General features: G+C 37.7%; 2 protein-coding genes across 2 annotated transcripts; one reads left to right on the forward strand and one right to left on the reverse strand.

Annotated features, from left to right (window-relative positions):
- Nucleotides 1–18,437: 18,437 nt before the first annotated feature.
- Nucleotides 18,438–30,733, reverse strand: dthd1 (death domain containing 1). The gene is made up of 9 exons (XM_087790253.1): nucleotides 30,666–30,733; nucleotides 29,960–30,293; nucleotides 28,112–28,402; nucleotides 27,642–27,898; nucleotides 26,211–26,354; nucleotides 20,954–21,243; nucleotides 19,793–20,043; nucleotides 19,654–19,699; nucleotides 18,438–18,730 (listed from the first exon to the last, which is right to left on the reverse strand). The coding sequence occupies exons 1-9, from the start codon at nucleotides 30,731–30,733 to the stop codon at nucleotides 18,438–18,440; spliced, it is 1,974 nt and encodes a 657-aa protein (XP_087646379.1).
- A 7,978-nt stretch (nucleotides 30,734–38,711) lies between these two features.
- Nucleotides 38,712–190,220, forward strand: arap2 (ArfGAP with RhoGAP domain, ankyrin repeat and PH domain 2). The gene is made up of 33 exons (XM_087788548.1): nucleotides 38,712–38,929; nucleotides 44,731–45,563; nucleotides 46,578–46,660; nucleotides 52,862–52,929; nucleotides 53,233–53,297; nucleotides 54,919–55,212; nucleotides 58,391–58,460; nucleotides 73,461–73,581; nucleotides 85,661–85,854; nucleotides 97,800–97,906; nucleotides 103,061–103,260; nucleotides 110,767–110,852; nucleotides 112,391–112,573; nucleotides 118,071–118,245; nucleotides 128,533–128,658; nucleotides 141,313–141,457; nucleotides 151,885–151,987; nucleotides 152,661–152,859; nucleotides 158,155–158,218; nucleotides 159,897–160,060; nucleotides 162,184–162,396; nucleotides 162,504–162,609; nucleotides 164,583–164,730; nucleotides 168,602–168,679; nucleotides 171,818–171,892; nucleotides 174,607–174,724; nucleotides 177,296–177,424; nucleotides 178,881–178,993; nucleotides 179,687–179,769; nucleotides 183,785–183,820; nucleotides 187,620–187,683; nucleotides 188,784–188,876; nucleotides 189,610–190,220. Exons 2-33 carry the CDS (start codon nucleotides 44,800–44,802, stop codon nucleotides 189,886–189,888), a joined length of 4,746 nt encoding a protein of 1,581 aa, XP_087644674.1. The 5' UTR covers nucleotides 38,712–38,929; nucleotides 44,731–44,799; the 3' UTR covers nucleotides 189,889–190,220.
- Nucleotides 190,221–288,358: the final 98,138 nt, after the last annotated feature.

The raw sequence follows: 288,358 nt of genomic DNA on the forward strand, positions 1-288,358 counted from the left end.
CACCCAAGGTCAATTTTTGTGGAGAGAAAGGCCAAAGGCTGGGGAGTCTATGATCCAGATTTGATTTATATTGTGTAGTCTGATGTTTTATTAATTGGTGTTTCGTTTCACTGTGGATTTTGTCCAATGCTATTTCAGCTTAGTAATCAGACTTAACGATTCTACTCACTTAATCAAAGAATAGAAATCAGATCTGGTTCAAACTCACACATTTTACTTGTAGACCAGTGAGATGGCAGAGGAACACTGAGTTTCCATGTCTTTCTGAAAGTCTTTCTGAAGCACAGAGCTGTTAGTCCGCTGTTATATCTTCATCGCAGTTTCACGAGCCATTATCTTACTCCAAAGGGTTTTCCACGGAACACAAACTTTCAGGAGTTATTATCCTCAAGGTCAGGGTTGGTGTTTACTCCTTTAAAGATCTGGCACAAAGTATGACCACATTCTCACACAAGCAGTGATAAGAAATACAATCAGTGAGATAATATAGGAACAAGTAAATTTGATAAACATACTTTAGCTCAGGACTTTCCCATCATCGTATCTGTCAATATACTTTACAAATCTGTTCAAACTATAAAATCAAAGCCTTAAAAATGACTACATTGGATGTGATGATCTTTATTCATTATCCATCTGACATTGAACAAAGATGGGGAACGGTTTACATGGTTCAGGTAACATTAAATAACCATAACAATATAATAATATTAAATATGAGTCTTAAAGTCATTTTCCAAATCAAATAATCAGGATTTAAAAAAAAAGGATAAATAAGAACATCCCAAAAAAACTAATTTGAGCCGCCGACACACAAAGGCTTTTCCGGGATTGAATTGGATCGGAGATTTGGGATATCCTTAATGAGAACGTGGGTGGAAGACTTCTGAGATCATTTAATCATCGGGCCTCATGCACCCACTTATCCTGCCACAGCAAAATTGTCCGTAATGGCCTGGCTGTGCAAGGAAGGATATTAGTTCATGCATAGGGGGGGATTAAATAGATGCACGCTGGGTAAAAATAATTGGGATTTTCTAAGCTTATAATAATAATGTCTAAAGCGAATAGCTAAGTTCTCCTCTTGGTGAGAGGATGGAAATGTTTGTGATTTCAACTGTTTCTGAATATAATTTTAATCGACCATAACAAGCTATTCAAACACAATTGCTGTTGTTAAACCAGTGAAAGGGTTGAGATTAAGGTCACTTATTTTCCAGTTATATTCTTACACAATCTGTAGATACAAGATTCTTATGAATGAATGTTCTGATTTCAAGTAGTACTGTTTATTATATAAGTTTAATTATGGTTATATTTACTGTTTATTATATACACAGTGGTGAGGGAAATTATCTTTGAATAGTCACAAATATGAATTAGCCCTTAAAAGGGGAAAGTTAAGTGTCAAGCTTAATTTTCCTTTGAGTGTTCAATACACTAACCGCCAAGTGTCTATTTTTTAAAATTCACTAGAGCGTTCTTCAAGAGATTTTTCTTCTTCTTGTGTATTGTTTTAGTGTTCAGACATATATGTTAGGAGACCCACGAGCAGAAGACGATGCACACAAAAAATGGTTAATGATAACAAAATACAATTCCTTGAAAATGTAAAGGGACAAAATCCATTCAAAAATAGAAAAGAGAAAGCCGTTGAACAAAACAAAAGCTAAAAAACTGAATAACCAAAAACAATGACAAAAAGTTTCAAAGAAAATCAAGAAGAATTGTAGACATTCAGAAGTGTAAGACGAACAGACGCTGGTCAATGGAAATTCCTGTGTAAATGTAAAGATATTGGACTACAATTGTTCACCCAATCTTTAATTAAACTTTCTAAATCTTCTACTTCACAAGAAAGATATTTTATCACAGTGGTGTTCAACTATATATCACAACGGACCAAAATCTTTCATCGCTTTTAGTCCCAAGCTTAAAAAAACATGTCTATTTAACGAACGGTCTGTGAAAGGAAGTGTGAGTATGTTTTTGAAATTGTCATTCTTGGAGATCTATCAAATGTGTGTTTGTTCTCCGATCAAATGTATTTATAAAGGTCAATTGTACAGACTTTGAATTTGAATTAAACTTAGATTAGATCAGATTCATAAAGTCCATCAAATATAATTTAATCTAAATTTCCAAAATATATTTACAATTAATAGAACATATCTGTTCCTTATCTTACCTTAAAAATCTGAATATTTCAGGTTAAAATGAACAGTTATTTCATTTCATTTTGGTAAACACTCCGGCAAAACAATGAGTGCCATAAACAGATTTTGTCTTCCAACTTCAACAACAATTTGGTGGGTTGAGGTCTTCAAATCTTCTGGTCTGTTCTAGATTTTGTGAAAGGTTTTTTTTTCTGATACAATAACTCCCCCTATAAAACTTTTTATAGTGTCAATCTTCAATTAAAGGTTAAAGTTTAGGCTTTAATCTGGTCAATATAAAACCAAATGGCTTTTTATATTGTAAATTTTGCAGAAGCCTGACCTAGTTTGCATCTCTGAAGGTACTATTAAAGTGTTAGAGAAGAGAAGGTGTTGGTTCTTTAAAAAAGGAAGTCATAAACTCATATCCTGGGACAACGCAGGTACTCATACGATGCTTTTTTATGTTTTAAAAACAATTCACATCTGTTTAAGTAGAATTCTATAATTCAGTGAAATATTACAAATGATGCTAGATGCCTCATATCATCGTGTAAGAGGAGATACTTCGTTAAATGGCTCATAGTCAGTTTCATGGTATGAGGAAAATGTTGAAGCTGTTGGTCAAGCTTTTTTATTATTGTTCCTCCTCTTGCTTTTAAGTACATTAAAAAGATCACGGAAACATGTTCCATGAATTCAAAACTTTGGATCACGAGTCAGCTTTCCTCAGTCATTAATGCAATAAATTAGGAAACAATTTACAAGTGTATACATAAACACACAACTGCAACTATACACACACATACACATTGTGTGTAGCTTTGTGTGAAAAATATTTTACCGGCAACAGCAGAAGAGGTCATTAATCTGCTTTCTCTCAAAAATAGATGCACTCAATCAATACTCTCTCTCATTGTGTTGCAGGAGCAAAATCTTGATGCGACCCGATAACTGGAGTCATGCTCTTCATATTTAGCTACATGAAAGATGACCTGTGTGAATAAGGACGTAAGACTCAAGTTAAGACTGAAGTTCTGGCCACATGGCTCTGTTAGGGCAGCTGGCGTCACCTTGGCGGTCCAGGTTGGTCCTCAGGGAACCAGTCTGCAAAGAAACAAAAGAAGCGGCGCAGGACTTCACCTCTGTCTGTCCTACTGTTCATTTTTAGCTGTGGTTTGATCGCTGGATGAAAAGAAAAAGGGATACATGAGCTGTAAGTACCCAAAGGCAGACATTTTTTAACGACTGCATCTTATGTTTGATAAAACATTCATTTATATAGACTGCTAAATAGCTATTAGTAATGTTACGTCTCATATTTTACCTTGTTGGATACAAACCTCATTAAGACTCATTAAGACATTAAGACATCGTGACTGAAATTACCTGACGATACGATACAATACACTGAAATTACCTGACAATACAATGCGATACACTGAAATTACCTGACGATATGATACAATACACTGAAATTAACTGACGATACGATACGCTGAAATTACCTGACAATACCATACGATACACTGAAATTACCTGACGATACGATATGATACACTGAAATTACCTGATGATACGATACGCTGAAATTACCTGACGATATGATACAATACACTGAAATTAACTGACACTACGATACAATACACTGAAATTAACTTATGATGTCATACACTGAAATAAACTGACGATACGATACACTACACTGAAATTACCTGATGATACGATACACTGAAATTACCTGACAATACGATACGATACACTGAAATTACCTGACAATACGATACAATAAACTGAAATTACTTGACGGTACGATACACTGAAATTACCTGACGATACGATATGATACACTGAAATTACCTGACGATACGATATGATACACTGAAATTAACTGACGATACGATACCATATACTGAAATTAACTGACGATACGATATGATACACTGAAATAAACTGACGATACGATACATTGAAATTACCTGACGATAAGATACACTGAAATTACCTGACAATACGATGCGATACAGTGAAATTACCTGATGATACGATGCGATACAGTGAAATTACCTGATGATACGATGCGATACAGTGAAATTACCTAACCATACGATACACTGAAACTACCTGATGATAAGATGTACTGAAATAAACTGACGATACGATACATTGAAATTACCTGACGATAAGATACACTGAAATTACCTGACGATACGATACACTGAAATTGACTGATGATACGTTACGATATACTGAAATTACCTGATGATAAGATACACTGAAATTACTTGAGGTTACGATACACTGAAATTACCTGACAATACGATACAATACACTGAAATTAACTGACGATGCGATACAGTGAAATTAACTGATGATACGATAAGATAAACTGAAATTACCTGACGATACGATGCAATACACTGAAATTACCTGACGATACGTAAACTGAAATTACCTGACGGTACTATACACTGAAATTACCTGACGATACGATATGATACACTGAAGTTACCTGACGATACGATATGATACACTGAAGTTACCTGACGATACGATACGATACACTGAAATTACCTGACAATACGATACACTGAAATCCCAGGACGATATGATGCAATACACTGCATTTACCTGTCGATACGATACACAGAAATTACCTGACGATACGATTCACTGAAATCCCCGGACAAAACAATGCGATAAGTTTCACGAAGCAGTTTAATATTATATGCGGTCAACGAGTTTAAGAATGGCACTGACACCCTTTCAGCAAATTCCGACTGGTTGTTGTTCATACATTATTGCAAAGTGACACAACAGAGACAATTTAGAAGAGACAACGTGACAGCTTCAGAAGACGCATTAATAATGTCTAGTTTTACTCCTACACGCACGCCCTCACCATCCACTTCTCTTCCTTATCAGCAATCTCTTTCCTACTCTCTGCCTAGTCAGGGATTTCTTTCCTTCGCCGTGACGGCTTTGGCAGATACAGCACTTAGTCCATATTGAGGAGGTAATTCATCCGTAATTCTTCCAAACCCCCGTTGAAAGCCTGCCCCGCAGTCTCTCTCCACAATAAGTTCACACTGATAAGAAATACATTAGCAATTGTGTGTCCAAGTGTGGTACAAAGACACGCAGATAAAAATGTGTTATATTGATTTTCACACAAAGTAACACCACTTTATACGCTTCATTATCGCCGCTCACGGGAACACACGCTAGGCTAGCTCGATGCAGATGGAACGTTCAGGTGTTGAAAAACATTTAAATACACGAACAATATGTAAAGTAACAGTTGCTGTCGTGATGTGTCACGGCATCGCCATTTTTGAAGAAAAAAAAAATACACAAGAAAAGACAAAAAGTAATTTTATGTGGCCCGTCGGCTGGTTGGCTCAAAATCATATAGAGATGTCGTGTCTTTTTAAGATAAGATAAAGGACAGAGATTATAATTGTCAACAATATACAATGGAATTTGTTTGGTAAAGGCGAAGAAACCCAGAGAAAGTTAAGATAATCTGAGCCTCAAATAATGAAAATACAATATCAAAATAAGACTTCCTGTTTGGTAAATAAACTTTTTGTTTGGCAAACAAGTCTTGTTGTAAGTATTGATCCGATGATAATGAATGTGAGTCATCTTACTTTAAGGTATTAAAAGAGAAAAAATCCGGAATGGCTTTTTAAGAGTAAAGTTAAATAATGTAGAAACATGGCGTGCTTCATTTTTATTGTGGTTTTATTTTGTATAGTACTTCCTGTTTCCTGCCACATCAACCTTCCTAAAAATACACGGCTGGAGCTGATCGACAATCACATGCAGCATATCAACCCTTGAGCACTGTCTCAAATCGCATACTTGCGTAATTAAACTTTGTACTTTTAGTGCATAGTGCTTAGTATGTGAAATGTAGTGCTCCATACACACTAAATTGTCACTAAATTGCCCACTCAATTGATGCACTCAAAAAGCCAGAAAATTGAGTGTGGATCGATGGACACTTTCCAAACTCAACAGCCTCCATCTTAGTGACGTAGATGAAGCTAAACTGAAGCTACGTCACTGACGACGCGTCTTCAGAGCAGATACCGACGTAAATGTCTTGAGAAAACACTAACTTTACCACAAAACAACACAACAACAATAATAACACAATGAAAAAGAATTGATTAACTTGTTTAAATTGTTAAAAAGTTATGTAAAGTGTCGGTTATAGTGTTTCAACGACTGGTTACTATCAATGTTAAAAAGAAGTAAAAGAAGAAACTGTCGAGTCATTTCCTGTAAGTGTGTAGCAGCAGAGTTTCATTTGAGACAGTACTATTGAAATGTGTGCACTGTGCACTGTAAAGCAGTGTCCTTAGGGAAGTGCGCCATTTAAGACACAGCACGTTACAAAACATACTGGTTTCTTGTTTTAAGAGTCTAATTAATAAAAAATATAAAAAACGTGTGAACGCTCAAACGTGTTTGAAAAAATAAAGTTAAAGAATAGGGTAAATAAAAAATTAAAAAATGAAGTAAACAATTGCTAAATTGCTAAAAGAACGGTGAAGACATTTGTACAATGCAGTCAGTAATCTTTGCTCCCGTTGTGATTGTGTTGTTGTTTGTGTCATTCCCGAACAATGCAGGACCTCATGCTGGTTGACAAGATCACAAACTCAGCCAGACGGACACCCGTGGCTACAACACAACTTGACAATACTCACAATATCAAAGGCCACAAACGAGGGGTTCCCCAGACACACACGTGAAGACACAATCCACTGACCTATAAACACACACAAGCTACACACTGAGATGACCGAAGCTGACGTTGACTTGAGCAATTGAAGTTTTAGTTTAGTTGGTTGGTTAGTTTAAACGTTATAATCGAATTCATGTGGTTTCAATTTTTTCCAAATTAGATGTAATCTAATTTTTATTGGGTCGTCCTCCCGCTTGTGCCCCTTTTCCTTGACAATTGTTTGATTATAGCTTAAAATCCTTGGTTAAAGGATGAAAATTGTTTTTATTATGGTTAAAGATTGTTTGATTATGGTTGAAAACTGTTGGATAAAAGATTTAAATTGTTTTAGTTATGGTTGAAAAATGTTGGATAAAAGATGAAAATTGTTTGATTTATTGTGAAAATTGTTGGTTAAAAAAAAGGAAACATTTTTGATAACCTGTTGGACTACATATGAACATGGTTGTATATATGATGTGAAGGATATAAAAAAGTTTGAATAAAGATTAAAATTGATAGATAAAAGTTGAAAATAGTTTTTTATACCGTTGAAGATTACATTTGATTACATATAACATTTTTACAATAAATGGTTAAAATTGTTTCATTTATTGTGAAATTGATTTACTATTTAAATTGTTGGATAAAATATGAAAATTGTTTGATTTATAATAAAAAAATGTTGGATAAAAAAGGAAAATAGTTTGATTTATTGTGAAAATTGTGGGATAAAAGTTGAAAATAGTTTGACTACAGTTGTAGATTGTTTGTTTCAATTTACATGTTTCTTAAAATGTGAATATTGTTTAAAAAACAAAAATCCATTTGATTTCTGTCTTTTATTAAAGCTATAAATTCTTTGATTTCAGTCATCCTCTAATGTGGTTATCACAATTAAAAGAAAATATAAGAGTTTCATTAAAGATTTCTGATGTTGGGAATGTCTGTGTTCTCTGTGTGTCTCTCGATATGTGTGTTTCCTTCTACATTTTTGTGTTGCTGTCCTCATTAAAGTCATTTGTATCAACATTGTTGACTGTGGTCCTGAAGTCTGTTAATATCTCTGTGGTATTTATTTTTATATCCGAGCTATTAGTAGCACCAGAGCCGAAGAGCTCTGTCAGCTCCAAGATTGCTCGAAAAAAAAAAAAGAAAAGAGATCCATTTCCTGATGTAAATAAATCTGTTCCTTCCTTGACAGCACAATTCATTAGCTCTCACAGCAATCTGCTGGTTCACGCAGAGTGCTTTGACGGTGTGTGTGTGTGTGTGTGTGTGTGTGTGTGTGTGTGTGAGCGGGAGAAGGGTGTGTTAAGAAAATGTGTCAGCTTCCTCATTGGAGACTCGGGTAGGAACGTTAAGACACAACTGTTTACTGAACTGAAAAATGTCCAACTGTTGTTGTGTTCGTTTGGTGTGTTTCGGGGTCGACGTCTTGGTTGTTGTCGTGCTGTTTAACAGATAATAGAACACTAGGGCATTTTAAGTATTTTGAAAACACTTCTGAGATTATACTGTAATGAATGTGTAGGAATTCTGACAGCAACAAAAACTGGAGTCTTTCCCAGATTCTTCGGGCGATACCTTTGTATCGATGTGTTCTAACTGAGTCATAAAATGTCATCATCCTAAATAAATGCATATGGAAGTTATGATCAATAAAATGTAGTGATGGTCTGATGAGGTCTCATGAAACAGTTTGGAGGTGAAGCCACTGTGTCATGAAACAGTGTCATATTTTAAAAGGCCACTAGATGTCACTCTCTGCTTTAAAATCTTTGGCTCTGATCTACTAAGTCAATGAAACTTGGCATCATTTTCAAAGTTGACTGACATCTAATGGCCTTTTGAAGGTAAGACACTGTTTCATGACACAGTGGCTTCACTATGAAACTGTTTCATGACACAGTGGCTTCACTATGAAACTGTTTCATGACACAGTGACTTCACTATGAAACTGTTTCATGACACAGTGGCTTCACTTTAAAACTGTTTCATGACACAGTGACTTCACTATGAAACTGTTTCATGTCTCAGTGGCTTCACTATGAAACTGTTTCATGACACAGTGACTTCACTATGAAACTGTTTCATGTCTCAGTGGCTTCACTATGAAACTGTTTCATGACACAGTGGCTTCACTATGAAACTGTTTCATGACACAGTGACTTCACTATGAAACTGTTTCATGACACAGTGGCTTCACTATAAAACTGTTTCATGACACAGTGGCTTCACTATGAAACTGTTTCATGACACAGTGCCTTTACTATGAAACTGTTTCATGACATATTGGCTTCACTATGAAACTGTTTCATGACACAGTGGCTTCACTATGAAACTGTTTCATGACACAGTGACTTCACTATGAAACTGTTTCATGACACAGTGGCTTCACTATAAAACTGTTTCATGACACAGTGGCTTCACTATGAAACTGTTTCATGACACAGTGCCTTCACTATGAAACTGGTTCACACGGTGACCTCACTTTGAAACTGTTTCATGAGGCCTCATTGACACATCTCTAATAAAATGCTTTCATGAAACATCTTTCGTAACTTAGATCTATCAGGTTTTGCTATTTGAGGTCGTACATTTTTTTTATTTGGAGTTTTACGTTTGCTTCTTCTACGCAAACTCTTTTTTTGTCTATGTATATCCAGACTTCCATCTAGCAAATCATAAAAAAACCCCACAAAAGCATGTCTTCTAAGTTATTTTATTTGACTCTGCAAACTTAGTAAATCACCCACATCCATGGTCCAGCCACCACATTATTGTTTGTAACATAACACCTATTGTTACCATTTGATTCTAATCTATTTAATTCTAATTCTGCTAAATCAAATGTTGGATTCATCTCATTTCTTTTCTCTCCTGTTTCCTTGGACTTCAGAGAGAGGGACGATCACTTCGCACGAGAACAAGCTTTCACGCAGAACCTCGGCCCGGTTCATAATTAAAGCTCCGCAGTCTTTTAGTGTCTGATCGTGAAATCTTTTCGCTGAAGCTCACGTCTGCGGACACGATTACTTACCGAACTTAAAAGGGTTTCCCTGCTGTTCTCCAGGCTTGCGTGCGCTCCTCAACTCAACCAGGTTATTACGATCCAGGTTGTTGGGTTTCTTTAACTACACATGCAGGTAGAAACCAAGCTTTGTATTTTATTGTGAAATCAGGCACGGTACGGCTGTGAAGCTGGCGGGTTGGATTTCAGGGGTGAGAGTATGAGTGTCAGAAGGTTTCTTCAGGGACACAAACTCTAAAAACTTTAATGCATTCATCAATGAAAGCATCATTCGAGACGTATTCATTCGATTGGATTAGATTAGATAGACTTTATTAAGATCTGCTTCGGGAAATTCGGGGAATAGCAGACGATAGTTCCACAAAATCAAGAACAAAGTGCAAATAAAAGAACATCAATCAAAGGCAAACAATACAATTATTAACCTAGAATAGATAGATATATAGAACTTTATTGATCCCTCTGGAGGTCTCCTTCGGGAAATTGTTTTTCCAATTAGCACACAGAAATACAAACGATAGATATTAATAAAAATAAAAATAAGAACAAGAATGACACAATCTAAAGATAAAGAACATAGATCAAAGACAAATAACAAAGACAAGGGATACATTACTTTATTGTATTGTAATATTTAATTTTGAGTCGAAAATTAAAAGCAGATGATAAAAAGGGATATTACAAAGTTAAATCTTTTTTTTAATTTAAAATTCATGAAATTAGATCTTTATCCTATTTAATCAGTGGTTAATTCATTTCACATTTTTAGTTCAATCGTTAAATTAATTTAAATGTTTAATTCAATGTTTAAACTCTTTTAAAATGCATAAAACATGTTGAATAAAATGGTTAATTGAAATTGTAACTTTTATTTTTGTGTTTAAAGGTTTTTACTGATCGGACCTAAAGGAAACTAAAAGTAATTAAGTCAGAAATCTGAGTTCGTCCTTTGGATGTTGAACAAGATCAAAACTTGACGAGGCTTCTAATCATATCATCAACGTGAGAACCAAAAATAGATTTTTACCTCAAATACAATGGTCTCTGATGCGAAGGTAAATTAAATACTACACAAAGGATTTAAAAAACAACCCACAAAGAGGCCACTTACAAAGAGGTACAACAGCCACACAATTCAAAAAACACATGTCGCAGTCGTGGGCCTGTATTTATAACTAGTCAATTTCCCGCCGGGGAAATCGCCGGGAAGGGCTGTGAGCTTTACCCCGTGACGAAAAAAACATGAAATCTACAAAAGAGTCAAATCCCATGTTGATCATTTAGAATTGTACCTACATTTTAAAGTTTGAATGCTTTTTCTATGTGAAAGAACGGCAGAGAAGGAGATGTTTGAAAAACTTCGCATATTCAGGACTTTTTTGACCTCGTCCCATTCATTCCTTATGGGAAATTAATCGCAGTTTTTCGTGACTTGCATTGCGAAAAATTGTTTATCCTGACGAGATATAAGTCGCACGTTTTGATTTATCTTTTGTTTCTATGGGCTCATTGGTGCTGGGCGTGAAAAGTGCCAAAAAAGGAAAGAGGATGAATTATAAGAAGGGAAGCGAGCAGTAACAATAGTGTTGGAACCCATTAATAACGTGTATCATATTTGCCTAATTTAACAACAGTTACCTTCTTGTAGGATCCCTCCTCTTTTTTCCCGGCTAAGTTGCAGCCACCACACAGAAAAGGTAAGGTAAGGTAAGGTAAAACTTTATTGATCCTGTTGAAATTGTTTTTTTCCAATAGCCAGCAATTTTTCATAAACAATACAAAATAATAAATAAAAATAAAATAAGAAGAAGGACATAAAGAGAAAGAACAAAATGACACAATCTAAGTCTAAAGATAAAGACAAAGAACATAGATCAAAGAAAAACAACAAAGACAAAGGACACAAAGACTAACATGGAACAGAACATCCAGATACTTTCACTCCACTCCTGCCCCCGAACTCAGAATTGTACAATTTAATAGCCCGAGGAATGAATGAGTCCCTGAGTCTATTTGTTTTGCACCTGGGTAGGAGCATTCGTTACTCATTCTGCTTCTCTGCTCACTGATGACAGTGTTCAGAGGATGATGACATCATCCATGATGGACAGTAGTTTGTTCAATGATCTCCTCTCAGCAACTGTCACCAGTGAGTCCAGCTTCATTCCAACCACAGAGCCAGCCCTCCTGATCAATCTGTCCAACCTGTTGACCTGTTGACACTCCTCTTGGACACATTTCCACCCCAACACACCACAGCATAGAACACTGGCCACCACAGACTGGTAGAACATGCAGAGGAGCTTCTTGCAGACGCCTCTGATGGACACTGGACGTGGCTTTGCGAAAAGGCCTCCATTGTAACCTTAAAAAAATAAAAATATTTTATTTCGGGGATAGAACCCGCGTGATTGGAAGTGATGGGTATAGAATCTTTGTGAGGGACAACAGAAATATGGATTGGTGAGTTTACCGTAAATGATTTGTGACTCTCGGCGCTCCAGACCCCCCCAAAAATATGCCACCCCGGATGGCAACCCCCGGTCACGCGGCCTAGAACCGCCAACATACCTACAGGACTGACTCTTGGCTTTAAGTCGAGCGGATAACAAGGGGTGACGCCAGGCTGTGAATCTGAGTCAACACGGGAACAGAAACCATCCACGGGTGCTAAAATATTCCGACACCTAAATCTGCCAAAGTCGTGAAACGGAAAAGGCTCAAACTGAACAGATGTATAATTATCGCCCGTCAAGCCAAATCTTTCTCTCCCTTTTTTTTTCCGGTGTTGTGGGAAAGATGATATGAATATGGAAAAGTCACGTGCGGATATTTGTCTGTTTTGTCCTGATACATTTTTATTGAATTCGCTGGAAAAGCTGAATGATCCAAACTGAATAAAGCACTTGAGATCGTGTAACGCTCTTGATTTTGAGCATCAGTGATGATTAATGAGGCTTCAACCTCTGATGTCGTGTCTTCATTTAATAAAGTTACCATCAGTTTGAAAATAACTTCAGGCGGAGAGAAATCTTTTCAGGCTGTTACTCCTAAGCTTTGGAACGATCTTTGCGCTTGATGGATCTACTGACTCCTTTAAGAAACATCTTAAGACGTTTCTATTTGTTCAGGCTTTTCCTTGAATTTCTCGAACTCCTGTGTTGTTCTCAGTATTATCTTGATCTTTAAAGTATGTACTTTTTTGAGTATTGTTTTGATTGTTTAAGCGCTTTGTGACCCTGGTCTCGAAAAGCGCTATATAAATAAATATTACTTACTTACTTACTTTTTTTTTTTGTGTTATTTCCTTTGATCTGTGTTCTTTATGTTTGCACTTTGTTCTTGTTATTATGAAACTATCGTCTGCTGTGAACTGGTAACCCAATTTCCCCAAAGAGATCTTCAGAGGGATTTAAAGTCTGTCTAGGTTTCATTCAATTTGAATCAGAATCATTTTTATTGCTTGAATTGTTTTTGGTGTCTACATAAAATAACATTCAAATAATTAATAAAAAATATATTTAAATAATGCATACAAATAAAATAAAACAAAATTCATTCAATTGAATGAAATTATATTTATGATCTGGACAGCAGACGGGTACAAAGAGTTCTTGAACCGTGATGTTCCATGGTCCATATCGATCTCAGTTCTGCTCCATAGCTGTTGCAGCAGACTACCATAGGGTGATGAAGGAGCTTACGATGTACTCCACGATGGCAGTGTTAAATGGTGGTTGACCCAGGGACAAAACAAGGGATACCACAAACACATTTGTTTTCAGGTCTCTGGGTTAACTTTAAAAGGGTTAAATTGTAACAGTTTTTTAATTAGTAAATACGCATTTGTTTGGCCCTCAAAATGTAGTACTTAGATACACCTCTGATTGAGAATACTGATTGTTTTAATTCAAATTCGAATGGAATTCACAGTTCTTTGATTTTAAAACATGCTTTTTTTTTAGTTATTCTTCAGGATGCTGGTGTAGATTTGTTCATTTCTGGTTTGTGAAGATGCGAGTCTCCTGGATTCCTAACCTTAAAAGAGTAGTCCTGTTCCTTCCGTCAGTTTCTTTTGACCGATTGACTTCAGAAAGAGTGAAAAAAAAGAGAAGGAATGTTTTTTTTATTTGTGTTCCAGGATCAGATTGGTTTTCCGCTCCAGATGTGTGAAGATTCACACGGCTGCCCTTCTAACCTCTGAGCGTGTTGTGTTGTTATGCATGATGGATGGAGTTCACTCGGTTGCCATGACGCCCCCCGTCTTAACACCCCAGCTCAGTCCGAACACACCTTCTCCATGTCAGACGGCGAGGACGCACCACCGATGCTCCCATCATGTCTCACCTCCTTGGTCGGTTCTCATCCTTCCACTGCTGTTTATCCAGAGCTTTATTCGCCTCATCACATCCCATCACATCCCGTCGTGACCCCGGCGACATCTCCAAGTCTCGGCTTGTTCCCATAGTGAACCCCGCCAAGAAAATACATCTCAAAATAGTTTTTAAAAATAGCTTCAGTCTGTTTCTGTACAATTGCACTGAGTCGTTCATCCTTATCGATGCTCTGAGGCTTCTCTGTGTCGTCGTCATGAGTAGCTCTCAATTAGGTTTTGTATACAGGCAACTCATTCAACAGGCATAAATTCCCCCCAGGAAGATCTTTCATGTACGATTTAAAATTCAGTTTGTCTGTGAAGCTGCCCTCACTGGAGCCAGGCTGTCGGAACAAAGGCTGAGAATGTACATTTGGGCTCGTCAGTGCAGCCATATTTTATATGAGCTAGCTTTGTTCTGCTTCTGTGGATCCTTTGAGTTAGAACCTTTTTTAAATGAAGCACACGCTGAAGAATCTAGATATACGGCATCACTGCAAATAACAGCATGTTCTAGTTTAAAGTGATAGTTGAACCAAATTAAATCTTCACTAATTTTTTACTCACCCTCATGTCGAATAATGTTGGGATTATTTTCAGAATGATCTGTTCTTTTTAAAGTTACAGACAAAAAATGTTTGTTCATTTTAATGTAGCGACTGGAGCTCAGTTGTCTTCATCTTCGTTCAAAAAGACACTTAAAAACATCCAAATACCTCCAAACACTGCTCGTCTGTAACGTCCATCTTGTATTGAAGCCTCGACATGAGTAAGTAAGTAAGTAAGTAAGTAATATTTATTTATACAGCGCTTTTCGAGACCAGGGTCACAAAGCGCTTAAACAATCAAAACAATACTCAAAAAAGTACAAACTTTAAAGATCAAGATAATACTGAGAACAACACAGGAGTTCGAGAAATTCAAGGAAAAGCCTGAACAAATGGAAACGTCTTAAGATGTTTCTTAAAGGAGTCAGTAGATCCATCAAGCGCAAAGAGAGAGAAGATCGTTCCAAAGCTTAGGAGCAACAGCCTGAAAAGATTTCTCTCCTCTGGTCCTGAGCCGTGTGCGTGGAACCATCAGTAGATTCTGATCCGCAGACCTCAGAGCCCGAGCTGGGGTGTAAGGCTGGATCAGATCAGTGATGTAAGGAGGAGCCTGACCATGAATAGCTCTGAAAGTAAGAAATTGAGGAACTATTCAGAAAAAATACTTTTATTTGCTACATTTAAAGCTTGTTTTTAGTGGGAAATCTGAGTCTCTCAGTTCCTGAAGTCTTTCCTCAATAAAACACATGCACTCACAATTTATACGGATTTTCTAGGGTCTCTCTTTACTTGCCTCCTACTGACCTATAAAAATATAACACTGTTTCATGAAGCTTCATCAGTCCCTCGCTAATTTACAATCAAACATTTTATTCATTTGTTGCCAAATTTGAATGTTACGGGGTGAAGAAAATCAACATGCATGTTCCCTCTTTCCCTCTTCTACAACGAGGAAGGAATACCGAGAAGATCGGGGCAGCAGAGCTTCACCTGTGTCAAAGTGCTTTGACAAAAAAAAAACGCTGGAAGCATGATGAAAATAACGAACACGTCAGATGTGAGGTTTTAATCAGAATGTCTCTCCCCGGGCATGAACTTTCTTCTTCAGCCCACAAGGCTACCAACCACAGCGCCGCGCCTCATGGCCTTTTCAATAATGTAAAGCAGCAGAGGAGGGTTTTAAAAAGGGGAGACGCTACCATTTCCTGGCATGGTGGGAGTTCCTGCCGTGACATTTACCTCTGTTGAGACCCTCAGTGTGAGGCGGCTCAGACCCGCTAATGATGCCCCCTTTTGGGGGTTCAAAGACCTGGTGAGGCACCAGTTAAAGAACCACGCTGGTAGATTATAAAGCCAAGGTATTTCCAGATCGACAGGATTTGTTAAAAGAGGTTAATGAATAAATGTGATGAAGCATGATGGGTTTAACTCCACCTGCTACTATTTCATACATCATTAACTACCTCCACCATGATCTCCACGGGAGGCTTCCCACCCCCCACCGGCTCGACTCCACTTCCTACCTCTCAGGACCAGCTGAATGTCGCACACCAAGCAGTGGAAATCTTCTGAATGTCAAGACCACGATTTGTACTCACACTTGGTTTATGACTTGAAGAAAGACTTCAGTGACAGACTGATTAAATGCATTGTCTAGCGGGACAACAATATAACAATATATCGATATAGAATTTTGGTCTTGTCGACGTTTAATGTCTCAACGACCAGGTGATACTGCACAGACCTTTTCACTTTAACCCTCACAGATACCACTTTAAAAAATCACCTACCAGGAGTATTGTGATAGAAGGACAACATTTGGTTTTAGCCGCAGTTCACAAAGTGTCCACTTGAGGCTGGCTGCAGAAAAACAAGAAGTAACCTACACACCCAGCCACAAAACACACATTTTACAAGTAACTATAAATCATATTAACAACCTTTTTCCCAAAATCTTTTTTCGGTGTTAAACAATTATTACACTGTAAAGAGGGTTTTTTCTCCAACATTTCCCTTTTGATTTTATTCACATTCACCAGTTTCAGTGAATGTAATAGTGGTGTCGTTGACTAAGAAGTGAGCTTTAATTTGACGCTTTATTTGTCGCTGTGGTCACGAGTTCATCGCCCAATAACAATATAAAAGCTGCTTATATCTATATTACTTCTATATAAAAATTAATTTGTCACCATTTTTTCTGCCTGTTTTGTCTGTGTTGGTAATGTATCATAATCAATGCAGTTAATACAAAAATCTGCAGCAAGAATTCCGACCCGCTCCAATAGGAGAACTCACATTTCTAACTGGACTGTTTAAAGGTGTTTCAAAAGGTCAAATGAGCGCATTTTCTGATTGTGTCTTCTCGATCCACGACCTCTTAAGCAAGTTATGAGCTAACGAAGTTTTACGAAACAGTGTCCTTTTTAAGGGGTCAGTAGGTGGCGCCCTCAGTTTAGGATTGAGGAGGTTTCAATAGAATAGTTGTTGAAAGCAGTATATTTTTAGAGCAGAGAGTGACATCTAGTGGACTCTGGATCTGTGTTAATATCCACAAAGATCATAGACCGATTATCTTACCTGCAAAAATGGATATTGACTGGATTATAAAGCTAGTTTAGTCACACTTAAAATAACTTTCTCGCTTATGCAAATATTTAAAAAAGGCATTTTCATGGAACATCTTAATCAGGCATGAATTCAGGTATGATCTCTACGATGAAGCTTCATGAAACATTGCTATATTTTAGAGGTCAGTAGGCGGCGCAATCAGTTTTAAACTAACGTGTGGTTATTGATGTTTTAAATCAGAGAATGATCTAGTAGTTGACTCTGAAAATTAGGCATCAGGAAGTTTCATTGATGGATCATAAGCTCTTCTCCCCAACAACCTGGAGCAATGGATGAGGCAGCTTGTGTGTGTTACGTCATCTCTGTTCCTGTTTAGTTTGAGAAAGAAAACACAACCTGAATGCATGACTGTCAACAACCATCTGGTAAATATGCAATTATATCGTCCACATACACTGACAACACTAGTCAAAGGGAACAAAGGTGAGAAAAACAAGAGACAAACTAGGTTACAACAAAACTAAATTGTATGTTTATTCTCCATAAAGAAACATCTTGTCATCTTCAAGTTTTTCACTCAGCGTTGAAGAGAAAACAAATCCAAGCTCCAATCAGCTTCCATCAGCATGATTGAGTCTCGATTATAACACTGCGTAGTCACGACTGAACGTCTGAAGTTGTTTACAGGAGGAGAAGAGATGGCTGACTGATCTCGTAAATCACCTGTCTCGTCTCTGGACGTGAGGGACAGGATGTCGTGAGGGCAGCCAGAGATTAATCTCTGTCAGGAGAAGGGCTTCAAAAATAAGAGGCGGAAATTGAGCGGTAACTACCTCTCGTAAACAAGGCTGATCATCTGAAAATCTTCATGATTACCACTTCCCCTTTTTGCAATTTAGTGTTTAAAAATATCCAACTTGAAGTTCAAATGAACGTATCATATTGTCTTATTGTGCAATGCTGACCTCTAGTGGCAGTAATCTCACATTACACCAATAAAAATCCGCTAAAAGGATCATCACTTTGCAGCTGAACCCTGCTGTTGTAACAGTTCTCTGGCCAGATCCGGCCTCCCGCTCTTGCTCAGGCAGTTGGCAAGTGTTGAGATCTTCGGCTGCTGGGGGGCGGCGGGCTGCTCTTTCCTCCACTTGGCCAGGAGGTGGAAGGCCTGCGAAGATGTTCCTCCTCCTGTCTGCAGCTTCACCAGCTGAGCGGCGCTTCGGCGAAGACGCAGCGAGCGCACGAGTTTAGAAAGTTCTTCTTGGGAGAGCTCTGACGACAGCCAGAGAAGTAAGGCGTCAGACAAGGAATCTAGAATGAAATAAATACGGTTGTTATATATGTATATGAAGTGATCCCTCGTTTATTCCAGTGTTCACGTTCTAAGAAAGACCACCACAATAAAAGTAAAACCACAAAATAAGGATCACTTTCCACTATTCAAATATATGTTATCCCCTTTAATCCCACCTTGAATTCTTTAAACACCTTTCCCAAACTGTCATTAACATTTTCCACATTCTCGTTCAGTTTATACACACAAACCGAAATCATTTTTGACAACATGAAATCCTTAAAGGGAAACGTCTTCCTCTCCAAGATGCAGTAAGTCCGTCATCATGACCATGTTTTGAACTTATTACTTTTTAAAGTCGCACTGAAATCTGGGCGAACGAGAGGTTACGAGAGCAGAGTCGATTATGACGTAAAAATGGCTTCACTCCTCCTCTAGCCAGCTATACTCACGCCTTTATTTATACAACGAGTCCCCTTGGATTTCTGGGATTGATGATGTGCGGTGACAAACCTCCATGTTTGACCAATGACAGCAGAGTGGGCGTGGTTATGGTAAACTGTGGTTCTGGCGTTCAAAATGAAGACACCTTATTGTGTCGTGTTGGGTCTCATGAAACAGTTTGAAGGTGAAGCCACTGTGTCATGAAACAGTGTCTTCATTATAAAAGGCCACTAGATGTCACTCTCTGCTTTAAAGTCTTTGGCTCTGATCTACTAAGACAATGAAACTTGGCATCATTTTTCAAAGTAAGACCGCCATCTAATGGCAAGACACTGTTTCATGACACAGTGACTTCACTATGAGACTGTTTCATGAGACCTCATGGACACATCACTACTGTATCATGATACGTCATCAGCTGTTTCATGAAGCCTCGTCAACCCATCACTAGTACAAATCCAACCAATTGAAGTTGTTCACCTACCTGTCTCCTCACATATCTTTAGTCTTGCTGTGGTTGGTCGTTTAATTGCTCTTACTTTCTGAAAAAGACAAAAAACAGCAGGTATTTTCAAAATAAAACAATCGCACAATTGAGAAAGTGAAGGCACGCGATGCTTGGAAAGTGTCTGCACCTTGGGCAAAGTCAGAGGGAGCTTGCAGACAGGATCTCCCAGGTGATTCAATTCCACCGGCACGAGTTTGTCCTCCTGCCACTTCACCTGCTCCCTGTCCATCCTGTAAAGGACGGCGGTGCCCTTGTAGTGGGGCGAGCTGTGGTTGCCAAATGGGTTCAACTCAATCAAGCGTATCCTCAGGTGATTCTTTTGCTGACTGTGAAAGGTGAGTCGCTTTTCGAGGAAGCCGTTTCCGTCAGTTCTGGGGCCTGTAGCGGAAAATTGTATCTGAGATGTTTTGAGATGTTATAACAATTAAAAACGACCATCAACGACTTACTATTTTATTTGGGGCTCAAAGGCTAGTGATGGACTGATGAAGCTTCGTGAAGCTTCAGTATTTAGTAACCGTCAGTTAAAAAAATGATGCAACGTTTCAATGTTGTTAAAGTTGTTAAAATAATTTGTTTATTGAGCAGTTAATGACATCAAGTGAACATTAAAAGTAATGACACTGTTTCAAGAAGCTTCAATAACCAAAATTCTTAAATTGCATTTTTTTAATGACCACTAAATCAATTTTACATTATTAATTTAACGTTTAACTAAACTGTAATATACAATTATATTTTAGGACAAGTTTAACTATAAATACAAAAATACACTAATAATTGGACATTTATTAATATAGTATATATATACTATATATACTTAAATACATACTTATTCATCAAGATGCTCATGTGGACTTTTACATTTCATCCATTCATTCACTGCTACTCAAAAGTAGTGATGTGTTGATGAAGCTTCATGAAACAGTGCCATTATTTTCAGAGCCCACTAGATAGCATCTTTACACTATTTTGCTTTGTTTTAAACAATTGTTCTAATGAATGAAATTAATCACTATATTTTGAAACTGATGGCGCCACCTACTGACCTCTAATAACATGACAATGCTTCATGAAGCTTCATTAACACATCACAACCTTTTTTCAGTGGTGATGTGGCTCCCGTAGTTAAAAAATGGCGAGAGGTTTCTATAAAAAGCTGTTCAAAGAAATGATAGAGCAGATAGTGACATCTCTGAAAACGAGGCTTCATGAAGCTTCATCAACACAACACAACTCTCAAGCTCACACGGAGATACATTTGAAACTTCCATCCAATGTCATTTACCTGTAGAGGTGATATTCCCGCCCAGTTGGAGCAGCAGCTGATCTCCCTCTCTCATGCAGATCTCCGGCGAGGTCTCCAGATGGCGACTGTAACCCTGTGCCTCCAGCTTGGTGAGTTCCCAGTCGAGGTCTCTGGCCGGCAGCGCCGCCACGAGGACACAGTGCGGCTCGTTGTGTCGCCCGAGGAGAGCAACGTTGACGTTGTGGCGACAGATGCTATCCTGCAGCTCCTCGGCCAACGAGGTGAGATGACACGGCTGCACACTTGACATGAGGCGAACCACCAGGAGTCTGCGGACGGACAGTCAGAGGTGAAAAGGAGTAGAGACGTGTCAATGAGGCTTCATGAAACAGTTTCATAGAGAAGCCGCTGTGTCAATGAGGCTTCATGAAACAGTTTCATAGTGAAGCCACTGTGTCATGAAACAGTTTCATAGTGAAGTCATTGTGTCAAGAGACACTGCTTACCTTTACAAGGCCACTAGATGTCAGTCTAACTTTGTAAATGATGCCTAGTTTCATTGACTTAGTAGATCAGAGCCACAGATTAAAAAGCTGAGAGTGACATCTAGTGGCCTTTTAAAATGAAGACACTGTTTCATGACACAGTGACTTTACCTCCAAACTGTTTCATGAGCCCTCATCAGCCAATCACTTAAAAGTAGTATAAAGTTACACAAGCCTAATACTAGTTATGGGTTGATGAGGCTTCATGAAACAGTTGATGAGGTATCACGATACAAATTTTTAAGGTTACTAGATGACACTTCGATCTTTCTCTCCCTCTGTGTTTGATGATCTACTGACTGTTCAAGAAACATCCCAAGACATTTTTATTCGTCCAGGCTTTTGCCTGATTTTCTGAGACTCCTGTGTTTGTCTCTGTGTTTTCTTGATATTTTCTGTATATATTTTATATATATCGTTGAAGCGCTTTGTGACAGTGTCAGGTTTTTTTTTAAACTCCGCCCTCAATTTAAAAAAAAATGATGTGAAGTTTTAATAGAATAGCTGTTCAATGCAATAAAGTGACACCTAGTGGACTCTGGATCAAACTATCAATATCGTCTAAACCAGGGGCGTGTAAACAAAACTATACATTCTTATAAGTAAGTAAGTAAAAGACTCCTGTGCTGGTTATGACACGGGAATGTTAAACCCTGGAATTCACGTCATGAGCTCCGCATGTTGACTCTAAAACTCTTATGCAAAGACAAATCTGAGGGAGATCACTTCGACTTCAGGTCTGGGAAGGATTTTTTCCGAACAAAGTAACGGTGAGTTAACTTATTTAATACCTTTGAATCTTAGTGATACAGTTAATAATCACATTGAACAATCCCATCTCATCCTGTTTTTACCATCATTGCTGAAAGTCTTTTTTCTCTTCTAGATTATCTTTGACTTATGATTCCTCCAATGTTCACGTTGTCTCAAGAGTTTGCTGCTGATAAGTAAGTTGGATTTGGTTGTTTCAGTTCAAGAAAAAATTGATTATCTATTCACCATTTTGTTGTCATGTCCATCCTCGTATCTCCTGTCTTTAGAAAAGTTATCGACGAGTGTGAATCTTTCTTTCAACCATTCTTCTGTCGATTCCTTTTACATATTTGGTCCAGTACAAGCTTTCAGCTGTCTTCATGCAACAGAATCCTGATTTGTAGAGCCCACTGGATGCCACTATTTACATTATAATCTATCTACAGAATTATGTTTTAACATGTTTTAATAACATTATGATGTAATCCGCATCTCTCTTATTAGAATTGGAGATTGTCACGGTAGAATTCTTATTTGTACTAGGACAGATTGGAATTCAGATCTCAACACAGTAGTAAGATTCCAATCTCTCCTAGTAGAGATTGTCCTTTTAAATAAACTTAAACTGAATACACTAGTGGAATCTGGAATCCTCCTAGTACAGATTGGAATTCCAATCTCTTCTAGGATCTAGGGACAGGAAATACAATCTACAATCTGTACTCTGACATATATATATATATATATATATATACACTGTACATTTTGTGAGGATTCGTTTAATTCTGAACCATCATAATTCATGCAGTAGTACTTTACTAAGCAACTTCAACAAATAAAACAAACATAAAAACTGCTTCTCAAAGCCTCATTTTCAGAGTCTACTAGGTTTCACACTATGCCATAAAATGCATTGCTTTCATCAAAAATATGACACTGTTCCATGAAGCTTCATTTGTGTATCAACATAATGTCAACCAAATAATATATATATATTAAACTTGCTGTGTCATCTGATTTGTACTGAAAATGAAACACTGCTTCATGAAGCTCCATTACCTCATCACTAATTTTAGTGTTTGACGTCCCAAGAACTTGGAATCATTTGGATTCTGCAGACATTTCAAAAAGACTTGGATTTCCAAACACAAATCCACTGAGGGAAGAATGCTGCAAACAAAAATACCTACTGATTTATGGATGAAACTTCATGAAGCATTGTTTTCTCTTTTAAGGGGCCATATTTGGGGCCCTAAATTAAATGAATGGAGGTTTCAATAAAACAGCTGTTTAAAGAAATACACTATAGAGCAGACAAAAAAAATACTGCTTAATGAAGCTTCACAACACATGTCCTTTAACTTCTAATTGACCGATGAAGCTTCATGAACATCCCCAGAACTTGGAATTGTAAAGATTCAGAGACAATTTCAAGAAGACTAGTGCTGTGTCTCAAATCGCATACTTCTCTTAGTGCAACTTCATCTTTAATAACTTATTTATTTCCTGTGAATAACTACAAATTAAGGTGTTACTCGTTACTATTATGCTATTAAGGTGTTATTGTCTCCCATCTATGTTTTCTTCCAAGAGGGAATGTTTGCTATCTTCTCTATGTGTTGGGACGTCTGCTGATGACCGTGACTGCTGGGAGTCAGTGTCTGGACGTGGTCATCAATGTCCAGGAACCTTCTAACCTTTCAAACACCGTCATTAAGGTAAAAAGTTAAGGTAAAACTTTATTGATCCCTCATTAGACTCCTTAGGAACCCGGTGGAGGTGAGAACGCTTTATATATTCAATATTCAATAAAGTTTTACCTTTACCTTACCTTACCTTATATGTCACAGTACAGATTGGAATCCAGTAGGATCTGGAATCCTACTAGTACAGATTGGAATACCATGATTCAGTCTATTTTTTACAAAACATTTTGATGTAATCTGAATTTCTCCTATTAGAATTGGAGATTGTTCTGGTAGAATTCCAATCTGTACTAGTAGAGATTGGAATTCACTAGTAGAATCTGGAATCCTCCTAGTACAGATTGGAATTACCATATTCAGATCCCGGTTTTCAAAGCGTACTAGTACAGATTGGAATTCCAAACTCTACTTTAAAACTAAACGCTACAAAACAAAGTAAAAAGTAGAACATTTGTTTTTTTGGGGGGTTACGATAAAGATCCTTTTTTCAACTTCAGATGAAGTCGCGGACCAAGAGGAAACTCAAACGACTCTACATCACAGACAGGTCTTTACAATAAATGACATGTGTTGACTTGACAACGTTTCTTTAATGTTTGTATATTTCAGGTTCTCCTTTACAGAAGCATCATGTTGTGTTTTCACCTCATTTTTGTTTTGTAAATCCTTCAAAATGGACACCGTCGTGAGGTCACCTTTTATGAGCTGCATATCGTTGAGAAGGTTTGTAGGAAATAACTGACATTTAAAAAAAAAAATAAGGCTGAATCAAAGGTTTTTTCTCCGTCAGATCAAACGTTTATTACATCTTCTTCAGCGCTCAACACTGTCCATCTCTTCTAACGCTCTGTGGGAAAGGAGTCAAGATAAAGATCTACAGAGCTTCTGTTGATCTGCAGTGTCTGCTCAGCTTCAACACAAGAGCCCAGGCTCGAGGAGATACAGTCAGACTAACATGTTTCTGATCTACATCTTATCGAATAATCTCATCCTGATTCTTCATTTCAGATTCTGCTGTTCACGAGCGCAACAACCGGCCATTCCATGAAGACTTTGGACGTTAATGATGCAGTGAACGATGCAGGAAATGGATTTTTAAATCATGAACTTAATGATGCGACAAACGACGTCACACCTGAGCAACCGTTGACATGTCTGACGCTGGGATTTGTTGGTTTATTAGTTGTCCTGCTTTGGATGTTTCTCCCTCATATTGTAGTTTGTGTCGGGATTTGTTTGAGCCTTAAAGTTCTGAAATCATAATGAACCTGCTTGGTAATAAAAAATATTACTTAATAATCTCTTAAATTTGACCTTTAATGCCCTCATTTATAATGTTCAGACAGACCCCGGGATCACCTGGCGATGAGTTGATGAAGCTTCATGAAACTGTGTCGTTTTTTTCTGCACTGAGCTCAGAAAAATTTCGACACCGTATCATGAAACCTCATTAGCTGTTTCATGAAACCTCATCAGCTGTTTCATGAACCCTCACCAGCTGTTTCATGAAACATCATCAGCTGTTTCATAAACATCATCAGCTGTTTCATAAACATCATCAGCTGCTTCATGAAACCTCATCAGCTGCTTCATGAAACCTCATCAGGTGCTTCATGAAACCTCATCAGCTGCTTCATGAAACCTCATCAGGTGCTTCATGAAACCTCATTAGTTGCTTCATGAAACCTCACCAGTTGTTTCATGAAATCTCATCAGCTGTTTCATGAAACCTGACCAGCACATCACTACAGCCTTCAATCATTGCATTTATTACTGGTGAAGCTTCAGGAAACAGTGTCCAAATATTTAGAGCATAATAGTAAAAGTAAAGATTATTGCGACTGATTGGTTTATTAAGATTCGCTAAACAGTGTCATTATATTTCAATGACCACCAGGTGGCACAATGTAGTGTAGTCTATCGTTCTTAATAGTTATTCTAGTTAAACCTCACATCATTTTTATACTTAGGGCGCCACCTGCTGACCTCTACAAATATGACACTGATTCATTAGACTCTATTTGTACGTTAAATTAATGTTATATTGAAATTTTAAATGTCAGAATGATTTATAAAGGTGAAATAATATCAGGTAAATATTTTGGACCACATGCCTCCACTAAATCGAATTAAAACATATACATAAACAAACTTGTTTCATTCATTATTATTGACAAAATAATTATATTTTTGGTAGCCTATTTTTTTATTTTTGCCATAAAATTTACTGTGTACTATGCAAACTTTGGTTGTACATGCATTAAACATTGATGTTCTATTGCTGTTTCAAACCTCTCAACGCTCTCGCTCAGCTCCAAAGACACCAGTCCGTTCTGCTGGTTCCTGACAGAAACATTTTCCAGAACGCTCCACTGACCGTCTGTGGAGCCGACAACCATCAGCTGTTCCGAGTTCTCCTTGGAAGGAACCGGAATTCTGGTGGAGGCAGAAAAAACTGATGACACACAAAGATCTAAAAGGTTTACAAATAAATGTTATTCACAAAACTGTAGTTCAACATCTAAATTCATGTGTTGATGAAGCTTTGTGAAGCCTCATGTTTGGAACCAACTAGATGTCACTCTTTGCTCTATCTATTGCTCTGGACATCTATTCTATTTAAACCTCACATTATTTTTAAATTGAAGGCGCCCCCTAAAGACCCTCAAAAATATGACACTGCTTCATGAAGCTTCGTTAGCTCATCGCTAGTTACATTTATTCATTTAGTTTTAATTTAATCTTCCATCCGTTTCAGTAAAATTCTGAAAAAGCTGATGGTATCACGATACAGTGTCTTTATTTTTAATAGACCACTAGATGGCACTCTCTATTTGAAAACTAGACCATTGCTGTGTCTCAAATCGCATACTAATCTTAGTATGCTAGAAGTTAGTATGCATCAGTTTAGTATGCATACTAACTAGTACGCAAATTCTCCACAGATAGTATGTCTCAAATCAAACCCTGAAGCTACACACTAACCGGAAATCACATGACAGCTTCTTCTTCTACTTCTATTTAACGATGTTTCAAGCAGCTGTTTGAACGCTATCGCCGACACCTGCTGGCAGCACGTTTTGCAACTTTGGAAAAAGAAATAAAGAAAAAATATGAGAATCTAAATAATCGCGAGATATTTAAGCTGGTATCAGCAGCGAAGATGTGTTTATCCTCCTACTGCTGCTGAAAATACACATTTAAGTATATGCATATATATGCATTTATATATGACGTAACTTACGTTTAAAACGTCACTAAAATGGCGGCTGTTTAGTGTGGTTAGTGTCCATCGAACCATGCTACTTTTGTGGGCGTGTTAGTACGCCAATTTAGTATGCATGGCGCACTAAATTTCGCATACTAAGAATTGAGACACACTAACGTACTAAAAATACTAACTTTTAGTACGCTAGTATGCGATTTGAGACACAGCACAGGTTTCATTGAACTAGTAGATCAGAGGCAAACGTTATAAATCAGAGAGTGACATCTAGTGGTCTTTAAAAACAAACTCACTGTATCATGATACCTCATCAGCTGTTTCATGAAGCCTCATCAACACATTGCTAGTTTACGTCATACAATCGTACAATTTTAAGCTTAAATGAGACATTTATATGCACATCAACAATAAATAGTTTCACACGTACACATGAATATAAGGTAAACTCGATCATTGGAATGTGTGAAGTATGTTGTTCAAGTATCAAATACTCTCACCTGACTCGCGGGGACAAGGGATCGTCCCAGACCAGAGATGCGCTCGCAGCTCGGTAACGGTTACTTGCTAACGGCTCCATCTTGACCCTCTTCCTGTTGGGGTTGGGCGGACACGGCAGGGCGAGGGTCAGGGGTCGCCGCAGTGGCTGCGAGGACGGCAGCGCGAGGCGGAGGAAGGGGCTGGTGGAGGCCACCCAGTGATACGCCTCACGCCCGGACTTGACGGCGGCCAGCAGCACGGCGTCCACGGGCTGGACCTGCGGCAGACGGAGAAGCAGCTGCGACGTTAAGCCCGGGCGACACAAAGATAACGTTCTCTATTGTTGAGGCTTCAAAAGAAGAAGCTGCTGCATTTGATCGTCACATCAAGAAACAGCCTGTCCGGGTCACACAACAGTTCCAGATGTTCACGTCTCTCCACCGCCGTGAACATCTGTCAAATCCTACCCACGGAGGATCCAAACACCTACAGGTTCGCTCTTCGTCCCAGAAGACTCGCTGGAACAATCGCACTTGGTTGGACGTGGATCCTCGGTGGCTTTGATTTGATAAAAGAGTGAGAAGAGAAAAGGAACGCTCGCCTCCGCCTGCGCCAGCACAGCAGCCGTGAAAGTCTCCGGGAGGTAGTTGAGGCCGACGCGAGGATCCACGGCCAGTTTGTACGACAGTCCTCTTTGGGGAACTGTGTAGTTTTCCCTCTTCAGGCAGGAAACCACCGCGAACAGTCCGAGGGAGTAAACCTTCACTTCGGCGAATGGGCCCTGAAGAAAACACACCGATTCAATCTTGAACTCCTCGCCTGCTATCTTTGAGTCTTAAATATTATTTAGTTTGACTTTTTACGTGATTCATAATGACACATTTAAAGCAGCACCATGTAACATTCTGATATGACACATTATATTTTAGGTTTTATGTTTGATTTCATTTTTTAACATCATATTGAAATGATCTTTAGCTATTAATGCTTATCCTGAGATGTGTTGATGAGGCTTCATGAAACAACAGTATCAGGATATAGTGTCTTCATTTTAAAAATGATGCCCAGTTTCAAAGAATAAGTAGATCAGAGCCAAAGATTATTAAGCAGAGAGTGACATCTAGAGGTTAAAATGAAGACACTGTTTCATGATACCTCATCAGGTTGTTTTTTTTGAATCTCGTCTTAAAACACACTTTTATTCCCTGGCTTTTAACACAGCATGATACTCTGAGCTGTTTTTAGTGCTTTTTAATTGTTTTATTTGATATTGTTTTTACCTTTGTGTGTTTTAACTGTGCTTTCTTTAATGTCACTGTACAGCACTTTGTAACGACTGCGGTTGTTTTTAAAGCGCTTTATAAATAAAGTTGAGTTGAGTTGAGTTGAGCTGTTTCATGAAGCCTCATCACTACTCTTGACTGCACCTATTACCTATATGACCAGCCTAGGGTGTGAATTTTCAGCATGTCAGTTACAGTGTTTCAACACTAGGGGGAGCCAGAAACATTATTTAAAATCTTACTGATGGGGCTTTAATAGCCAATTTATTCAGGGCAATTAAAAAAACAGTTCTTGACCAGTATTATTGTCAAACTCAAACCAGAATTGGCCAAATTTCTGAATATTCCAAGTTATGGTTCAAAATTTGATCAAAGTGTCACAGGAAGTATGAGTCTGTTTGCGATATTGTCAATCTTGATCAATCTTAATGAACTAAGCTTTTGTTCTCCCAATTGTATTTCCTTTGTTGTCAGTTTTACTTTTCCCTTTTTTAGGTATGATACAATTAATTTCACAAATGTTTTTAATTACCTCAGCTAATTCAAAAAGAAAATCAACTATATATTATGTATAAATGCATTTTCAAATTAGAAAATCGTAATTTCTATCCGTTTAGTTACATATTAAGTAATCATTTCATTAAATAATTTAGATTTTTTTTGGCAGCCCATGCTTTTAAATGCATGTTTTTTTGAGTAGATTCACTAAAATGTATCTAAAATGTCAACATAGCTGCTAATCTTTTCTGTTTCAAACCTCAATACAAATTCCATTTCTTTGTCATTCAGTCATGAATGGAAGTCTCTGTATAATTGTTGACATAGAAAATCTTTGTTTCTTATCTTATCGTAAACGCTGACATCGTTATTGATCGACATTAATCCACTTTAATTTAAGCCGACCATCCCATAGGGCCACACAAAACGACTTCTGGAGCCCGACCCTGCATTTGACATATACGGACATAACAGACAATAATGAAAACCTTAATTATTTCCAGCTATCAAGTCGACTAAAACGAATTATAAATATGGAAATATCAGGAAAACTTTACCCTCTGACCGTTGAAGGGCCCGTCTGTGGTCACAACACTGACGTAGCTGGTTCTTCTCTCGCCGTCCACCATCTTGACCACCGCGTGCCTGTAGCCGCCGCTGTACGACGCCGAGTACGGCACGACCACCGTCAGGGGGAGGCGGAGCTTGTTGACCTGGTCTTTGACCTTGACCCGGATGACTCTGCTGACCAGCTCCTCAGAACCCGTCACCATTAGGAAGCTCAACTCGTCGGCCACCTCGCACACCAGGGTGTCGGCGACACCTGGTGGTGCTTTGATGAAGCAGACGTCCGGAAGGCTGGAGCCGCCGTCTTCCAGCTGGCCCGCCAACCTGACGACGAATCAGAAATTATATGAATTCACTTGACAAAGCTAGAATAATCAATGACAGCTGAGGTATCATGATACAGTGTCTTGATTTTAAAAGGCCACTAGATGGCACTCTTTTGAAAATATACTAGGTTTTATTGAATTGTAGATTAGAGCCAAAGATCTGTAAAAAGAGTGTAATCCAGTGTCCTTTTAAAATTAAGACAATGTATCATGATACCTCATCAGCTGTTTCATGAAGCTTCATCGATCCATGACTATTATATAGAACATAGCCCAAGATATGACATGGAAAAAAAAAAATTGTGGCCACGAAATACAATTTAGTTTCCACTAAATTATTAAAATTCTTTGATTTATGAATCTAGATTACTTGATGTAATCTAGGTAGCTCAGATCCTGTAGCACCTGACCCCAGATCAGAAACTCCAGGGGCCTCATGTACAAAGAAGGTTGTGTATTTTCTACTAAAAACAGACTCGTACTCAAATCCAGAAAATGTTGCACGTATAAAAATATTCAGATGTATGAATCTGCGTGTGCACACAAGTATAAGTACTTTTCCTTTGTGTATCCCAATCAACGTAGAGTTAATCACAGTTTTGTTCGAGAATATATTTTATTTTATTTACAAGTTTGTGAATAATTTAATATCCACTTGTGTAACTACACTTGTGTGTGTGTTGATTTTCAAACTTGTTGGGAAATCCAAATCTTTTTAACGCACTTTTCATCATTGATACATATGAACTTTGACGTGGAAAAGTAAGTACTCATGTTTTTTTTACAATACGACCTCTGAGGTTTCATTCCCGACTTTACATTTTAATTTTACGTGGTTATTTCCTAAATCTTTTTGAGATGCAGCTGCAGTTACAGACTTGTGTTCCCTTGGCTTCTTTCTTGTTGTTCATCAACACTGAAAAACAGGCCAACTCTCGTGAATTTATTCATTTTGTTTATCCATATTTTATATTCTCACATAAATGACACCAGGGAGTTTATTGTGAAGGATGTACTTCCTCAGTGTTTCTATGATTTGTTAAACTAGAAGAGACATTACATTGTATTTTGTTGAAACTCAGAATATTCGTGACGGACCATAGTTTCATTGAGGCCTGGTTAAGTGTCTTTTTAGAAATTCAGAGTGTACATTTAACTGTGTTTAAAGTGCGTAGTAAACATTGGAAATTGTGCCACAACTCGACTCTAAACATGAAACAAATATATCTGCAAAAATTAAATCTCAACAACAATTTGGTCTGTATTAGCTGCGTATTCTGTAAATGTTCAGATTTTTAACACAATACAAACTTTTCATCTTTTTATTCTTTCCATCTTACTATCTTCTAGTCAAAAAAAAGGTAGAAATACTAAAGTAGGTTTATCAGAATAAACCGTTATTATTTTTATTATTATTATAATTATTATTATTATAATTATTTGAGAATAAACTTAATGAACAAAAGACAAAAAAGACAGTTGGCCTATTATTCATATTTCAGTTATTCCTCGAAATAATATGTTTTATTGTGACCAAAATAAATCTAAAAACCTCAACACTAATAAAAAAGACAAGTCTGTCACTGGAGCTGCATCACAGGATTAAAAAAAGAACCAAGTAAAAGTGATAATGCCAAATTTCAGGTAATAATATCAAAAATATTATCATATCATGTAGATTTCTTTAGTATCTTCACAGATATGTGAGTCGTATCATCTTAAAGGTCACGTACCCAAAGGTTTCAAACGTGCTGTTGGTCTTCACCTGCCGAGCGTCTTCCGACACACTGGAGACGTCAAGAGACACGAGTCCATCCTCATCATCTTGACCTTTGCCCTCAGCTGCTCCAGACGTCTCTGCTGCAGTGTTGCCGAGAGAAGCTCTGTCGTTCACCACAGATGTTTCCTCAGACTCCGAGGTCGCCCTCGTGTGGATCTTCTCGTACGTATCGATCCCAGTGTCTGACTCGTGACACTTGGAATCATCACAGCTTTGTATTTCTTCCTTCGCCGGTGATTCAACGTCTCCATTTATCTTCAACTCTGAACCGGAATCGCAGTTTTCTTTCGTATTTAAGCGGAGAATTTCTGAATCCATCTGGGAAATGGCTGTTTGGAATTTGTCCCTCAGGTTCTCCAGAGCCTCCATCAGATCATGAACGGTCGTGTGGAGTGAGACGTTAGACTCCAGTTTACCTGAAACAAAACACACGTAAAATACTTTTTAATACCACACACAAAGAATGGATACTATTAAAAAATGGCTGATCAACTAAACCAGGGCCAGTAAATGTCATCAGTCAAGGTCGCAGCCCAAACAAAATGTACGTTCACCAAATGTTCTTCAACAATAAGTCATTTTATTATTGTCTTAATGATCTCAGTGTTTGTTTTCTTTCACAAAACATCCCCACGAAACAAAAAAAACAAACATCCCAAAAGCATAAATTTGGCTCTAATTAGGAGTTTCAAGCACCATTGCAGTGCATTGTGGGTACTATACAGCTCTGACTTAGTATAATTATTTGTTCCTTGTACTTTATAGGTCACATAGTTTGACACACATGGACAAAATAAGCCTCATTGTTATTGACTAATGTTTTTGCTTCAACAATTATGAAATTAAATTATAATTACACTGCTACCAATAGATACATAAGTGGTTAACAGTTAATTTTCGTGGCTTTATTAACAATTTAATTTTTTTAAATAGAATCTTACGTTGCATTATTTGCCAGCAGATGATACAAGCTTCACCTAGTTTTACCGGAGACAAAGGCTCAGTTTCAATACTACTGCTTCAAAATTCGAATTATTATTTTTTTTATTTTGAAGAGAATTAATTCAGAAGAGGGATTGTGGATCTGTACTAATTATGCAAACTAGACTTCCTGATGTTGCTGTAAAATGTACATGCAATGTTAGAATAAAAGCTAGAATAATTAAACATTACTATTCTGATCCGTTCTAGTAGAAGAACTCACATTTCTCCGATCCTTCAAACTCTTCACTGGCTGCCAGTTTCTTTAAGGATCATTTTAAAATTCTGGTTCTTACTTTCAGGTCTATTCATGGTCAGACCTTCCATCACTGATCTGATCCAGACTTACACCCCAGCTCGGGCTCTGAGGTCTGTGGATCAGAATCTACTGATGGTTCCTGAACACGGTCTAGGACCAGAGGAGAGAAATCCTTACAGACTGTTGCTCCTAAGCTTTGGAACCATCTCTGTGTTTGATGATCTACTGACTCCTTCAAGAAACATCTGTGTTTGATGATCTACTGACTCCTTCAAGAAACATCTGTGTTTGATGATCTACTGACTCCTTCAAGAAACATCTGTGTGTGATGATCTACTGACTCCTTCAAGAAACATCTGTGTTTGATGATCTACTGACTCCTTCAAGAAACATCTGTGTTTGATGATCTACTGACTCCTTCAAGAAACATCTGTGTTTGATGATCTACTGACTCCTTCAAGAAACATCTGTGTTTGATGATCTACTGACTCCTTCAAGAAACATCTGTGTTTGATGATCTACTGACTCCTTCAAGAAACATCTGTGTTTGATGATCTACTGACTCCTTCAAGAAACATCTGTGTGTGATGATCTACTGACTCCTTCAAGAAACATCTGTGTTTGATGATCTACTGACTCCTTCAAGAAACATCTGTGTTTGATGATCTACTGACTCCTTCAAGAAACATCTGTGTTTGATGATCTACTGACTCCTTCAAGAAACATCTGTGTTTGATGATCTACTGACTCCTTCAAGAAACATCTGTGTTTGATGATCTACTGACTCCTTCAAGAAACATCTGTGTTTGATGATCTACTGACTCCTTCAAGAAACATCTGTGTTTGATGATCTACTGACTCCTTCAAGAAACATCTCTGTGTTTGATGATCTACTGACTCCTTCAAGAAACATCTGTGTTTGATGATCTACTGACTCCTTCAAGAAACATCTGTGTTTGATGATCTACTGACTCCTTCAAGAAACATCTCTGTGTTTGATGATCTACTGACTCCTTCAAGAAACATCTCTGTGTTTGATGATCTACTGACTCCTTCAAGAAACATCTTAAGACACTTTCATTTGTGCTTTTCCCTGATTTTCTGGAACTCCTGTGTTTGTCTTATCTTGATCTTTTAAAGTATATATTTTATTGTGTATTGTTTGTGATTTTTAAAGCGCTTTGTGACCCTGGTCTGGAAAGGCGCTCTAGAAATAACCATGACTTACTTACTTACTATAAATTATGTACAATAACGTCTCTTTCTGTAGTGACGGGTTGTGACCGGTAGAGGTCATCAAACTATACAATCTTTCCACACGTTCGTTTGTCTTCTTGTCAATGGTTATATATATATCTTATGGAATTAAAGGCCTAAATAAAAAATAAAAAAACTCTCTGTGCAAGTTTATTAGCTTCTGTAGCAGGTCACAATGATAGATGAGGGTTCTTGGGATTATTATGACTCTTTATAAAAGCAAACGAAGAATAAACTTCAAACTGGGAAAATAATGCTTTTTAAATTTTTACATTTTAAATTCAAAACAAATAAAATCTTACAAGAACCTAAACCACTTTTAGTGAAATTCGCGAGGTGTAGAGTAATAATAATATTCTTAATAAGAATATAGAAAAGTCTATTTCTGACACTTTTATCTTGTGTTTATTATTGTGTTAACTTTAACTTTCTTAACTTCTTTGTTTGTCCTTTATTTGTGAATATGAATTGCCTCTCAAAAAATATTGAGTGAATATCGAGATTATATTCAGAAGTAAAAAGTATACGCTTTAAAAGAAAAAAAAAAAAGTTTATAAAAATGTGCGACAGACTGGCGTCCTGTCCAGGGTGTCCCCTGCATCTTGCCCTATGATACTGGGATAGGCTCCAGTCTCCCCGCGACCCCAACCCCGGGATAAAGCGGTAGCCAATGAATGAATGAATAAATATGTTATTGGCACATTTAGGTTTTCTCTACTTGTGTTGTTTTTCAGTGTTTCGCTTGTTGGCCTCTCACATATTTATTCACAGTAAATAAAGAGGCCCGTGAGAAAATTTGATTGGTTGATTCCATCCAGGAGAAATGTTCATTAATTCTGGAACTCCTGTGTTGTTCTCAGCTTCATCTTGACCTTTAAAGTATATATTTTAGTGAGTATTGTTTTGATTGTTTAAGCGCTTTGTGACCCTGGTCTAGAAAAGCGCTATATAAATACAAATTACTTACTATTACTTACTAATTAAATATTATAAATAAATACAATAAATAATTAATAATAAAATAAAATAAATTAAAGTTTTGCATCGTGGGTCAGAGAGGACCACAATTTTATATATGCTGTATGTCTTAAAACATGCATATTTGACAATAAAGGAACTTGAACTTGAACTACTCTGTCAGAAACTGGTGTTCCTCAAACTCACCTGATCCTCTGGCTCCCTCTGGTGGACACCCTTCAACCCTGCAGGCACAGTCCTCCAGTCCTTCCCTCCACGCGCTCAACGTGTTGAAATAACAAACCGTTATTTTCCTCAAAACTTCCACAACTTCCCGAGAGCACTTTTCTTTTTCTCCACATCCACGTCCATCCAGTGCGTCTGTCTCCGAGGCCGCTCTTCCATCCATTGCTGCGTCGAAACAACTTCTCGCGACAACTTCCGTGGTTTCAGCAGCTTCTGTCAACGCTTGGAGAAGATCCTTCATCTTCTGGAGGAACCCTGGACTTCCATCTTCTTCTCACAGACTTGCGTCAACACAATAATAAATAAAACACTTACTTTGAGGAACTCTTGTTGTTACTTCTTCCCTAAACTTATTTGATTTTAAATTTAAACTATCATTATTTATCCCAACATTTTCTTTTTTAAGTCTGAGCTCTTTGCAGGTTCTTGTCTTGAGTCTTTGCAGGTTCTTGCCTGTGAGTCTTTGCAGGTTCTTGTCTTGAGTCTTTGCAGGTTCTTGTCTGTGAGTCTTTGCAGGTTCTGGTCTGTGAGTCTTTGCAGGTTCTTGTCTGTGAGTCTTTGCAGGTTCTGGTCTGTGAGTCTTTGAAGGTTCTGGTCTGTGAGTCTTTGAAGGTTCTGGTCTGTGAGTCTTTGCAGGTTCTTGTCTGTGAGTCTTTGCAGGTTCTGGTCTGTGAGTCTTTGCAGGTTCTTGTTCTTTCCTGCTTCACAGGCGTCAATGCTGTATTTATAAGAGTGCCAGCAGTAAAGCATGTTGCCATGGCGACCCCTGGAGGCGTGGTGGGAAGGGACAAAAGAAGAGAAGAAGCAGGAGAGACAGAATACCAACCTTCCATCATCTGTTCTTTTTTTTACTACTAATACTTATAATATTAATTGTACTTGTACTTTTGCTAATAATTTTACTAGTAATTCTCCTTATACTTTTACTACTAATTTACTACTTATGTTTATAATTCTACTACTACTTTTAATACTAATACTTATAATATTAATTGTACTTGTACTTTTGCTACTCATTTTACTAGTAATTCTCCTTATACTTTTACTACTAATTTACTACTTATATTTATAATTCTACTACTACTTTTAATACTAATACTTATAATATTAATTGTACTTGTACTTTTGCTACTAATTTTACTAGTCATTCTCCTTATACTAATTCTACTACTACTTGAACTACATATACTTATAATACTAATTCTACGTCTACTACTTTGTATATTAAGTCTTCTCCTACTACTTCTATTCAACTTTTACCTTTTCTCTCCTTTTTTACAAAAAAAAAGAAAATTACAAGTAGAATTAGCACAAGAAGCAGTAGTACAATTAGAAGTAAAAGTATAAGGAGAATTACTACTAGAATTAGAAGTAAAAGTATAAGGAGAATTACTCGTAGAATTAGAAGTAAAAGTATAAGGAGAATTACTCGTAGAATTAGAAGTAAAAGTACAAGGAGAATTACTCGTAGAATTAGAAGTAAAAGTATAAGGAGAATTACTAGTAGAATTAGAAGTAAAAGTATAAGGAGAATTACTAGTAGAATTAGAAGTAAAAGTATAAGGAGAATTACTAGTAGAATTAGAAGTAAAAGTATAAGGAGAATTACTCGTAGAATTAGAAGTAAAAGTATAAGGAGAATTACTAGTAGAATTAGAAGTAAAAGTATAAGGAGAATTACTCGTAGAATAAGAAGTAAAAGTATAAGGAGAATTACTCATAGAATTAGAAGTAAAAGTATAAGGAGAATTACTAGTAGAATTAGAAGTAAAAGTATAAGGAGAATTACTCGTAGAATTAGAAGTAAAAGTATAAGGAGAATTACTCGTAGAATAAGAAGTAAAAGTATAAGGAGAATTACTCATAGAATTAGAAGTAAAAGTATAAGGAGAATTACTAGTAGAATTAGAAGTAAAAGTATAAGGAGAATTACTCGTAGAATTAGAAGTAAAAGTATAAGGAGAATTACTAGTAGAATTAGAAGTAAAAGTATAAGGAGAATTACTCGTAGAATTAGAAGTAAAAGTATAAGGAGAATTACTAGTAGAATTAGAAGTAAAAGTATAAGGAGAATTACTAGTAGAATTAGAAGTAAAAGTATAAGGAGAATTACTCGTAGAATTAGAAGTAAAAGTATAAGGAGAATTACTCGTAGAATTAGAAGTAAAAGTATAAGGAGAATTACTAGTAGAATTAGAAGTAAAAGTATAAGGAGAATTACTAGTAGAATTAGAAGTAAAAGTATAAGGAGAATTACTCGTAGAATTAGAAGTAAAAGTATAAGGAGAATTACTAGTAGAATTAGTAGGAAAAGTATAAGGAGAATTACTAGTAGAGTTAGTAGGATAAGTACAAGGATGAAAAGCTTATTAAAGGTATTAGTAGTGAAATAAAAACTTCTAAAACTCTAAAACACAATTTATTTCTACTCACCGATTTAAAAACTCTAATGTGTCCCCACCAAGTGGCCAGTTTTGGAAACTGCTCTTAGTTGAGTAAAACGAGTCAATCGAAAGTATAAAATAAATAGACATAGAATCTCATATTAGATTAATATAACGTGATAAATAAAGATTATTAGTATGCGTTACAAGAGCCACTATAACAATAATAATAAAAGAAGGCATCGTAAACATAATGTTAAAGACAATAAATAAAGATAAAAGCCATCCTTCTTCAAATAGCGAACTACATTCCTGGCAGAGCTGAACGTGTCCCGGGGCCTCCTGCTCAGGTCCTGACACGCATCTCTGGCCCTCAAAAGGACACATTCTGTCTCTCAGTGCTTGTTGCCGCCGGGCTTTTATTGTGAAAGAACTTCTTCTCGCTTCGCCAAACACTTGCAACTCAAACGAGTCCCAGTGTTTCTGTCCTTTTATACAAAAATAAAAAAACGAAATTCAGTTCAGATGTAACTTCAAAGTGTGTGTGTGTGTGTGTGAAGTTTCGTCGCGCGCACAAGTGGGCGTGGCGTGACGTCACCGGAGTGACGACGGAAACGCCGTGAAGCGCGCACTGACAGGACGGATTTGTAATGGGAAGCAGAAACTTTCAAACTCTTTGACACAAAAACAAACAAACATGACAGAAGCTGAGCCGAGAGGACTCCGGGTCGAGGCTGTGCAGGCGGCGTCCAGGTGTCGCTGACGTACAGGTGAGTTCACACACACACACACACACACACACACACACACACACACACACACACACACACACACACACACACACACACACACACACACACACACACACACACACACACACACACACACACACACACACACACACACACACACACACACACACACACACACCTGCGCGTGTCTGTCGATACAAACACACACTCTGGTCACTTTTCTAAGTAACGCCAGTCGTTCTGTCAGTAACAACATCAAATAAAAAAACGTAGAGTCCAAGTGGGTATGTCAGAGATATGGCTTTTTTTTCTTTTTCTGAAGGACTTTGTCTTCTTAGAAACGCAGTGACTCACACCTGTGGGTGGAACACTGACACACACTCTCAACACAGACACACACACCGGGAAACAACACAACACAGATGGGGGGGGGGTGGGAGTTCCACACGTGTGTCCTTCTGTGTTCCAGTGTGTTTCATTGATCCGTGCAGTCCTGCCTGTGGACGCAGTACTTGTTACTAAAGCTCGACTTCAGCGACACAGTTGCACAAGAGGCTTCGAAATCTAAAAGGGAAGGATCTGAGTTGATGTTTGTCTGCACAAGCTGCTGCATGTTGATGGCTTCAGAACATGCTGGTTCCCTCCTGAGTCTCAGATGTGTATATAGAGAGTATTCATGTTCTTGTAATCTCATCAAAGTGTCACTTCATGACTATAATTGTAAGTATTTAAAATATACTATATTCAGTAGTCATTCAGGTCTAGGAACCTTGTGATTAAAACTTTATAATGTGTGGTATGTTAGTAAGTCATTTTTAATGGTATAGCGCTTTTCACAAAGTGCTTAAACGATCAAAACAATATTCAATAAAGCATATATTTTAAAGGTCAAGATAAAACTGATAACACAACAAGAGTTAGTAGATCATCAAACACAGATGTTTCTTGAAGGAGTCAGTAGATCATCAAACACAGATGTTTCTTGAAGGAATCAGTAGATCATCAAACACAGAGATGTTTCTTGAAGGAGTCAGTAGATCATCAAACACAGATGTTTCTTGAAGGAGTCAGTAGATCATCAAACACAGATGTTTCTTGAAGGAGTCAGTAGATCATCAAACACAGATGTTTCTTGAAGGAGTCAGTAGATCATCAAACACAGATGTTTCTTGAAGGAGTCAGTAGATCATCAAACACAGATGTTTCTTGAAGGAGTCAGTAGATCATCAAACACAGATGTTTCTTGAAGGAGTCAGTAGATCATCAAACACAGATGTTTCTTGAAGGAGTCAGTAGATCATCAAACACAGATGTTTCTTGAAGGAGTCAGTAGATCATCAAACACAGATGTTTCTTGAAGGAGTCAGTAGATCATCAAACACAGAGATGTTTCTTGAAGGAGTCAGTAGATCATCAAACACAGAGATGGTTCCAAAGCTTAGGAGCAACAGTCTGGAAGGATTTCTCTCCTCTGGTCCTGAAGTTCAGGAACCATCAGTAGATTCTGATCCACAGACCTCAGAGCCCGAGCTGGGGTGTAAGTCTGGATCAGATCACTGATGTGATTTGTCTTCTTTTCCACTGGAAATAATTTTTATTGATTTATTTTTTTTACATGAGAAAACGGCTTGAAGTTAAAAATGTACCGAAGCTGAAAAAGTGTAACTCAAGATTTGCACCATATGTCGTTAATATTTTTGGTAGAATTGATCTTCTATAAAGTTGGTTGGAACAGGTATCGATGCATGTTTTTTAACTCTCTGACTGGCTCATTCAAGTTTTCTGTTCAAGCACATTTAATGTATTTTCACAGTGTTGTGTCTGTTTAAAAAAACACTTTGCAAAGAGAGAGAGGAGAGTAGAACCCATCATACTGTTGTGTTAACGCAGGGATTGTTGACTCAGTTTCTCAAAGACGTCACCTTTGATTTGATCCAAACCGTTGTGAGGGGACGTCAAGCTGATGGAAAGACTTGACTACGAAAAAAAGAGCCTAAGAATAATTTGGGAAAAAAAGGGCAGAAAAATAGTTTTGTTGATGGAAATTAGAAGTTTAAAAAGAGTTTATTTTGCTATCGCATGTTATTGACATAAATGAGTTTTAAATAGGAAATGTTAGAGGGACATAACATTCTAACAAAGGACAAAAAAAAGTTGGTTGGGGCTGAATGATAATAAATAATATACACATACCATATTGAGTAGATAGAACTTTATTGATTGAAATTGTTTGTTTGAGTATTGCCAAGATTTGAGTTTAGAGCTACAGGTGTCAAGTTAAATCATTGCATCATATCATTTTGTGAAACTTGAAACAATCTCTTGTTTATATCACAAACTAAGAAAACAAACAAAGAAGAACGTACTCCACTCTGTTCGCCCGTCATGGATTATTGCAAATGTTCAAACAAATGTCAGTCAAGTGCTGATGTTCGAAGGTTTCTTAACTTTTGGGATCGAAGTGTGTCACAACAAACTCAAGATCTAATCTAATCTAATCTCTCACGTTGAGATGGCAGTGACTTCAAAATTCTATGCAAGTTCTACCGGGACCTACATTTTTAAAGCTTCTTAGTCGTGAATAAAATACTAAAATTAAAAAAACAACAACTTTGTGTTACAGAGCCGTCTTTTAGAAAAAGATGTATAACGGCTGTGACTGTGGTGTGTGTATCTGCATGCAAATCAATTAGCGAATCCACACACACACACGAGCAGGAAGTGTTCATGAAAAAAAAAGCAGAAGAGTCGCTTCAACGCCCACTCACCGACACAAAGAGGGAAGTGGATTCGACAAGATGTTGTATCTTCCTGTGGGTTTGAGGTGAAGGTGTGACATAGAGTTACAGAAAACATTTGATTGTATATATATATCGTGGTTTAAATGTTGACAGGAGGTTAACAAAGGGGATTTTATAAATTAATTAAGACTTTTTTACTGCCATTGTGCTCTATAGTGTTTACATCTACATATGTTAATATCTTCTCATGAACGTTGAGGTTTTACTGTGGTATATTTTAAAAGTATGCTAAGGTTTTTGGTGTTTTTTTTTATAAGTAAATGTTATTAGATTTTCACTATGCATTTCTAACATCTGATTTTTTTTTAACGTAGAATTAAATTCAATAAAGAAAAAAAGATTAATTAATGCAATAAAGACTTGAACATTGACCAAAATTGGCAAAACAAGTTGCATTCTTTTTACATTGAATGCTTTTCACAGTATTTAAAAACTTTTTTCAAGTTGAATTTTAGTCTGAATTCATTTCTACAATGGGAAAAAAAAACTTTGACAGCAGAAATATAACGGTGGTTGAAATGTGAATGGATTTAAAAATTAAAAGTCTGATTTTGATGCTGTAAAAATTCAGTGTCTGATGGAAACCATGTTCTTCCATAGGTATTCTTGAGCACCTCGAATCCAAGTCCAAACGTTACGAGTATAATTTGTTATATACTATAACTTTGGGGACAAAAAGAAAACAAAGAAAATACTTTAAAAGTGTAAAAACAAAGACAAAAATGTAAATTTTTCAAAGTTTATTTTTTTCAGCTCTGAACTTTTGACATTAAATCTAACATTGAGTTTAATCCAACTCTTGATAACACATTTTACTTGTGGCTATCTCTGTAAAAACCAACAACAAAGAAAACTTGTGTATTACAGTATCATATTTCATGGCAGGGTGGTGGTGGTGGGTAGGAACCCGTTCATCAATTTGGACTGTGCTAATGCTAATGTGAGGTAGTGCAAGACAAGCAGAAGTTTGTGATGCCAATAAAGTCGAGCTCAAGGGCAGAAGAAATGTGGCCAAAAGATGATTTCATCTGGCAGGTGGCCTCGGCGGAGAGGGACGGTTACGACGGCTCAGATGTGCCTCCTGAACTATATGTGACGCTGGACTTATGAGGACATTCAAACTCTTGACCAAATCCAAAAGCTATACAAATAAATGCCTTGATTCTAGGAAAGTATACCCAGGAAGACGTACCAGCTTTGGACACTGTGATGACAACACATTTACAAATAATGCCACTTATTTACATGAAAAACTAGAACGTATTTACATAATAAATAGATGTTTCATTTCGTCAGATGCACATTTTCAAAGCATCATATTTACGTTCTTTTTCACACATCATTGACGGGCTGCTGTGAATTCAGAGTTTCGTTTATAGGACGTCTCTCTGCTTCAGTCGGTATCTTTGATAGAAACAAACATGTTAGCAAGCTAGCTAGCTAACTCTACTATCCATGGCTAATGGCTAACTGAACACAACCAAAATGTATTGAGCGGCAAGCTAAAGCCAGCTAGCGCTAAGCCAGATTAACATCAGTTTAAAAGTGGAAGGTAAAAGATGAATCTGGATATAGTGTTTGAGTTTTAGTACTTTTTTCTTTGTGAGGAATTCCTACAAAATGTGTCGTTTCTGTTTCTGACAAATTTCGTAGGAATTCCTCACAAAGAAAAATTCTACAGGATTTTTTTCGTGTATAAATCTTGTATATATCGACACAGCCGAAAAGTACTAAAACTCAAACACCATCTCCAGATCCATTTTTTACCTTCCAGTATTAAACTGACGTTAATCTGACTAAGCACTTTCAGTTAGCCATTAGCCATGGCTCTTAGAGTTAGCTAGCTAACCTTTAAATTCAAGGACAGAGATTTGGCTCCACTTATCGTCAACTATATCTACTGGTCAATTGAGCATGTGCAGATGAACAAGTCTGTGATCACGTGTTCAGCCCATGTTAAATATTAGCTGATGTTCAAAGCCACCTTACAGGCCGGACGGAAATAGCAGGAACATGCATGACATCAGACCATACTTATGCAGGAATTCACCGACCATTCTTGAGGCTCTGGCACCTGTAAAACACAACGACGTTCCATTGTTGTGAGTCAACAGACCGACGGAGGTTTACGAGTCCTGTTGAGTAGTTACCGAACCACTGGTTTCACCAAGATACTCTTTCCCGAACTTAACTTTAGCTTTAACTCCTGTATAGTTAGAACTGAAATGTAACCAGTTGTTAGAAAGTTGTACAAATGGATATTCCTTGTAAAGTAAACAAGGTTTTTAACCAAAAAGGAAATTTTGTCTTTAATAATAAATAGGGGTGTAAGCAAATATTGTATTCATCGATATATTACAATATTATCTTTTGCGATACTGTGTCGATATTCAACAGCACTGTATCCACTTACTTTTTATTTGGCTTTCAAATCATATTTTATCATATTATTTTATATTGTGATTAAAATACAATTTTTCAATTCTTATTTGCAATTAAAATTAAGATACTCACAGCGTTTTGTTAAATTTTGTGCTTTTAAACTTCCTTCAGCAGTCATTACGTCCTCCGCAGCTTAGGGAACAATGGAATCCCAGCGATGACTGAGGACGAGAGGATACAGTGACTCCAGCAGCTTTTAAAGCTGATGTTTGAACATATTTTGGTTTGAAAACAAATGAAAGCAGTTAAGACTTCGTCAATATTCATGTGGTCTCTAAATACTATATATAAATACAAGTACTCGGACAATACTTCATATACGTGTTCCTACGGTATTACAATATGGTATATCTAATCGTCAGATTCTTGAAAACTATATGAAGCCATATTAGGAGACAACTAGATGTCGCTCTATGCTCTATAATATAGAACTTTGACCAACTCTTCTTGATTTTTAAACTGATGGTGCGACTGTTTCATGAAGCTTCATCAGCTCATGACTCCTCTATAGACCCACGGATCTTTTCGATTCACCCTTTAGAACATTGTTTCACACACCTGTGTCTTTGTTCACAGTTTGCTTCGAGAGTCCATGCCCCCCAAAGTTCTCCGCCTTCATCTCCAGCCATGAGGATTTAAAGCATCATGTCAGGACTTCCTGGGCCCTGCGAGGAGATCGAGGACTGGCTGGACACGCTCCACCTGTCTCAGTACCTGCCATGTTTCCAGCAGGGAGGGTTCCGGGCTCTGGCGGACTGCGAAGACCTCACCGAGGAGCTACTCCTGGAACTCAAGGTCCTCCCCACAGGCCACAGAAGACGCATCCTCCGCAGTCTGGAAGCTATGGGGGTCACCGGGGCTGGAGATGAGAAACCTGCGCTGCACCCCAGACATATATTTTTAAATGATAAAAAACGAGGGAACTCGTACACCCATTGGCAGTCAAGAGAGCAGAAAGAGAGCGACCGTGAAGGGAGTCACACTTTACCTTCTGGAAGTTCTCTTGGTTCCGAGTTCCAGGCTAATGGTGAAGGGAAAGGTCCACCGATCCCTCAACCTGCACCAAGGAATCCTGACAACATTGGGATCTGCCCACTGGGGGGTTTAGTCATCCCTCCGTCCATGTCCTCCTGCAGCAGCAGCAGCAGCCGGGAGTCCTTCACCTTCTCTGAAACCCCCTCGGACTGGGAGGTTCCCACTCGGTCCGGCGGCGACCCGGCTCAGTGTCCCGGAGACGCTTCGGTCCCAGACGACACGGGAGGCTTTCACGGAGAGATGGTGGACAACGACATATACGGGTTGCAAACGAGTTTTAAGCTTTCCAAAGATGCGCTGCATCGTACCCGTTCGTATCGACTCAGGCATCGGCCTGTTCCCCAGATCCCGAGTAAAGACCCACCGGATGACAGGTACAACGGAAATAACGTCTTTTGCTTTTTTTTCTGTTCTTAAAGTGTATGTAGAATACTTGTTTAGTTCTGTATTTAGGCAAATGATCATCGTGAACCATAGTGATGGGTCGGTGTGGGCTCGTGAAACGGCTGCTGAGGCTTCATGATACAGTTTCTCTATTTTGATATTAGTTCGTAAAAAATGCCAGGTCTCATTGAGTTGCTAGATCAGAGTTAAAGAGCGCAAGATAATCTATATAGGGGTGTGATAAATTATCAATTCACCAATTAAACCATATATTTTTATGATACTGTATCGATATTCAACAGAACTGTATCAACTGAATTTTTAATTTAAAAACCTTACATTTTTTTTTTGGTTTGAAATCATTTCATTCTTTTAAGTTTTGGTTATTTAATAAGATGACTTCAAAATGAGTTAAAAAAAAAAACAACAACCTGCAAATATGCCGACAATGACTGAGGACGAGAGGATACAGTGAGTCCATCGGCTTTTAAAGCTGATGTTTGGACATATTTTGGCTTGAAAACAAATGAAAGCAGTTACGACACCGGAGTCAAGTACTCGGCAATACTACGAATATATACTTTTTACTACAGTATATATTACATAGTTGGCCCTGAATCATGAAGCATATCGTTTCGCGTTACAATATTCTTGTCAATAAACACCACAAGTATCATGATACTTCATCAGCTGTTTCATGAGGCTTCATCACGTGCAGTCAATTATAATTACTTGTATATATCTACAGTATATCTGATCATTTGTTTTCCAAAAATGATATTAAACTGTCTTGATCTTAATTGAAATGTTTGCATATTTATTGAGAAGTGATTGAAAATTAAAGGATCTTTTGCTTTAGTTTGACTTTTCTCTCTCTGCGATCACGTGATCCTCTGCTCCATTTTCTTCCTATTTTCCACCTGTGAAAACAAACTTGGAGTGTTTTTTTCTACAGATATAGTCCCAGTTTTTTTGTTCTAATCCCTCATCTCTTGATTTCTCAGGAGCACAGCGCTCGTGCAAACAGCCAACCCTGAGCTCCTAACTGCCTCTGAAGGCTCCGCCAGTGCCAGCGGCTCACAGAAAGGTACAGTCGAGTCTTTCAAACCTGGATTCCTATAAGCTATGAATATTTCATTCGGCAGTAAAGTCACTTATAACATTGTTTGCTGAGAGGAGTGGAGATGAGTTGCGCACCAGGAGGAGTGTTCGGTAGGTGTGTCGGGGGGGAAAACGACGTGGAGAAATCTGAGGATAAAGTTTCTTATATCTAATCCCCGACTACAACCCTGGTGTGAGTTTTTGAGTGTAAAATGCAAATTTACTTTGTCGAACAGCTACTAAACTTATGGTGGATCGGGTACCTGGTGTGAACTTAAATGTTGGTTTAACAGCACCTTCACTGGGTCACTCTTTCAATCTGAGACACAAATGTCCAGCGACATATTGTTTTCCTTCATCTCAAGCGTAACTCTCTACTAATATTATCATTCATTGTGACCCATTTTTACAGAGCAGATTCAATAAACATTTGGTTCCCATTTTATTATCAGGCTTTTTATCAGGTTTTAGTCAAAATACATGAATTTTAATCTTTCAATTTTAACCTCTTTAAATCAGATTTTTAGTAATGATCCTAAAACTTGACCATTTTTACTGAAACAAAGTGTTGACCTGTATAAACTTTTAAAATTGATTTACTTATTTTTAATTAATTTCCTTATTTGAAAATAAATGACACATTTTGAAACTTTACAAACTACAGCAAATATACGTCTCCAGTTCCCTGAACGTGACTGAAAAAAATCGGTTTTGTATTTACAGTAACATTGAAACATCTATGTTCACACTTAACGTATAGTTTCATCCTTTAAACACACTTTCCTCTCTTTATCCTATATAAAAAGAAGTATTTTTTGTGTTAAATTGATGTTTAATAACTGTAGAGGACGCGTGTCAAACTCATTCACACAACGGCCAAACATCTTATCGCACTCTTGGTCATGGAAGAATATTGTATTTACTTATTTTGTATTGATTATCTTATCTTAAACACTGACGTATTTATGGATCAGCAACATAAACATTAACCTTCTACCTCACTTGACCTATTATTAAACACTTTTAATTAAGCAATTTAGGATAAATTCAAATGCATTAATCACCTGTTTTTGAATATATATTTACAATATAACGCAAGTACATGCAACTTACTTTATTTAAAATATGGTATTATTTAATGACAGTGTGTTCTGACCTCACATCACTTCACAAATGCTTAAAGTTCAAAAGAAAACCAAATGTATATTGTCTATAATTTCATAAACTGCAATGCCATGGATAAAAGGCCGAAACGTATTGTTTGGAATCTAAAATGTATCACAGATCACAAAAAAAACCTTTTCCCCGCACGTCCACGTGTACTCGCATGTGGTCGGAGTAATCGGGTCGACTAGGATCTCATTTCTCATTTAAGTGTGAGACACTGTTGTCGTGTTGCGAACTGTAACGTAGCTTCATGGGTCTTTTGACATTTTTCGACTGTCGTTTCTCGTCCTTATCTGTGATGAGTCAACAGTTCTCGGTCCAGTTAACATTTACTCTGCACTCACAGGTTCCTTGTCTCACTTCACATATATGCACCTCACTTCCTCCTGGTAGACTTCTCTCTTCGATGTTTGCAAACGGGAAGTTAAATTCAGATGAAGGAAGAGAAGATGGTGGAAAACTGGAATACATGGAGATGAAGATGCGGAGCTTTATTGATCGGATCGCAAGAAAAAAACATTTTCAAAGATAAATCTAGCATAGCTTGTAGAAAATGGCAGTACAAAGATACATCACAGTATTTTTAATTCATGATACTGTAACGATATTCAACAGCATTGTATAGTTATTTTCTTTGGCTTCGATTTACAATTTTTTGCCATGTTTCTTCAATGGTTAACAGTTGAATAAAGTGAAACAAAGTATGAAGTAAAAAGTGTCTTTAAAAATAAAACAATTCCATTTTTTGTATCAACCCTTGTGTTGTATCAGGCCTGTAAACAAATGTGTTCGTGTTATCCCTTGTGTTGCCTCTGGGTCAAGGTTAAAGACCACCACAACTGTATATGTATTCCTGGATGCCATGGGGGTTAGAGGCAACACAAGGGATAAAACAATCACTTTTGTTTTTTTGGCCTTCGGGTCACCCTGACCCCCGAGATAACACAAGGGTTAACAATTAACATGCAACTACTCGCAACGCTTTTCATTTTCCATTTCAAATAAACTTCCGACCGCTAGATAGCATCAGTCATTATGTTCTCCGTCCTCCCGGTGTAGACTGAGGACGAGAGGATACAGTTACCTCCAACAGCTTTTAAAGCTGTTGTTTGGACATATTTTGGTTTCCTACAGTATCACAATATATCACAATATATAGTTTCATTGAACCTCTATCTTATCACCAGATTCTTGCCACTACACACTTAATGATTAATGTTTAGTTAAATAATCTAATTTCTCTGGTTGTCTCTCTTCTAGTATCTTCTGTAATTCTTTTTTTTCTCAAACTTCACCTTCACTGATGGGTAGTGAGCAATTAAAAAGTATTTTCATGATCGCCATACTCGGCTCAGACAGCTCATGTGGAGGGGTTCCCTGACCCGAGGCAGATCAGCATGCACAGTCCAAGTCCTGGTGAGATCCATAGCCACAGACTTTGAAGAGGTCAACCAGACGTCTGCCATGTCTCGCTCAAACTAATGAATTGAGCGTTTAATTCTTTGTAGATAATAAACCTGTTATCTCATTCAACTAGAATATGTTTCTTGAAGTTCAGGTTCAAGCAGTTTCATACAAGGAAGTATCGTAGTCTTTGAAATAACGTACAGAGAGAGTCTGCGTCTTTTGGGTTGGTCCTAAAACAAAAAACTCAAAAAATGTATACACTTAAAAATGACCTTCTAGCAAATATGTGTCAAACTCAAGGCCCAGAGTTAAAATCTGGTTATTTTATGTGGCCCGCCTAATGGTTTGCTCAAAATCAATGACTTACTTACAATAACAGTTAAACACATCTTAAAGTAAAGACATTTGTTTGGGAAAATATGACAAAGATCATTTAGATAAATTGCAAAAAAACAAAAAAATACCATAGTCATATTTCTTGTTACAATTTGGTTAATAAACGCTTTGTTCGCCACTCAATTGACATTGTCTAAATATTTTTGATAGTATTTGAAATTCCGGTTCTAGAACCAGAACTGACTTCATCTCATGTCCAGAGTTGTCCCCATTTTGCTCAACTAATCAAATTATTTACTTGTTACTATTTTGCTTAAAACCACTTAACACCAAGCATCTAAATGAAACCAAAATAAAACATAGTTGATGCCAATATTTGGCTTTTTTTCTAACCTTACCCTTATGTTATTAAATACTTTTAAATATGATATTAATTTGTTTTTCTATTGTTGTATCTGATGTGAGAAAACAACTCTCCTGACTCACTCATGTTTCAAATATTAAAGACTTCCTCTCCAAGACACAGTAAGTTCCTCATCATGACCATGTTTTGAACTCATTACTTTATAAAGTTGCTCTGAAATCTGGGCGAACAAGAGATTACGAGAGTCCATTGTGATGTAAGAACGGCTTCACTCCTCCTCCAGCTGTAAACATGTCCCGCTTTTGTTATTAAAAGAGTTCCCTGGAGGTGGAGACTTCCGGGATTGATGACGCGCAGTGACAAACCTCCATGTTTGACTAATCACAGCAGAGTGGGTGTGGTTATGGTCAACAAGATTTAATCTCCAGAAATAAACAGTGTTTTCAGTGGGCGGAGCTTAAGATCATTTTCTAATGTCAATATTCCAATGAAAAGAGAGTTTTGTAAAAACACACACACAAACACACACACACACGCTGATGATACAATGGAGTCACACATCTACAACAACAATACGCTACTATAGTCATTTAGTTTTAACATTTAGACAGTTTCGTCGACGATGATTCATCAAGAGTACGATGACCACTAACCGAGGTAAAAACAATAACGGGTCACCTTCTGTATGACTTGTGGGAGTCCAGCGAGCCCAGGATGAAGAAACGAGACTCTCCGACAAGAACACAGAGGCAGGCTATAGAGGGGAAACTCGGATTCAAAAAGGGATTGAAAACGATATGATATGACAAAATTGTGAGCGACCTTAAGGTCAGCGGGAAGACGATGATTAATGGTTGCTCAGCAGTCATCAAAAAGGGCCGACTGGACTCTATTCTATCATCAAGTTAACCGTCCTGATGATGAATCTCGCTCTCTTGTCTGCAATGGGAAATCATTTGCAGCGCCGTCGTAGCGCCGGTGACTTTTCTGTGCATTACTTTTTGATCCCAGCGTTTGTCTCCCGACACCGTTATGTGTCTGTTAGAGGGTGATTCAATCTAGTACAGTCTCTCTTCTCAGTGTCGGGGTGTGTGTGTGTTTGTCTCGCCTGCAGCTACATCTTCTGGCCTTCACAATCCTCAAGAGAAGTTGTTGTCATTTTTCAATGTGACAGTGGTGGCCCACGCAGGCTGGCCCCGGGTCTCCAGACTAATAGTGTCTGGACAGAGTCTCCTGTTCCTCTTATACCGCCGAGACTCGGTGGCACCCGGAGGAAGAAATGATTAAACAAACTGGTGTCGCTTCTTAACTCCTATTTAAGTCAGGACCGTGCCATTAATCCAGTGGTCACCATGTTATCTCAGATGACCTTTGCTAATGATGTATTATTTCCAGGATAAACTGTGTGCTTCATTTGTTGCTTTTACATTAAAAAAAACAAACAAGCTAGGGCTGAATGATATGGACCAGACTTCATTTATCTACAACTATCTCCATATTTCTACCAGATAGCTCGATACACATACGATATAAATGTAGTTTTACCAAATGTTTTTCAGTAAAACAAATGCCTGAGGATGTAAAAAGCAGTGCTTTATTTCTTAGAACTAATTTCAGTAATAAACATGAACATATACTCTTAAATAATTGGAGTACACAGTCGGTATATATACATCATACTTATTAAGCTTTATCTTATTTAATACTTTCAATAAGGGCTGCACGATATATCAAAATAATATTGATATTGCGATAATTGCACGTGCGATATACATATTGAAAACATGTGTGATAATTTATAATTTTTCATTGTACAAATTAAGCATTTCTTTGACCAATCAGGCGCCACCTTAAATGCGCACTCCGACCAATCAGTGTCACGTTCTGTCTCGGTCTGTCTGTGTGGGGGAGCTTGTTGGCTCGGTTACTATGGCGACGATTCTTGCCGGCGCTAACTAAGCTCGGCTCAGTATATACACGGAAGTAAAACTAACTTATGATCTAGTCAAACACTAGTGATCCAGTCACTCGTCTCTTTCAACCTCCTTTGTTAAAGCAACATATTGTAAGAACTTTTCATCTCGTCTCAGTTGTTTTCTTATAAGATCGTGAACTTCCAAACAAACCTGTCCGTCTTCACCATATGCTAACGAGCTAAGTTGTTAGCGTCATTTATAAAGTGTTTTGTGTGCGTCTTCACCGTATGCTAACGAGCTAAGTTGTTAGCGTCATTTATAAAGTGTTTCGTGTGCGTCTTCACCGTATGCTAACGAGCTAAGTTGTTAGCGTCATTTATAAAGTGTTTTGTGTGCGTGTACAAGGAGGTGGATTTATTATTGATTTGGTGACATCGCTTTGCGCCGGCGGCTCCTCTCTGATGTCGCTCAGTTCTGCGCGAAACTGATGCAAGTCCCGTCGGCACCGAAGCGCAGAAATAATTGAAAGGGAAATTGCATAATTTTTTTTCTCTAAACCCCCGGACCTCCCCTACATTACTCGCTCCGGCACGTGGCTACATTTTTAGGTAAAAGAAAACAATATCGCATTAATATCGCAATTCAAGACACCTATATCGCACTTTTTTCCAATATCGTGCAGCCCTACTTTCAATGCACAACTATACCGAATAAAAATAAAACAATGATTCTGATAGGGCTGGGTATCACTCAAATATGTTTGATACCAGTACCAGTACCAATCCCAGTACCTTCACTTCTATACTGGTTCCTGAATGATTCCCCAGATCCGATCCCTGGTGTTAGGTGGAGCCTGACCATGGATAGCTCTGAATAAGGTGGAAAAATGGGAGAAAATATCAAATGCATCCATTAGAACAATAACTACAATCGATTTTCCAACAGCTTTAAACTGTTCATTTTCTGCTGCTTTCACTGTCCTTTCTTTTGGTTCCAGCTTTTCTCCAGAGATCCCTGACACCGATCGGTGAAATGTTCCTACACAAGAACTGTCACAGTCCTACGGTAAGACACTGACCACTTCCACTTCAGATCTCAGAATGAACTAAGAATTCTCTGATCTTCTAATTCTGTCACTAGTTTTGTGGAGACAGAACTTTCCTCTGTGCGATAATGCCGTTACCATGGATACGTCCCACAGTCACTGCTTCTGTTTTCCCCCTGAGGTTAATAGAAATGTCAGCAGGGCCACTAAAATAAAATGGCCTAGTGCACCAACACGATAACAGCGTCTGACAGAAAGATGGACACTTTCTTCTTCTTTTTTTTTTTTTTTCATTTGATGCTAATCTGGACTTCTCTCTATAGGGCCAGGAGGGTAAGGAAGTGCTGCAGCAGACCTTGAAGGGCAAAATAAAGCAGAAGAAACAACGGTACAAAACCCATAACAATCCTCTATTTTCATGTCAACCAATCATGCATTTTTGTTGTACTTGCTATCTCCAAAAGTCAGTGTCTTTAATAAGTTAAAATTCAAAGGGGTAGGCAACAAAAAGATAAAACAGGAAGTAATCTCACCAAAATAAAACGCACTGTACAGGTTTCATGACGGTATAATCTCTGAAACAAAATTAAAACTTCCTGAAACAATGTGATCATTTCCTGAAAGAAAATGTACAAACTCTGAAACAAAATGACACACAATCTGTTTTCCACCATACAGTGTTGGCAGCAGTATAACAACAGACGAATGATAATAAACTATTAACTCAGAAAGTAAATGATAAACAATTATAGTAACTAAATAACGTGCCTACGGAGAAGCTCCGCTGTAATTGTAGAAAATAACATTTTCCTTTAGTCTGGTCTTTCTCTGAATACTCCGTAGCCTCAATCCACAAGGAAATGGGCGATAATTCCGTCAAAATATATTAAAAACAAAAAGAAAATAGTAAGGGTGTATTACAACTAATTTATGCTAATAAAGGTAATTTAAATGTTTTGTTTTGAAAAGTACTCCGCTAATTTCTCTGGGTCTATTCTGTACGGACCTCTTCCTTATTCTTCCAATTATAAACAACCAATAATGTAATACTAGTGATGTGTTGATGAAGCTTCATGAAACAACTAATGAGCTATCATGATACAAAAGGCCACTAGATGTCACTCTCTGCTTTATAATATTTGACTCTGGTCTACTATTTCAATGAAACCTGGCATACTCTATAGTCTTACAGTGCCCTCTAGTGGTCTTTCCAAACGAAGACACTGTATCATGATACCTCATCTGGTGTTTCATGAAGCCTCATCGACCCATCACTAGTACTACAGTATTGGGTGTTTATGTTTCTTCCTTATTCTTCCAATCATAAACAACCAATAATGTAGTACTAGTGATGGGTCGATGAGGCTTCATGAAACTGCTAATGAGGTATCATGATACAGTGTCTTTGTTTTAAAAGGCCACTAGATGTCACTCTCTGCTTTAAAAAACTTGACTCTGGTCTACTATTTCAAAGAAACCTGGCATACTTTATAGTCTTTAATGCCATCTAGTGGTCTTACCAAACGAAGACACTGTATCATGATACCTCATCAGCTGTTTCATGAAGCCTCATCGACCCATCACTAGTACTACAGTATTGGGTGTTTATGTTTCTTCCTTATTCTTCCAATCATAAACAATCAATAATGTAGTACTAGTGATGGGTCGATGAGGCTTCATGAAACGGCTAATGAGGTATCATGATACAGTGTCTTTGTTTTAAAAGGCCACTAGATGTCACTCTCTGCTTTAAAAAACTTGACTCTGGTCTACTATTTCAATAAAACCTGGCATACTTTATAGTCTTACAGTGCCCCCTAGTGGTCTTTCCAAATGAAGACACTGTATCATGATACCTCATCAGCTGTTTCATGAAGCCTCATCGACCTATCACTAGTATTAACCACTCAAAACTCAGTGTTACTGAAGAGTTAGAGCTCTTTGTGTGTGTATTACAGCGAATCGATAACAGCTTTTTGTGTTGTTATTATAAATGTGGGTCCAAACAGAAAGAAGAAAAAGTCTGGGAACGAAGATGTCCCTCCTGCTCCGGCTGGAGACACTGAAGAGTACTCCACGGTAGACGAGTGTGTCAGCATGGTGTCAAGACAGCCGGACGCCGACGCCGCTGGCCCCGCCGCCTCCGCCTCGGTCCCTCAGGACGACTCCGTGGTCATGGTGGATTGTGACATATACGCGGCCAAGACCGCGGAGCCCGATATATCGCCTTACGCCTGCTTCTACGGAGCTCCCAATCACCAGGTCCTGAGAGTGGGCTGGCTGGACAAGCTGTCACCCCAAGGGCAAGTACCTTTCTCCCGCCAATTACTGGTATTAAATCCTGGACATTTGAATCACTTCTGTGCTGCTCTGACTCATTACCCCACGTGAAAACCTGCAATTACACCGCGGCTCAGTCTGTTATTAATTTTTTACCCTAATGGGGTCACTCCAGGTTTTTTACCTCAACAAGCCCAAATATGCCACCGCTTGGCATGTGACGTTAAACTTCCTGTTTCTCTGCGAACCACTCCGACTCTTGCTGTGTAACCCCCCAAGGGTCCGCTCTCCTTTGATGATTATTTAAAACTGATAAATGCTGTTACGAACAGAAGCCTGGAGCAGATTTATTCATAATGCATGATGAAGGCGAAAGGAAAGGAAAGGCAAATGGGTGGTGATGGTGGTGGTGGTGGAGGGGGGGGGGGGTGACTGAGCTCCAGATTAAATTGCCTTTCAATTATTTTACTCCCAAACTGTTTTGATCAATTATTTAACAGCCTCATACTTTCTCCTGATAACACCTGATTTTGTGAGCGATTTAGCAGCCGCCAGCAGTTCCAAGGATCCATCATGAGCACTTACGGTTTACTCCAAATACAGGAACGATTACTCGGCCAGTTTAGACACATCTCTTAGAAAATATCGGTCGACCCCGATAAATTCATGGAGGTTTTCAGTTGAGCTGACGTCAAACACTAAAACTTCAGATCAAACAACAAGATGTGTTTGTTTCAAGCACCAGCCTTTTGAGGCATTTGAAAACAGCTGACCCACTGCTGTAAATCACTTTGACAGTCACATGACACTGACACCACTGCATTTGTATTTCTGGAAACCATGGAGGTCGTTCACCTTGACCCAGAGACAACACAAGGGATAAAACAATTACATTTGTTTTTGGGCCTTTGGGTCACATTGACCCAGAGATAATGCAAAGATTAAAGAATGTCCAGTGTCAGTTGTCAAAATTGTGTATAGATGGTGCTTCTTACCAAAGTGTACACGTCTGGGATTTATGAACTCTTTCTATCAGAGCTGTGTATTGGCAAGTATCACGATACATGTGTGATGATCCGATTTATTGCAATGTATTACGAAATATTGCGATATATTGCAATACTGTAGGTACAACGATATATTTTTATACACTTTTTCTTGCTTTCACAACAAAGAAATGAGCAAATACTTTCTCTAATCAAGTGTAAAAGTGTTTGTAGGAAAGTGCTTCTTAAAATATGAACAACAAACTTATATTAATAATGAAGTGCATTAACACAAACAACCTGGAGCAACATGTAATATCCAGTATCTGTCAGTGTTTAGTTTTAATATACTTTAAACTTTGTTTTAAAGACAAAATGAGTCCAAACATTAGCTTTAAAAGCTGATGTTAAATAGATATCCAACCTTAAAATAAAATGTTTTTTTAAAATCATTTTTTTAATCTGAGATTAACACGATTAAAAGTAAGTTATAAGGGTTTAACCGTGTTACGACTAAACTAAACTTGTTAAATGTATTTTTGTGTCATCATTGATCCTGAAGTTTGTGGAATTTAAATTTAGCGCTGACGTCACACAAACGAAACTCTGCTCAGTCAGCGTTTATCCAACTATAATTTAACACAAACTCTATTTACCAGATCGAGGCAGATTCCAATGATGAAGTAAACATTAACACTAACAAGAACGTTTGTTATTGTTGACTTTCATGCGCCGACTGGAAGTTTCTCTCGTCTTTGCAGAGCTAACTGCGCAAATATATATATATTTTTAAATAGATACTGTGCTATTTAACATTAATACAGTATCGTGAATAAAAATAAAGCATAAATCATTATATCGATATTTTTTAAAACGCTATTTTCTCTCACACTTGTGGCTTTTAACAATGTGCAGATGTTGACACCCCTTGTTATACTACATTATCTATGTGAGTCAGCTTGGTTCTCTAACTGCGCTTCAGAGATCTCAAAATGGTCTCCAAGAACTGCTCTGTGTCTGGACCAAGATGATTCTTAGTTGTAGTAACAGTACTGTGCTAATGACTCCCATATTAACAGTTATTTTTTAAAACTCAAGAGCTCTGTAGCTTAAATATTAAGCATGTTATAGCCTTAAGTACTCAAACATGTTTCACCTTCTATCGCCACATATGGCTTTAGCACCCTTTACGATCATGCAAACTCGTTAAAATACGTTACAATGAATATTTTTCATGGTTCTGTAACTTATTAAAATCCCCATGAAGCGAGGGTAGCTAGTCATGATAATTTGATGATGGTGTTCGGCCACATTAGACGTGCATCGATCCATTAAGTTATCTGAATGAATACAATGGGATAAGGAATGAGACCCCGGTCTTTTAAAACAAATATTATACACAATAACTTAACCTGCTTCTGACCATGCACACGCCCCTAGTTTGATGGACTTTTTTCCCCCCTTTTCTATTCTTTGAGGAGCTCTCGGGTCATTCATTAGTTTGGCCCTTTTCACAGGTTTAGATTATTGATAGATAGATAGATAGATGGATAGATCAACTTTATTGATCCCTCAATAGGTCTCCTTGGGGAAATTGTTTTTCCAGCACACAGTAACAGGATAGATTCCTAAAACAAGAACAAAGTGCAATAAAAAGAAAGTGCAAGATGACAGAATCAAAATGTAAAGATAAAGAACATGGATCAAATAAAAATAACAAAGACAAAGGATACAAAGATTAACATGGAATAGAATCATCTTTTCACTCCTGCACCCAAACTTAGAATTAAATAATCTAATAGCACGAGGAATGAATGAGTCCCTGAGTCTATACGTGTTGCATCGTGGGAGGAGCATTCGTGCTCCATCTGTTTACTGATGACATGATATTCGTTTACCATATTTAGTGTCTTGATGTTGATCTGTTTGTCTGCTTGTTGAGTCACAAAGCGCTTAAACAATGAAAACCTTATTCAATAATATGTATATATATATATATATATATATATATATATATATACTTAAAAGGCTAAGACAACACCGAGACAAACACAGGAGTCTCAGAGAATCAAGGAAAAGCACAAATAAAAGTGTCTTAAGCTGTGTGTTAGAAATAATACTAATTATTCCTACCACAAAAAACATATTGGTCACATCTTTATTTGAGAGGAACAAGAATGAGGGGTTAATTTGTGCCTCTCGCTTTGCTTTGCAGAAAATGTGTTTTCCAAAAGAGGTGGGTGAGATACGACGGCGAGAGCTTGGCATACTACAACAACGACAAGGTAGGTGTGACTGGAGAACTTGTATGCTAATATCTGCCAAATCCCCCCAAACCTTTTTTTTTTTTTTCCCCGCTGACACACCCACGGGCCGCGACGTACGTGTTCGCCCGGCGCGGTCGAAGCCATTTCTCCGGGTTACAGAAGCCTTTTCGCGACTGGGCCAAGTTTTCCCCTTTATTGTCATCATCATCATCATTAGCTTGGCAGGGTAAAGAACGAGGGCAAGGACGGAATGACATTACGCCATGCGTGACGAGCCAGCACTCTGTGCGCCCGCCTGGCCGCACTGTAAAGTACATTGATGTTGGCACCTGTCCAGTTCCCCGGGAAGTAAAAAAAAAAATAAAAAGAGGAGGGGTGAGAAATGAGAGGGGGGGGTGGAGAGGAAGAATCAAGTTTTGCCTCCATCAGCATTCCTCCGTCTCTTTACCTCCCTTTTACCTTCCTTCATCCTCCGTCTCTGTGACAGGTTGAGTTTTTGCTTAGCGTGGCCTTCCTCATCAGAGCGTGGGAGGAAGGAAAGGAGTGGGATAAGGAATGGCTGAAATTGGGTGCAGTAAGAAGCAAAAAACTGACGAGGCGGCAGATAAAATGCACTTTCTTCTAATACCTACAAAGGTTTATTCCAGATGTAGTACCCCAGTCTAGTTCGCTTGAGATTTATATCAATTTCTTATCAAATTGACACACTTACATAACCTTCAGAATCTCTCAATGCTGCACTTATGTATCGGGGTGGGCTGCACGACTCCCGCTGCCAACATCGTAGACATTTTATGCTGAGCAGAAACATTTGGTGAAACGCCCAGCCTCCATGAAATCCTACTGCCGGTGTGCTCAAGCTGAGGGAGGAACTCATGAGGAGAAAGTAGCTGTTTACACCAAAAATGTATTTTTAAGTGTATTTGTATTTATATATGTGTAGATGCAGGTAAGTAAGTAGGTAGGTAGGTAGGTAGCAGGTGGGGCGGCAGGCAGGCGGGTGGGTTAGCAGGCAGGCAGGTAGGCAGGTAGGCAGGCGGGTAAGCAGGTAGGTAGGTAGGTAGGTAGGCAAGTAGGCAGGTAGGCAAGTAGGCAGGTAGGCAGGTAGGCAGGTAGGCAGGCGGGTAAGCAGGCGGGTAAGCAGGCAGTTATGCAGGTAGGTAGGCAGGTAGGTAGGACGCGGGGCAGGCAGGTACGCAGGCAGTTAGGTAGGTAGGTAGGCAGGCAGGTATGCAGGTATGCAGGTAGGCAGGTAGGCAGGTAGGCAAGTAGGCAGGCAGGCAGGCAGGCAGGTAGGCAGGTAGGTAGGCAGGCAGGTAGGTAGGTAGGTAGGCAGGCAGGTATGCAGGTAGGCAGGTAGGCAGGCAGGCAGGCAGGCAGGTAGGCAGGTAGGCAGGTAGGTAGGCAGGCAGGTAGGTAGGTAGGCAGGCAGGTAGGTAGGCAGGCAGGTAGACAGGTAGGTAGGTAGGCAGTCAGGTAGGTAGGTAGTTTTTTGTTGTTGTTGAGAGTGCAGACCTTTGCTAGAATTAGTTTTGTTTCTTCCCCAAAAACAACCCTTTTGCCTTTTCTTTTAACCATGAACAACAATTTATTTTGCTTGGGCCAATGTCAGCTATATCGGCTGAGTGGTGGAGACCTGAGCAACTTTTGCTTTTTTATTTCGATTATACTTATAATAACAGATGCATCTTCATCATAAACTATAATTACCAAAATACCAGGCATTGTCCAGGTATAAATATTTACATCGTCCTTTATATAATGTGCGTGAACATGCTATGAATTACATTAACATTTAGACATATCTGGTTTTACATATTCATTTTCACACTGAGACGCTCATTAATACACAAACGTACAGACAATGTAGAGTACACAATAAACCAAAGAGTGGTTGGATGGTTAACACCTACTAGATTCAAGGTCAACAAAAGTGTGATTTTGAGTGTTTCTTAAATGGATGTGTGACTCTCTTGTATCATCAGTGTGTGTTTGTACTAAACTCTCTTTTCATTGAAATATTGACATTAGAAAATTATCTTTTTCCCCGCCCACTGAAAAACACCAAAACCACACCCACTCTGCTGTGAATGGTCAAACATCAAGATTTGTCACACAGTGTCATCAATCCAAGAAGTCTCTACCTCCAAGGGACTCGTTGTATAACAAAGCGGGGCGTGATTACAGCTGGCTGGAGGAGGAGTGAAGCCATTATTACGTCATAATGCTCTCGTAACCTCTCGTTCGCCCAGATTTCAGGGCAACTTTATAAAGTAATAAGTGTAAAACATGGTCATGATGAGGAACTTACTGCATCTCGGAGAGGAAGAACATCTACTAAATGTCAGGAGAGTTGGATTTTCACAAGTTGACCTTTAAGGTTCATGTTGTAGCCACTAGATGGCACTCTTAGTTTGAAAATGATGGGGGTTTAATTGAATTAGTAGATCAGAGCCAAAGGTTATAAAGTAGAGAGTGCCATCTAGTGGTCTTTCAGAAATAAGGACACTGTATCATGACACCTCACCAGCTGTTTCATGAGTCCTCATCAACCCGTCAATATTAACCAATATTCAATAGCAGTTCAACCAACTCGTGGGTAACTTTTTCGGATGAGTGGATTTGTCTCCCTGGTCCCACACGTGTGCTGAAGAATCATTATCTCTTTGTGTTAATAAAGATTTATTGAGGTCAAGACCAGAAAAAGTGGAAGGTTGCGAATGAATAATTTCTCATTTCAAGTATCTTTAACAACATAAAGGCTTTAATTACCTTCTGCTGGTCCACTTGATATAAAAAAATATTTTAAAAAAAAGAAAAAAGTCAAGGCACAGTTCTTTTCTATGGTGTGAATAGACTCTCGGCTGCATACTCAAAATTCCCCATCAGCATTGAGAAGAGAAAAGGCTTCATCACGGCGGAGTACTATACAAACATGCATAATTCATGAGTGCAGAATGGGAAGCACGCTTGGGAAAACCTTTCAAAGAATATTTTACCTCATGTATTCACTCCCCCACCTCTAACCTTGTCTGACATCCAGCGCTTTACCTTCATGTTCTCGCTAATGACCCTTGTTAAAACTTGGACTGCGAACAAACACGTTTGCGCGTCGGTGCGAGTGTGTGGGAGCGGTGACCCCGATGCCCCCCCTCGCTGGGCCGGCTCATTCTGGCTGCAGCGGCGCCGCACACCAGCGATCAATGGTGTGCGACCCGTCTGATGCCGCCTCGTTAATCACTTACTAATTATAGCTCAGCCGGGCCCGCCCGAGCCCGCCCTTCTTTTCGCCTTTTGTTTTTCTCTTTTCTATTGCATTTGTTGCTTTATTTATCAGCGCACGCTCCGTTGGAGGCGGATTGGGAATCGGCGGGGAGGCCGGAAAGTCAGCACTTTATTGTCTGTGTCGCTGTCAGTGATGTTGCTTTTTTTTTGAGGAGATGAAAGTTTGTCTTTGTTTGTGTGTGTGTGTGCGTGTGTGTGTGTGTGTGTGGGTGTGTGTGTGTGGCTCCAAAGAGACAGATTTTTTTTTTTTTTTGGTTGTTGTTTGGACTTTTTAAAAGTCACTGCCAATGTGACTCCCCCCCTCTGAGAGAGCAGAGGGCCTTATCATGTTTTGGCTGAGCAGAGAGGGCAAACGGTCATTGGGTTCTGCATTTTTTTTGCCTGGCTCGGACTCTATACCCCCCCCAGCGCTGCCACCGACGCCCTGTCTTAAGACTCTGGGACAGTCAGATGTCTCTCAATAATTATATGTGTCGGGAGCGGAAATATAAATCGCTTCGGATGTTGAATTTGTTCTCTTCTTAAGTACTCGTTGACCTTTATGGATTCCAAAACAATGCCTTTGATATCATGAGGGTTGGAATGAAAACCGAAATTGCCGTCTCCCACCACCACCAGTACCACCCATGCCTGACTCCACTTGACTATCCTGGGCTCTACACTGCTCTGTTGTGTTGCGTTTCCCCCGGCCATGCTTCCCACCTGCAGTGGGCGTGGCCATCATAACGTAGCGTGCAGAACTTGGAGACAATGGTGTCTCTGACGCACAAAAGTTCTGGACCTTGTCCAAGAACAGTTTAAATGCCAAAATACCGTAGTGCCTCTGGCAATGGTTTAATGGTTTGTTTCTCATGTTGGGAGTCATGCTTCTGCGAGGTCACTCTCTGACCGACCAGTGGCCGACAATTGGTCGAAGTAACTTACTGGCTATGAGTGGAGCAGGTACCACGAATTGTATCCGCCCGGATGTACCGTGCTGATGGGAATACAATCCACGACCTTGTGGACCGTCGGTTTTTACAGGGGTTTTGAGAAGGTATCTTGCATTTGGAAGAAACATTTAAAATGCCTTCATTGAAAAACGATAGAAAGATTTACCAAGAGAAGGCAAAGGGATTGTTTCACAGCAAGGACAACTAGACATGATGCATATCTATCAGAGAACTGCAAGAAAAGTGGCTGTTGTAACTTAAAGATTTTAGACTTAAAGGTTCATTTTAAAGGTCACAAGGTCACGTTTGGGTTGAAGCAAATGTCCCAAAAACCTCATCCGGAGGTCCTGGGAACAGTTTAAATTGAGAGCTGGCAGAGCCAATGACCGTGACTGTGACTCGATGGGTGGAACCTCATGGCAAAACAAAGAAGTATATTTGTTCATTTTCCAACTGGTAAAGTTTGACTTGTCAAAACTCGACCTTGACAAACATTAGTTTCTGTTGTTTTGTGCCACTTAAGTTATTTTCACTGAATAAAAAAAACAAAGTCAAATGGACAAAAATGCCAAGTGTATTTATTGAATCTCCCACGGCTCTCTAGACTGAAAAAAGTGTTATTTGTCTCGGAATATGAGCTGTGGATTGGTTTAATCTTGACCAAATAACTTGTTGTATACAAATCATTTGAAGACCAAATAATTCATTATAGGTTAATGTCTGTAATCCCTAGTGTCTAGTAGTGATAGGCTTTGTTCATACCTCAGCCGGTGGCATTCGTGCTGCTCGTACTGTGTCATGACACCGTCGCTTACTGTGGATCTAAATAAACCTTACAGTCTCACATTTGTTGTTAACAACAAAAGACAGACGAAATGATTATCTGAGGAAAATATGTGTGTAAAGAAAGTGCTAACTAGATAATTACTCAAAAACAAACGGTTGAGAATTCAGTGAAGCGAAACAATAAACACATTTTCCTAATGACTCTTCTCCTCGCACACAAATGTAGAACCTATGAGAGCGTCAACATCACTTATAATAGTCGTGTGTGAGGCTGTGAAAAGACATTGTCAACTTACCTGATGAAATATTATTTATAGTCAACAAAGACGGCTACGCCTCGCCAACCTCGCTGGCGAAGCCGTGTTCCGCGCATACATCCATAAAAGAGTGTACGTCTGAACGACTCAAAGCGTTTAGATGACGTCAGTGAACATGAATCAAGAGACGCATCGATACATTAAAGACTTTTGCTCCTGCAAGTGTTGGCACATGGTGAGCGCCGGGACTTAGCGTCGGATATTTGATTCTTGGCAAGCAAATCTTTGCAGAACCAGATGCACCGGAGGACTGATCCTCAATCCTTAGGGCTCATCTACCCTTTGGCCTTTTATCTAGCAATCCCCCCCCCACCAACCACCCATTCTCTAACCCCTCGCGGTCACCCCACTCACTACCTCTCCTCGATAGCCTCAAGTAAAGCCATTCTTTTTCCCCCAACGCACCACATCCTCTAGAGATACTTTTGATGCAATCATGCGAAACAGTGGATGAAGAGAGGGTCCGGCTTCATCGCCGAAGAGAAGTGAGACCCGCGATCCGGTTACTCTCCCACGCCACGTACCCCCCCGCCCGATGACGACATCACACGGGGACGGAGACCTTCCTGCTGGGACAGCGATTAAGTGCGATTAGTTGCGAGGCTGGCGGACTCGGGTGGATTTCAAACTACAAGTGAGTCCTCTGAGTGTTGAAAGTTAGAGAACTTGGAGCGGAGAGAGCTTTATCCAACGTCACTCGAATCTACGTGACGAATCAAAAGTCTATAATTATAACCTTTATTATAATGAATGTGCCTGTTTACCTTTCTTGATTTTCTTGATAATCGAGAGAGAGGGAGTTGTTACCAGAACTTTATTAACAGAGCCATGAAGGAACGAGAGAGCAAATACTAGAGCACTGTATTGGTGTTTGGAACAAATTTCACGATTACTAAAGTATCTTTAACAAGAAGCATCAGTTTACCATCACATTTCTTTCCTTCATCATTAGTTTGACTGCTAGTCAGGGACGTAATTAAGTAAGTAAGTAATATTTATTTATATAGCACTTTTCCAGACCAAAGTCACAAAGCGCTTAAACAATCAAAACAATACTCAAAAAAGTATATACTTTAAAGATCAAGATAATACTGAGAACAACACAGGAGTTCCAGAAAATCAAGGAAAAGCCTGAACAAATAGAAACGTCTTAAGATGTTTCTTAAAGGAGTCAGTAGATCCATCAAGCGCAAAGAGAGAGGAAGATCGTTCCAAAGCTTAGGAGCAACAGCCTGAAAAGATTTCTGTCCTCTGGTCCTGAACCGTGTGCGTGGAACCATAAGTAGATTCTGATCCACAGACCTCAGAGCCCGAGCTGGGGTGTAAGGCTGGATCAGATCAGTGATCTGAACGTGCGGTCAGAGTAGGCAGGTGAGGCAGTGCCTCACCTCTCATTCCATCAAAAACTGCGTCGATACATGCAATGGACGGGCGCCTGTTGCTGTATCTCTGGATGTCGTTAATATAACGCTCACAGATACGTTTATTTGCCTTGATTTTCCACGGTCTGGCTGAGGTCTGGTGTGGTGACCATTAAAGTGTAATGTTTGTAAGGGACTTATTTATTTTCGTTGATCGGAAATAAAACCACAGGGAAAAGGCGAAGTTGGAGGAACAAATTAATGAGCCTCATCAAACTACGTCACATCTCCATTGAGGCAAAGAGACTTTCAAGGAAATAAGGTTTTACAACAAAGTAACAGAGGTTTGTGTGAAGGAAAGACACATGAACTTTGTCTACGGATAAAATTAAGACCAGAAACGGTTTTCATTTCAATCGTATAAAAAAGAGATAAGACTTATAAAAATACAATTGAATATTAAATTTTATTTGTTTTTGTCACGCTTATGTTGACCCATTTAATACCTAATATTTATCTTTTCACCATGATGAACATTTTTCCCGGTTTGCGTAAATCTATCCAATCACGGAAGGCCTGACGCAATATTAACCAATCAGAAGCAACAAAAGGCGGCTCCATCTGTCATTACAGCATCACTTGTCTAACGCCTTCGCTCGGGATTCTTCACTCTTGAACTTATATCTCGCTAAACTTTACGGTAAATTCCCCAATGAATTATTAATCAAATCACATATTTTTTAAACTTCATGTATGTGAAGAAATGCTGTTGAGATATGAAATAACCAGTCGCCAATTCAATAAATCACTCTTTTGGGTTTATAAACTTGTCAGTCTGACACTTGTGTATTCAGTGCCTTGCCGACCATGAACCTCACGCCACCTACTGAGCTCTAACCAATATGACACTGTTTCATGAAGCTTCATAAAGCCTTATTTTCAGAGTCCACTAGATGTCACTCTATCATCTAAAGTCTATACATTTAAAAGGCTATTCTTTTGAAACATCGCTTTTTTTACATGATGTGAGGGCGCCACCTACTGAGCTCTAACCAATATGAAACTGTTTCATGAAGCTTCATGAAGCCTTATTTTCAGAGTCTACTAGAGGTCACGCTCTGCTCTATAATATATTGATTTTAACGTCCATTTTATTAAGACATGGCATAATTTTAAACAGAGGACAAACTACTGAGCCTGTTTAAAAATAAGAGAATGCTTCATGAAGCTTCATGAAACCTTATTTTCTAGACTTCTCGAGTCTATTAGATTTTTCTCTATGCTCTATAGTCTATAACCTTTAATTACATTTATATTTATATCAGCTATTCTTTTGAAACCTAACTTTTTCAAATGATGTGATGTCCAGATTTTCATACTATGTTTTAATATAAGTTAAGATAGGCGTGCGCAACAATATCATCATTTTCACTTTAACCTAAAAGTTTATATAACGTCCAAACTTTCTAACCGCGACAGTTTTAACCCCGACTTATAAATTCCAAATAACGTGTCAAATCATCGTCACATGGATCGAGCCGGACGGGCGGGAGGTCCACATTATCATACTTTAATATTTAAATGTCTTCTTGAAAACATAATTAGATCCTTGGCACCTATAAAGAATATATAAATCTTTTTTCTTTTTTTTTCCGTCAACAGCTTTGCTGTTTTAAAGGTCAGCATTCCGAGACTTGCTTTAACAAGACTTGACACTTGACTTCTGTTGCTCCCCGAAGACTTATGAGTGCCGTCTGTGAAATCCTAATGTGCGGCGCTTGTTAAAGTCATGTTGTGTCGGGATTCTTTGTAGCTGGCGAGAGGGATGCAGTTCCCTCTACCGCCTGTTGGTGTCCTCGTTCCTCCACAGACGGGCGTCACGAGAGGTTGTTAAATCGTCTGTCGGTGCTAAAACTGGTCGCTACTCTCCTCGCCCTCGTCGCTGCTCTCTCCACATGGTGCCGGGGTTATTGTCGGCTTCAGCTCCGTTGCACTGCCTTAATTGTTTCCCGAAGTTTACGGGGGCTGCGTTTTTTTTGTTTTTTGTTAAAGAATAGTTTTCGCCTCGGAGTGTCGCCGCCCTGTCACGGGTTGGAAATGACGAAGAGGGTAAAATTGCCAGTGGAAGTGGGAGCGAGGGAGAGGAGAGTGGGTGGGATGTGAGGCGAGGAGGTCAGAGCGACGGCAGAATGAGTTCACACCAGCTCTTTGTGCAAAGGAAGGCGACTCAGGTGTTGTCGGGGGGGGGGAAATGGTTTAGGCCTCATTTCGTCCACTTTCCACAATAGTCTGTAAATAGAGTTTGTTCATAAAACTTCCAGTTGTCGTTTGAGGGTAAAAAAAAACCCCGACATGCTGAAATTGCGGGCCTTTTGACTTCTCGTTTTCCACACTCGAGTACTTACGATTTAAAAGATGAATCAGTAACGTTAAGACGCTTCAGTGTCGGTAAAGCGGTGCCATGACTTCTGAGAACACAACAAAATTTAACACCGAAAATACTTTTTGTTATCTTCTTTAAACCGTTTTCTGATCAAATATCTATAAAAAAAAAAAGCGACCGCGATGCTGAATCTTTATCGCAGTCTGTCTCACAAGTGTGTGTGTCGCTGTCACCCCTGAACCACACACACACACACTCGCACACACACACACACGCACACGCCATGAACATCAGGTCTTGTTCAAAATAATAATTACACAGTCGCCTTTTTTCATTCATTCCCTTTTTTTTTCCTTTGAACATTGTTCGATCGCCCATCGAGTCTGTGAATGGACTTGATTGACAATGACGGGATTAATTATTGTATTTATCTAAAAAGTGCAAAACAGAATAAAAAAAAACCTTCATTAGTCACTTGAACTTCTAAAGTCTGAACGACTTCTATGATGTGAAAAAAAGCTGTTGTTACACATGACTTGGGTGAAGGAACTTTTCAACACTACAATATTATGTATTTGAAATATTAGATTTATGCTTTGTAAAAAAAAATTTTTGAAAAACTCAGAAACCTCAAGAGAGTTGGGATGGAGTAAAAAAATACATTTCGATAGCTTTATACGCCTTTCAATTTCCAAAATCTCCCTAACTAAATACATAATACATATGGTTTGAATTTCATAATAAATTACTTACTTACTTACTTATCTTTTATGCAAGATATATGCTTGAAATGTGATCAAAATTGACTATATTTGAATTTGAAAGAGGAGCTGAAATTCTGAAACTGCTTCTATTATGCAAAAAAACTTGTTTTAAATCGAATTCAAATTGACTATATTTGAGTTTTTGTAGGTGTTTTCTGGCACCGTATACGCCCACTAACAATTAACTAAAGGAACTGAAATTGTTGAAACTTTACTTACCTTTTTTGCAAGATATATGCTTTAAATTTAATCAAAATTGACGATATTTGAATTCTCATGGGATCTTTTTCCTGTCATTTATTTCCATTGTTCCTTAAAATAATTGAAAAATATATACATTTTCTTTCTCTTTACTATCAACCATCCTTTTAGAAATACCTGGCGTGGGCTGAGTGAAAGTATTTAAATCAATATTCATCAAATATATATTAATATATTTTATTGAAAATGTGCTCTATATGAAATGAAGGGGGGTCTTCAGCTCACCTTGATGCCCCCTTACACTTGAAAAAAAATAGCTGAAATTGTGGAATTTTACTTCCTTGTTTATATTTAATCAAAATTGGAAATATCTGAAATTTCATCTGGGTCTTCTATCTTCCTTAAGCCCCCTTTTTCTTGAACTAATCCAGCTGCCTCCCCCTACAATGAAATTGAATCAAAGTTTGTATTTTCATGGGGGTCTCTTTCTTTCTTTTACGCCCCCTTACAATTAACAAGAGGTGCTGAAGTTCTAGAAATGTTTCTTATTTCTGTTATTAAATAAGTATTTTAAATGTTGTATAAATGAACCGTACTTGAATTTTCAGGGTAGTTTTCGCCCCCTTTACGCCCCCCTTTAAATTCTTGAAATGTTTCTTATTCATCACGCAAGATGTATGTTTTAAATTTAATCAAATAAAAACCTTCTGTGTGAGTTCAGTATTTCAATATGTCATAGTGTCATTTTTTTCGCATTACAGTCGCTCAAGGAGGTTCAAAGTTGGTTCTTACACAGAGTCCTCTCATTGGAAAACAAGAATCCTGTCTTGTGATTCGTGGCATCTTCGGCTTGAATCATCCAATCGGAAGCTGATCTTACATCATGACGGGGAGAAGAGGCTCCTTCATTCATGCTAGGACGAGTTTTTTTTTTTAAGTTGTTGTTAATTGATGTGTAATTAACGTTTCTGGCGTCGGTATTTACAGATGCACCACTCACAATTAAACAACTCTCCCCTCGCTGACCTCAAAGCTAGAATTAAAACAATTAATTACATTCTAAAGAGTAATTATCAGCAGACAAACTAATCCAATTCCAAACACACACACACACACACTCACACACGCATGCTCTTCTCCTCACCTTCCTCTACATAATGTCTAAATTTAGAGTGAAAAGAATCAGGAGATATTGGTGTGAAACTCCTGGGGAGAGAAGCTCACAGGCGGTCTGTCAGTAATTAGGTTGAGCCACTTCTTGCCATTGTTAACATCCTACTTTAATATGAGGAGAGCCCCTCCCTGACCCTCTTACACTTCTTCATTTCTACATGATGTCTCTTTTTCCCACGTGCCTCCTTTTTTCTATCCTCCTCGCTCTCCGCCTTCATCGCATCCCTTTCCTGATCCATCGTTTCTCTTTCTATTTCCTCTCTCCTTGGCCTTTCACTCGAACCTAATTTTTCTGTTTTCAATCTCACTTTCCATTTGTTCCCTTGTCCCCTGCTTCTCCCAGCTGATGGATATTTTAAGGCTCGTTGCTCTAAAAATATGCAGGGATTGAAGTCGGGGTCATCAGCTTAATTAAGATTGGCGCAAACATGTCCGAAGTTCATCCCTCTATCCTTTCCCGACCCCCTTTTTTTTGTGGCTTTCAGAAGCGTATGTTGAAAAGATAATGTTGTTATCTCCGTGAAATAATGTCTTCTTTAGTTTTACATCCCATTGGTTTCATCTTCTTCAGACGTTCAATGTTCTGTCCCTCCGTTCAAGTGATACTTCACCCCAAACATAAGAATTTCTCTCATTTTCACTCGCGCTTATCTTAAGTTTGGGGTTCTTTTTTAAAAGGGTCATCTATTGGTTTTTGGAGTTGTAGGCAGAACTTAAAGTCCATTTTACCGTCGTGAATGGAACTCACTTTTCTTCGTCCACAAAGACTCTGTTCTTCTTAGAGTTACAGACAAACGTTTGTTAATTTTAATGTAGCGACTGGAGCTCAGTTCGTCTTCATCTTCGTCCAAAAAGACACTTAAAAACATCCAAATACTCCATATACTGCTCGTCTGTAACGTCCCTCTTGGACTGAAGCCTCCACATGAAGAATTGTTCCTGAAAAACAAGTCATTATATTTTAAGATGCTTTGTAGCAGAAGCTAAAAGGCTAACATGCTACACAGACAGGAAACACTATATAATGAGCCTTTTAGCTTCTGTTTGATACAAGAGGGACGTCACGGACGAGCAGTATGGAGGTATTTGGATGTTTTTAAGTCCCTTTTTGAACCCAGATAAAGACAACTGAGCCCCAGTCGCTACATTAAAATGAACAAACATGTTTGTCTATAACTCTAAAAAGAAACAGATTACTCTGAACATAATCTTTAGCCTGACTTTCGGGGGATCTATCACCAACTATGGAGGACGTCCCGACTCTCCCTTCCTGTCCGGCTCCGGTGAGGGCACGACTCTCTTCACGCCCTTGCTTCCCCATATCAGGATTTGATTTGCTCACGATGCCCTCGCCGTGTCTCTCTCCGTGCCTCTCATTGACAATGACCCAGAAGTTTAATTGCCATTGTCGAGGGAAACTCTGAAAGAGGGTCACGCAGCCTCCAGTGCAACATCCTACTTATTTTGATGCTCCAACAGCTGAGGGAGGGGAAAACACCAGAGAGGTAATGAAATGACACCCCAATCCTGCTGAACAACAACCTCCTTGTGCCTAATGTACATCCCTGATGGCATTTTTTTTAAAGTCCAAAAGTAGTTTTTGTTGTACTTTTGTATTGCTAGTAAATATTTTTAGATGTTGCTCAAATAAAACTACACATTGTTTAATAGTCGTTGATCAGGACGTTCATACGATGGTGAAGTAAATCTAAATTTTAAAGACGTGACGGGGAAAATGGTTTGAATCGTCGGTTTTTTAAATCATATTTTTTTCGCTTGTAACATCTAAGACTGAGATATTCTTAGAGAAAATGATGACGCAATGATTGAGTTGAAATAATACACACTTTCATGTCATTCTTTTAACCATTTGTTCTCTGAGAACATAATTAGCCATAATTGCTCAATTATTTATTTATTTTCTCCATATAATTTGCACGTTGTCGCCCCTACTAAGACCTTAGTACTAAGTACTTAGACTTTGTACTTAGTACTTAGTACTAAGATCTTAGAACTGTTCTGTTCTATGTTAGTCTATGTTAGTCTTTGTATCCTTTGTCTGTTGTTTGTCTTTGATCTATGTTCTTTGTCATTATCTTTAGACTTAGATTTTATCATCTTGTTCTTTCTCTTTATGTTCTTCTTCTTATTTTATTTTTTAATTTATTATTTTTTATTGTTTATGAAAAATTGCTGGCTATTGGAAAAAAACAATTTCCCGAAGGAGACCTCCTGAGGGATCAATAAAGTTTTACCTTACCTTACCTTCCATAATTATTTCAGCTTTTATTTAATCATCTTTACCACTCATTGCCTCAATGGGGTCAAAAACAAAAGGCGCGAGCATGTCACCAATTTTTAATGTTTAATCTTTTCATTTATTTCCATTTTTCCACTAAAATAAATCCCCAAATCTATATTTGGCACCTTTATACTATAAACTATCCTTACAGAAAATGCATATACTGTATTATCATTGTTACATTTTATTGAAATTGGGCCCCTATTTAAGATTTTATGGGGGTCTTCTGCCCCCCTAATGCCCCCATAAAATTAAGAAAAGGAGCTTACAATTGTGGTAATTTAGTTTATAGTTTAGATCTCATCAAAGTTGGACATGTTTTATAATGTATGGGGGTCTTTTGCGACCCTTTTTTTGACCTTATCTCGTTGCCGTTCGCTAACAGTTCAACTAACTTGTCGAGTGGTTTGTTCTTTAAGACATCAAGGTATTGTGGACACACACACACACACACACACACACACACACACACACACACACACACACACACACACACACACACACACACACACTTGCTGTGCGTGGGTTTCCTCCGGGTACTCTGGTTTCCTCCCACCGTCCCAAAACATGTAGAGTTTCATTGAGTTCTTTGAATTGTCAGTAGTTGTGTGTGTGTGTGCATAAATATACTTGTATGACTTTTTGTGTCCTTTGAAAGACATATTCTTGGTTGCCTCTCACCCGAAGTAGCTGGGACGGACTCCAGATCGTGGTCCTCATAAAGTCTTCCCACAGAAGAGTCATTTTGTTTGTTTTCATCCTCCTAATGTTGCGACTCGTGAACTCAACGATGCCCAAAAAATTGCTAATAAAACAAAAGTATTGTGTTGCGTGATTTTACGGGGGGGGGGGGGGGAAGCATTGTGCCGACACACACTCGTGCGCGACGCTACTTGAAACTTTGTTTTATCTTGATTTTCTTTATCTGATCCAGTTACACACAAGAACAATCTTCTGGTGCGACTATAAATATCCCAGCGTTTCAAGTTTGTGATTTGACTTATAGCCATCTGTTTTTGTTTTTTTTGTTTGTGTTCCTCCTGCAGGGTTTGATTCAAACGCCTTTCATTCAAGGCTTCTTAGCCGTTTATCAAAGTTATTGCTTGAAAGGGAAACCGGGAAGCTATTTCTGCAAATGAATCTGATGCTTCGATGATGGATCGTGGCAGAATCTTGATGAGGATGTCATTCAGAGCAGTTTTTTTTTTCCTGGTGTAAATGAATGTTATCACCTGAGATGAAAGTGCAGGACAAAATTACACTTGAAACAAACGATACAAACACAGAGCGCTAACGCCGGCTCTCCACGTAATGAAAATGAAAAAAAAAAAAATCAAGATTACAATGACTTGACGGATTCAGTCGTCCTTGCTCCGGAAACGCTACATCGGCTTTGCCGTCGAAGATCATAAATCTTCAGGAGGCTTCCGATGATACGACCGCAATCGTGCTCGGTTCAGAGTCTGTGGAGTCGCCGCACTTTCTTCCATCTCATCCCTTTTGTTTCGGTGCAGGAAATGTACTCCAAGGGGATGGTCCTGGGGAGCGCCATCAGGCGGGTGCGGAGTCTGGGGGACAGCAAATTCGAGGTGGTCACCTCCCTGCGGACCTTCATATTCCGCGCTGATGGAGAAGGTAAAACAAAGACGTTATTCTCACATCTCTGCGGCCTGACGTTGTTGCCGCTCTCTTCACCCGAGTCAGAACTTTGTTTTCACCACTGAAGCCTCTGATAAATCTCAAAACAAACCTATTTACATGAGTTTCTTGTAAATACTTTTAATGTTTGCCATGTTTACTAATAATTTGGTTGATGAGGTATCATGATACAGCGTCTTTATTTTGAAAGGCCACTAGATGGCGCTCTAAGTTTAAAATGATGTCAGGTTTCATTTCATTAGTAAATCAGAGCCACAGATTATGTTGCAGAAAGTGACATCTACTGTTTTAGGCTCTTTACCAATGAAACCTACTTACTTACTTTCTAAATGAAGACACTGTATCATGATACATCATCAGCTGTTTCATGACGCCTCATCAGTCTATCACTAGTTACACAGATTTGAGTGCAGGGCAGTGGTCTATACTGAAGGGAACTAGTGAACTATGGGGGACGAATGTTCTAATAATTAGAAGGCTGTGTTCGCCAAAGAAATACGATACATTTTACCATGGAATGATTGGGACGAGGTCAAAAAAGTTGCAAATCTGTAACATCTGCTGCTCTGGCATACTTTCACGTAGAAACATCATTCAAACTTTAAAATGGAGATAAAAGTCCAAATTATCGACGTGTGATTTGACCTCTTTGTAGCTTCCATAGTTTCTTCTTCACGGAGAGCACAGCCCACTCGTGGGCCGGTGGGGAATTGTCTAGTAAAAAAGAACCTTTTATTTATTCATCACATTAAGTCGTTTTTTTTCCTAGATCCCAGAAACCTTTATTTCCAATGTTGTAAACAAAATATGTTTTTTTTTGTGGTCTTAGTACAGAATAAAGTAATAACATAAGATGACACACTAAAAAAGCAACATAAAAACAGAACCAATCACCAAGTCAGCCATTCTGCACTTCATGAAACCTCATCAGCTGTTTCATGAGGCCTCAGTGATCCATGGCTACTAAATTCAACCTCTTAAAGCAACAATATGTAACATTTTGCCTTGCTTCATAATTTCTTAGTTCAGTTCAATATTGTGTTGATGTGAGTGTGTGTTGTTGTGATCTTGGGACTCTATTGTATCATCAGTGTGTGTCTGTTTGAAAATTTGAAATTAGAAAATTGTCTTAAGCCCCACCCAATGAAAACACCTTGTTCTTCTGGAGATTAAATCTTGTTGACCATATCCACACATACTCTGCTGTGATTGGTCAAGAAAGGAGGTTTGTCATGCAGCATAATCATTCCCGGAAGTCATTATTACGTGATAATGGACTCTCGTAACCCCTCGTTCGCCCAGATTTCAGAGCAACTTTATAAAGTAATAAATTCAAAACACGGTCATGACGAGGGACTAACTGCGTCTATTGTTTTAACTTTGATCTTTAGTATGTAACGTTTTAGTCTGTGAGTGTCACATGACCACAACAGCAGAGGCATTTGATTTCATAAGAAGTGTTGAAAGGCTTAATGAAGTTAAAATACAAATAAAAATAAAACGGGACACCTCCATTCCGACACTAGGGGGAGCCAGAAACATATTTTAAAAACCTAAAAATATGGCCTTCAATATGGAAAAACTGAGTTTTGTCTGTGCATTCCATAATCACAATTGATGCACTTTAAAGTAACTTTTAGCACAGTGGAACCGAACGTGTAGATAAGTGTACACGTGTGTGTCGTCCACATACAACATGACAAGTTGAACTTGAATCGACAACCAATAGTTCAATGTTAATCATTGAAGCAGTGAAGGTCTGATATTTCTGTTTCTGGATGAGATCAATGAGGGGATGAACTTCATCTACATCAATTAAAATGTCGCCTGGTTGTCGACCCATTTGTTCGTACTTATATAAGGCTGTTTTTATTATCGCGATGCCCTCCCTCGACCCCTGGTCATCCAAGTGGCTTCTTCAAGAAGAGAGAAAAAAAAATCTTTCGAGCACAAGATGTTCTTCCTTTTCTGTTGATTCACCGCATCATTACAACGATGACTGTCTGCCCTTTTTTTTCCCCTTATGCTCCCCTGCTTTATGAGTCGCCTCCCCTCAGCGGAATCATTCATCACGCTGTCTGCGAGCCGGGCGTCGTACGTCAGCGTCAGCCGTCCTGACACGAGCCACAGGAAGTGCGTGTTTGATTTGGTGGTGGTCTCTGATTGCCAACGATGGGGTGGGAAGTCTCTTGGCTTGGAGAGATGGATGGAGGAAAAAGGAAGGAGAAACTTGGCCTCATCACCTCATGCATCTTTAAACAGGCCGACTCGCCTTGTAGCGGAGAGTCATCAATCTTTGGGGGACATACACATGGTGGAAAAAAAAAAAGAAAGAAAAAAGAGAGAGACGTGGGGAGACGCGAGCGAAAGTGGAGCTAAAGCGGGTGAAGACGCTCGGACACGAGCGTGGATAAAAGAGTAAGTCATAGATAAGGTGAGAACGTCGGCGAGAGAAAACAACGACGTTTGGTGTAACGACGGCAGGATAAGATGATGAAAAAGGGCAGAGCGAGGATGGAGAAACGGAGGAGGGAGAAGCAAGTGAATTATTGAAGGCCACCGGAGAGAGTGTGCACACAGCTGTCAGCTGATTCTCCACTTGGTCTGCAGGTGGCCTCTTCCCTCAGGTACTGTCAGCTCCGGAGAGGAGACGTGGAGCGAGGACGGAAGGAAGCCAGACTGGCTCAGGGAGGGAGAGGAGAAGAAGAAGAAGAGGAGGAAGAAGAAGAAGAAGTCGTGAATCATGAGTGATTATCGCAGAGAAAGTGTCGGCAGCCACTTGTTTACAGGCTCACGCTTGCTCTGTTGAAAGAGAAAAGCTCGGAAACACGTGAAGGAGTCGTCGTGGAATTCATTTGTCAGAGATATTTCTGGTTATTTATTTATATTTTTCATCATTTCACTTTAAAAAAAAAGAAAAAAAAAAAAAGAAATTATTGATGCACTCATTAAACCGATACAAGTGGCCACTTGGGGGCAGTGCAGCATTTCATATTTAATTCGCTGAATTTATTAGGTTTTAAAATGATGAGACTCAACATCTTTGTAGTTTACTTAATGTACGTATGAATGTAATGTTGTTTGTCACGTATTGTTAAAGTTATATTATTAAACATTAACCAACTTTACACAAAAAAAAAAAATGTATGACACAAAAATAGTCAAAGGAGTCAAACTCATTTATTTGTTCATATATGTGTCACACTGGCTTTTTAAATGTTACTTTGATTCATGTCCCAGTTCATCCTCAGTTCAGGGATCGCTTCGTCACTGTGGATGAGCTTCCGTCACACTCCCATTAATTCCGGGTTCAACCAGTTCCCTTGTTCAGCCCAAAAAAAAGTCTCTTGTCTAAAAAATGCCATTAAAACGATCCATTTTGTTTTACAAAAAAAAAAAGGTAAATAAAAAATAAAACGCTGGAAAATTAAACATTAAACATCTTAATTTCCGAATATATTACATATATATATAATACGATAATAATAACGAATGTGGAAAGATAATTATTAAAGTCTCATCTGTCTATTTATGCAAAATATATATAAAAAAAAAAAAGTAGTTTCACATTTACACATTTTCCAATCATGAAATAAACATCAACAGATGATTAGTGATGTTTTTTGAATCCACGGTGGACTCGTCTTTTCTCATGCAAATGTCTCTGCCTGGCTTTAGTTTTAATTAGTCTCATTTAGTTTCATGAAATCCTTCGGTCTGTGGGCGAGCGGAGGTTGACCAGGAATGGTAAACGCAAATATTTGCTCCTGCTCGGCACATATGTCGATATGTGGCCCTGGTTTTGCCGCCCCTCCTTTTGTTTTGCTTCATCTGGGTTGTTCTGTGATGATGGAGACTGTGTGGGTGGCCTGTGCGGAACAGACCCCGCTCTCATCTCATCCACTCTCCGCCAGGATTATCTGTCGTTCTCCTCGTCATCTCTCTCTCGGTGGGAAAGTGGATTCCGCTATCCAACACAAATCCAACGCGGCTCAGTGTTCGCTGCTCGCGTTCCTGTGCTTTATGAACAGCAGGAATTACTGGCGGTTAAAATGTTTCGCTCACCATCCAGCGGTTGAGAATTTGTGTGGCCCCTTGTGATGTCTGAGTAACACTGTGAAAGTATGAATATATACGTCGAAAATAATACAATCACTTAATTTAAAACAGTATTTATACTAAAAGTGCAACATAATTCATACAAAGAAATCCGATAAATTCAATGAATAATTCAGGATGAGTATCCTTACTAATATTTTTTAAATTGTCATTTGTTTTTATTATTTTAACTTTATTTTTATCCCTACTTCCTCTCAACACATGGCTCTTAAGCAGCGTTGGGAAACTTAACTTACAGTTGCTGTTGTGAGGGGCCGTAAAGCAAAGATAAAAAGCCTAAAGTATAAAGTTAAGTAATAACATCAAGTATTATGTATTTTCTATAACTCTTATTTAGGAAAAATCTGATACGAACCAGGGCCGGGTCTAGACAGGCATGTATGATGGGGCAGCCACAAATCTTGAGGGGGCATTGTGCTGTTACTTACTTACTTACATGTAAGTTTGAGGGGGCACAACATTTATTTGAGGGGGCCAGGCCCCCTCTTGCCCCTGCCTAGACCCGGCCCTGATACGAATGCTTAAACTTTATCCTTTTCAAGGGTCAATGAATACTCACTAAAGCACGACAGGCCAAAAAAGAAAATCACTTTAGACTTGTATAGTCATTAATAATATACTGTACATAAATACAAAATACAATTGTCAGTTTCTAAATAATAATAATACATTCTCAGATCCTTTTATTCTTTATTGGCCTCCAGGGTCAGAGGTCACCAACCTTTTAAAAACCATTGACAGGAAGAAGTTATATAAAACAGTTGAAGGAAGGCTTTTCGATCCGTGTCAACCTACTGTAGAAGATTCTTCTGTTGGAAAAGAAAATCTCAGGATCTTTTAAAATTTGAAAGTAAAAGAAACAGACAAATGGTGTTTTAAAATGCCAAGTCATGGTAAACAATTAGATATCTTGGATTTGTTTCTCTGCTCCACCTGCAGTATCTTCCAGATCGCTCAGATCCTCACTCTTCCTTCTAAAAGAAACACTTTTTTTTCCAGTTTGCTCGTTCCTGTGAAGGAAAAACACATTTTCTCTTTCTTTTTGATTGAATTTCTGTAGCACAGCTCCGGTTTAAAATCTATTTACTGGTTGTTCTTTACTATACATTTAATATTGTAAGTGTAAGTACTAGTTATTTGTAAAGTGCCTTTCTAGACCAGGGTCACAAACTGCTTGAACAACGAAAATCAAATTAAATATTGCACGGTTTAATAAACATGTTTAACTCACGAGTTCCTCTCTAAGTTGACAGAAGAATGAGTAAAATGCAGCGACACAAGGAGGCTAAATGGGAACGTATGAGGATGTAGAAGTCACTGATGGCCCTTTATTTAAACTCCCTCCTGCACTCCTGCGGTTCTTCCTCCACCTGTACGGGGAACGTCTTCCTCGGAAAGTCCTGGGAATGAAAAGTCTTTGAGAAACATGCAAAAAAGAAAAAAAGCAGCTATTCCATATCCTCCCAATGATTCTCCACGTTGAGATCGGTAGATCCGGCAGGAAAACCAAACCGTCCTGAATAAATGACGAGGCAAATAAGTGAGCGCAGGACAGGTAATGGAGGTCAGGAAGCAAAGGGTGGGAACGGAACAGTCAAACCAAGCCATGTAAAGACAAGTCAATAATTAAAGAAGCTATTCATAATTCATTCCCGCTCTTTGTGAATTCCCAACGAGATTGAAGGTAGTAGCTCGACCGGCAGGTTCCGAAGCCGGGACCAGGCGGCGGTTACGCTTCATTTTAAAGTGAGGAGACAGAACTTTAGAGTGGAGATGTTAGTGGACGAGCACATGTACGGTCAAAGGGAGGCTGCCGAGGGATTCTCAGGGTCAGGGACTTCAAGTCAATTTGGAAAAAAAACCATCTGAAGCTTCTGCAGGTGTTTGGAGTTTTACTCCTGGACAGAAAAGAAGATGAGAAAATATATATTCAGACGATACTTCAGAATATATAGCGGTAGATTTTAGTGAAGGTTCAGATTATATCCATCCATAAGACTCACGACGAAATGGCTGGTTTAGCAATAAATAAAACCATCACTGTGGTAAATGTTTAACATCTTATAGACTCTTAAACTGTTTGAAGAAACGTCTTGAATGTTCAAAAGTAATCTTCTACAGTGAAGGTTTTAAGGCCGAGATGACAACTCGATCAGGTCAACGGAAAGTGAGAACATTGAAGTCAACGGTTGATTTAATTAAAACCATATATTTGACATTATACGTAAGAAATATTCCCAGAATTTCAGCTAACATTGTCGTTGATTTTAAGGGGTGGAATGATGTATAGAAGACCTGCACTTTAAATCAAAAGAAGTGCAAATTTAATACAGATTTGTTGATATTAAATGTGTATCATTTGTTGATATCATTTTTTTCTTCCCACATATTGGAAATTTGAGTTGTCCCAGCAGATGCCTGACAGAAAAAAATATTAAACATACAGTACACACACTTATTTAAACACAACAACAAAAACATTGATAAATATGAATAAATATAAGCAATAAACAGTAGAAGAATACAAGTGCAACACAGTCCAGAAGTGGAGGTTAAAAACAAAAGATAAAACTATAAAATTGATTCCAAAAAATGAATAGAACTTTGATTGAACATTTGCAGGAAAAAAACATGTTTGTTTTGTTAAATATCCTTCAAACTGCGACCCAGTCTTGACAAGAATTTAAATCTGGTGGGTTAGGTTTGAGACACCTGAGTCAGAAAGAATACTGCTGTGTTGATGAAGCTTCATGAAACAGCTGATGATGTATCATGATACAGTGTCTTCCTTTTGAAAGTTAACATGTGGCTCTGATCCATTAATTCAACCAAACCTGTAATTGTTTTCAAACTCAGAGTGACATTTGATGGCCATTCGAAATGAAGGCACTGTATCGTGAAACATCATCAGCTGTTTCATGAAGCTTCATCAACACATCACTAAGCAGTACATTTGCTGCTGGCTAATCAATATTGAAGGCTGGTAAAATTAGAAAATGATTGAATTTGACTTAATAAAACAAATATTCAGTAAGAGATTCAGTGCTTTTAAGTAAGTAATTAAGTAAGTAATTTTTATTTGTATAGCGCTTTTCCAGACCAGGGTCACAAAGCGCTTAAACAATCAAAACAATACTCAATGAAGTATATATTTTAAAGATCAAGATAAAACTGATAACACAACAGGAGTTCCAGAAAATCAAGGAAAAGCCGGAACAAACAAAAACATATTAAGATGTTTCTTAAAGGAGTCAAGTCAAAGGTTCATTTTCTTTGAAGGGAAAATAAAATAATTTTGACAAGAGGTTGAAGCTTGAAATAACGTCTTCTTGACCGTCTGGTATTTTCCATAATAGGAAAGCGAAGAAAGAAGTGAGATAAGAGCCTCAGACTCCCTTCACTTATATTGTTTTGATGAATACGACCAGCCAGAGGACACATTTCTCATGTTTCTAATGACTTTGCTTTTTTTTTTTATTCTCTTGACTTTTCATCAGCTGTAATTGCACAGTGAAGATTCATCTCTGAGAGCAAAGTGGTTGAGAACCAAGGCTCCCTTTTCAGCCAGAAAATAAAAACTATCATAGTAGGGCTGCACGATATATGGAAAAAATATTGAAAGCGCGATATTGGCACGTGTGAGATAGATATCGAAAACATGTGCGATAATTTATATATTTTTTATTGTATAAATCAAGTATTTCTTAAATGCGCACTTTGACCAATCAGTGTCACGTTCTGTGAAGTTGTCAATTTGTACTTCTATGTCTCGTTGTCGTTTACGTCTCCGTCCGACTGTGAACTGTGCGGCGCAGCTTCTAGACTCGGTTGCTATGGTGACACGTCTTGCCGGCACGCTGACTTAGCTCAGTATATACACAGAAGTATTACTAACTTTTGATCTAGTCAAACACTAGTGACTCGTCTCTTTCAACCTCCTTTGGTAAAGCAACATATTGTAAGAACTTTTCATCTCGTCTCAGTTGTTTTCTTATAAGATTGTGAACTTCCAAACAAACCTGTCCGTCTTCACCGTATGCTAACGAGCTAAGTTGTTAGCGTCAGATCATCTATAAAGTGTTACGTGTGCGTGTACAAGGAGGTTGGTTTTAAGGTGGGATGCAAGTCCCGCGAAACTGAGCGTTATAAGTGATATTTTTCTTCGATCATGCACCGAAGGTAAATATCGCATAGTTTTCCTTCTCTAAACCCCCCCGACCTCCCCTACAGTACTTGCGCGTGCACGCGCCTACATTTTTAGATGAAAGGAAAAAATATCTATTGCAATTCAAGACACCAATATCGAATATCGCACTTTTTTTTTTTTTCCAATATCGTGCAACCCTAGATCATAGTCTTGATGACGACCCTATGGCAGAACTAGGGCGTAAGATTCCTCAGTTAGAGCTGAACTGGCCGACAGAACCTTTGATAATCAGATGTAACTTAAAGCCCATCGATAACTTGCAAACAATCAGAGACGGTCGTCTTCTCAAGATGCTCGACGGTATATTTATTTAAAAAAAAACAATGAGACAGTCCAATGACGAAGCCATTATAGTTTCTTCTCTAGCAGGCTGAAATCTGGGGGGAAAAATAGGATGTTCATTTCAAAAATAAGATAATTGTGACAAACTGGCACCAACATCTGACTCCAACTTCAGCTCAGTCAATTTAAGCATTCCGCGGAAAATCCATCTGCATGTTAGAAGCTGCTATAGCAGAAACAAGATGCGCGCCCAGGCGTACAAAACAAACCGCTTTGCCAAATAATTCCATTTCGGCCAATTTTCTTTTCAAGAAATGTTTTAAAGGAAAGCGTCCCACCAGCTGTGAGAACTCACTCTCCAAAGACATTCTCCAACTTATTTTCTGACGACTACAACGTTAACCAGTGGATACAAGCTGGAGAAATGAAAAACGACATTAGAAAAGTGGTTTTTGAGTGCTGTGTCGTAATAACTGGACATGAAACTAATATCTTGATAAAGCTGCCAGGGATGTTTGACTGTAGCCACTACAAGTTAAATCATTTAATTAAATTAGTTAATAATAATTAAATCATGTTTTTTGCTGTAATAGCCTGTAATTACTGATAAAATTAAAATCAACAGTGATTTCGTATTTTTTCTTTGCAGTTACTTTGTGTGTATTTGTGATGAGTGTGTAGACAGTATCTATATTGTTCTGGTGCAGACGACAGGTTGTTAATATCCAACAGGTTGGACAGATTGATCAGAAAGGCTTGGCTCTGTGGTTGGCATGAAGCTGGACTCACTGGTGACAGTTGCTGAGAGGAGATCATTGAACAAACTACTGTCCATCATGGATGATGACAGTCATCCTCTGAACACTGTCATCAGTGAGCAGAGAAACAGAATGAGTGCACGAATGTTCCTTCCCAGGTGCAAAACAAATAGACTCAGGGACTCATTCATTCCTCGGGCTATTAAATTGTACAATTCTGAGTTCGGGGGCAGGAGTGGAGTAAAAGTATCTGGATGTTCTGTTCTATGTTAGTCTTTGTATCCTTTGTCTTTGTTATTTTTCTTTGATCTATGTTCTTTATCTTTATCTTTACACTTAGATTGTATCATCTTGTTCTCTTTATTCATCTTTGTTCTTGTTCTTATTTTATTTTTTGTGAAAAATTGCTGTATTTGCTGTGGCTATTGGAAAAAAACTATTTCCTGAAGGAGACCTCCTGAGGGATCAATAAAGTTCTACCTTACCTTACCTTACCTTATCTCCTTTAGTTTGTTAATAATTTAGTTTATTGCATGAATGTATGTTATAGTATAATTAATCATTTGTATCTAAACAAGGAGCTCGAAAAGCGCTATATAAATAAATATTACTTACTTACTTACTTACAATTAACAATATTATCCCACATTACGTGTCAAAGTGTTGATTTCTAAATGTAATTAATATTGTCTAAGTTAAGACAATTTTCGACTGATTCCATAAATGTTATAGGCAGGGAAATGTGCTTCAAAAGAGCCACACCTAGAATAGTTTTTTTCACCAGCCACCACTGTTGTTAATGTGTAGTGCTGAAGTATTCCGTTTTTTTGGGACCATTTACCAACTGTGAGAAGAGAGTGACATCTAGTGGACTCTGAGAACAAGGCTTCATGAAACAATCACTACTTAAAGGGGCTGCCCAGATAAATAATAAAGAATAAATAATAAATAAAGAATCTTGTTTTGTTCAGTATATATATTTGTGCACATGTTCCTCGACTCTTCACCCCTTTCGTATCTTACTTGCTCAAACTTTGTAAAAAAAAAAAGAATATCCTGCTGTGTGTCATGTTGGTACAACAGAAGTATTCTAGGAAGATATCCAAGTGGCCTTTTGGTACATTGTTTGAATTTAAAGCAGAATAGTGTTTGATGCATTGCCCTGTATTTCAGACCATTTTCAACCTTTGCTTCTGCAATCCAGGGTGATTTACAATAAGACTGGAAGCTACAAGGACAAATGTGTTTTCTGTGCCAGATGGACTTTTTGTGACTGATTTTACGTCGTCACTTTAACCTTCATGTATATTTTGATTTAATTTCATTATATGCAAGTATGCATTAAACATGAAAGTATTACTTCTTGAAGTATTGAACCCTGTTATCAAGATTGAATATACAATTGGGACAAATGTTTTCAAAAGTGTTAATTTTACTGGAGGCATCTGCTAAAATCATTCTTATCAAATATGTATTTTATATGCTTTGCAACTCACTGGAGTTGGACCTATTAAAATTTTAAGGGGGTCTTCTGACTCCAGTTGTGCCCCCTTACAATTGATGATTTTCAATCTATTTATCTAAAGCGTTAAGACATTCATTTTAAACATGGATGACCATAAGGTAATTCTTCCCAGATCACAACTCATACACATTTTTCAAGTCATAACTGTTGTTTGTTTGAGAAATTACCTCCTTAAAGTGATAGTCAACCAAAATTCAAAGTCACTCATGTAGAATCCCAACCCTTAGTTGACACGAGGGTGTCATGTCGACCAAGGTTTGGGATTATTTTCAGAGTAATCTGTTCTTTTTAGAGTTATAGAAAAAAATGTTTGTTCATTTTAATGTGGATCTCAGTTATCTTCGTCTTCATCTTCGTCCAAAAAGACACTTAAAAACATTCAACTGCTCGTCTGTAACGTCCCTCTTGTATTGAAGCCCCGACGTGAAGAATTGTTGTGGAAAATATTGTAATAAATCCATATTTTAAGCTTGTTTGTGGCAAATGTTTAAAGAATAACCAGTGATTATGAACCGGAAACACTGCAGGTAAATATGGCGAGCGCTTCCAGGAGAATGACGCTATATTACCAGAGTAATTCTGGTCTATATAAGCTTGTTATTCTTTATACGTCTGGCACTAAGGAGCTTAAAACAAAGACTCTTGTTACATTAAAATGAACGAACATTTTTGTCTACAACTCAACTAAAAGGAACTAATTTCTCTGAAAATAATCTTAGTCAACATGAGTACAAAATGAGTGAAGTTTGAGTGAACAACCCTTTAACTATAGTTTGTGTTATTCTTTGCAAATGTGTAATTTATGTGTCCTTGTAGCTTCTCACTGATCTAGGTGCTGGTTATCCAGAAGGTTTAAGAGGAATTCAACTGGACTCTGTAGAATTTCAGGAATACCACGAAATCTCTTGAATCAGAATGGAAATGTCTTCCCAATATTCAACACAGTCCAGGTGTAGGTTGAGCTTTGGAACCTTCTGGATACTGTACATGTGGACACAGCAGCTGCCAGAAATCCAATAAAGTCACATAGAGTCAATACCGATGAGTCAACACCGTGTGCGATTCAAAGGCTTAACCACCTTCTGATCCTTTCTTTGTAGCCGTCCTGTTTGACTTTTGTCGCTTCTCTGCGCTACTTTTACACACTCTGGCTCTGGTCCACAGGGGAGCGTCAGGAGTGGATGGCAACTCTTCAGATGGCGATGCGCCCCCCCGCCTGCAGTTCCCAGAAGCGCTCCGACAGCCTCCTCAGCCGTGCCTCCACAAACAAGTGTGGCTTGTTGGAGCTCCGTGGTTACAAAGGCAGAGTGCTGGTGTCCCTGGCGGGAAGTAAAGTCAGGCTCTGCAAATCAGAACAGGTACCGTCGTTGCCGTCGAGACTTCGCCGCTACAGCGCGACTGCTCCCCGTTACAAAAGCGAGAGAGATAAACGTGGCTTACCCGAGGCAGATGAGACGAAGATAAAGATCATTGTGGAAGTGACAAAGGCCTTTGTGAATATTTAGCAGAAAGCCTTCAGAATCTACCTTGAGAAAAAAAACGTATTTTAATGATAATAATAATACATTTATGATGCAGTCTCTGCTTTTTGTCTGTTAAAGTAGAACAAACTGATGAAGATTTTTTAATGTAGCGACTGGAGCTCAGCACCAAAAAACACATTAATTGAATCTGAGACCCTTTCTTGTAGTTGTGATTGAAAAACTGACATCCGGGATTTCAACTTTAGCTAGAAGGTGCAGCAGATCTCTTCTTTTTACTTCTTAGAGTCACGTCTTCTTACCAACTCAACTTTTTTAAATTGTACTTACCAAGTTTACCAAGGTGGATTTACAGGTCAAATGCTACCAGGATGAGAATCAGTTCCTCTAATTCAGATACTATGATCTTAAGTCTGTAAATGGTGGAAGATTAAGTATCTTCTGGTCTTTTTCCCAGAGAAAGGGAAATAATTCCGGCAAAAGGCTTCCCGATTGTCCGGTGATTCTAGAGTCTTCCTGTTTTACTTCAAACAATGGTTATCAAGTAGTATTTCATGATTATGAAACATGTAACTATAGAAAATAAAACATGCAAAAAAGATTGTTTCAGTGGGTATAAGCTACTGATGTGAGAATTAAAAGAGACACTTCACCCCAAAATCATTTCTACTCACCCTTATAGCAACTAAGCGTTGAGTTTTCAATACTACACGGACGTTACAGCAGTAGTATGGAGGTATTTGGAGGTTTTTAAGTTTCTTTTTGGACAAAGTTGAAGAACAGATTACTCTGAAAATTATCCCAAACCTTAGTTAACATGAGGGTGAGTAGAAAATGAGTGACGTTTAAATATCTTCAAGTGATTTTGGCCATTTTAAAGCAAATCATTAAACATGTCTGGAAATCAACGTTAAGACTTTCGGTAATGACCGAAATTACAGGATTGAGGAAACGAGTAACACATTTTCTCCACAGGGTTTTCTGGGGCTCGGTAATTTTGAGAGAGTTTGTAAAGCTGCTGCACGTCCATGTTAGAAGAAACGAATTGATTTAGGTTGATAACCTCATTAGCATCACTAGGTATGGCGTAAGAGGTGAGTCCAACTGGGAGGAAACCACGGGGCCGACCCAGGGCACGTTGGACAGTATGTGTTTCTGCTTGGCCTGGGGACAGTTCTGGGTTTTCCTGGAAGAGGGAGGTCTGGGCCACTTTGCTACTGTGAGACTCGACCTTGGATAAGACTGATGATGGAGTTTTGTCATTATATGACATGTCAGTTTCTAGCCGAGCTCTCAAAGACTACAATTCGTGTTTTGATTTCAGTTTTACAACTGTGTTTTGAGGGATAAATCTATCTCATTAGATGTCACTGTCTTCTTTATAATCCATTGCTATGAGCGACTATTATATTAAAATCTCACATGAGTTTTTAACTGAGGGCGCCACCTACTGAGCTTTAAAAAAAACAGGACTACGCTTCATCAACCCACCACTACTGTACATGTTGAGAATTAATCCGATTGTTTACTTAAACTTGAGGGGCTCAAAAGAGATATATTTAACTGCTAAAATATTTGACTTAAGGGAAGCAACTTGTGACCTTGTTTCATGGAGTTTGTATGTTCTCTTTGTGTTGTGTGGGTTTACTCCGGGCACTCCGGTTTCCTCCCACAGTCCAAAAACATACGCAGGTTGATAGAAAACTTGGGGAAATCGGCCGTAGGTATGAATGTGTGTGTGAATGGTTGTGTCTTTGTGTGCCCTGCTACCAACTGGCATACTGTCCAGGGTGTCCCCCGCCTCTCGCCTAATGAAACCGGGATAGACTCCAGCCCCTCCCACCACACTAATATGGGATTAAGCGCCAAAGAAAATGAATAAATGAATATTTAATATCAATATTTCATATTGAATATGACTGAAATACCTCCTTTTTTCCTGTTACCAACTGTGAGCAGAGAGTGACAACAGTTGAGATTAAAATAACAATCAAGAATCCCTGTGTCAAATGTGGATTCTATACTACGGTGTACATTTTAGGACATCGTCAGGGATAATACTAACGTCCTCAGACAAACCTCCGTCAGACTTAACGGCCTCCGGCTTTAAAACAAAACAACATAAGATCAATATTTTTATTTATCTCCATGGAGAAATATACAATTTAAGCAGCACAATTTACAAAAAAAACACGTAAAAAAAAAAAGAATTTAAAAGCAAGAATACAAACTAATTCTGGGAATTTCATTGTCAGGTCTCAGACTGAACGGTCTCAGACTAACCTCCGTCAGATCGAACTTTCTCAGGCTTCAAAATAAAAGTCAGAAAAATCAGATAGCATCTGGAAAAAATAAATGAACCATTTAAGAATTGAAGAAAACCAGAAATACATGTGACGTCACCAGACTCAACAACGGTGGCGCGATTTGACAGGTTTAACATTAATAATAAATGTTATTTAAAAGCGCCTTTCAAGAAACCAAAGGTCGCTTCACAATAAAATAGCATAATACATTTAAAACACAAACTACAATCAACTTACCTTACTTATATCCAAAGCAAATGTATATATTTTTTTAAATCAAATCTCGCCACGGTAGTTTAAATTTAGTGATGTAACGTGTATTTCCGGATTCCGGTTTAAATAGTTAAGTTTTTTCCGGATGCTATCTGATTTTGTTTAGTCTATTTTCTTTTCGCATGAATCTCTGGTTTCATTCGAAGTGAAATTTTATGTTTATTTTTCTTTCTAGATGCTATCAGATGTGGTTTTATCTTTTAACTTTTATTTTGAAGCCTGAGAAACTTCGATGTGACGGAGTTTTGTCTGAGGCCGTTTAGTCTGACGGATGTTTTTCTGAAGCCGTTTCAGACCTGACCATGTCCTAAAATGTACACCGTCCTATAGATATCCTTTCATCCATTGATGTAATTTCCCAGAGGTTGTACCAAAAAAAAAAAAAAGCATCTTGATGCCCAAATCATTATGATAAACTATGGAGAACTTTTTCAGCGTCGCAGACAATGGAACAGACCCTGGGTATTCTTAAGAGACATCGGTTCCCACCGGTGTTTCATATTCAACCACGAGACACAAACCAGGTCCTTTCGTACCTGAATCGCAGCTCAGAGTGCTTTGGAATACAAGGGATTGCACCAGAGAATGGCTCGTCCCCGCAGACACGGAGCATCACAGCGGGAGCCGGGATGGTTGATGTGGCTGACAGCGGGGAGGAGGAGCAGCCTCGGGCAGAGCGGCAAAGCGAAGCCTTTAAGTGCTCCCCATTCAAGTCCTGCATTCATCTGCGTTCAACAAATATTATTATTGTTCTAGAATTTGTACAATTGTAGTAAAACAAGTGCAGCATAAGCTATGATTGCATTTGTATTCACATCGAGTCCTAAGGGCCACCATTTGGTAAACAAGACCTAACCAGGTTTAATCTGGAGCCGTAATACACATTTTCTCTCATTATTTTCATCATTTTTCTCAGTTTTCACTTGTACCAAGCGAGAGAGATTTCGGGAAGTTCAATCTCCTTTGACAAATGATAAGAGGGCGCAAAGGGAGGAAGAAGCCCCCTCGAAAAATTCATACTGGTTCTACTCAAATGAATACCAATTTCGAAACATGTTCCATTAGAATGATTCTTGGAGTTTCAGCTCCTTTTGAGCCTTGAAAGGATCTTAATACACCTGCATTTAGGTAGCTATGAGGAGCTGCTCACCTGCAGTTAATGCAAAACTCTGCAGCGAGAATTCTGAGCCGCTCTAATAGGAGAACTCACATTTCCCCCGATCCTTAAAACTGCATTGGCTGCATTGTTGTTGTTTCCTAAAACCTGGATGAGGCCGTCTATTTAAGCAGATAGATCGACCGGTGTACAGACAGCTTTGCCGCAGATGTTGCCCCAATTTGCCAGTCGATCTCACGCTTGATTCTTCCCTCACTTGTGAACAATTCCCCACTCGGGGCTGGATCTCATTCAACAACAACGTCGGCGACTATATTTGTTGCTCATTGATAGTCGTCGACATTTGGTCGTTCAGTGAATGAAGTTTATTTTCGTTGTTGCGGATATTCCTACGTATGTCCTAAACCGAGTATACATGCATGTGGAAGCACTTGGAGAGGTGTGCGACGGCGTCTGGCGAAGAGGAAATCTTCACTAACCGAAGGGTGTTGAAATAAAGAAGAGCTTATGTAATTGCTTATCTCAGACGAGAGCTTCTCCGTCACACACGACTCTCTTGATTCTTATTTGATGTCGCTACCATTAAGCTGTGATAGTCCTATTTCAGGGACTCAGCACTCCGCCTACTCTTGTCCTACCAGTGCGATATCCTATCTCTGATGGAGACGATACCTCGCTGAAGTGATGCCATTTCTTTAAGTGGCTCACATATTTGAGAATGCTACAGGCACTTCCCTCCTTTTCATCCCTATTCGGCTCTCATTTAGTTCCCCTCACGCTTGTAGTTTTCTTGTTTGCCTTTCATTATTTTCTTCATTAGCGTGAACAAACATCTTTGCTAGAACTCTCTTTCGGGTATCGCTTCATGTCAGCACATTTCCACTTCCTTGATGTGAGACGAAGGGATGGAACTTGAGGGGGAGTGAGGGAATCAGATGGAGGGAGCAAATTAATTGTGTAATTTCGGCTCACGAGCTAAATCCCAGGCGTGAATGCAGGAGCAGGGGCAGCACGCTCCGAGTCGGGATGACAACATGGCGATAATAAGAGAATGGAAGGAGATTCGGAGGAGATGCGCGAGTGAGGAACATGACTGGTACTGTTGAAGAGAGGGAGAGGTTGATGAAGAGCACCAGGGAACTAGAGCGTCGCCATGTTCAAGATCACTGAAGTGGACTATTTAATCTAACATGATGAACGAGCTGTTGGAAACATCACCCTCAACGCTCGTCCTTTTTTACCTCACAGGCCATAAGCTCCGCGATGAGGCTGGTTTTCAGGTCATTAAAACACAGAGGTGAGCCAGAAGTGGTGACCAGTTCTGACCCATGCTGGTGTGTTTAGGTTATCGTTCATTATGTCGACCTTTGCTAAGATTTCTGTGATAGTATGACATGATAAATTTTGTAGATATGGTTGTCTGAAGCACTGCATTATGGGATACCAATGGTGTCAAACTAAATCACATTATGCCCCCCAACATATTGTAGTAGGTTGATTTGCAGGCGGAAAAAAAATGTATAAGTGATAGTTATTTATAAAGTGTCTTTCTAGACAATGGTCATAATGCGCTTGAACAATCAACAGCAATACACAGTTAAAAATACATAGAAATTTAAAATCTCTAAAAAGCCAAGACAACATAGAGACAAACAGCAGCAACAAAAAGGAAAAAGCACAAATAGGTCTTGAGATGTTTCTTGAAGGAGTCAGTAGATCATCAAACACAGATGTTTCTTGAAGGAGTCAGTAGATCATCAAACACAGATGTTTCTTGAAGGAGTCAATAGATCATCAAACACAGATGTTTCTTGAAGGAGTCAGTAGATCATCAAACACAGATGTTTCTTGAAGGAGTCAATAGATCATCAAACACAGATGTTTCTTGAAGGAGTCAGTAGATCATCAAACACAGATGTTACTTGAAGGAGTCAGTAGATCATCAAACACAGATGTTTCTTGAAGGAGTCAGTAGATCATCAAACACAGATGTTTCTTGAAGGAGTCAATAGATCATCAAACACAGATGTTTCTTGAAGGAGTCAGTAGATCATCAAACACAGATGTTTCTTGAAGGAGTCAGTAGATCATCAAACACAGATGTTTCTTGAAGGAGTCAGTAGATCATCAAACACAGATGTTTCTTGAAGGAGTCAGTAGATCATCAAACACAGAGATGGTTCCAAAGCTTAGGAGCAACAGTCTGGAAGGATTTCTCTCCTCTGGTCCGGAAGTTCAGGAACCATCAGTAGATTCTGATCCACAGACCTCAGAGCCCGAGCTGGGGTGTAAGTCTGGATCAGATCACTGATGGAAGGTCTGACCATGAATAGATCTGAAAGTAAGAACCAGAATTTTAAATATATTCTGAAATAAAATGGCAGGCAGTGAAGATTTTTAAGAATCGGAGAAATGTGAGTTCTTCTACAAGAGCAGCTCAGAATTCTCTCTGTAGAGTTTTGTATTAACTCTTTACTTAACCACGTGCCCTCTATGTCCAAGTCCGGCAACACTGCGGCACATTTTGGTGGGATGCAGGAACAGCGTCACCCATGGCCGTTATTCTTGGAGGTTCAACGCAGAGGCATGAATGCCCTTCCTCCCCCGTCATCCCGTTGGCAGCCATCACCATTTGTCCGAGAGGGACATCATAGAGCTCACAGTTCCCTGGGAAGGTGCAGTGGAGGAGGCCTACGATCGGAAGAAGCTGAGGTATGCTGACCTTGCAGCAGATGCTGAACAACAAGGCTATGGTACGGCCAGTGGAAGTAAGCTGCAGAGGGTTTGTAGCCACATCCACATCCAGGTTCCGCATGGAGATGGGAGTGCGAGGGAAGGCCCAAAGACGGGCAGTCAAGGAACTCTCTAGGACTGCTGAGAAAGGGAGTCAGTGGCTGTGGATGAAAGGATCCTACCTAGGCCCTCAAGTGAACTGATGGCATCTAGGGAGTGAACCTGGGACGCTTCATCTCGCTGCTGAACCCTCTGGAGGTGTCGTGGGTTGATCAGTGAAACACCAGTGCAAGGGGGCTCCCACCTGACAACCCGAAGGATGCCTTCACTCACTTGAATTTCACAGTCTCTTCAGTGCCTTAGGTGTTACTGTTTTGAGAGATATAAACACCTAGTCCTACACAATAGATCTTAAAGATAGAAAAAAAGTATAGTGATATTTTCTTTAATGCTCTAATGTCACTTGACGTATCTCCTCATCATCAGTTTTGATCGTATTAAAAAGTCTCCATTGATATCTTGAATATTTGTACTTGATTTTGAGCCGACTAACCCGACATTAGTAAGAAACGTTGTCTAAAGAATGAATGATACTCTTTTGAAAAACAGCAATATAACATTTCAAGGTAAAATGGATACTATTTGTTTCAGCCGGCATGCAAATCTACCTTAGTCCCCCTCGTAAGTGGGTCTCGGCTTTTCATCACATCTCATTATTAATCTTCCTGTATCTTCACTCTCGTTCCCTGAAAGGACCACGATGTACCCGTGAGTACCAAATATGTTTTCCATATCTCCCTGCATGGCTGTAATTGGCAGAGATATTTTTACCTCTAATGCCTTGCACTTCCTCCATCGCCATATCGCTCCGGCCCTCCTCGCCTTCCTCCGACGTGAATTAATTGCGGAGGGCAGGAGGCCACAGCACATATTGGATAGGTAACGAGTGGTAAGGGCTGGACGGGCGCTAACACCCAGAGCTCTAATTGGCTGTCTGAGAGGGATGAAGGTCATTAGGCAAAGGTGACGGCGGAGTCGTAAACGAGCATCGGCGGCGAGAACACTGATGAATGCAGGAGCGTCAACCTTCTACATCACACAACGTGTTAGCCATTAATATGTTGTTTTGAATTGGCGTCACGTCATTTTTTCGTTTCTTTTTCCCCCTGAGAACTCTCTCTCTCTTTCTCGATAACGCTTCATGCGACTCAAACTGATCGGGAGAGGCAAAGGGAAATCGTCCTTTTATTATTTATAAATTATAAATGTATTATTCCTTTTTTTTCATGGGTTTTTTGTCATTAAAAAAAAAAAAAAACTTTACTTACCAAAATGCAAAATTTGCCACATTGAGGTTTGACTGACAGCTTAATATTCTCGTATTTATTTTCCTTTTTATATAATCCATTGTTACTTGTAATACATGTCAAAACTGGAAAAGTTGACAGAAGTCGTCTACTCGTTCAGCGTTCATAACGGCATAATTACTTCTACCCATGTTGCCAGGCAGTTTGTCTAAATACAGCGCGTAGCAGCAAAAACACTGTTGATTCATTTTCTTTTTTGTTTGGGATAATTGGTGTGAATTGTTGAGCGCGGAAACAAACACGTGCTTCACAGCAGGCACAGCACGCCAGCGCTTAGCGCCGACGATGATGTTGTTGTGTGCTCATTCGCTCCATCTCGCTCCACCTTCTCTGGCTTGTTTTATGCACTTATTTATGCTATCGTTCCATCTGGACGACTGGCTGACCCGTCGCCCTTCTCACCCACTCGGCTTGTGCAGCAACACTCAACCATCTTAAAAATGCTCCTTCCTCGTGTTCGGTCGCTGACTTTCCGTTACATATTCCTGTTAAGTTTGACGTTGACGGCCCTGTTTGAAGCTGGAAGCATGTTTGTATTAAAATGTTAGTTTCTAGCCTTTTTTTTCAATCCAAGCGTCACACCATGGATTTTACCAAGAACTCTGAACTGCTTATTATTTTTTATTAACCCCTTGCGTTATCTCAGGGTCATGATGACCCAAAGGCCTGAGAACAAATGTGTTTGTGGTATCCCTTTGTATTGTCTCTGGGTCAAGGTGGAACATGGGCCTGAAAACACTGCGCCTGGTTCAAGGGAAACAACCTCCCTGGTTTTCATAAATACATATGCAGCGGTCAAGGTCGTTCATCTTGACCCAGAGACTGTTGTAACAGTTTATTTTGGTGTCTAAACAAGAAGGATCTGTCTCGCCTGCAGTTGATACAAAGCTCTTCAGCGAGAATTCTGACTCGCTCTAGTAGAAGAACTCACATTTCTCAGATCCTTAAAACTCTTCACTGGCTTCCAGTTTCTTTCAGGATCATTTTAAAATTCTGGTTCTTACTTTCAGATCTATTCATGGTCAGACCTTCCATCAGTGATCTGATCCAGACTTACACCCCAGCTCGGGCTCTGAGGTCTGTGGATCAGAATCTACTGATGGTTCCTGAACACGGTTCAGGACCAGAGGAGAGAAATCCTTCCAGACTGTTGCTCCTAAGCTTTGGAACCATCTCTGTGTTTGATGATCTACTGACTCCTTCTTAAGACACTTTTATTTGTGTTTTTTTTTTTTAACTTTCTTGTTCTTGCTGTGTTTGTATCTATGTTGTCTTGTCCTTTTAAAGAATGTATTTAAACTGTGTAGTGATTTTATTTTGATTGTTTAACAGCTTTGTGACCCTGAGCTGAGAACAAAAAAAATAGCGCTTTACAAACCTAAATTACTTACTTACTTCTTGTTTAGACACAGAAAATGAACAAACCATGCCTCATTTACCGTGAAGTTAAATGACAGGTGAGCTCGTATAAGTAGATGAAACCGCCTATATAGGCGTGGTTTCATTGCTAATTCAAACCACCATAACTCCACCTCTTGACCCCTGCACCGAAAAACAGCGTTTTACTAATACGGCTTGATAGGCTTTAAAAAGGTGGTTCAGTCAAAATGACTATAGATACAAAAATAATGTTCTTTAGTGTCGTTAAAGTCTTTGACTTTTTAATTGTTTACATGATTCCTTACTTTCTGCAGCCAGCCTCAAGTGGACTCTTGATGAAAAGCAGCTTTTTTCACTTCTGGCTTCAATCTTTTCAAAACGTAGTTTTGAAAAGATTGAAACCACTAGTAGAAACCACTCATGACTGATAATCCCAATTTGAGAAACACCTTTAAAGTGTACCTGAATGTTCCTGAGGTGGCTGTGGGAGAAGGACACTAATATAGTTTAGTTGGGCTTTTGGGAGGAATATTTACGAACTAAAAGTAATTAACAGAAGTCTCCATACCTTTAGTGGTTGTAATTATTCTCCTTCAGCTCCAGAGCCATCTCTATCTGCCTCTTACAGTTCATCCTGAGGGAAAGCAAATTGTTTCCGAGCCAACCAGGTGCAGGTTTTATAATCTTCGGTCTACCCTGAAGACTTTTTACGGTCGACTTGAATATACCCCCACAAGGAGCTAAAAGCCAGTTCTTGTCATCGTGGTTTATATTTAGCATGTTATGAACTCATGTACCTGTTTTAAATATATTTCTTTAACACCTTCCTCATCGGTTTGTGGTTAAGGTCAAGGTTCTTATCTTGCATGTGATTTCAGTGTCAGTTTCTAATCACTGATTTTTTAAAATGAGTCGATTATTCAGAAAATACAATTTTAGCCTAAATTGAATCTTTTTCCGCTTCTCTTCTCCAGACATCAATAGATTTTTGCTTTTAAAGGATTAAAGTTTGTGCTAAAAAATCTTTTATAATTATAAAGGCAAATATGTTTGGTAGTTAAAGTGCAACTAATGTGAAATAACAACTCATTAGTTGAACTTTAAATCAACTTTAACGAGAAAACAAGGAAGTTAATAAAGAAAACAAAAATATCGATGTGAAATAAGGCTTTTAATTTGTTCCAAGGATGAAAGCAAAGTAGAAAACAGTTAATAAACTCCACTCCCTAGTCCTACTGATTAGTTTCTAATACAACAGCGAAAAAAGGCAATCACAGAAATAATCCGTAATGTGGACGTTAAAAGCTAACAAGCTGTTTTTCTGTTGTGGTTCATATAACTTACTTCGATATTCAGGCAGAGCCTTAAAGACAAAGAGCCTTAACTGTGATAAAGACTCTTTGTCTTTATGTTGGGGTTTTTATTCGGCTGACCAACTTCATTCAAGAACTTTTTGAAGAAGTTTGCTGTATTTATTGAGAAATACAAAGTAACTGCACTAGAAAAACTGAAATCTAATGAAGTGTTTGTCCTATATTAAGTTAAAACACGTCTTATTTGACTCAATGATGAGATAGTTTAGCTTGACATGTCCAGGAATACATTAATTTATAAGATATAAGGGCACAAATTAAGCCACAGTTTTTACAGCGTGATTATTCTGGCGTAAATAAACATTTTCTTCTACCAGATCTAAAAACAAGAACGATCAGAATCAGAAACATTTTTTGCCACTGTTGTAAATACAAAAATAAAATATTGATTAAAATGACATATAAATAACGAATAAAAATGAAAGATCACATTTTATTTATTACAATTATTGTTTTTTTCCGGACAGCAGACGGGAATAGAGAGTTCTTACGATGTGATCCATACGGATCATAACACAACGGTTCTGTTGTCCGGATCATAAATATAACTAAATTAAATGTATTTGTTTCCTTTTATCTTTAATGTCTTAATACAAGACACTAAACATGTGTTAGTAATAAGTGTTTATCCCACTGTTGGTTGTTAATAAGAAGTGATTCTGGAATTGTTCCGTTGAATTTGACCCAAATCTTGTCCGATCAGACAGTTTTTTACTTTTAAAACACATGTTTAGATTTCACTTTTTGCAGCGTTGAAGTAAAATCAGGGTAAAAAACAAATAATTCACCCTGAAAGATATCAAGTAACCACCATGTATTGGCACCTACTCAATTTTATTTTCTTATCTTATCTTATATCACAACATTACAATGAAAAGTAATTTTGTTGTTTTTCACTGTTTTAATTTTTAGTGGTTGGAGTCAAGACTTGTTCTGTGTTTTTCTGTCTTCTGCTTGCCAACAATTATTCTGGCAACACGTCCTTATTAGCATGTTCTTTGTTAAATTTCTTGAAGGTTATAACACTTTTTTTGCTTTTTCATGACAGTCTTGGCACTCGGCAGCATGGTAATTTTGCCGAGCTTGGCAATTTTTAAGGCTTTAAGCTAGGTTAATTACCTGCTGGCTCTGGTTTATTTATCAAATTAAGCAGCAGTGGAGGATTATTGATCTGCTCTCAACTCTGCTTTTTTCTCCAAATATGTTAATTTTGTTGCTGCACACACTTAAGAGGAAGTAGATAATTTCACTCCATCTGTTTAATCTTTCATAGGATTTTAAAGCCGGACTGGCCATTTGTGAAGTGGAGCTGACGGCTGCCAATATAAAGGATCTGGACCGCAGAGGCATTGAACTCAACACCCCCTTCAAGAATTTCTGGTAGATGAACACTTCATTTTTTGTCTTTGCATACAGTTTGTGAGTTCAACTTTTTTCGGTAACTATATTTTCATTCAAAATAGAATTAAGTATACGCAGATTTTCGAGTTATTGCCTCACGTATTATCACCGTTGATGTCATGAGGGCTTAACAAAGAAACGCATGCGCAAAACGGAAAATGCAATTTAATATAAATGAGCAGTCCAAAATGAACTAGCAATACTGAACATTTCCCATCTCAATATCTGAGTCCAAATCTCATTAATCCAAATAATCAAACAAACCATGGGAGTCCAAATGGGGGGGCGCATTATACTCGATACACTGAAAAAAAATGGAAACTAACAAAACACACCACCAAAAATTAAATTCCCAAAAGTGAGATTAAAACGCATTGGTGAAGATCAGAGTATCCAGAAAAATCATCGAGACAAATATTTAATTGACAAAACAAGAGTTTTACCAGGCAGAACCCTAAGACGAGCTGACGCCAGTCTATGGGAAGTCTGGCGTATATGAAGAGCAAGCATATTGCAGATTGCCATGAACCGCCTTGAACCCTCCCTTCTCCCCTGAATTACATAAGTTGTCAGCAAACCAGAGAAAAAACAGGGAGTTTCCACACAACATATGCACTGTAATAGTGAAGCCGCTGATGATCATGATACAGTGTCTTCATTTTGAAGGGCCAGATAGAGTTCTTTGCTTTAGAACATTTCGTTTTGAGTACTTATTCAATATGAAACCTGACATCGTTTTTTTAACTTGGACTGTCATTCAGTGGCCTTTTAAAATGTATAACCAACAGGTTTTTTTGACAACATGTATTATTTACAGCCCTTTTTTTTAGAATTCCAGAATAAAGTTTTCACTTAAATTGACAGATTGACATGGACCAAAGTGTAGAATAATGATAAACCGACTGATGGAGTCAGGTATTAGAAATTACCTGAAAGCAACCAATGAAAAAACATGTCAAATATTAGCACACACCCTTTATCAAATATCAAATATTTGGTGAAACCTGTCAAGGGTAGCCTAAGCCTCAGAATAAACACAAACTAATTTGCGGCTCGAATACTGATCAAAACCCTCGACTCATTTATGTTAATTTGTTTTATTTTGTTAGTGCAAACGCAGGAACACTTTCAGGTGACTCCCAGGGGCCCATCAATCAATGAGCCGGCTGCTGGTTTTGTGCTGTAATGGTCCATTTAGAATACAACGGTCACAGCTGCTTGGACAAAGCTCTGCTTGTTTGTTTGTGTTGCCTTGTTCACCCTTCTCCCTTTGTTACCCCTTCCCTTCTGTTTTCGCCCGCTGCCTCCCGTAAAGATTTTTCCCCTCTCATTTCTCCACCTGTCTGTTGCATGTCTGATCGATCTGTCGGTGTCGGGTCCGTTAATGGCGCTATCGCCGGGTGCTTTCCCTAATATGCTGGACGTAATTGCCATTTTGTTTGGCACAAAGAAAAGAGAGGTTGAATTGAAATGAGCTCAGGTTTTTTCCCAGAATTGTTTGATGAGGTGATTGCAGAAAGATTGTGTGTGTGTGTGTTTGTGCGGTCCGTGGCCAGCGTGTGTGTTAGTGTGTGTGTGTGTGTGTGTTTGTGCGCGTATCAAATCGATTGGCAGCCCTGGGAGTGTTCTCCTACCTGCCCAAGGTGGGGATTAGTGCGAAACTCATCTAATCACTTTAAGCTGTGGAGACTCACTTAGGCTTTCCCATTGTTTTGCTGTCATTAAATGGACGGAGTGTTCAGTCGCTGCCCGTGGACACAATAGCCGACTTTTATGAGGAGCAAGAACCACAATTAGGGAGAGAAGATATAGTCGGCAAAGACACTCAAGTTTGTGAAGAAGAAAACTTTTTCTTTCTCTTCCTGGAGAAAAGGGCTCAAGTTAAATTGCATTTAAATGCTTAGCTCAAGGGCGTGTATGGAACAATCTGTAACGACTTTGAAGTGTTTACACTTTTTACTCCAGCTAGAAATTATTCCCTAATGAAAAGTGTTCTGGGATTATCCTGAGCGTAGAACGGACAGTGTTTCTGGAGAGATATACAGCTATTATGTTTCTTACTGTAGTCGTGCAGCGCTTAGCAGGAGAATCTCACTGAATTACCTTCACTGTTGCTGTCGTCTTATGTGCAGGCAACAAACAGCTGACTGGACTAGATAAAATGAAACATGTTACTATGTCTATGAGGTAGGAATTACAGCCGTTGATTCACAATTCTTCAACATTTTCCTAAACAAATTGTTCTGAGGATGTTATTTTTAGATAAATATCAAGAACAAACAAATGTACCTCTTGGGTTTATTCATGGCAAACCGGATTTAATATGTTTAAAACAAGTTTAACAGTTCATTCAATTAGTTTAATAGTTAATTCAAAGAAATAAAATGTTGGTCATGGTGAGGCACTTACTGGATCTTGAAGAGGAAGACATCAACATTTGAAACATGTGAGTTTTTAGTAGATCTTTAAGCTTCAGGCCAACACACAGACTTATAATGTTGGAAGAATAGATACAACGGTACATTGAAAGCATATATTTAGTATCTGTCAAGCGATCCGAGTTGGCACTTAATAGGCCACTTAATGCCGGCCACTGATTGGTCAGATACGTAACTGAAGAGAGAGCTTTGCGGCTCTCAACAAAACAATCAAACCTGGCATTCAACAAAAAAAAAAATACAGCCAGACAGAGTACAGTGTGACGGTCCAAAAAGTTGGAAAAGGTACAGACTCTTTCTCGAGGAAGAGAAAGAAAAGTTTTCTTCTTCACAAACTTGAGGGTCTTCGCAGACTCTCTCTTCTCTCCCTAATTGTGGTTCTTGTTCCTCATAAAAGTCGGCTATTGTGTACGTCATTGCCCTCAAGTTTTGCTCCACTCCTGAGAAGAAAGCAAGGCTGGTGGAAACACAAAAGAGTAGTGTCGGGTCAAGTAACGCTGGAGCTGTGTAGAGGAAAAAGAATTTAACAGCTTCAAATCATTTTAGAAAATGTTTTTCTGTCCGTGAACGACCAGCGTTCCTCATTGGTTAGGCGTCATCTTGGTTATCAGTTAACTAGTCTTATCAAATAAAACCAATATTACAACTAACCAACACATGTATTGTACTTGACTAATCGGGTGAATTCTTCAGTCTAAATGATTGGCAATGTTTTGGCCAATAAAGGTTTGTGTTGTTTCATGAAGCGTCGTTTTTAGAGCCCATGGTGATCTCTACTGTACACTATTTTGTAGTGATGGGCTGATGATGTCTCGTGAAACATCTTGAAGGTGAAGCCACAGTGTCATGAAACAGAGTCTTAATTTCTAGATGTCACTCTCTGCTTTAAAATATTTCAAGTTAGACTGCCATCTAGTGGCTTTTAAAAGGTAAGACACAGGTTTCATGACACAGTGACTTCACTATGAAACTGCTTCATGACACAGTGGCTTCACTATGAAACTGTTTCATGACACAGTGACTTCACTTTGAAACTGTTTCATGACACAGTGACTTCACTATGAAACTGTTTCATGACACAGTGACTTCACTATGAAACTGTTTCATGACACAGTGGCTTCACTATGAAACTGTTTCATGACACATTTGCTTCACTATGGAACTGTTTCATGACACAGTGACTTCACTATGAAACTGTTTAATGACACAGTGACTTCACTATGAAACTGTTTCATGACACAGTGGCTTCACTATGAAACTGTTTCATGACACAGTGGCTTCACTATGAAACTGTTTCATGACACAGTGACTTCAATATGAAACTGTTTCATGACAAAGTGACTTCACTATAAAACTGTTTCATGACACAGTGACTTCACTATGAAACTGTTTCATGACACACTGACTTCACTGTGAAACTGTTTCATGAGGCCTCATTGACACATCTCTACTATTTTGCTGTATAACAACTATTGAAACCCGATGTCATATATGGGCTTCTTCTATTAAATAAATATGAAGCTTCATTATTAGCACTGAAGTAACTCTCGTCATGGAAGGTCTTCAAAGGCAAGTCTTCTTTTGTTCCTCAGTGGTCAAAGAAGGGAGGGTTGTAGTTCAGTTGACCGTGGGAGCTGTGAACAGAGCTGAGACCAGCGGGATCTGAGCCATTGAACCCAATCAACCTATTGATCTCCAGCAGGTTGTCGGGCCACAGCGAGACTGGTGTGCTGCCTTTTTTGCTCAGGGCAAAGTTTCTCTCACCCCAACTCCCTCCTGCCTCTCTTCCTCTTCCTCGCTTTATATTGGTTGCCATGGCGACTTTTGGTCCCATTGGCATCTCTACTTTTTTTTCGGTTCTCTTCCTTGCTCTCATTTTCACCCCTTTTCCAATTATTTCAACCCACGTTCAACTTTGACTCAAAAAAAATAACCCAAAATTCAAACTTCACTCATTTTCTACTCGCTCACATGTTGATTGAGGGTTGGGATTATTTTCAGAGTAATCTGTTCTTTTTAGAGTTGTAGACAAAAATGTTTGAAGAACTTAAATAAGTCTATACAAGAAGGACGGTGCAGACGAGCAATATGGAGGTATTGGAATGTTTTCAAGTGTCTTTTTGGACGAAGATGAAGACGAAGAAGACTGAGCTCCAGTCACTACCTTAAAATGAACAAACATTTTGTCTAAAACTCTTAAAAGAACAGATTACTCTGAAAATAATCCCAACACATCCCCAATTTGAAGTCGAGTAGAAAATGAGAAGTATTTAATCTTCAACATCAAGAAATGCAGCCTAAAAAATGTTTAAATTATATATAATAAAATAATGTTAATCTTAAAATTCAGGCAACATTTTTCACCTTAAAAATAACAACATGGTAACAAAACAATAATGATTCTAGTTTCATTAACAGGTTGCAGTTCTATACTTACCAACCATAAAAAAGTAGATAAAATTGACATAATGTGGATAAGAGATGGATTGACTTCACCTGCCTCTCTACCAATTCATCAAATTAACTCGTTCTATTTCAGTAATTTATAGCCATACGTAGCCAGGAACGCATCAAAATGACTCCAAATGCTGCTCGCCCACCACCAAGTTCAATTGCGTGCTGAAATCTGATCAATAACAGCGTCGTATGGTTGTATGCAAAAGACAAAGAAAAAAAATGAAATCAATTGTTACAGCTTCACAGCCGAGTCAGAAAAGGAGAAGGAGGAGTGGAGCGAGGCGCTCCAGGAATCAATCGTGGAGACGCTGTCCGACTACGAAGTGGCGGAGAAGATCTGGTTCAACGAGGCGAACATGAGCTGCGCCGACTGTGGCGCCGAGCAGCCCGAGTGGGCGTCCGTCAATCTGGGCGTGGTCATCTGTAAGAAGTGCGCAGGTGAGTGACGTCGCTTAAAACACACCGAGGAAATGTCACGAAACCCAAAAACGCTCACCATTATTTTATAGACTGTGCAGATATGGCTCTAATCCCTCCATGATCTATAATATTGATCCAGGATAAAAGGTTTTCTGGCATGAAGGCTTCAACAATCATCTCCTGCGTAATTCACTTAGAGAGCTCGTGGATTTGCTGAATCTTCCTCAAGTGGATTTTTTTTGTTTCCTAATGTAAACTTGAATTGATACATTACAAGAAGGGAGTTTTTCATAGAACTTTTTCATGGTCATTGAAAGAATGAATAAAGTCTTTATTTTACTGCCACAAAAAATTCTTAAAGTTTCCCCCATTGTTGACGTTAAAAAATAAATGTTTGCCTTTTGTGAATAATAAATGATATGTTTCTTTGTCAAAAAGAAAAAAAAGGATATTAAAGAAGAACCGGTCGTCGACCCTTAAGACGAACCCTTAAGGAACGTTCCTTGCCAATAAAAACTCATTTTTACAGTTTACATTCCACAAAACAAGTTGAAAAATAGGATTTATCTGTAACTCAAAGCACTTCAGTCGTGAATAAGAGTCTGTTTGAGTGTCTTTCTAACTTTAATCAAATTAAATAATGTGAAAGTAGAACAAAATGATCTCTAATCGGCAAGACCTGAATCAGGAGGATAAAAGAATGGTGGGTTTCAGAGCTCTGGTTTAAGAGTGTCGCCTCACTTTGGTCGCAACACACAAATAAATACATTTATCTTCCTTAAAATATAGATGTTCTTAACATAGAAACGCTGATGAGGGAGATTTTATTTGGCTTTACTATTTACACATGAAGACAAACTTGTGTCTCAGAGATTCTTCCGGTCCTAACCCTTGTGGGCCTCCTGGTCAAGGTGCCAAAACAAATGTATTTCTGTGTTCTGTATTTCTTTGTGTTGACCCAGAGATAACACAAGGGATACCTCAAACACATTTGTTTTCACCTTGGGTGATTTGGGTCACCTTGACCCAAAGATGGCACAAGGATTAAAAGGCAATACATTTATGAATTTAAAAATAAGACCTTAACTGGTATACAAATGTATTTGTATTATTGTATTTTTTTAAATAATATTATGTCTCATTTTCTTTTTTTTATTTGGACACATGATGATTTTATGTTAGTTGCAAATTTCAAATTAAGAAATATTTGCTTAAATTATTATTATTTAAAAAAAATATTTAGAGGTTGATTGTTTTCCAATTATTATTAATTTCTTTTTTTATCAGACCCAAAAACTCAAATTTTATGTTTAAATAAAGATTTAGATAAATTGTCCCTAATACTACTGAATGTAATGAATCCAATGTTGTTCGTTTTTCGTTGAGTTGATCTTAAATTCCATCTCAAATGTCATTAAAAATACATTTTATTTTATTTATTTTACTTTCCTAAAGGTGTTGTCATCATAATCTTGTCTTGTCATAATTCATGTCTTAACAAGAAGGATGTGTCTCGTCTGCAGTTGATTCAGAACTCTGCAGCGAGAATTCTGACCCGCTCTAGTAGAAGAACTCACATTTCTCCGGTCCTTAAAACTCTTCACTGGCTTCCAGTTTCTTTCAGGATCAACTTTAAAATTCTGGTTCTTACTTTCAGATCTATTCATGGTCAAGCTCCTCCTTACATCACTGATCTGATCCAGCCTTACACCCAAGCTCGGGCTCTGAGGTCTGTGGATCAAAATCTACTTATGGTTCCACGCACACGGTTCAGGACCAGAGGAGAGAAATCTTTTCAGGCTGTTGCTCCTAAGCTTTGGAACGATCTTCCTCTGTGTTTGATGATCTACTGACTGCTTTAAGAAACATCTTAAGACGTTTCTATTTGTTCAGGCTTTTCCTTGAATTTCTTGAACTCCTGTGTTGTTCTCAGTATTATCTCGATCTTTAAAGTATGTACTTTTTTGAGTATTGTTTTGATTGTTTAAGTGCTTTGTGACCCTGGTCTCGAAAAGCGCTATATAAATAAATATTACTTACTTACTTACTTACTTACTTACTTATAATCTGATATTTTTTTTAATTTCATTCTGCATTTGATGAATCATTTTTGAAGTGCATTTATTATGAAACTTTTCCATTTAAATCGAAATGATTTAGCCTGAGTACAATGTATGGTTAAATTGTTAAAATAAACATGTTTTTAAAGTTAAATCAACTTTAGTGTTTAAAATTGAAGTGCTGTTTTTCATTGACCTGCCGACAGTAAATGAAAGCTTTTATTCATAGCAGCAACAACAACACATGTTTAAACACGTCTGTTGTATTAAAGTTAAAAGAACATACGTCAATCTTCGATCAGTTATGGCATCGCTCGTCTGGATGCTCTAATAACATTATAAAATAAATATAACCCACTTTTGCCTATCGTGGAAAACCTGGTAGTTAAACGGGATTAGAAGGAAGCAGCGAAACTCAGGTCACCTCCTTTACCTCGTTTGCATTTAACGCGATCCTCCGCCTCACCTCGGCGGAGCTGGTGTAATTGGTACGCATCGGAAATCCAACATCCATTTTCAAACGGCCTTAAATGATTTCATTCGCGGTGGTGTTTAATATTACATTTGTCGACATGCTCCGAGAGAGGGAGAGAGCTTCTGCAAAGAGAAGGTCTGTCCTCTCACCGTGCCCTCCTTCGAATTAAACCGTGGTCCATTCGGAATACCAATGCCTTCTAATGCTTCTAATTAGCACTCCGGTGTCACGGACCATCCGGAGAGAACTGCTGAAGAAGACAAAGGGGGGAGGAAGTAATGAGCAGGATTCATCTCAGAGTGATCTTAAATTGGGAGTTTCTTTCCATGTTGGGGAAAATAAGAGAAATTTAAAAAAAAAAGGGATGTATGCCAGAGTGTGGAGGTTGTTTTGTTTGAACTGGTGGGCATATATGCAAGTCCTGATTGTACACGATTTATTCCTTTCACCAGACACTGTTGATACGTGTCATGATACAGTTGCAACATAACGATATATTACGATATATAGTGATATTGTAGGATTAGTATATATTTGTACTATTGTCTACACGGCCCGTCGCATATCATACTTTCTTTTTCCGACATTGTTTCCCATTTTCAGAGACGTCGATTTTTTAAATCTCTTTACAAATATTTATGGTAAATACATGTCGATTTCTACCTCTTTTTTAGCCTTCAAATAACAACATTTTACACATTTGGGCAACAATTATTTGCATTTACATGGTCCATCGGATATCATACTTTAGTTTTCCGACATTATTTTCCATTTTCAGAGACGTTGATTTTTGGCTTTTTTTTTAAAGTTTTCGTGGTAAAAATTGGTTGGTTTCTACCTTTTTTGAGCCCTTATAAAAAAAACATACAGTACTTGACTCTGGTGTTGCAGAATTTTCTTTTTTTTCATAATTTAAAATCAAAATATGTCAAAACATCAGCTTCAAAAACTGCTGGAGTCACTGTATCCTCTCGTCCTCAGTCATCGCCGGCATCTCACAGGATTTTGTAGTTCCTTCAGCTGTGGAATGACTGATGCCGACTAGCGCCTGGAAGTTTAATTACAACACAAACATGAATAAACGCCGTGGTTTTTGAATGGTTAAAGTACCGAGAAAATTCAATTAATTTGTTTCAGACACACTTTATTGAACTGTAAACCATTAAAAACCTGTGTTTAAAAATAAAACATATATATTGATTATTAAAAATACACAATATCAAAACTATCTGAACTTAATGTTATTTGAGGGTCACTTTAAGTCAGAAGTCTTAAACTTGTGTTTCAAAAGGACAGTTGCGCCCCAAGTTATAAAAGTCAACATCAGATGGTTAAGGATTCAAGACTTTCATACTGAATGTATTTTTGTACCAGATTATATAAGAGATGTTAAGAAAGATAAATGTATTAAATAAATGTTAGAAAATATTATGGGTAATTATTTGTATAATATCATAATTTCCAGACTAAAGTGCCTCTGAATGTGTGAAGGAAAAAAAACAAAAAACTTTTAAGGTCTTGATCACAATTACTCCTTCCATCCTTCCCACTATCAGAAATATACATATATAGATTGCACCTGTTGGTAAACCAAAAAAGTGCATGTTGTAACATGATAATTTAGCACTTTTTTTCAATTGAATTAACTCTTTTCTGAGAGCAATTGTGCAAATCAGCTGTGAAACGACATTACCATGGCAACCATAATAATGTCAATTTCTGGCCAATCTTTTGTCATCTTATTTACGCTGCCGTCTCCAACAACTCATTGTCAATTCAATCATCCCAAACTTCCATACTTCCTTCTTGAACGGCCATGGGAACGACCATGTTTTTAGTCGCGTTGTCTTTTCTGTATCACCCTTTTGTTTCCTGCTAGAGCGCCTCCTGTAGGCTGTAACCTGTAAAAATCCATAGATTAGCTGCATTGTTGCCTTAACTAAAAGTCACTTCACTGCCTGCCAGTTTCTTTCAGGATCAACTTTAAAATTCTGGTTCTTACTTTCAGATCTATTCATGGTCAGACCTTCCATCAGTGATCTGATCCAGACTTACAACCCAGCTCGGGCTCTGAGGTCTGTGGATCAGATTTCAGAGTTTGAAAGTGATGCCAGGTTTCATTGAATTAGTAGATCTGAGTCAAATGTTATGAAGCAGAGAGTGACATATAGTGGTTTTTCAAAATGAAGATACTGAGTCATGATGCCTCATCAGCCGTTTCATGATATCAAACCATCTCTACCTAAAACCATTGCCCTTCATGATGGCTTGGCTTTCAGCAAGAGTGTCGTGGAGATGTTGTTAACCATTTTTACAAGTTCAAATTAACCTAAATGAATCATTAGCCATACGTTTATCCACTTAGGCAGATTTGTGGGATCATAAAACTCAAACCTGGGACACATTGACTTCTCATAAAACTTCATCCTGGTGAGACGGGGGCCGTTTTGTCCGGAAAATAAGTAGCTGTGCCCGAGGTTACCGACATAGCAGGGTTGTCCAGTGCATTTATGAAAAATGCTACAGAAAAAACCTATTGGTTTTGCCATGGACTCCTGATACGCTGCCGTCTCCTCTGTATTTCAAGCTCTTTCCCACTGTTACTATGTTGTAAGGTTTTTCCTCCCGGGGCCTCACACGAGTTTCCACACGGAGAAGGAGGAAAAGCCACACAATGAGGGCAAAAGTGTTTCATGAACTGTTGCGGGAGCAGAACGTTTTTTTAATTGGGGGTGAACTCTGTGGCAGGTTGGATTTATTTTGGTGAAAAGCCGCTGCCATGGGACGGCTCGCCTGTGCGCCAGTTCTCAGTTTGACAAAAAGATGAAGACATATGCGACGGGCTATTTGCAGTCGGTGTAAAGATCTGACTGTGCACTCGTCTTCACTCGCACGGGTAGAATCTGTCTCTGCGAGTGGACCTGCTCCTGTGCTGTGGACCATTTTCTCGCTTAAAAACATATGAAAGTTGACCATTATTAAGCCAAATTTCAAGTGGCTTTGAAACAAAAGAAATGTATTTGAAAAGAACCCAGTGAATACAAAAAGCCAAAACAATAACGTGTCATCTGCAAAAGAGAATTGAAAATGAAATTGTCCTGACAGGAACCTTGAGATGTCAAATGCCAAGTCAACGTAATCAACTATAAAAAAAAAAGCCAGGCTTACTTTTAAGGTCTTGATCACAATTACTCCTTCCATCCTTCCCACGGTCTGAAATAATTTGGCACTTGGATTGAATTGAATAGAAAATAATTGAAGATGCTTCAAAAACAAAGACAGGGAAATATCGGTGTTTGTTTCACACCATCGTAACTGATACAGATTGACACTCGATGTAACCTCATTTCCATTGGATAGAGAAGGAGAATTAATTCAAAAGAGCACGAATGGAAATTGTTTGCAACATTTACACTGCAGAAAATGAAATCTCTGCAACGTTTTTAAAGGGATAGTTTACCCAGTTACAGGCAGAATTGTATGTCCTTATGGTGGTGGTGAGAACTTTAAAAACGTTTCTAAGATCAGGAATGATGTCTCCGCAAGGAAGTAAAATAACTGAAGTATGTTTATGTATCATCCTTGTGGAAGATTCATTTTGACTTTAAACAAGCGATTGACGATGTTTTGTCAGAAATGATGGTCGCAAATCCGGCTTTCTTGGTCCAACACTTTTAAACATCCAAATACCTCCATACTGCTGGTTTGTAATATTGAAGCACTGACCAGAAAAAGGTGTTCTGAAAAAGTTGAAATAATCAGTAGAAAGCTAATGCACAGAAGAAAAATGGTTCCTAGTGTCTGCCATAAATTTGTTTAACTCTTTTCGGAAATAGTTTCTTGTGTCGAGGAACATATCAGTCGAGCATTATGGAGGTATTTGGATGTTTTTAAAGTTCTCACCACCACCATACAGACATACTGCGTTTCTGACTGTAACAAGGTAAACTATCCCTTTAAAATGTCGCGTAGATTTCATTTTCTGCGGTTTAAATGTGGCAAACATTTTCCATTCGTGCTCTTTTGAATTAATTCTCCTTCTCTATCCAATGGAAATGAGGTTACATCAAGTGTCAATCTGTAACAGTTACGATGGTGTGAAACAAACACCGATATTTCCCAGTCCTTGTTTTTGAAGCATCTTCAATTATTTTCTATTCAATTCAATTCAAGTGCCACATTTTTTCAGACCGTGGGAAGGATGAAAGGAGTAATTGTGATCAAGACCTTAAAAGTAAGCCTGGCCTTTTTTCTTTTTTTTATAGTTGATAATGTTTACCTGGCCTTTGACATCTCAAGGTTCCTGTCAGGACAATTCCATTTTCAATTCTCTTTTTCAGATGACATATTATTGTAGGCTTTTGTGTATTCACATTTTTTTAAGAGAGAAAATGGTTCCTATTTTGGTTTTACTTTTAAATGTCATTACTGGGACTATGAATGTTGGCTGAAGCTCCTCTATTGCACATCTGCTTAAAAACCATTTCCTCTCAGCTTAGTTCATACATTCTTTTTTTCTCCACAGCTGGTCTGCTTAAGTACCATAATGAGATCTCAGCAAATCTGAAATTACCGACCGTCACACACAGGGCAGTAATTCTCATCCACACATGTCTTATGTTTTATTCATGTCTACTCTTTGGCCATAAGCAGTCGCAGAAGCCTCTCGCTCACCCATATAAACAGGCCGACCAACAACAAAATGAATTACTCATGATTCATTAGCAATTAATGGTCCTCGTTCTGCGCTTTCATTTCCAATTAGCACTGGTGAAGGGACTAAATATGTCTGTCGACAGAACCAGCTCTCGTTCTTGCTTTGTCTCGCTGTCGTTCGGCAGCTCGTATCCGGTTCACAGGTTGTGTTTGTGAAGTTTCATATTTATCTGGATTTGTTTTCTGCTGCTTTTTTTAAAATGAATGTCATGCTGGACTGTTATTTGCCTTTGATCTTGTGTTTCCACCCCTCTGTGTGTTTGTGTGCACCAGGTCAACATCGCTCTCTCGGACCAAACATCTCAAAAGTGCGGAGCTTGAAGTTGGACAGCAGCATCTGGAGCAATGAGCTCGTAGAGGTTTGTACATTCAGTACATCTGCATCTGAGAGGTACAGAAGCGCAGTACTGCCAGTTTGATTGTTTTTCTTTTTACCATGCTTCTCATTTGAATGCATTTCAAACACTTTTAAACATATTTCCAATTGTCATTCAAAGTAGGTTAAAGTGTTAATTCAAAGATATGTATGTTTTTTTCTTTTTTGTAACATTGACAGCTGTTAAGGTAAGGTAAGGTAAAACTTTATTGATCGGCACACGATGCAATGTTTCTGAAGTATGTTTCACTAAACTTCAAAATGACATAGTGCTTTGCTTAAAGATTATTCTTACATCGCCATGTCTCTATAAGTAGATGGATTGATGGATAGATAAAGTAAGGTAAGGTAAGGTAAAACTTTATTGATCCCTCAGGAGGTCTCCTTCGGGAAATTGTTTTTTTCCAATAGCTACAGATGGATAGATGGTGGGATGGATAGATGGATAGATAGCTATATACAGTAGATAGATGAATAGATGGATAGATAGATAGATAGATGGATAGATGGATATATATATATACAGTGGATAGATGAATAGATGGATAGATAGCTATATACAGTAGATAGATGAATATATAGATAGATAGATAGATAGATAGATAGATAGATAGATAGATAGATAGATAGATACATAGATAGATAGATAGATAGATAGATAGATAGATAGATACATAGATGGATAGATGGATAGATAGATAGATAGATAGATAGATAGATAGATAGATAGATAGATAGATAGATAGATAGATAGATACATAGATGGATAGATAGATAGATAGATAGATAGATAGATAGATAGATAGATAGATAGATAGATAGATAGATAGATAGATAGATACATAAATACATAAATACATAGATGGATAGATATATACAGTGGATAGATGGATAGATGGATACGTAGATGGATAGATAGATTGATGGATAGATACATAGATACATAGATTGATGGATGGATGGATGGATGGATAGATGCATGGATGGATGGGTAGATGGATAGATAGATGGATGGATAGATGCATGGATAGATGCATGGATAGATGCATGGATAGATGGATGGATAGAATATAAAGAGTATAGTATTCATAATTAGGCAGACAATCTATTTGACTCAGAGCAGTCCCTTGTATCACTAGTCAGGCCAGTATCACATCCTCTATAAATACAAGGTTTATTAAACTAATAATACATTACATAATTGTATTGATGTCTTTGAAATGCTATGCTATTTGGCTAATCAACTTTGCAGGCTTGGTATCTCACATTCAGCAGCTCAGCTGGAAGCAAAATAAAACACTTCACATAATGCTGCATTCTATTTCCATATTCCTTTAAAACAGGTTGTTAAACACGTAGAAACCTGTTTAACAACCTGTTAAAACGAACAAAATAACCAATCAAACAATTTCTAATCACGTTGGCAGTACTACCGTAGAGAGGGAAGTCACTAAAGAACACAGAGAGAAAGAATGAAACAGATATTTGCATTTTAAATTTCACTCAGATTTTTTTTTTCAGCTCTTTTTGGCGATAGGAAACCGGAACGCCAACACTTTCTGGGCCGCAAATCTTCCCGTTGACGAGGAAATCTACGGCGGCGCTTCGGCAGAACAACGCGCCACATTCATCCGCCGAAAGTACCGCGAGAGAAAGTACCGGAACATTTTGGAGGGCTTTAACGACTTGGACGAAATAAATCAGGTGTGCATTAAGAGAGACTACATGGTTGCAGCTACTGCTCGCAGCTCGTCTTCAGTCTCAGCCAAGAATTGACTTTTCTATTTTTAGCCATCGGACTTCTTTTCTTGGAGCAGACATTCTGCTGGCAACTGGAAGTTAGTACCTACACTTGCTGCATATTTGCTTGGACACCTGGGATCTGGCATACGCCACCAGATAAATACTCCACTATAGCTTGGTGACCTTTTGACAGTGAGTGAAAGTCTGCAGTTGTCAAAGGCAACTTCTTATCGATCTGAGCGTTACAGATTTTGCCTTCAGGGCATCACCTAAGCATCTCGGCTGGGTTTTTTTTTTGGCTTCTTAAAAAACAGTGTATGTTTTTTTGGCTGCTTCTTAAAGGATGCAAATGCCTTGTGCATTTAAAAGCTGACAAACGACTTAGCGAGTGCCTGCGTCAGCTGTTATGCTAATGTGTGTTGTTTTCCTACTTGGAAAGGAGGAGGAAGAAGATTAGAAGGATGCGGACGAGTGTCTGGGAGAGCAAGGTGAAAAAGTCTTTGAGGATGCGGTCACTGTTTAGTTATAATAATGCATCATATTTTTAGAGCGATTTATGACACACAAAGATGCTTTACAAAGCACAGGACTGAAGTACCAAAGGACAATAATACGTATGAATTAAATACATATTAATTATATTAAAAAGACAATCAATAAAATCGTGTGTGCTTATGAAATAGATAATAAATACCTTGTTATTCATATTTATACCAAAATAATCTGGTTGTTGAGCTATAAAATATAATCCATTTTCTCAGAGTAGTAGTATTAGATGTGAGCTGATGGAATTTTTTCAAAGTATTCTGTTGTGTGGGTAGCATAAGCGAAGAAAGACCCTCTCCATGGTAGGTTGTGAATACACTGAACCTACTTTACTTTTATAACTGGTTTCCTGCTTGAATGACATGGTCGACATCTGACCCACGATGTCATGTAGCTAAACTAGAAATCGATCCTATTTAAACGTGGAAAACAGGGACCTTGCTTTGGATATGATGGATATCAATTAGTTTTATTTTCTAGTTGGCAATATTAAACTCAGGCCTGGTTGCAGGTGTGTTTAATATCGTTTTACTTCTTAAAGTAAAAACAAAGTTATTGCATCATCCTATTTTCCAGCCAGAAAACAGTACATTGTGTAGCAGGTGATTTTGTTCAGCTATGGAACAAAGAGAGACACTTTTCTCTTCTCCCCAACATGTCAGCCGTGATGGTGTGCAAATACCCTTTCTGACGAAGGTTTGCAACGAGGAGTGGTATGTTGCAATATTTTACATTTGCAGTCAGAACAGGAAACCTTGGATTTTTTTTTAAGCAAGACATTTTGACACTGGTTTTCCATTCGGAGAATAAATGAAACTCCAACTGAAAGTTAAACCTGCAAAACCTTGTTTGAGGAAGATTTTTCCATGTTAATTTCGAGGATATTTTTTGTTCAAATGCACATGTTTGTTTTGTGGCAGTTACTAACTTTGTTCAACGGATATTTTGACAGTTGAATGAAGCAGGGCAGACTAAGTGACATATAAATGTTCTGCCGATAAGACAAGAGAAAAAAAAAGGAAAGCAATAGAACCGTCTGCCTTTAAAAAAAAAAAAACTTCTGCGACATCGGATCCAGATCTATTAGTGTGTTTGTGACTCTCACGTCGCCCGACTCCTCATTATTGGTGCTAAAATTACAACCGTCCCTCTAAAAACAAATATAGGTCGCAGGATCAGCGGAAAAAAATGACGAGCCTTTTAAAATATATGGATAACAAAGAAAACATGAAAAACAAAGTATTTTTAACATAAACAAGTCTGCTGAGCTTAAGCTCATTGGACAAGTCGTCCCATCTCTGCGCCACATTTACTTAAGTATGAAATAGCAACAGCTATAAAGCGGCGGCTCCTCTGGGACTCGCCTACAAAGTGAGTAACACAAGCAATTTGCTTGTTGACATTCATGATATTTTTGAAGTCGTTTAATAGGCTTTTATTAACCCCGGGGTCAACACCGGCGTCGAGACTGCATTTAAAGTGCCAGTTTGAGTAAAGTTGCGTAAAAATGAAGTGATTTATACCTGACTCCATCGATATACGTCCTTAAATGGTCTTTTTTATTCTGCTAAACTCCTCCGTTCCTCCGTCTGTATTTCACTCCTCCTTCTTATTCCCATGTTTCCCATTAGAAGCTCATATCCCAGTGACCTCCGCGGAGTCTCGGCAGGCCAAGTGACCTAGAGAGAAGGGTGTCAAAGGACCTTCTTATATCATTACACACACTCACACACACGCCAAACCCTCCAGTGGTCGCGGTAATTGCTATGACACGGAAGGTCATTTCCAGAGACGATACGGAATAAGACCAGGTTGCATGAGACACCATAATCTGACCCAGCGGAGTCTCCTTGCAGATGAGGGGAAACGAAGGGAGTTGATCCAGATTTTCAACCTTTTTCTTCCTCCAGACTGTGGACATTGACCGGCATATTTAACAGTCGAAGTTCCTTTACTGTCGTATCGACACAGAGTGTGTGTGTGTGTTGGTTGCTCAGGTGTGCGTGCATAAGGTTCACAACACTTTTGGACACACACTGTTTTCTTGTGACAGATCGATGCGACATCCAGACCTGGTCCAAGGCGGATAAAAGGAAAAGGTTGCTCAGTGAGATTGTTCCGTTTGCCACTCGACTTTACTGTTGGTCCACTTTGTTGGGGGTCACTGTGCGCGGGTCTGATGGAGAAGGAGGGTCAGAGGAATGGTTTTCTAGCTTTTATAGATACAGGCTCCTGAATCATTGTCAGAAAATGTTAACAAGAGTTTTCCTCTACGTACTTTTAAACAGTATTTTTAGTTAGTTAGGGTTTATATATCAATCATTTTTAGATTATCAAGATTTCTAATTATTTTGTGTCTTTACAGATCTGATCCTTTTAATTATGTTCCACAGTCAATCTGGTTCGATCTAGTTTCAGCTCCCTCAGTTTGAATATAGCTGGTACATCAGGACCATTCATACCCAGTATGAAAAAAAACGTGACTGAAGCGTTATGTTATGAGCATACATTAACGTTATGTCACGCTAAATGTGGACAAAACTGAAACACTGGTGATTGCTCCTGAAGATAAGGTTCCAGGGTTCAGTCAGTACTTGGGTGACTTAGGTCGGTCTGTCAAACTGAGCCTGAGAAAACTGGGTGTTGTATTTGATAAAGACATGTCTCTTGTTCAACACTGAAGAAAACTGACCAGAAACTGTTTCCTTCAACTGAGAAAAATCTCTAAAGGAAAATGTTGTCAGAACATGATCTGGATCTTATAATCCATGCGTTTGTTTCTTCTCGTCTGGACTATTGTAACAGTTTGTTTTCATGTCTTAACAAGAAGGATCTGTCTCGTCTGCAGTTGATTCAGAACTCTGCAGCGAGAATTCTAACCCGCTCTAGTAGAAGAACTCACATTTCTCCGATCCTTAAAACTCTTCACTGGCTTCCAGTTTCTTTCAGGATCAACTTTAAAATTCTGGTTCTTACTTTCAGATCTATTCATGGTCAGGCTCCTCCTTACATCACTGATCTGATCCAGCCTTACACCCCAGCTCGGGCTTTGAGGTCTGTGGATCAGAATCTACTTATGGTTCCTGAACACGGTTCAGGACCAGAGGAGAGAAATCTTTTCAGGCTGTTGCTCCTAAGCTTTGGAACGATCTTCTCTCTCTTTGCGCTTGATGGATCTACTGACTCCTTTAAGAAACATGTTAAGACGTTTCTATTTGTTCAGGCTTTTCCTTGATTTTCTGGAACTCCTGTGTTGTTCTCAGTATTATCTTGATCTTTAAAGTATGTGTTATGTTATCTGTGTTGTGTTAATTTGTGCTATGTTAATTTGCTTTATTTTAAATTCTGCATTATGTTATTTTGCGTTATGTTATTTAGCGCTGTTATTTTCGCATTATTTGAGTTTACTTTATTTTATTTTGCTTTATTTTTAATTTTGCATAATGTAACTTTGCTTTATTTTATATTTTGTGATATGTTATTTGGCGTTATCTCATGTCGCGTTATCTTATCTTATGTTATGTTAGGTTGTGTTATGTGTCACGTTATGTTACGTCGGGTTATGTTACGTTCTGTTACGTTAGATATCTAAGGTTGTGTAACATTGCTTTCAGTTCTACTCCATTATATCAGGTTATGTTTGGTCACATTATGCCAAGTGTTTATGTCGTTTTATTTATCAATAAGATGGTTGTGAAGATGGGTCCAGAGTTAGCTAGCTAGGTAGGTCGATTCATGTTGGTTTATCATATTAATATAAATTGCTGGTGAAGATAAGAAATTACTTACTTTCTTTTCAAAATCTCAACCTCAATCTGAAATCTAAACCCTGGGAAACTACTCTGAAGTTAATAAGCCTGGACTTGTAATGAAGATCATTGTTAAGAAGAATCCTACACTGTGATCCAAAGTTTATGATAATAATATTAGTTCTAGAATTCTGATTTCCTAGTAGACAATAGTTACTTGTATTGGTTTTAACAAACAAATGTCTTGTAAAGTGTCCCTTAAGTGAACCTTTGGCAGTTGAATAAACAAGACTGGTCAGACCTTTGGAAGACTAAACGTGCACTAGACAAAAGAAATGGACTAAAATGAAATTGTCATAAAAAAGAAAAATGTTCTTTGCTTGGCCTCAGCTTTGGTCTCCATGTGTAAAAGTGTAATAGCAGTGTTTGATAACAGAGTTGTGACTCGTGTATCGTATCACACGTAACAATCAACGGTTTCATAACGTTTGCGTCGTGATATTATATCAAATTAGAGTTAATGTCAGAGTATCTCTCTTTATCTAACTTCCACTTTTATTATTCCTTTGTTTTCATGCTTGAATTCCCACTAATCCGCTCTCGGATATGAGCAGTTTCATTACACTTCAAATGGGCCATTTATCCTGCTCTTATTTGCTGTACAACTTTTTCACAGAGATTAAAGCCATAATGACTCCCACAGGGAGTATTAAAGTTTGATCTTATTTTAACTTCTCTTCAGAGAAGCCCTTTTTTCAGATTTTATATGCTCTTGCAATGTCGTTTAATAGACTCTTTGTCCTCTATCAAGCTGTACACAAAGACGATGCAGCGCGAGCGGCTATTTTATTTCCCCACTGTCACTATTTTATGTATTTATCCACCAAAAGCTTCTCAGAAATGCAGCAAGATGTTGATTAGTCTCCTACATGGTAGACAAGGAGTGACAGGAAGACTTGCATGAATAAGATTTGCAGCTTTGAAGTGTATCAGCCTTTATGAATCTGATTTACAGCAGTGTCAGGATGACGAATAGCGTCTTATCTCACACCTGCATTATTGAGGAGCGGGTTCTCCAGGGATCCTGGTGGACCCGAGGTGGTCCCAGGCGTGGTGCAGATCCTCATTTTGTATCTTCACTTACCTTCCTAATGTCTTCGCAGGCTCTGTGCACCGCCGTGGTCACGTCCGACGTCCTGCGGACGATGGCGCTGGTGTTCAGCGGCGCAGATGTTATGTGCGCCACCCGGGACCCCGCCTGCTCCACCCCGTACCTCCTGGCACAGCGCGCCGGGCAAAAACTGCAGATGGAGTTTCTGCACCAAAACAAACTCTCGGGTGAGTTCGATGGACACGTTATGAGCCAGTTTGAGTCGGCCTTGATTTCTCATCGCAAACATCAGAGGCTAATGATGACTTGTGTGTATTTGTATTTATTTCCCTGTCGTTTAAACATGATACACGCTCTAGGTCTGAGGGCCAAACTACCAATTAGAACATGTTGTTACCGGATATTACAACTCCATTTTAACTTTTCAGTCATACTGATTCTTTATTTTACTTGTTTTAAATTCATCTTGATTATATTTCTAAAACGGACCATTAATAAAAAAATTGACAAGTGTTGGTTTTCCGGGTTATGGATGATTCTCTTGAACTGAGAATGTTCATGTTGATATCCTGACCTATACACATTATTTTCTTTAAGATAAGATAAGGGAGACGGGTTATACATGGACTTTCAGTTACAGTAAAAATCATGATGAAAATGGAATTTACTTTGTGAGTTTTTGATTGATAACACTTTATGTTGAATTCATACTTGGTTAATGAATTGTATATAAGAAGGTTCAGAGTAGACTGTACTTTCTGAGGAGGCTTCGATCATTTAACATCTGCAAGAAGCTCCTCTGCATGTTCTACCAGTCTGTGGTGGCCAGTGTTCTATGCTGTGGTGTGTTGGGGTGAAAATGTGTCCAAGAGGAGTGTCAACAGGTTGGACAGATTGATCAGGAGGGCTGGCTCTGTGGTTGGCATGAAGCTGGACTCACTGGTGACAGTTGCTGAGAGGAGATCACTGAACCTTCGAAATCAATCGGCAACATAAAAATTGATTTATAGGAAACTAAAATGTCAGCATTTTTTATTTACTTAAACTAGACGGGTTAGACTTTCTTATGATAGATACTTCTCATCTACTCTACAGCCTTAACTTACCATAATCAAAAACAGCTATTTAACTATTAGACTATCATGTTTTCTTTCATATATACTATTAAATTGAGGTAAAGACAAATTTCAAAATTTCACCTAAATTCACTTCATTTTATCTGTATTCTTTTGACATTTAAACATGAATTATTACCTGTAATTCCAAGTCATTTCAACCACATAAAAAGTTGATGAATACCTTGATTTCCAATGGTGATTAACCAATAAACAATATTCTGTATTTTTTAACGAAATTACCAGTAAAATGAAGTGAATTTAGGTGAAATTTGTCAATTTCTCAATTTGCCTGACAACTCCTAATTGTTGACTCAGCATTCTACATCAAAAAATACGTATGGCGAGCAATAATGATAAGAAAACAAACAAGTAAATAAATGTGTTGCTTGTTTATCGTGGTTTGGTTCTTGTGTGGAAGATTAAGGCATCATGAAGAGAGTGCAGTGACTCACTCAGTCACAGCCCTTTTATAGGACACTTTGTCCCCTGTGTGGGAGTCATTGTGTACTCGTACCCCTTCTGGTCCAGTGTTCAATCCGTCACTTCCTTGTGACTGTAAAGAACGACGTGTTAAATCCACGAGTGCGAGGATGGATTTGTTATCGCCGGAGCTGGTATTCTTTTGTTCCAACACTGATGTTCTGCCAGATGTGGTCTGTCTCATCCTCACCACTGGTTGTGTTTGGTCTGCATGGCCCTCACACTGAGCCGATGACGAGATCGAGTGGAATTAAAAAAAAAAAAGAAGTGAGAGAGGACGTTAGCCGGGGGTCTGGGGAGACTCTTCTCTGCGACTGTAATTTTTACATAATGTATGAGCTGCATCTGTGCACTCTTGCAGGAGCCCAGACTGTCAAGAGATGCCTAATAAGCACGGGTCACCTGGTCGTCACGGTGACGGCCATTACTTGGACACCCATGCAATGGGGCGGAAATACTTGTTTATATTTTGTGTGTGTGTTGCTGGTTTTTTTTTTAGCCTGAATTGTGTTGAGAGATTGTCGGCGTGCTCGTTAAGAGTCTGGAAGTGGACGAATGGACGAATCTAATGGATCCTTGTGTCCCCTGCATGAAAACAAAACCCTCCAAGATCGACTATTTTAGGTGAAAAAACACTACTCTTGAGAAGAGTCTGATATGAATCATGATGTATTGACGAATTTTCATGAAGTCCTTATTTCCAGAGTCCACTAGATGTCAATCTTTGCTCTGTAATCTATTGCTTTGAACAACTATTCACAACCTCACAATATTTTTTAAACCGAGGGCACCCCTGGATCTCCTGTTTAAAAATGGGATGTTCTTCATGAAGCTTCCCGAAGAACCTTATTTTCAGAGTCCACTAGATGTCACTCTTTGCTCTAAATCGATTTCCCCCCCACTATTCTAAAGGAATTTCAAATCATTTTTAAACTGACGGCGCCACCTATTGACCTCTAAAAAATACCATAATGCTTCATGAAGTTTCATGAATCTCTAGCACATTAGTTGTCACACTCTGCTTTACAATCTATTGATTTTTTATTGCTATTCTATTGAAATCTCACATCATTCCTTAAACTTGGGGCACTTTACTTGTAATAATTGGACAATGATTCATGAAGCTTCATCAAAGCACCTTCTGTTCCGAGTCCTCTAGATGGCAGTATCTGCTCTGTAATCCAATGCTTTGAACAGCTTTTCAATTGAAATCTCACTCATCATCTTTAAACTAAAGGTGTGCCACCGACTTTTTTTTAAACAAATAGGACAATCCTTGATGAAGCTTCATGAAGCACCTTCTGTTCAGAGCCCACTGGATGTCAGTCTCGGCTCTTTAATCCATTTCTTTGAACAACTATCCTATTTAAACCTCACATCATTTATAAACTGAGGGCTCCACCTATTGAGCCACTCAAAATATGACACAGTTTCATGAAGCTTCATTAGCCCATGACTATCTATTGGTCTCCGGTATACAGTACAACCAGCCAAGGGGAAGACACAGTGGTAAAACGTGTTTTTTAGCATTTTATTTCTTTAATTAGGATTTTCTCTTGGATGTAGATATATTTGTCATCGTCTTGTGTCTGTGTCGTCTCCTTTTTAGTTGCTCCTTTTAATGATCTTTGAATCCTGGATTCCTCTCCGGAGTATTCTTGCAGTCTTTGTGTCAGACACATCGCTGTGAAAACCCTCTCATCGGTCATTTTCTTTTTCTTCATTTCTGTTGTTGTCGTTCCATATTTTCACTCCTATTATCGAGTGTTTTTTGCTCTCAGTGTGGTTCAAGCATATGGTTGGGAGAGATTTCCTCTTCGTCTGGGTTCCTGTTCATGAGATGTTGGTCCAGTATCAATCCATTTATTGCTCTGTCTGTACATGAACATCATTGATCGTCACCTTATGAGCTCAAGCGAGTCCACTATTTTTGATTTTACAAACATCTGTTTGATCCTTGGCTTCGACCCAATGTTTTTTGTTTTTACTCTAGTTTTTTTTTTTTCACAGTATTCCTAATTTCTTTTTAATAAATTGTGTTTATTTCAACTGCAATATCTTTTCAAAATTAACTCAAGACACAGTTTACATAAGACTATATTGGCGAAAGAAAAATAGGATCCAGCCAATCAACAATAAGTGAATCACAGCCTGAGGAACAACTTTCTTCTAGAAGGCAGAAACCCTGACCAGAACCGGACTCGGTGTTCACAGCCTTCTGCTGCTACCGGCTAGGAGGGTGGTTGGGAGGTAGACTGATGGATGAAAAAAAAGGGAGAGAGGATGCAGTGAGAGAAAGGAGTATAGAGTAGGACAGCCGAGTAGTATGCTAGTAGTACTTCACAATTAATTTTCTTCAGATTCGAGTAACCTCCTGGTACCCAAGTTCACTTTTGATCCATCCATGTCCTGGCCTGTGAATCCAAAAACTTTTATTTAGAGATTGAAGGAATTTATTGGAATTGTACTCGCACAATTATTTTCAGAGGCCTGTCGAAGACATCAATATGACAGCAACATGAACAAAAATATAATACATGAGCGCTGGTCCGCACAGAAGAGCTGTAGGTCATCGTTCTGGAAGGCTGATTCTTGAATGTTGTTTTTTTTAAGAGGTTTCTAGGTCAAGTTCCTGCTAGCATTTTAGCTTCTTCTGCGTCTTACCTCTCTTTTGTCTGACTTTGCAGTGATTCCCTTTGACTTTTAGGTGTACACCAGTTCAGAGCTTAGGTGTAACTGTGGTGTAGGAATGTACCTTAACCCATGAGTTGTCTCTGGAGCAAGATGAACGACCTCCCTGGATCATAAGGCGCATTAGGAGAAACAAAAACAGTCAGATAAGTCAGACTTCGCAAGTGGTGCGGCTTCATAGTACCCAAAATGTAATTATAATTTAACCTGTACGGGTATACGCACCTGGTTTGAGTCCAGTAAGTACAACCAGAGTTACAAATACCTTGTGTATATCAGGGTTTATGTTCTGACAACCCAGCGCAATTAAGAAAATCCACCAAATAGTGAACGCTTGAGGTCTCATAATCCCACCTCACACTTTTTGTGAACCTTTCCCAAGCTGCCCGTAACATTTCCCACATCCTTCCCCTGTTTATGAACTCTCAAAAATCTATATATTTTTGACAAAACGAAATTATTAAAGAATACTCACCTTGTTAAATATATACAGTATTATGGTTCCTCTGATCGCGCTGCTCCATTGCAGCTCATTGACTGCCATATTTATTTAGCAAACTGAAGATTCATTTATTCTCGGTAGTTAACCGAGAATACCACAAACACTTTTTTTTTGTGGACCTTTGGGTCACTGTGACCCTAAGATAACAGGGTTAACTATGGTAGTTTTGATTTACAATTGTTTTCCAGCAAAAAGACCCAGAAAGACCTTTTTTTCACGTATAGCAGCTGCTTCATCCTGACCTTGTTCTTTTGTCTACGGAATTCCAGCGTCATACTTGCTTTTAGTGGTGAGAGGAGTGTATCCCCCTCTAATCTTTGTCGGTTTTATGTCGAGGGGTTTGATTTGTGTACAATTTGGAAAAGTCAGCTCTTGTAATTAGAGTTTGTACATGTATGTCGAGAGCTTATAGATGCAGTTGTTGTTTTTTCAGTCCTCACAATGGTGTTTTTCCTTCGCTGTCCACTGATGTCTTAACTTGCAAAGCGACCCCGTCCATGATGTCCTTCTCTGCAACTGTCCTTCGAAACATGGATTTCTGCTTCCACCTTGAATTCCCCTCTTTCATTGGCTTTTCCCTGAAGTATTATCTCATATATCAAAGCTGCTCATAAATCAAATAGAGTTAATAATAAATGGGGTGAACTGCTGACACGGCACCATTTTGGGTTGACAGTTCTGTATCCTTCTGTTTTTCTTTTTTCCATCTTTAGTTCTGACTTCAGGTCTGATGATAACGCCATTGTTTTGATAAGGAAAAAACAGGTAAAGGATACATACAGGATTATTATAATTGTTATTTCATGATCCATTTATATGAATTCAATGTTGTAAGGCACAAAGCTGCTGGGGTCTGTAATTATTTTTTTTATTTTTTTGCTGGTGCATGCGACTCCTATAAGACTTTTCAATTGAAAAGAAATTGAACTTTTGAAATGTGTTGGACCCAGTGTGCTGTCTGGCAGAAACTTGGAACAATTGGATCCTCGTAAGACTGTCGTCCCTGCTGACGGAGGGAGGAAGAGGCCAGAATGAAAGGGGGAACATCCAAAAAAAATGAGCCCAACACAAAGCTTGAAGTCATGCCAGAGATTAAAGATACTTCTGCCCAGGGTTGAATTCTGGATACTAGTTAGCTACAGTTATTTTGGCAGGGCGGACCAAGGACCACATTTTTGGCAGTGGCTTTTGCTCGAGGAAACAAACATGTTGAATCCACAAGTAACAACGATTTACTTTAACATGATGTGTGCAGTCAGTAGTTTCTCTTTATTGGACTATTACCGAGGACAGCGTGACCCAGCTAGTGTGACATAAAAGGGGCATCGCCAGGATCCAAAGCGATCATCCTTCCGATGACTACAGCTCATTTGCAACTCCTCGCTGCTTCATTCAATTCGTCGGTCACTTCATTAGCTTCTTTTCTGTCTGACTAGGTATGTTGGCCTCGGCGGACCACCTTCTGAAACCCGCACCTGCTCCGCCCAGAAAGACGGTGGCAGCGTGTTCATTTACATTTCCTTACAGCGCCATGAAAAGAAAAGCAGAGCGGCCACTGTTTCTCTCTAAGCCCTTGAGGGAAGCTTCAATGATGGCTCCATCCCTTATTATCAAACACCACTGTGCCGCGGCCTTGTATGTTTTATCTTTTTTTTCATGTAAGAAACATTCTCTGGTATTAAGCCGAGGAGAAAACCTGCCACCAGTACTTCCTATGTTGAAAGTTGGACCTTCAAAATGTATGACTATCTTTTCGTCTCAGATATGATAACAGGATTTTTTAAATCAAACCATTAAATGTAGTCACAATGTGTCAGATTAAGAATTAGACTTAATGCTAGTACATGGATGGATGGATGGATGGATGGATGGATGGATGGATGGATGGATGGATGGATGGATGGATGGATGGATGGATGGATGGATGGACGGACGGATGGATGGATGGATATACTTTATTAATCCCTCTGGAGATCTCCTTAAGAAAATAGGGTTTCCATTTCACAGCAGATGATAGTTTCATAAAAACAAGAATAAGAACAAATGTGCAAATAAAGGAAAAAAAGTGCAAAAATGAAGAAAATAGATAACGCAAAGAAAGGGATATACCTTTTTAAATAGTTAATATAATTATAATAAATATAATAATTTTACTTAGACAATGAATATAAATGTGGTTCTGATTTAGAGAATGTACAGCAACAGAGTTTACATGTCCGTCTGAAATATTTCTGAAGCACAGAGCTGTTAGTTCGCTGTTATGTATTCTTCACAATTTCACAAGCTGCTGTTTATTCAACTCCATAGGCTTCCACCAAACACAAACTTAAATTAGTTATTATACTTAAGGTCAAGGTCACTCCTTCAGAGACCAGTTCCTGGCACGAAGACATCTTTAATCCTCCCATGATTTTCTCACACAAGCTACAATCAGTGAGATAATCATATTATATCCGGTGAAGTTAATTTGATAAGTATACTTTAACTTGGGAATTTCTCATCACAAGGTCAGCTAACTAGATTTAGAAATATAAAATTGGATTACATAACCAAATTTAGATATACGCAATCTTTTTTTTCCTTTGACCATTTTAACAGAATTCATATGGATATTGCAAAAACACATTTTGTGGGTTTTATTTTATTTTTGAAAATTATTTTATCCCCAAATTGTATATAAACACAGACTCCTTACACAAAAATCTATTAAAAATGTATACTTGTCTTTACTCTATAACCGCTTTAGATGTTTGGAAAAAATTGAAATTGATACTAATACTCGGGCAAATATATGAAACCATTTTCAGGAGCACAAAGATTAAAAAAAGGAACAAATTCAAAGTAAATAGTTTTTATTAACTGCAAATTATTAAAAATGTATAAATAAACTTACAACGTTTAACAATCAAATTCAAATTTCGCTCATTTTCTACTCACCCTCATGTCGACTAAAGGTTGTGATTTTTTCAGAGTAATATTCTTTGGTTATAGACAACAATGTTTGTTCATTTTAATGTAGCAACTGGAGCTCAGTTGTCTTCGTCTTTGTCCAAAAAGACACTTAAAAACATCTAAATATCTCCATGCTACTCGTTTGTAACGTCCCTCTTAGATTCAAACATTAGAAATTGTCACAGAAAAACCTTAAGTAGGTCTAAATGTATTTGTTTGTAGCAGGTGATAGAGGTATTTGGATGTTTTTAGACGTGTCTTTTTGGACGAAGATGAAGAAAATTATTTTTTTATCTGATCCTTGATTTAGTATCAATCCTTCTCTGGTTCGTGATACTTTTGACAACCCGATTAGCAACTCTACGATTATAGGAATGCTATTTAAATGACCCCAAGAACAAGCAGGATAATCTCCATTATTTGTCAAGAAGTTAAAGTAGAGGATTATTTGTAGAATATTCTGTATATTGTCAATTATGTCTAGTGCTTGAAAGCTTTTCTTTTGTAAGCAAAATGAAATGTCTGCAAATGGACGCAAACCACTTGAAACATGTTTTTCAATTGCGGTCCAATTATAGCAAGAGGTTTGTGTACCATTAGAGGGAATTGGTCGTACTGAGTGTTCGAGCCACTGGCTCCGTGGCATGTTGTGAATGTCTGAACACAAAAGGATGTAAAGGTGAAACTTAGATTACCACGTGACCTGTTATGTCAGGGCTTGGCGACCATTGCTGTGGGCGTCCAGATGCTTCATTGACCGCTCTGTCATGCCACTTCGCTTTCACCGGGGAGTGAGACAATCGGTACCACCGGGCTTTTACCACCAATACTCCCCCCCACAGACATTTAATCTAACATGATTCAGGTTTAGAGGCCCTGGGGGACTTAGTAGCAGCACCTTGTTAGAACTGATACAGCATTGGTCGACTGCATTATCTGCATTTTCCATTTGCCTTCACTGTTAGATATTTATTTGTATCTTTATTGTATAGTCGGGCTCTCATCCACTTGATCTATAACAGACCAGGGACAAGTGTTCCCCTTGTATTTATGTGACTCTCATCAGGTCGAATATTATCTATAAATCAACTATTTTATTTAGTATATATTTAGTAATTAAAATGTTGTTATGTATTACTAGTTTTTAAACAGGATAAATTATTTAAAGCAAAAAGCCTATAGTCGTGTTATACTTAAGGTATTTTTATTAACACTCAAATACATTAAGTTGTATTTAAAAATGCTATAAAATCATAATTTTAATATATTTAGCTTGATTTGCTAGTTTTCACTTGACTAAGAATGTGTTTTAAATGTTTACATTAAAATAGCTTCACATAGGGAGTGAACATGAGTCGAGTCATAGTAGCTACATCTATTGTTAGCACTATTGTCGCTAACATCAGGATCGCTCAACTGCTAAACTTCATGTTTTGTAGTTTGTTAGTTTTTTTGCAACCCAAATATATCTCAAATATAGATAAAATATAATTTTTCTAATTAAATACATCTGGCATTAACTACTTTAATCTGTAACCAAGTTGAATTAGTGTTCTATCATTAATTTGATACATTAATCCTTAAATAAATTGACAATTGTGTGTGTTTTACTGTCAATAAGTGGATTGGAAAGAGATTTAAGTTAATATCAAAACATTTTAAAATGGAAAAAAGGTAAACAATTTAAAAAAAATGCGCTTTTATATCATTCAAATAAAATATTGTATTATATTAAAGGGTTTTATAAAATACATCATGATTTCAGCATGTTTAATACTTGATTTAACCCTTTAAATATGTTAAGAAATGTTTTAAAATGTTTACATTAGAAAAGCGTCACATAGGGATTGATCATATCATAGCGCCATAGCATCAATGTGCAATTATATATGAGCTTATATTGATTTCACAACTGCATTTGTTTGACTCTCAATAATCAGAATAACAACTGGTTTAAGTTAATAAAAAAAATGTATATACATGTGGACAAAATGTGCTTTTATATCTGATAAAAATAAAATATATTCAAATCATAATTGTATCATATTTATTATGTCTTGATTTTATATTAAAATGTTTAGATTATATCATCTTTCTCTTTATTTCTCTTTGTTCTTGTTCTTAATTTATTTTGATTTATTTTTATGAAAAATTGCTGTATTTGCTGTGGCTATTGGAAAAAAACAATTTCCCCAAGGAGATCTTCTGAGGGATCAATTAAGTTCTACCTTACCTTACCTTACCTTATATTTTTCCTTCCTTATGTCTCTGATGGCCCCTTACAACAGCCACTGTATAAAAGGTGTCCCCTTAAGAAATTCAACACCCCTGCTTTATACAGTATCATCAGAAACACCCATGAAAGGAAGACCAAACAACTTCATGCATGGATATGCCTGAAGAGGGAAAATACACCCATAAATTAAAGACAATCTTAAGACGTTTCTATTTGTTCAGGCTTTTCCTTGAATTTCTCGAACTCCTGTGTTGTTCTCAGTATTATCTTGATCTTTAAAGTATGTACTTTTTTGAGTATTGTTTTGATTGTTTAAGCGCTTTGTGACCCTAGTCTCGAAAAGCGCTATATAAATAAATATTACTTACTTATATTACTTACAATACTTAGCAACTGAATATTGGTCTAATATGAACGTACATGGTACAAGAAGCGCACAATACTCGACAGTACCCAGTACTACAAAACTCCAACCTTCCCCTTAAATATAAAAAAAAACATCTTGTCAATCAACTATTTCACTCTTTCGCCGCAGACTTCCCTCGACTGGATCAGTGGTCCGGCAGCACTTCCCTGTCAGAAACATCCCTCTTCATGGACGGCTTCCTCTACATCGCCAGCGTCCCGGCCAGGGCGCCGCTGGACCGCCGCTCTAGGGACGGTGAGTCTAAAGTCCATTAGCGAGGCCGTTTAAAGCGCGTGCCTGTCAGAGGTCGGTTTAAGTTTAGCGCGCCGGTCGATCGATCGAGCGGCGTCGTCGACGTGTCGCTTGTCAAAACTTCCAATCGTGTAATCCTTTCACCAAACCGTCCAGTCAACACGATCAATGCATGTGTCTTCGCAACGTGCTCCCGTCCTCTGGGACTTCCTGTCACAGGACGCTGTCACCGAGCCACAGATGCTCAGGTGACACCGGACTAACCAAAACTCGGCTGCAATTACCAGCCGTGGGAAGCCGTGCCGTTCTCTCTCGAGTCTGAAAGTTTTCCTCCAATTTAACAACTAAACTCCTCAGCCTTGCTGCTGCACCTCCTGATCTACAACAGTCCCACTCCTCCAAACAGCTGGAGCGTTGCTGGGGCTCATGGGTAATTAGGAGAAGGAGCCAGACCCAGATTCCGCCTCTTGGGAAAGGAGGGGTTGTCGGGAAGGTGAGGGATACGGTGGAGACGGAGGAAGTCTTGGTAGACGACAGCTAATGGCTGCTTCGGAAAATTAGCTGCGACTTCGGTGAAGGATCCTTTAGTGTTCTCGCTTCAGGAACGATAGCTGACAAAAGAACGAGGGGAAATAAATCATTCATGGTACTTGGAAACAGTCGGGCCTATTAGGTAAATTGTGCATGTAAACTTGCATCAGATTACCTTTTTGATTGATGTCAATGTTTGTACATCAATTGAGTGCATTCGGGAAGACAAATCAGAATAAGTGCTACATCAATTCCTACATTAGGATCTCAAGCTATATGTTCTAAATGAGTACTGAGTGATATGAATATTCATAACGGAAAGTCAAGATTTTTATTTTGGCTAATTGAAACTTTTTCTTGTTTTGAGGTATAATTACGAGTTATGGGTACCCTTTATATCCAAATCGATACTGTACCGATACCTGTGAATTGATTCCGGTACCAAAAATCTGTCATTTTCAATTATAACAACTGTCGACTGACTATATTTTTTTATTAGTGAAATAACTTTTCAAGCAAATTCTTTTCTCAATATATCAAAATATTGTTGTAACATGTCACAAGTACTACAAACTACAATTGACAGTAAACCAACATATGATAAAAACTATATAATTAAATGTAATATTATTGAAATTGTCAACAGTTTACAATTATAGGAAACGTATAGGAAAGGAAAAAAAAAACTTCCTAGAAAATCACAATGATATAATTGGTTTATCTTGGTTTGCGTTCAACTCTTTTTCAAGAACGACTTTTGTCGTGGTTCCTTGCTGACTGTATCCTTTGTTGTGGGGAAAAAAATCCTCTTAAAGAGTAGATGAGGCTTGGTCCTATGGACCTGTAAGTGAAAAATAAAATAATTTGACTATTACATGACAAAGTACGCGGAACCGAGATGATAATAATTAACTGTAACTGTTAGCGTGCTAAGCTAAGGTCTTAGAAGGGACCTACAGCCACTGACGTCGTCACATCTTTGAGCGTGTATTGTTGTGTTTAAGTTAGTAATGGAAATCACCAATTATGCATTTAAGTACTGAAACGAGGTACCGCTTGAGTTTGCGTCCTGTTGGTACTTGACTGTACTGTTCAGTCTTTACCACAGAAGTACAGAAATACACCAAGCATCTCTACACAACAACATAACTTTCTATTAAAAGATCGTCTCCGGACAAAATGTTTTTCATTGTTCCGGTTAATGCTCAAAAATGTTTAAATATCCATTTTTGTCTAATGACCCAAAACCAATTTCCGGCCATACATTTTTAATTTCCAAGGTTATTTATTGATGTTTTCATTCCCGGTTGTTAAGTCGTGAACCAGTTTGACCGGCACCATCGGAAGGCCTCAAAGTGCTCCTAATAGTTCGCCTGATAAAACACCTTGCTGGTTCATCTATTATGGAAAGGCGTGCAAGTTTTGCTTTTGTGCTTTAATGGCACTTTAACTTCCGCTGCAGCTTTTGAAATATTCATGCGGGGGGCTGGGCTTTGGACGCGATGCTTTCCCAACTTCTTCAATCACAACAAAGCGCTGTGAGGACTCATGAGTGTCGAGGCATGAGGTATTTTTGAATGTACTCCAGGATGCCTTTGGCTTGCAGGCTAATGGTTTGATGGTCTATAGATACACCCCAGTTCTTAATAATTCATAGGCTATGCTCAGGGCTTAATAAAAGCACTCTTCCATTCAGTCTTTTTTTTTCCGTTCCTGTCTGATGTCAACTCCATTGACGTCTGAGCTGATGGATTTAAGGATTTTGAGAATGAACTGGATGAAAAGCCTGTTCAGGGTTGACATTGAGGATACATTTGAATGTCGGCGATTGTTGAGCGGATGTTGGCATCCTAAAGGGAGGGATATATTGCAAGAGGTGTACATAAATAAAACCAGCCATAGCTTGTATAACCATCATCTCAAGTCACGCCTACTTGGCAAAGATTATGAATCGTAAATGATTCTTTATCCGACCCCATGTCCAAACTCTTTGCAACGGAAACAGAAAACTTATTTAGAAACTTACATTGTCAGGTATTCCTGATTGGATAAGAAGTTCTTAAGTGCTTCAATGATCTTTGGACAGTCTTAAGAACCTTGTTAAAGAAGGATGTGTTTCTCATAGTTGCTCTTAGCTTAAGAAGATCTTGGAGCTGACCGAACTCTTAACAGCCTCCTTAGTGCGCAATTTCTCAGTGTCAGAGACATTTATATCCTCCATATTTCCAAATAAGTAAAACAATCGTCAATTAAGAAAAACATTTTATTGAATTTAACGTTTAAAGTTTTCAACATACATCTGCAACTTTGAGTTAATAGCATTACTATGACTAAACTGTTAAACATTAAGTGACATTTGTGATTCAAATTAATCTGTAAAACAAAATTAAACTCAACCTTTTGCATTCACACACTGAAATAAATCAACATATATAATAATATGAGACCAGAAGAAACACGTCCCAACTTTAGCTGCATCGATAAGCCGATGATGCATTCAAGGGCATTGGAATTTTATGAGGAAACTCCCTTTTACTTAATGGTTTTCCATCCAATAAACCAAGAAAAACAAATTCAAGACTTTCTAACAACTACACATTAAAAAACATCCCTGTGGTATTTCACAGATATAAAGAAACGTATTTAACTGAACTCCGAGAGGGTCCAGTGACAAAAAAAATCAAAAAACGAAAATCCACTCGGAGCTTCTTACAAAGCTTCTTTGGCTTGATCTTAAGGTTCTCCTAGGAAAGACAGTTAAGAACACGTCCGGGAAACACCCGGCACTCCTTCTTAAGAGCCGTCCTTCCTCCCTCCTTAAGAACGATTGAATCCGGGAAATTTGGTATAACCCCAACTCCTTGTGTCCTTCACACCAGATCGTTGTTTTCTTCTATACAAATGTATGAGTTTAACCCCCTTCTGGCCGTCACTGGCTGTCACAAGTTGAATGTTGAGCGCTCCATCTCTCTCTGATCGGACTTTAGACTCAACGTCCCTATGGTTTGCTGAAGGTAAATAATTTTGTAAAAAAAACAAAAACAACCCAGCATTTTATTCTCATAGTGATTTAATTTGGGTTTTGAGTCGTATTGTGAAAGGTAACCAACAGCTCATGTATACTTATTTGCACCTCCAACAGTTTTGAAAAATCATAATTATTATTTTCTTTTCGCTAATTTCCTGAGTACAGTTTCGACATTGCATCGGATTGCACTACACTTAATTAATCAATTTTAGTCCTTAAGATGATTAAACCCTCTTTATTTCAGTGCCTAATATAACTCCTATTAGATCCTTCAATTAGTTTATTCCATAATTGGTGGACATTTGAAAGCAGAATAAATGAAAAAAAATGTTAACCTTCTTTTTCTGTCCATATAGTCATCATCATCATTCGGTATCATCCATCACCCAATCGTTCGGGAACATCTTAACGTCACAGTGTTGATGCGGCGCTCTCTTATTTTCTGTTTGGAAATGTAGTTCGTAGCACTGGTGCGAGTTCTGTGCCAACTTCACTGAGGGTTCGGAACAGATGGCTAACTTTAATTATAAAAAACACATGAAAATTACATCTGAAATGTGATATTGATCTGAAGATGATCTTAAGCGGGAGGATGGACGAGGTTATTACAGGGTTATTGGCTGACAGCATGAACTTGTGACGACCAGAAAAATACTTGGGTAGTTTTGGGTACCTTGATATTTTTCTACTAAAATAACATGTGATGACACATCAACTTAAAACTAGTTGAACGACTGATATACCGTGTCTTCAGGTGTTTTGTGTTATTTTTATATTCACTTTAAAAGTTCTTGGGGATGGTGTGAACATGCTACATATCAGCTGGTTGTGGGGGGGGAGGGGGGGGGAAACAAAGTTATGTTATTTACAAAGCAGTCGTAACACATATCATCATTCATTATCCACAATCCTCATCATATCCATCCTTCATTCATCAATGGAAGTCTGGAAACAGAACATTTATCAACTGCTACAATTCGGCACATGGCAACTTTTGCGACGTTTAGTGAGTGCTCATGGGAAATGTGATCTCACGTCGGGCTAAACACTACCACTGTAGTCCACTGGGGTCGCTCCACTTCAAATCGCATAGACCTGCTTTAAAGGAGAATAAAAATGAAAACACAGCAGACCAATATGTTCCCCCAATCTGCTATTAAAACAAGAAACTGAAAATTTCATGTCAAAATATTATTTGTGTACTTTACTTATTACAATTTGAAAGTGTCTTACATCTTATATACAGGTCTGAAGTGTTATTAATTGATTCCAGAAGTTTGCTACGCTTCTCTATTATTAATATATTTATTATTATTTTATCATTTTTATTTTTATAAAAGTCAAAGTAACTTCTCTTGAGCTTCATTCGGTAAAAAACGGGAGCGTCGACGCCGCAGTCATTCTCAAGTCTGAACCACTCAAGGACGATCGCAGACTCGTCCTGAAGCTCCTCTGTTGATATGTGTGCTTTGGGTGGATGTCCTGCTGAGAGTTGTACCCTTGACCCAGTGTGTGGTCGACAGTACTCCGGAGCAGGTATTTACCTTCGGTTCAGTTCATCTTCCTTTTAATCCCAACGAGTTCTCCACCTCCTGCCACTCTCAGTACTTTTTTATTTTTGTTCAATAATAATATAAAAAAATGGGATTAAATAAAATGTCCTCACTTTTTTATTTTATTTTATCACAAAGATTAAATATAAAAAGGTTAGGAAAATGGCTGTGAATACCTTCTGGTTCCAGTAAATGTTTTGTTTGTTGAAGCTTTTTTAAAGTTAATAACACTGTAGCGTCATTCTTTTTTCAAAGTAGAAAAAAATCCAGTATTAAATTCAATGTTGAAAATATATTGAGTAGTAACAATTGTTTGTCAAAAGAAAGGCGGTGTAAAAAATATATAAAATTGCTTCAAATCTGATGGTTTTTCAAATTCCAAATCGGATTTTATTTTGATAATTTTAACATTTTGCTAAAAAATAATATTCAAAGACATTTGCTTCCATGATTATTTAAGATTGGATTTTGTAAATTTTATTTTGTTAATATTGTTTTGTCGACACTGACCTATTTTTTTTGTACATGCCATCAAACTTGTTCACGACTTAATAACCGGGAATAATTGGAAATTAAAAATGATTTTTGAGCATTAAGACCGAACAGTAGAGCCGAGTACCAACTGGAAGCAAATTCAAGTGGTACCTCGTTTCAGTACTTAAATACATCATTGGTGATTTTCCATAACTAACTTAAACACAACAATAGACGCTCAAAGATGTGATGACGTCAGTAGCTGCAGGTCCATTCTATTACATTAGCTTAGCACGCTAACTTCTACAGTTAACTATTATTACAATATAAGATATTTGCTTCCATGATTATTTTAGATTATATTTTTTACATTTTATTTGATTAACATTGTTTTTTTTTTTTAAAAACTGACCTATTTTTCTTTTTACATAAAAAAAATAGAGATGAAATGTTTTTTTAATTAAAGATAGATTTTCATGCTGTAAATATTATGTCCATATCTTATATACAAATGCTGTTGCTCAAATTGCACTGTTCTCTAAGTGCACTGCTTTACAGTACACTGTAAGACAGCGGCGTGCTCATTTTTCGACAGTGAATACTGTCTAAAACCAAACACTGTCACTGTCACGACACACTTAATAGAAATTATACGACAGCTTCTTCTTCTACTACTATTTAACACTGATTTGAACAAGTCGTTGAAACAATATCACTGACAACTTTTCACCAATAAAACAAGTTATTAAGTTGTGTTTCACTGTGTTATTACTGTTTTTTGTGTTGTTTTGTGGTAAAATTTGTGTTTTCTCGAGACATTTACGTCGGTATCTGCTCTGAAGTGACGTAGCTTCAGTTTAGCTTCAGTTTAGCTTCAGTTTAGCTTCAGTTTAGCTTAATCTATGTCACTAATTTGGAGGTCGTTGAGGGTGGAAAGTGTCCATCTATCCACACTCAATTTTCTGGCCGTCTAAGTGCTCATTGCGCACTACATTTTCACACACTGGTCATCGGGACGCACTTGTGCACTCAAAATATGAAGTGTAAGTGCAGAAGTGTGCGATTTAGGCCACATTTCCTTCCATACTTTACCAGCCTTTTTATTGTCACTAACACATCTGGGCTAAGATCCTCATTGGTTCCCTCTGGGGGTAAATAGATGTGACCGTGTGGTCTGTTATCCGCAGTTAAACTAAACTCTTGTCTTCACATTCTCTCGATAAGCTAAAATTTCAGATGTTTTTCAGCGATTTCTCACCACTCAGGCTTGTCAGGACACTGGTAAAAAAAAACACATTTATTCCCGATGACCTGAGGTTGTAATTACTGCCCAAAATGGACTTTTGCAAATCGCTTATTCCAGTCTGATGATGACCATAACCTCAATACAGTTGACTATATAATTCAAATATTGAGCTTGAGATTACATTTTTGAGTTAATAACATGTAATCACTCCGGAAATTGAATGTATATTTTTGTTATTTCTTTGCAAAGCGTAGAAATATATAGCCTTTAACTACACCTCCATCTACGCCGTATCAGCCTTGACGGAATGGAGCGTGGGGGTATTTCAGGCACAGCTTGTTCATATCCCTTCAGCTCCCGAACCTCCATTTCCAGACCCCCTGACAAGCTGCCCGGCAGATGTCTTCATTATACATATTTTAGTCGGCTGCTGGGATTGGCAGCGAAGAGTTGAAATATTAGCCTGTTGGGAGGGGTGATGGAGTGAAGCGCTATCTGCTGTTTTGGGATTTAGATTGAATTTAGAGTCGGTAGTCAAGCGGGACTCTGGGAAGAGTTCTCAAACTTCTCAAATGAATTTACAGGCAGAGAAAGTTAGTTGGTGCAGATTTAGAAATGTTTAAAAAAAAAAGAAAAAAAAAAGACTCATCTGTTGTTGAGTCGGTGACAAACGACCCTAATGTGTACACGAGCCAGCGTCGACAGATGAAGGGACTGAGATGAGCTTTTATAATAGAGAAGCTCATCTCAGCTCATCATAATGAATATGGAATTTAAAGTTTTACCTTTTTAGAAAACAAAAAATATTAAAATATATTATTATATACAAAAAATGGAACCTTTAAATATAGAAATGACTGAATTAAATCATTGAAAAGATTATCATTTAATGCTTATCAAAGTGTCATGCATCATTCTGATCTAATTCGGTACTGAAGATTTTTAATAAAATATAATAAAAAACTTTTTTTTTCAAATGTTGGTTTCTTTTTGAGGACGGCCCCGTACATCAGTCACAGAATATAATGTGGCCCAATGGGAATTGTACTGTAATTGACCACCCATGGTTTAAAACGTCCTCAGCTTCATACAGGTTCTTTCAGATCAGTCTGTTACAAACAGAAGAAGATGGAATCGGTCCTCTCACCTTAAGTGATGCTGTCAACTTATATCAGGTGTTACCGAAGCGAAAGATGAGGCGAGGAAAATAGACGACTAATATAGAAAAAGCAGGACATTAAAACATCTCCCCGTGCCTCCGTTATGGGAGTTTTGTTGCTTTACTAATTGCCCCATTTTCGTCGTTGAAGGCGTCTGATACAGTTGGCTTCCGCTGGTGTGTCTCCAGCGGCTGGTTGCAGCCTCCCGTGGAGAGCGGCTGGGCCACAAGGCTAGTGCAGTGTGCGGGAACAGCTGGCTACGGTCGCAGCTGCTTGATTGTGAATCAGCGGCTATTGTTGCAGCTATTGTATCGCCTCGGAGACCGGGGCTGTCCCACCCACTAAGACGACGCTCAACCACAAACAAAGCTGGGTTTCAGTCGCTTATTTTCGCAGTGGAAAACGAGGGGTTCTTGCAGAAAGACCTTCTAGGGATCCAAAGGAAATCAGCACACTTAGGGGGAACTAGTGGTACAATAGCTGAATGGGGTCGACTCTGAATGAAACATGTGAGCCACAGAGTAACATGTTCGAGCAGGAAATACAAATCTTGTCATCACAACTTTTCTGAGTTAATCTCATATTTAGTTTTTAACTTATATTATTGTTCTGCTATTTCAACGACTAACATCCACCAGAACCTGTTTTTGGCACAGCAGCTGTTTTTAAATAATGCAAATTTATACAGAAGTTACTTTAAAATATTGTTAACAATGAACTAGTAATTGTTTCTATTCAAGTTTGTATATCCAATATATTTTTATTTTACTTTATAAATCCCCCAAATCAAGCATTTAAACTGTAATTGTGCGATAATTTAAATAAAATCAAGCATTTCTTAGATGTGCACGTCGACCAATCAGTGTCACGTTCTGTAAAGTTGTCAATTTGTACTTCTATGTCTCGTTGTTGTTTACGTCTCCGTCCGTCAGTGAACTGTGCGGCGCAGCTCGCTAGGCTCGGTTGCTATGGTGACACGTCTTGCCGTCGCTCTTATACTGTTTTCTTATAAGATCGTGAACTTCCAAACAAGTGTAAACCTGTCCGTGTTCACCGTATGCTAATGAGCTAAGTTGTTAGCGTCAGGTCATTTATAATGTGTGTGCGTGTACAAGGAGTAGGATTTATTATTGATTTGCTGATATCACGACGCGCCGGCAGCTCCTCTCTGATGTCGCTCAGTTTTGCTGGAAACGGATGCAAGAACTCTATTGAACCATCAGGTCCTACTTGAAACGGTGTCATATAATTAGTGGTCAGTAGGTGGCGTCCTCAGTTTAAAAAAGATGTGAGGTTTCAATAGAATATCTGTTCAAAGCAATAGATTACTGAGCAGAGAGTGACATCTAGAGGAAAGATTTGAGGACACTGTTTCATGAAGCTTCATAAATACAACTGACAAAGCGAATGCTATAATTGTGTTTCATGGATCCAAACAGATCCCAATATAAGTTTCAGAACCATTTTGACATCCAGCCTTTGAATTCCATGTAGAGAGTCATATCTTTGAAGAAGCCCAGAAAATAATTTTAGCATCTCATGATGTCCATTAACTTCATTTTGGAAATATGCTGTGGCTCTTGAAGGATGACTGTGTGATAGCAAACTGCTCAGTTATTACCCAGTTAGTGCGAGGACTGGATGGAAGGAGACTAAATTAAGACCATCAAGCTTTTATCCAAACCTTTTATGCTCCAAACCTTGAATGAGAGATGTGACATTTTCAAGAAAACTGCCGGCGTTCAGATCGACGTTGTTTCCTGCGGTAAAGTGCAGTCTGATCTTTTCCTGTCGCCACGACAACAGCGTGTCCTGTCAGATTGACTGGATTGACAGCTACCTCGACTCGAATATCTCTCCCACACATTCTCCGTCTCGCACATAAACACAAAGCTGCCCATGCATGGCTGATTCGGATCTTATTGTTAGTCGGCGGGAATTATTTCCGCTGGAAGAGAAGTGGGGTCACGAGTTTTTTAAATGCCACGCTGAGCAAGACGATTGGAGTCACTTTGTCAGTGTTTTTAGAAAACTGTTTGTCATGTCCAAGTCATTTATTCTGGCATGAAAAGGGAGTCGAGGCGGAGACGTTCGCTGTGTGGAAAGAGAAACTGACATTCTCTTTTCTTATTCTTATCACATCCCCTTTTACTTTAAACAGCCAGTTGTAGACACTTCCTTTTTCTTTTTTTTTTTTACTTTTTTTTATTGGAACTATATCTGTTTCTTCAGAAACATCACACAACGGTGGCAGAAGGATGTACAATTAGCATATTCATGAGATGAAACAGTGGAAAGTTTGCAGGCGTCGGCTGGAGCGAGGGAGCTGGAGGAAGAGCATAAAAAAGCAGATGGCACAATGACTTTGAAAATAGAAAATTAGGTGTTTTTTTTTTCTCTTTTTTTTAATGAACTTGGTTACATCATGAAAGAGATGTTCCACTCAGATCAGGTTTGCTGACTGTGATTGACATGTTCCTGTTCGCACACTCTCGTCATCGTCAGTGTCTGTACGGCAGCAAATGAAGAAATATACAATGAGAGGTTCAGACCTTAACATTTTTTACAAAGAAATATTAGTGATGGTGTTGATGGGGCTTCATGAAACAGCCGATGAGGTATCATGATACAGTGTCGTTGTGTCATTTTAAAATGCCACTAGATGTCACTGTAAGTTAAATAAACTATGGGTTTTATTGAATTATTAGATCAGAGGCAAGGATTATGAAGCAGTGAGTGACATCTAGTGGTCTTTCAGATCAGATCAGAAATCCTTTATTTGTCCCGTGAGGGGAAATTCAATTTAAACAACAGCAAGCGCAATACCTCAAATAAAAAAATAAAAAATAAAAAAAGACACCCAGAAATAGAATAATAAAATGAAAAGAAAGATCTAAATAGAATAGAATAAAAAAACAGCCAGTGTCTTTCAAAACAAAGACACTGACTGTGTCCCAAATCGCACACTTCTGCATTTACACTTTGAGTGCACAAGTGCGTCCCAATTAAGCAGTGTGTGAAAATGTAGTGCGCAATGAGCACTCAATTTGTTCACTCAAACCACCAGAAAATTTAGTGTGTATAGTGTGTGTAGTGTGGACACTTTCCACCTTCAACGACCTTCATCAACGACCTTCGTCACTGAAGACTGAACACTTATTTTCCCACAAAACAACAACAATAACACAATGAAACACAATTTAATAATTTGTTAAAATTGGTAAAAAGTGTTGTCAAGTGTCAGTGATAGTGTTTCAACGACAGGTTTCAATCAGTGTCAAAAAGTAGTAGAAGAAGAAGCTGTCGAGTCATTTCCTGTAAGTGTGTAGCAGCAGAGTTTGATTTGAGACAGTACTACCTTCTCAGTGCGCACTTCGTGAGTAAGTGCACTGTCTTGCAGTGTACTGCAAAGCAGTTTAGTTTCATTAAATTAGTTGGAGGAAGCGGAATATTAAAGAGCAGAAAGTGCCATTGAGTGCATCATGAAGCTTCATCAATAAAAAAGGTGTTTCTTTTAACCTAGCTTTGGATGAATCTAGAATGACGAAACAAAACTTTAACTAATGTCTCGTCCGTCTGCACGCGTGCGTACAAAAGCACCAGGAGCTTCATCAGCAAACTTTGAAAGGCTTTCTCAGCAGTGCTCTCGGAGCTTGTTGTGAGTCATTAGCTGTGTTTAATAGGGTTTGAGGGACACTAATTATTCACAAACTAATCACTGAAGCTGCAGCATCTAATCAATTTTTCCTCACACTGGCGGAACAAAAGTCAATTTTATCAAAATGCCAAACGCTGGATCTTGATAATGTGATGGACTTCTGCTTCCAAGACTCATATTGTTCTCCTTTAATGTTGTTGATGTTCAGAAGAATCCTCTTGAGCTTCTCAGTGTTAAACACGGAGACAGTGTTTGATTCTAGTGGAGAGTTGAGTTAAAGAGGTGTTTATATGTAAAAATAGGCTTCAAAAACATGTTAAATGATTTATAAAGTATATGTATTATTTCATATTTTTTGATTATGATTATTGTTTCAATTTGTCATGACTCATGATTTGTATTCGATGTATTTACATCATATGTTTTCCATTACTTTCCTTTAAAAAATGCATGTGATATGTGGCAACGGAGGTTTCACGACATTTTTATTTTACGTCAGTATCTGCTCCGAAGACTCGTCGTCAGTGAAGTAGCTTCAGTTTAGCTTCATCTACGTCACTAAGATGTTTTATTTAAATTCTCTGTCAAACCAACTTTGTACTTTGCTGAAAGCGTAACCAGGCATCGTGTACGAGGCTCAGTGTATTTCGTTGATTTTTAAAATTCTAAATCATGCTTTTCTTAATTCGTATTGGTAATTTTGTCCTGAATTTAATTTCAAATTGTATTAAAATTCCTAAAAAGTATTGACTTGAACTCAAAGCTGAAGGAAAACTGATCAAAATCCCAATTTGACAATTGATTTATAGGATTTAAAAATAAAATGTAATTTTGAAAAATGTTTATGTCTGAGAAGAATGTAAAGAATAAGAAGTGGTTTAACTATTTTTAATTTAATGTATATAAATATAGTAGAAGTCATAGTAGTGTATAGCAGTATTTTTTCCATCTACATTGATAATAATAAGGTTGTAAATGACTCTCGTTCCTGTCGCTCCTCCTCTCAGACCTGATGCGTCGCTGGTGCACCCTCGAGGGAGGCTCCTTGAGCTACTACGACAGCGACAGGAGTCCTTCACCTCTGGGCCGACTGGACGTCACTGAAGTGGTCAGCATGGCCGTCAGCAGCACGGAGACCATGACGGCGGTGGGGTGAGACCACTCATTACGATGCGACGCCGCACCCCCCGAGTATTTGTCCACATATTAACACACGATCCATCAATGTTATTGGACCATCATTCCCTCAATCAGCATTTTCATTGACTCATTACGAGCTAATGCAGCGCCCGCAAAACCCACGCCCTTTTTAAACACCTCATTTACATCCTGAAGACATTATTTATACTCTCCGTGTGCTGCAGACACACACACACACATGTAGACCTCATAATGCACACATACACACACACGTGGACCTCATAATGCACTTACACATGTCTTGTCTGCTCTGGTGATGAAATGTTACACTGCCCTGATGACGAAATTTATTTTACTAATAGATATTTATTACTCATCACACCGTTCAAAACCAAGTCGCTTGTTTTACAACTCGACAACTAATGATAAATACAAAGTAACAATAACTAGTTTCTTTGGTCGACTAAAACAGTGGTCGGAGGTTAAATTACCGACATACATGAGCGACGTTACGATATATTGCGACTATATATTGCAATATATTGTGATACTGTAGAAACAACGATGTATTGTTTATTTTAAAGAACATTTTTTTTCTGATTTTCTCTAATCAAATGTGAAAGTGTTTGTAGGAAAGTGCTTCTCAAAATATTAACAACAAATATTATATATATATATATATTCTATTAACAATGAAGTGCATAAACAAACAACAAGGAGCGATATGTATTATCCAGTATCTGTTAGTGTTTCATTTTTTTTACTTTAAACTTTGTTTTAAAGACAAATAGACTCCAAACATCAGCTTTAAAAGCTGCTGGACTCTGGTGTTTCCTTTTGTTCACTCATAACTGCCATTTCGCCCTTTTTGAGACTATATAAATTGCTACATCACAATTGTATTAAAAAGCAATAACATAAAACTGTCAATAAACAGCCGGGTCTCGAACCTGGCATTTCGGGTCAAAATCCAAGTTACAGCCATGAACTGGGTGATGATATTGTAGTTTATACTGCCATTTATGGATTACTAGATTAAAATTATCATTATAATTATTTTGTGGCCAGGACTTTTTAATAACTTTGAATTAAAATAAAAGGTTATTTCAGAGGTTAAAAAAAGACTATATATAGATAGACAGATGGATAAATAGATGGATGGATGGATGCATGGATGGATGGATGGATATATTTATATATCTATATAGATATATGCAAATTAGATTCTAATTGTCCACCATTAGTATTTAATCGGAAGAAAGTTAGCATAAGTAACGTAAGTAAAATGAGCAGAATGCGACCCCTTTAACAGAAACGAAAAGAAAACTATTCCATGTTTTTAAATGAAAAGACTTTAGTGTCTATTTACGTGGCTTCAAATGTGCTCCTTTGGTGGAAATGGCATTCAACAACAGCTTGATCCTTTTTATGCTAACTACTCCCCAATTTAAGCAGCGGCGTATCATAATAGTCTCACTTAGTCACCCCCGTACACACACATGCACACACACTTGCATTTAACTGAGGAAACGGGAATGTTTTTCTCTCAACACCAGCAAGCGGGTCAGTGACGGTGCCTGGTGACAAAAGTGACAGATAAAGCAACAACACTAACAATAATAACTCAACATGTTTTCCTGTCTCGCTTTGTTGCCAAAGTTCATGATAAGTTACGTAGGATTTCAACTTAATTATTCACGATATTGCTTCACATCAAGTATTTTGATGCTAAGACACACCAATCATTTAAAGGCCATGTTTGTTATTTTTTATTGGAATAAATACTAAAAAGTAAAGGAAGTTGTTTTGATTGTTTCTTTATTTTTCTGTTTCAGTTGTGACCTTAGACATATTATCTGTAAAAGGCATTATGAAGTATTCTGTAATGTTACAGATGAATGAGAATGTTATAAACTACAAACTGGGCTATCCTAATACTTGATAAATTTATTGTATTTTTTTGAAAATTAATTTAGAAAGATATTTGATAGCTTCCAGCCGAGTATATTTTGGATGGATGGATGGATGGATGGATGGATGGATGGATGGATGGATGGATGGATGGATGGATGGATGGATGGATGGATGGATGGATGGATGGATGGATGGATGGATGGATGGATGGATGGATGGATGGATGGACTTGTTAATCCCTCTGAAAATTTGTTTTTGAGATGATAGTTTCATAGAAAGAAGAATAAGAACAACGTGCAAATTAACAAAGAGCAAGGGATGACAAAGTGCAAATATAAAGACGATAGATCAAATGAAATGACACAAAGAAAAGGATACAGAGATTAAAATACAATACATCATCCCTTCACTCTGTTCCTGCGCCCAAACTCAGAGTTATAGAGTCTCATCGCACGAGGAATGTACGAGTCCCTGAGTCTATAAGTGTCTGGTGACGTGTCCCTAAACTCCCCGTATATTGCTGTAATGTTGGTGACGTGTAGAGATGTTTAAGATAAGATAAGGAGCAGTCAACTATTATATTATTACAATTATAAAGAGACTTCATTATGAGTCAGTGATGTTGAAGGAAAGGAAGAGGACGGCAAACAAAGAGATGATTGAGATTGAGTTCACAAAAGACAATATCACGATTGTACTTCCTGTTGCATCACTCAAACCAATCCCTAAACCAGTAGCAGATAAATGACTTCTGGGTGGTACGGCTGTACATCGGTCTAAAATTTCAAAATGCTGTGGCAAATTATTTATTGCTCGGCTCATATATACTGTAGATATATATGTTTAAACTCTGCACTAAACCTTACTTTGTCTGAGAAATATGCAGCGTCGTTTTGTTCTGTATACACCCTGGATACTTGAATGACAATAAAGTACTAGACAGTTCCCCGTCGGAGAAAACATCGAGAGTGGGCTGTGAGCTTTTCCCCGTGACGAAAAAACTATGAAAGCTACAAAAGAGTCAAATCCCACGTTGATAATTTTTATCTACATTTTATCTACATTTTAAAGTTTTAATGGTGTTTCTACGTGAACACATTTTAGAGCAGGAGATGTTTGAAAAACGTACATTCTGTTGAGAAATATAATAGCAGTGCAAGTCCAATCAAGTTGCACATTTTGATGTGTGGGGCGTGAAAAGTGCCAAAAATGGAAGTAGGATGAATAACAGGAAGATGCTCGGGGAATTACAATAGTACTTACTACTAATTACTACAGACAGTTAATAAATATACATTTTATTTGACCTACGGGTCTCAATTTATTTGGTCATTGTGTGATCGAGTTTGACACCCTTGATCTACCTTCTTAATTAAATAATACTATTTTCAATGTTCATTTAATTATAAGAAAGAAATACCAATTATTTTACTGTTGCTAAAACAGAAGTTCGAACTGAAAGTGATAATTCAACCAAAATTCAAATTTCGCTCATGTTCTACTCAACCTCATGTCAACTGGGATGTTAGGATTAGGAGTAATCTGTTTTTTGAGTTATAGACAAAAATGTTTGTTCATTTTGATGTAGCGACTGGAGCTCAGTTCTGTTCATCTTCGTCCAAAAAGACACTTAAAAACATCTACATTTTTTAAACCATTTTTTTCTGATTTTCTCTAATCAAATGTGAAAGTGTTTGTAGGAAAGTGCTTCTCAAAATATTAACAACAAATATTATATATATATATTCTATTAACAATGAAGTGCATAAACAAACAACAAGGAGCGATATGTAATATCCAGTATCTGTTAGTGTTTCATTTTTTTTACTTTAAACTTTGTTTTAAAGACAAAATGACTCCAAACATCAGCTTTAAAAGCTGCTGGACTCTGTTGTTTCCTTTTTTTCACTCATTACTGCCATTTCGCCCTTTTTGAGACTATATGAATTGCTACATCACAATTGTATTAAAAAGCAATAACGTAAAACTGTCAATAAACAGCCGGGTCTCGAACCTGGCATTTCGGGTCAAAAGCCAAGTTACAGCCATGAACTGGGTGATGATATTGCAGTTTATACTGCCATTTATGGATTACTAGATTACAATTATCATTATAATTATTTTGTGGCCATGACTTATCATGAGTATCATTAACTTTTTCATTTTAATTTTGGATGAACTCACTTGAAGACTGTTTACACCAGGTTTACATTTGATCATCAGCCATTCTTACGACTTGACATTCATTGTTTTTTTTTTCCCCGAGACTTTCCGATGGAGCTTTCAGCCTCTTTTCATCTCCATTCAAAAGAACAGGCGGCTCCTCAGATTCCCAAGGAAACTTAACCCGAGCACTCTTGATACTCTTGGTACTTCAGGGAAGATCAATAGTTCATTTTCAATGACTGCGACTCGTTCCTTTTTCCATACGCCTCGAATGTGAAGCCTCGATTAGACCGACAACAGATTGACCTTGACTGTGGATCTTGAAGATGAAAACAGTTGCATTTTCACTTGTACTTCAGTGTTGATTTAAGACTAAATGTGGGAATTTATATTCACATATTCAGTTGAAGTATGGAGTATTCGTATCCAGGCTGCTTAAGGACATACGGTGACTGTAACAAAAGTAGAAAAACTACTTTCTAAAACATATATATTTCCAACTCTACACTGTTTGCTTCACCGTTCTTGCTTTCATTCATCTCCTTCCACACTTTTCCTGCTTTTTTTAAATGACTTTTAAACAACTTTGTATTTCTCCTGAAAGTAGAGCGAGCGCTGAAAGAACAGCATGTGGAAACTTTTACCTTGAATCCGTCTCCCACACATTGCCTGACGATGCAAATTTTTGTGCCTCTTATTTTTAGCCGCGCTCCCTGTCGTGTGCGCCGCCGTCACAGCAGCAAAAGGCTATTATTTCTGTTTTGCTAAAACTTCGCCACCTTAATGACCGAACGCTCCACTTCACCAGAAACTCTGCCCCACTTCCTCCCAACCCGGTGCAGCGTTCGCAGCGAGCGCTGAGAGACTCCTCACCTCCTGACTGCGCCGGGCATGAATATTAAAGTATGTAGATGGGAAACTCCCGCCGGCGGCCCGTCGTTGTGACACGAGACCCTAAACACTACGTTGGGGTAACTCCAACGCAAATTAAATGTTGGACTTGACACGTGGCCGAGGTTTAATTTTACAAGAATATCACGAGTAAATGAAGTCTTTCGATATGGATTCACGACCTTCCCTTACTTTTCTTTCTCCGTTTTAGGGTACTGACTCCTTTAAGAAACATCTTAAGACGTTTCTATTTGTTCAGGCTTTTCCTTGATTTTCTGGAACTCCTGTTGTGTTATCAGTTTTTTCTTGACCTTTAAAGTATATACTTTATTGAATATTGTTTTGATTGTTTAAGCGCTTTGTGACCCTGGTCTTGAAAAAAAGCGCTATATAAATATAAATTACTTACTTACTTACTTACTATCATTTGGAAATGTAAGTAAAATAGTCTTTGTAATCTTCAAATTAAAAAGTACATTGACGATAGAAAGCAGAAACTAGTACATATGTGTGAGTATTAACTCGGCATACAACACGGTATTTAAATGATGTGAGGTTTATATATTTCATGGAAAATAAAAATACTTTCCTTTAAATGAAATTGTTTTAATGTCGATGTCGAACATTAACGAAAACCGATGTTGTTCCTTTTGCTCTTTTCAGTCTCTGAAAAATGTCCGCTGTGGCTACTTAACATGTTAGTTTCAGTGACGGTGAGGTTCGTTGTTGGTGAGGCACTGACTCCTTTAGTGTCAGATTTACAAGCCTCTTCTTGCTTCTGATTGGTCAATATTCATAAGTCAGGCCTTCTGTGATTGGCTAGATTTACGCAAACCAGTAAAATTTTCATTATGGTGAAAACATAAATATTAAATGCTATTAAATGGGTCAATTTAAGCGTGAGAAAAATAAATTATATTTTATTTAAGGCCAAAATGTAGTTTTTAAATATTCTATTGTATTTTTCTTAGTCTTATCTCTTTTTTTTACGATTGAAATTAAAACCGTTTCTGGTCTTAATTTTATCTGTAGATAAAGTCCATGTGTCTTTCCTTCAAACAAACCTCCGTTACTTTGTTGTTAAACCTTATTTCCTTTAGTTTTAAAGGTTTCTACGCCTCAATGGAGATGTGACGTTGTTTGTGGAGGCTCATTTGCATGTGCCTCCAACTTCGCCTTTTCACTGCGGTTGTATTTCCGATCAGCAAAACTAAATAAGACCCTTAAAAACATTACACTTTATTGGTCAAAGACATCAGTCAGACCGTGGAAAATCAAGGCAATTAAACTTATCTGTGAGCGTTATATTGACATTCAGATGTACTGCAAACGGCGCATGTCAATTGCATGTATCAACGCAGTTTGTGATGGCTTACGCATTGAGACGTGAGGCACTGCCTCACCTGCCTCCCCTGACCGCATGTCCCTGGTTAGTTTTATTTTTCAGTAAGTAATTCCTCTGCCAGAATGTAACTATACACTTCAAGAGTACAAGTGACATGACCGATAACTTTCAATAAAGTATCAGGAAGTGATAAAAAATAATTTAAGTATTTTCCTATGACTTTAACCTCATAATAAAGTAATTTCCTATGACTTTATTCTTGTATTAAAATGAAAACAAATATTTTTGATTTATAAAGTTTTTTCCTACAATTTTAACCTTGTAATAAAGTATTTTTCTACGACTTTAATTTTGTAATAAAGTATTTTTCTACGACTTAAATCTTGTAGTATAATATAAACACATATTTTTAATTTATAATTTTTTTTCCTACGACTTTAATCTCGTAATAAAAAAACATATATACATTTTTAACTTATAAAGTATTTTCCAACGCCTTTAATCTCGTAATAAAAAAACATATATACATTTTTAACTTATAAAGTTTTTTCCAACGCCTTTAATCTCGAAATAAAAAAAGAAAAATATATATTTTTAACTCGTAAAGTATTTTCCTACGCCTTTAATCTTGTAAAAAAAAAACATATACATTTTTAATTTATAAAGTATTTTCCTATGACTTTAATCTCGTAATAAAAACAAAACAATATATACATTTTTAACTTATAAAGTTTTTTCCAACGCCTTTAATCTCGAAATAAAAAAAGAAAAATATATATTTTTAAAGAAGTTTTAGTTCTAAAAAAGATATACTGGCCCTTAAACTCTGTTGTGAATATTAACAATAATCGGAATTTATAGAGCTCATTAAAAATGTTCTAAAAAATACTTATTTTTAAAGTGTTTCTATTGTTGATGCCTCACCTTGTAGACAACAGTGCGACTCAGTATTATTTATTAATGTCATATATATTCATGTCCTCAGAAATCCATTTTTCATCATAACACACTCCACGTCTTGTCACTCTCACGCACGCTCACGTGCACGCGTACGTTTCATCTCAACTCTCCTGAATGTCAACATTTTGACTGTTGTCTCTGTCGTCGCTTTCTCGCTCTTCATTCACATCCTCCCACTGGGACGCCTGGGATGCAGCGTCTCTCATCCTGGATCAATGCCTTCCTTCCCTGTGATAGTAGTTGGCCGGCACATGGCCGTACCCCTCTACGACGCTCCCCCTCTGGGACGGACACTAACAAGCGCCCGCACACCTGCCGAGATGGGAGAAAGTGGGTGTAGGATCGGGGTCACGCAAACACCCTTGTCTCGCCTGTTCTCACTGAGACATGTTCCAAGAGATGGAATTGGTGCAGCCGTGACCCCCGTGACATCCCACCTTAAACATCCTTTCGCGGCAGCATTTACAGCCTCCTCCGCTGTAGCGCCAGCGCCGGCGCTTCGTGGCGGTTAACCATTAAAAGCGTGATACTGTGACCTCTGCGGAGGGCTGAGGGGGTGAAGCGCAGACTCGCAGGAAAGAGAGACTGACCAAGATGAATAGCTCTATTTTTGCTCTATTGACTGTGGCTCATGTACAAATGTGTAGATACGTAACTGATCCTGCAGACGGCATTCAAAAGTGACCGGGACATCAGGGGTGTCAAACTCAGGCGCACAAGAGGCCAAAACATTTGATGAGTCGGGGCAGTGAGACGAACAAAAATGTATATCTGACAAACTGTCTGAGTGTGACGTGTTCACTGTCGGATGATCTCTATGATATTATTATTGTGTTTGTCCTCCTTTAGCAAACATTCTCTTATTTATCTCATCTATCTTGTGCATCTTCTCCAGCTGCCCATCTTATTTGAGGTAGTGTATCCATCATATATGTATCGTATATATCTAATTTGATGTAGTGTATCCATCATATATGTATCGTATATATCTAATTTGATGTAGTGTATCCATCATATATGTATCATATATATCTAATTTGATGTAGTGTATCCATCATATATGTATCGTATATATCTAATTTGTCGTATCTATATCTATTTGATCTATTGCATCTATTGCATCCTATATATCTTATCTATACTATATATCGTATCTATCATATATATCGTATCTATCGCCTCCTCTAAATTGTATATATCTGATTAATCTCATCTGTCTTATTTATAATATTTATCCTATAAATCGTATCTATCATATATATCATATCTATCGCCTCCTCTATATTGTATATATCTTATTTATCTCATCTATCTTATTTATCTTATCTGTCCTATATATCGTATCTATCGCCTTTTTCTATATTGTATACATCTTATTTATTTCATCTATTTTATTTATCCTATCTATCCTATATATTGTATCTATCCTCTATATCGTATAATATCATCCTATATACAGGTATATCGTATTTATTGTATCTATCACATATATATTGTATCTATATATCACATAAATATTATCCTATATATATCGTATTTATTGTATCCATCACATATATATTGTATCTATATATCTGTTGTCCTATTGCATCCAGTATATCATGTGTCTTATTTATCGTATCAATCGCCTCCTATATATCGTATCTATTGTACCTATCGTGTATACTGTAAATTGTACCTTTATCTATTTTATCTATTGCATCCTATATATCTTATCTATCCTATTTATCGTATCTATCTTATTAATCGTATCTATTGCCTCCTATATAGCATATCTATCACATGTATCGTATCTATCCTATATATTGTATATATTGTATCTATCGTATATACTGTTAATTCTATCTTTATCTATTGCATCCTATATATCTTATCTATCTCATTTATCTTATCCTTCTTATTTATTGTATCTATCTTTTTTATCATATCTATCTTATTTATCGTATCCATCTTATTAATCGTATCTATTGCCTCCTAAATATTGTATCTATCACATGTATCGTATCTATCCTACATATCGTATATATTGTATTTATTGTTTCTCTAACCTCTATTAAATGAATCCAATCAATCTTATCATTGCATCTATAGTAAGTAATGAAGTAAGTAATATTTGTATATCGCTTTAATCTTATTTATTATATTTATCTCATCAATAGTATTTATTGCATGTATCCTATATATCTATCCATTGGTTGCATATATCGTATTCATCATATAAATTGTATCAAACGCATGTATCATTTAAAGTTTCTATCCCTTTTATTTTAACTATCGCATCTATATATAGTATATATCATATTTATTGTATCAATCGCATATATCGTATTGATAGTATCGTACGGATCACATGTATTGAAAAGAAAATGAGTATTTATATAGAAAACTTTAGTATTTTAGTATTTTGTTTGAATCACTTGTGGAGATGAAGGTTAATAATCCTTCTTTAATAGTATCTTCTTTACCAAGAAACCATAATTCCATTGTTGCTCAACATCACCACACAACAAATGGACGGCTGACAAAGCTACAGAGAAATCTAGTGAAACAAAAACATTACGACATTTGGAAAACTGGGGAAAAGTCTGGTTTTATTGTATTTGTTCGTACTTATGGGTGCAATTGGGGGTGAGGTGTAAATGTGGGACGCGGCCTTATTTTCTTTATTGGTAAATAGAGAAAACTTTCTAGTGGTGGCTTTCATTAAGTTAAAAGTTTTTCATGAATATTACTGTTTGTGTACAAAACAAGGGTATCCTCATCAACCTAGAGCTTCTTAATGGTAGAATTGTTTAAATACTCATAAAGACAAGTGGTTGACTTAGGAACTATGATTTTTTTTATGATGGAAAAACTGAAAGACGAAAAATCTTGACCTGTTTTTGTTAAACTTTGTTGCCTTTTGAGCCTTTTCTTAACAGTGTTAAGTGTTTGGGCCATCTTAAACTCACTGTTTTAAGTGTCAGTGCTTAAGGTTGTCCCATCATTGTAAACATTGTAACGATTATATGATATATCTGCTCCTTTTTCAAATGTTTTGTTCCATTTTTTTTCACATATCTACACAGGAATAAAAGTCAAAATAACTTTGAGACTCACTTGAAGAAGTACTTTTTTTTTAAAGTGTGTAGACATGCAATTATATGACTGTGTGTTCTTCCAGGGCCGTTTTTACAGCCGAGCTGTACCTGCAGACGGAGCGAGCGCTGATCGTCGGAGCCGAGACACTGGAAACGCAGCGAGACTGGATCCAGGCGCTGAAGAAGGTGACACTTTTCAAACCATGCACGCCTCAGACACACACTTTTGAAACCATGCACGCCTCAGACACACACTTTTGAAACCATGCACGCCTCAGACACACACTTTTAAAACGATGCACGCCTCAGACACACACTTTTGCTCATAAGCTGCCAAACAAGTTTTTTTTTTAATGGAAAATGACAAAGAAGGAACAGGGAGTTCTCGCAAGATCCAGCAGTCCAGACGTCGCTGTTTACTGCGAAGACGTCTCTGCTCTCCACACAAACTGACATGATCTCGTAGTAACGGCTCCGTATGAATGTATCCCTTGCTCCCGTTTTTATGTCTTTAATCCCAGTCAACCCAGTCGGAGAAGGTGGGAGGCGGATCTGCATCCGTCCATATGTCTCTCCATCTGTGCCATAAACTCGCTGCACTTTTTTTTTATTTATCCATTTCCATCACAGATAATTGCAGTCCAGAACGGTGTTCAGGGAAATAAAAAACGAAAAGAAAAAATCAATTTCACCCAAAAGCCAACAGGGTTATGCCTTCAAGAAAAAGCCACATCTGTTGTTGTTGGAGGTTGTTTTGATCCAGAGTCTTCCTTTGAAAAAAAGTTTCTCATCAGTTAATTATAAAAAAAAAACTTCTGCGATATAAAAAAAAAAAAGTATTTATTTGTTATACTTGCAGTGCTTTGTCCCGTCCAAAGTGGAGAGGTTGGTTCAGAGAGACAGCGAGTTGATTGGCAGGCTGCTCTACAAGGAAGGTCACGACCTTTACCACTGGAGGATGGGCTGGTTTTCGCTGGAAGGCTCGTCCTTGCACTTTAGCTCCGGAGAGGAAGAGGATGAGGAGGGAGTTCTTCAACTCAGACAGCTGCGGGAACTCAGTGAGTCCAGTTTTTACTTCAATTCTCTTGTAAAATATCGACTCATAGTGGTCAAAAAATATATATATATATATATATATACATATATATATATATATATATATATATATATATATATATATATTAGGGCTGAACGAATACTGAGAAGATTATTTTCCAAAATATTGCGAACAAATATGCGATTCTTTTTTTAATGTGCCTTTTTTTATTCATTTTTTTCTCTTATCCAGTAATTAATTCACTGCACAGTAAAATTTATTTCTTTGTTTTTAAGTTTAATAAGGCATTTTTATGATTGAAGCAAATGAAGCATTCATCGAAATAAAGAACAAAGATTTATTTAGTTACTTTAATTACATAATGAATTCCCTGCAAATACTTTAAAAACTTCAAAAATGTGCTAAAAGTGTGATGAAATCATTTATATTTATAAGTCACAATAATAAATCACACAAACTTCAGTGCAGAGTAAAGAAAAGTGAAAACACTGGTCACTCATTCTGACTTTTCTTACTGTACATTTTTTCTCTTGTATTTAAGTGCATCTCCTGTGATACACATTCATATATTATCATTTACACAGTTCAAATTGTGTATTTGTACAGGGTAACAATTGAATTAGCAAACACACAAACACTAGCACGCACATATACTATACAAAGGAGTTATGTGATTTTTTAAAAATATATTTATATATATACTGTATATATATCCCATAAAAAAAACATGTGTTGATGTTTGTGTGTTGTTGTGATGTGTGACTCTATTTTATAATCAGTGTGTGTTTGTACAAAACTCTCTTTGACATTAGAAAATGATCTTAAGCTCCGCCCACTGAAAACCATAACCACACCCACTCTGCTGTGATTGTTAAATCATGGAGGTTTGTCACTTTGGTCATCAATCCCTGAAGTTTCCACCTCCAAGGTACTCGTTGTATAAATGAAGCTGGGTGTGATTACAGCTGGCTGGAGGAGGAGTGAAACCATTATTACGTCATAATGGACTCTCGTAACCTCTAGTTCGCTCAGATCTGCACACGTCAGTTCACATCATCACTTGATTCTTGTTATACAGTATCTGGCATGTGATGCATTTTTAATACACTTAAATATCACATGTTTATATGTTCACAATACTGTCATTTATTTGATTAGAAAATGTATAATAAACATTTTATCAATTTATTTTTAGGATTTAGAATCATATTATTTTGTCTACTAGTTATTTAATGGTCTTATTTTGATAAAGTGTGTTTAAATATATTTATTTTACAACTAACATGCAATTATCACGGTTTTTTAATTTTAGTGTTGCGATTTAACTTCCGGCCACTAGATGGCATCAGTCATTATTTCCACAGCAGCTAAAGAATCAAGGAATAGAATCCCTTATTTGTCCCGCGAGGGGAAATTCGGTAGTGCTTTTTACAGCCATTCACACACACTGATGGGAGTAGGCTGCACACCTGCGCCAAGTCTACCATCAGGAGCAATCAGGGTAAAGTGTCTTGCTCAGGGACACAACGACACAAGCTTGTCTGGAGCTGGGATTGAACCTGCAACCTTTTGGACTGCAGGCAACCACTCTACCATCTGAGCTATGACGCCCCTAATACCACGAGATACAAGTGATAGCTGAGGACGAGAGGATACAGTGACTCCAGCTCCAGATGTTTGGACATATTTTGGTTTGAAAACAAACGAAAGCAGTTACGACCTCGGCAAGAGTCATGTGGTCTGTAAATACTACAACACCAGAGTCAAGTACTTGACAATACTACACATATATCCTTGTTCTTATATATATGACATCATATTTATTCGTCGGCCATTCATCATAATAAGATTTAAATCGCCAGAGCCATCGATCACATTCAAAACTCCAAAGAAGCAGACGTAGGTGAAAACAATCGGCCAATAGCAGAAGACAAAACTGTTTTCAGGGCAGGCTGGTGGATAACAGGCCAGTGAACAGATGCCTTCAGGATCCAAAGTCTGCAACACGGGATTAAGTGTTATTTCCTCGGCTGTAGCGCCGCTGCACGCCGGGGGCAGCAGTGAGGGATTAAATAAATACATGTTTCAATTACGGTCCCTACATGCGTCCAATATGCAAACGCTGTGGTCTCATCCCGCGTGTTTGACCTCAGGCTTCCTGAAGTTATGATCACTTTCTGAATCACTTTCTACAAACTTACTCCAGGCTTTTACTTTCTGTAATTTCAACTGGCTTATCTTGTTTTTTCACTTTCTTTATCCTTAATTGCTTTGTCCTCCATTCGTCTCGGCTGAATAATCAGCAGCGTCTTTTTGTATTCATTTGTCTTGTAATGCAAAAACTTTTATTGGTTTTTCATCACTTTTGGTTGAATCGTGAGTGTTTGATTAGTATTTTATTCAAATCAGAGCCTATTTTTTTTTTTTAACTTATCATAAAATTAAATCGTTCAGGAAATACTGAGGTTTATTGTATAAATGATGTAAACAACTCAGCCGTGACATGATCACAGTTTATTCTCTGTGTATATTTCTAACGTCTGTAGTATTTGCTGTGTAGAAGAGGATCTTGTAGACTTCCTGTTTCTTTGCCATTCATGTGTTTATTGTTTTGTGTATTTAACTATTTATTGAAATATCTGAAAGAGAAGAAATACTTTAAAACTCAAGATGTTATTTCTTGTTTTTCACTAAATTTTTCTATGCGAGTTTTTTTCAAATTATTTTTTTATACCTTGGTATTTATTATTTTTGCTTTCCCTTATCCTAGCGTCACGTTATCAGTCTTTTTTTTAATAAATGTTGATCTAGTCAATGAATAAGAAAAATACGAATATATTTATACGTACAAAATTATATATTTAAAAAACCCCAGAAAATTAGATCTTACTTTCAAATTACCAAGAGGTTCATGGGGTTTATATATATATATATATATATATATATATATATATATGTCACAGTACAGTTTGGAATTCAGTAGGATCTGGAATCCTACTAGTAGATTGGAATCCTGCTACTGAACTGGGATCTTAATATTGATATGGGTTAGGGTTTAATTAATCCTATTAGAATTGGAGATTTTGCTGGTAGAATTCCCATTTCTACTAGGACCTAGAATCTGTACTAGTAGAATCTGGAATCCTACTAGGTTTTACTCCAGATTACAGGATTCCAGATCCTAATGGATTCCAATCTGTATTATATATATATATAAACCAACACAATGGACCTCAAGTATTCCGGTCCGACCCTGACTTCAGTCAGTATAAAGTTTACACCTCGGCTCCTTCTATGAGCTGTATTTTTCTAAATCCCACTTGACAGAAATTAAGCAGAACAATGTCCATATAAAAATTTAAACATGTGTTTCTTGATAAAATTGAACTTTTTGGCTGTAAGTTTTTTAAAAGTATATATTAAAAACAAAATTGTGTGTTGCTCCTCGATGGTTCAGCAAATATCCCATGATTGTTTTGACCTTTTCTTTCCTTGCACAACAACCAACACGTTGCCATGGTGACGGCAAAGAAGAATGAGCTTTTGACTTGCTCTGGTAAACTTGACAAAGAAGGAAAGTCTTCAATGCCGACCATTTTATTGAATCATTGAAGCTGTATAATGTTATTTTATTGTATTTTTACCGCTTCATGGTCACTATTTTTATTGCTGACCGACTACTTTTGTCACTTAAAATTAAAAATGTATTTCTGTTTCTAACAAGGATGGACTGTCATCATGTCCTGGTAGTCCAGAGCATTACTTTAGCTCTTTTATTTTATCTAATGGTCCTTTGGATGCCATCTCTGCTCTTAAGGTTCATGTTTTATGACTAGATTATATATATATTTTTGATATCCTGAGCCTCTCACTTATTCACAAATTTTATATAGTTTAAATCAAACCTTCAGGCTTCACTAAAATACCCAAATAGTTCATTAGTTTTCAAAGCATTTAATCAAAGTTAACTAAAGTGTTGTTCAACTCCACAGTTTAATTTGACTTTTTACTTTGACCAGAGCCATCCCAAGCCATCATGGGGCCCTTAGCAAGAAGTCCGCTGGGGCCTTCCTTCCATAGCATCGGCACTGTTACTGTTTAAAACAATTTAATAATATCACAAATTGTTGGAAAAATATAATGCCAAAAGATTTTCGGTGCAAAAGAACACTTGCAAGGTGACAAATATATATGATGTTAACTGCTTTTGTCATTTGTCGGTTTTCCTTTAGAAAGTTTGGATGACGCCAGGGTCCGAAAACTGAAACCCAAATTCTCAGTCTTACACAGTAACTGTAGTGACACAAGTTATATTTGTAGTTTTTAGTATTAAAGCTAGAAATGAAAGAAAAAAGCTTCACAATGTTATATTTAAGATTTAAGCTCAAGGTAGTAATCTTAACACAAGATAAAGATATTGTAATTTGGATAACAAAGTATTGTTAAGTAGCACTAGTCTCGCCTGCAGTTGATACAAAACTCTGCAACGGGTTGTCTCGCCATGCTCTAGTAGAAGAACTCACATTTCTCAGATCCTTAAATCTCTTCACTGGCTGCCAGTTTCTTTCAGGATCAACTTCAAATATTCTGGTTCTTACTTTCAGATCTATTTATGGTCAGACCTTCCATCAGTGATCTGATCCAGACTTACACCCCAGCTCGGGCTCTGAGGTCTGTGGATCAGAATCTACTGATGGTTCCTGAACTTCCGGACCAGAGGAGAGAAATCCTTCCAGACTGTTGCTCCTAAGCTTTGGAACCATCTCTGTGTTTGATGATCTACTGACTCCTTCAAGAAACATCTTAAGACACTTTTATTCGTGCAGGCTTTTCCTTGATTCTCTAGAACTCCTGTGTTGGTCTTGGTGTTGTCTTGAACTTTTAAGCATATATTTTATTGAGTATTGTTTTGATTGTTTAAGCGCTTTGTGACCCTGGTCTAGAAAAGCTCTCTACAAATATCACTTACTTACTTACTTACTTACTAATAGCAGGCTTCTTTTCTCAAGGTATAATGAGGAACGACACATGAAGAAACACCTTTTTATGGGCTTGAGCGCTAAAGTTCTCCTCGGTCGACTCCTCCCACGTTTCCTTTGAGGGTCGGATTCTCTCGGTCGTGTTTCAAGTTCTCTCGTGACATCATGACGTCGCTGCTCCCGCCTGTGTTCAACTCTTTCTTTCTTTTCCTCCGAGGCAGCGCAAAAATTCAGCGCAGATTTGGAGGCAAACTTAATATCCAGCAGCATATTTAAAAAAAGTGATTGTAGAAACTTACTTGTGGCTCCGTCTCCAGCTGTCACTACACATACTGAGGGGGAGGAGAAGATCCAAGTTCTGCTGATGGTGGAGAGCGGAAGGTGAGTCAGCCTGCGAAAGAATAAAAAGCTAATTAGTTTTTTTTTCTTCATGCACCGGTGTTTGCTTTCATTCTTTTTTCTTTTTTCTTGTAAGAAAACAAGATAATTAAATTGACTAGACTTAACTCTTGCATCACTTCATGCTTCACAATAGTAATGTGTTAATGAGGCTTCATGAAACAGCTGACGAGGTGTCATGATACAGTATCTTTATTGACAAAGGCCATAAGATGGCATTCTTAGTTTAACGTTTGTATTCTCATCATTTTTATAATAAAAGCAGACAGTGCCATCGAGTGGTCTTTCAAAAAGGACTTCACATGATACCTCATCAACTGTTTCATGAGGCCTCATCAGCCCATCACTGCTTTCTTCATTATTTCTTATTATTTCTTACTTTTTGAGCAAATACCCTTGAGATCTCCTTCAGGAAATTGGGTTTCCATTTCACAGCAGACGATAGAAGGTTCAGCAAGTTTCTTAAAAGCAAGAAAGAGAACAAAGTTCAAATAAAAAGAGAAAAGCGCCAAGAGATAACAAAGTGCAAATATAAAGAGCATTGATTAACTAACTAACACAAAGACCTAAAAGGATACAAACATAGAATAACATCATCCCTTCACTCTACATACTAAAGAAATGAATACAAGTAAAGAATAGTAATTAAAAGTACCCTTTTTATTTGTTCTTTAGTTTGTGGCAATTGCAACAAATTCTACACAGGTATCTATATAAATACATAATTAGTAGTACGTATAGTAGTACATACAAAATATATTTTACAGGCAGATACAGTACTAAGCAGATATCCATATGAATACATTATTTATACAGAAAAGTATTATTATAATATCCTGATACATATTTTAAGTGAACTGTTTTCCCTAAAAAGAACGAGTCTTCTTCCGAGTCACGTAGTCAATCTTTATAACTGTAGTTCTTTGATTTTGATTTTTCATTTACATTTAATTATACAAACCTTTTTTCCATAACTCTAAAAAGGAACTGATGTAAACGCAAATAAATGTTGAAAATCCGATTATATAAAGTCTCAAAAATTGGTAAAATCTATTTTCATTGTGAAAAGTTGTAAATGTAGCCAAAAATCAACCTTTTTGAAAATGGGAAATAATGTCACGAAACCAAAGGTTATTATCTCGAGGACCATATGAACACCAATCAATGTTGCCCAAATATTGAAAACTTTTTCCGAAGTCTTAAAAAAGAGGGAAAATTTGACCTCTCTTCATTGTGAAAAGTTGTAAAAATGGCTGGTGGTCAATCTTCATAACTATAGTTCTTTAATTTTGATGATGTCATGGGGACGAATAGGAAAAGGAAAATCTCTGTTCTCGGATCTGATTTGATTCAGTTTTAGGATCTGTATGATATGAGCGATATTCGTAAGTTGTAAATAAATGATAAAATCACAGATAAATTAACAAATACTTTGTCTACATCACCTCGTCCGAACATCATCAGAAGTTGCTGTCCTTGTTCCTCCTGCTCAAAATAACATTTCTCACTATATTGTTACATTACAATACGATACAAAAGATGCACTTTTTCGACTCTTTCATCTTCTTTACATTTCCTAGTTTTACTGCTAGTTAGCGTGAGGAACTGCCCACAATCCTACCTGAAATCTAAGCTGTATTATCTCCTGGTGGTGTTGAAGGACGGTGTACATCCACGGCTACAGCCTGGTAGACTTCACCCTGTGGCAGTCGGCCATCACGCAGGCAGCGGCGACCGACGGGAACGCCCTCGGCGACCAGCAGCTGACCAAGAACGGCGTTCCGATAATCGTCGAGAGTTGCATCGCCTTCGTGACCCAATATGGTGAGTCAATTTTTTTTAATTTGATCTACCTATGTTTGTCTAATGAATCCAAATGCAATTACGTGCGTTATAACATGGCCGTCCAACTGAAGTTAACTTCAACGTCAAGATACGTTGTCTTTGACTCCATATCTCAGCTTTATGTTGTAACATCAAACATATTGACTTCCAGGTTTGAATGATTCATTGTACAGTGTTTGATGGAACAGACGGATTGAGTCGTCACTTTCCATCTGCGAATTTAACATAAGAGCAGAAATTGAAAACTGTTAAAATGAAAGATTCTGATTTAGATTTCTCACCTAAGTGTTTGCATGTGATCATAGCAGGTGTTTAATAGAAGTCTAGCTTCCACATTTGTCTCATTAATCACACATTGTCACTGGGTTTCGTTGACAGGATTTGCTTGAGATGGATGGATGGATGGATGGATGGAAGGATGGATGGATGCAATGGTAGAAAGTTTGGCTCATTGATGTTTGCTTTTTTTTTAATACCATTTTTGTTTGCTTGAACAATCAAAACAATACTCAATAAAATATATACTTAAAAGGTCAAAAAAAGTGAAGAGTTGATGAGGCTTCATGAAACAGCTGATGAAGTATCTTGATACAGATGCCTTTATTTTGAAAGACCACTAGATGTCACTCTGTGGTTCATAATATTAGACTCTGATCTACTTATTCAATGAAACCTGTCAAACAGAGAGTGCCATCTAGTGGCCTTTCAAAACAAAGACACTGTATCATGATACCTCATCAACTGTTTCATGAAGCCTCATCAACTCACCAATATAAAGAAACATTTACTCTAACAAATGCTAAATATGCTTAACATATAAAGTCAGTGTAGACGGTATGTACAGTATGGATCTATGTCGCCCCCTGTCTGTCTCTGAACTGAGGTTTTGACGACAATTTGCAGTTGCAGCCATCTTGGAAATGCTGTAGTCCAGTTTATCCAGACTCTGCTCAAGAGCTGAAGTGAAATTATGATTGGCCGAGAAAACCATGTCTCATTTTGTCGTACTATATGTCGGAGTACTTCCTGTCTGTAAAGGATGTCGGTCATTAAGCGTCAAACAAGCTCATAATAAAGACTTGTTTAAGATTTTTCGGCAACAATTTATCATGTTGAGGCTTCAATACAAGAGGGGGGTTATAGACGAGCATTATGGAGGTATTTGGATGTTTTTTTAAGCCTTCTGGTCAACTTGACCCTGAGATAACACAAGGGTTAGGTGTGTTTTCTTTTGGACAAAGATGAAGATGAAGACAATTGAGCTCCAGTCGCTACATTAAAATTAACAAACATTTTTGTCTATAACTCTAAAAAGGAACAGATGTAAACGCAAATAAATGTTGAAAATCATGTTAAGTTTCAAAAAACGGGGAAATTTAACCTCTTTTCATTGTGAAAAGTTGTAAAAATAGCAAAAAATCAACTATTTGAAAATGGGAAATAATGTCACAAAACCAAAGTTTATTATCTGGAGGACCATGTGAAGGCAAAAAAATGAATATGTCTTAAAAAAAGGGAAATACGACCTATTTTCATTACGAAAAGTTGTAAAATGTCCAAAATATAAACTCGGAAAATTAGTGAATTTCACTTTAAAGCCAAAGCTGTTTTTTTTGGATCAGCATGTAAAAATGTTTTCACGACCTAAATGTTTTTTGGACAGCCTCAAGTGAACACTATGAGCTGCAGATATTTGTGCTCCCACTTTTTTCGAACTGAATTTTACCTCTCGATATGAGAAAAATGTCAGCATCATCAATATATGTCTATTTATTCATCGTAATTATGCCTTTAAACTTTGTTTTGAATTGAGCAGAAGATAATCTCTGTACGAACCGTAAAGAAATGCCGTTGAGTCAACAACACAGAGGTCATTTTATAGCTGCTTGCTCAACAGAAACTTGTTGCCAAAGCAAAGGTTACTCTGTATGTCACGGCTAAGATTCAAGTTTGGCAAACAACGAGAACATCACGCTAGGCTGAACCGATTATTTTCTTCTCACTTGGAGCTTCACCATCTTGAACTTTTTCTGAGTTGAATGAAGTAAGAAAAGTTCTAATCCTTACGAATGAAGATTTAACTTGAATGAATTCCACATCAGGTTTGCCCCGGGAGGGGGTCTATCAGATTCTGGGGGACCCTGCAAGGGTGGCTCTGCTCCTGGAGGAGTTCACTCGTGATGCTCGCAACGTCAAGCTGAGGGAAAAGGAGCATCACCTGGACGATGTGACCAGCACACTCAAGACCTTCCTGTCCCAGGCAGAAGATGCTCTCCTGACCAAGGAGCTCTATCCATACTGGGTGTCAGCTCTCGGTAAAAATGTAACACAGCATCATTTTTCTTTTGCTTTTTTTTTCTCTTCTCATTTCTCTGCAGAGTATGAATCCATTGCGATTGACGTCTTACTTGTGTGTGTGTAGATGAGCCGGACGAGAAAGAAAGGGTGAAAAAGTATTCGACCTTTGTCAAGAGTTTGCCGAAAACAAACAGGTCCACGCTCGATGCTCTTCTCAAGCATCTGTACAGGTAATCTTTCTTTCTAAGGAAGTTAGACTCACTCACATGTTTGAAATGTTGAACTCTTATTTTGCAAGATGCAGTAAGTCCTTCGTCATGTCCATGTTTTTAACCTATTACTTTATAAAGTTGCTCTGAAATCTGGGCGAACGAGAGGTTACGAGAGTCCATTATGACGTAATAATGGCCTCACTCCTCCTCCAGTCAGCTGTAATCACACCCGCTTTGTTTATACAACGAGTGCCTTTGCATGTCTTTATCCATATGCCTGACAATGTCATGTGTTTTTGAGTCTCAAAGCATCAAAATCATGAATCATGAAATCTTTACCATTAGAAGTTATAATTAAGGTAACTAAGAAAACGGTAAAAAGTTTAGTTTAGAATTCTCAGTAGAACCAAAAAATGAAGCGGTTTAAGTGCCAAATATAAACTTATCTGGAACTTTTTTGGATTTAGAAAAGTAGATGTGGCACATACTAAGGCAGAAGAATTCTTAAACCATATTGGTAAAATAAACATAAATGTAATTCGATTTTCCCGTGGACTCAGATGTAGGAGAGCTTTTCAAAGCTTTCATGTGTTCGATCCCTGAAACTATAATATGAAAACAATCAATCCAGACACATATGATCCAGCTAGAGACTCATTTGAATCAGAAATTGTACGTTTTTTTTCCTTTTTTATAAAGAGATTTATCCATTCTATGGTCTTAAACTCGATACATTGTTAAACATCATTGACTTTTTTGTATTTATTCATAGTATCATAGCAAAATGTAAGGGCCATACTTGGATTATTTTGCCAGTCATTTATAGGACTGGGTGAAAAAAAGGATTTCATTTAACACTTATCCATTATCAGGGAATGAGTAAGTAATATTTAGGAATATAACAATAACATATCTTATGCTACACTTTGAAGCCAAATATTTTTTTGTTATTTTTATTATTAGTTTGCACATAAAACAGCCGGTTTACTATTATGGTCATAACCCTGGTTCTTTGAATGGGTGCTCTGCCCTCTACAGGCTGTTTCCACGAGCTACCTATGGAGCCTATAGAGGGCAGAGCATGCATGAAGTAGAATTGTTGTTTAAAAGTTATTGATATTGCCCTGGAAATTAGAAAGTAAGAAAAAATGGGGTAAAAATACTTATTTATTCATGAATTTACTTTCATTTCAAGGAACCTGCGTCTATTTATTGTTGAATTGGGACGTAAATCTGATGATCAGAGAATTTCAAGACGTCTATTCCTTGAGATGCCTCACGGCGACGTGTTATATAATGGCATCATAGCTAATAAATAATGCAGGTTGTAATACATTATCGGCTGCATGTTGTTGTAGAAAGGTGCAGAGCACTGTTGTTTTGAAAACCATTTTCTTTTAAATAGCCAATATTAGGATACGTATGCATTTGTTGGGTGCTGCTATGAAATGTGGGATGCGTTTCTCTTCACTACAACTGCATTCCATAAAATAATTCATGGCAAAAAAGGCCATTTCTGCATGAAAACGACTACTCGCTGGAAGCAGAGACGGATCATTTAAATTTATAAAGGTGTATAATTGATTTAGACCAATTCCCAAAGGAGGGTGTAACCATTAGTAATAATTAGCTAGAATTAAATAGATTTAAAAGACATTTTTTAATCAACCGTTTAATGTAAAAAGGTAATTATAGACTAATACGTTTAATTAAAACGAATTAAATTAAAGGAAGCTGTTCAAGTATTTTGTATTATAAGTGATTCAGAATCATTTATTTAAAAGGAAAGGAAAGACACATTTTAGCAGTATTGTTAGGAGAAAATATCTGCAATTGTTATGAATTTATACCAGAAAGAAAGTGTTATCGAAGGCATGAGAAGGACACGGTGATGATTTTAACAGGAAATGTTATCTTGGTGAAATGTGGGACCATCATAAGGCGGACTATCCGTGTTAAGACGTATTTGTGTCGTGTTCATGTCGCGCCAGGATCCATCAATGCTGCCACCTCAACCAGATGCCCAGCGACAAACTGGCAGCCGTCTTCTCCTCCTGCATGTTCCAGACTCGAGGACAAACGCAACAAGAAATCCACGTCATCCGTGACCTCATCGACAATTATGTTACCCTCTTCAGCGTGAGTCATGGCAACCCCTTCTCTTTTCTTGTGTCCTCTCTCCGGTGTTTTTGTTCACTTTCTATTCATATTGAATTTCCATAATGCACTTGTTCGATGGAGAAACAAAGCCAGCATCCTTTTTTTCAAGTGGTCTTGTTTCTTTAATCTTTTATTCATCAATTTAAATTATCCAAATATATGTATTGACCAGCTGCCCTTTCATTTTCCTTCAATATCTTACATCTGGCTATGTGGGTTTTAAATGACCCACTGGAGGTTCGGCCCGAAATCAAATCAAATTAGATTCGTGTTCATGTTGATATCGTGGCCTGTAAATATGTCAATATATAATATAAACCTTTGGATACCATCATTTGAAAAATAAAAAACAACCCCGTACTTTTAAACCTTGTGTCGTCTCTGGGTCAAGGTGACCCGGCTGCCCATAAAACTAAAGTGATTCGAAGAATATTTTGTGTTGCCAGAGACAACACAAGGGGTTAAGTACACAACGTTATTCAACTCCAAAGAGGGGTGATTGTAACGTTTGTTTTCTTACAAATGTGCAAACAAACAACCAAACCAACAACTATTACACAGATGAGCAGCATTTAAGTATAAAAAAAGAGAAGAATAGAAAAATGTACTGGATATGTACCAAAGTGTCGATTCTTGTGACGACCTTAATAAGATATTTAAGCTAAATAAAACTGGAATGAATGAATGACAAGACCAGATTTGGGCGAATATAAAGATGTGTTCTGCACTCGTCCCAGACTGCTTAAGAAATGTGGCCCCTTTATGTGATTGAGTTTGACATCCCTGATCTATATGCTTGGATCCCTTTTTTTAGCATTTGAAATTTTTAAATGAGACTTAAACACCACAGAAAACGGTGGAGAAAGTCATTAAAGCCAGCATCTCTCTCTCCAGGGAGGATCCAGATGGTAATTTGGAAAAAGAAATCACTTTGATTATGTCCTTAAAAATCCTTTACCTTAAACATTGTTTTTTTTTGCTAACTGAAGACACGAAAAGTCTCCTACGAAGGCAAAATAAAAATGTCAACAAATACCTTAAAAGAAAATCTTTATTTCATCTCATAAAAAAAGGTATAAAGGCAGCAAAAACTCACAAGATTCAGCACAAAAGCCTGCAACGTCCTGGAGGGACCCATTAAACGTAACTTCAGGATTCCACATCTGCTCATTATTACCTGTGTATCAGTGTGACTGAAAGGTCTCTAATGCAGACGCTCCTCTCGTTGGGGAAAAAAAACAGAAAAAGGTCCAAATACTGTCTACACGATGCTGGCGGCACAACTTTATTTACAGTTGTGAACGGCTCCCGGTTCAGTTCCGCATCCAGTTTAAAGTCCTCCTGTTCACTTTCAAAGCCATCCATAACCTCGCCCCCCCATATCTGTCTGATCTCCAGAGCATTCAGCCGCTCTGCTCCCCGTCTCTGGAACTCCCTACCACCCCAACTCAGAAACATTGACTCATTCCCCCATTTCAAATCTCAACTCAAAACACATCTGTTTAAAACTGCTTATTCCATTTGATACTAATGCTCTACCCTTGTCTGCTACTTTTTATTTTATACATATTTTATTGTTGTGTTTTAAGATGTTCTATGTATGTAACCTATGAACGGCGACCTTGAGTGTCAAGAAAGGCGCCTTTAAATAAAATGCATTATTATTATTATTATTATTATTATTATTACAGTCCTTTAACCAGCGAAACTGTGGGAGCCAGGCCTGCTCAACAGTACTACGGCAGTGTGGGGGAGTGAGATCAATGTTAGCTTTGGAGAGATGCCTGATCTACCAGATCTGCTAATTCCCGGCTGAACGCTCAGATCCCTCCTGTTTCAAAGTTAGCAATAGCTTCCAAATAGGTTTCGGGACGCCGTCATTCACGTGACAAAATAGCCATTCAAACTCTGCCGATCACGGGTCAATCGCACGCTGTGACACGAACCCCAGTGAGACGCCCCCTAATCAAAGTGCCACTTCTATATCGGAGACTGTCGACGGCGCTATTGTCAGCTCTAAACACACACGTTATATGGTTTTATATTCCTCTTTACGTTCCCAAAAATAGAGCAAAGACGAATTGTTCTATCGGGGAAAAATGATAACGACGTTTCAAAGTTTGAAGGAAAAAATACAGCTTCCAGAACTCCCACCAGCCGCGAAGCGCGACAAAAGGATTGTCGCTCGGTTGTGTCGTTGTGTTTAAGTCAGTTGTCAAATAAAACGATGACGTTTCAAAGTCTCAAAGATGGATCTATTTGTGTTTAGTGGCATAGTTTGATTTTGTTTTAGAATGTTCATCCGACTTCGTTACCTTCATGTTTTCACCTCCAGACCAAAAGCGTGTCGACATGTGATCCTAAAGAAGTGTTAATGGAAAAAAAACACTGTTGATTCCAACGAAGTGAACGATGTGTAAAACACAGTTTGCTGAACCATTGTAAGCTTGGAGTAAAAAGTTTAATAATCTGGTGAACTCTAAAGAAGAATAGAGCAGAAGATTGAGTCTAACTGAACTCTTTTCAAACATAAATTATTATTTTAATATTAATATATTGTTTTTTTGTTTTTTTACAGCGATCTGATTCATTACTGAAATATAAAACAAAAACAATGTGTTTTTGAAAAATGTGAATCCTCAGAATTTAAAAAAAAGAAAAAAAAAGAGATTTATTGTATGGTTAAAATGTCAATAAAGTGTTCGTCAAGTAGAAGAATTAGTTTTCTTTAAATAAACAATTAAAATGCAAATATTGACCTCACCCAAGTGTTGCAATCAAAGTTTCTGGCCACGAGATGGCAGCAGTCATTACGTCATTCGCAGCTAAAAGAGAAATAACTTGACTGAGGACAAGAGGATACAGTGAGTCCAGCAGCTTGTTATGCTGACACTGTGACATATTTTGGTTTGAAAACAATTGAAAGCAGTTACGACTTTGTCGAGAGTCATGTGGTCTGTAAATACTACAACACCAGAGTCAAGTACTCGGACAATACTACAAATATATCCTTGTTACTACAGTATCACAACACCAGAGTCAAGTACTTGGACAATACTACACATATATACTTGTTACTACACTATCACAACACCAGAGTCAAGTACTAGACAATACTACACATATATACTTGTTACTACACTTTCACAACACCAGTGTCAAGTACTGGACAATACTACACATATATACTTGTTACTACACTACCACAACACCAGAGTCAAGTACTGGACAATACTACAAATATATCCTTGTTACTACACTATCACAACACCAGAGTCAAGTACTGGACAATACTACACATATATACGTGTTAATACACTATCACAACACCAGAGTCAAGTACTGGACAATACTACACATATATACGTGTTAATACACTATCACAAAACCAGAGTCAAGTACTCGATAATACTATACATACAGTATATCCTTGTTACTTAACTTTCACAACACCAGAGTCAAGTACTCAATAATATACAAATATATCCTTGTTACTACACCATCACTATACATCATCCTGATGCGTATTGTATCCACATATTTCTGCCAATAAACGCCACTAGTACTGAGTGGCCCAAATATATTCTAGCCAAGTGAAGTCAGACAATAGAAATGTAAACATATTTTGCCATAATTGTAACTCTCTACCAGTTGCTCCATTAAAAAAGACAGTCAATTATTCACCGTCTTATTCCTTCATCGGATCACAACTCTAAAATGCATGAAATATTTTGTATCTCAATGACCTTATCTGGTCCGTACGTATTCAGATGAGATGAGAAGATAGACATCATCTCCACTGTGATCCTGAGTGTGAATCCCTGAGTGTGTTTTGTCGTTTTTTTCTCAGGTCAACGAAGAGCAGGTGCAACAGATGGAGAGGGAGAATAGTTTCATCACGCGCTGGAATGACAAAAAGGACGCCACAGTGAGTCGACCCGCCGCTGCCCAAATGGAAATAACCAAAGGGTGTCCGGTTTTGTTTGTGTGCTCGTATAGAGCTCCCCTGCATGTGCAGGCGTCTCTCAATTTTCGGGGGTTTCATTTGAGAAGCTTCGCTTTTTCTAAACACGGTGGAGTGTGGAGGAGGCAGGCGAGGTAGAAATGCTTTGTTCCTGTTAACCTTTACCGCAGCTACTTTGAGCCTCGGCTGAGGAAAAAACAGTAGTCTCTGATAACAAGGGAAAAAAAAATTAAATCACAAAGTCCTGCTCTTGCTGAAATCTCAAATAAGTTGTTTTTCCTCACCTCGTCTGTGAGTCCTTTTACGGCGCAGTGGGACTCCTGGGCACTCAGCCCCAAAAATATTAAAGGCATTGGAGGTGAAAATTAACACAATTTCTTTGCAAGAAAAACCTATTAAATTAGGTAGGAAATTTGTGTCGTTTTAAATTCATCTACTTAAGGTTAATTGAAAAATATATTTATAAAAAGGTGGTGTTCAAACATGATGCTCATCCTTTTATTTTAATATTGAGGTTAAATTGGAAAAAAACAACTAATTAATGCTGGAATTGTGAGTAAGACAAGAGGAAAAGAGGATAAAGTTGCTTTTGGCTATTTTTGCAGAGACATTTTCCTCTAAATACTCAAACTTTTCTTAGCTTTACCAAGTCTACAGTTATCTTTCAAATCTATTACGATACTTTCCCCTTTTTTAATAAATTAAACTAATAATAGAGCAAGTTTCATATAGTATAATACCACTCACATTTGAACTTTTATATATAAGATAACTTGCAGCATTAAAATTAAATGAATTTATATTTTGCAAAGGAGATAAGAATAAACTGAAAAAAGCTCTCAGCGTATTTATTTTCTAATATCTCAACTATATTTTCTGAAATATTAATTATTCAAGGGTGGCAGCTTATGAATATTTTTGTAATCGAGTATCCCAGTAAAAATGTAATTGATGAAATTAGTAATTGAAAAGCCCTTATTTTTTAGACGGTTAAAGAGCGAGTACACAAAGTATTAGTGAGAAAATGTGTCTTTTAACTTCACAATAAAAAGGCAACAGATTTACTTTTACCGAAAAAAAATTAAGAAGAAAAAAGCACAAATAAAACCACATAAGCAAAGTATTTATTAGCTTAGTTGAGAAAAAAAGTAAAATATTGCCTTTGTGGTTTACTTTAAAAAAAAACAAAAAACAAGTTTGATTAGAAAAAATAACAAATAAAACAACAGAACTGAGTAGCTTTTCCAAGTATTTGTTAGCATAAGGAATTTAAAAAAAAGGAGAACTTACAAGAATATATGACCTTAAATTAAATAACCTAACTTTGAAAACAGTAGTTTAAAAATAACTAATGATACAAACAAAACTGTGGCAAACCAAATTTGTATAAATGGAATTAAATTATTATATAATTAAATATAATAATTAAAATAATGAGATAACTTTAAGTAGGATGAAGTACATGAATGCTATTTAATGTGTAATTTTGGTGAATTTATCTTCTTTACAGCGTTTAATTGACACATATATTTAATTATTTATTGATGTTTTTATTCATTGAGTTATGTTGCTCAGGGACCAAAACAACCGGCGGGAAAAGTTGTATACTTGGGTTTTGTTTGACTTTTAAAGGTGTATCAACAAGAGAGCTACACGGCGAAGAGTGACAAACCATTCACCATCACGGACGACAAGGTCACAGAGCGAGACAACAGATTATCAAATAGTTTTGGGCAGGATTTTCTCACTTCTTGACAGCCTCGCCAGTCACATCCTGGGATTACGCTCCGAAGGGTAGTCACTTTGTGAATTTATGTGGAGCGCGGTTCCTCCTGTGAATAGAAACCAGCCGTGACATGAAAGCAAATCAGAGCGGTTGAGGTCAAGTTGTCTCTTTCTCTCCGGATTTCAACAGTAGATTTCGAAGCTCTTCGCTCTGGATTGACATTTTGTCGATATCAAACCTCCCAAGAAAAAGAGTAACAGGTCGCATTTTAAAACGACATGGTTTTGAACTTAGAACTCCCTGCACAAGTATAAATCGTGGATAGATGTTTAATATCGTAAACATTTGTTTAAAACAAACGTTAAAGGCATTGTTTAGAAAAATGTAAGTAAGTAAGTAACAGTTATTTGTGAAGATGTTTCTAGACCAGGGTCACGAAGCACTTGAACAATTAAAAATCAATACACAGTTAAAATATATACTTTAAAGGGTCAAGAAAACATAGAGAAAAAAAAACCGCACTAACAAGAAAATTAAGAAAAAGCAAGGTCTTAATATAATCTTGAAATAATACTGCACATCAACTATATTTGTATTTAATAGTTAAAAAAACAATAAGAATAATTGATTATTTAAAGTGACAATATAAGGTAAAGTGAATACAATTAAAACATTTGTTTCTTTGATATCACTTGGTTAAAAAAATTGTTGAATAAAAAATATATATATATTTATAATGTATAATTAATATATTTTTTTTAGTAAAAAATAAAAAAACTCAAGCAGATTAGAGGGATTATGCTGGCCGACGGTTCCTCACTAGTAGTTTTTTGGAGTATTTACAGTGTGGGAGTTGTAACCTTGTTTAGACCAACTAAGAATTTTACTTTTTTACCAATTAAGTCTGGAAGTAAGTGGAGGGAAAAGTTCAAAACAGTGTGTGAAGTGAATATTTTGGATTAACAGCAAATGCTTATCTTTAAGGTTGAAACTAACACTCGAGCAGAGCCTTAATCCATAGAAACAGAAATTCCATAGTAAATTCCTTTTTCTTCGAATCTCATCTGCGTTTGCAAACTTAATTTCATTCCCAAATAACCCTAAGAAAGGTCTCATGCTGCATCTTTCAAAACATGTTTTTAACCCACAAGCACGGCTACCTTTACAAGTTTGTCTTTCACTCGTTTTATTAAGCAACGGTGATTGAAGTCTTGTTTTCCACGTATCCTCTAATTGATTCTCTGACTTTTCTCCATTTGGATTCCTGCCACACTGGAAGAGGAATTTAGGAGAAAAGCCAATTAATTCTGCTGTATTGTTTTGTGATCCCGTTGTCTGACTCCATTTTTTTCTTTTTTTCTTTTCCCTCGATCCAGTTTTCTCCAGCCGGGGACTTGATCTTTGAGGTTTACCTGGAGAAGAAAGCGCCGGAGAACTGCTGTTTAATCAAGGTGTGTTTGCACACCGTGACATGTATAGTCTGGAATAGAAGAATTTTGAACGTGAAGAATTTAAGTTCAGGACTGGAAACGATGTTGTTTAACCGGGTTGGAGTTCTGCTTTAAAATACCACATCTATTGTGCTTTAATTCCATTCGTTCTACAGTAAAGCTCTTTTACTGTCTGTCTTTAAACAATTGAACAAACATTGACCATACAAGAATATTGGTGTAGTAAAACTGAGAGATGTAAGAAAAAAATATAACACATGTACTGCCTGTGAACATTAAAAATACATCTTCAAGTTGTGAAAAAAAATATTATTTAATTTATATTGATAATACACTTCTCTAGTTTTTGGAAACTTTACAATATGATTTTTCTTCAATTATTTTACACCCTTTGCTACATTTTATTTAGTAGACAGAAATTATTCGGGTGCAATTGTGTCTTAATGTATGTATAACCCACGTGTTATCTCTGGGTCAAAGTGACCCGGTGGCCCAAAAAACAAACGTGTTCGTGGTATCCCTTGTGTTCTCTCTGGGTCCAGGTGAACGACCTCCCTGGCTTCAATAAATAAATATGCAGTGGTGGCGTCGCAAATTAGTTTTCGGGCCTCGGGGTCATCTTGACCCTGAGATAACACAAGGGTTAAATAAGACCCATTTTCTGGACTCTTTATCAGTTTGAAGACATTTTGGAGTTAAAATAAGACATAAAATGGTTCGATTAAGTTAGAATCCTCACATCAGATGAACCATTTGAGCTCTGATGGAGATAAAAACATCATCGCTGCGATTGTAGACCAGGTGGAAGTTCTGGTCTATGTCCTAAGTTCATGATGGACGACCCTTTGTTGTTGTTGTTGTGTGTGTGTGTGTGTGTGTGTGTGTGTGTGTGTGTGTGTGTGTGTGTGTGTGTGGGGGGGGGGAGGGTGTGTGTGTGTGTGTGTGTGTGACCTAGCTTGGAAGTAAAAAGTTGTTTTTTTTAAGGAACACTCTAACATTTATCAGAAAGAAAGCAACACGTTCTACAAAATCACTCTTTTTAAACATTATAAAAGCGACAGTGATTGACAGAACTAAACAATTCCTCTTTGAGCCAAAGGCACAGCGGCCTTTCAAACATTTTTTTCTTAGAAACAGACCAAGACTCTAACAAAAACAAAGATTGCATACCTTTTTATATTTTGAACTAACAGCAATTCAGTCCATTCCTAATCTCCCAACGCCATTTTTCCAAGGGATCATTAAAAATCTTCCTATCGATAGATGTTTCTTCTATACTAACTGAATCCTAAATACCCATGAAGTAGCATCATAACATTTAAAATGAGTCAGTTATGTTTACAGCAAAGTTAGAGAAGGTTTAAACAAATATGTTCGCTAATATCTTAAGACGTTTTTATTTGTTCAGGCTTTTCCTTGATTTTCTGGAACTCCTGTTGTGTTATCAGTTTTATCTTGATCTTTAAAGTATATACTTTATTGAATATTGTTTTGATTGTTTAAGCGCTTTGTGACCCTGGTCTGGAAAAGCGCTATACAAATAAAAATTACTTAAAAAATGACTTACTAATATAATGTAGGTGAAATAAATTAGATGTTTTGCTGTATTTCTTTGTTTGTTTGTTTGTTTTTTTAAATCAATGGCAGCAAAGTTGACATGTAGAGTTTGCTTCTACTGATCCTGTAAACAAGCCAGTGTCAGTACGAGTAGTAATAGTAGTAGTAGTATTAGTAGTAGTATTAGCGAAGACCAGAATGTTTTCCAATACCTCACAAGGAAGAGTCCATCAGTTATAATACCTTGGCATATACAAGTGGCCGCTTCATTGGGACTAAATACCCGAGTGTGCTTGACTTAAGGTAAGGTAAGGTAAGGTAAAGGTAAAACTTTATTGATCCCTCAGGAGGTCTCCTTCGGGAAATTGTTTTTTACCAATAGCCAGCAATTTTTCATAAACAATAAAAAATAATACATAAAAAATTAAATAAGAAGAAGAACATAAAGAGGAAGAACAAGATGACACAATCTAAGTCTAAAGATAAAGACAAAGAACATAGATCAAAGAAAAACAACAAAGACAAAGGATACAAAGACTAACATAGAACAGAACATCCAGATACTCTCACTCCACTCCTGCCCCCGAACTCAGAATTGTACAATTTAATAGCCCGAGGGATGAATGAGTCCCTGAGTCTATTTGTTTTGCACCTGGGTAGGAGCATTCGTTACTCATTCTGCTTCTCTGCTCACTGATGACAGTGTTCAGAGGATGACTGTCATCATCCATGATGGACAGTAGTTTGTTCCTTGTCCTTTTACATTGAAGCGTGTAAACTTGGAAATGTACTTGAAAAGCAAAAACTTCCTTTTATAACAAGATGTTTTGAAAGCAGAGCAGCAGAGTTGTAAGAAACCAACACTATTCTGGTCTTTAAAAATTAAATTGGTGTTGAGCATGATAATACAAATATTTTCATTACTCTTCAAATTATACATACTTGTCAGATAAAATGAAACTTTTTTGTGTTTTTTTGTGTTTTGGTCTGATATCTGAACCACACGTTTTACATAAACATCGAGGGTCTCTTCAAAGTAAGGAGTTGAAAGTGGTTCAATATTGATCTGCAGTTTATAAGCCGAGCTGTTTAAACTGAAAATAGCGGTTGTATTTCTGTCCTCCAGTGGACACGCTTCTAACTTCTGTTTGTGACAGGTCTCTCCCAGCATGAGAGCGACGGAACTGGCGGAAAATGTCTTCAATATGCGCAACGTTGCCCTGAAAGCCGAGGACTTCTGGACCACGTTTGAAGTCATTGAGAACGGAGAGCTTGGTATGTGACGGCGTCTTGTGTGAATAAATGTGTAACGGAGAGACTTGATAAATCCTGGGAATGGAGTCAAATCCTTGGAGAAGAAATAATACATTTTGTGTGAGGTGGGACTGCAATTACGTCCTGCTCTCCATACATGTAATATTTTAATTATGGGGTGTTAAATTAAAGATTAATTTTGATTAAAGAATTACAGTTATAATTAGTGCTACTTTCAATCTCTTTATTGTTTCGGTTTGCAATTTGCCTTTTAAAACTTCACTTGTTCGACTGAACCTAATGTCGACTGATGTTGGGATTATTTTCAGAGTAATCTGTTCGTTTTCAGAGTTATAGACAAAAATGTTTGTTCATTTTAATGTAGCGAATGGAGTTCAGTTGTCTTCATCTTCATCCAAAAAGACACTTAAAAACATCAAAATACCTCCATACTGCTCTTCTGTAATGTCCCTCTGAGATTGAAGCCTCCCCATGAGGAGAAAAAAAATGTATATACTGTATATATATATATATATATATATATATGTATATAAAAGATGAATATTTTTTTCAGCCTAAATCTTGAAGTGACTGAGATCTGAGAGTCTGGGAGCCCCTGCTACAAACAAGCTTAAAATATAGACTTATTTTGTTTTTTCGGAACAATTCCTCATGTCCAGGCTTCAACGAAGACAACTGAGCTCCAGTCGCTACATTAAAATGAACAAACATTTTTTCTCACAACTCTAAAAAAAACAGATAACTCAGTCAAATACTGTCAGTTGAGTATCAAATACAGCAGAATGTCAATGAGTGTTTTCGCAACAATCTTTAGGAATGATTGAAATGGATTAATTTGATAAACTAACCTCTTTTTTCTTTTTTCAATCCCTTGACAGTACAATTTGTATTGCTTTGGCAAAATGAACATGATTTAAATAGAAACGTGGTAACCCGTCTCACACTTAATGTGGTATCATTTCACTCATTTACATTATTTTTGTCAGATATTATTTTTCTGTGTGTTGAACTTTGACTCATGATTTAAATTGATTATTTGAATTAACGTTTATTTAAATAAACAACTGTATCGAAACTACGCAGTCACAGAAAACAAGTTACAAAACGAACCAATGGGCCTCTTTCTTTGTCATAATTGTCCCCCCAAATGAGTCGGCGCACTCGAAGATTTGATTGGATCTGCCAGCTGTTAGTTGAAACAGCAGTTTTGGCGTTTGAAAGATAGATTGATCAAGCTAATAAGATGTCGTGAAGCAGTTCAGTTTTATTTCTGTATATTCACTGAACACGCTGTACTTTCATTACTAGTGTATACTTTTTTGAGTATTGTTTTGATTGTTAAAGCGCTTTGTGACCCTGGTCTGGAAAAGCGCTATATAAATACAAATTACTTACTTACTTACTAAGATCTTGTATTCTAACTATTCTATCAACTTCGGCGCCACAACATGATCGGATGAAACGGACAACAAATTCTATTTTTATAGTAAGTTATTTGGTGGATTTGCAGGAATTCTGTTAGATTCGCGACAAAAAACAGAAAACGTCACGACTGGTTATAAATGTGAGTCCGTTGAGTGGATTGAAGACTGGTCTGAAGGTCATGTGGCTCCACTTTAATATCAATTATTTCGTCCAAGAACCAGCAACCTCACACTATCTCTCTCCACTGTCAACTTGGAGAAGATGCAGATCTCCTTGAGTTTCAGAAATAGATGAGAAATTGACGGTAAAAGTTGCGGGGAAAAGAATTCATCAGTTCATAGAGAGTTTACCGAGCACATTTGTTTTTCTCCACCCGATGTTCCAGAGGACACTTCGTCCTCCTCTAAAAAATGAAGGTGTGTTCTAATACTGCGTAAATTGCTGACGCTTCAGTCTCATACCAAGACAATATGTCTGAGGAAGAGTAAACAGCCAGAGCTGTTTTGAAAACGCTAGCTTGACAGGTTTTTCCCGGTGAAGCCACATAGAAGACGCGTTAATTAGCCATTTTTTTTGGAGGATAGCTACAGATAAACACTGTTATCAGGCACCACCGTCAGGACGGGGGGGGGGGAGCTAATATTTGTCGGGAAATGAGGAACTAATTCCATGGCCAAGGTCTGCTGAGATTCCAGAAAGAAGATAAGCCCAATGTTGTGAATACGTTATGCCGTCGCGGCTGTTTTTACCACCTTCCGTTATGAATAACAGGGGAGTGTCGAGACGGAGGCATCGGAGCGTCTGCCGTATACAAATGATTATCGTCTCTTTTGCGCTGATAACATGCACCCTGTTCACCAATTAGAGGAAGATAATGGGTCTATTTTACACACAAGTGTGTTGTTATAATCACATCCTGATATGCTGGAGTGATTTGAACTACTTTGGGATGATAAAAGATCCAACAACACCATCATGTTGGTATTTAGTTAACTGGAATTAGTTACAGGTTTAATGACACATGACCGATTTGAAAAGTTACAGTTTTATCTCTTGGATAGAATTCTCTTCCCCCATCTATGATTGTGTTGCTTAATCTGTTTCCCTGATTCATTTCTTTCATTTATTTGGCTCCTCTTTCTACAGAGCGGCCGTTGCACCAGACGGAGAAAATACTGGAGCAGGTCCTGGAGTGGAGTTCTCTGGACTTTCCTCAGTCTGCCTTCCTGATCGTGAAGAAGTTGAATAAAACCAAACCTTTGAGTGACAAGAACGGTGAGAGAAAAGTCATGTTTTGCTTCTTTGGAATTGAAGAAGATAGAACTGAAATCATTTTTTAATGGAGTGCGCCACCTATTGACCTCTAAAAAATGAGACCCTGCTTCAGTACTCAGTACAGTGTAGTACAGTAAAAGCTCTTTGCTGAGAAATAGTCCTACATTTGTAGCTGGTTAATTAGCTGGTCTGGTATGGAAGATAAGTTAGTAAGTCATTTATATTTGTAAAGTGCCTTTTGCAGACCAGGGTCTCAAATGCTTAAACAATCAAAACAAGAAATGTGAGTTCTTCTACTAGAGCATCTCAGAATTCTCAATATTTGATGTAATTAAATTATATTTCCTGACTTGTTTTCTGTGAAGAATTTAGAAAAAGGTTACTTGGTTATGCATGGATTTATCTGTTATAAACTGACCCCAGCCCCCATTCAGAGAAGGGAAAATGATGTGGCTCTCACAGGAAAAAGTTGGGGACCCCTGCTTTATAGGATACTGCTTCATGACGCTTCATGACGCTTCATGACAGCCGTACTAATCTAACCACAACACATGTTTGCTTAAAATATAAGCTATTTCTATTCTATTTCTCTTTTATTTAGTTTACTTTTTTTCTTCTGTCAACTGACCCTTTAAGGACCAATAAAGAAAAGGATTATCTTATCTTAAATAAAGCTTCTTAACACATAGTTGTTTTTCTGTTACAATATCCGCCATCAAATTACCCAGTGTAATATTCTTTTATGAGCCTGAAGATGGTTTAATTTGGATTTATTATTAATAATATTATTTTTGTGATTTATTTATTTATTTATTATTATAATTATTATTAAAAGTTATATTAATGATCATATAATATAATGTTATATATTATAATAGTACCTCTTCTTTCAAAACTAGTAATGTATTAAATTTAAACAACTGTATAAATATCTAACAATAAAATAAATCCCAATTAATGGTGTACTCTGTAAGATTTCCATGACAATGACATGCTTTAAATAAAAACATATTCAAATTAAACAATACACATTCAATTTGAATACATGAATCCAACTTCATTAGACATATTTTTATAGAAAAGTATGTGTTTAATGCATAAATGCTGCTGTAGATTTACTTTCAAAATGTTTTAAAAACAACTTTTAAACAAGATTTATGGTTAAGTTAAACAAATAAATAATCAAAAAATAATAAACTTCAATGGATTTATTGTGACGGTTCCATAAAATATAAAATAAATAAAAATGAAATTGAAAATCTTATTTTACCCCTAGAGGCGTTAACATCTTTAAAATAGTTTAAATTTCAACGTAATGATAACAATAAGTTAGTGATGAAATTGTCCATTACAATGATAGAGTAAAGCCTGCCGTGGTCTATTTTTGAAGGTTTACTCAATCTACCTCGTATTTCATCTGTTTTTACCTCGGCTGAAAAAGGTCCAATTGTTAAAGGAGAACACGTGAAGTTCAAGGATGGATCCACCAAGCTGCTCCAAGGAAACAAGTTCCAGGACCGATATGTGGTCCTTCAGGCAGAGAAGCTGCTTCTCTACCGAGACATGAAAGTAAGTCCACTTGTATTTCCAGTTAAAAAAGGCACTTGAGCGTCAATAAACACTTGTTTCTAAAACTTGAACAAGCGGTCCAAACAGAGGGGCGCCTCTTGTTACCCGAGCTTCAACAACCCAAGTGAAGGGAAATGAAAGGATCTGCATGACGGCAGCTTAAACCGACCCTCGCGCTCGTCCATATCTTTAAATTAGGGCTGAAATAACAACAGCAGCGTTTGTGTAAAAAAGAAAAAATGAATCAGCAGGCCTGGGCCCCGGAGGGAGTTTTCGTCTCAGCACATTTCTGCAGTTGAGACACAGGGTTTGTAAAGGAGCGTGAAGACGAGTTAATAATTGATGAAGGTGCAGTAATTCTGGCGCTGTTGGGGAAGGAAAACGTTGAAGGATGCTTGTGTTGGAGGTGCTGCTTTCACTGACACCGGGCTGGAGAGAAATGGAGATAATTGCTCTGTGAACGCAACGGGAGGTTTGAAAATGAAAGGATGCTTTGGCCCCTCGCAACATTTTCCAAGTGTATATTTAGTCCATATGATGGAAGTGAAGGCGATGAGTAGGTGTGAGGGACAGAGTTTGGATTCCAACCTTCTTTTCCTCTCCTTCACTGGCGATGATTCAACTTTATTTACCGTACAGTACTTTACGTCCTTCCGTCTCCTCGATGATACATCAGATGTTTCTTTTCTCCAGAGCACGAAGGTAGAGAAATCCATCCAACTCCAGGCTTTGAGATGTTACCTGGGCGTGAAGAGGAAGATCAAACCCCCCACCAGGTACACTCATTACCACGACACCTAGAGAAGTTCGACTGAACTTCTGCTGCTGCTGCTGTTGGTAATGATCACAAAACACCATTGAGTCACGTTAAAGTGTGTCTCAGGATCTTCAACAATTGCAATTTAAAAGAAATAGGAAACTCAAAAATTGTAAATAGATACACAGTGTCCCAAAAGATTTGACATCATTTCGCAGGCTAATAATTTAGACGATTCTTGTTGAATTAACCTACTTTTTTTTCATCAAAATGGTTAATTTTTGTCATCTTTCTTCTAGAAATATAAATAAATAACTTAAAAACAATAAATTAACAACAAAGAATGATTAGACGTTTGTCTATGTCGTCCTCTTCAATTTTTATGTTTTATTTTAACAAAATAAATATGGCCTTTTTTTTCCCCGTCATCTAATTTCAAAGCTGTTAGTGGCTGAAGAAAGTAGAGTTTATTTCCAGTTGTCGCTTCAGGAAACACCAAACAGTCATTTGAAAAATCACGTTTCTTTTTCTTTTCACAAACTACCTCAACCTTCCGTGGCTAACAATGATTTCCATTCTTTCCTCTTGATTTTTTTGTCAACAACTCACTTTTTTCTTGCCAGTTAGTGAAGTTTATTTTGTTCTAAACTCTGTGTTGAAGTCTTGTGTGACTGTGTGTGAACAACAAGACACAAACTACACTTCTTGTTCAGAGGTTGCAGCTCAACCTGAAAACCAAACAAACATAAACCTAAAATTTGAAAAGCTGATACGTTTCTATATTTTTCTGGAAGTATGAGTTTGTTTCATCAAGAATTGACAAAATAATTTTGGATAGTATTGTATTTATTTATTGTTTTTATAAATGTGATCACCTAAAAGACCTAAATCTATCTGAGCGACGACAGGAGACGGTGCTTGCATTGATTTCCATTATGACTTCAGTGTGTTTAACGTTACTGCTAGTGCTGAACTGCTGACTTCAATGGACATTTACCAGTTTCTAGTAACGTCTCTTTATTCCCCAATTAATTTCTCTTTCTGTTAGTTATTTTTGCAAACACAACGGCTTTTGTTGAAGCTTTTAGAAACAAACCACAAATTCTTGACAGTGTGTAGGTGAGCTTAAATCTTTTCTTCTTCCCATGTTTGGAATCAAACCCATATTTGCCTCAAGATAAAATGCTAAAAGAATATTTAATAGTTTAGGTGTGTGTGTGTGTGCGTGTGTACAGGGCTGTCCACAGATCATGGACAGTATACTTAGTTACATTATTATTATTATGATTAGTATTATTATTGTTTTGGTTTTTATTATTATTATTATTATTATTATTATTATTGTTATTATTATTATCATTATTATCATTATTATCATTATCAGTATTGTTGTTGTTGTTGCCATTATTCATGTTATCAGTGATTTTCTTTTTAATATTTGCATCATTATGATGATGATGATTATTAGTATTATTGTCATTGTTATAATAATAATAACTATTATTACTATTATTGTTATTATCATTGTAATTCTATGATGGTGATGATGATTATTAATATTATTTTCAAGGTTATTATTATTATTAATAATACTATTGTTGTTATTATTGCATTATCATTACTATTTAACATTATTATTATTATTATTATACAGTGTTCTTGTTTTTGTTGTCACTATGAATGTTATTTGTGTTTTTTGTTTTATTATCTTCACGATGATGATGATGATTATTATTATTATCATTGTTTTGGTAGTTGTTGTTTATTATTGTGGAATTAAGCAAATAGGAGAATAACTCAAAGATGGGCCCAGAAGAAACAATGAATGTATTAGTTTAATTTAAAATAAGATAACAGTAACATGCAGCGAAATGTCTTCCTCGTAAGCATCACTGCAACATTAGATTCCACGAAAACACCAGCAGCTCTGAGTCACTCGGCTTCATCCTCCACAAACACACAGAAATGCAACTGACCTCTCGTCCACCGTATATCTCTGCTCGTAATTACCGAGCCAGGTGAGCAGAGTTTGCCCAGGAGGGAGGAGCTGGAAGGTCTGCGTCTTAGAAAGCAACAGCAAAAGAGAAACAAACAAGGGCAACACATCCAGAGCAAGACTTCATCAAAACCTGACGCTTCTGACGAACACAACCAACCTTAAAGCTTCTTGAATTCAAAACTATATAATCATTTTGAAAAAAGAACTAAAACTTATGCTGGTTCTTTTCTTTATTTGCCAATAAGCTATTTTTACAAGTCCAGACCATTTGCTCTAGAAAATAGAATAAGGTATATTTAAAAGCATCACAACTGGTATGTAAAGTAAAAGCTATCATTTAAGTCATATTCACCTTTGCATTTACAAATATATTGAATTATTTGATACTTTTTTATTTTATTTTCACACAGCAAAAACTGAAATCTAAGCATTTTATTTGTTTAATTGTGAAATAATGTCATAATTCAACATTAACGAAAGACAAAAATGAGACCTGAGTTGCTTCTAAAGCAAGCAAATTTAAATTGAGAATGTCAAATACAAACACTATGTCAAACACTGAAACACAAAACTAAAACTTAACTTTCTAAATAATAAACGATTTGTTTTCCTGTCTACTAAGAAGTTCTCAATGCTGGATGAAGATATTTGAGCTTTTATTTTGAAGCTCTGAATGAGAAAACGATATAATGCAACTGTTTACATCCCAAAAAGCAAGTTCTGAGGAAAGAATAAACATTTTATTAATTTATTATTGGGAAATAAATGTGTATTTAGATTAGGGAAATATTTACTTTCCATATTATTCAAACTGAAGACAAGTCATTCTGGTGTAATACTTGTTTTAATATCTTAAAAAAAGACCAATATTTTGACCTTATCTAGATAAGGCTTCAGTTTCTACACAGTGCATTATGTATAAAGTGATGTATCAATATCCTTGTAAGGTTATATCCTGAAGCCTTTTTTACTTTAAGAGCTGGGAAAATATATTGAATATTTTCAGTTAGTTGTCTTCATTATTAATGTTGTTTTACAAAACAAAATGGTAATCTCATACAGGTTGAAGGAATCACAGCTTTTTAAAGAATCCAACACAGGAAAATGCAGGAATATGATCAATTATCTTAAAAAAAACGAACTATACGTAGTAGTTGACGCAGTGAAATACGGAACAAGTGTTTAACATCAACGTCGGTCCATGTCCGAAGTGTGTATTCCACATAACTACCTCATAATTCCTCATTATTCCCCCCCATGTCGGAATTAGTCTTGCCAAAGCGTGAAAATGAGTCTGGCAAGTGATTGTCTGAGTCCTTCAGGGGAAGTGGATCGCAGAGACCAAAGGAAAAGGAGGCGCTATCATAGACTTTGAGTGGGCTGTCGGAGGAGCGACGTGGTGAATAGAGAAGTAAATACGGAGAACAGAGCGAGTCCTGGTGAGAGGGTTCGCCGAGGCGGCGCTCCAGCACCTCATTAAGGCTGAGGTCTATCTGCACGCGGCCGACTGCGGGGCTGGATCAGCTGCTCTAACTCACAGGAGGGATGCTCCGGGCGGCCCACTCTCCATCTCTGCCCGTCTTTGTTCTTCTTCTTCTCCTCCTCTGCCACATCTGCTTTCACGCCTGCTCTCTCCACCTTTAGCAGCATGTGCAGGTGAATTCACATGTTCGTCCGCCCAAAGTGTGGGTGTTTGGTCGACAGTAATTAATGGTGTTCCCGGTGGTTTTCTATGGGTTTGAGGGATTCACTTTTACCTGACATAGGTGAGCAGCTCACTCCTGTTTTTTTTTGGCCCTGAGCGTGTTGCCGTCATTATCATGCACAAACATGTGGGCCGCGGTCATTACCACGAGTGTTTCGCACTTTAGCATTTAATAGACAACGGTAGACGCGCCGTGCATTTTAATGGCAAGTCTTCGACCTCGGCCAGTAATTATATTTCCCCCGGTTACACATTAGCATCTGTCTTTGAAAACTCTTGTGTAAAGTTTAAATTGAAGTCTGATCGGCGTGTAACTCTTCTTTTTGGCAGCTTCGGATTCAGCGTGTTCACGGATAAAGTGCAGTGGTGAGTACACAACATCGACTCACAAAAATGACACTAAATACACTGTTGGGTAGAAGGTAAGTTTGTGGCTACATGAAGGAGATACAAGTAGATGTTTAGTCAAAATACATGTTTTGTACTTAATACACGTTTAAAGGAATAATATTGGAATTAAAGATGATATTTATTGAAGAACATTGTTCTTTTTTCTTCTTCACACACAGGTATTTTTTGGGGGAAAAATGAATACAATGTGAACTTAAAATACCCATTTAATTTATAAATATGAAACTTTTGAAATAATTTATTAGAGTTAGTCCCATTTGATGTTTTTTAGGGGCGTTAGAGGTGTTTGTATTTGTTTTACTGAAATATTTCTGTAGAGTGAAGAGAAACTGTAATACATTGAAAAACGTCACTAGATTATTTTGGGAAAAATAAAAATGTAAAGGTTTCCTACTTTTTTCTCTTCTTAATATGGTGTTTTGATTTGTCCAAACATTTTAGCAAAGTATAAATAAATCTAAATCTTTGTTGTCAGCATCAACACTTGATAGCTTTACCAATTAACAGATTTTAATTTTAATTTGTGCTTTTTCCATTTTCATTTTAAAACATGCCGTTAATATAGGAGACTGCGGTCCGAGACCACATGCCTGGTCTTAAAAAAACACATTTGTTTCTGTTTGTGTATAAAGGATTGTATGAGAATAACATACATTTCTAATATGTAACTTAATAACTTTGTTATCCTCAGTGTATCAGTCAAACAGATTGTGGCTTTCAGTGAGTTCTTATTTTGAGTTGAACGGTGCTAAATGGTTATAAAAGTGGTCGACTTAAATTGCACAACCTAATATTATGGTCGCTAATAACCATGTTTGGCATGATTATTTCTTTAGAAAAGACCAAAAAGGAAACAAGAGAACCATAGAAATGCAAATTAGTCCTGGTTAACATCCAACGCGGCCCCCCATGGTGCCCTGACACCCACATTACTGACTCACTAGGCACTAAACATGAAAAAAAAGCTACACAATGCTGAGGAATTGGATCACTTAGGATCAGAATTACATTTATAGTAGACAACACTTTAGTCTATTCCAGGTGGGGTTTTTTTAACAGTTAAAGGTACCTCAAATTACTTCACTACACATCAGAATTTTATTTCGAAGTTATCGCACAATAATTGCCTATATTAAGGATATTTGTGACGATATATCATCAACATCATGGATGCTTTGAGATGTATCCTCAGCGATGTTTCCTCGAGTTATAGTCCATTTTCCTGTAGGATTTCTCTCCTCTGGTCCTGAACCGTGTTCAGGAACCATCAGTAGATTCTGATCCACAGACCCCAGAGCCCGAGCTGGGGTTTAAGTCTGGATCAGATCACTGATGGAAGGTCTGACCATGAATAGATCTGAAAGTAAGAACCAGAATTTTAAAATTGAAAAAAAAAAAATGACAGCCAATGCAGAGTTTGAAGGATCGGGTAAATGTGAGTTCTCCTACTAGAGCGGCAACATTTCAACATTGTCTATCTGTCATTGAATCAACATTGATTCAAATTAATACAATTTTCTAATTAGTGAGGGCAGATTAGCATCTAGCACTTGCATGCCTATTGCAGCCCAAAGATAAGCCCTAGCGTTACATTAGAGGGCTCTTACCTACTACTGCAGAGAACTTGTTGTTGTCGAGCATCTTCCAAACAACTACCTTTATTGGCTTGTAGAACTACACCCGACCCCTACACCTGTACTCCACCAATTTTCAGTTCTTTGCATTTTTAGCTGACGGTGATAGCTCACATTAGCATCCCCTATTTCAGTTGTTTTAGATGATCCACATCAGATGTCTGGTAGCCTCTTCATCCACTTCTGTGGAACTGTTATTCCAGGACTAAGAGCCTCAGGTCCATAGAGAGTCTGGGGTCTGTGGGATTGCACCGCGCTATTTTACTTTAAGTACAATAATTGAAATCTGATGGATGTCATAATAATAATTATAATACATTTTATTAATATTGCACTTTTTGCCGTACATGACCTCAAAAAGCTATACAAAGTAAAAAAAAAAAAGGTTTTGAGGCCTTTTTCAGGCTCTTAGTAGCCCTCAGTTCCGGAAGGAGGCTGTTCCAGAGGCCCGGCTGAGGGCAAGGTTACCAATGGTAGAGAGTCTAGTTCTGGGGACCTGGAGCCGCAGAGTGTTTGTGGATCTGAGGGTGCATGAGGTCTTGAGGGTAGGTAGGTGCTGGTCCATGGATGCACTCATGAGTAAGAAGCAGGATTTTGAAGTTTAGCCGGGATGAGATGAGCCAGTTCAGTGGTTGAAGGATGAGGGCGATGTGCTCATGTTAACAGGCTCTCATAAGCTGCGCCGTTCTGAATGTACTGGAGCTTCTGGAAGGCCTTGCCAGGTATCCCGATGAAGAGCCTGTTGCAGTGATCCAGCCTAGAGGATATAAATGCATGGACCAGTTGTTCAGCTGCTGGGAGGCACAGGGCGGGACAGAGTGGGACGGAGTCTTGATGGAGTCTTGTCGAAGGTGGTAAAAAGAGGTTTTGAGAAGCTGCTTTATATGGAAGGTCAAACAAACTCCAACAATTGATGTTGGTCCATGCTGTTTGTTGCACAGCAAATGCTATACTTCTCGTTAGAGTTCATCTTCTAAGTGTATCCCTTAGTAGGACCGTAGCTTGTTGTTGCTAATCCCTTCTGTCTTTCCAGGCTATCAACTAGCTCTCTGCTAGTTACTATAACTAATGTCACCAGAACCTACTTTAATAAGTAATTATTTCAACTTTAGCTTAACTAAAACAACTAGGGCTATTCAACTGAAATCCCAGACAGATTTTCTGAAGGACGTCGAGCCTTTAGGGACCAATGTACGAATATCTCCTCGTTAAATTTTAGGCAACAGATAAAAATAGATACCAAAAGTTATAAATTGTTTAGAACTCGTGCATTGAAATATCAGCAGCAAATTGCTTCTCACGTAATAATCCTTATTAACAGCGCAGACATTGTGATGCAAAAAAGTACATGTTGGTTATGTGTAGATATTTTTCAAATTGTATGTTTTTGAAACTTCTTTTCATCCTTACGTCGCTTTGAAAGGGCTTTGTTACATTCTCTAAACTTACTGTGAAAAGCTTCCTTTAAAACAAAGAATAGAAATCAGATGTGGATTAGACGCGCATTTTTTACTTGCAATGGGAAAGTCGAACAAAGTGTTAACATGTCTGTCTGAACACTGTCTGAAGCACAGAGCTGTTAGTTCGCCGTTATATCTTCATCGCAGTTTTACAAGCCGTTAATTATCTTTCTCCAAAGGTTCCCTTCCGAACAAAAACTTGAATGACTTATAATCCTGAAGGTCGGGGGCTCCTTCAGAGATCAGTACCTGGCACGAAGACATCTCCACTTTCCTTTACACACACACACGCAGTGATAAGAAATACAATCAGTGGGAGATTATTATTATATCTTAAGTCATTTTGTTCATTAATGGCAACACCGTGCACATTCGCTTAGATTTAACATTTTACAGTAATTGTTCTAAACCTGCCTCATTTTTGTGGAAAAAAATGCACTTTTATGTAATAACAGGTCGTCTTGAAACCACTAAACACAGGAAAGAATGCGATACACTCATTTCAGACTTTTGTATAATCACGGGAGACGCTGTTATCAGCCGTGATCTTCAGACGATCGCAGCACATTAGCTGCTCCTCAGTTGAAGAACGGTGACGTTCACATTTCTGACGGTTGATTGATGCGTTAAGATGAGTAAACAGTGCGGCTTCCTTCGCAGGTATTTCTGCTGCGAGACGAGGGAAGCGCAGGTCAGCTGGGTGACCGAAATCATCAGGATGAAGGTACGAACACACATGAGATTTATTTGAGCAAACAACTTGGATTGAATTAAACGAATGGAAACATAAAAATGAGAAATATCGCAACGTTTTCCTTGTCTGACCTGTGGTGGACATTAGCTGATTGTACAAACCCATTTCCGAACATTTCTTAATATTCCAATTCCCAAACTAGAAGCAACATATAAATCAGAGTTTTCCGCTCTGCGATCTGCCACGGTTCAGTCGAATGAAATATGCAAACAGGAAGTGAAGTTTTTGAGGTCGCTCAGCAAAAACATAAATCCCTTTACGTGGAAAAGCTGTGAGAATAAGGTCAAGGCGGTTGTAACAATCACATTGTGGCACTTAGCCCCCAGATATGCTCAAGTGTTGTCGCTGTCACTGGCTGACACAGCACATACGACATCAATAATGCAGGGCGGAGGAAACACAGCCTTCCATTGTGGCGTAGATTTCCTCGCTCTCGTTCACCGGCGCCGTCTGGATGCTGAAATAACACCGTAAGTCTCATTATACCGCGAATGCGTCTATTTCCTGTTTATTTCCGCGTGCATAAGCGCCGGAGTCGTTTGATCAAAACCCCGGCGCTAGGATTTCAGAGCCGTGGGTTCTCAACACTTTTCATAAATGTGATCCCTTCGCTCGCTTCCTTTATGGGAACTAGGCTGTTTTTTAGCACAGGTGCTTGAAGTGGAAGCTTCAGTTGTTCGCCGCCCTCATAAAAAGGCCACTAGCAATTAGAGTTTCCTATACGCTGTTTTATTTCTACTTAGTACCTTCTTTACCCATCGCAGACGGACGTTTAAAAATATGAAAGTGAAAATAGTAAAGTGAACGGAAGTCCGGATGAGAATTTGGACACTTGAGTTCCTCTCTGCTGTCTGTTAAGTTTGCTCTTACAGTTGCCATAGCAACCATAGTTGGAGGACCCAGTGTGCCCAGAAAGGAGTAATGAGTGCTAGTTGTACAGTTTTGCTAAAAGGTTTCACATCAGCGGGGAAGGTCCAAGGACGAGTCCGAACACAGGTCTTAAAGGGACGAGCGTTCGATGAACTTGTACAACCCTTTTATTTATTTTTGTCTGTTGTTTTACTCTTCAGTTCGGGGCTGACCTTTGCTCTCCGAGTCCAAACGTGAAAGGAGGAATCATTAAAGAAGACAGATCGCGACCGATGCAGAATTCTGGCAAAATGGTAAAAATAACTTAAACATTATGTGTTAAATATCTTTGTTAACTGATACACACCGTTCTCAAGGAGGGAAAAACAATGTATATATATATAAACTGCAGAGGAAGTATCATAATATAGTTTCTTCATTTTAAAAGATGAAGCAGAGAGTGCCATCTAGTGAGATGGCACTCTCTGCTTCATGATATATGGTCCTGATAATTCAACATAACATGGCATAATGTTAAGACTTGGACTGCCATCTAGTGGCCTTTTAAAATAAAGGTGTTGTATCATGATGTTTCATGAAGCCCCATCGACACAGTACAGTAGTGTGATGTCATATTTAGGTTGTGAATCTAAATAATGGAGTTAAAGCAGCGGATGAAACATGGGAAATGTCACAGAAAAGTTATTTTTTTAAGTATTTTTATTTCAATTTTAGGGTTAATACATTGAACAGATGAAAAAATACATTTATGAAAACAGCATAACTTGATAGTATAGTAGTAACCTATATCATAGGAAAGCAAAACAAGTGAAGTCGCTAAGAACAATTTATAGTTCTTTCAAAGAAAGATTGAAATAAAACAATAGAAATACAATTTGAAATTAGAGATTTTACAGATCAGTGTTATAGCATTTTCTATGGTCCACATTAATATAAAGCTGGTTATTTGCCAAGACAAACGATTAATGCATTTAAACCAACGTTTCTGAAGCTGAAATGATCACGGAACACTGTTCTTTCTTCGAGGTGACCGAGAAGAAGGTGGTGATCGGGCAGAGGCTCACCGAGATGCTCAAAGTGCCCGATGTCAGAACCTCAGCGGACGCCGGCCGACCCCGCCGCGTCCCCTCTCCATCCCCGTCCAGGCTGCCGGCGCCGGGTTCAGCAGCCCTTCAACAACAGGGCAGAAGTAAGTCTGCCAGCAAGAGGAGCGCTCCGGGCCCGGAGAGCAAAATGCCTTCTCAACTGCTGAACGAACTCAACTCCGTGCTGAGCAAGGCCGGACGCAACCCCAGCAAGGACTAATGGGCGGCTCAGGCAGGAGCCTTGCAAGACCAAAAAAATACATGCATTTTCTTGTTTATTCAACGGGGAAATAAACTGAAGGTCAAACTGACCTCTAGCAAAATGTCAAACACTACAAAACATTCCTTCAAAGCTGTCCTTCCTTCCCTGCCCTGGTTCGAAAATGAAAGACGTTTGTATTTTCATCTCCAGATGACCATTTTTAAAGGGTCTATTTATTTAAAATTGTTTTAATGTGATGCTTCAAAAGCTGTAGAGTCAAAAACTAAAGTGTAAATCTAAATAAATTGTATTACTTTGCTTATATTTTTAATCAACTTTTGATTTCTGTTTATTTTCAGATCATTTATTTATGCTGATTATAACAGATGAAATAAAAAAAGTGTATTTTATTCATGTCAATGTTTCCCTGGTTTACATTATGTCAACATACCCTTGTGTTGTCTCAGCCAACACAAGGGATAGCACAAACACATTTGTTTTTGGACCTTCGGGTCACCTTGATATAACACAAGGGCTAAACACATGGTTAGTCCGGGTAAAATCCTTTTAAACGGATGAATTGGTTTTTGAATCACGACAACATGAAAGTTGGATCCATTAATGAAAATGTTTTCTTCATGTGGAAATATCATCAACACAAACCTTGTGTTCTACTGGCAGGTAGGTTAAAAAAAACAACTGTTTTCATGAAGTCCTTTCATTTTTATATCTTATAGTTTTTGTTATTCATGATCCAATCGCTGTATTTCTCAGTCAGTTGTGACTTTCTTCTGTTGTCTCCTAAAAACCTATGATTTATTGTAAAAATTCTGATTCTAATGACATTCATGGCATTTTCGTGGAGCCTTAATTTCAGGTACTAAATGTATTCCCACTGAGAGAAACACTTTTTCTTGCAGTTCTATTGCAGTTAAATATAACTTTTAAATCATATTTTGCAGGAGAATATTGTATTGATTGAGATGCTTTTCATTAGTAATGGATCGATGAGGCTTCATGAAACAGCTGATGAAGTGTCTTCATGTTGAAAGACCACTAGATGGCACTCTCTGATTGATGATATTATGATTAAACCTGGCATGATTTTAAAAATGAAGACACTGTATCATGATACCTCATCAGCTGTTTCATGAAGCCTCATCAACACATCACTACAAGCTCTTCTTCCTCCAACCCTCTCAATCTCACGCTCAGCTTTACTGATCTCATTCGTGTGAAAACTACTAGGCAAAATGACAACAGCATAAAAGGTCAGTGTGATGAATTCCAATTTGTAGAAAAGAACAACATAATAATATCAGTTTGGACACAAAACCCTGCAGTGAAGTGATTTGATTCAAAGCTGGTGAAAGGAAGGCTTTACTGTATAATAGTTGGAAATATATATGGATCGGAAAAGGACTAAAGATGTAGCCGAGTTAATGCACCGTCTTTTTCTTATTTTTTATTAGTGTGTGTCTTTTCATTGAAATGTTTACGAAATTATCTTAAGCTCCGCCCACTGAAAACAAAACTGTTGTTCTGGAGATTCAATCTTGTTGACCATAACCACACCCACTCTGCTGTGATTGGTCGAACATGGAGGTTTGTCACTGCACATCATCAATCCCTAGAGACTCCATCTCCAAGGGACTCCTTGTATAAACAAATGAATAATGATAACCGCTGCCTGGAGGAGGAGTGAAGTCATTATTACGTCACAATAGACTCTCGTAACCTCTCGTTCGCCGAGATTTCAGAGCAACTTTATAAAGTAATACGTTCAGAACATGTCATGATCAGGAACTTACTGAGCCTTGGAGAGGAAGACGTCAACATTTACAACATGTGAGTCAGGAGGGCTTTCACATATGATATCATTTATGTATCAAAACATCTTCAATGTTAAAATAAAACTGACTAAATTCCCTACAAGGCTTTTTTTCTTTAAATGTGGCCGAACTGAATCAAAGTCTTATGATACTTTACTTCATTTTGGGTTGGTGTTGGTGGTTTATTGAGCGGTACCAGGATTCACATGAACCTTTTTCTTCAATGGTGTGAGCCCCTGCATATATTTCATCATCTTGCTAAATCTCTGAAAAATAAAGAGGGAAAGAAGTAAAGAGACTTTGTTTTTAAACATGCATCTGATTATTTCAGTCACAAACATGAATTTCAAATTATCTCTATAATAAGTTTGACAATATTTGGTTCCACTTTTTAGGTGGAACCAAATACCAAAATATCTTTTTCCAACAAGATAACTATTGGTTTGACTTCACTCCTTTTAAACAATTTTTTCCAGATAAAAAAGTCTGGCCACCCTCTGTGTAGAGGCTACAGTTGAAACACAGACAAGATTCATACCTTCTGGCCTTTTGCTGGGCGTCCTAAAGTGAACTCCATCCCTTTCTAGCTGATCTTAGATCATCCTTGTGCCCCTTTTTCACTTCACACTTAACAGAACACAAAAAAAAAAAAAACGTGCGAGGTTTGACTTGAATGATGTCCTCCTGTTGCGTCACACGCACGCAACCACGTCCAGCGAGAGTTGATGTTTAACCCGAGGTGGTTGAATCTCTAATTAACCTCGAGATCCACCTGACCCGGAGTGCACCTCAACAAGTTGTGCTGCAATCCAAGTGTTGTGTTGCAACGAAATCTTACCATTTGGTCTCCTAGCTAAGACATCAGGGTCTAAAGAGGGACTCGGAGGGAATCGAGTTCTGAGAAGATCAGCGTGATGAAGATCAGAAGAGAAAAATAGGATGTATGTGTCAAGGAAGACCATTTTTAAGCACTTTCTTCAGCTCAATTGTGCATCTCTTCATGTTTTTGTTGTCTTTCAACCACATTAGCTCCTCAGAATTCATTAATTTAAAGTATATTCCGGATTAATTCATGTACATTGATGCTGAATTTATTTATTATTTGCATATATAGCTGAACGTTCATTTCTGACTCTAAACAAAGAGAAAAGTTATTCTCTCTATTTACATTTCCTCATTGTTTTATTCATCGCATGCATCAAACTCTACTTTTTCATCAGCTGAAATAAATAAGGCTAAATCTCCACTCTGAGATGCACGCGTTGAATAATGAATTCGCTGGCAGGAAAAAAAAACGCACACGTATGCAATTGTCACACAGGTCCCCCCCATGAAAAATTCATATTAACATTTTATTTTCATTACGCCTCATACGCCAGCTGCTCGTCCTTTGTTTCACTTCCTCAAACCCTAATCATAGCACAAGCACATTTGTGCATTCGTGAAGCGAGGGTTTCTCATTAGGTCTTTGTTTGGAGCTTTGAACATTTTCTTCTTCTTCTACTCTGCTGCTATTAATTATGTCGCTGTGTTTGATGCAGTAGGTAGAAAATAATTTACATTTTTCTCCGTCAGGCTATACTTGATTTTGCAATATATATTCTAATACTTGCATTTTATCCACAAATATCAGATGAAAATCCTCTGAGTTTCTTTCCTAAATAATGTACTTAAAGCAGCTCTGGGTAGTTTGGTTACCTTATTATTATTGTATTCAAATATTTCCATAAAACTTGTGATGACACATCAACTTAAAACTAGTTGAACGACTTATATACCGTGACTTGAGATGTTTTGTGTGATTTTTATTTTCACTGTAAAAGTTCTTGATGGTGTGAACATGCTACACATCGTGTAAAAACAAAGTTAAAGTTATGTTATTTACAAAGTCGTCATATCATTTTTCATTATCCACAATCTGATTCATTACCTCTCGGTGTTGTCTTGACCTTTTAAGCATCTATTTTTATCAAGTATTGTATTGATTGTTGAGGCGCTTTGTGACCCTGGTCTTGAAAAGTGCTCTATAAATATTACTTACTTACTAATCGATATCCATCCTTCATTCATCAATGGAAGTCTGGAAACAGAACATTCATCAACTGCTACAAACCGAGAAATGGAAACTTTTGCGACGTTTAGCAAGTGCTCATGGGAAATGTGGTCCCTCGTTGGGTTAAACACTACCACTTTAGTCCACTGGCGTCACTCGACTAAAAATTGCATAGAATTGCTTTAAAAATATATGAGCTTGACACTAAATAATTCCTTATTGTCCTTAAAAGCTAGTCTTAGTTAATGGAGTGTATTTGAGTGTATTTTTTAAGTGATTTTCTCTATATTCATTTAATGTTTTTCCCCTTTTCTGTTTCATACTTTCCCTCATGTTTTATTAAAAAAAAAATTTTAAACAGAAATAATTATGTTGGTCAAGAGGACATAACTTTTGTCTACCTTATTATTTTAGCTTCTTTCATAAGAAATTTGACATCATTTGTGACATAACTTGTGTTCTATAAGATACCAATGAACAAATAAACAACTTCAATAATGTCCCACGACTTGATCTTACATTACTAACACAATATATACTAGATTCATTTTATTTTAGTCTCTTATTCATTAACTACATTTTTTTATTTTTACATTCTCCGTAAGTACACAACTAAAATTAAATAAAAAAATAAGCTCAACTTAACCAAACAAAAATGAACCCACGTTACCAGTAGGGAGCATGCATATCCCTATCTTTGAAAAAGTGAAAGATTAAACTAATTTTCTCTTTTATGAAATGGTTTCTGTTTGACATCAATTCACATCTTGTAAAAATGTATCCATTTCAGTTTGAGGTGCGAATGACAACTTTTCCATCCTATAGATATCATACATCTTTTTTTTCACTTACAGCCAACAGGTAAAGCTATTTCTTGTCTCCATTTTTTCCGGATTAAAGAGAAGATTTACTGTATGTGTTTGTCCGAATGTCTTTGAGTCTAATTCAGCAACGACAGAAATGCCAGTGTTTTTTTCCCACTACACCTGCCAAGTCTCCAACAAGGCCAAGGTTTCTTTTGATTGGGTGAACCAACAAAAGTCCTCCATGAATTTGACCTTAGTCTCTTATTTTTGAGAAAACTGTCTCTCTAGAGCTTTAGTTGTCTGTTTTCAGGTAAAAGCAAACATGAGCAAAAAATAAATAAAGATAAGTATACTAGTTTTTTGATAGTTAAACTAAAGTAGAATGTCTTGAAAGGTTTGTGGATTTAGAGGATAGATGGTATCGTCAGTACACAATCTGGGAAATACATGGATAATATAGCCGGACAAAAAAAAAGAACTGTAGTAGAGAACTGCATAATAATGTTAGTACACGATCTGGGAAATCTTTTATATAATACCCGAGAATTTAATGTAGCTATATTAAATTTTATGAAATATTTAGAGGAAATGAATAATGGCTGCTGTGTACGTTCACTCTAAACATCAGAACTTTTATTCGAAACATGACACAATTATTTTCTCTGCGACAAACTGGGAGTTTTCAAAAAGTTTTTATTTTTATTTTATTACGATGCTCGACACGAACTCACAATTGCGGAGCTCAAGACATGTTTTCCTCTAAACTTTGTTGGCCAACAAAAACATTTTCCCTGGACATATTAAAAGTTATTTTCATTTTTAACAACTAAATGGTAAATACAGGATGAATGGTTTTCCTCTTTATCTTTCATAACATTGGTGCTTTGAGAATCGAAAAGAGGCTACTTTATTGGTTATATAAATAAAGTTGAGTATTTAAATACAAGACACGTGCAAATGGATCAGAGAGTTGACTTTGTTTTGTTTCTGTTGCCATGAAAACATGTAGGTTGGAAAAATGCTAATGATCAAGTGTCCATGTTTTCATTTTTCATAAAATGGTCTTGGGTTTTCAAATGCAAACACAAATGTCTTTGTGATTTCCAGGATCGTGAGCTGGTGATGGCAGGTGAAGCCTCATGAACCACTGAAGCTTCCAGACTTGTTCATCCTTGGACCAAATCTTCATGAGGCTTCATTCCACTATTGTTATTCCCTGGGTATCTTCTTATTATTCATCCTCCTCCGCATAAAAACAAAAAATACAGCAAAACGTGTGGCTCGATCGGACTTGCTGTGCTATTGTTTTATTTTATTGTAACAATTTTGTTATTGTTTCACTAGAATATACATTTTATTTGCAATCAAATTGGTGAAAAAACGAGGTAAAAAAAGAAGCAAATCTGCTACGTTTAACGTATAAGTTCACGTAGAAACACCATTCAAACTTTAAAATGTAGATAAAAGTCCAAATTATTGACATGGGATCCGACTCTTTTGTAGCTTCCATATGTTTTTTCGTCACAAGGCAAACCAAATTGTGTTTTATTATCTTGTGTTTGGGGGAAAAAAATGATTCATTTTTATTCAAGAATAGAAACTTCTGTACAGTGCTTGGCTTCAGGCATTCAGATTATTCCACCTATTTTGGAAAATATATCCCAGAATCATGATTCTTTATTAGGAGAAATCAGCTCAAAATGCTGCCACACGAGAATTCTTCTCTTTCTTGCAGCACAAAAGGTCGGTCGCCAAGTCTCGCACAAAAAATCCTGCAAATCTCAAACAACGTGAGGGGAGATATATTGCCTTTCAATGGCACCTGAACCGGTCACGTGTTGGTTGGTTCGCCAGATCCTCGCACATCAACACATGCGTCACCAACGCAGGCCTGGATACGCGCTTCACAGAAATCATTCTCGATGACTCGGCAAACACTTTCAAAGCCACCATAAGACACATCAGTTATATCGTCCTTATTGGGTTGCCATAGAAACTTGCAGAGTGGAGATCACGTACTGAGAAACCGAAATCTGAAGGCTTTTTTTCCCCCTTTTTGTTCCGATAAGCTTGTTTAAAAAAAAAAAAACAATAGCCCCAAAAGTAATTCATGCAACGCTGGCTTGAGTTATGGTTGGTTCGGATGAAACCGTGGCAGAAGTCCAGCAGATAAAACAATCTTGGGTAAATAAGTGACCGGCGCTGTTAGCTCTGATGTACCGCAGATGTACGGTGCGTGAAGCGATGGTGCGTGTGATTTACATTTCCAGAAAGGCTACATCTTTTGTTAATGAAGCTGTCTCCTTTTTGCTATAAATAGCCGGCCGCGATAGAGTGGTCCTACTGCCGGCTGCCGTTTTACGCTGATTCACACATTCTGCCCCCTAATCTCGATTCTATTAATGTCTGGGATGATATTTACGGCACATGAAGCCTTTTAGCCTGACACGGCTGTAAAGTATATGTCCAAATCGGCCAAGCTTTATCTAATTAAAAGCCTCTGCGATTGCAATTCAACCGGGACCAAGTCTTTAAAATTCCAATCAGTTTTAGCCCCCACAACCCCAACACGGAGGCAGAGGAGGCCACTGCAGACCTAATAAAAAACGAATGTTAGACGTTCCAATTAAACATGGGGGAGAATATGCCCGTAGATCATTTTCATATTGTCCCATTATTGTAATTTAGGAAAGATGCCAGACGGAGGAGGTCACATAAGTGGGGAGAGTGCAGCCAATGAATAATTGTTTTAGATACATGTGGATTTGAGAGTGTGCCGAGTCCGTTATTGAATATCCAGGTTGCTGTCGCCTCCACTTTAGTGAACCGGAGCAGGTATCCTCACTTGACTTCAACGTTATTACTTTTATCGCGTCTAAACTCGCCAGCCGCAGAGTTTACTTTTAACTCGGTGAGATACTGTTGCTGTTGTTTTGTGTGGAGGACACATATATAATGTTCTAAAAAAAAAACATTAGTCCAGGTATGAATTAATATCTAAAACTTGATATAATACATACATTAGTGCTATCTTTGTGTAATTACCAAACTATCTTTGACGAGAATATCAATCATGTAGGCTTAATCTATCTGGGACAACAAATGTGTTGATTTAAGTGTGTTTTAAAGGAATGTGTGACTCTATTGTATCATCACTCTGTTTTTGGAAAACCCTTTGTTTTTCTGGAGATTAAAACTTGTTTACCCTCACCACACCCACTCTGCTGTGATTGGTCAAGCATGGCATTTTCTCACCGTGCGTCTTCAATCCACCTCCAAGGACCTCATTGTATAAACAAAGCGGGCGTGATCACAGCTGGCTGGAGGAAGAGCCTCGTTAACTCAAATGCCAAAATAGAAGTTTGGTACATGACATTACGAACATTTGTTATAACAATTGCAAGCTTTCATAAGATATTCATAAAATGATTGATGTTGTGTCCATTATATTTTACAATGGTTTCACATGTTTTTGTTGCGGTTAGATTAAACATGTCTTGTCTCTCAGTAGAATTTAATTAGCTTTGAAGACTTATTTGTTTGCGTGTGGCCTTTAAAGAAGTTACACGTTTAATCCCATCTCCCTATAAGGTTGTGTTGTTGTGTCCTTGAGCAAGACACGCTGCGTCACAGCCTACTTCCATCAGTGTGCCATTGTGTTTGTGAACGGGTAGGAATTACTTTGGAGAAAAGCGTGGAAAAGTGTCTTATCTTTTTAGACCCATGTGGTGGCGCCCTCAGTTCAAAGCTATAGATTGTAGAGCAGAGATTGTGAGCTAAAGTTTCATGAAGCTTCATCCACACATCACTACTTCAAATCACAATTCAAAATGAAATAAACCCTAAATAATGATATAAGTAAGAAAAACACTGAATCTGCCACAATTGGCAGATTTGAATTTGTCACATAACGTAGAAAATAAGAATGTTCACTCCAGTCAACGTCACCTAGGCCATGAACCTGATATTCAAAAGGAAAAAGGTGATCAATTATGAAAAGAACCGTACACGGCGAACTTCACTACTAGTAAATGACGATGGTGAGTCTTTTGATTTCTCTCTTTGAAGAAGAAGAGCTCCTCAAGATGCAGATCCCTTCAAAACACCAACAATCCCATCCCTACAGCAGATCTCTCTCAGCACACTATAGCCGATTGACAGAACAGTTTGACATGAAAGAAAGAAATCACAGTTATTGTTTACCATATTCGATAAATTTTACAAAAATCAAGTTTCCTATCGAGAAGTGAGTGAAATTTCTGATCAAAGATGCGGTTGAACATTTCCCTAATCAAAGCTTTCAAGTTGAGTAGTAGTGACGCGCTAATGAAGCTTCATGTCACGGTGTCATATTATTAGAGATCAGTAGGTGGCGCCCTCAGTTAAAGAAATGATTAGAGGTATTACTAGAATAGAAACAAAAGATTATAGAGCAGAGAGTGTAAAATAGGGCTTCATGAAGCTTCATCAAATCATCACGACAGCGATGTAAAGAACGCAGTTGTGTCCTGTAAATAAATTTGAAATATGCTTTTGCTTAAAATATTTGAGTGTAATTTCAATATTTCAGCGATTTGTGAGAAAGTCTGCGCTTCACTGATCAAATCCTCCAGCCGGAGGCATTTGGTCATTTAACTTGGCAAACATGATTTAAAAACAAGGTCCCGTTAATTACTGTGGTCTGGCGAAGGTTGAGGCCTTTTTAAGGAAAGGCTTAACAGTCACGACAAAGAGGAAATATGAGGAATAAACAAAAACCAAAATCAAATTTGATTTAAAATTACAAAACCTTTTAGAGAAACAAAAATCCAACAAAGGAAAGTATGATGGACGCGACGAGAATGTTTTCCTAAACTCACCATTCTCCGGCTGCTTCCCAAAAAACTCGTGGATAAACTCATGAAGATAAAGTCTTTTAACAAAAGTACAAAACTTTGGGCTCGGAAAACAGTAAAATGGACAAATGGACTTCAAATAAGGTTAAAAATCATCACAAATGATCATGTCTTTCAGAATCATTTGACATTTAGAAAATCCAACAGAAAGAATGTGAATTTTGAATAAAACCTTTTTTTTAGAATAATAAAAGAACAACCCACAAATCTGCACGTTGTACTTCTAGGCAGTTGAGTCCGTTGTGATAAATATTTGATAAGTCATTGTATCTGGAAAAAAGACGGGAAAGCACCAAGCTTTGTGCGCAGTCGAGCAACACAAACTAAGAAAACTACGATGAAACTGGTATAATCCAAAGACCAGCAATGACAATAATTAGGGGTAAGGTATTAAATACCTTTGTCATGTGTTTTCTGGATCCCAAAAAAGGATTAAGGGACTCAAAAGAAAATACAGGTCTTCAAAAGCATGATAATTGTTCAATTGCATACATTAATTGAGTCTGGTTCTGTTTGAGGTTTCTGCCTTTTATATATAAAAGTTTTTCCTTGTCACGGTCACCATTGTAATTTTTAAAGTTGTTGTATTTGTATTTGTATTTTGTAAAGTTTATTGTAAACTTTAAAGTGTTTTGAGATTAATTAAAATTAAATTGCGCTGTTTTGGCTGAGAAGAAGTCTCGTCCAAACAAACACGCCCACTCTGCTCTGATTGGTCACAAAAACACGAGTTGCATTCAAGGACTCATGTAAATTTCAAACTCACCCCTAAAACACCAGTTTTGTACATTGAAAACGAATAATAAAAATAACGTTTGCTGCTTAATGTACACATTACAAAAGCAACTAAAGGCAGAAGTAACTCTCACCATGTTTACATAAACATTTATTTTGTTTCATTAACATGTAGGTATTTAACTGATTTAGGGCTTCTAGGTGAGGACACCTGCGCCAGAGTGATGTCAGAATGTATAATTTAAACCATGATCTCGTTTGGCGAGATTTCAGACGAGAACTTTATTAAGTAATAACTTCAAAACGGAGCAACGTCACGATGAATGAACTACTGCATTTTGAAGAGGACGACTTCAACATTTACAACATGTGTTACAATAAGTCAGGAGAGTTGGCTTTTCACATTAGTGCCCTTTAAGGATCAACAGTAAGTGTTTATAAAAAATGCTTCCGTACCTTTTTCCTTGGTACCGATCAAAAATTTTGGGTGTCGATCTTTACAAAACTGGTTCCCTACTGATACTTTTATATGAGTCCAATTCTAACAAAAAGAAAATTGAGTTATATTTTTGAGAAAACTTCCCATCCAAACTGAAAACAAAAGAAGTAAAGATTTCTAGTTCAAAAGAACACCTGCCTGAACTTTAGTACAAAGCTCCAGCTCTGACAGAACACCTGTAGTTAAATTACACGTCACTCAAACAGAAAACATGCTGTCTTCTTTTCATACATCACGTCCCGCACGATGAAAACCAGAGAACGAAATTCATTCATGCGATACAATTTTCCAAATCGCCTTTGACTTTTAAATATTTCTATTCAGGTCTACACAGTTTCTTTTATACCCGAGTCACATTTGAGATGTTTTACTGTTGAATGTGAACTACATTTCAAAAACTCAAGGGGGACTTTATCTACAATATATTTTGTAGTGTACTGTGTAGTTTTTGCCATCCCACGAACAAACAGCCGTTAAACCATCCCTGGGATAAATAAAAATATCACATTTATGTTTGATTAAGATCTGCACTGCACACATAGGAATTGTGAGTCGACTCTCTGTTGTGTGAGTGTACACAAACCTCTCAGACAGCCAAGAGACAAACATCCTAAATTCAATTCTGAAGTTTAAACGACCCGGACAGAAACTTCTGCGGGTGAGCGAGACTGAACACGGTGTTCAGCAGCGCGCAGGAGAATGACTCAAATATTGATACTAACTCAGCTGGTGAAGTCAAACAACCAGAGGCTGACGAAGAGCATATGTGGTTCTTTTAGTGCTCGGTAGAAGGTTCAACACCTTCTGGAGGGGAAAAAAAAAAGAATATGGTTGGAGATGTCTAGAGAGGAGAGGAGCTGTGAACTGATCAGGCCGGACCCGAGGACCCCGCGGTCATTTCCATTTAGTAATCCACTCCATAGGTGGAATGAAGAGAGAGACTGGGTCGACCCCGGCCCGCCGATGTCCGACAGGCTGCCGGATTTCATTACAGCCGGAGCAGGCGGGAGGATAGGCAAGTTTCGGTCGAAGGAGGAAGGAAATGAGAGGAAAAACAGGGCGTCTAATGGACACAGCTGGATTAAATATATGAAGATTTACAGCAGACCCTTTCAGCTTTATCACTTTTTTTTGTGCCCATAGGTACTTGGAGTGTAATATTTTATGCATCGAATTAAAATCTGCGTCGCAGCATAACAGCATTAAAAGTAGGTTACGTGCCTCGTGGCTAAGAAGAAGGAAAAGAATGTGGTCCAATGGTAGAAAACTTGCTTTCTGTCCTTTTCACCAAACTTTTGTGATCACAAATATTCAATAGCTGACAAACTAGGTCACAATACCAACACTTTCAATTGCCTTCATAGTGTTTTTTTTACCTTTTGATACCATTAAAAATTGACTCACCTTGATCTCTTTAAACAAGTCAGGATGTCTTTCTTGTGTTGAATTGGGTGAATTTCTGAGTGTTTCCTCCTTTATATTCCAAACTTCAGAGTCAAAGTTTACAGGTTTGTTTTTGAGGAATAATAATTACTCCACATTCATTTGACGTGAATCTTAAGCATTTCCAAATGTGATTGATCTGCAGGTTTATTAAGAACTTGTGTATTTCGAACTTCCCAAAACAAGCTGATATTTTTGTAGTTTTTGTTATTGGTTCTTGTAACAACCTTAATACAAACCATGTTTAATTAAACGTTGATTTGAAAATGGGCACTGGAGAAGTGGTATCCAAGGGACCCAAGGGTGGCGCTGTTTTCAGGACAATAATGAACATTTAAATGAAAAAAAAAAGGATTATGTTTTATTTTATTTTTAACTTTAACCATTGGTAATTCTATAGAATCACCAGTTGTGTCCAGGAGTGCTGCCATGAACTCTGAACTGGAGTATATTCCTGTAGTAGGAGCTGCTGGATCTTTTCCTTTATGAGAATACATTTAAACACTAGCTTCGTGTCATACTAAAAAAAAACTTTTCCTCTCCCTCATTAGCAAATGAGGCAAATATCCAAATAGCGCATGGACTGTAGCATGGACTGTCGCTCTCATTGTTTTCTCTCTCTTATTTTCTTACATTTTTGGAAACCTGAGTTGAGCTTTGGGGGCGTCCTGGATGCCAACAGAAGCTACTGGTCCTGCGCCAACTTGAGCAACACATTTCTGCTACTGGACCGAACCATCTCTTGACTCCCAATATTTTGGATTTTTGGACAAAACAGTAAAATAAATTATATATAATGTCAAAAATAACTTTATGTTATCCTAAAATACAACATTTTGAAGTTATATTTGTTTGATTTTCTGCGTCTTAAAAGTCTGTAAAGGCACGACACCACAACCACAACATGTACATTGAACATTTACAATGGGTCAGAGACAGTGTTTTCAAACAAAGACTTGAGATGCTTTTTTAAGTTACCAGGAGTTTAAAAAAGAAACCGTCTCAAAAATAGCCTGTTTTTTGTTTGGGAATCTGGTTAAGATGTCTTATCTAGGTAACCCATCTTTTCTGGCTGTAGTGACCTTAGAAATGACTTTTTGATATTAAAACTACATATTCCTCCGAACAAGCCTGTGACTTGTTGTGTTATTAGATGCTGTATCTGGCAACTGTGCATCAGATGTTGTAGGACAATGCAATCAAACTCTTCTGACAGGCCCATGTATACCAATGTATTAACCATCTAAAAATCAAATGATGATTCTATTATATTTACAGAAATGCAGGTTTTCTTTCCGAGCCATCAACAGTCTATCACTATCTGGCATCTCATAAACATTCCAAGTCAAGACAGCTTGTCCATGAAGAAGGTGTAGTTGTTTCGGCATTAGGTGAGTAGAAAATGAGTTTGAATTTTGGGTGAACTATCACTTGAATTGAGGGCCTGTTCCAGAACTCATCATTTATTAATATGTAAATGATCTCGGGTTTTTCTCCGATAAAAATGTTTTCTTCGAGAGTGTTGGTCCTTGTTGTTTTCGATCCCTATTTGGTTGAATAATAACGATTGCTCTTAGTCAATATGAACAAGTCAAGGTGGCATTCATCGAGCGACAAAACCTCATTATCATTTCATGAGAGTCATTTTCAGGTATTGGTGAGTCAACATGAACATGAGCTCTGATCAAACAGCTGTCAAGTAGTTTTGATTTTAGATTACCACATTAAATATTGATACCTTTCCACAATGTGAAGCTATTTTTCCCACAAGGACGCATCTAAACCCTCTTTGTCACTTGAAGGCCAAAGAGGAGGGTGGTTCAATAGTGATTTGTGACCTCTTGCGTTTGATAGCAGGAGCAGAACTCAAGTGTTTGTGTTGTTTTTTCTTTTTCTTATTCACCTACTTAATGTAACTTTTAACATCCTCTGTTACTAAAATGGTGGCCTAAAGTTTTCTATGAGGTGGATAGTTTCTACCAGTGATGTGTTGATGAAGCTTCATGAAACAATGTGTCTGTTTTCAGTCCAGCATTGGTTATTAATGGAACCCTGTCAACTGTAGAGCTTTTCAATATCAGTGTATTCAAGTTGTCTAGGACATGTTTTAAGTAGTGGTGTGTCAATATTACTTAATGAAACAATGTATTTATTCTCAGTCCAGCTTTGATTATTAATGGAAGCCTATCAACTATAGAGCTCTTTTTTTTTTATCGCATTGTATTCAAACTTCCTTGGACGTGTATAATTGAATAGTGTGTCGATGAAGCTTCATGAAACAATATCTTTATTTTCATTTCAGTTTGGGTTATTAATGTAATCCTATCAACTGTAGAGCTTTTTAATATCATTGTATTCAAGCTGTCTAGGACATGTTTTAAGTAGTTGTGTGTCGATGAAGCTTCATGAAACAATGTCTTCGTTTTCAGTCCAGCTTTGGTTATTAATGGAACCCTATCAACTGTAGAGCTTTTTTTTTTTTATGGCAGTGTATTACAACTTCTTTGGACGTGTATAATTGAGTAGTGTGTCGATGAAGCTTCATGAAACAATGTCTTCGTTTTCAGTCCAGCTTTGGAAATAAGGGAACCCTATCAACTGTAGAGCTTTTTTTTTTTTTTGGGGCAGTTTATTCAAACTTCCTCGGACGTGTATTATTGAGTGTGTCGCTGAAGCTTCATGAAACAGTGTCATTGTTTTCAGAGATGTCACTCTGTGCTCTATCATATATTCCTTTGAACATCTAGTCTTTTAAAACCTTACATCATTTTTGAACTGAGGACACCATCTGCTGACCTCTAAACAACTAGAAATATGCTTCGTGAAGCTTCATCAGCCTATAACAAGTTTCCATGACAGTGCAGCTGAAGATAGAATCAAAAGAACTTGTCAGTTTGTGTGTTGTAATCACAAGAAAGACAAAACACCTGCATCAGGCATTTGAACAAACAGAGACATTTTCTAAATGCCTCAATGTCATTTAAGACATAAAAGGTTTTTGATGCTGGAATGTTATGTTTCATTGCTGTTCAAGGATGCAGACAGACTCAAGTGATGATCAGCCTTTTTGGGTGTTTGGCTGTTTTGAATGACAAACTGAAATGAAGAATTCATTTTTTGAATGAAGAAACAAGTTAATTTGTAATTTCTCCTCCCTCTGCACTGTAAAAGGTTTTCATAGTTCAGCGCAAAAAAAACTTTTTACAAGCTTCAAAAATAAAAGAAGACAAAAACAACACATTGTTTGAATATATATTGTGTTGTTTTTGAAATATATGAAATTCTGAAAAAAAGTCTGGATGAAATATAGGTAGAACTTTAGGTAGAACTTTATTGATATAAAGTTATATATTATATAAATTGATATAAATATAAACATTTAAAATTATAACTGAATTAATTAATTGTTTGTTTTTTTACAGAATGTAAAATAAATTGTATGTAAAATTATTTTCACAAAGTTAAAAATACTTCAAAGAATCCTGGATCCGGATGATAAACCCACATTTGTTAATCTATTCTAATTTCTTGAAAATCCCATGAACATCCAACATAACCTTGTGTTTCTGAAAGTTATGTTCAATACATATATTGAATACATACATAAGGCAACATTTACTTTACGTCAAATGTTTACTACATAGCATTCCATTACAGGAACACCTCCATTTTTGATGATCACCTTTTCAAATTATTTTTAAAAGAAACAAGTTGGGGCAAAGTTTAAACATTTTTTAATTAAAACTGCATTAATTAATTGATTTGTAACATTTTTCAACATTAACAAATCACCACCAGAACACAAAATAAATAAATCTACAAATACACATCCTAAACACAGCAGGGTGCTATAGATCTCTCGTGAAAAACGAACAAATCCTCCAAAAAGTCCTGGATCCAGATGATCAAGTAAAACAGTATCCGACAGTATTTATGACCTTCCAATACAACTAATGTGTCTTTACTTTCCTTGAATACTTAATTTTTTAGAGTTTTTTTGAGGGATGGCAACATCCTGTATTTTTTACTCTACATGTTAAAACCTGGATCACAATAATTCTTAATCAAATGTCTGCATAAAGAAAACTGTTTGGACAAATAAAACAACATGACAAAGTGACAGATCCTTCAAAGAATTAGGGATCCAGATGATAAACTAAAACAGTATCTTTGCTTTATTTTTTTCATAATTTCATGAGCCAATCTAATGCAATATAACCTTAAGACCTTAATTTTGCATTATTGATAAAACAATATAATTTATATATCAAGAAAATGAAGTTAGAACAAAGAATTATGTAAAAAATCAACCTTTACTTAGATTTGTTTTTAATTATTTTAAGGATAAACCCAAATGAATTAAATTTAATAAACAACTGAAAAAGATAAAGCGTTTACTCAATCATTTCTGGGATGTTAAGCTTTGAAAAAAGTATATTTATATTTAAATAAAGTTTATTTTGTTCCTTTATTTGAAGACATTTATTAGAAAAAACTACCCAAGAAGGATTAAAAAATATATTTTGAGCGACGCAATGAGAGTCTATTGATCGTAATTGTTTCAAACATCACACTATGAAGGATTTTGTTTGAATAATGACGATAATATTGTGGTTTAATAACTCCCTTTGTCACATTTCTAATTGTGTTTGTCTGTGTATCCAGCTTTGCTTAACCTCTTCGCACCACAAATCATCATTATAATCTTCATCGCTTAACGCCTCCGAATGCTTTTTCCCGGGTCGTCCGTGAATGTTTACCGTGAAATTGGCCAAAGGATATAACGGCTCTATTAATTGTTTTTAATCCCATCTGTATGCTAATGATCCGGAAATCAGATTGAAGAGCTTCCGATCTGCTGATTGACCTCGATAAGTTCTAATCGCCAAAATAGACGTTCACATCTCGGCATCTTCCCTGAGCTTTTTTCTGCCTTTCTCTTCTTTCCCCTGATGGCTAGATAATGACCCCTATTGCCGTGCAAGATTTCTGATTAGCAGAACAACAACAACGACTGCTAATTATCACCTGAAAGACAAAGCCGTGTTGACGGAAGGTCTTTCCAGCCCTGTGGTGTGTGTGAGAAACATCTTTGTGTGTCTGTTTGTTTGCAAGTTTGCGGCTGATTTTACACAAGAGGATTCAAAAGCGATCGGAGATAGACATCGGTCTGACCGACGGAGGAGGATGGGGTTGATGATTGACCTGCTCCGGCTCATTGTAATCCACTCTTCTTTTTTTTTCCTCGTCCACATGAAACCACAACACACTCATTAAAATCACCAGACACCAGATGTTGACGAGTCACACCTGTCAATAACTCTTGATCCTGGTTAAGGTAAACTAAAAGGACACCTGACTTCAGAGTCACCAATGCCAATGATTGCCTGGATATAATGGGAGTCAACACAAAGTGCTCTGTTCACTGTTGCTAGGAGATGACTGTGGCAGGGTGTATGAGAGGAAGAACAGAGGAAAAAGAAGTTATTATAGAAATTTCTACTTTACTCTCCTGTCTGTTGTACATTGGATTTTGGAGGGTCAAAGAAGTACAAATGATCTATAATACAATCCTTTCTTGAATATTTCATTTTTCAACCCACCTTCACGCCACTGTTGGAGACAATTTAAAGTTTTTTATTTAAAAAAATTGTGCAAAAGTGTCTATGAGAACTTGATATATTTTGGAACTCAATGAACTTCATCATGCAAAGTGTAAAGAAAAATGCATGCTAACTTCTGTATCGTGTAAGTTTACATCTCAACGACGTGGTCAGTGGTGAAGTGTTAGTGAAGCTTCATGAAGCCTTCGTTTTAGTCTTTATTAGGGTGAGTTTAGGTTAGAAGGGTGTGTTGCTAGTGTCGGAGTCAAAGTGGTGAGATCTGTGAATGTGACACCATTGTAGTTTGCACCTGAGTATGATCAATTGAAATCCAGAAATTATATAACTCTATAAACATCCATCTAATTACTACCGCTTGGTAAGTAAGTAAGTAAGTAAGTAATGGTTATTTCTGAAGCACCTTTCTAGACCAGGGTCACAAAGCGCTTTATCAGTCAAAAAACAACACACAACTGCTACTACTCTTACATTTTACATATATTTTTGTACCATATTTACTTTTTAGTGACTAGGATCAGTTTGTGTTTTTAAATGGTTTTACTATTGTCCTTATCTATTCAAAACAGATTATTTTTTTCCTTGTTTGTCTGGTACATGTCTGGTAAAGATAAACTGACAATAAAGCTTACCTCGACCCTGACTTTTATTATGACAATGTTTTGAACCTATTACTTTAATAAAGTTGCTCTGAAATCTGGGCGAACGAGAGGTTACGAGAGTCCATTGTGACGTAATAATGGCTTCACTCCTCCTCCAGCCAGCTGTAATCATGCCCCGATTTGTTTATACAACGAGTCCCTTGGTGGTGGAGACTGCCGGTATGAGGACACGCTGTGACCAACCTCCATGCTCAACCAATCACAGCAGGGTGGGTGTGGTTATGGTCAACAAGATATCATTTGCAGAAACTGTATTCAATGGGCGGAGCTTAAGACCATTTTCTAATGTCAATATTTAAATGAAAAGAGAGTTTTGTACAAACACACACTGATGACACAAGAGAGTCCAACATCACAACAACACACACACATCAACACATTAGTTGCCCTTTAACATTTATAATATGAGAGACTTGTTTTGACCGCTTTGTTACATTTGTATTACGGTAATCAATCGTCTTCTAGGGTGAATTATAAATTGTAAATACCTGGTCTGTGAAGAAAAGTAAGGCCTCCGTGAAGTTTCTCTCTTCAAACCCGGCGTCGCGAAGCATCCACGAGCCACTTTCATGGGTTTGTTTGCTTCGTTGTGTCTCTGTTGCGGCGGCTGACCTCTGCGGAAACTAGCGACAATGAATATTTGATTTATTTGATCGGCAATCACTTTGTTTCAATAATGTATGAATTATTCAACGCAGGTCTGCCACTTTGAAAAAGACAAAACAAAGGGATGCGGAGGGAAAGAGTTTGCCTCGAGATCAATTCTCCTCTAAAGTCTAGCAGCCGAGCTTTCAATATCTTTCCATCTCTGCCGCCGTGAACTTTCAATTTAGCGGGGACTCTTTAAACTGATCATCCATTTTCATTACAAGCAAGTATCAGGTGGCAGCGTCTTGAGGGGAAACAGGAATCATCAACTCGGAGACACAGCTCTCTTTGTACTGCAGAATTGATCTCCCCCTGCTCACGTTTACGCAGACTTGACTTCTTACTATTCCTAAAACATCTTTGGACGATCCAATCGTCCTTCAGCAACAAGCTGAATTCATAAGCAATGGATTGATGCTCCACTTGACAGAAGGTTATATTTCAGAAGCTCCTTTTTTTTGTCTTTAACCTAACCTAGAATGACTGGAACCACTTGATCCTCTTCCGATTGTCTTCTTTTTCCCTTTTTTCATGAAATAAAAATGGTTAAAATGACAGATCAGGAGGGAGAAAGCAGCAGTGAATAAATAATATTTCCTTAATTGTTGCCACCTTGCAGGTTTTGGACAGAGAACAGACAGCATGCATGGGGAAAATTACGTTTGTTGGATTAAACCGGGCCGATGGAAGGAGTAAACAAGCAACAAAAATAAGAATGCCATATTGGTAGAAGGAAAAAAAAGATGCTCTACCAATTTATCACAGCAAGGGGAACAGCAGATAAAGAGATTTGAAAAAAACAAGTTGAAAAAGTACAGAGTAGCTTGTGATGTTTAACAGAGGACAATTGCAACTTATAAAAACATCATAAGATAGATAGATAGACAGACAGACAGACAGACAGACAGACAGACAGACAGACAGACAGACAGACAGACAGACAGACAGACAGACAGACAGACAGACAGACAGACAGAGATAGATAGATAGATAGATAGAAAGATAGATAGATAGATAGATAGATAGATAGATAGATAGATAGATAGATAGATAGATAGATAGATAGATAGATAGATAGATAGATAGATAGATAGATAGATAGATAGATAGATAGATAGATAGATAGATAGATAGATAGATAGATAGATAGATAGATAGATAGATAGATAGATAGATAGATAGATAGATAGATGGATGGATGGATGGATGGATGGATGGATGGATGGATGGATGGATAGATAGATTTTTTTCATTAAAAAATATTTATCTTTAAAATTTAAAAATAATAAATGTACATTTAATTGTTTTACCTCTTCTTCACTAGCTTAATATCACTTCACATGGAACTGTTGAGTAGTGATGTGTTGATGAGGTTTCATGAAACAGCTGATGAGGTATCATGATACAGCGTCTTCATTTTGAAAGGTCGCTAGGTGGCGCTCTCAGTGTATAAACGATGCCAGGTTGTATTGAATTAGCAGCTCTGAAATGAAGACAGTTTATCATGAAACCTCACCAGCTGTTTCATGAAGCCTCATTAACAAATCACTTCTAGTTTCTTTTTTCCCAATTACTTCAGGTTAAAAAAAATGCAGCAGAAACATGTTAATCTTTCTTTATTAGGTATTTGCAAAGCCGTTTAGATAAATCAAATTCCCAGCTTTTAATATTCCAAAAAGACAAACACACAGAAGATAGAAAACCATCTGTGTTACTTTTTTTTTAATCTGTGATTTTCCTAAGAAGACCCAGGTGCTCATAAATCACATTAGAATGCTAACCAGAATTTCTTCTCTCGTGTTCCTCAACTTTTAAAGTTGCCTAATCGAATCTTTCCTTCCAGCCGTCCTTGGATTAATCCATTTCTCTCTCCCTCACCAACGAGCCGCTTTTCTGCTTAATTAACATTAGTCAGGGCTTGTTTGTGCAAGCGTGCTATTCAGGTCATGAATAAACCAGGGACTGTAACTGCTTTCTTTTGGATTCTTAGAACCGTCATCTATATTCACGCCGGCTTGTCGGGCGGATTGTCTGCATCTGCGCGGAGATGTGTGTGTTTTTCTAATGAACAGAAGGGTGCTAATGGTGGTAAAGCCGTGATTTCTCCAGCTGATTGGGTGTAATAGATGGTGCTCAGCGCTCCTTCATAATTGATGAGGATGTGTTCTGTGTGTTTTTCCTGCTGCTGTTAGTGCATTGATGTGGGACACGTGTGCGTGTTCTGGGTGGGGCCCTCCACCAGATAAAGGTTATTGTGTCAGCAGCTCCTGTCAGTCGTCATTAGCCGGCCTCCTGATCACACATCTGCATGGATGGACGCCGTGGAAGAGTGGAACCTCCACGGAAGAGAAGAGAAAAAAGGTTTTTCATTCCTTAAATGGAAAAAAAAAAGATTTATATAAATATATATATTTTTTAAATGGACACGCAACCAGTTTTTTTAACAACCTGTGTGGTTTATCACAGTACCCGGAGGAAAAACCCACATGGTGAAACCTTGATTGACTAGATAGATTGGTTGACTGTATTTCATTAATCCCTCTGGAGATCTCCTTTGGGAAGTTGGGTTTCCAGTTCGGTACAGCAAGTTTCATAAAAACAAAACCAAGCGCAAACAAAGGGTGACAAAGTGCAAGTATAAAGAACAAGGATCAAAGGAAATAATGCAAAGAAAATGATACAAAGGAAAAAGGATAAATAGATTAACATAGAAAGACATCATCCTTTCACTTCACTCCTGCCCCCAGAGTTATACAGTCTAATAGGAAGAGAAAGTCCCTGAGTCTATTAGCCTTCTTGCTGTGAGAGGCTTCAATTAAATTTCATCTAGTATATCAAATAAAAAGAGCTAAATAATAATAGCGGCTCCTAAAATGGGCCACATAGCAGTTGTGGAAAGTTAAATCTGTGCAGCTCAGCTTATGTTAAGATTGTTAGTTTTCATCTGACCAGAAGTACAGAGCACATGTCAGAGCCCTTGACTGTGAATTTCAATAATTTCACTGAAATATGAAACATAACCTGTTAATCAAGTGATTATTTTGAAACAAGATGATTGCTTATAGTTATAGTTATAGTAAAATGATCATGAAGGACCTGAGACGGAGCTTTGAAGGAGTTGAGACGGAGCTATGAAGGAGCTGAGAAGGAGCTATGAAGGAGCTATGAAGGAGCTATGAAGGAGCTGAGACGGAGATATGAAGGAGCTATGAAGGAGCTATGAAGGAGCTATGAAGGAGCTGAGACGGAGCTATGAGGGAGCTGAGAAGGAGCTATGAAGGAGCTGAGACGGAGATATGAAGGAGCTATGACGGAGCTATGAAGGAGCTATAAAGGAGCTATGAAGGAGCTATGAAGGAGCTATGAAGGAGCTAAGACGGAGATATGAAGGAGCTATGAAGGAGCTGAGACGGAGCTATGAGGGAGCTGAGAAGGAGCTATGAAGGAGCTGAGACGGAACTATGAAGGAGCTATGAAGGAGCTATGAAGGAGCTATGAAGGAGCTAAGACGGAGATATGAAGGAGCTATGAAGGAGCTGAGACGGAGCTATGAGGGAGCTGAGAAGGAGCTATGAAGGAGCTGAGAAGGAGCTATGAAGGAGCTATGAAAGAGCTGAGATGGAGATATGAAGGAGCTATGAAGGAGCTATGAAGGAGCGATGAAGGAGCTATGAAGGAGCTATGAAGGAGCTATGAAGGAGCTATGAAGGAGCTGAGACGGAACTATGAAGGAGCTATGAAGGAGCTGGGACGGAGCTATAAAGAAGCTATGAAGGAGCTATGAAGGAGCTGGGACGGAGCTATAAAGAAGCTATGAAGAAGCTATGAAGGAGCTATGAAGGAGCTATGATGGAGCTGAGACGAAGCTATGAAGTAGCTATAAGGAAGCTATGAAGGAGCTATAAGGAAGCTATGAAGGAGCTGAGATGGAGCTATGAAGTAGCTATAAGGAAGCTATGAAGGAGCTGAGACGGAGCTAAGAAGGAGCTAAGAAGGAGCTATGAAGGCACTATGAAGGAGCTATGAAGGAGCAAACATTTTTGTCAATAACTTTAAAAAAGAACAGGTTACTCTGAAAATAAACCCATATTAGTCGACATGAGGGTGAGTAGAAAATGAGTGACCTTTGAATTTTGGGTAAAGTATCTCTTTCAATACTGCTGAAGCAAATACTGTTGCACTCCTCAAAACCTTTGACATATTTTCCCAAACTTACACAATCAAAGTGTCTGACACGGGACTCAAGAACCAATGAGAAACCAGGATACAGAACTCGTGCTCTGAGTGGTTCGTGCTCGTCTTATAACCAAAAGCATGTTGTGTAATAGATACATGGTGCATCCTATAATACTGCCATGTATGGAAAAATAACATTTGAAGGATTTTTTTTTTTTTTTAGTACCCCTGAAGCAACTTAAATAATCAAAGTGTTATGAATTCCACACGTCTGCGACTGCTGGAAGTTTGAAAGTCGTGTTGTTCAGGTTGTCCTCAATGGCAGCCAGGCAACTAAGGACGCTCGTGTGGTTGACTTCACATTCATCTTAATGAAAGATGTTGTTTACAAGTCTTTACACTCTACACTCTCCGGCAGATATTCCATTAATATTGCGAGCCAGACGGCACGAGACGAATACCGGGCCAGACGAAGGAGAGGCGTAAAGGTTTATTGAAACAGGTAGATTTGACGATGAGGGATAGCGTCTGCGGGGGTTGGCGTTGGTAACAGGTCTACACGTTTCACTCTCTTCACCGTCGGGAAACTGGTGCAGGGTGAAAAAATAGCAACACCTGCGAGGTCCTGAAGAGCTCGCACGCAAATCCGAAACATTACCCGGAGACCCCGCAGGGTCTCCCGTCACTCTTACACAAACTCCCGCTGTTGAACACGTTTCACTCACTCCTTCACTTCTTTATTTCCTCGCTTTCCATCCTGTTGTTCTGCTTTCATTTTGCATGGCCCTGCTCCCCGAGCACCATCGCCACGCTCACATATTTCACCCATGCCGCTCTTTTCTCACTCTGTCCTCGCTGCACTACTCATTCTCCCTCTCGCTGTTTCCCAGGCGTCGTGCCAACCCCACGCTTGACTCAAACTGCTTCTTTTTCTGCCCGACTGAAAGTGTGAGGAAAGGTAAAAATAGGAAGTGTTGGATATTGATGGAAAATATAGCAGCTACTCTTTTAAAGTAAGACACACGAGCAGCAACATACGTTTGGCTAAACGGTAACAAAACCGTTGATACTTATTTATATGTGTATTAACGGAAGATTAACCATCATAAAGTACTTGCACCTTGTTCATTGTGACTATATTCTACCCTAAATAGAAGGAGTTCACACTTAACTACATCTTATTTATTGATTATTTACAGGATATTAAGAAGTAATTAAAGAAAAATAATTGTTGGAAATTAATTTCCCTCCATACACATCTTATCAGGTGTAAGTAAAATGAGATCATTAATGCACCATTAATGTCAATCTTGCATTGAAACCTCAACGAGAATAATTGTTCTGAAAAGAATGTCATGAGTCTATATTTGACGCTTGTTTGTAAGTAAGTACTCCAGGTTATACAAGAGGTAATCAGTGTAAACAGTACATATTGTTGGCTCAGGAAGCGCTCGCGATATTCACCTGAAGTACTTCCTGTTTATGTTGCTTGCTACTGTTTAAGCGTCTGCCACTAATATTCTTAAAACAGAGACATATTTAATATTTCTCAAGATTATTCTTCTCGTCGAGGCTTCGATACAAGAGGAACGTTACAGACGAGCAGTACGGAGGTATTTGGATGTTTTTTTTGGACAAAGACAACTGAGCTCCAGTCACTACATTAAAATGAAGAAATATTTTTGTCTTTAACTCTAAAAAAGAACAAATTACTCCAACCCTTTGTCTACATGAGGGTGAGAAGAAAATGAGTTCATTTTTCGTGAATGATCAATTTAGGATGGAACAGATTCAGAAAAAAAAACAATTAATCTGCAAAAATAGCCAATTGAAACCCTTACAGGTGAATTTACCTCTGTTGTCCCCCCGGCCAGTTGACCAATGCTTTTAATGTTAACCAAGTCTAGAACATTGTAACGTTAAATCATAAATCTGCAAAAAGGGAAGAAAGTACAGTAAACCTTAAATATATAGATACACCAAAAGAGATTGAGAAGTTTAAAAAATGAAAAAAAAAACGCTTATAGGTATGAGTGTGTGTGTGTGTGTGTGTGTGTTTGTGTGCATGGTTGTGTGTCTTTGTGTGCACCGCGACAGACTGGGGTCCTGTCCAGGGTGTCCCTCGCCTCTCGTCCAAAGAAACTGGGATAGACTCAGGGATAAAACGGTAAAAGAAAATGATTTTGAAAACTGCAGAGGCAATAACCAAATGTAACCAAATAATCAAAAATAATTTAGAGGTCAAAGAAAGCCACTAAGGTCATCGGTTCTAGCAAGACAGTGGAAAGTTCACTCCCAGTTTGAGTTCAACTTTTGACTATCTGTGTGGAGCTTCTATGTTCTCGCCGTCGTTTGGACACTTCGGTTTCTCCCCAAAGTCAAAAAACCATCCAGGGGTAAATTAAGAACTGCATTTTTTTCGTAGGTGTAATCTGTGTTTGAGAGGTTTCTTTGTGTCTGTGTGCCCTTTATTCTTTCAGGGTGTCTCTCACCCTAGGTAGCTGGGATCATCACCATTCCCCAACCAACCCTCGCAGTCTGAGATATTTGAATGATTTTTGTTATCAATTCCAATGACTCAGGCAGTAAAAGAAAACTACTAATGACACTTTAATAAAGTCAACTTTGCTTCCGGCATCAACCGATTAAATTCATAACCAGTGTAAACAAGCGCAGTTTTCTATTTGATTCACAGAGAGTGAAAAATCAATTTGGCGAAAACTTTTGAAGAATTCAATCTTTGTCTTTATTGCAGACGTCCCGAAAATGCAAGTGGGTATTGGAAAACTCTCTTCTCTTATTGATAACTAAGATGAAACAAAAAAATAGATGCCGATATTTCCACGGCACTTCAGGAAGATATTGGCAGGCAATGAAACGATGATACAAAAGAAGGGAATAAAATGAAACGGCTTCTCCTTTGTTGAGGTCAGCAATAATGGAAGATATGTAGCACTTTTAGTGAAGTTCCTACGAAGAAGAAGAAGTTAAAACTTGCTTTAAAGGTAATTTTTGAAAGTAAAAATAAGAGAGATATGATCCGAGAAATTGAGCAAGGATATGAAATTGGAATAACTCCCTGACTCACAACTTCTCTGACATTCTGGGTGAACATATTGAAAAGATTTTCAGGGACTGAGATTCCTTCTCTACCACTGTGCTCGAATTCCTGAATCCTTTACGGTGTTAAAGTAAACATTCCACAAATCTGGATGCTTAAATTATGGAAATTAAAGATGTATACGTTCACATCTGGGAGCAGTGAATCAAATTGAAGGCGGAACAAATGTTTTGATGAAGCGTCTCCCATAGGTTCCATATAATTAACAGCAAAAGTGTTAAATCACGCTCTCTCTAGCAGCCGGCGCTTATGTGTCACCGATACGAGGATAAATATATATAAAAAACTGTGGCGGGACAGTTCTCAGGGCGATCATGTGCAATTTTATCGTCTTCCCTGTGGGCGACACTTGTGTGTGTGTGAGACAATGGAGCTTGTTGTTGTTCTACTCAGCGTTGTTCACACTTGCTAACAGTTTCAACAGCAGTGCTCGCCACATTTCCTCGCATGACTGACCCGAGTCACAGAGGCCGATCTCCTGCCTGATGCACATTAGCGACAATTGGCCTCCGCTCATCATTCTTGTGGTTATACAGGGGCCCCTATCTTTGATACAGGCTTCCTGCAGATCCTTAAAAAGTCTTAAAAGGCCTTTAATGCATCTAAAAATTGGGCCTTTAAATATGTTGCTTACTGGGTCAAGGTGAACGACCTCCCTGGCTTCCAGAAATACATATGCAGTGGTGGAGGTTGTTTACCAAGGGTTAAGTTAACAAATTAAAATTCTTCCAAAAATTGAAATGATAAGTTTCAAATCTAAAAATGCAACATTTATGTATTTCTTTTTTTAATCGTAATTGTCATCAAACCAACATTCTTTAAAGGCTGGTGTGATTCCAAAAACAGTCCCTTACTTTTGATAAAGGGTTTCTGCATTCTTAGAAAGTCTTAAAAAGGCATTACTTTAGTTTATATAAGAATTGTGGCTCACCATGCCATGAATAAAATATGAAAAAAGTCTTAAAATGAAAATATCAGGTAAAATGTATTTATGTCGAGTCCCAAAATCAACAAATGGATATTTTCAGATTTGCAGAATCATTTTTTTTAAAATGTTGAATGTTTCCTATGATTCATTAAATGGAAATGAATCAGACCCATTTGTATCTTTACTGCATTTTTTACAAGTAACATAAATCACAAGTTTATACTGTATTTGTCGAAGAAGCAAATTAATCTTGTCAATGAATGTTTCTTAGTAAACGTAAAACAAAAAACACAAGATACATGATTTTTGAATTCTACCAGTGGTTCTGTAGAGATACTCTAGAAGAAAACAAATCAAAGTCGTTGGGGGACTTTTTCTATCTCTTATATTATTATCATTTTTTGTGTTTCTGGGTAAACTGAACAACACAAGCCAGGCTGTTTGTTCAATATCAGCCATTATCGGCCATTGTTAAGGTAAGGTAAGGTAAGGTAAAACTTTGGTTGGTTCTTTTAACCCATTGCAAACGACAAGTTAAAACATTTAAACTTTCACTTTACAGTCAGAGCTCCGACCAAATGTCCAAAATATAGAGCGACTGATTATACATGTCTGGACTCATTGCTTTGTCGCATTTTTTTTTTACCAATCTTGTGGAATAAAAGCAAAGTGAAGAGACAAACTCGACCTGGAAGTGATCCCAGATTTATGCCCTCTCTCTCCATCTGTCTGCTCGTCATTAGCACACGGGCAAGAATCATTCAATACTGGTGGCATGAAAACGATTCTCCATCCGCTGTCCACCAGTGTGTTTTGCACTCACACGGAGAGACGCACATAATAAAGACCAGGCGGTGATCACTGCCAGCGCCAGATAGAACTCATCGCAATTACATGCAAGTCTGCAGGCCGAGCCGAGCGTATCGCTGTATAATCGGGGAAGAAGTAGAGGGAGAGACGACTGACACCAAATAGATAGAACTTCATATTTGCATAGCTATGTGTCAGATAAGGGCAGTATGGGGACCCGTAACCACGGGGCATGCACATAGCCGGCGCCGTCTGATTGGGGATGGTGTGTGTCGTGATTTCATTAAAAGATGGAGAGCAGATGCAGAAGTTGTGCAGGGATTCTCATGCAAAACATCTTTTCTACTGTATCCAATAATACATAGTGAATAATAAGCACTTTGGAGAGGGAAACACAGCGGGCCGTGCATACAGTTGATAATATTGTACTGAAAACTTTGTGAGCCTTATAATCATAATCCTCTTAACTCGCTGTTGTTGTGTTTGGTGAGTGTTTTAATGCTGGAAAGCTGATCTGCTCCATGAATCCCAGAGACATGTTTTTTTTTGTTTTTTTTTCCAGAGAAGCACTTGAGAGTTTTGATGAATTCTGGGTCGTCTGGCAGAGACAATCACTGTACAGAGGGTTGAGGAAGCACAATAGTTGCTTAGCCTGGCAGAAACCATGAAAAACGCTTCCAACATGAACAAAGCTTTGGTGACGTTTCCGAAAAGAAAAGCAGGCGAATAAGCTTTGAAAACGTTGACTCGAGTTTATCGAAGTGAAATAAGCCAACTTTGCTTAGTTTCAGATATTAATGTTACTGTAGGTTTCATTGATCAGAGGAGAAGGTTTAAACACATAGTGCCATCTAGTGGCCCTTTAAAATGGAGCGCTGTATCATGATACCTCCTTAACACGTTACCTCCCCCACTCTCTTCATGTCAAGCTCATTCCATCGTGCCATCTAATTTAACTGGTGATGTGTTGATGAGGCTTCATGAAAAACCGATGAAGTATCACGATACAGTGTCTTTATTTTGAAAGACCACTAGATGTCACTCTCTGTGTTATAATGTTTGGCTCTGATCTACTTTTTCAGTCAAACCTGGCATCATTTAGACAGTGTATCCTGATACATCAGTGAAAAGTCACATCATTAAAACATTGATTTCATTTAGAATATCAAAATATAAGAAACCTATTATCTTATAATCTTTGGACAGTTAAACAGATATACACAAATTTGAGAACCTTTTTACTGACTTTTGAAAAAAAAAAGTTTTTGTATTTAGATTTTCATTTGACTTATCTTGTCATCAAAAAAACATCATTTTTTTTTTTTTTTTTACAGTAGTTGGTTGTTCAGAATCCTCAAATTGTGGCTTCAAGATACTAAGTATGATTTTTTTTTTTTTTTTAAATTTGACCATTTTAGAACCAAGTGCACCATTTTTGAACATTCCCTCCATTTCAGACACATATTGGCAGTAATGTCAGCAAAATACATCTGCAGGAACTTACCAATAAAAATGAGAACCATTGTTTACCAAATTTTGAGATGTTAAAATGTTTTCACGCATTCAAAGAAAAGCCTCTAGTTTGATATAGCAAATGATTAACCACCAATTATTAACACAGGTCATTCTAAAAACTATCTACAGTAGTAGTAATTGTCAACATACTACGGATTTTTGTTTCATTATTACAAAATCTCTTGTTTTTCAAAGTTTAGTTATTTTGACTGTTAAGCAGTGAGGGACCAATGAATCATCTTGAAGCTTTGTGTTCTAAATATTAAGAGGTACGTAGGTGCAGCTATCATGTAAGTAACATGTAAGTTAGTAAGTAAGTAATGGTTATTTGTAAAGCGCCTTTCTAGACCAGGGTCACAAAGCGCTTAAACAATCAAAAACAACAACAAAAACAATCAAAAACAATATAGTGACATCTTCTCGGGTCATTGAAACTAATAAAAATGCTTCATGATGCTCCATGAACTCATTACTACCATAAGGTCCTTCTTTTCCCAATGAGAGAAAATATACTGTTGACAAAAAATCTTAGGAGATTAAAATTAGTGATGGGTTGATGAGGCTTCATGAAACAGCTGATGAGGTATCATGATACAGTGTATTTATTTTGAAAGACCACTACATTTCACTCTGATTAATAATTTTTGGCTCTGGATCTACTTACTTACCAAAGCCTGACATTATTTTTAAACCTTGAGCGCCATCTAGTGGTCTTAAAAGACTCACAATACCTCATCAAATTTTTAATCAGGCCTCATCAAACGAAGTTTAAATTGTTGGAAAATAAACAACATAACAAATTATTTTCTTTCAAAAAAGGTTCTCAAGCGAAAAGGATCAAATTGCAAAGATAAGTCAACAGGAGCGAACCTTAAAGCTTTAACTTATCTTTGGTAATGTGTTGTTCCGTCTTCTCCAATATGGCAGAGACTGACGCACGAGACACCGGCGGTCTCGTCGCCTCCTCTCAGTATGCAGACGCATGTTTCCGTCTAGACAACAGTGGAAAGACCGGCGCACATAAATATGTGGATGAGGAAGCTCATGGCAATCGTACTTTGTTTTTTGAAGGAGCAAAAGTAATAGATAGATGCGCGTGTCTCATCAATCAAGACCGAGCAGCAGGAAATCAATGAGCAAAATGAAAATAGGAAAAAAGGAAGGAAGGAGAAACATAAATGGTGTGAACTTCCTGTTTATCGACACAAGGAAAAGCGACACGTTGACCCAAATTCCCCGCGACAAGAATCCACGCCTGCCACTTTCACAAGCACTCATCACCCGGCAGCTGATTCCCAGCAGGTTGTGCTCTTAATACGCCTCCATTTCTTTTTCTGTCTGCGCTTATTTGCCTCTTTCTTTTTCTTTTCTCCACTCCCTTTTTAAAGCGTAACACAACCCAGCAGAACACTTTGCCATCACGGCCACTGAGCACGGCATTTGAGGCACATCAACACAAAGCTTAAAGAGCACAACAATAATTAATGAGAGCAAACTTTTGCTCTTTGTCAGCAACAAAGCAACTGCATGAAAGGCCAAAACAGAAAATGAGAGAAGTCTGACGAGGCGCCCCTTCTTGTGGGACGCCGAACAAAAACTCTGGCGCCCTCAGGGCATATTAACCAATGCTTTGAAAGATCTCAAGAGAAGAAGTCTTTTTTAATTGACGACCAGGACGAGAAAGGACATCATTCTCTGACAACGAAATTTGTGAGCGGCACCACAAAACAATCTGGACCTATATTTAGAAAAGAGAATGAATCCTTTGGTAGACGCAGTAATCAGAAAATTAGGAAAGCAAATTAAAAGCGACAGATACAGTCTGTTCGCTGGAGGGAACATTTAAATTCCCCTTCTTCTGTTTTCTTGTATTTTCTCTGGAGTGAACCTCGAGCGACATCAGTGTAATCAACTGCTTTTACTGCGAGGGAATAAAAAGTCTTCACTCATCACCGTCTCAGTGCAGATGATTAGAGTTATAGGATCAAGGTGTGATGTGTTGATGAAGCCTCATGATGCAGCTTCAGTTGCTGGACCTGAATCATGATACAGTGTCATCATTTTGAAAGACCACTAGATGTCACTCTCTGCATTAGAATATTTGTTATCATCTAATGGCCTTTCAAAATGATGACAGATGTGTTTGAAGTTTCACTACAATCTGCGTCAGAGGCTTTTAACACAAGCAGGAAAGCTCCAGTTTAGATAATGCAACGTGATCTTAAAAGATTGAACGATTCATTGATAGAACTATATCTACAAAAGCAAATGTCAGAGTCATTCCATGTGCCTTTTGTGTCACCATTTTTCCCTGTCCTCCGTGAAGGTTCTCATTCATCCAGGTCATGGTTATCCAAGTGGTTCAAAGGCCAGTCAACTGGAATGTGTATAGTTCTAGGAAGATATCGCGCCGTCTCATCCGAGAGGCTTTTTGCGATTCCATTTGCACTTTGTGGTTTTTATTCACACGTTGTTCTTTCTTTTATGAAACTTCTGTAGCTTATATCGTCAGCTGTGTTCTTGTAACCTAGTTTCCAAAAGAAGATCTCAGAGGGATTGATAAAGTCTTTCCATCTATCTATCTATCCATCCATCCATCCATCCATCCATCCATCCATCCATCCATCCATCCATCCATCCATCCATCCATCCATCCATCCATCCATCCATCCATCCATCCATCCATCCATCCATCCATCCATCCATCCATCCATCCATCCATCCATCCATCCATCCATCCATCCATCCATCCATCCACCCATCCATCCATCCATCCATCCATCCATCCATCCATCCATTCATCCATCCATCCATCCATCCATCCATCCATCCATCCATCCATCCAATAGTTGTAGATATATACTGTCGATATATACAGTATAATGTAGATATAAATTATAGACTTACAACCTACAATCTTTTCTCCCAAATAAAATTATTTGCCAAGGTTTGGTTTGAGTTTTCCATTTGAATATACTGTATATACAATATACACTTTATAACTGTATAATACATAATACACCATTCTAACTCATTAGAACGACTGATTCATATTTCAATTTTATATTGATGTTCATTAAATCCCAAATGATGCCACTACGATAACCACTTTTCTAGCTCAGGATATTATCATTTTGATCTACTGCATTGGACCTTTGACATCAATCCTCCAAAAATATGACTTACACATATTTGACAACAAGCCATAACAAAATGTTGGTTTGATATCCCAACTTTTTGTCAGGCTTTATGATGTATCCAAATTGTATTTAATAGAAATTCTTGTCAACTAATAGTCCTTTTATTTAAAAAAAAATATTTTGAGTAGGTTTTTTTGGTGTTTCTGCGGTAACAAATATGAAGTACTGTTTTGCCAACAACAGCCATTTGATCCTGAATACTCAGTATAGCTCAGAAGGTGGTCATATCCCACACTACACACATGAGTGTGTAATTGTGTCAATGAAGGTTTGACTTATTTTAAAGCAACTGCTGAATAAGCGATAAAAGCGCTTCATAAATAAGAACCCTTTGCATTTCTGGTCTGCACTTCCAGATGATGAAGCTTCATGAACTTGTGTCATAGTTTATAGCCCTTAAGATACAAATAAAAAAACGAAAAAATGCATAGTTTTATAACATAATATAATAGGTTTTTAATCTCATATTTGAGAGCAGGCAGTGACAACTAGTGGGGTTTTAAATGTGAGGCTTCATGAAGCTTCATCAACACAAGAATATCACACATTGGTAAGTTTGATATTTCGATCAAAGACTGTAATAACAAACAACTATAACCATATTTTATTCACATGCTGTACAGTAAAAAAAAACAAACAGGCTACGTAATTGAAACAGTCAAACTTTTTTTGATTTTAAATGTATTAACAAAACATTTTTTTTATAAATAATACAAGGCGCACATGCTTCGGTCCAGCTTTCATGGCCACAGGCTTTGTTTCCATGTTCCGTCAAAGTCAAGAGTTCAGATCTCACTCAAAAAAATGGCCTCAAGCTTGTTGTAAAATATCTCAAATACAACAGAATCTTTCAAGTAGATCTGGCTCTTTGCCTTTAATCCCTCGGTGGGTTTTGTTGTTACTATATAGCACAATTCTTGGATGGACAACATACAGTGTAATCATTTGAACTGCTTTCCAACTTCAGGCAGAGGCGAGACTTTAGCTTCTGACTCCCACACTCATGCAATTTGGATGTACATTTTCCAACTTGTACAGCTGATTACACCACAGAGTAGATTTGAATCAACAGGCAATTACCTCGCCCGCATCACACTCAAACAGACTGTAAACAGCTCCCTCTATAGTAGACCAAGAGGTCAGCGAGTGGATGAGATCACAAGGTCTCTCACAAAATAAAAGTAAATGAGGCGAGTGAAGTCGACCTGCTGCATTTTTCCATGTGATTAAATAAGAGCTGCTGAGACACTGACTGATGTTGTTCGAGCGACTGACTCCACTCATGCAGCTGCCGTCAAAAAATGGTGCTTATTAGACATTTGATTTATTAAAACTGTTTCCCCAGAGTTTGTTTGATGTATGAGCTCGTCCTAAAACTGGCCAAAAGTGCTGCCCAAATAATAGTGACGGCTGGATGAAGCTTCATGTATCACTGTCCTATTCTATTGAAACCTGAAGTACTTTTTAAACTGAGGGCACCTCTATAACCCGCTTGTTGAACATCTATAATTTGAATCATCACGTCATTTTTAAATTGCACCACCTACTGAGCTATAGAAATAACATACATAATAATATCATCTGTTTCATGAAGCTTCATGAAGCTTTAATGGCAGAGTCTACTAGAGGTCACACTCTGCTCTATAACCTACTTGTTGAACATTTATTCTTTGAATCATCACATCATTTTTAAATAAAGTGCAACACCTACTGATCTATAGAAATAACATACATAATAATATAATCTGTTTCATGAAGCTTCATGAAGCCTTAATATCAGAGTCAACTAGAGGTCACGCTCTGCTCTATAACCTACTTGCTGAACATCTATTCTTTGAATCACCGCATCATTTAAAAAACAAAAAAGGGCATCACCTACTGAGCTATAGAGATATGACACTGTTTCATGAAGCTTCATGAAGGCTTAATATCAGAGTCTACTAGAGGTCGCGCTCTGCTCTATAATCTATTTGTTGAGCATCTATTCTTTGAGTCATTACATCATTTTTAAACAAGGTACCACCTACTGAGGTCTAAAAAAATATGCTATTAAAATAGCTATAAGAATATTGTGACTATAACAAGAGTAAATCAAAACAAAAAAGGGATTCTTTTAAACTTTTTTGGACTCCTCCCTTTCATTTTACGCTCACTTGTGACGTATATTTTTTCTCTCAAACATCACACTTTCGGCACATCTCCAATATTATTGATACATTGGTGCTTTTATCAGTGACTTGGCAAGTTATTGAAAACCCCATTTTACGGATTATAACATCAACTCCAACCTTTTCAATGTAATCAAGTGTGGATTTTGTTTATTTATCCAATTTTATTTCAAATGTGTTTTGAGACATATATCTATTTTTTTCCATATACATTTGAATTTAGTATTTTATGCTGTAAAACAATTCAAATCTACAACTTTATTAACATGACGTGGTCCCAGAAAACAATATTTGTGAACGTCTATGATTGTTCCCGCCCCCTAAAAAATGATCCAATGTGATGTTTAATTTGCCATCGCCTCCGCCCATTGAGTCGGCACATTGAAATAAATGTTAAAAATAAGTCAAATGGTTCATTCAGTGCAAATCATCAAACTCAAGTGATGAGAAAAATGCAAATAATGTATTGTATTGTGTAATATGTCTCATGGGGTTATAAAAAGTTCAAAAACATTTATCCTTTTCACTTTGAGCTCACGTGATGAAAAAGTGTCGACACCTGCTCCGATTCATAGAGAGCTATCGCATCTGTTTCCACATGATCTGTAAGGACGTGTAGACGTGAAGTGCCGTCATGATTTGTGATTTCAGCGCTCAAAGGTGAGCTGGAGTGAAAGTTGCATCTTCCTCTCCATGCAAATCACATGCTGCGTGATTGACACGCTCACCGATATTACCATATTCCCCTGAATAATTAAGTGCCTCTTCGATTCAACACCTCCAGGCAGTGAACTTCACGTGCAACGGAAAGACTTCTGACTCCCAGACACTCGCCGTCCTACTGCCGGAAAAATTAGATTGACTGATCTTGAATCCACTTTCACTCAGTCGCCGAAATAATAGCAATAAATGAGGAATGTTAAGCTACGGCTACACTGCAATTTAGCCACTCACCAAATACATTTATAACTTATTCGAAATATGAAAAAGGTTGATATTAAGCTAATTCAAGGTTAAAAGATGTTGTCAGTGACACAAGGCAGTATGATAACGTTTTGAAGCAGGAGCCTTGACGCGGCGCTGTCTCTGGTGCTGAAACACTTTTATTTCAGTTATTCTCATATAGGTATTTTATCCTCTTGTGATGACTATAGAAACCTAAGTTTTGAACGACAGTACATCAAATACATTTTGGTGAGAAGACCTTAATATGTATTTTTAATTTTAATTTTTACAGGTTTAAGCAGATACATTTCAACGAATATGTTGATGTGCGTGTGTGTAGAAAATTATCTTAACCACACCCGCTCTGCTGTGATTGGTCAAACATTCAAGGTTTGTCACAGCGTGTCATCAATCCACAAAGTCTCCACCTCCAAGGGACTCGTTGTATAAACAAAGTGGGGGGTGATTAAAGCTGGCTGGAGGAGGAGTGAAGCCATTATTACGTCATAATGGACTCTCGTAACCTCTCGTTCGCCCAGATTTCAGAGCAACTTTATAAAGTAATAACAACAAAACTTATCGCATCTTGGAGAGGAAGACTTCGACATGTGAGTGAGTCAGGAGGGTTGAGTTTTCCCTTGAGTTGACCTTTAACGTTTTAGAATCTAACTTATAGACTTTAATAGCCAAGTATACACAGACTTTATACACATCATTTTTCTTCATGTGTCAGGGACTCCTTAAACACAAGACAATAGAAATGTCTTGTGTGTGTGTGTATTTTGAAATGGAAATACAATTAAAAACAGAGAATACAAACAGTGCTATGTGGATGAAAGTGGAGAGAGTTAGATACATATTAGCACTCCTACGGTATATACTATATATAAACGGGAGTAGTATTTGTGATATCAATAGCCTCTTACTGGTCGTAGTTTTGTGGTCGTGGCCATCTTGGAAACACAGTCTTCTGGTTTAGTGAGAATCCAGGTAGAAGCACTTAAATTAGTCTGAAATATGGTTGGGAAATGAAATCGTGCCCATTAAGTCGAGACCACGCCGGCTAATAACAGCTCGCTTGTCAGTTAAGTAAAGCCCTGGAACAGTGTGTGCTGTAGAGCCATAACCTCGGCTGCAAATATTACACTCCATGATCTTTCAGTGTTTTTTTATACTTAGTACTCACTTTGGCTTCTTCTTATGTACCGGATGTTGCCTCTTAGTTCATGCACCTGATGGGCTTATTTTGTTGGTTGATTCAGATTCATTTATACAGTCTGATCTATAAGATCAACTTCTTCCTGATTGTAAAAGCTTTCAATTATATTACTCTTACATAGGGAAGAGTCGTGTGACACGTTTTGCGGATATGTAAGTAAATAGAAACAATAATATTTTTAAAAAAACTTAAAAAGGGTTTTTGTTGGGTTAATGTGACGGACGTTAAAAAAAAAACGACCCACCAATATGTTGGCTCCCCAAGTAAAAGAGTCTTTTTGTGTCTTCTTCCTTCAGCTGCAGATGTTTGGAAATCCACATGGATGGTTGACATGAATGTCTTGCATTACTGAGAGCAAACTGAATCAACCAATCTAAAAGTCCTATGTCTTTTTGTTCATATCATGGATGCCATTCACAAGGGGGGACAAGAGACTGGCAGGAAGTGCAGCGGATGTAAAACATAAAGACTACATCACCAAACACAAAAAGGCCTAGGATGTTCAGCGCGAGCCCAGAATGAAGACCGAGGATGTCTGACTGAGAGATAAATCTGAGGCATCAAAATAGCTGTTTTCGGTTCAATACCCACTCCAAAAGATCTCCGTCACTGGATGTGAATGGATTCATCCTCTGACTCTGAGTTTAAAACAGCAACATAGAGACAAGCGTAAGATTTAATTAGGCTTTATAGGGAGTTCTTCTTTTCTTTACCGCTTTTTTTTAACTTGGTAGTGGGGATTTCTTCCCTTTGGGACCATCTGCTGCCACATTCCCTTTCAGATGAACCACGAGGAGGACATGAGACAAAGTCACTTTTGCTCAGGGATACAGCATGGAACTTCTTTCTTTTTTTTTTGTTTGCTGAAACAAAACAGATTACGACGGTTCCGCACCTGATGGTGTATTCAAGTTTGGAGGAGAAGTACTAAGTGACCTTGAAAAAGTCACTCTTGACAGCATGTTATCAAAATGTGATTTTAAAAGTTGTAACTCTGCCTCTTCATTTTATTGGCTTGATTTAGTATTGGTTGACATCTACAATGTGCTTAAATGTTAGTTCTCCCGATGTCCGGTGGATTTACTCCGGGCACACCAGTGTTAGAACATAGTTAAAACAAGCATGAATGTTTGTCTCTGTGTGTGATCTGTGACCTGTTCAGTAATCCAAGGATTTTATCTCATTTTAATGTTTTTATATTTATTAAAAATGGAGCAAATATAGTTACAGAGGCTCAGTGAGACATCAAGATAGCATCAGCAATTATTTAATTATTATATTAGCATTTATTTATTGTCACAAACATATTCTTGGACTTTATTTGACTCCATTGAGAGTCTAAAAAAAGAAAATGTTGCTTACTATATTGGAATATTTTATTTAATACATAAAGACATAGTTAAGGCTTAAACAACAGAACAATACAACATCAAAGATACATACAAATGTAATAACTTTAAAAGGTCAACATAAGACAAACACAGGAGACCCAAGAAAGTTAAGAAAAAGCATACTTTAAAAAGGTCTCAAGATGTTTCTTGAAGGAGTCAGTAGATCCATGAAATACAGGGCGATCATTACAAAGCTTAGGAGCAACAGTCTGGAAGGATTTCTCTCCTCTGGTCCTGAACCGTGTTCAGGAACCATCAGTAGATTCTGATCCACAGACCTCAGAGCCCGAGCTGGGGTGTAAGTCTGGATCAGATCACTGATGGAAGGTCTGACCATGAATAGATCTGAAAGTAAGAATTTTAAAATGGATCCTGAAAGAAACTGGAAGCCAGTGAAGAGTTTTAAGGATCAGAGAAATGTGAGTTCTTCTACTAGAGCGGCTCAGAATTCTGGCTGCAGAGTTTTGTATAAACTGCAGGCGAGACACATCCTTCTTGTTAGGACACCAAAAAAAAAAGTTACAATAGTCTAAACGAGAAGATACAAACGCATCATTTTGTGACACCATTGTCCTGAGATTAGAGGTTTTTCTCAGTTGATGGCAATGATTTTTGGTCATTTTTCTGCTGTGTTTTCACTCAGCTATTGTTTGATTTCTAGCAAACAATTGAATAAGCCTCTGAGCCTCTGGGGCTCAGTTGGTTCAGAAGAGCAGTTGGATCATCAACAAAGATGTAGTAAGAAACATCAGGAAATATCTGAATGATTTTACCCAGGGGAACCAAGTACAGCAAAAATAATAAAGGACCTAAAACCCGAACCTTGAGGGAGTCCACACAACAGATCCGCTGATTCAGACCTTATTTGATTGTCAGATACACTGAAACTGTAACACAGACCCAGACAATCCCACAGTCTTCTCAGCAGGATCTGGTGATCAACTGTTTCAAAAGCTGAGGACAGATCCAAGAGAACCAGAACAGTGAATTTACCAGAGTCAGCCAACATCATGATGTCACTGGACACCTGCAGTAATACAGAGGTGTGTGACTTTTTTAACAGCGGAATTTAAAAAAGAAATTACAAATAGATAATTTATTGGACATGGTAGCTATTAAAATGATTAAGAAATATAATCAACCAATCTGACTTAAGGATCCCTCTATTTAATTAATTCCCATTTTAATTCAAATATTTTACTTTATGCCGTTGAAGAGAAACAACAACAGGAGATCAGATTCCTCTTCACCATGAAAAGACGTGGATGGGTCATCAAAACAGGCAAATAAGTGCGTAAGCGTATCTGGGTTATTGGGTTTATAATCTGTGATGTACTTATGTCTTGTACTTTCTCTGAGGCTCGTTGGTCAAGAATTGACCGTGTCCCCCGCCTTTAGATCTAGGGAGCTAGGATTTGGGGCTCCAGCCTCCTAGAACCCAAACAAGGGTCCAAGTGGTAGAAAATGAATCAATCAAAAATAACCAGCGATAATCAATTAAATACATTTAAAAAAAAATTAAACACATAACAAACATTAGAAAATGAACAGGGACCTGCAAATTTGCGAAAAGAGAAAGTATTTAAGTGAATTTTCAAGGTCAAACTCAGACCCAATTTGAATCACATTCACATGAAAAGTCAAGAATAAAAATAACTCAAAGTAAGAGTCAAGAGTCTGATCTGATTCTGAAAGTATTTTTCTAATGGGCTGTGATTAAATTTTCATTTCTTGTATTACTATTTTTTAAAGAATCTTTAGCATATTTATTTAAACTATCAGGAACTTATTCGGTCTTAATTTTCTGTCTAAATATTAGGGGCACGAGAAAAGAAGTCGGTAAACCAATACATGGCAACATTATTTTTTACAACACTGAATAGATATTGAACAGTACTGCATCTAATTTTGTTTTTCAACTATTTTTAAATTATATTTAAATGTTATATCATATTTATTTTATGGTTCACGTTTCAATTAAGTGTGTAAAAAAAATAAAAATAAAAAATAAGATGCAGATCTTAATAGCGTTTCTTCATTGCTGTGTTGCAGTTGAACTTCCTTTCGCTAGATGGCAGCAGTCATTACATCCTTTACAGCTGCAAGAACAATCATATCCCGGAAATGACTGAGTACGAGAGGATACAGTCGATTTTTGGTTTGAAAACAAATGAAAGCAGTTACGACTTAATCAAGAGTCATGTGGTCTGTAAATACTACAACACCAGAGTCAAGTACTGGACAATACTACACATATATACTTGTTACTACACTATCACAACACCAGAGTCAAGTACTGGACAATACTACAAATATATACTTGTTACTACACTATCACAACACCAGAGTCAAGTACTGGACAATACTACACATATATACTTGTTACTACACTATCACAACACCAGAGTCAAGTACTGGACAATACTACAAATATATACTTGTTACTACACTATCACAACACCAGAGTCAAGTACTGGACAATACTACACATATATACTTGTTACTACAGTATCACAACACCAGAGTCAAGTACTGGACAATACTACACATATATACTTGTTACTACACTATCACAACACCAGAGTCAAGTACTGGACAATACTACACATATATACTTGTTACTACACTATCACAACACCAGAGTCAAGCACTGGACAATACTACAAATATATACTTGTTACTACACTATCACAACACCAGAGTCAAGTACTGGACAATACTACACATATATACTTGTTACTACACTATCACAACACCAGAGTCAAGTACTGGACAATACTACACATATATACTTGTTACTACACTATCACAACACCAGAGTCAAGTACTCGACAATACTACACATATATTCTTATTACTACAGTATCACGATATATCATATTGTTGTTCTGGTATCTCTTTGCTAGATTCTAGCCAATACAAACTCCCAAAAAATAAAACATCAACAATAATATTACAAATTATAAACAATAAAGAAGACATTTTGTTTTGTTTTTGAAAAGTATTCAGGCAATAACACATTAAGAACATAAAACACAAAGAAAAGAGGCAGAGTTTAAATACACAATCAAATTATGTTTTCAGTCAAATTGAGCAATTTTTAATTAACATAAGACAAAAACACCTGCTTGGATTTCCTTTGATTCCCAGTGTAAAAAGCAAGGTAAGTGTCTGTTTAAAAATTTAAATACAAAGATAACCATTAAACGAAGCATTAAGGTATCTGACTGAAGAATAATCCGATCACGCGTGACGACACATCTCCGCGAAATTCCTTCACGTTTAAATTGAGATACGTCTCCCTTATTGACGTCTAAGAGAAAGGACGAAGGGAGAGGAGATTAATGGGTGGGTGGGCCGGTGGTGTGGGGGGTATTTAGACAGCGATGGGAAGAGGTTTAGGGATAAATTGCACTTACAGGGGGAATGACAGAGAGAAAGCGCGTAACCTGCCGATAACTGATACAAACTGAGCGAGGCCTCTGCTGTCATCGGGAGCCAATTTAAATCCTGCACATCCATTAATCGCATTGCTATGAAGTAGAGCCCCCCCCCCCCACACACACACACACTCCTTTCCCTCTGTTTCACTGTTGACGGATGAGATGCAGCACGCATTGAGCCAGGAGGGCCCTGATAACAAGGCTTTCATATCAAGTTGCTCTATTATTGAGATGCAGGGAGGAATCAAGATCGCTGGCTTTCTTGTCGGAGTTTGTCACTGTCTCTGATTCGCAGAGGGGGTGGAAAGAGGGGGTGAGAGCGGGATCTGAAAGAAGAGGGTGGGGAATAGAGGATTGATACTTAAAAGAAAACAAAGCAACTCAAGTGTTGCTGAGACAACATTCCGGAGGCTCAAAAGATGATCCTGGAGCAGCGAGAAAAAGGGGGGAAAAAAAATCTAGCACGGTGGTTTTTCATGAGCTCCGTTTGAGAGGGCGGGCGTTGAGATTGGGTTCTGGGATAAATATCGTATTCAGGCACAAAATGGGAAATCAGTGGCTTGATTTATTTATTCAAGGATTTTCTGGAGGAATTGAGACACAAGGGGCGACTGAATGAGAGGACAGCGTGGGAGTTGCTTTTTCTGTTAACAAAAACTAGAGATCTGTCGATGAGGCCTCATGAAACAGTTTCATAGTGAAGCCACTGCGTAATGAAACAGTTTCATAGTGAAGCCACTTTGTCATGAAACAGTTTCATAGTGAAGCCACTGCGTAATGAAACAGTTTCATAGTGAAGCCACTGCGTAATGAAACAGTTTCATAGTGAAGCCACTGTGTCATGAAACAGTTTCATAGTGAAGTCACTGTGTCATGAAACAGTTTCACAGTGAAGCCACTGTGTCATGAAACAGTTTCATAGTGAAGCCACTGTGTCACGAAACAGTTTCATAGTGAAGCCACTGTGTCATGAAACAGTTTCATAGTGAAGTCACTGTGTCATGAAACAGTTTCACAGTGAAGCCACTGTGTCATGAAACAGTTTCATAGTGAAGTCACTGTGTCATGAAACAGTTTCATAGTGAAGCCACTGTGTCATGAAACTTTTTCATAGTGAAGCCACTGTGTCATGAAACAGTTTCATAGTGAAGCCACTGTGTCATGAAACAGTTTCATAGTGAAGTCACTGTGTCATGAAACAGTTTCATAGTGAAGTCACTGTGTCATGAAACAGTTTCACAGTGAAGCCACTGTGTCATGAAACAGTTTCATAGTGAAGCCACTGTGTCACGAAACAGTTTCATAGTGAAGCCACTGTGTCATGAAACAGTTTCATAGTGAAGTCACTGTGTCATGAAACAGTTTCACAGTGAAGCCACTGTGTCATGAAACAGTTTCATAGTGAAGTCACTGTGTCATGAAACAGTTTCATAGTGAAGCCACTGTGTCATGAAACTTTTTCATAGTGAAGCCACTGTGTCATGAAACAGTTTCATAGTGAAGCCACTGTGTCATGAAACAGTTTCATAGTGAAGCCACTGTGTCATCAAACAGTTTCATAGTGAATCCACTGTGTCATGAAACAGTTTCATAGTGAAGTCACTGTGTCATGAAACAGTTTCATAGTGAAGCCACTGTGTCATGAAACAGTTTCATAGTGAAGTCACTGTGTCATGAAACAGTTTCATTGTGAAGTCACTGTGTCATGAAACAGTTTCATAGTGAAGTCACTGTGTCATGAAACAGTTTCATAGTGAAGCCACTGTGTCATGAAACTTTTTCATAGTGAAGCCACTGTGTCATGAAACAGTTTCATAGTGAAGCCACTGTGTCATGAAACAGTTTCATAGTGAAGCCACTGTGTCATCAAACAGTTTCATAGTGAATCCACTGTGTCATGAAACAGTTTCATAGTGAAGTCACTGTGTCATGAAACAGTTTCATAGTGAAGCCACTGTGTCATGAAACAGTTTCATAGTGAAGTCACTGTGTCATGAAACAGTTTCATTGTGAAGTCACTGTGTCATGAAACAGTTTCATAGTGAAGCCACTGCGTAATGAAACAGTTTCATAGTGAAGTCACTGTGTCATGAAACAGTTTAATAGTGAAGTCACTGTGTCATGAAACAGTTTCATAGTGAAGCCACTGTGTCATGAAACAGTTTCATAGTGAAGCCACTGTGTCACGAAACAGTTTCATAGTGAAGCCACTGTGTCATGAAACAGTTTCATAGTGAAGCCACTGTGTCATGAAACAGTTTCATAGTGAAGCCACTGTGTCACGAAACAGTTTCATAGTGAAGCCACTGTGTCATGAAACAGTTTCATAGTGAAGTCACTGTGTCATGAAACAGTTTCATAGTGAAGTCACCGTGTCATGAAACAGTTTCACAGTGAAGCCACTGTGTCATGAAACAGTTTCATAGTGAAGCCACTGTGTCATGAAACAGTTTCATAGTGAAGCCACTGTGTCATGAAACAGTTTCATAGTGAATCCACTGTGTCATGAAACAGTTTCATAGTGAAGTCACTGTGTCATGAAACAGTGTCTTAAATTTTAAAGGCCACTAGATGTCAGTCTAACTTTGAAAATGATGCCAAGTTTCATTGACTTAGTAGATCAGAGCCAAATACTTTAAAGCAGAGAGTGACATCTAGTGGCCTTTTAAAATTAAAACACTGTTTGCCAAACCTTCAGAAATGATTTGAAAACATATTTTTGTATCTGTACCGTGAACTTATTCTAAAATACACAATTAGGAATTGGGTTTACGCATCAACGGATCATGGTAAAGATACATGAATATGTTTGCAAATCAAAGGTTAAGATACAATAATGATCCCATATACAGTACTAGTCACTAAATATGACAAGTTTTTTTTGTCATTTTTGCGAGTATTTACTGCCCCTTAAATGGTCTAAGTGAGGTCTAAGGTCTATGTATATGAGTAAAAATAGAATAAAATATTATAATTATTTTTTATTTCTACTTTTGACCCCATTTTTTGGTTGATTAAATACTGAGGAAATAAAATTGCCCACCACTGTTTAAAACTGTCAGAATATCTCATGAGTCAAATGACAAACACCACAAACTGAAGCCACAGACTGTTTTACCTCGTGTTTGGTCAAAGATATATGAGCTTTTATTTTCAACTTCTCCATAAGCATTCATCTTTACAGAAACAAATCTTTCCCTTCGCTAAAAAAGTTTGGACACCCTTGGATTAAGGTGAGTAATCGCTTGAAATATGAGGAATTTCAACATTTTCCATTAGTTTATTTGCATGAAAAATGTAGTTCCAGTAAAGAAAATGTACAAACTCAGTGGGTTACTAAACAATTTCTTATTGATATAAAAAGTTGAAAAAAGAACATTGCTAAAAGGTTTACTATACATAAAAAAACTACTTCTTATAAGTATACTTCTGAAATCAGGGCTTGATCTTTAAATAGTTACAGTCATTGTGTAGGAAAACTGTGACTCACTGTGGTTTTAACAGAAGTTTCTTGTGAGCATTTTTTTCCCCACACAAACAACAGCAGTTGACATTTTAAACAAACCCAAAGAACCCAAAGTTGTTGAATAAAAAAAATATAAATCTCAACTAGCTCTAACTTTCCTGGCACAGCAATCACATTATAAATGATTCTAAAATTCAACTACGACTGTGTTCGTGAGGCATTCGTCCATTTTCTCTTGAACGCTTATCATTGTGGTTCTTTCTTTACTGACAACCTTGTTACTGCAGTTTTGGTGAGTTTTGGATATTTGTTTTACCAATTATAGAGTCAGTTCCCAACAGTGTTTTCTACGACGAGAAGCGAATGGACTATCAAACTATGTTTTTTTCATCTCTGATGAAGACGAAGACATCTCTACAGCAATTATTGGATGGGTTTTTACGACTTTTTGTATGGTCTTTGTAGGCCTGTTCGACGTATATTAGATTAAATTAGATTAGATTTATGTGCTAAATAATGAGGTGTGGTAAAAACGCTTCCATCATTTGATTCACTGCATTTGTTTAATAAACTTACTTAGCATTTTTGCTATTTTAGCTTCTACTCATGGTGGAAAGAAAACAGTTGTCCAAACAATAACAAGCTGTTCCCTCACTCTTGATTATTATTAATCAGTGGTTAAACCTACAGTATGTTGATTCGTATTCTTTTAAAAACATGGACAAAATGTATTGAAATATTGACATCAGAAAATGATCTTAAGCTCCGCCAACTGAAAACACTTTGTTTTTCTGGAGATTAAATATTGTTGACCATAACCACACCCACTCAGCTGTGATTGGCCAAGATTTGACACCGCGCGTCATCAATCCCGGAATTCTCCACCTCCAAGGGAGTTGTTGTATAAAACAAAGCGGGGAATTTTAAGTGATAATGGACTCTCGTAACCTCTCGTTCGCCCAGATTTCGGAGCAACTTTATAAAGTACTACGTTGAAAACATGTTCATGATGAGGAACTTACTGCGTAAGAAGAAGACTTTTAAAACATGTGACTGAGTCATGGGAGTTAGAGTTGGACATTATTTTCCGTTAAGACTGGTATCTATTCATCATAACAGAGAAAAAAGAAAAAGGGAACCTTTCAAATGAAATATCCAGCTGCTCCCTCACTCTTTGCTCCTGTCACTCAACCAAACTTCTGTTGCACACATTTGGTTAAACCAACGATGATTCATATTCCTTTAAAAACATGGACCCATAAAAACAAGCCACTTGAACACATACAGTATAATTAAATATGAACAAGCTGCCACTTTAGAATATTCTCAATAACAAATACTTATTTTTGAGTAATTAGGATTATATTAATACAAGTATATTTTACCTTTTTCTTTTAAAAGAGTAAGTAAGTAAGTAATGTTTTTTTTAAAAAAAGAGAATATTGTTAATATTGAATTTCTTATTACTTTATTATATAGAAAGTTACCTTTAAACAAATTTAGTCTTTAATATTTTTTTATTTCTTGTTAATAATCATAAATGAAGGTGTAGTTCAGAGTGAACTATGTGAGTTAGTACTTTATAATGGTCTTAAAGTGGCTAATATGCTCTTAATACTCATGTAAATAAGTAGCTGATCAATAAAATATTATAATGAAATAAAATGAATGAAATGAAAACAGATGAAAAATAAAGCAAAATTAATTACACTAAGATACATAACCATATAATAGCTTTCAATAAATAATTAATTAAAAATCAAATAAAATGCATTACATTTATTGAACAATATTCATGATGTGGACATTTAACAATGCTTAAAAAAATATACAAATATTCGTGTTTTTTATGTATTAATATGTAAAATGTATATATAATTGTATATATTAAAATTATATAACATTATACTTTTAATGTATATACAAAAGTAAAGAAATAAGTAAATACGTAAAACAAAAAGATACACATATATATATGTGTATCTTTTATTTTTGTATATACATTAACAGTATAATTTTCATTTAATTTAATTTATTTAAAAAAACATGTATGTAACTATTTAAGTTGTCTTTATTTGGACCTGTTATCTATCTGTTTACGTATTGTAAAATTTTTGCCGTTTGGTGTTCTCTAGTAATAAATATATGATATTCTATATCTTAAACATCTCAAAACTACATCTTAGAAATCAAAGAAATGATCAAAGAAATCGGATCAACGTCGACCCTCTCGTCAGACTCTTTTGTCTTCTCTGGCTCCGCTTACACAGAAGAAAGCAGCAAACCATGTATGCATTAATGGGGATCAATCACCCAGCAGGAATTGAATCTCTTAACTGATTTGCCTTGCTCAGCAACATTGCTCAGCAGTGTTTCCCAGCCCTCGGGCAGTCCACACAGTTGCTGCATTCCATGATCAAAACATTTTATTAAACAGGCTGAAGGTTCTACGCCCCATCCACTCATCCATTGATGGCAGTGGAAACAAAATAAACTTGTGAGCAATCAGCCCCGAAATAACTTCCACTAGATTGGTTTAGAAATGTCCTTCACTAAGAACTACACGTAAAATTGAAGCTTTAGACCCATAAAAAGTTTAGGATTGATAAATACAACTTTTCTTGATGTCAAAACAGTCCCTGATGAATCTCAAGAAAACATCGATCACGCCTCAGATTACTGGCAACGACTGTGGGAATCGTTTCTGAATTTCAAAGTCATCCTCTGTAACTTTTCCGCCACATCGTTGGCTTTGATGAAGGTTGAGAAACACAAGTCAAGACGATCACAGATGTAATAGCTTTGTTCCTAAAGAAAGCGCGTTTAAAAAGGATTAGTTGTGCGCAGACAGGATTCTCCTCCCACCGTCCTTTGATGCCTAATAATGGGCGGGTGTTGGGATTGATCTGGCACTGTGTGGGCCAGATTAAAGGTGGGGCGGGGAGGGGGCTTCCACTTCTGGCATCTACTCCATTTCCTCAAGAGGTCTCCCCCCCCCCTCTCTCGCCTCCACGTCTCTGAGGTGCATCTACCTCTTGATGTAAAAACTCTTCTTTTGTTCTCTCAGGTCGTCCTCTTTGTCTAAAACAACATCCATCAATACGACTGTTCACTCGTGACAAGCTCGCTCTCTCCGGTTATTGATTCAAGTTATGTTCGTTGATAGCGCTACTTAAATGTTGACAATCTTGTTCAGAGTATTGTTTAAAAATCCACACCAATGAACAGGACAAAGAGGAGCCACATTACCAGCAGTCTCAGAGAGAATTCTCATTTGAAAGGTTCTCTTTTAATTTTTAATTTTGTTATTATGAAAAAAAGATACCAGTATTAAAGGCAAATAATGTCCAACTCGCCTGACTCAGTCACATGTAGTAATTGTTGAAGTATTCCTCTCCAAGATGCAGTAAGTTCCTCATCATGACCATGTTTTCAACGTATTACTTTATAAAGTTGCTCTGAAATCTGGGCGAACGAGAGGTTACAAGAGTACATTATGACGTAACAATGGTTTCACTCCTCCTCCAGTTCATCAATCCCTGAATTCTCAACCCTTAAGGGACTCATTGTGTAAACAAAGTGGGTGTGATTAGCTGTAATCACGCCCACTTTGTTTATAGAATGAGTCTCTTAAGGGTTGAGACATCCGGGATTGATGACCTATCACAGCAGGGTGGGTGTGGTTATGGTCAACAAGATTTCATCTCCAGAATAACAAAGTGTTTTTAGTGGGCGGGGCTTAAGATCATTTTCTAATGTCAATATTTCAAGGAAAAGAGAGTTTTGTACAAACATATACTGATTCTGAATTTCAAAGTCATCCTCTGTAACAACGTCGTTGGCTTTGATGAAGGTTGAGAAACACAAGTCAAGACGATCACAGATGTAATAGCTTTGTTCCTATAGAAAGCGCGTTTAAAAAGGATTAGTTGTGCGCAGACAGGATTCTCCTCCTTAGTTTAACTGCTTCTGCTTGAACTGTAAAATTAAATAAAAATCGCATTTTTAAGTCTTCAAACATTTATTTGATATTTGTCGTTGAAAACTTAGGTTTCTATAGTCATGACAAAAGAGAAAAATCTCTATATGAGAATAACTGAACAAAAGTGTTTTCAGCACCAGAGACAGCGCCGCGTCAAAGCTCCTGCTTCAAAACGTTATCAAGGTCAAAGTGTCTTCATTTTGAAAGGCCACTAGATGTCACTCCCCACATTATAATGTTTGGCTTTTAGCTAATAGTTCAATGAAACTTGGTTTCATTTCTTAAACTGAGATCGACGTTTAATTGCCTTTCAAATATGAAAACACTGAATCATGATACCTCATTTGCTGTTTCATGAAGCCTCATGAATCATCATTGAAAACTATACAAGATATATTCTTCTATGCATGACTTATTTTCAGTTAAATCATAGTTATTCAACCTTTGCATCTTCATTAACCTAACAAATCAAGAATTTTGATCTAAGAAAAAAAAAGACAGAAATAGAAATAGTTGAGTTTAGTGTTTACTTTGATTACTTTTTTTTCCAACCCATGACATGCATCTACAAAATGGCTGAAAGGAGGTTGATGGGGAAGTCAAGGCCTTGTTTTTTTTCCATTTTTTACTAATAATAACTACAGTTAGTAATGCAAATAAATGTCAGTTGTCCATCTTTAAAATATGAACTAATAAAGACAGACGTTGCAGTTTCATACTTCTTTTTTTCTTGATATATGTTTCATACCACGTGGATCTCTTGGGAACCTGGCCGTTCAATTATCTGTTCAGGTCATGTACACCATCTCATTTCCATCGCTTACTGGGCTTCTCCATCCGTCCTCCGTTCTCTTGATCATCCCCCTCTTTTCTCTTCTGGGAATTATATGCTTCTAATCCATCAATTAAGGATATCAGTGCATCGCTTCTCCGGCCCATTAGCGAGTGTGTCATCGTCTGACTAAATATATAACCCCCTTCACTCGCCCAAGACCTGACTGATATCAGATCCAATCTTCTCTCACTGCCTGTCTCCTTCCTCACACCCCGGAAAACCAGGCGAGGAAGTCTTCCGGGATCTGTCATGCACGTCAAAGTTCACACCTCGTCGAGCTTTTCTTGAAAATCAAAGTCAGATGCGTCTTTTTTTTTTTTTTCATATGAAAGACCGAGAGGGAACTCCATGGAATTATTTTGAGAGGATTAAAGCCAGGCACAACTTCCTGACTAATTAATTTCATTCTTACATCTTTTAAAACTTTTTAAACACTTGTCATCTGGATGAATAAACACCCTTCTTGTTAGTTAAATAAATGGCAGAGCATTTATCTTAAAGAGGAATTAATTACAAAGAGCCAAATCAGCCTCTCTCACCAGTAACGCTCTTATTTCTCATCACTGAAATGAAGATAAAGGTTGAGAGTTTCACGGAAGATTTATAGATTATCATGGAAACCAATTACTGATGCTTATGTCTTCGCTGCATCCCAAATGATTGCCAGATCACATGGTTGGAAATAATGGTCTGTTTAAATGAATTAATAATAATAACACAAAATCCCAGAACCAAAGAATACACGCAGAAGTGCAAAAACAAGATTCACAATTGGCCTTTTGAATGAATTATATTATCTACAGCATCTATTTCAGCCGAGACTGCCATCTGTGCATCACAAAACTATACAGATCTATAAAAACTGTGTAAATACTGTTAAATAAATATAATACTCTGGTCTTTCAGTCATTCATACCATATGTTCTTCTCATATAGTTACTGACTTTTTCTGTTTTTACAAAATATAGTTTATATGACAATTAACTCAATTAGCTTCAGATTATCATTCAAACATGAGTTTATTTTGACAAGAAAATGTCCTAATGGTACTTTAGACGATTATGTTTGCAGAATAAAGATATAGTGCTATTAAGTTATTTAGCACAAATTACCTCAAATTACGTCTATCAACTTGCCTTCAACTGAGAAAAATCTCTAAACCTTGGAAAAATGATGTGTCTTCTTGTTTAGACTATTGTAACAGTTTATTGTGGTGTCTAAACAAAAAGGATTTGTCTCGCCTGCAATTCATACCAAAGTCTGCAGCAAGAATTCTGACCCGCTCTAGTAGAAGAACTCACATTTCTCCGATCCTTAAAACTCTTCACTGGCTGCCAGTTTCTTTCAGGATCAACTTTAAAATTCTGGTTCTTACTTTCAGATCTATTCATGGTCAGACCTTCCATCAGTGATCTGATCCAGACTTACACCCCAGCTCGGGCTCTGAGGTCTGTGGATCAGAATCTACTGAAGGTTCCTGAATTTCCGGACCAGAGGAGAGAAATCCTTCCAGACTGTTGCTCCTAAGCTTCGGAACCATCTCTGTGTTTGATGATCTACTGACTCCTTCAAGAAACATCTGAATACATTTTTATTTGTGCTTTTCCCTGATTTTCTAGGACTCCTTTGTTTGTCTTATGTGTCTTGATCTTTTAAAGTATATATTTTAACTGTGTATTGTTTGTGATTGTTAAAGCGCTTTGTGACCCTGGTCTAGACAGATCTTTACAAATAACCTTTACTTACTTACTTACTTCAATATATTTCAATTAGTTGCTTCTATTTTTTGGTTTAAATATGTCTACCAGCATGTATCGCAGAACCAAAATGATCATGGTTTATATATTTTTCTTTTCCTTTGTTGATATTTATTAACAGTTTATTTGTGTGTTTTTTGGTTGAGGGATTTTTGTTTTTTTGGCTTAGTTAGTGAAAGTGCTTTCTCTGTAGACTCCATTTTAATTTGGAATGAATTATAAAATGCATTCCAGCCAAATGATGTTGTCCAAACTGGTACTGCCTGCTACAAAGGGCGTATGGAGGTCGAATCAAAGATTCAAGCTAAGCCAATTTCATCAAAAAGTCTGTTAATGGGAGGTCTAATTTATATTAAAAAAAAGAACTTATTCAGTTTAAAATCTGAAAAATGTATGTTAGAGAAACGTTGTATGTTGTTACAATTGAAAACATTTTTTGTAAAAAAACATGAAACCAACTTATATCAGCTATTACAGAACCTGATACGTTCGGGGATCTGACATAATCTATGAAGACTTAAGTGGGAACATATCTTGAGCATTTAGCAGGCCGGTAACCAACAATGTATTTCTTATATAAAACATGATTTAGCAAAGATTCAATTTAACTAATAACCTTTAGTGAATTAGCGAAAAAATCAACCTTTTAAACAAACATCTAACAGGAGTTTTATATAAATGTTTTTGTTACAATCGTGAAGTTTTATTATGAAAGAGTAAAAAAAGATTAATTCACTATGAATCCAAAATGTGTGAAAATACATTTTTGGATTAGAGATCCACAAACTGTTACTGTTACGGACATGAATTCAAGGAAACCCTGGTAGCGGCCGATTATAAATTACAATAAGCGAAAGTCAAGTGAATGATCTCAGAAATAAAAGATGGAGTGCGAAAGTTCTTGAAGAGATGGAAACAGAACCCAAATAATAATAATAACTCAGAGAGTTCAACGCGAAGACGAGACAGACTGCAAAACGGGAAAAAAAGAAAACTCAAGATCATAAAATAAAGTCACAAAACAAAAAAACGAACAAAATGAATATGTTTGGAGAAAAACAAAAGGCACATTTCAAGGTAATATCAATGCAACGAAAGCAACTGGCGTAGAAGGAAATTGGGCAAAATACAGACTGCTGTGTGTGGTATTGACCAAATTAATGGATGACAAAGTTCCTAATAGTCCGAGGAATGAATGAGTCGCTGAGTCTATTAGTATTGCATCTGGGAAGAAGGGTTCATGCTCCATCTGCCTCTCTGCTCACTGTTTTCAGGGATTACTATCATGGTCCATGGTGGACAGTAGTTTGTCCAGTGAGTGCGACTTTTGAAAAGCTGTAGATTCATATTTGTGTTAAACACAAATTGTTTTTTTTTCCAATAAGACACAGCAATACAGCAATTATTCATAAAAATAAAAATAAAATAAGAAGAAAGAGAAAGAACAAGGTGATACAATCTAAGTCTAAAGATAAAGATAAAGACAAATAACAAAGACAAAGGATACAAAGACAATACTTTTACTCCACTCCTGCCCCCAGATTAAGATAAGTAGCCTATTCATGCTAGTGTAGTTATAATAAGGGAGTACTTAGAGCATGACTGTTTTCAGACTTTAAGCCTTTGTGGACGAGACAGTCCAGACATCATCTAAGAGGAGTTCTGTGGGACCCTCTTAGCACCTGGGAGAGAACCAAGCTGACTCAAGTGTTCTTTATAGATTGGATGTAGTTCAGCAATTGATGGTGGGAATCGTCTATACGGAATGAAGATGAACATGCATCTTAAGCATTCCTTTTTTTTTCTAGGATTCAGGTCCAGCCTATTACTGGAGCTCCCGCTCAATACACACAATCAATTTACCCCACTCAGCTGTCTGCTGTCAACATTCTCAAACACATAAACTTACCCGGGGGAAAGAAGCACAAAGTGTTCCGCTCACTCCTCAAGATGGGGGTCATCAATATTTCATAACCTGAGCCCAGCCTGTAGGTGAGCATGCCAGCCTGCCAGCCTGTTTGCTGATTAAAATCGAAAGGGCTACACTCATGTGCGAGGCTGGCCCTTTGAAGTGGGCCCTCTCTAGTTTTTCAATGTTTAAATACTCCGTCTGCGTCTTTCCGCCTCCGAAGTCGCCGCCGCCTCACAATGAGAGCAGAAACGGCTTTATCTCCACAGTAGGGGTTGCAGCTTTGAGGAATCAGGTGGAAGAAACAACACAATGTTCCTTTTCACTTCAGAAAGGCGAGCGAGAGCGTTGTAATGACGATAAAAGATTCATAATAGTCGGGGCGTACAATCATGGGGGACAGATTCAGTTAATGTCACGCATGCTACGGGTGAGTCAGAGACGGGAAATTGGGTGGGGACTAATTTTGTCTCCCAGCAGCCATGTAGAAGAGTATAGCACCTTTGGGTAAAATTGACAGTTTCCATGCAGGGTAAGAATAAAAATATGCTTAAAAAAGTGTCAGTGTTGCTGCTCACATACAGCGTGACTCATTTCCTGTGAAAATATGGACCAGGTAAGCTGTAGGAAACTTCTGCAAAACTTCTAAGCAGGTTTGTCCAATTTCCACAAATCCACATTCTGTCAAATAAATGTATTTATAATAATAATGTTGGTCCACATCAGGGTTGTATGACACCAAGGGCCAATAGTGGACACAGTGAGATACTATTCTTGAGAGTGAAGACATAGTAGTAACGTAATAGTTGGTGAAGCTTCATGAAGAAGTTAGGGTTCATAAACCTAACCCTAACTGAATTAAAATCTATTTTCTTTGAACAGCTAATCTATTGAAACTACACATGGTTTTTAAACTGAGGCGCCACCTACTGACCACAAAGGATATGACACTGTTTTACTAAGCTTTATGACGACTTATTTTCACAGTTCACTACAAATACTGTATATCTATCTATATGTCCGTCTTTCCATCCATCCATCCATCCATCCGTCCGTCCGTCCGTCCGTCCGTCCGTCTGTCTGTCTATCTGTCTATCTGTCTATCTATCTGGTTGGAGCAAATCTATGTATCTCTTCTTTGTGTTATTTTTCTTGATCTATGTTCTTTATACTTACATTTTGTCATCTTGCACTTTGTTCTTCTGACTGTAATGTGGTGGTTTGAAGATCGGGCATTCATCGACGATGTCTCTGTGGTTGTTCGCATTCACAGAGTTTAGTTTGGGTCTTTGCTACCCCAGAGCGAAGTCTCTTGAGGTTGACCTGGTTGGTTGAAGACGTGTCGATGAACTTCCTCAACGTAGATGTTGACTTGGACCATCACTTCTCCCAGCAGTGTATGATCCATCCGGGGTGGGCTGGGCTCGTCATAAGGAGTCTCCTGACTTCGGTGGCCATATTTGTTGATGAAGCCTCATGATGCAGCATCAGTTTTTAAAGCTGAATCATGATGTGTCATTATTTTGAAAGGCCACTAGATGTCACTCTCGGCTCTAATCTACTAATTCTTTAAAACATTTTTTTCAAAATGAAGACACAGCACAATGATACCTCATAAGCTGTTTCGTGAGGCATATTAATGATAGCCAACACGAGTTTTTGATGAAAGGTAAAAAGTAGCAACACTAAAGCATCATAAAACCTGTGAAATCTGATCTGTATTCACGCCAAGTTTTCAATAACTTTACATTGACTCCTCTTAAAAGTTTGTTGTCGTTCATCACGCAACTCTTAATTCCCCCGGCACTGCGTAAGCAGATCTGTAATCAGCAGGGAATTCGTCGCCACCTCACTATTGGGAAACTATGTTTCTTCCGCCGGTGCTGCAGTCGTCATATAAAGATCTGCTGACAATGTGCGACGAACCCCTCCGAGACACGTCGCAGTGTTGCGGACCCTAAATCTTACCACCTCCCCGTTCACCAGCTGTGTTTTCCCGGGTCCTACCTATTGCAGCACCTTACATTATTATTCTTGCTTTCATTTTTCTTTGCTATTGCAGAGCCGGTGTGTGGGGGTGAGCGGGAAAATGGTGCATTTGTTGCTGCAGGAGATGAGAAGCTTTACCAAAGAACATTTAGTGCTGATAAGGAAGCCTAAAGAGTGCGGAATGCGTCAGGGAAGGTGTGAGAAAGGGAGATCTTCTCGGTGCTCCTTTCTAGCAGAGGTTGCAGGGTGATTTTCCCGAACCATAGAGAGCGGGGTCCTTAGAGGCTCTTTTTGAAGTCGAGGCGGAGGATTACCATGGTTGCTTCCTCAGCAGTGGCAAACCTGCATCTGATTCCTGAGTCAGGCAGGGAGGAGGCGAATATGGCGACGAGAGAAAAGAGAATTGGAAAAGTTTCAGAAAAATTATTATTCACTTGAATATATGAAATCAAATCCAAAGATGAATGAAGTTTAAAAGTATGGCACGTCTGTCTTTAAATAAAGTTTGTAACCACTGTTCATTTATGTCAGTCACACTTCTGGGATCTCAACCCTTTGATTTTCACCTGAACCCCAAGAAGGAGTGGTTTTCATAGTTAGATAGACGTGTGTCTTCAGGAGAAGTGAGAGTTAAGACAAGAATTAGGATTGTTAAACATGAATAAACCATCTTTGAATTCAAACTTGAAATGCCCAATACAAGGTAAAGAAAAATAAATCCACACTATGAACTGAACCTTTGAAGGTTTTGTGTTATTTATAATAAATCAATATTGGCTAGTGAGGGGTTGATGAGGATTCAGGGTACAGCCGATGAAGCATCAATATAATCTTTGGCTCTGAAGTACTAATTCAATGAAATTGGACAATCAGTTTAAAACTTGGAGCGCCATCTAATGGCTTTTTTAAAATGAAGACACTGTATCATGATACCTCATGAGCTGTTACAAGTATTCTTTGATGAGTCCTCTAGTTTTACCGGAGATCATTTATTTGATGCTGTGTATATGTTGACTTAGGGACAATCTGATACATCACAATGTAATACATTTGAAGTAAACTAAATGTAGAGATGGCTCGGTGCTACATTTAGTATAGATATACGTCAAAGTTATAGCAGCTCCTAAAAAACAAGATGACAGAGTTTAAGCTGCACAAAGATGGGTAAGCTGAATGGAGTTAGTGTTGTAGCAAACTATTGTGTCTACCTATGAGAGAAAAATATGACTTGAAAGTATTCTATCTCGAGAATACTATGACCTTGAGAGACAGTAACCATCTGGACGGGATGATCAGGAAATGTTTTTTTCTGTAACTTCACAATCCTAACTATGGTTTGCTCCAACCAAATTGATGCTTGATGCGGGTGTAGACGAGTCAAATGGAGCTGAAGCCAGAGAAAGAGGACGATTAAGTGAATGAGAAATTCAACTCTTGGTTTTTAATCCAGCTATTCTAGCATTAATACATTGAAAATGTTTAAACCCAGAAGCGTTTCAAAACATTATTTTAGGTTCTCGGACCACAAGGATTTTTTAAAAAGGGCAGCAGTTCTCCTTCAACACAGACTACTAAAAATAAACTCTACTTCTAAACTGAGTCAATTCATTTAAGCTTCTATCTAAACTTCATCGCGCGTGGTGAGCTGTTGTACACTTTACCAACAGCTTTAAGAGACAAACAGAATGTAGTCTGAGCTATTCTTCTTTGGTTTGGGGTATTTGACAGGGATGCTCTTCTATCGCCTTTACCATTTGCCTTATCTTGAACCTTTGACGACTTTGTTCTCAAAATAATTTCAAAGGATCGTAAAGGCCTTGTAGACGCTCTTTACCTCTTCTTTTCTTTTGGAGAGAGTGTGGTGTCTGGTGCCTGTCCTGACAACATCAAGCATCTTAGCATTAGTGAGATAGTGGGTTTGATCAAGCACTAGACTTTATTTAAGTGTCCTCAGATGCCACTCTGCTCTTTAATCTACTGATGAAAATCTATTCTATTGAAACCTCACGTCATTTTTAAACCGAGGGCGTCACCTCTAAAGAAATATGAAACTGTTTCATGACGCATCATCCACCAATCACTGCAGACCTCTGGGTTTCACTTACCTACAAAAATGATCACAGTGTTCCTGTTATTTTTTACCAAATCTACTGGTTCATTTCCACAACCTTGGAAAATCGTATGTCTATCTTAATGTCTTAATTGAGCAGTTACAACCTAAATAAAGACAGTTTAAATTGAAGATACCAGATGGAGATGTTTAGTACATCTGTAGATAATGATGAACATGGAACACACACTTTCTTAAAACTGAACAACCAATCTATGACATAGTAGGAACCATTCAAGACCCTTTAATATAAGTGGTTATCCATGTTCAGGTCTGTTCCCTTGTCAAAAATAATGATGATTTATTTAGCTTGATTAAAGGTATAATTCACCCAAAATTCCAAATCCACTCGGCTTCCACTCACCCTCAAGAGCATTTTATGAGTAATCTGTCCCTTTTTGGAGTTTTGAAGTCCTCCTCAACCAAAAAGACACTTAAAAAAATCCAAATACCTCCATACAGCTCTTTTGTAATGTCCATCTTGTTTTGAAGCCTCAACATAAGAAATTGTTCAGGAAAAAAGTAAACAAGTCTATTTTTTCAAGCTTGTTTGTACCTCAAGTTATAATGAAGACACTGTGTCATGATACGTCATCAGCTGTAGCGGCAACACATCACTAGTATCCATATGTTCAAAGCCTATTAGATGGCACTATATCCCTTAGGGAAGCTATACTATAGAACTGTAGACCTTTACTAAATGAACCTGATCCATGAAGCTTTACCAGCGCATCACTAAAAGTCACAACCTATTGCTCAACATCCTGTTCCCTCTGTTTAAAGTCATGCTTCCTAGGAGACTATTGAGCATTTAAGAATCAGATCAAAAATGCTGCTGACATCCAAATGATGTTTCATTACCAGGTAAGAAATGCAAAAGGTCTGTGGTTCTCTTGTAATTTATACAGATACACGTTAATGCAAGGTGTGAATAAAATCCATTCATTTGGATGTTTTTCATTACCCAGACGAGACTGCCAGGCACGGCTCGCATGTTAATACCAGGAGTAAATGGAGATTTAGTAAACGTGCGACAGGGAAGCGAGGAAAAGCCAGTTAGTGACTTTCCATCCATCAGGGCTGAGGCTGTGGTGCAGGTGGAGAACCGAGCGCCGTGGGGGGATCGAGATAAAGAGAAAATGTGTCTGATAAAGAGACAGAAGTGATGGGAGCAATGGTGTCACGGTGACAGATTGAAATCATCCATTCCCCCTTTACCCTGTTGTCCATAAACGTGAGACAAAACAAAGGGTGATGGGCTCCGGGAGGGCATGTGCGGCCACAGGGGGGTGAGGCGGAGGGATGGTGGGGTGAGACGAGTAAGGCCTTCCCGAGTCGAGTCCTTTAAAGCCTGTCAACATCACCAGTACAAGATATTAGCAGACGTCTGTTAATATCTGCTCCGTCGCCTTCATTTACATTCCTCGCAGCAACACGGCAGCAGAACTAATGAATTCAAGTGAAAGAGCGAGGGGAGGAAAGAGAGGGATCCGTCATGTGAGCCGAGCACGCTGCATACCCAAAAACACAAAATTGTGCCAGAATGGGAAATGAGTCACACTTTCTCCGCTCGAATAATAAAATCTACCGTTGTACTTTTTCTACTTGCTTAACACGGAGGCGATGTGTGTCGGGTCATAAAAAAAAACCAGGTGGATGAAGCTGTTTTGAGATCCCTCGTGGAGATGAGTCTGTCTTCGTGCCAGCAGAGGGGGGTAATGGCACATTGAAGAGGCAAATGGTTGCTGCAAAGATCACGGCTACAAAAAGAAATTGAATTTCATTCGGCGCTTCGAAAGCTATTTTTAACGTCTGATTGCTTGACTAGGAGGCGCAGAAAAACTGTATATAAATCTAAGACGCCATCATCAATAGATGGAGGAAATGAAAGCACTAATAGGTGAGTTTAAGTGTTAATCCTGGCGAAAGCAATGATATGAGTTCTCTTTTTAAAGTTTCCAGAGATACTGTTCAAAATTCCTGGATGATGAGGAGAGAAATGCAAACACCACAGGGTGCCGCATTTTCAAATGCCAAGGACCTGTCTGTACCATCACGCTATTTTCTCCTTGTTCTACCTTTCCTATTCCAAGAAGTGTCAGACTGAAAAGCAAAAAACAACCAAATATCAACTTGATTGTGTTTTTATTTAAAAATATATTTCTTCACAAGGTGGGACAGTCAGAAGTGGACTTGTCAGAGGGTAACAGACCTTCAGACATTAGATATACCTTAGTCCTGTCGCCATTTAATGTTTTACATGCTGCAGTCTTGCTGTTTCACAAATTATATGAAGACAGTACTGCATGTTTCATATTTATTTTAATAATTTGTTTGTTTATTCTATGTATAAATCAATCTGTGTTTTGCATCGTGTTTGGGTCAGTAAATGTCCAGTGTTCTGTGTCTTGATTGGCCAGACTCCGATCCAGAGTCAAGTTCTGAATCAAGTGGTCTTTTAACGTTAAAACACTGTTTCATGACACAGTTGCTTTACCTCCAAACTGTTTCATGAGACCTCGTCAGCCCATCAATATATAATATAATAATAGTTCAGAGGGAGGTGTTTCAGCATTTACATTTTTTCATTTTTTAAGTTGAATTTATTTCAAGGCTAATCTCTATCAAACTGTTGGAGACTCCAACATCCACCGCTAAACGTGAGGGAAAGTTGGTAATTGTAGCTCGGACAGTTGATCTGCTGGACATTCTAAAGGAAGGGAAAAGCTTCCCGACTGTAGGCCGCAACCAAGTGAATTAATCTTAATTTCGGTATTTAAAAAAAAAAGGTAGGAAAACGACGTTACAGACGAGGGTGGGGAGGCAGCAGGATCAGAGGAACTGTAATATTTGAATGGGTTGAGTTGTAAATGTTTCTGATTCTGTTAAAATAATGATGGTCACTATCCTATGTTGGAGGTTTTGTTTATTTCGGGGACGTTTTAGAACATAACCAGTGGCGGTTGGCCCTGGTGGGTCAGTTCAGCGATGCCCTATCATCAATGATTTCTTTATATTTTTATATTTAATTAAATTCAACAATGTTTATTATAATTTATCCTTTTTTTAGTTTAAACAGGGATAATTTTGTATGTTTGTAGAAGCATTACATTGATAAACTACATTTGCATTGATTTATTTTCTGATTATGATCTTGGTTTGTGTCGTCGTTCGTCATATCCGTCTATCTTGGTTTTCGCTTTTTGAAGATCCCGTCAATGACGTCACGTTTCTGTAGCTCAAACACACCGCAAAATTAACAGAGAATTGCGTCTTTGAATATAATTTCGGCGCCGCTGGAAAAAGCGACAATGGTCGTTGGCATAGTAATGGGAAATGTTCACACTTTGTCAACAGCTCGGTTAGCTCAAATGGTAACGCAGATTTTAATTGAACCAGTTAAAAGGAACCACTGTAATCTTAATTTAGAGAATGTATTCCCGGATATCAACTTCCTCGCCAAGACTGTCTGCCACCTTGACATCTTCCAGGTGACGAAGCTTTTCACTCTTCACTCCACACCAGATGCTTCGCAGAGATCCTGTCACTTGTACTCTGTGTTGACCCAGTGAGGTCAAATGATCTTATTAACCTCAGATATATATATATATATATATATATATATATATATATATATATATATATATTCCTCCTATTCCTATATTCCTCCACAATCAATGGAAACCTCTCCACTGAGTGAACTTTTCACTAGTTGTCAAGAAGTTTTCCTCTCATCACAGCAGTGGTCCAACCGGGTAGTTGAGTGCTGAACTTCAAAGACTGATTAGGTCGGGGGGGTTAACAACATTATTTAAAGGCATTGATGTGATTCCATGGCAAAAACTGCAAACACGGCTGCCAGTGGATATGCTGGCTTTATAAATACTGGTTTACAACTATTTAATCGTCCCTGGAAACTTGTCATTTCTCTGAGAAAGTGGGGCTTTAGACCCATTTTTGTGTTCCTTTAAAGTAGAGATGGGTCAACGAGGCCTCATGAAACAGTTTCATAGTGAAGTCACTGTGTCATGAAACAGTTTCATAGTGAAGCCACTGTATCATGAAACAGTTTCATAGTGAAGCCACTGTGTCATGAATCAGTTTCATAGTGAAGCCACTGTGTCATGAAACAGTTTCATAGTGAAGCCACTGTGTGGTGAAACAGTTTCATAGTGAAGCCACTGTGTCATGAAACAGTTTCATAGTGAAGCCACTGTGTGGTGAAACAGTTTCATAGTGAAGCCACTGTGTCATGAAACAGTTTCATAGTGAAGTCACTGTGTCATGAAACAGTTTCATAGTGAAGTCACTGTGTCATGAAACAGTTTCATAGTGAAGCCACTGTGTCATGAAACAGTTTCATAGTGAAGCCACTGTGTCATGAAACCGTTTCATAGTGAAGCCACTGTGTCATGAAACAGTTTCACAGTGAAGTCACTGTGTCATGAAACAGTTTCATAGTGAAGCCACTGTATCATGAAACAGTTTCATAGTGAAGCCACTGTGTCATGAATCAGTTTCATAGTGAAGCCACTGTGTCATGAAACAGTTGCATAGTGAAGCCACTGTGTGGTGAAACAGTTTCATAGTGAAGCCACTGTGTCATGAAACAGTTTCATAGTGAAGCCACTGTGTGGTGAAACAGTTTCATAGTGAAGCCACTGTGTCATGAAACAGTTTCATAGTGAAGTCACTGTGTCATGAAACAGTTTCATAGTGAAGTCACTGTGTCATGAAACAGTTTCATAGTGAAGCCACTGTGTCATGAAACAGTTTCATAGTGAAGCCACTGTGTCATGAAACCGTTTCATAGTGAAGCCACTGTGTCATGAAACAGTTTCACAGTGAAGTCACTGTGTCATGAAACAGTTTCATAGTGAAGCCACTGTGTCATGAAACTGTGTCTTACATTTAAAAGGACACTAGATGGTGGACTAACTTTGAAAATGTAAGTCGATCAGAGTCAAAGATTTTAAAGCAGAGAGTGACATCTAGTGGCCTTTTAATATCAATACACTGTTTCATGACACAGTGGCTTTACCGCAAAACTGTTTCATGAGACCTCATCAGAACATCACTAGTTTTAATGGTAGAATATGAAGAGGAAGGAGAAGCTAGAATGACAGAAATGTTAAAAAAAAAGACATACAAAGGCAGTTACAGTTTAAAACATTATTTTTATTATTTAGTTCCCAAGTAAGGCTTATTGATCACTTGTGGATTTGTGGCAGAATCAATTATATTTCAGGTTTCATACACTTTTTTGCAAAAAGGGTAGTGATGGGTTGATGAGGCCTCATGAAACAGCTTGTGAGTTATCATGATACAGTGTCTTAATTTTGAAAGGACATTAGATGTCCCTCTCTGGTTATTTATCCAATAAAAGCAAGCATCATTTTCAGACTTAGAGTGGTATTAAAAAAAGAAAACAATGAAAAGAAGCTGTGCCAGAAATGACTTGTCCCACATACATACATTAGTTCTGTACTGGTACTATTAACTTTCATTGACGAAAAGGTACCTTTAAATAATGACTTGTGGTTGTAAAAAAAACAAAATTTAACTTTGACTTTATTTTCTAAGTGTGCTAGTACAAGTTTCTAAACACGACCACTTAAATCTGCAGGTGTGAGTCACAGATAGTTTTGCACCTCGATCACTGATAAAATAGGTGCATTTATTCCACACACACACTTGTAGCATGAGATCTGTACCCATACTTCAAATGCGCATACACATAAGTACATATTTGAATCCATAAACCACAAGGTACACATGCGTAAGTAAAGCTTTGTAGTCGTAAAATAATAATAATAAAAAAAATTATATTTCTTTAAGTTTACAAATGCCTCAATCTGCTGTATGAGAAAGTGAGAGAAAACATTTCCTTTTAAGTGAAGTGAAGGAGTGTACATTACTTACAGTTTTACAAAACCCAGCGCAGACCTGAGTTTGGGTGCAAAATACTCCTAATGCGCAAAAAAGCAAGGAAAAAAAGGAAAAAAAACAACCATTTTTTATTACATGTATATATATTTTTTATCGGAGCAGAATAAAATCATATTTATCACAGACGCTACTTCTTTTCTTCAGGAAATGTGGTGACTTTCACCCAATATCTTGCTGTTATTTTGCTCACAGACTTAGATGTGTTTTTGTTCATTTTATTTTAAAACTGAATTTAAAAAGTCGACCAAATCAAAATCCTTTTCAGAGTTAAGACGAAACAGGAATAGAAACCATCAATTCGATTAAAATCTTGGGCAAAAATGCAATTCTGTAAAAGCTTCAGAGAAAACGAGGATGTATTCACAGACATATCTTCTCCATCTAAACATTATGGTCATCATCTGCTGGATGTCCAGATATTGTGGTTTCAAAAATGTAATTGACGGAAATAATGTTTCTTTATCTTTACAAGATCACCGGCTGCATATCAACCTTATCTTGTCGCTCATCTTTGCCGAGAAGAATCACAAATCCTTCACGTTAACTCCGGGTTCCGAGCAAATGTTGATATGATGCATGTGGAAACAACAAGCTCTTTATTAAGCAAAAGGAAGCACAGGAATTCCATATAACAATTAGTCACGCAATCACATCCTGCCAAGCACACTGTGTTTGTTTTTGACCTCACACATTCTCCACACATTGACCCCTAATTCCTTCTTAGACTTGTTGATTTGACGCCATGAGCTCAGACATTGGTTTAATACAACAACAAGGAAATAGGTGCATGTGTTGTTTTGATGAATTCCGTTGTCTCAACTATAAATGCAGTACATTCGATTATTATGAAATTATAAAATCACAAAAAAAGGGTAAAACTAACTCTAGTGTGCAACAGTTCCGGATCAAAAACAGTTTGTTCCACAAGTGCAGTAGGATGGTTGGAACAGTGACCCCGGTCACCAGGAAGGGGGGAAAAGGGGAGTTTGATGGATGTTTTCGAAGGCGCCTCCTCTGTGTTGCTCTTGTTCTCTCCAGTCATACGGAACATCAAGCACATGCCGGTGTATTCTGTGACTTTGCTGCCGCTGAAGAAGAAGGGCCGGAACGCTGCCCAAGGAATCGAGAGACAGGGACGTTCAATTCCCTTCACAACCAGCAGTCATTTAAAAAAAACAACATGAAACATCAACGTTTTTTGATGGAAATGAAAGATCATTAACACATTATTCAGACAATGAAACTCAGAAGAGGTGATGTGTTGATGAATCTTCAATGAAACGGTGTCATCTTCGGCTCAGTTGCTTGGCATTGCCTCTCATGACTCATAAGGGCCTATTTTTGCAAAGGCAAGCTCTACCACAGAATGCACAGTTAAACGTCTTACTCGCCATCATCCCCACAGTTCTTGTCTTCTTCTATGTCTCACTGCCAAGACCGGCCTCTCACGGGCAGCCCTGTACAGTTCCATACAGGTGTGCACTGCTGCTCTCCATCTACATCTGTCTGCTGCTATATTTTTCCCAGTTGTCTTTGCAGTTGGAGGAAATCTTGGAGGGTAGCTTTGCATATATCCTTTTACCTCATCTTAGGCCTCCCTCTGGGTCGGCTCCCAATGGAGAGTTCCCCATATAGTACTCTCCTTTGCTGTCCATTCTACTGACACAACCTAGCCAGTGTAGTCTAAAAATCTCCCACAGAGATGCGACGTCTGGCTGCCGAAGCACGTCTTCATTAGTGATTTTGTCCAGACATTTTACAATCAGAATTTCTGTAGGCAGCGAGTTCAGGCTCTTTTTTTTCCGTGAGTACACTGTCCATGTTTCAGTGCGCATGTGTTGTAGATCTGCACTTTTGTCTTTCTTGTCAGCTTCTCGTTCTCCCAAGCTCTCGTGCCGAGTTGCCCAAAAGGAAGCAGCAGCTCTTCCAATCCTCACTTTGATTTCTTCGTCCAGTGAGCTGGTACTTGTTGGTCGCCACTGATCCCAGGTATGTAAACTTCTGAACAGATCGAAGAGGATTTCCATGCAGTGTGATGGTATTGCTCCATTACCTCCGTCTTGACGCTGATGGTAGGACAGAACGGGTTGCAGGCCCAGGAGAAGTTGTTCAACAGTCCCTGCGGAGTTTCCTCCTCATGTACAGTGAGTTCAGAAACATCAGCGAAAAGCAGTTTTCTAAAGAGCAGCTCAACAGTTTTGGTTTTTGCTGAGTCTTGTCAGGTTAAAGAGTGAGCCATCTGTACCTGACCGGATATAGACGCCATCCTGGTGTCCATTGTATGCGTAACAGAGGAGTTCAGAGAAGTAGATGACCAAACCTGTTAGTACCACGGCCCGGTTTAAAGTGAGGATTCTATTCAACAGTAAATTAGAGTTTATCTTTCACTCATTCTCACTAGTTTACCGTTTAATCTTTTGATTAAACTTGACTAAAACTAACGTCCTAAAGTGTCAGGAGTTACAGACTAATGTTACATCAGAGAAAATACCATCTTTTTAAAAAGTTATAATCAATAGAGCAGAATTGATGTAGATTATTTTTCTTTCTGTGCGACCCAGTCAGAACAGCTTTCCGGACCTGCTTTAAGGCATCCTTAGGTTTGAGAAAAGCTAGAAGGTTAGTTATCTTAATAAAAAAAACTATTAAACAATGATCACAGTGAAGACATTGTTGTTTTTTAAAGGTTTTTCAATTTAATTGAATATATATAAAGTTTCAAATAATAGCAAAGACACTTTACAGGTGACCTGATTTGTTGAATCAGTTAAAATTGTAAAAATGGGTCGTTTGGAAGGTACAGAACGATTCCTCAATCAGCTTGGATCATGTCATTTAATCCTAGTCTTATGCTGTGTCTCAAATCACATTATTCTCTTAGTGCGCTGGTTAGTATGCATCAGGATAGTGTACGTACTAACTAGTAACTAATTCTCCACAGGTAGTATGTCTCAAATCAAACACTGCTGCTACAAACTAACAGGAAATGACGCAACAGCTTCTTCTTCTACTACTATTTAACGATGATTTCAACCAGCTGTAGGAACACTAGCGACACCTGCTGGCAGCATGTTTGGTTTGGATCAAGAAATATGAGAAACTACATATTGGCGAGATATTCATGCCGGTATCAGCACAGAAAACGTGTCATCCTCCTACTGCTGGCTGAAAATGCACCTGTAAGTATATATATATATATATATATATACACATATATATATATATATATATATATATATATATATATATATATATAGCGTAACTTCTGTTTACAACGTCGACGTCAGATGGAGCCGTTTAGGGTAGAAAGTGTCCATCGATCCACACTCAGTTTTAGTGACAATTTAGTGTGCATGGAGCACTGCATTTCACATACTATTTATCTCAAGAGTTGAGACGCACTTATGCACTAAAAATAAAATAAAATGTATGCGATTTGAGACACAGCTCCGGACTAAACATCCTCAACTGCCATCGTTTAGTATAGAAAGTGTCTATCGATCCATACTCAGTTTTGTGGGGGTTTTAGTGACAATTTAGTGTGTATGGAGCACTACATTTCGCATACTAAGAATTGAGACGCACTTATGCACTAAAAATACTAAGTTTAAGTACAGAAGTATGCGGTTTGAGACACATTTCCGGTCTAAGAAATAACAATGGTTAAAAACTTGTAAAGAACTTTTTGTTTCTTAAAATTGACCACAGATTTCCAAATGTGGATCATTTTTTATCAGGATTACAAACTGAAATGGCCCCTTGTTACCATAACATTTGAAGAACCGGAAATTTAAGTTGATACATTTCCATCTGATCATGTGCTTCAATCATTGCTGTGGAGATCAAGATGAAGTCTGGCCTCAGGTAAAGAGAGCTACAAGGATAATCTAAAGTAAGGACCACCAAGAGAACATGAGTCAGAAAGGACAAGAATAACAGCGTCTAGTCACTGGAGAACAGCAGCGGAGATCCTTTGGAAGTAATCACAAGGTGCCGAGTTGGCAGATTGTAAATGCGTTTTCAGGGTTGCACATCATGTCCCTCATTTAATTTTGAAAACGCTGAACAAGTCTGGAGTGTTAAATTGGCCTATATTAGTGACCGTCTTGATGCGGATCAAAACATCAGGCCTTTCTATGTTACCTTTATTTTCTGTTCAACATTTAAAATGGATAACAAATGCCTGGCTGTAGACGCTCCTGACCTCAAGTATACAAAGACAAAAATATAGACATCCGTGGCACTGCAGAGAAATGTAATGTAAAAACACTATGTGTTAAAATCCTGACTCGCGGAGCGATGCTAGGAGTGGCGACTCTTCTGAAGAGCAAAGCGAGAGGACGGACACCCATGCCGCTTGGCAATCTGAGCAGGGTTTTCAGCTGACCACACACATTAACCTTGGATTACTTGACATCTTCTTGGTCATGTTCAAGTTTTCCTGACACATCGCACCACTGAGCCACTGTTGCCTGACTTTTCAAGAGAAGTGAGGCGGAATAAATCCATATTCCTGCAGTAAAGTGAGGACGCGCCGGTGCTCAGGAAAGTGCTGGCTGTTCAAATGTGCCATTCTGAGGTGAATTTAGACTCTCGGATGTCTTCACGTGGCAACTGGTCGTTACTGTAAACGCTTACAGAGCACAAGCTGGAGAATTACTGCCATAACTAGGCCTGGTTATGAATAATTACACATTATGTTTGTGGTAATATTTACGTGGAGTTGTCACTTATTCATAAATCCTATGCTTTTGTGAAAAAAAGCAATAAGTCTGAATATTTTAATGACTTTAATGTTTATATCCATTTTGTATATATATATGTATATATACCCTTATTAGGATGACATTAAGGAGTTCACCCTGAACTAAACCTTAATTAATGATAATTGACAGGAAATAAATAAAGTTATTAAAGATTTCCTCTATTTATAAGAACCTTAGTACTTAATTCACTATTAACAATACCGTCTCTTTTTAAGCAAAAAAAATATATATATATATACTAGTATTAATATCATCCTAATTATTTAAAAAATGAGTATTTGTAATTGAGAAAATTTTCCCGGTTCTCAAGTTGCAGCGTATTCATATTTAATTCATATTAATTAATACGTATTTAACAGTTACAACGTCAAAGAGACGAGTTTGCTGGTTAATACGTATACGTATATATATATATATATATATATATATATGCAATTATTTGTTTGTGAATGAATGATTATTTGTGATATTGAAGTCAATTATCAGAAACTTAGTAAAAAAACATTTGTTAAACCAAATGAAAAATTATATTAATCAATATAATATAAGAATAGACAGAAGAAAGGTTTGAACAAACATGTGAAAAAGCAACATTTCCATTTCAACGACAAGCTAAGTTAGTAAGTACTTTATATTTATAAAACACTTTTCCAGACCAGTGTCACAAAGCACTTAAACAATCAAAACAATACTCAATAAAAATAAATAAAAATAAAATAAAATAGATACTTAAAAGTTCAAGACAACACTGAGATAAACACATTATTAATGTGTTGGGTTTATTATGGCATTTATCTATACTTTGTTATAATTACTATTAATATTTCCGTTTTTATCATTTTATTTTTTAACTATTTTTGCATTATTTGGTACTTTGTGCTTTGTATTCCGACACACAACAAAGTTATCCACTGCTTTCATGAGGGTAATGATGTTCAAATTTTAAAATATCTAATTCATTCATTTGGATGGTCTGTAGTTCTTGTGGTTTTAGCACAGAGACTCGACTGTGGGTCACAGACGCCTGTCACGAATAATCGTATCAAATCACTCTTCTCCCACTTTAATGGGGGACACTCCAAACATCTATTACAAATTTAATTTCACCGTAACATTTCATCGATGAGTCACAGATCCAGAGCTAATTGAAAGAAAAGCCGCATGGACCAGAAAACATCAAATGGAAACACTGTATATTAAACGTGATAAACAGCTTTAATAAGCATATATTTATAAATAGTGCCTTAATATTAAGAAATCAAAGCAATGTTTTTGAACAATGGAACGATTGGTCGTAAACAATAGTTAAGGTATAAAATGCTGCAGTGCAGATGCTTCTCATGTCTGTCCAACCTTTTCCACCAGCTGTGAAACCTTCCAGTCTTTGCAGAATTTGCTTTGTGTGATTTAAATTCATTGAAAAATAAAGACGGGGGAAAGAAGACGTTAAGCATCCTCAGATTTGTACAACCGCACGCAAGGTCGAGGCTGAAGCGGAATGGGAAATGTGTTTTAATGATTTGTGGACAGCGGGAGGTTGAGCAGGGGGTCTGCGGTTTAAGAAACAAAATCTGTTCGGCTAATCCGTTAAAGTTCTCCTGCTTTCAGGTGGATATTTCATCCCACACTGCGCTATCGAACACCATTAGAGAGATGATGTAGAGGGACTTAATAAGTTGGGATGAACCTCCAACACTAATTGAATGTCTAATGATGCTTGCGAGGCGGAGATGATGGTGAAGTCTTAACTGGTGTTTGGTTGCAGACGTCGATTATTCCCTAATATGTCGGTAAGAATCCAGGAGTCGGTTGGGGATGATTGACACCCGTTGCGATGTTGGCTAATGAGTCTTGTTAAACGTCATGATTAAAGCACTTTTTGATGAACTGCAGCGGAGTGGATGTTACAGTTTGATTGGGTCTTACCCACTGGTGCTTTACCTCTGAACCAAAGACACTAGCATTAATGATCTGGTCTCGTGAGCTTCTTATCTTGACCATTTTCAAAGAGTCAAAAACGTGCATCAACAATGACGTTCATTCTGCCAAACTCCTACAGTTGATCAATTCAGTGACTGAGTGTTTTACCCAGAGGTTGTAGAAATCAGAGGTAGTATCCATCAGCCGTTGATGGCTCATGAACCAGGTGAAGAGGTATCATGATACAGAGCCTTCATTTCGGCCACTAGATGGCACTCTCTGTATTAGTGCATTTGGCTTAGATTTATGAAATCTATGAAACCGGGTTTAATTATCAAGCTTGTATCAGATCTTGATTGTAGCACTTTAAGGGAAACTAATGTGTATTTAATTGTATTTATCTTGATTTGATCTACATCAGTATGTGTTTGTACAGAAATCTCTTATTGAAATATTTACTGTACATTAGAGACTTTACTTAAGCCCAGTCCACTGAAAAAACTGGAGCAAAAATCGCGTTAACCATGACCACGTCAACTCTGCTTTTATTGGTCAAACATTGATGTTTGTCACCGCGTGTCATCAATCCTGGAAGTCTCCACCTCCAAGGGACTCGTTGTGTAAACAAAGCAGGATGGATTAAAGCTGGCTGGAGGAGGAGTGAAGCCATAATTACGTCATAATGGACTCTCGTAACCTTTTGTTCGCCCAGATTTCAGAGAACCTTTATAAAGTAATGAGTTCAAAATATGGTCATGATGAGGGACTTACCTTATCTTGGAGAGGAAGACTTTACTATTTGAAACATGTGGGTGATTGAAGAAGGTTTGATTTACATGTTAGTTGACCTTTAAGATCATAGCATTCATTCAAATCTGGGAAACCCGGACAATAGCAGGATATAAATTATTAAGTGTTCAATCATTCAATTCAAATCATTGGGTTTAACCGCCATACAATTAACATATTGATCTAAAATTATTTATTATTTATTTATTATTATAAATATTTCATATATGCATTATGGTTTGAATTTAATCAAACTAAGATGCCTTGACCTGATGTTGTTGACCTCCACCCTATGACCTTTATTGATAGGTCACTATTCTACATGCAGATATTCAAGATATTTCATTGATCAATTCAGAAGTCATTCAGACATCATGATCAAGCACACACACACACACACACACACACACACACACACACACACACACACACACACACACACACACACACACACACACACACACACACACACACACACACACACACACACACACACACACACACACACACACACACACACACACACACACACACTCACTCACCAAACACTGTCTTTATATATATTAATAAAGAATTGCTACTTTCTTGTAAATACAGATATGATGAAAGTTACCCAACTGATCTTAAATGCTGCCTTAATGGCACACATTTTATTTGCATTATTTCAAAAGCGAAACCTGTTTACTTGTTCACCATCAGACGGCGTCGCTGCAGGCGAACAACTGGCATTTCCAGATGATAGAAGATAAAAGACGCGCAGGACCTTTCATCACAGCAAACTTTTACTGCTCGTCACACACCGCATGCAAAATCCTAATGGCTTCGTGAATGCACAGTCAAATGTGTCAGGATTTTTAGTTTTTCATCTTTTTAAGCTCTTCCTCTTGCTTTGTAGGTGATATTGTATTTCTTTTCGTCAGCGTAAAGAATACAATTAGCTGGACTTGATCGGTAAATAGTGGAATGCACCATTCAAAGGCTAACTACACCAGCAGTCTGATAGAATTTGAACAAAACTATCTAAGGCTGTTTATTGTCGCCGGGCTCTCGAGGACGGCCATTAGCTATTCTTGACCTGAGCAGTTTAGAGGTGTCAACCGTGATTTTCTCTTGTACGTCTTTGGCCTCTATGGTTCGGTGCTGATTGTCTTTAAAAGCACCGTCAGGGAGCTCATGATTATCATAAGGACAATCACTCCTGATCTGACTTTCACTTCACCTTCTGTGGGTTTTTTTTCTCTCTCCGAGGTTTAAGTGTTCCGCTTGAATCAGGTTTACACTTTACGTCGAACATTAGCATTCAATTGGTCTCATGGTTGATAAAAAAAAAACGGGTACGAATCCACAATGACCAAAGACTGCTTTTGGATCTTATGTCATGATTGTTTTGGATTCAATCTAAACAGTCAATCATGATGTAATTAAATGACCAAATATACCTGCTGGCTATTGTATGGCTCGATGAGGCTTCATGAAACAGCTGATAAGGTGATACAGTGTCTTCATTTTGAAAGGCCACTAGATGGTGCTCTTAGTTTGAAAAATGACACCACGTTTAACTGAACTAGTAGATCAGAGCCAAAAGATTATAAGGCAGAGAGTGACATCTTTATTGGTCTTTAAAAATAAAGAGACACTGTATCATGATACCTCATCAGCTGTTTCATGAAGCCTCATCAAATCATCACTAGTTGACGTTTTCTTTAACCCTACTGTATCACCAGGTCAAGGTGAACGACCTCCTCCACTGCAACATAAAGGATATCACAAACACATTTGTTTTTGGGACTTCGGGTAACCTTGACCCAAAGATAACACAAGGGTTAAGAAGACAACGCTTGAACTAAAGTATAATTTGAACCGTCTTAAATCGTTTGTTGAAATTAATAAAAACTCTGACTTCCGCTCATTCAAACCTTGACACTTGATGTTCGGGCAAATAACAGTTTTGGAATTGATGAGAGCGTTCGTTTCCACGGGAAAAACAGTTACACAGTTTGCCTTTCAAGTTTTCTTTCAGGATTTTTACGTTCGATTTCCATAATTTTATGCGGATATCAGACTCCAACAGATACTTGTCAAGAATCTCATCTACAGACTTCACTGATTTATCAAACTAAACTTATACGTAGAGAGAAAGAGAGAGAAATTCTTTAAGTTTAAACTTGTTTCACTGTATTTTCTTTTGTCATTTTCTCAGGACATTGTTGCATGTATTTGTCAAAGTACAGATTGTAATCCAGTGGGATCTGGAATCCTTCTAGAACAGATTGGAATTCCAATCTATACAAGTAGGATCACTAGTACAGATTGGAATCCAACTTCTGAACTTAATATTGATATGTAAAACGTAGAAAAACGTAAGTTAGCAACTCACAAGTCAGTTCCAAAGTCGATGTCAAAGTGACAACATAAAGTAGCTTGATCAAGTGATGGCGGTGAGCATCAGCAGAAAGAATATTGTCCTGGTAGAATTCCCATTCGTCCGAGGACAGATTTGAATTCCATTATTCAGATCCCAATATAATAGTAGGATTCCAATCTGTACAAGTAGGATTCCAGATCCTACTGGATCCCAATCTGTACTTTGACATATTCATTATTACTATTATTACTATCTATCTACTACTATCATTATTATTATATTTAACAGTAAGTGACAGAGAGAATTATCACAGACTGGGAAGAGAAGGGTTTGTGAAAGCCACGGTCAATAAGGTAATCATTATGCCTGTCAGCTGCCTTTGTGAAAATCATGTTAAACTTTCTCGAGGAATATCAACCAATCAACATTCCTGAGAGATTAATCATAAAAAGCTTTGGGAAAGATGATCTGGGGTTAAAATGGTGCTTCTTTTGTAAACCCTGATCACTGTAATTAGTGTGATCCGTTCATTTGATGGAAATATATTTTTATCTGCAGAATCCTTCTATGAATGGAAAAAAAAACGTACCATATTTAACAACACAATTATTATACTACTTTATTTAATTTTTTGGGTGGTAATATTTCACAAAACAAAAGAAGAAGAAAAATCTTTCTCTAATGGCAGCAATGGATGAAGAATACGTTTATAAATAGTAGTCAACCTACAGATTATGAGACACAAACATTCACACATGACACATAAAGCAAATAATATATCCACAGTTATAGAGTGAATGGAGAGCACAGTAAGAACAGTGACGCACTACTGTCCATCATGGATGATGACATCATCCTCTGAACACTGTCATCAGTGAGCAGAGAAGCAGAATGAGTGCATGAATGCTCCTCCCATGATGCACTAATAGACTCAGATATTAGAAACTGTTGAGAAAAAAAAAAAACGACAATTAGTTTGGCCGTATCGATTGTACAAGCGTCTGGAAATCTTAACTGTGAAACATTTTTGGACAAGAACCAGTATTTACAAATGTTTATGTAAAGTTTAAAATAATATTTACAATGTTGCTTGTACATTCGTGTAAGTAATGTGAACTAAATCCAGCTGAATAATCAGCGGATAAATACTTGGCAAATGTGTGTTCCTCGCAAGAACATTCATTTTCATTAAATATAATACATGTTTGGTCTTCTGTCGTTTGATTTTACTAACCAAAAATTTGAGCCGGGACAGAACACTCCTATATAGATATTTCAAAAATAAAGACTGAGCCACGGTGACCTGGGATATTAATTTTTCTGTTTTCACCAGCTGCAGCCAACAACTAATCACTATGACATTACATCGTGTCCTGGTTAAAGAAATGTTTCTGTTGATGGAGACATTTTGAGCATGTATGAGATCCAACAATACCTAAAATGCAGAATTAAATTACAGTTTGATGCATATACCTGCTAGTGAAACTCATTTAAGGTCTTCTTACTCAGTTAAATAAATATTAAGAGGCACAGAAACTGGGGTGTATGTGGACAATGAGGGGTAACAGGAGGGTTCATGACTTGGGCAGGGTCTTGAGAAGGGTTTGGCAAAGAAGGAGTGCTAAGATTCATGAGTATCCCTAATATGTTCTAACTACCTTCTTAGGATAACATTAAGACAAAGCCAAAGTTTTGTAAGAAGCTCTTAGTGAACTTTAGTAACGCCTTTATAAGGTGGAGCCTCCATGACATCTGTTTCTTTGATATCGGTGCAATATCACTGAGTTGTTGATGTTGTTTAATGTTTAGATCTATGAAAATCCAACTTGTTTTATTTGGTTTTGGAGTAAAAAAACATTTAAGCCATTCTATGCTATTTTAAGTCGAGCGACCCCAGTGGACTAAAGTGGTATTGCTTAGCCCGACAGGAGACCACATTTCCCATGAGCACTCGCTGAACATCGCAAAAGTTTCCATGTCCCGGTTTGTAGCAGTTGATGAATTTTCCAATTCCCAGACTTTCATTGATGAATGAAGGATGATTATGATGAGGTAATGAATCAGATTGTGGATAATAAAATATGATATGAAGGCTTTGTAAATAACATAACTTTAACTTTGTTTCTATACCGGAAAAAAATCCTAATTCCTTGAATACCTCTTTGGCACATGATGATGGGTTGAGGCGTGTTTGAAGGATTCATTTGAATCACAAAGATTATTTAAAGTTATCATTTAACGGTTTAGTCATAGTAGTACTGTAAACTCATATTCGCAGATGTGTTTTATTAAATGCTTTTTTGTTGTACGTTGCTTATTTTTTTTACGTTTTTTTTTTAAAATACAAATTTCCCTCATGTTGATCACTGAGCATTTTCTCCCTAAGAAGCCTGTTAAGTGGGTCAACTCCTTCTTACATTTCCTTCTTAGTGGAAGATCTTCTTGAGCTTTTTTTCTTCATTTCACAGAAGGTGATATTTCAAACCTTTGTTTTGCTGGTTTTGATGCTGCGCAAAGATAAGAAATATCAACTGAGAAGCTTCTGGTAAGTGAAGTGAATCTATAATAAATCAAAGTGATTGTTGTTGTGAAGAAATCCATGATTTATTAAACAGGTGTAACCCTCACTATCTAAACTGTCAACATCAAATGCTTTCTTTGAATCCCTCCAAGCCTTCCGCTCTGGCACGCAACATTCCTACTCCTGCACAGATTTGAGCCCGGCGCGACCCTGCATCTGTAGGGGACAAGGGCAGAGTGGAAATAAAAGCAGGCAGGTGAGAGGGAGGTGAGGAGCAAGTGAAATAGCTTGAAGCCACTGCTAACGTGCTGTGAACTTTTTACCTCGTCTGGCCTGTAAGCGTTCTCGCCGATAAAAAACAGCGTTGAGATTGTTGCCAAACTGACAAGCTTTTGATATTCGCTCCGTGTTGAAACTCTCTTTATAAAGTCAGGCGATAAAAACAAATAGCTTTAATATATATCATGACCTTTCTTTAATTGTAAAGGCTCTGCACTATCTTTCCTTGTCCAGCTTCCTGGTTCCATCGCTTCCTCCTCAGTGGACTAAAAAAAAAATGCAAATTCTTTCAAAGGAGTCCAGGGATTCTGCTTGCCTCAATGAGTTCTCTCTCCGGATACGAGCGTTTGTTATATGACTTAATAAGTTTCCATGTGAGATGCCTATAAAGCGCATTCAGTAAAGAACAAAGAGAGAACACATAGATCACGGTGAGGGTTTATTTACGACCCTGACGCGCAGGTGTCTCTACGCCTGCTCCTGCTTTTCTTTCTTGACCACTAATGGCTGTTTCTGCCCAGCCATCTGTGAAGGACAAGGGAACCTTTTGGCTGAGACAAATCGCTTCGGAGAAAGGCTAAAGCCTTCCGTCGCCTCCTCATCTTCATGCTTTACACACACTCGTACACACTCCTGCACACACTCTTCCTCCGGGGTAACAAGAGAAGCGTCTGCATTGAGTCCATAGTGTTCCATCAGGAGTCAGCCATCTGAGCCATTGGTCTAATCCCTACCAGAAGCCCACACGGTTGCGCAGCAAAGTTCCAATTAGATCCATAAAAAAAGTCCAGTCTACTTTTTTTTTTCCCTGTATGAGAACCTTTATGAGGACTGTGGGCAGCCCAGCATGACCTACCGACCACTCGATATTACACTATAAAAGCTGGATGGGATGGCGAGAGAGGGGAATTATAAGACGTCCCAGAGGGGGTGACACTCGCGAGGAACAAACAAACCGCCTCCCCAGCGGGGAACAAAGTAGTAACTGTCTGCTCAGTGAGCTGCGTTGGCTCGATGAGACACAGTTCAACCTCGGAGGCTCGATTCCCTTAAACGCATCGTCTGTGATCAGTGATGTTTGGCAGCAGAACTCGGACGCCGTTGAAAGTCAAGGTCAGATATAAGGGTGTAGAGGTTGGTACAGATTGTGAGAGGCGAGGATCTTTCCAAGTCTATCCGAACTCAAATACATATACAGAAAGAAAATACTATAGTGTTATTTCTACGCAGGTTCAATCCGTCCATCCAACCTGGCAAGCTTTGTAAATATTGTTGTTGTTTTCAGAACTTTTTCTTCACTTTATCTTGATTTCCTGTTTCTAAATATAAATAACAGGGTGCACGGTGGTGCAGTGGTTTGATCACCTCACAACAAGAAGGTTGCTGGTTCGCTTCCAGGTCGGAAGAAAACCAACTTGTTGACCTTTCTTTGTGGAGTTTGTATGTTCTCCATGTGTTGCGTGGGTTTACTCCGGTTTCCTCCCACAGTCCAAAAACATACAGAGGTTGATTGGGAACTTGGGGAAATTGTCCATAGGTATGAGTGTGTGTGTGAATGGTTGTCTGTCTTTGAGTGCCCTTGCGACAGACTGTTGTCCTGTCCAGGGTGTCCCCGCCTCTCGCCCGAAGACATGGGAATTGTCTCCAGCCACTCTAGAGGATTAGGCGGCATAGAAAATGAATGAATGAAATAGAATTAACTGCAGCATCTCTTTGTGTAATTTGTTTTAGCTCAAGAGCCTGTGACTCAGGCTGAGTGGTGAAACTAGTGGTTTCCTCCCCCGCCATGAACTCCCTCAGACATGTGGTTTGTACATGTTCAAGATCTGAAACTGAAATAAAAACAATATTTTTTATTTTTAACCTACACGTAACCTTACAAGAGGTAACTAATACGTTTGATATTACAGTTCCTTTATTTTGAAAGGCAACTAGATGGCACTCTAAGTTTGAAAATGATACCCGGTTACCTTGAAGTGTAGATGCTATCTCGTGGTCTGTATCATGATACCTCATTAGCTGTTTCATGATGTGTCTTCAACCCATCACAAGTTCGATATTTATGTTGTTGTACAAAATGGATTCAAGAACCAACCAGTTTTAACAAGGATGTTTTTTTTCTCTGGCATTCAACAGCATTAGCATGTTCAGCCAAAGCATAGTTACCAACCGCATCCACTAGTTTGTATCAAGATACAGCTTTTTCGAGTTCAATTCTGACAGAAACAGGAAAACTGAAAAATGTTTTCCCAACTCGCTTTCCCAAGTGTTCTATTAACTTGCCAAACTACCGTCAAAAAAGAATTTGACATTTGCAAAGCTTGACATTTGGCTGTGAATCCTGAAAACAAGCCAAGTTGTGTTTTTCTTGTGTTTAACAAAATGACAAGAGAAACAATGCATTATCGAGCCAAATACCAAAATATTATCAAAAGCACAACGGGATCTTCTTTTGACAGTGGTTAAGGTTCAACTTTCTATGATTTCATTTCTATTTTTCTGAGCTTTCAAAAATAGATGCTCAAATACTTTCTAATTATGTTTTAAAACGGCACCTTCTCCATTTTCTAATTTTCTTACAACAATAGAATAAGGAGAACTTGTGATTGCTATTGTATTTTTGAAGATTTAAATAGACAGCAAATAATCAACAACAATGTGGTTACTGACAATACAATGCATTATCCATAATAATTTTACAAAAATGTAGATTTGATTTCTTCCACTTGGATACATAAGGTTTTAATACCAACCTTTCTGTAGATAAGTAGTTTCTATTGCCTTTTTCGGGCATCGTTTCACCTCCTTCTGCTTTACATAGAATAATTAAAAGACTTGGAAGCAAAGAGTGTTGCCTGGGGTTTCTGATAGGACTAAGGTTTGTTTTTATATCTGACCAAAAAAGAAAAAGGAATGAAGAAGGAATGTTTTGAACTTATTACTTTATAAAGTTCCTCTGAAATCTGGGCGAACGAGAGGTTACAACAGCAGAGTCCATTATGAGACAATAATGGCTTCACTCCTCCTCCAGCCAGCTGCAATCACCCCTCGCTTTAATTATACAACGAGTCCCTTGGAGGTATAGACTTCCGGGACTGATGACATGCAGTGACAATCCTCAATGCTTGACCAATCACAGCAGAGTGGGTGTGGTTATGGTCATGAAGATTGAATCCCAAGAAACACAATGTGTTTCCAGTGGGCGGGGCTTGAGATCATTTTCTAATATCAATATTTCAATGAAAAGAGAGTTTTGTACAGATAGAAACACATGCACATAAACACATTAGTTGAACTTTAACAGGTCGTAGGCATATTGACATGTCCAAAGCTTCAGTAATGTGTCTGAATGCGTACTTTTAACGATAGTTCATGAATTACTTGACATTTTGGGCTGAACATGACCTGAAACTCTCAGTTAATTTCCAATGGGTTGCCAGATTTCTATTAAGCCTTACGGGCACAAACTTTCTAAAACACACTCTAAAAATGTCTCCATGTACAGCGGGAAAAAAAACAACCAATCCGGTAAGACCAACAACATGTGACGAACGGTTTATGACAAGGTCAACAAGGTTTGGAAAAATCATACATTTCTGTTCTGTTCATTCCGTTCTTCATCTGGACCATGAACTCATCACTGCTAGTGCAGAGTGAATATTCAGAAATGCTGCCCCGATGTAAACCCTGGTTCTTAAGGATTCAAAATTGGATTTCAAGATTATCAACACTTTTTATGTGCCCACTGTATTGTAAGAGTCACTTGTTCCATTGTTTTATATATCCTATTCTATACTGTATTACACAGCATCACATACAATCACGGTGTTGTTTTTACAAAATTGTCAATAAATATTCTCTCATTCTGATACGACAATTAAAACTAATGTATAATTTTAAAGGAAAATCTATACTGATACTAATATTACAATACAATGGAAATCATTTCGAAAAATATTTTGAAAAAACATGTAAACACAAGTAAAAAAAAGAACTAAGTACGAACTATGAAGTGAACTAATTCATTTTAAAATTGCTGAACTGAACTTGGAACTAGTCCAGATACAAAATGAACTTTCCTAATACTATACAGCTCATTCCTTCTTGCCCTCTACGTACGATAGTGATGTGTTGATGAGGCTTCATGAAACAGTTGATGAGGTATCATGATACAGTGTCTCCATTCTGAAAAGACCACTAGAGTGTACTCTTTGCTTCGTAATATTTGGCTTTGGTCTTCAGTGAGACCTGGCAACATTTTTCAACTAAGACTGACATCTAGTGGTCTTTCAAAATGACTACACCTCACCAGCTGTTTCATAAGCTCCAATCAACACACCACTAGCCGATGAAAAGAGGGCGAGACGAGTCAATGGTATTCAACTTGAATAACAGAATATAGTAGGTTGATATTTTATATATAAGTAAGTTGTGTATTTAATATAGAGTTAAGTTTATTTCATGTGACAATTTGTGTCATTCCAGATGGGTCAAAGAAACTGCAGAGCCTCGAGCAAGTGAACCTAAACCCATTGGATTTATAACTACTCTTTTTAACGCCACCAATAAAGTCTCAGCAGAGACAGGGGCTTGATAGTTCCCCCGTCAACAACGCTATCAATAGTGTCTGTGTGTCCAAATCCAGTAATGTTCCACACGACCTTGCAAAGTGAAAAAAAAAAGAGAAAAAAAGCGGTGGATCAGTCTACCTGCTCACCCCCTTGTTCATCGCCGAAGCAGTGAGGCTTGAAGTATACATTTGCGCACCGCATTACACCCTCTAATAGGCAGTCAGTCAGAATAACATGCTGCCTGAAATGTCAGCATTTACCTTCGTAATGACCGTGCTTCCACTGGTTTTAATAGGCTCGGCCGCAGTCTGTAGTTTAGTGTCTTTAAGCTGTCAGAGGCACAGACCCTAAAACTGAACTGGCACATCATTTTCACTTTGCTACTGCCGTGTATGGCTTCCTCCTGTTCTACTGTGGTTACATGTTGGACATACTGTTGATTAGAATAGAGTGTTAAAATAGATAGAACTGAAAATAATAATGTGGTGCAATAATAATTATGTAGTATGTATGTGTATGTATTATGTACTTATATTGATATCAGCTTATTATTGGCATGTACATTATACTATATTATGTTATATTATGTGATATTTTGTCATCATTTTTTATAAGGATATATTGGCAAAATGCTACAAATCAATGAATAAATAAAAGATGTAGGAAATTAGTTTTCTTCTTACTCCCTTTTTGAACTACTGTGTTTTGTTATGTTTTTGTTTTCTTTATTTAAAACATGTTCCAAATGTTTTTTTTGTCCATTCAAGACAAGCAGGATATAGTGGACAAGATTATTTCCCATGATGCAATTTCTTTTACTTAAAATAATACGTTAAATTACAAGGTATAATAATATTTACAACATATATATATATATATATATATATATATATATATGAGGGATCAATAAAGTTTTACCTTACCTTACCTTACCTTATATATATATATATATATGTGTGTGTGTGTGGATCTGAATAAAACCAACAACCTGTTGTAAATATTTATTTATATATATATATATACATATATATATATATATCTGTGTGTGTGTGGATGTGTAGACCCTGTTCATTTTCAATATATGTGATATCATTACAATTACGATTTCACTATAAAGTGAAATAAGGAAGTAGTTTGTTGAAAACTTAATTTGGTATTTGGAACTCGTGAGACAAGTCCAGGTTGATCTGAGCTTCACTCCACTCACAAAAAAAGTGTGATTTCAACAGTCTTTCACTTGTGTCACATAACCATTGGTGTCAACACCTACAGGGACTAATTTTCCACCGGAGTACATTCATGTGTGTTCACGGGTCAGTGAGAATAAGCACCATCTGCTCTCGCCCCTTCACTTTTGCTCCCATATACACAATAAAAATTGAAATGATAATTGATGCTAATGAAATGGCTAATTGTGGATTCGGTGCAACCATGCGGAGCGGCCGCTCTACGACTTTCCGTTCGACGTTTATCACACGGAAACCTCCCGAGAGTTGGCGTAGAGGGAAACAATAACGATATTTAACATAGAAAAACAATGAAAACCGCGAGGATTATGCACAGCGACCCGGCGCCGCATTATTATGCCGTCCACTGTGTGTCGTGCCGGCTCAGAGGTGACATTTCTTTGTGCTTGTTCCACAGATTGTGCTGGGACTTATTTTGGCGATGGCGAGATGGAAAGGTAGCTCACAGTAGGCTGGCCGGCGGCAATTTCTCACCTCAGAAATGGTCTTGCTTGTCAGTCCCGGCAGAGACACCCGCTAAAGCTGAGTAAAGCTCGGGGCTGTCTTTATCTCTCGCCCTGTGAGCCTTGAGTAGTTCCAGGCAGTGATTAGCGAGGCGTATCCCGCGTGGGTCACGCGTTTTGCTGGAGGAGATCAGGGTTGGAGATTTGAGGCATCTGGGCACCTTTGTAGTTGGAGCAGGTGAGTGACAAGAGCGAGGAGGCAGATGGAGAAGAGTTCAAGTTTTGTTAAGTTATTGAAAATAACAAGTATTTTTTCTGCTAGTCACGCCACTTAAGAATGCCCAATGAATAAATAAATAAGTTCAACTCAATTTTAACCCATCATTTTTTTCTTTAAATTAAAGTTAAGAGAACTTGTTTCATAAAGTCTGGAAAGACTTTAAAAATATCACAATACAGGACTAAAAAGCAAGTTTTTGCAAACAGTGTTAGTTGCTGTCTCCTCTTTAAGATTAACCCAGACTCACAGCTTTCTCTTTTCTATGCTTCCTCTGTCTAGTCTGACGCACACTTTTGCAATGAAGACACTTTTACCAACAGCTGAAAATGATGACACCACCGACAGCAGCCAATCATCAACAGAAAGTGCCGGTAATTTTCTGCGATGAAATGTGTTTCCATTTTTTTGTGACCTTTTCTTTCAATTCTATTCCTATTCTTTTGGTTTTCATCGACTATAGTTTTTCAGTTAAAAGCCACCTTGAAAAAAAAACCTTGCCACCAATTGGACTCTTGTCTAGACCATTTAAAACTCCCCCTTTAACCACTCTGCTGAGTTGATCAAATTTAATAGGCTATGGTTTTTGTGCCTTGTAAAACTATTCTTGACCATGGATTCATGAGGTCCTGACCGTGCCTAATAGAGACAGAAGATTATGATTCATGGTTATCACAATTACAGAAAACTTTACTCATCAGTGTTTGTCTATTTGCATAAAACTCTCTTTTAATAGAGATATTGACAATAGAAAAGGATCTAAAACCCGAACCCACTTCAAACACTGTTTTTCTGGCGATAAAATCATGTTGACCATAACCACGCCCACTCTGCTGTGATTGGTCAAACATCAAGGTTTTGTCAACGTATGTCATCAATCCAAGAAGTCTCCACCGCCAAGGGACTCGTTGTGTAAACAAAGTGAGGAGTGATTACAGCTGGCTGTTATTACGTCATAATGGACTCTGCTCTGATAACCTCTCGTTCGCCCAGATTTCTGAGCAACTTTATATAGTAATAAGTTCAAAACATGGTCATGATGAGGGACTTACTGCATCTTGGAGAGGAAGACTTCAACATTTAAAACATATAGTGTAAGTAAGTAGAGTTTGTCACCCTTTTAAGAATTCATATAAAAATGTAATATTAAATTAAGTATATTCCAATTAATGTAGTAGAAATGTTATTCCTGTTTCTTTTCAGGGCTTCCCTGAATGCTCCAAAATAGTGGCAAAATATAATTTTTAAGTTAAAAAAAAGAACCAAGATTGTACACTGACGGCAAATGTGTCTAAAAGAAAGAAAGAAAAGCGAGCGGTTTGCATGGAAACACAATTTCACTCAGCTATTTGAGTCTCTTCCGCGGCAGGTTAATTAAGGTTCCAGAAGTTTCGAACAACTCTTTATTGAGCGTGTGAATCGCTTCTTAGAAATTATTTCTGGCAGCTTGTGCTTTTTTTTATATAATTGTCCACACTGGAGTAAGAAAATCTCTCGGCGGCTTCCCACTAGCTTGCGTGGTTGTAGGCATTTTGTGAGTGTCTTGACCTTGTAGTTGGAGTCTTGTGTTTAGAGAAAATGGCCATTTCAAGTGTGTCAAAAAGAGTCTATTCACTGCTGTAAATTACTTATCCATTTTCTCCTGAAGCCCACTCTCCAAAATAAAGGACCCTTATTAAGCCACTTAACAGGTTTGCTGGAATGTGTAATAGGAATATGCTTCAAGAAGTAATTTGCCTCCTTGAAATCAGCCTTCAATTCAATGCTCTCTTCTCGCCGGTTTTGACTTTATAGTGCTAATTATGTCCATTACAGTTTCATTGATCCCTGCACCAGCTGCCGTCACTGGCGAAATAGGGAAAAGAAAACGTGTTCTATTTGCTTAGTAATGAAGAAACTTATTCCATTCCAGCACTTTAACCTCCCTTCAGCCTCTTTACGCTAAAATAAAATGGATTTACTCAAAAGACAAAGTCTCGGAAGGAGTGTGCCAGTGAGAGTCATATAGTGGCATTCACGCACATGTTTGATGAAGATAAGTCGTGTCTTATAATCCGGTTGTTAATGAGATCTTTTGAAACTGGGAGATGTATACGGCTCTGGGGTGGTGGGCAAGTGGTGGTGGTGGGAGCTCCTCATCCATGTTTAATCGGTGCTTTAAACAGATGGGGTGTGGGTGGTGGGGAGGTCCACGTTTTCTCAGACTTCTTTTGTCAATGATGAGGACCTTCATCCTTGAACCCTCCACTGTGTTGAGCTACTCATCCACACTTATGTTCCATCAAAACGATGTCCTTTCATTGTCGTAACTCCATACGGAGGGCTTCATTAATTATTAATTGCTTCCTAAAATAACATTAAAACGTTATTCTCATGTGGAACTTTGTAAAATATAGTCTCTACTGTGTGGTAGAACTCTTAGCTGGCAATACAATATAGCTTAATAAGTGCTTTACAATATCTTGTAAATTAGCCTGTAATGCATTATTCATTAGACCGTCCAAAAGACGAATGAATGACTAATTTCAAGCATTTTTACTCTATTAATATGAAATTGAATTATTGCCATCAATTGATTCTAATCATGAGGTTAGTTAATATCACTGTTGATGAATAATACATATCATATTTTGTACTCTGACTAAGGTAGTTGATCAGATACACACCCTTAAAAATTATTTTGTAAAACATTACCAAGCATTATACATGTGTTTACTAAAATTGTATTTTTATTCTTTAGAGTAAGAAAATATCTAAATAAATCTAGAAAATGTTACACATTCACAATAAACTGTACATTCAAAACACATGTATATGAAACATTTTTGAGCTGATAGTAGGTTCCAATGCTGAAAAAGGAAGTAAGTAAGTAAGTTATAGTTATTTGTAAAGCACCTTTCTAGACCAGGGTCACAAAGTGCTTTAACAATCAAAAATAATACACATTTAAAATATAAACTATAATAGGCCAAGACACATAAGATAAACACAGGAGTCCTAGGAGCAACAGTCTGGAAGGATTTCTCTCCTCTGGTCTCTGGAAGCATATTCAAGAACCATCAGTAGATTATGATCCGCAGACCTCAGAGCCCGAGCTGGGGTGTAAGTCTGGATCAGATCACTGATGGAAGGTCTGACCATGAATAGATCTGAAAGTAAGAACCAGAATTTTAAAATGATCCTGAAAGTGAACTGGCAGCCAGTGAAGAGTTTTAAGGATCAGAGAAATGTGAGTTCTTCTACTAGTTTTGTATGAACTGCAGACGAGACAGCGCCTTCTTGTTTAGAAAGAACTGTCATTTGCATGTATTGTGTTCAATCCATTTGAGTCAGCAGATGTCCTGCACACAGATTGTCTGCTATTGTATAATCAGTCTATAGAGCCCCCTTCCTGGCATATAGTATCTGGAGCTACAGCTGTATGGCACCAAATACAGTATATAGCCGTGTGACCCGCCAGAATTCTTCCCAGCTTTGGGTTCTATACATTCCAATTGTGGCTGATATACAAAGAATATGTTAGTGTCCAAAACTTCCATTATTCACATCTTATAACTAACAGAAAAACAGACGTATACAGGATAAAATCATATTGTTCGAGTAAAATCAACATTTTCTTTATTGTGCATGTGGAATGTAGAATAATCTACTTTTATTTTAAAGGGCAACTAATTTGACTCTTGACTCACATGTTTGAAATGTCTTCCTCTCCAAGATACAGTAAGTTCCTCATCATGACCATGTTTTGAACTTATTACTTTATAAAGTTGCTCTGAATTCTGGGCAAATGAGAGGTTACGAGAGTCCATTATGACATAATAATGGCTTTACTCCTCCTCCAGCCAGCTGTAATCACGCTCTCGCTTTGTTTGTACAACAAGTCCCTTGGAGGTGGAGACTTTGGGGGAATAATAAAAAACAAAACAATCCATCCATCCATCCATCCATCCATCCATCCATCCATCCATCCATCCATCCATCCATCCATCCATCCATCCATCCATCCATCCATCTATTAATGATGTGTGGTGACAAACCTCCATGCTTGACCAATCACAGCAGAGTGGGTGTAGTTATGGTAAACCACTTAATCTCCAGAAAAGAAGTGTCGTGCTGAGAAGACTTTTTGGAGTTACCAGGCGTCGACCTAATAAAGCATGTCTTGTTTTGTAAACAAATACACATGCAGAATTTGTCAGCACTGCAACAGAGAAGTCTCAACATTACAGTTACTGTGGTTCAACATTGGGACGAGCAAAAAAAAAAACTCTATATTTACGGCTCTTTGACGGTGAGAAAAAGTTTCCCAAATAAACTTTTATTGTACAATTCAGAAATCTCTCAGATGAAAACTGCTAAAATGACTTGTCATGCTGCCACGCTTTGAAAGCTGTTTATGCAAACAAACGAGAAACTCTGCGTCGTGCCAAAGCATGTCTCCGGCATGTCCAAACAAACAGGGGCAGTGGACTGTCGGCCAGATCTTCAACAATGACACTCTGCCTGCTCAAATAGGTTCCTGGCCACAAAGGCAGCTGCAGAAATCCACTTCAAATGAACCCGGCACTTTACACATGATCCCTTCAAATTGGTTCGAGCATCATTGTGAGGCAAAAAGGTTAACCATGAGAGGGACAAGCTTGAATAATTATCCGAAAAAAAACAAAAAACAAGCTGCGATCAACACCGTATGCAAAAGTGTCATTCAGAGTTCACTTAGTGAATATACAACGTGGTATTCTCAATTCTGAATGAGAGAGAAGAGTAATAGGCAGTGTTCTAATTCTGTGTCTCAGTGCTTCCTATTCACCAGCAGCTCAAGACCATCTGGCATGTAGAGGAGAAACCTATTGTAACATATGGATATTACACAGACACTCAATATACAGTATTTTAACAGATGCCAACGATCACAAATGCGCTGAACAAGACTCATCATGAAAATGGATTGATGCCACTCCTCTCTGAAACTTGCTTTCCTTTGTGAACTTTGAAAGAGAACTGGATGCGTCATAAGTGGGGAAAACAAATTTGGCACTTGTGTGGGTGAGCTATAGTAGGAGGATCAGCCACAGACACCAACCAGACTTTGTTAGAGGGCCAACAAAAGAAGACGGCATCTATTCATAACACGGTATACATCCATTTGAGTATCACAACACTGAGCAATCTCACTTCAGTGTTCCTAAATCTGAAATGTATGTAATTAGCTGGAGATAAATGTGAAGAATATATTTTCATCATTTTAAGATGATCTTTTTGTCCTTAAGAAAACTTAGTAACCCAAAAACACTGAGGGTTTCTTGAGGAGTGACTGAGAGTGGAAGATTCCTAGCATAGAAAATACATCCTGAAGAATATCATCTGAGATCCGGAAGATACTGACGACACGGACGTCGCTCACCCAAAGTTTGCACAATAAAAGTTTGTGCCTTTAAATGTCTATCCACTTTTTATTTTTATTTTAGTTTTGTTTTTCCTCATTCAAGAAATGTTCTTATTTTAATGTATGATGTGTAGTATTTCATCGAGTGGTCGCCTTGATTGAGGGAATGCCAAGAAGCTTACAAAGTTGTTCGCTGTCGTTTAAATCTCCCCCTCTAACCACCTGCTGAGATGATGTTGGGAAGACTTCAGTAACGCAATGGGTTCATTTTTTTTTTGCTTTTGCCTGTCCAAATTAAAGAAAATAGATAGTTTTGCCTTTACCTAATGTACTGACTAGGTCTTAGCCTTTGGGTTATCTCAGGGTCAATGTGACCCAGAGGCCGAAAAACAAATGTGGTTATGGTATCCCTTGTAATGTGTGTGGTTCAAGGTTAACTACACTGCATATGTATTTGTGGAAGTCACGGAGGTCGTTGACCTTGACCCAGAGACAACACAAAGGATAGTACAAACATATTTGTCTTTCAGAACTTTGGGTCAACTTGACCCTGAGATAACACAAGGGTTAATAGAGACATATGGATGGCATTGGTTGACATGTTGAGGTTATCTTATCAGAATCATTAATCAGGATAAGTCAAGATTAATGATAATAAGATTTAATCTGAACTATATTACATTTAAAGAGGAAGATATTTTATTTAAAACCTTCTCTCATGGTTCCCCCCTGACCTTGTGGGCATTTTTACGATACTGTCAAACACAGAGAAATAAAATAAAAAAAACAAAATTGATGAAATTGATTTATGGCAGCTTGCGAAGTTGAGCCCACACTTTGATGGCAAATGGGAAATGTTGCCAGTGGGCTGTTGGGGAAGATGTTGTCAAAAACTGAAATCATCATTTACTTCAATGTATTTGATTATGAAGAAACATTCTCCAAAAAGCAGACAACCTTGCATAATAACGTTTTTTAAATGTAATTCCAATATGTATAAACAGGGTAAGCATATTTAAATAATCAATCCAGATTGATTAAATGCTAATGATGTTTTTTATGGTAATGTGCATGAGAATGGTTGGCTACATACATTACATTTACATCCCATCATCCATACGAAAACCACCATTTGCCTCATAAAGAAAGACCGTGTTTCAATTAACAACCTATGAACCCGCATATTGTGGAACCTGATTCACATAAAATTAATTTAGCCTCCACATGGGAATGTTCCTTGTTATCCATTGTACATCGTTTATTACCTTAACCTGCATGACCTCTCATTACAATAGTCCTAATCACAACAGGGTTAATTCCAAGTGACGATCAATTTGGTCCAATAACTTCACTCGGCTCCCACGGGCCGGGGGTTTGAAGCACATTGAAGCAACTAATTGTTGTGCCAGTTCACACCTCTCGTCTGGGTTGATACAGAACCTTTGTCGGATCTGTTTTGCATATTGTTATTCTCACACAATCCATTTAAATGCTGCTGAGCTAATTTGTTTTTATGTTATTCCTCAAACTTGGATTGTTTTTTTTTAGAGACTCGATGGCAAAACAAGTCTATGAGTTTAGTAATTACTGTAGAAATAATTTCATTTAAGACAAAAAACTATTATAATTTATTATTAAATACATTTGTTTTAGAACAAAAACAAATGATGTGTTGATGAAGATTTATGAACAACCTCATGAGGTATCAAGATACAGTGTCTTCATTTATAAAGGCCACTAGGTGTCACTCTCAGTGTAAAAATGATGCCAGGTTTAAATCTGGTTTAAAAGGTTTAACTCTGCAGCGAGAATTCTGACCCGCTCAAGTAGGAGAACTCACATTTCTCCGATCCTTAAAACTCTTCACTGGCTTCCAGTTTCTTTCAGGATCAACTTTAAAATTCTGGTTCTTACTTTCAGATCTATTCATGGTCAGACCTTCCATCAGTGATCTGATCCAGACTTACACCCCAGCTCGGTCTCTGAGGTCTGTGGATCAGAATCTACTGATGGTTCCACGCACACGGCTCAGGACCAGAGGAGAGAAATCTTTTCAGGCTGTTGCTCCTAAGCTTTGGAACCATCTTCCTCTCTCTTTGCGCTTGATGGATCTACTGACTCCTTTAAGAAACATCTTAAGACGTTTCTATTTGTTCAGGCTTTTCCTTGAATTTCTCGAACTCCTGTGTTGTTCTCGGTGTTGTCTTGATCTTTGAAGTATGTACTGTTTTGAGTATTGTTTTGATTGTTAAAGCGCTTTGTGACCCTGGTCTAGAAAAGCGCTATATAAATAAATATTACTTACTTACTTACTAAATGGAGTTAGATCAGATCCAAATATTATAATGGAATGACTTTGGCTTTTCAAAATAAAGACAGTGTATCTCATTAACTCATCACTAACTGAAACTAAATAAAAAAAACATACAATGATAATGACATTAATAATTGAATGAATTATATGATCGTTAATTCAAGCTCTGTTTTCCTGTGTAACAACAACAAACAAGAACAAAACAAACATGTTATCATCTCACTTAAAAGAAGAAATGATCCATAACTTCAACCCATTACAGGACCTATTATTTAAGGTAAGGTAAGGTAAGGTAAAACTTTATTGATCCCTCAGGACCAATAAAGTTTACGTATAAAGCTTACGTATTCATTCATTATTTTACAATTTTATACAGCGCTTTGATAAATAAATAAATACAATTAATATTATATATTATATATATATATATATATATATATTTATATAAACCAATGTGTTTGTTGTATTCCTTGTGTTGTCTCTGAGTTAAGGTGAATGACCTCCTTGGCTTCCATACATACATACACAGTGGCTAAAGTTCACCTTGACCCAGAAGCAATACAAAGGATACCGCAAACACTTTTGTTTTCGAGCCCTCAGGTCACCATGATGAGATAATACAAGATTTAAATACAATAGTGCCTTAAATTGTTTTTTGTCATTAATATACAAAAAAAGGGAAATCTGATTAAAGGAAGGTATATTGTTCATAAAAATGCAAAATTCCTGGCAGAATATATGTTTTTTTAGACTATATTTCACCTGAAATGATGTTCAAGGAATTGTGAGTTGGGTCTCAGTTAAAAAAGATGTGAGGTTTGCATAGAGAAATGTTTAAATGAATATATTATAAAGCAGAGCATCTAGAGATGAGGCTTTATAACGTCTCACCATCTCTATTGAAAACATCACAATAACTGAGCAGGAGATTCTAAGTCCATACATGGTTCATTCCTACCTCAGTAAGGAGCCAACGGTAAACCTTCTTTGACAGAACTCAACAATGCAGACGCCTTTAGCTCCAAGTTGGCGTGTCTAAACAATGACAGCATGTCCTTGAGTTATAAATTCATAATATCCCTCAGGTGGCCGAGAGACAGCAGCTTCTGATCGGCTTTGGTTATTAATCATTCATTACTCCTGCATCAATAATTAATAATCCACACAAGCTTGAATCCTTTATGTAAATACTGTCACACGTTAGACAGTTACTGGTGTAAACCTGTGTGAACTTCTGATTGCTGCCTTCAGAAAGACTTCTTTTGGCCATTTTTCACTTTGGAAGTGGACTTTGAATCAACGAAACTCCACAATATGCTGATAAAAACTCTTTGGTGGTTCACACCTGACTACCTTTTCAAATCTCCCTCTGTGAGAATATTAAATATATTTGGTTCTTATGAAGACATTCAATTAAACTGAATATGCTGGAAAATATAATTCTCTGTGTTTAACACAAACACATTTTGCAGAACTGTCGTTTGCGAAGGCCACAGGTTTCACTGCGAACTAGAACTTGTCGTCTTTTCTTTGGTCCTTGGAAATGTAATAATAAGTGAGAATAATAAATCCATCTACTGTGTCAATCAACTATGTAAATCTATTTATCTACGAATCTGTCAATCTATGAATCTATCTACTGTATTTATCTATCTATGAATCCCTCATGATGCCTTTTATCCATCTATGGATCAATTTATCCATTTATGTATCAATCTATCCATGTATGAATCCATCTATCATCTATACATCTATGAATCAATCTATCAATCTATACATCTATGAATCCATCTATCCATGTATGAATCCATCTATCATCTATACATCTATGAATCAATCTATCAATCTATACATGTATGAATCCATCTATCATCTTTGAATCAATCTATCAATCTATCCATGTATGAATCCATCTATCAATTTATCCATCTATGAATCCATCTATCCATCTATACATCTATGAATCCATCTATCCATGTATGAATCCATCTATCATCTATACATCTATGAATCAATCTATCAATCTATACATCTATGAATCCATCTATCCATGTATGAATCCATCTATCATCTATACATCTATGAATCAATCTATCAATCTATACATCTATGAATCCATCTATCCATGTATGAATCCATCTATCATCTATACATCTATGAATCAATCTATCCATGTATGAATCCATGTATCAATCTATCCATGTATGAATCCATCTATCAATTTATCCATCTATGAATCCATCTATCCATCTATACATCTATGAATCCATCTATCCATCTATGGATCAATCTATCAATCTATACATCTATGAATCAATCTATGAATTCATGATTTTTACGAATCTATCTATCCATCCAGGAATCCATTTTTTTATGTAAGCTTTAAGTCTGAAATATAATAACAATAATAAGACAAGTATGCATAAAAACAGAGTAACAATGAATTTTTTTAAATAAATAAATCTTTAGAAACTTAATTAATTAAAAAAACTATCTTGGCTAATTTTAACTGTCAAAAAAAGATTTAATAGAGATTTGTGCCTGAGGTAAAAAATATGTTTTGCAGGTCATTTGTGTGATTCTTAAAACTAGTTCTACTTCTCAGTCTAGCTGATAATTAATTCATGAAAGTACGAATACGGAAACACAAAAATGTTTTACTCAATTATGGCAATATTTATTACCCATTGATAAAAATAACCTAGTCTTTGTTATGTTTTGTGATAAGAAAATGAGAATACAAATGAAAATTGCGTAAGATCTACTGAGTCAATGGTCTTTGGGAGGAAGAGGAGTTGATACTCATGGACAACAAATACCAGTCCAGACCTTGAAGGTATCAGTCACAAATCTCTCCTAAAAAACACATTTATTTTATTTTACAACACCGCGCCATCGAAAACTCATCTTTAATGTCAATAATTCACTTTAACTACATCGTCAGAGTATTTTACTGTGGAAATATTCAAGCATTTGTTTAAAAAAAAAAGCGATAAAAACTATCTCACTGAACCACACCGTACTCCGTTTGATGACCCCTAAAAAAACCCACAGAGGAGTGACAGATCATCCATCCCTGCAAACCCTTTTTAAGGCCTATTGGCAATTAACAGTAATAAAAAGGTCAAAGATTACATAAATCAAAGACACTGTTTCAGAGCCATGGAGTGTCTGTGCCGCGCACAGAGGATGATGATCCAATCAATCATAGCTCATTAATGACACAGAATTACCTGCTTAAAAAGAACCATATGGCTCTGGATCGCAACTCCCTATCTCTCCTCTGCAACCTGCAGGGACATAATGTCTGTTGTGCATTTTCCCAGAGAGTTATTATCATGTGACCGGAGGTGCGGAGAGGTTTGTATTTTTTCTACCTTTCCTTGATGTTCATTCTCCTTCTAATAACATTATTGACACGATGGATCATCGCTGAGATGTTTTGGCTTCGAATTACAAATCTCAATAAAGCTGAAAAGAATATTATTCAATCAGCGTTTCGCTCGTTTGGCACAAGTACCGATTACGGTTGGAAATGTTACGATGCAGTTTTTGTAAGTCAAGTGGTGTTTGTGGACACATTTGACTCTTGACTCCTTCAAGAAACATCTGAAGACACTTTTATTCATGCAGGCTTTTTCCTTGATTCTCTGGGACTCCTGTGTTCGTCTCTGTGTTGTCTTGACCTTTTAAGTATATATTTTAATGAGTATTGTTTAAGCGCTTTGTGACCCTGGTCTAAAAAAACGCTCTATAAATATAAATGACTTACTTATTTATTTACTTATAACCTTGGGCCTCATGTTCCAAGAGGTCGTACGCACAAAAAACATGTGGACATACTTTTCCACTTCAAAGGTTCAAATGTATCAATAATGAAAAGAGCAGTTAGAAAGTTCGTATTTCCCGGCACATTTGTAGGTGGTGTACGTCTTTATTTACTGCTATAGATGCATGTCAGCCTCACTGGTCATGTTGAGATGTTCACATCATTTCATTACATTAACCATCAATATTGAATCAAAAATTAACACACACACACAAACAAGTGAATTTTACATTATCTACAATTCTTCTTCTTTGTTTATTAAGACAACATTGGTCGTTTTAAAGCGTTTTATACAAGTTACCCATTTTAATCCGGAATAGAAACACGAAAAATAAGTACAAATATTTTAGGGAACACATATTTCCGATTTATTGACTGCATTTAAAAAAAAAAAATTTTTCCCAGCCTGTCTGTTATTTCTTGCCGATATATCTGTGGAAGTTTTGCAAAGTTGGCTGAAAGTAATAGTGCTACTTTTTGTCAAAACTAGAATGGAACGCAGTATCGCTGTTGTTTGGGTAGCAGAGTGTTTAGTATCCCCACATGTCCCTGTGTGTAATGACAGGAGAAAAACAAGGATGATGATTCAACAAGAAGGAAAAACATGAGCAAGGAAACACCAGTTGGTGAAAGAGTTGTTGGGAATGCGGAAAATAAATGTGATATATCTTTTTTCTTATTCATTTCCACATTTCTGTGTATATTTGTTTCCCAATAGCCATATAATGGAGTGTATAAATGTAATACTTTTATAATAAAATACTTTTTTCCCGGATCAATGTGTATTTTCACTTGCTTACAATTATCTAAATATAGCACTCCATAGTAGATGGCATTCCATAGTAGATAACCAGATCACTTTTGTATATATGCATTGTGATAACTCTTAGTTCTTGTATCACCACTTCCCCGACATATTAAAAACAAAGCTAGTTTGATCAGTAAAACACTGAAAAATAGTTCTCCATTTCTAAAATTCAACAACTTAGTGACATTTTACAACTCAAGCCATTTGGATCTCCACCTACCCGACTCCTCTTCTGTCAATCACACAATCTTCAATGATGGTGAAGATGATAATTATCGTAAGCAAGTACGAATCTAGACAGATGCCCTGGTGAACAAAAGCTATTTCAATCCTTACATTTTCCTTAAATGGAGTCTAGTTGAACATTATTTTAGCAAATGTATTTATCTATTTTTTTTTTTTTGTATTGAAACATATTTTCCACCTTTAATTTTATATTTCTTTAAAGGCTTTATATAAAATCACATAGGCAGCAGTAGTACAGCTCCCTTGTGACTCAGCAACAGATCCTTCAAATAGTCCTGGATCCAGATGGTAAACTGAAACATTACCAGTTCCTTATTATAATATCTTGAAATATCAAATTAGCATTAGGTATAATTGTGTGTGTGTATAATTGGCGCGCTGCGTTGCAGCCTACTCCCATCAGTACGTGATTGTGTGAAGCGCTTTGGGTGCAGAGTAAGCATAAAAAAGCGTGTCATAAGTAAGAGTAATTTACTATTAACCATCAATTGTGTGTCTGGACTTTACTAATCTTTGTGTAATCTCAGGGTAAAGGCCCAGAAACAAATATGTTTTCGAGATAACACAAAGGATACAACAAACACACTTGTTTACAGGCCTTCGGGTCACCTTGACCCAGACCTTTGCCTCATGATACCTCATCTGCTGTTTCATGAAGCCTCATCAACCCATTACTACTGAGAAGTTATGACTTTATGACATCTTATCATCCTGGAAAGTTCTGGAAAGTTCTAAAGATACGGCAGTTGCGTCAAATCCAAGATAATTCCTTATTTATGACGACGTGTATTTAAGTTTTATTTTCAAGCAAGTTAAGTTAAATATAATCATCATATTTCTCCCCTTTAAAGCCGGTGTTTCGGTAAGAGTGGCTGAGATACCAGTGTAAGATTTAAATTGCAATAGATGTAAAAAAGGAGCTCGTTCGCCGCTCAACATGCTTGTCTGTCCTCCCTTGGAACTGTGATCCGTCCAAAGTTTTCCAGCAACAACCTTTAAGCCTCAGACAGTTTGGAGGACAGGGGCGCGATACCATTGATTCATCGCGTCGTCTGTTGCTGTTTGTGTCGCCGCTGCGCTATTATCTCACATTCCATCGACACTTCATTCCCCCGCCGCGGCAACCACAACTTTCCTGATGGACATACATTGGCACTCTGATATCCCATAAAAATTCTCCGCCGGGTGATAATTCGGGCGAGAGCAGAAGCACCGGACTGCAGACTGGCACTTTTGTCATGTTAATGCGTCCGCATATAACGCTCTGCAAATAGGATTTACTGTACAGAGCTGCCAATGAAATGGAATTGCAGCCTCATAAAATGTACTTTTAAAGAAATTGTGTGAGGGAACTCTGAGCAATAAATTAAACTCCTCCAGCAGGATTAGATGGCGGGGGAGAAGGAGGGCAGGCAGATAAGTATGCAGGACAGCTGGAAAAGCAGCAGCTCTCAGAGGTCATGGATCGGTTGTAATTCCAACACAACTCCCTCGCAGCTAATATTCCCCCCGTTTTTTATTATTATTTCTGACCGAGTACTCATCAGCAACATGATTGCACACATCCTATGAAGTAAATCTGCATTCAGCTCGGGGAGACAATACTTGTCTAGCCTCTGAATTTGGAAATTCTTTTCTCAGAGGAAAGCTTTTTGGTTTGCAGACGAACACTCTTGGAGGCTTTAAATCATGTTTTCTATCAAATCCTAAATTCATGTAAATACGTGTGTGGGTGTGAAATGCCCTTCAGTTCACATCAAGCTGCGGCTGCTGATATGACCAACGCCTGCGTAAATAAGCCGTCGCTGTGAGAAATCACTTCCTCTTTCAGATTCCTCTTCTCAGGTATTTCTCCTCCACCTCTGGCACCAGTTAACAACACAACCACTCAACCTTCGAGTGTCAAAATCTGAGTGGCAGACTAGTCTAGATGTCTTGATGCAGAGCGCAGCGATGGCGCTCCTTTCTTCCGTCTGACATGTTAACCACGAGAGCCTGAAACGAACCTTTAATTCACTGGCAAAGTGGAAATATTCACGTAGCTCTTTCTGCCAATGAGAGTTGGTAGGTATTGATCTTCCGCTGCATAATCGTGATGCGTTTATATCTCTATTTACCCGGAACTGAGAGGTCTCGGTAGGGAAACGATTTGTATTCATATAAAAAGGATTATGCTGAGGTATAGCTTTATTTACCTGGCGCGTCCCGCAATGTTTTCTATTTACGTGCTCTTCCTCTTGACCTGATCATTCAGCAAAACATATCATATTTGCATTAATTCATATAATATACTGGTACTTTATTTACTTTGTGTTGTTTTAAAGCAAGAGTTTTTTTGCATTTATTTATTTTTTATGTTGTGGTGGCAACACACATTTCCCCAATCAAGGTAATACAATTATTGTCTTTTATTTATTTGTATTTTTCTTCCACATGGTTTGTATCCAACACAATCTTATTACCAGAAGTTCTTGACGGAAGCTTGATTAAAACACTTTTCCTATTAGACTCCACTAGATGTCACTCTCTGATCTATAACCTATGGCTTCGAACGGCTATTCTATTTAAGCCTCAGATCACTTTGGACTGAGTATGCCACCTACAGGCCTCTACAATATGA

Source organism: Callionymus lyra, chromosome 4 (assembly GCF_982586985.1).
Source record: "Callionymus lyra chromosome 4, fCalLyr1.hap1.1, whole genome shotgun sequence".
Taxonomy (NCBI): domain Eukaryota; kingdom Metazoa; phylum Chordata; class Actinopteri; order Syngnathiformes; family Callionymidae; genus Callionymus; species Callionymus lyra.

Coding starts and splice junctions, on each gene's coding strand:
- dthd1 (XM_087790253.1), bottom strand. CDS start 30,733: ATGAGGCCCCTGGAGTTTCTGATCTGGGGTCAGGTGCTACAGGATCTG. Junction 26,355..27,641: donor CCCTTGTCCCCGCGAGTCAG/GTGAGAGTATTT, acceptor TGCCTCCACCAG/AATTCCGGTTCCTTCCAAGG. Junction 19,700..19,792: donor TCCCTCTGACTTTGCCCAAG/GTGCAGACACTT, acceptor TGTCTTTTTCAG/AAAGTAAGAGCAATTAAACG.
- arap2 (XM_087788548.1), top strand. CDS start 44,800: ATGTCAGGACTTCCTGGGCCCTGCGAGGAGATCGAGGACTGGCTGGAC. Junction 55,213..58,390: donor GACAAGCTGTCACCCCAAGG/GCAAGTACCTTT, acceptor TTTGCTTTGCAG/AAAATGTGTTTTCCAAAAGA. Junction 162,610..164,582: donor CTTCTCAAGCATCTGTACAG/GTAATCTTTCTT, acceptor ATGTCGCGCCAG/GATCCATCAATGCTGCCACC.